At 33.9% G+C, this 244,777-nt stretch overlaps 17 protein-coding genes across 27 annotated transcripts; 9 read left to right on the top strand and 8 right to left on the bottom strand.

Annotated features, from left to right (window-relative positions):
* Nucleotides 1-1,276: 1,276 nt before the first annotated feature.
* On the top strand, nucleotides 1,277-34,003 carry Nipped-A (Transcription-associated protein Nipped-A). Of its 2 annotated transcripts, none has more exons than XM_085188755.1 (45): nucleotides 1,277-1,663; nucleotides 1,807-2,112; nucleotides 2,300-2,494; nucleotides 5,266-5,432; nucleotides 5,884-6,119; nucleotides 6,566-6,770; nucleotides 6,907-7,083; nucleotides 7,290-7,605; nucleotides 9,418-9,636; nucleotides 9,747-11,558; nucleotides 11,644-11,842; nucleotides 12,056-12,291; nucleotides 12,413-12,653; nucleotides 12,746-12,947; nucleotides 13,026-13,359; nucleotides 13,602-13,763; nucleotides 13,850-14,101; nucleotides 14,340-14,539; nucleotides 14,625-14,695; nucleotides 15,363-15,568; nucleotides 16,148-16,321; nucleotides 16,599-16,793; nucleotides 17,198-17,368; nucleotides 17,695-17,943; nucleotides 18,186-18,446; nucleotides 18,540-18,653; nucleotides 18,721-18,908; nucleotides 18,989-19,227; nucleotides 19,314-19,545; nucleotides 19,862-20,048; nucleotides 20,283-20,413; nucleotides 20,512-20,662; nucleotides 20,975-21,118; nucleotides 21,224-21,494; nucleotides 21,718-21,929; nucleotides 22,971-23,186; nucleotides 23,455-23,943; nucleotides 24,179-24,343; nucleotides 24,610-24,747; nucleotides 24,907-25,113; nucleotides 25,561-25,741; nucleotides 28,984-29,209; nucleotides 29,387-30,171; nucleotides 31,954-32,093; nucleotides 32,946-34,003. In XM_085188755.1, the coding sequence occupies exons 1-45, from the start codon at nucleotides 1,517-1,519 to the stop codon at nucleotides 33,240-33,242; spliced, it is 11,646 nt and encodes a 3,881-aa protein (XP_085044881.1). In that variant the 5' UTR covers nucleotides 1,277-1,516; the 3' UTR covers nucleotides 33,243-34,003. The 2 variants fall into 2 exon arrangements, with proteins under 2 accessions (XP_085044881.1, XP_085044888.1); XM_085188762.1 differs by having other exon boundaries at nucleotides 1,278-1,663; nucleotides 29,023-29,209.
* Nucleotides 34,004-35,724: 1,721 nt separating this feature from the next.
* Nucleotides 35,725-72,792, top strand: LOC146541581 (fibronectin type-III domain-containing protein 3a-like). 3 transcript variants are annotated; one of them, XM_085188791.1, is made up of 8 exons: nucleotides 35,725-35,866; nucleotides 64,140-64,382; nucleotides 64,880-65,061; nucleotides 66,119-66,317; nucleotides 66,680-66,876; nucleotides 67,482-67,636; nucleotides 67,724-69,929; nucleotides 70,018-72,792. In XM_085188791.1, exons 2-8 carry the CDS (start codon nucleotides 64,220-64,222, stop codon nucleotides 70,297-70,299), a joined length of 3,384 nt encoding a protein of 1,127 aa, XP_085044917.1. In that variant the 5' UTR covers nucleotides 35,725-35,866; nucleotides 64,140-64,219; the 3' UTR covers nucleotides 70,300-72,792. The 3 variants fall into 3 exon arrangements, with proteins under 3 accessions (XP_085044917.1, XP_085044932.1, XP_085044923.1); XM_085188806.1 differs by lacking the exons at nucleotides 35,725-35,866; nucleotides 64,140-64,382; nucleotides 64,880-65,061 and adding an exon at nucleotides 65,412-66,030; XM_085188797.1 differs by lacking the exons at nucleotides 35,725-35,866; nucleotides 64,140-64,382; nucleotides 64,880-65,061 and adding an exon at nucleotides 65,412-66,036.
* On the bottom strand, nucleotides 72,776-87,530 carry eys (eyes shut). Its single transcript, XM_085188776.1, has 21 exons — nucleotides 87,313-87,530; nucleotides 86,577-86,725; nucleotides 85,639-85,869; nucleotides 84,650-84,763; nucleotides 84,094-84,262; nucleotides 82,222-83,233; nucleotides 81,562-81,875; nucleotides 80,968-81,157; nucleotides 80,436-80,584; nucleotides 80,080-80,216; nucleotides 79,509-79,760; nucleotides 78,917-79,090; nucleotides 78,349-78,562; nucleotides 77,806-77,963; nucleotides 77,299-77,499; nucleotides 76,744-76,929; nucleotides 76,489-76,617; nucleotides 76,116-76,277; nucleotides 75,328-75,494; nucleotides 74,725-74,998; nucleotides 72,776-73,825 (listed from the first exon to the last, which is right to left on the bottom strand). The coding sequence occupies exons 1-21, from the start codon at nucleotides 87,444-87,446 to the stop codon at nucleotides 73,665-73,667; spliced, it is 4,677 nt and encodes a 1,558-aa protein (XP_085044902.1). The 5' UTR covers nucleotides 87,447-87,530; the 3' UTR covers nucleotides 72,776-73,664.
* A 1,250-nt stretch (nucleotides 87,531-88,780) lies between these two features.
* Nucleotides 88,781-92,662, top strand: LOC146541579 (MKRN2 opposite strand protein). Its single transcript, XM_085188731.1, has 4 exons — nucleotides 88,781-89,116; nucleotides 89,203-89,280; nucleotides 89,390-89,597; nucleotides 89,802-92,662. Exons 1-4 carry the CDS (start codon nucleotides 88,992-88,994, stop codon nucleotides 90,033-90,035), a joined length of 645 nt encoding a protein of 214 aa, XP_085044857.1. The 5' UTR covers nucleotides 88,781-88,991; the 3' UTR covers nucleotides 90,036-92,662.
* l(2)34Fc (reeler domain-containing lethal (2) 34Fc) lies at nucleotides 92,652-98,023 on the bottom strand. Its single transcript, XM_085188743.1, has 5 exons — nucleotides 97,905-98,023; nucleotides 97,215-97,385; nucleotides 96,639-96,818; nucleotides 93,379-93,479; nucleotides 92,652-92,856 (listed from the first exon to the last, which is right to left on the bottom strand). Exons 2-5 carry the CDS (start codon nucleotides 97,371-97,373, stop codon nucleotides 92,784-92,786), a joined length of 513 nt encoding a protein of 170 aa, XP_085044869.1. The 5' UTR covers nucleotides 97,374-97,385; nucleotides 97,905-98,023; the 3' UTR covers nucleotides 92,652-92,783.
* A 5,977-nt stretch (nucleotides 98,024-104,000) lies between these two features.
* Nucleotides 104,001-105,448, top strand: TfIIS (RNA polymerase II elongation factor). The gene is made up of 2 exons (XM_085188718.1): nucleotides 104,001-104,185; nucleotides 104,432-105,448. Exons 1-2 carry the CDS (start codon nucleotides 104,117-104,119, stop codon nucleotides 105,239-105,241), a joined length of 879 nt encoding a protein of 292 aa, XP_085044844.1. The 5' UTR covers nucleotides 104,001-104,116; the 3' UTR covers nucleotides 105,242-105,448.
* A 46-nt stretch (nucleotides 105,449-105,494) lies between these two features.
* Nucleotides 105,495-130,114, bottom strand: LOC146541576 (uncharacterized). Of its 3 annotated transcripts, none has more exons than XM_085188687.1 (5): nucleotides 129,961-130,105; nucleotides 112,363-113,313; nucleotides 109,537-110,948; nucleotides 109,232-109,412; nucleotides 105,495-109,056 (listed from the first exon to the last, which is right to left on the bottom strand). In XM_085188687.1, the coding sequence occupies exons 2-5, from the start codon at nucleotides 113,305-113,307 to the stop codon at nucleotides 106,495-106,497; spliced, it is 5,100 nt and encodes a 1,699-aa protein (XP_085044813.1). In that variant the 5' UTR covers nucleotides 113,308-113,313; nucleotides 129,961-130,105; the 3' UTR covers nucleotides 105,495-106,494. The 3 variants fall into 3 exon arrangements, with proteins under 3 accessions (XP_085044813.1, XP_085044821.1, XP_085044831.1); XM_085188695.1 differs by lacking the exon at nucleotides 129,961-130,105 and adding an exon at nucleotides 114,218-114,232; XM_085188705.1 differs by lacking the exon at nucleotides 112,363-113,313 and having other exon boundaries at nucleotides 129,961-130,114.
* Nucleotides 130,115-133,201: 3,087 nt separating this feature from the next.
* LOC146541575 (uncharacterized) lies at nucleotides 133,202-135,448 on the top strand. 2 transcript variants are annotated; one of them, XM_085188654.1, is made up of 5 exons: nucleotides 133,202-133,486; nucleotides 133,570-133,770; nucleotides 133,870-134,016; nucleotides 134,103-134,214; nucleotides 134,620-135,448. In XM_085188654.1, exons 1-5 carry the CDS (start codon nucleotides 133,325-133,327, stop codon nucleotides 135,024-135,026), a joined length of 1,029 nt encoding a protein of 342 aa, XP_085044780.1. In that variant the 5' UTR covers nucleotides 133,202-133,324; the 3' UTR covers nucleotides 135,027-135,448. The 2 variants fall into 2 exon arrangements, with proteins under 2 accessions (XP_085044780.1, XP_085044789.1); XM_085188663.1 differs by lacking the exon at nucleotides 133,870-134,016.
* On the bottom strand, nucleotides 135,445-150,193 carry slf (C-type lectin domain-containing protein slf). Its single transcript, XM_085188673.1, has 5 exons — nucleotides 150,050-150,193; nucleotides 141,506-141,614; nucleotides 136,792-136,971; nucleotides 136,391-136,527; nucleotides 135,445-136,171 (listed from the first exon to the last, which is right to left on the bottom strand). The coding sequence occupies exons 2-5, from the start codon at nucleotides 141,612-141,614 to the stop codon at nucleotides 135,926-135,928; spliced, it is 672 nt and encodes a 223-aa protein (XP_085044799.1). The 5' UTR covers nucleotides 150,050-150,193; the 3' UTR covers nucleotides 135,445-135,925.
* A 9,521-nt stretch (nucleotides 150,194-159,714) lies between these two features.
* On the bottom strand, nucleotides 159,715-167,682 carry LOC146541573 (NHL repeat-containing protein 2). The gene is made up of 11 exons (XM_085188545.1): nucleotides 167,324-167,682; nucleotides 167,082-167,248; nucleotides 166,547-166,706; nucleotides 165,859-166,037; nucleotides 165,287-165,434; nucleotides 164,474-164,641; nucleotides 163,675-163,830; nucleotides 163,391-163,510; nucleotides 161,976-162,080; nucleotides 161,607-161,716; nucleotides 159,715-161,342 (listed from the first exon to the last, which is right to left on the bottom strand). Exons 1-11 carry the CDS (start codon nucleotides 167,478-167,480, stop codon nucleotides 160,536-160,538), a joined length of 2,277 nt encoding a protein of 758 aa, XP_085044671.1. The 5' UTR covers nucleotides 167,481-167,682; the 3' UTR covers nucleotides 159,715-160,535.
* Nucleotides 167,683-167,924: 242 nt separating this feature from the next.
* Nucleotides 167,925-177,707, top strand: Atg4a (Autophagy-related 4a). 2 transcript variants are annotated; one of them, XM_085188641.1, is made up of 9 exons: nucleotides 167,925-168,222; nucleotides 168,282-168,490; nucleotides 168,893-169,039; nucleotides 169,203-169,282; nucleotides 169,809-169,957; nucleotides 170,187-170,321; nucleotides 170,490-170,588; nucleotides 170,885-171,050; nucleotides 171,124-177,707. In XM_085188641.1, exons 1-9 carry the CDS (start codon nucleotides 168,106-168,108, stop codon nucleotides 171,180-171,182), a joined length of 1,161 nt encoding a protein of 386 aa, XP_085044767.1. In that variant the 5' UTR covers nucleotides 167,925-168,105; the 3' UTR covers nucleotides 171,183-177,707. The 2 variants fall into 2 exon arrangements, with proteins under 2 accessions (XP_085044767.1, XP_085044758.1); XM_085188632.1 differs by having other exon boundaries at nucleotides 167,927-168,222; nucleotides 168,295-168,490.
* On the bottom strand, nucleotides 172,240-176,146 carry LOC146541572 (protein phosphatase 1L). The gene is made up of 2 exons (XM_085188570.1): nucleotides 175,136-176,146; nucleotides 172,240-174,993 (listed from the first exon to the last, which is right to left on the bottom strand). The coding sequence occupies exons 1-2, from the start codon at nucleotides 176,144-176,146 to the stop codon at nucleotides 174,613-174,615; spliced, it is 1,392 nt and encodes a 463-aa protein (XP_085044696.1). The 3' UTR covers nucleotides 172,240-174,612.
* On the bottom strand, nucleotides 176,735-213,410 carry Ziz (dedicator of cytokinesis protein Ziz). 2 transcript variants are annotated; one of them, XM_085188526.1, is made up of 34 exons: nucleotides 213,061-213,410; nucleotides 212,453-212,572; nucleotides 211,941-212,113; nucleotides 210,846-211,140; nucleotides 209,676-209,847; nucleotides 208,370-208,577; nucleotides 207,558-207,861; nucleotides 206,609-206,826; nucleotides 205,711-205,901; nucleotides 204,339-204,583; nucleotides 203,901-204,100; nucleotides 203,238-203,358; nucleotides 202,798-203,070; nucleotides 202,301-202,417; nucleotides 201,936-202,118; nucleotides 201,708-201,845; nucleotides 201,425-201,620; nucleotides 201,139-201,209; nucleotides 200,695-200,854; nucleotides 200,097-200,333; nucleotides 199,774-199,891; nucleotides 199,443-199,586; nucleotides 198,945-199,162; nucleotides 198,596-198,832; nucleotides 198,099-198,259; nucleotides 197,610-197,730; nucleotides 197,067-197,159; nucleotides 196,526-196,659; nucleotides 196,142-196,283; nucleotides 182,032-182,444; nucleotides 181,522-181,738; nucleotides 181,283-181,448; nucleotides 180,966-181,091; nucleotides 176,735-180,001 (listed from the first exon to the last, which is right to left on the bottom strand). In XM_085188526.1, the coding sequence occupies exons 1-34, from the start codon at nucleotides 213,106-213,108 to the stop codon at nucleotides 179,788-179,790; spliced, it is 6,174 nt and encodes a 2,057-aa protein (XP_085044652.1). In that variant the 5' UTR covers nucleotides 213,109-213,410; the 3' UTR covers nucleotides 176,735-179,787. The 2 variants fall into 2 exon arrangements, with proteins under 2 accessions (XP_085044652.1, XP_085044660.1); XM_085188534.1 differs by having other exon boundaries at nucleotides 196,526-196,656.
* On the top strand, nucleotides 183,759-186,427 carry LOC146541570 (venom acid phosphatase Acph-1-like). The gene is made up of 7 exons (XM_085188608.1): nucleotides 183,759-183,950; nucleotides 184,058-184,168; nucleotides 184,437-184,676; nucleotides 184,747-184,929; nucleotides 185,033-185,153; nucleotides 185,591-185,802; nucleotides 186,234-186,427. Exons 1-7 carry the CDS (start codon nucleotides 183,786-183,788, stop codon nucleotides 186,390-186,392), a joined length of 1,191 nt encoding a protein of 396 aa, XP_085044734.1. The 5' UTR covers nucleotides 183,759-183,785; the 3' UTR covers nucleotides 186,393-186,427.
* LOC146541569 (venom acid phosphatase Acph-1-like) lies at nucleotides 186,830-189,642 on the top strand. Its single transcript, XM_085188618.1, has 7 exons — nucleotides 186,830-187,246; nucleotides 187,428-187,538; nucleotides 187,622-187,861; nucleotides 188,262-188,444; nucleotides 188,519-188,639; nucleotides 188,754-188,965; nucleotides 189,314-189,642. The coding sequence occupies exons 1-7, from the start codon at nucleotides 187,103-187,105 to the stop codon at nucleotides 189,473-189,475; spliced, it is 1,173 nt and encodes a 390-aa protein (XP_085044744.1). The 5' UTR covers nucleotides 186,830-187,102; the 3' UTR covers nucleotides 189,476-189,642.
* Nucleotides 189,861-196,123, top strand: LOC146541568 (venom acid phosphatase Acph-1-like). 3 transcript variants are annotated; one of them, XM_085188581.1, is made up of 10 exons: nucleotides 189,861-190,002; nucleotides 191,725-191,837; nucleotides 192,186-192,253; nucleotides 192,951-193,058; nucleotides 193,764-193,845; nucleotides 194,022-194,179; nucleotides 194,516-194,698; nucleotides 194,883-195,003; nucleotides 195,110-195,357; nucleotides 195,764-196,123. In XM_085188581.1, the coding sequence occupies exons 1-10, from the start codon at nucleotides 189,971-189,973 to the stop codon at nucleotides 195,914-195,916; spliced, it is 1,266 nt and encodes a 421-aa protein (XP_085044707.1). In that variant the 5' UTR covers nucleotides 189,861-189,970; the 3' UTR covers nucleotides 195,917-196,123. The 3 variants fall into 3 exon arrangements, with proteins under 3 accessions (XP_085044707.1, XP_085044723.1, XP_085044715.1); XM_085188597.1 differs by lacking the exon at nucleotides 189,861-190,002 and adding an exon at nucleotides 190,917-191,221; XM_085188589.1 differs by lacking the exon at nucleotides 189,861-190,002 and adding an exon at nucleotides 190,932-191,233.
* Nucleotides 213,411-213,558: 148 nt separating the features above from the next.
* On the bottom strand, nucleotides 213,559-239,269 carry LOC146541566 (muscle, skeletal receptor tyrosine protein kinase-like). Its single transcript, XM_085188558.1, has 8 exons — nucleotides 238,857-239,269; nucleotides 218,565-218,646; nucleotides 218,250-218,393; nucleotides 217,566-217,660; nucleotides 216,732-216,941; nucleotides 216,334-216,556; nucleotides 215,838-215,996; nucleotides 213,559-215,518 (listed from the first exon to the last, which is right to left on the bottom strand). The coding sequence occupies exons 1-8, from the start codon at nucleotides 238,908-238,910 to the stop codon at nucleotides 214,743-214,745; spliced, it is 1,743 nt and encodes a 580-aa protein (XP_085044684.1). The 5' UTR covers nucleotides 238,911-239,269; the 3' UTR covers nucleotides 213,559-214,742.
* Between the last annotated feature and the right edge of the window lie 5,508 nt (nucleotides 239,270-244,777).

The following is a 244,777-nucleotide window of genomic DNA, read 5'->3' as shown; positions in this document are numbered from 1 at the left end:
ACATGTCATTTTTGATAAAAATAACAATTTTAGGAAACTGCATACAGTGCAGAAAACAATTAACATTGTAGTGCGGTGTATTGTAAGTGACAAAAATTTTAGTCTGTGACACACTGTGACATGTCTCTGTAGTCTGTACCGTTGCTCACATCAACTTATTGAGTGTTCTGTGGCTCGCATTTTTGACTTGAGGATTGACACACTTGTTTCTACTTTCTTAATATATTTACTAGGAATACCGATGTTAGAAAAACATCGATGTTGACATCGATGTCAACATCGAAGCTGTAACATCGATGTTTGATAAAATTCGAAATAACAACGTCGATGTTGGCTAACATTGATGTTTTTTTTCTTTTATTTTCTTTTCCTCACAGCTTCAAGTTGTATCCATCTCGATTCAGCTATATATTTAAATAAATATTTCATTTCCTCGAGTGGGGACCGAACCCACTACCAGTCTTTTGTGCCCCTACCTTAATTCATAGTTATCAATAAATAAAACAATTATAATATCATAACACATTTTTAATTAAACAAGCGGTCTTACACAACTATAGAGTGACAATACCAACTATAGAATACGATAATTTGGCAGCCAATGTCACATTTTGGTGTCTGACGCTTGTGACTAGAAGTGACGTGAGAGTAGAAGACACTCGGTTTTTGTTATTTATAATTATAGAATTTTTATATGTCAATTGAAGGATTTCAAGTGTCAACTGTCACAATTTTAATTGGATAAAAGATTAAACGATGGCGAAGTGATATGTGCTCAACTGGCACGCTCGGAACGCCAGATTTAAAGAACCAAGATTAAACGACACACACTTCACTCATAAACAATTAGCAAATAGCAACTATGGACTAGCAAGTCGAAACTCGAGAACGAACAACGAAACGAAGTACGATTTACGAACTACGAAGTGAACGCCAGTGTTGCCAATTTGCCAACTCGGATTTTGAAAAATGAAAAATTGTAGGATATATAAAAGTTAATAAAACGACAATTTATAATACTAAAACTAGTATTTTTTTTGCTTACGATATTTCTTTTTAAATTACAATAAACACGAGAACACTCGTAGTTTTATGATATGTACGTGACCAAATTTCAGTAATGTGGTCCTACTGACATCGATGTTACGATGTTTTATTTAATGCAGCATCGATGTTAAAACATCGATATTTTTGTCTGCTAACATCGATGATCATCGAAAATCGATAATCATCGGGCATCCCTAATTCTTACTTACTGTGTGTGTATGGTATTTCGCGTTTTCCGACTTTTATGAGTTCTCGGCTACTAACAAATTTATTTTCGTGGTACCCTCTATTATATATATTAATTTAATGTTAAAACACATTGTTTTAATAATATGTAATTGATTTTATAATAATTTATGAACGTTAAAGAAGGGTTTTAACGATATTGTATCGAAATGTGATCTCGTGTTATTTTTTTATTCACTTATTAAGTATACCGGGTAATCTGCAACTTGGTACATTATAACACATGATGATGGCTGCAATGGCTGTGGGTCCTGGGGACCCGCATACACAAATGAATACGTACCGCAGCTATGTCACAATGTTAGCTGATCCTGGAGCTAAAGATGAAATAAAATTAAAAGCTGCACAAGAACTAAGTGAAAATTTTGAGGTACCTATTGCTTTCATTTTGTTATTGTGTAGTGAATATAATTTATATTTCATAGAAATATTGACATACTGAATACATTTATTAGTAAATTTAGGATGAAATTTTTTTATAATAATAAAAATATATTATAAAATTTTTTTTAGGTAATATTGAGTTCGCCACAATATCCTCAGTTTTTAGACCATTCACTCAAAATATTTTTAAAAATATTACAAGAAGGTGAACCCCATTTCATAGCAGAATATAATATCCAGCAAGTTAGAAAATTAATTCTTGAAATGATACATCGGTTACCTATAAGTGAAACATTGAGACCCTATGTTAAAAGTATTCTTATATTGATGCTAAAGTTGATGGAAATTGAAAATGAAGAAAATGTACTTGTATGCTTAAAAATATTTATGGAACTCCATAAGCAATATAGACCTGCTTATACAACAGAAGTTGATGTAAGTATCTTATAAAAAAAACAGCTTCATGCTTATTACCACATCTAGCCAGGTAGACAGAGAGAACCTAGTGATCTAACACTGTTTCCCACTTTCTATGCAATGATAGATGCAAGGTTGTGCTTTGTATACCAGAGTAGTAAATAATGTGTACATTGTATTGAAGTACCCCTTTTTTTATTTACAGATTCACAAGTTCTTACAGTGGGTAAAAGCTATATATTCTGATTTACCTAATCATTTGCCTAAAATATTTGAGCCAAAACCAACAATCCGTGTAAAGGACCTATCTGAAGTTAATATTGATCAACTTCTTCAAGAAACATACACAACTACTCCTATACATACAGAAAAAAAACTTTTAGATGGAAGTGTTGTTACAGTAAGGATATATTTATATACATATACTATATTAACATATTAACAGCTCACAGTGTAAGCCTGTTAAAACCATTGTTTGTTTTTTCGTTATGTACATTTTTATACCATTCAAAGTAAAAGTAAATTAGGCAAAATAAAATTGATCTTTATTTTATTTCATATAGTAGAGAGTGTGAGAATAATTTTGAAACTCTAGAAACCTTCTAATAATACATATAGTAATAAGCAGAATTTACTTTTATTAAATAAGCGAATCAATTTTACATTTTTAAATATAAATTATTATAAAAAAGATACATTTAAAAATATAAAAAACCACACTTCCGAGGGCGGGACAAGGGTCCAAGCCATTGGTGGCTAGGGCTCCAGAGAGAGGAACCTCCGCACAATACGTGCCGTCTCAAGTATTACTGCCTTCTGTATCCGCTTCTTGATCCAACAGCTAAGCGATAGCCTCTTAAGGTGTTGGTCGAGGCTTTTCGCTATTAAACCGTTAACCGAAACCACTATCGGCACAATGATAGTCGCATTGACATCCCACATGGCGGTAATCTCATGGGCTAGGTCCAAATATTTAGATTGTTTTTCTTTTTCGGCCTTCACGAGATTTTCATCATGTGGGATAGTAACTTCAACAATCACTGCGCGGCGCGCCGCTCGGTCTACTAGTACTATATCAGGTCTATTGGCAACAATATACCTGTCAGTAATAATAGACCGATCCCAGTAGAGCAAAGCACAGCTATTTTCAAGAACAGACATGGGATTGTACCTGTAGTAAGGCACCTCCAATTCTACAAGGCCATATTGAAGAGCAAGTTGCTGGTGTATTATCTTGGCTACTTGATTGTGTCTATGCAAATACTCGCCATTAGCAAGATGAGAACAACCAGAGACAATATGTCTGAGGGACTCCCCAGGTCGATGACACGCCCGGCAGATGTCGATAGTGCCATCTTTCATAATATGTCTCTGGTAGTTCCGTGTCTTGATAACTTCGTCCATAATTGCACAGACAAAACCTTCAGTTTCTCCGAAAAGATCCCCGAACTGTAACCAAGATAATGATGAAACAATATCCACGTCCTGGCCCACTAGGGCTCTATGGAATCTACCATGCAGCTCCTTGCTCTTCCATACAGCCATGCGATCAGAAGTAGTAAGTACTACAGGCCGACGCCAGTTCTCTTTGCCCAAGGAAAGAGGAGTAAGGCCTTTGTCAACTGTTACCACATCCTTGTACATATCCACGTCAATCTTGAGAAAATATTCTCTAAGACTGCATACCTCGTGGTTATGGAGGTTCTTGACATTCAAAAAGCCACGACCTCCACACTTACGCGGGATATACAGTCTCATTACAGACGAACGCGGATGGTGCATTCGGTATGTCGTCAACAATTTACGTATTTGGCGATCTACGGAGTCTAACTCAGTCTGTGTCCATCTTACAATGCCAAAAGTATAGGCTAAAAGCGGCATAACCCAACCGTTGAAAGCACGCACCTTGTTGCCACCAGATAAAAGGCTGCCAAGCACTTTTTTCAGGCGGCTAAAGAAACGCTCCTTCACCAATTGCTTTATGCTCCGCTCATCAATACCCAATGCTTCAGACATTCCAAGATATTTATAAGTCTCACCTTCACCAAGAGTTCTGAAGGAAACAGAATCTGAAATGCAAATATTATCAGATCTGATCACACTCCCCCGCACTACATGCATGCTAGCACATTTATCGACGCCAAATTCCATTCCTATATCACTACTAAAGGTTTGAGTTACCTTTAGTAGCCGCATAAGATCAGAACGTTTTGACGCAAATAATTTCAGATCATCCATGTACAGCAAGTGAGATATGACCTTACCCCCCCGGCGAAGACGAAAGCCTAAACCTGAATCCTCTAACAAAGTGCTAAGAGGATTCAGAGCTAGGCAAAACCATAAAGGACTCAGACTGTCACCCTGAAATATACCCCTCTTTATCCTTATCGGTCAGACGTTGCAGGAATATCACACTCCCCTAGATGACGAAGGACAGTGACCCATTGTCCCATACAAGCCTCCAAAAATGATCTCAAAGTAATATCAATCTTATATAACTCCAAGACCTTCAAGAGCCAAGTATGTGGCACTGAATCATATGCCTTCTTATAGTCTATCCAAGCAGTAGTGAGATTTTTCCTGTTCCGCCTTACCTGTTGGCTTATAGTTGTGTCAATGAGAAGAAGTTCCTTTGTACCACGGCCACCAGCCTTACATCCATTCTGAGTCGGTGCCAAAATTTTGTTACGAACAATATGTCCTGTGATTTTTTTATTCAGAATAGATGTAAGGAGCTTATAGATGGTAGGTAAGCATGTTATTGGGCGATAGTTTTTAGGCTCCGTGGTACATCCGGATTTGTATGACAGGAATGTCACACCTGTTGTCAGAAATGTTGGTAACGATCCAGAGTCAAGGGCATCCTGGAATTGTGTTGCGAAAAACGGAATGTGTATACTATTATCATATATTATTTAACCACATCTTTTTAATCTAATAATTTACATAATAGGCTATTTATTAGCAAGTTTACACTCTTAAGCTGACAATATTAATATTAGCTGGCTTTATCTCTTACATTCATAATCTGAAAGTAATTTCCAGTCATGATTATGTAAATCAAATTGTGTCATGTCAAATTGTGTCATGTCAAATTGTAAGTTCATATAGAATAATATACACTTTATTTTAAAATAGATATATCTGCTAAAAAAGTTATTTCCTTTTCAGTATAACCTCATCCCAAGATCTGTGCTATCTTTAAAAGTTATCCAAGAACTGCCAATTATAGTAGTACTCATGTATCAACTGTATAAACAAAATGTACATCAAGAAGTTAGCAACTTCATTCCACTGATTATGGAAACTATAACTTTACAACCAGCCACAACTCATAGGTATTAAATTTTACTGTTTTCTTTCTGAATCTTTAGAATTATATGAAATATTATTCATTCATAATGTTTTAAAAAGTTTTATGTAATTAAGAATAATAAATATAATTGAAATCTTAAAGAAATAATTCAAATGGTATGTATTGGTATGTTTTTGTAGCAAAGTTAAGAAGCTCCATTCTCTGCTCTCCACCCGAATTTGGGACACGGGATATTGAGTGACAAATTTACTATTAAATTTACTGTCCTATCAAACCTGAGAAATCAAAATAACTCATTTGAACCTATAATCATCATATTTACTGATTTGTATGCAGGAATTGCGGAACTTATTTTCTGCTATATTTGAAAATTTATATTTGGATAAATATTATGACATTCTATTTTTTCATTTCTTATTGATCTTTTACCGTCAATAATAATTTTTATTTAAGTTTTTCCTTTCATTTTGTAGGCAATCTACAACTTTTAACAAAGAAGTGTTTGTTGACTTTATGGGAGCGCAAATAAAAACATTGGCTTTCTTGGCATATATTATTAGAATATATCAAGACACTATTGCCAATCATGCCAATTTAATGGTGAAGGGTATTATAGGACTTCTGACTCTCTGCCCACCCGAAGTGGCGCATCTAAGGAAGGAATTAGTTATAGCTACACGACACATTCTAGCTACAGATTTGAGGCTAAGTAAGTTTTTTAGTTTCATGCTGTATCCCACAAATCGTAGGGTAGACAGAGGGAACCTGGAAACTTAGTATTAAGATAATGGGAATGGAGTATGTCATACCTCCAGAATTCGACGGTAAGTGGTGAACGGAGTATCTTAACCCTAGGTTCCTTCTACCTACACTACTGTGTGTGGGATACAAGCGTGACGCTAAAATACTATAAGTATTATATATGTACTATATGGTGGAAGATTATATAAATAATAAAGTTTGAATTATGGGGATTCAATTCCCATTCGAATTTGATAATATGACAAGGGTGTTGGGGCGTTATTTTTCGCTACTCAAAACGTAATGTTTCGAAAATTCCACAGAAAGTGGAGTACAGAGTATCTTAATAATAAGTTCACTCTGACTGTGTAGTGTAGCTAGAAAAAACACTTATCAATATTCCTCATGTTTTAGAATTTGTTCCTTACATGGAACGTCTCTTCGATGAAGAAGTATTGCTCGGTGGTGGATGGACGGTGCATGAGTCGCTCCGTCCTCTCGCCTATTCTACCCTCGCTGACCTCGTCCACCATGTTCGACAGCATCTCCCATTAACAGATTTAGCCATAGCTGCTCATTTGTTCTCCAAAAATGTTCATGATGAGTCTTTGCCAACCAGGTTATTTAATATTTTAGTTGTTAATAGCTTGTTGCAATAGCTAATTATAGTTTAATATGATAATTGTCTTGTTTTTAATTATGGAATTGGAAAAAATAAAACCTATTTGTATAATCAATTTCAATATTTCTTTCAGTATTCAGACAATGTCTTGCAAGTTATTGCTGAATTTGGTGGATTGTATCCGCCAGCGTTCAGATAGCGAGGCCGGTGCTCCACAGGGCCGCCATCTTCTCATGCGTATATTAGAAGTATTTGTGCTCAAGTTTAAGACTATATCAAAACTGCAACTACCCGCACTTATTGCTAAATGGTAAGTAATACATATTTTTTTGCTTCACACTTTTCGTCCAAGTTGTCCAATTCAACCACGTAGGGTCTCGAATAATGTTTCGAACGATTTGTCTTCTTAGAGCAGGGGAATCAAAATAATTCATTCTCTCAAGTGGGAATCCCACCCACGACTATTACATTTAAACATTTTATCATTAAGTATAATACCTACGTTTTGTTATATAGCAAACAAGCAACTCCAACTACACCAACTACAACCGTAGTAGCAGGCGCTATTACTGCCAGTACTCCATCTACTGACTCTTTAGCGCCTAGTACGCCCACCACACCTGCACCCAGTACTTCAACAGTCGAAGTTAAAGTTGAAGAAGAGAAACCCACTCCTGACTTTTTGGATAGTATAAGTAAAAGTGAAGAAAAATCAAAAATTGGTTTTCCTACATCACAAATGAGCAATCTTAATGTTGGCGACTATAGGACACTTGTTAAAACTTTAGTTTGTGGAGTCAAGACTATTACATGGGGCTGTGCTTCTTGTAAAGTAAGTACATTGTTTAGTACATTATTGAATTGCATCCTATCCTATATCTTATAAAACAAAGTCGCTTTTCGTGTCTGTCTGAACTTTCTAACTCTTCTTCTTCTAAACCACCCAACGGATTTTTATGCGGTTTTCACCATTAGGTCGTGTATTTCTCAGGGAAGGTTTATATATAGTTTATTATTTGTACATTCTTATGTAAATTAACATAAATACGATAAATGTGTATAAAGTCCTACCCGTTGAGACACTTTCGCGCATGCGCTGCTTTAATGGTAAGTACTACATGAAAATAATGTACTGGACTATTATTCCTCTTAAAAAGATCTACAAAAAAGTCCGCGAGAGCATATTTTTATATTTTAAGGATAACGTGTAGTGATCATATTTCTGTCTAAAAATAGTAATTTCAATATATTTTTTATTGTGAGGGATATTTTTCCATAATGGTATTAATCCTTATCCTTTAAAATACTTTATTAATTTTCTACGTTAAACGAAGATAAAATTTGCTTTTTACACTATTTCGAAATTGCGAATAGTTTTAGAGAAAAACGCATTTAATTGTTGACACATCAGCTGTATGTTACTCAAGTTTCACTTATCCCTTACTCTCAGCATATAAATAAGTATATTAGTTACGTTGGCCATTTAATGTAGATCAAAACTGTCTTTTACTGTTTTTTCATTTTAATAAGTACTTTAGAAGTTGTTACAATATCAAAACATCCTTGCTGCGAAACGCGCCCCGCGACGTTTTGCTTATACAAGCGCGTCATGAGCAGTCATCGGTGGTTCAGTGGTAGAATGCTTGCATGCCACGCGGGCAGCCCGGGTTCGATTCCCGGCCAATGCATTCTATTTAATTTTCCTCACAGGCAGCCCCGTAGTGCTTGCTTTTCATCAGGGACAGAATACCCTCTTCAGCATTAACCACAAGCTCGAAAAAAAAAACCCGCCCGCTATAGAGGCATAGCAACGAAGATTTAGATGCGTTTACACGTATTGGATAATTAGAGTTGTATGTATTATTTCAGCGCGATATATTTGGTTTCATATTTTTTGTAGTAGTTATTAGTAGGTAGGCTTTTGTTTTTAATTTCTTCCGTTTAAAAATAGTCATTTAACTATCTAAAAATAGTCATTTAAATATATTTTAATAAGTACTTGAAAAGATTAGTAGCAAAGATTTAAAATTACGGTACCTACTAAAAAAACCTTGCTGTGTAAAACAATTGGAAAATGCTTATTGAAACTACGAAAATGCGGGTTGCATTAGGGTTTAATTAATTTTCACATTATCTTAAGTGCTTTGCAAACATACATTATATGAATAATCCAGTAGTAAAAGCGGGCGAAGCCGCAAGGGGGTCGCTAGTTATAATATAAAATAAATAAAAAAATTAAGGATGAAAATACAGTAAAATCTGACTAATATGGCATTTCATTAAACTGAAATGTCCATAAAAGCTTTATGCTGAGTGTTGCTGATGTAGCAGATGGTAAAAAATAGAAGTTAAAAATACTATAGAAGTTTGAAATGTTACAACACAGGGGAAGCAGATATAGCAGTAGTTACTACCATGATGACCATAATATAAAGGGTCTTGGACGATTAGCAAGGGACAGTCATCATGCTTTTGTATTAAAGCAAAGGTTCATAGATAGACTGCAACATTCCAACAATCAGGCACCCTCTGGTATTCAATAGTGGATAGCGAGATTGTATTGTGTCACAATATTTCTTCTCTAGTGGTGATTCTTACATTTTTTCGTAGCTTAAACTTATGTAATGTATATAAATATTTTTAGACTACAACAAATAGTGAAGGGACATCTACTACAACTATAACTGGTCAGAAGCAGTTCAGTGCTCGAGAGACACTAGTTTTTATAAGACTAGTACGATGGGGACTTCAATCTCTTGATATATATACTCTATCAGCCCCGAGGGCATCAGCGCAGCCGCCGGCACAACCCCATGTACGCTCTAAAGAGGAAAAAGAAGTACTTGAACACTTTAGTGGCGTGGTATGTATAGAAATTATAACGCGTCTTTTATTACTATATACTATTTTAATTTTAAATTTTATATATACTATTTTAATTAAATATTTCTTAAACTGTAATGTATTCTCCAGTTTTCAATGATGAACCCTCAAACATTTCAAGAAATCTTCACGGCAACAATATCACACATGGTTGAAAGGATAAACAAAAATCCCACATTACAAATAATTGCCAATACTTTTTTGTCAAATCCAGCTACGTCACCAATATTTGCGACCGTACTTGTTGAGTACTTGCTGAAGCGTATGGAAGAAATGGGAACAAATTTAGAAAGATCTAACTTGTATCTGAGACTGTTTAAATTAGTTTTCGGTTCTGTCAGTTTGTTTCCTACTGAAAATGAGCAAATGCTTCGACCACACTTACACAGTATAGTTAACAAAGCTATGGATTACGCGATGACGGCTAAAGAGCCATACAATTATTTCTTGTTATTACGAGCTTTGTTTCGCTCAATCGGAGGCGGCAGTCATGACTTATTATATCAGGAGTTTTTGCCTCTACTGCCCAATCTTTTAGAAGGTTTAAATCGGCTTCAGAGTGGTCTTCACAAACAGCATATGAAAGACCTGTTTGTAGAGTTGTGCCTAACTGTACCTGTTAGACTTAGCAGTCTATTGCCTTATTTACCGATGCTCATGGATCCGTTGGTGTCGGCACTTAACGGATCTCATACCTTAATATCACAAGGATTGCGAACTTTGGAGCTCTGCGTGGATAATTTGCAGCCAGATTTCTTGTACGAACATATTCAACCGGTAAGAGCCGACCTTATGCAAGCCCTGTGGAGAACATTGCAAAATAATGAAGTTGCAAGGATAGCATTCAGAGTCCTAGGTAAATTCGGTGGAGGAAATAGAAAAATGATGATAGAGCCACAAAGGTTGGAATATCGGGAGACGGACGCTCCTCCGCCCGCAGTCCAGGCTTACTTCCAAGATCAACCCAAGCCTATAGATTTTGAAGTAGATAAAGTAATAGAAACCGCGTTTGCAGCTCTAAAGTCTAGCACAACTGATCCGTTCTACAGACGTCAATGCTGGGAAGTTCTTCGTTGCTACCTGGCTGCGTCCCTCAACTTAGATGACGATAAAGCCACTCTTCAAAAATTATTCAACCATCCTAGTTTCTTAGAAGGAAAAATTCCACCTCAAAGTGGTCCATACTATAAATGCAGCAATAGCATAGTCAGAAACACTCACTGTACTGCCCTAACAGGGATGTTCGTAGCTGCTGCGATAAAAGAACTACGGCATCACGTTTTACAAACTATGATATCACTTGTGCGACATTATACTTTGGTGGCTATTGCTCAGGAAGCCGGGCCCTTTGCTGGTTCAGGTGGTCCTAAAGATGGTCTCGATGCGTTAGTGTTAGTCGACGCCATTGCGGTAGTAATGGGACATGAAGAGAAAGAATTGTGCAAACCAGGCCACTTGGCTTTAGTATTAATGATAGAAACTGCGGCAACAGTTTTGGGGAGCAAGGAGCGCGCTTGCCGTCTTCCTTTGATGGAGTACTTGGCGGAACGTATGTCGGCATTGTGCTACGAACGAGCTTGGTATGCGAAGCTAGGAGGATGTATCGCTGTCAAATTTATGTTTGAAAAGATGGCACCCGAATGGGTTTATAAACATGTGTTTACGTTTTTGAAAGCTGTTTTATTTGTAATGATGGATCTAACTGGCGAGGTATCATCGGGGGCCATTGACATGGCTACTATGAACTTGGAGCGCTTAGTGCGTGTTTGCGTGACGGGCCCGGGCGTGCAAGGTGTGGAGCCCGAGGGAGACGTAGCAGCAGCTAAAGCTCGCGCTCTACACGATATCTTGCAAGAGCTGGTGCTGCAAGTGACCAGTCCCCACCTTCTAGTTAGACAACAGGTATTTTTCATTTACTAAATTCTGTCCTAAATATAATAATTTGAAATATACTTTGAATAAGTAATGAATTGTTTAAATGTTTTAGGCTATGAAATCATTGAAATTAATTGCCGAACTGCAAAATAAATCAGTAACAGAGGTAATGGATCCTCATAGGGAGGTACTGGCTGACATCATTCCACCGAAAAAACACCTACTTCGTCATCAACCAGCTAATGCGCAGATGGGTCTCATGGATGGGACGACATTCTGCACAACTCTCAACCCGAGATTATTTACAATAGGTATGTCTATATTCTTGCACAAGATTCCTTTGTTAAATATGATAAATATTTCTTTAAGTAAATTTATGAAAAGTTTTGTAACTTACTGTTTAAGTTATTATAATTATTTTTAGAGTTTGTAAATAAAGTTAATTTTTTGTACTAAATAACTTAATTAACTAGATTTTTAAATAAGGCTTATTGGTATGATTCTTTAAGGGTTATTTATTACAGATTTAAACATAAACGAGCACAAGGTGTTCTTCCGCGAGTTGCTATCTCTATGTGAAGCGGAGGACGCTATGCTGGGCAAGTTGCCGTGTTATAAGGGAGTGAACTTAGTACCTCTGCGCGCCTCCGCCCTCCGCGCTCTCGCTGCTTGTCACTACATACAGGAAAAGCCCTGCAGAGAAAAAATATTCCAAGTGCTTTATAAGTCCTTAGAGAAAAATGACCAGGAGTTGCAACAGGTATACAATCATTGTTATCGTAACTATCGGAAATGATATAACATTTTGACACATTAAAATAGTTAATTAGTTTTTGCAAATATTTTTTTCACACTTGTACTTAACATTCATGCTGTTTTAGGTGGGCTTCGAATGTATGCGTAAGTTTATATTAGGTTTCCAAATTGATATGGAAATGGTGCATCCGGTAATGAGACCTTTATTACTCACGCTTGGTGATCATCGCAACCTCAGCGTGAATGGTGCGAAGCGGCTCTCGTATTTAACCCAGCTATTCCCATCTACATTTAGCGAGAAGCTCTGTGAACAACTACTGCAGCTGTTAAAGAAACTTCTAGACTATTCTATTCAAACAAATAGAGGTATGTGATAAGTAATTTTACTTTAAAATATTTAAAATGTTATTGAGTTACTATTAAAAATATGACTATTTTAAACTATTCCTTTTTCATAGGAGGCAATTTTCTACAAAGTGTATCAAAGAATATGGAAAACGAACAAAAAATTATAATATTAATAGGTATATTTCATCAAATACCTGCTGCATCACCGCGTTTCATTGACGTGTTATGTCGCCTAATATTCCATACTGAAAAGTCGTTAATGATAGAAGCTGGATCTCCGTTTAGGGAGCCCCTCGTTAAATTTCTTTTAAGGTATGTATACACAATAGACATTTTAAATAATGTAGCGTAAAAAATAATAATAAATATTATAATATTTTTTATTAACAGGTACCCGAAGGAAACATTAGACCTAATAATGAGTGACAACAACATAAAAGATCAACAGTGGAGTCGTTTCCTAGTGTATTTGGTAAAGCATTCAGAAGCTGGGTCAGCATTTAGAGAAGCATTACAAACGGCTAAGAAACCTCGACTTATGCAGTTATTAGCTGCTAACAGTGGTGGTGCAGGAGCCACCGTACCGCAGGCCGACAAAGCAGAAATGCAGTTCCAGGCCATACGGGTTATATCCATCCTAATAAAGTGTGACGACCAATGGCTGTCCACTCAGCACGATCTTATTGAATTGCTGAAAAGAATTTGGTGTACTGATCAATATCATGTAAGTGGTTACATTTTTCTATAAATTGTTGCACAGTACATATCCACAATATAAAATATACTTCAATTTCGTCCCTTTTCAATTTATTTACAATTTTCTTCTTATCCGTACTAATCCATACGTTACAGTTTGTCCTTAGTATCAAACTAGAAGAAAAAACTAATTAAATAAAATTAATATAAATATGATACTAATTAGAAATATTTTTAATTTTTTAATCAACATATATATTTGCTTATCAGGAAGTACACAAGAAAGTGGACAATGTAGACTGCACTCATTGGAAGGAGCCAAAATTAATAGTGAAAATCCTATTGCGCTTCTTCTGTCACCATCCGTCTAATATCGATTTACTGTTTCAATTGCTTCGCGCTTTATGCGACAGATTTATACCAGATTTTCAAGTAAGTACATATATTTCTTTTAGAGAAGTAAGAAGTTGGATGGTAAATCACTTTTCTTCATTCTTATGCTTAAATTGTTTTTTTAGTTTTTGCGCGATTTTCTGGAAAATACTGTAGCGCAAAATTATACGGTGGAATGGAAGCGCTCAGCGTTTTTCCGATTCGTCGAACATTTTGCAAGTGACGCCATGTCTCAAGAACTGAAAGCTAAAGTATTACAAATGATACTTATACCGTGCTTCGCGGTCAGCTTTGAAAAGGGACAAAAGATTGTCGGAGGTCCGCCTGCACCATATCAGGATAATCCAGACAATGTTGTATCAGTATTTATAAATAATGTAAGTTTATTTTCCTTAAATTAAATATATTGCTAGAAATGTGAATAGTAAATAGAAAGAATATTAATAGTAAATACAAAAAATATTAATAATATGGAGATAAATAATTTTTCGTCGTTACATTTCATGTAAAAAATTTTTTTTTTTTTCATGCGTGTAGCATTTTCAAATTATACATGGAATAAATTTATCCACAAATAAATGTACTAAAAAAGTAATAATATTTAAAAATTACCAGGTAATAGACCCAGAAAACCCATTCGCGTGTTCAGACGCAGTGCGCATTTCGCTCCTGCAGTTTGCGTGCTTACTGTTGGAGCAAGCGTCCGCGCATATCCACGACGCCAACAACAAGAAACAGGGCAACAAGCTGAGGAGGTTGATGACCTTTGCGTGGCCTTGTCTGCTGGGGAAGAATTATGTTGATCCCGCCACTAGGTATGGACGGATTCCAATGGATGATGGATGAATCAATTAATTTTAATATATAATTCTCTGATATTCTTGATTTTTTTTGTTACAGATATCATGGTCACTTATTGCTTAGTCACATTATAGCCAAATTTGCTATTCATAAGCGCATCGTTCTTCAAGGTATGTATTAAATAACATATTATCGGCATAGAGTGTCTAACCTGCTAACAACCTACTAAGCAAATTCTTAAGACAAAAAAGTAAAAAGAAAACTTCGATTATTTTTAAAACTTTTTTGTTCTGTTCTGTTCTGTTCTTTCTATTAAGCCGTCAGACATTCTTCCAGTCCAACTGACAGAATAAATTAAATATCTACTCTGTAAATGTCTTAATATTATCATTCATGCAAATTCAATACCAGTTCGCTCCCTTGTGTTGCAGCTTCACGCTGTATTCCGCGCATAGCAGGGCAGGTAGAGGAAATGTAGGATTCAGATACTATATTCTCCATATTCCGTTTAGTTTTCGTGACATTATATTTTATTTTATTTATAAATACTTTATTGCACAAAGAAAATACAATTAAATTTGTAATTTAGATACTGTATCTAGCATAGGCGGCCTTAACACTATAAGTGATTTCTTACAGGCAACCTTTTTTTTTAACAAAAACTAATAGTACGATACGATTATATGTTGAGAGCGACAGGGAGTGGAGGTGTAACTCAACGCCGCGCTTTGTCTTGCAGCAAGAAAATGAAAGAAATTAATCTTGTTATTTAGCTTGCTTGTTATTTAGAAAATGATTACATACAAAATTTCATACAAATACAAAATTTGTATACAGTGTTCCACAGCCTACTGAAGGCGCACGCAGTAGAAGCTCGGGCGGTGGTACGTGCAGCGCTGGAAATACTCACGCCCGCGATGCCCCAACGAATGGAGGACGGTAATACTATGCTAACGCACTGGACTAAGAAAATCATTGTGGAGGATGGACACTCGGTGCAACAACTCTTCCATATATTGCAACTCGTGGTTAGACATTATAAGGTGTGTAGCGTTTTAGTTTATAACAATAAATTTTTAACTTTTTATTGAATAAAAATTAGTAAATCACAGTTATTAGGAATAAATTTGATTAGATGACGACTTTTAAGCTCACTATGAATATTTGTTTTGCAAATTTTAGAGTTTTTTGAACTCTATGCAGTTCTCCAATATATTTTTCATTTTTAAGAATTTTAACAACTTTTTTCATTGTGTTTATTTAAAATACAATAACTGTTTCTAATACAGTTTTTTTTATTTAAGTTGAAAATTAAGTTTTTCTTTCCAATAAACAATTAAAGTATAAAAAAGATACTTAAAGAATATGGCGGTCCTACAGTAAGCTTGCAAAGGTACATTGGTAAAACTTTTAGAGCTGAAAGAATATTTTACTTTAATTTCTTATGCAGAGTAACCAATTTTAGGTAAGTGCTCAGAAATGGTCGCCGATGAATTTGTAGGAATTATGAATAATGTGGAAATGTAAATTGGGGCTTTAAAATGGACTGGTTGGTCAAACTGACTTGATTGGACTAAGTTGTTGGATGAGACTAGCAACATTGTTATTATTATTTATTTCAGGTATACTACCCAGTGCGTCACGCGCTAGTGGGGCACATGGTGGCAGCAATGCAAAGACTAGGCTTCTCTGCGACAGCGTCTCTGGAGCATCGCCGCCTTGCCGTTGATCTCGCTGAGGTGGCGCTCAAGTGGGACCTACAACGTATTCGGGACCATACACCATCTGATGGTGTTGTAAGTTTAATCTATAATATAAATTGTTATTTATATGTAAGTAAAACTATAAGAATTTAAGTCAACTGTCAAGTCTGAGATCAATCTTGAGATACTGTTTTAATTTATAAATTACATATCTATACTAATATAATAAAGCGGAAGAGTTTGTTTGTTTGTTTGAACGCTAAGATCTCTGGATCTACTTGTCTGATTTACCTTGTTTTTGTTTTGTATGAAAGCTGCATTCTTATTAATGAATCTGAAAAGATAGTATAGATTATTCATTTTTTGTCAGGTGGCTACGTCTCCAAGCGGCGCGATGAAGCGCGTGTCGTCGGACGAGAGCGGCAATGAGGCGCGCAAGGCGTTGAACACGGGCTGGGCGAGCCCGCAGGCCAGCGTGTCGCGCCTCGAGCCCGACGCCGCCAAGCCCCTCGACCGCCAGCATGTCGATGTGGTCGTCAACTTGCTGTTACGACTCGCTTGCCAGGTGTGTGTTCTTTTTCTACAGCTATTTTCATTTTTTTGTTCAATTTGTTTAGAAGATTCCTATTTTGTTAAACGTTAATGTTATAAAATTGGACGTCAACATTATTTTCGCAAATTAGGTTGTACACGATTGAGCGCTTGTTTTATATAAGTGGGAATGGTAGTGATGGGTATCAATACCGCTCATACATCCAAATATTCCTAACCATCTTTTTAAAAATGAACTTGTAATTTCAATAATGATACATGTTCAAAGTGACGAACAAGAGTGCATTTAATTTTAGCAATTATTTCCTATATAATTGCTAAAATTAAATGCACTCAAAATGTATGTAAATATATAAAATATTTTTTTAGAAATATTATTTAGTATATGAATACGTTTATAATTGTTGAACGTATTAGATACTGCAAGTGAACGAGGGCGGCGTGGGTGGCGCGGCGGGGGGTGCGAGCGGAGCGGGGGGCTCCCCTGGCGAGCAGCTGTCGCGGCGCTGCGTGCTGCTGTTGCGCGCCGCGCTCAAGCCCGACGTGTGGCCGCACCTCTGCGAGCCCAAGTTGGCATGGCTCGATAAGGTACCTAGTAATTAAGTGTATATTATACTTAATTCATAAAAGAGAGGCGAGGCGTAGGGGCACAAGCGAGCGGCTGTACTAGCGATAGAATATTAATATTTACTCCTCGCTCTGGTAATGCGGCAAAGCACTACGTTGTTGAGAATTTCAACGTAGCTCGATAATGGCTTAGTGGTGAGAATATGTGGACGGTAAAAGTCGCGGGTTCGAAAATATTCAATATTTATGTAAATATTAAAAAGTGGTTAATTAAAAAGAACTATTAATTTGGTTATGGGATGTTAATGGCTAACACACTTTTTACACGCTTTTTCTAATTCTTTCAGATATTTTCCACGGCCGACACGAATGCAGCGGCGTGTGCAAACGCCTGCACTGCTCTGGAGTTATTGGTGTTCTTGCTAGGTGTATTACGAAGGGAACAGATTCTCGCAGCTTTAAAACCATTACAGCGAGGGCTGGCTGCGTGTGTAGCCTCCACGAATGCTAGGATTGTGCGCTTGACGCACAATCTGCTTGCTAAGCTGACTGCGCTATTTCCTACCGAGCCTTCTGGAGCTGCTCAAGCTTCTAAAGTAATTTCTTCTTCTTCTTTCTTTAATAGTACATTAATGTTATTTATTTATTAAAGTTTTTACATCATCTCATACCCTAAGTTTTTTATCCTAGGAACAACCTCAAGAACAAGTACCAGTGTTACTGATACCAGTTCAATCAAAATACATACATATTATATAACATGTCTATAATTTGGTAACCAAATAAAAGTAAATCATAATATACTATTAATAATTAACATAAGATTTTTCGTTTTTAGTACGAAGAGCTAGAAACATTGTATGCTTGTGTAAGCAAATACGCATGTGAAGGTCTAGCTACATATGAGAAGTCCGCGGGCGGAGGCACCGCGGGTAGCAGCGCTAGCGCTCTATTAGGACCTCTCATGATGTTAAAGGCCTGCTGTACTTCAAGTCCTGGATACGTGGATAGATTATTATTGCAGCTTATGCGTGTACTGCAACGTATGGCTCGAGATCATGTCGCTCCTAACCCTGATTCTGCTACATCTGATCTTTTGGTAAGGCTCTGTCTATATTGGTTGGTTTTAAGAAAATGGAACAAGGATTTTAATTACATTATAAACAAAAATAATATTGATATTTTTATTCAGATTTTAGCACTGGATCTTCTTAAAGCTCGAGTATCGGTTATGCCGGTGGAAACAAGGAAAACTTTCATTGGAACGATACTTGTTGGACTTATTGAAAAAACCAATGACGCAAAAGTAAGTATATACATTTACGACTATAATACGTATATCAAACAAATATTAATGTATTTAACTCTCTTAGGTCATGAAAGCGATTACGCGTATGGTAGAGGAATGGGTGAAATGGAAAGGAGCAGCCGCTGGAGCTGCGCCATCTTTACGTGAAAAATCTATTCTTTTAGTGAAACTCATGCAGTACGTGGAGAAACGTTTTCCGGATGACCTTGAACTAAATGCCCACTTCCTTGATCTCATCAATTATGTGTACAGGTATGTACAATAAGTAAATAATTATTAGTTGTTTTTTATAAATGAATATTTTTTATTTATTATAAACAACGTATTAACAGGGATGAACACTTAAAAATGACTGAACTATCAATGAAACTAGAGCCAGCTTTTCTTGCCGGGCTGCGTTGTCCTCAACCTGCAATCCGTGCTAAGTTCTTCGAAGTGTATGACAGTAGTGTACGACGCAGAGTATTCGACCGTCTGCTTTATATCATCTGCTCTCAAAATTGGGAACATATTGGACAGCATTTCTGGATTAAGCAGTGTTTGGAGTTGCTGCTAGTTACTTGCGTATCTAGTAAGTTTTTTTCATATTATAATATATTGCTTTTTATTATGACGTGGAAAAACATTCAAAATTTAAATAAACCCTATTATTTTTAGCTACCCAAATACGATTGTCGAATTCAAAGTACCTGCTTCCCAATATAGCAGCAGTTATTAACACAGCTGATGTAGAGGAAAAGAAATCATTTATAATGTTTAGCAATGTGAAAGAAGAAACGGTAGACAGCGCCAGCGACTCACTCGATCCCGACAAGGAAGATGTACTTGATATGGATTTGGATTCTAGTTCTAACACTAAAGACGATTTGACTAAGAACGTACCCAACAGGTAATATATTATTACAGTGTTGTAGTTATGATTTAAAAAAATGTGTAAAATATTAAAATACTTTATGCAAATTATGACATGTGAAATCTAGACCATGGAAAACATAAGAAACATATAAACTTTATAATGAATTCTTTTTTGCTTATAATTTTATTTTTTTTGAGTTGTGGATATTATCCTGACTTGTCTCGAAAATTAGGTTGTAGTCAAGAACAAACCCTTGCTCACTCTCTTCTTTATACGTTTTTCTGAGTATCAATATTTGTTACATTTTTAAATAGATTTTTATAATATATCCAATGAACATATATTTCAGACAAAAGACACTAAACCAGATAGTAGCAAAACAATCGGAGTTCCTGGAGCTGGCGCGCCGCGTGCGCACGGAGCAGCTGGTGGCGGCGGCGGCGCAGCTCGCGCACATGGACGACACGCTCGCGCACCACACCTGGCTGCGCCTCTTCCCTGCGCTGTGGAGCGCCTTCGACGAACGACAGCTCACGGTAACCCACTTATACTTACCAAATGGACTAACAATAATAAAATAGCGTACTGGGTTCCTGACACAAACTATTGTCTTTATGAACACAAATTGCCAAGCTTGATTAACTGCGTAAATAAAGTATAATTGTCCCCTTGATTGTTATAAACGTGTAATAGCTATCGCTAACGTAGTTGAAGATACTTCATGGTATTATAATCGAATTAACGTATATATAAACGTTACTACTTCGCAGACAATTATGAATGAGATAGTGCCGTTCATAATATCAGGTGTTCACGTAATTCAGCGAGATCAACCTCTCAGCGCACTCAACACGTTTATTGAAGCACTCGCGCGTTGTAACCCACCTGTATCTATTAAACCGTAAGCCGCATTTTAATTTTATTTTAAAATCCATTTTATATCTCGAAAATCTAAAAAAAGTGATAAGTTAAATTAATTTTGTTTTGTTTTTATAACAGACCTATGATGAAATATCTCGGTAAGACACACAATTTGTGGCACCGTATGACACTTAACTTGGAACAAATGGCAATCGATCAAGCTGGTAACAGGACAAACCGGGAAGCACTTGAAATATATGATTATGAAGTTGATACAACTACACCGACTGTAAGTGGATTATTTAACCTTTTTTTTTTCAGCTTTACTCTATATTTCGCATGTAGCAGGGGGAGCCTAGTGTTAACACATTCTGCTCCCTACTTGCCGCCGAATTCGGGAGGCCTTGCGGGTTGAATGGTGGAACGCAACGCCTTGCTTTGCCTCGACACCGGAGCAAAGAACTGAAAATATTGAATATTTCATTTCCTCGAATGGGAATCGAACCCACATCAAGCTTACAGTCACACGCTTATGCCCCTGCGCCTCGACTGGCTTATATTTTCTTAAGTAGAATAATTATACATTACAATTTGTTTTTAGGAAGTATTAGATTCCCTTAGTGATATGTATGAGTTACTACAAGAGGAGGACATGTGGTCGGGTTTGTGGCAGAAACACTCCCGATATCGTGAGACAAACGTTGCTATTGCTTATGAGCAGCAGGGCTTCTTCGAGCAGGCTCAGGTAAAAATATTACTTTAATATGTCTTAAATTTAATTTTGCAGATTTTTAAAGAGTAGATATGAAAATCTCATATACATATAAAATATTGTTTGATATGTTATTAGGCCGCGTACGACGTCGCTATGGCTAAACTAAAACAAGAATATTCAGCAAATCCGTCGTCTTACACTATGCACAAGGAGTGTACACTGTGGACTCAGCATTGGACCAAGTGCGCCAAGGAGCTGAATCAATGGGATTCTCTATTAGAACTTGGCTTAACTAGAAGCGTTCGGGATCCATTCTTGATACTAGAGAGTTCGTGGAGGAACCCTAACTGGCCGACTATGAAGGATGCACTCGCAGAAGTCGAGTACAATTGTCCAAAAGAGCTAGGTAACCATAGTTAACAATATTAACCTAAGTAAATTCAAAATAAGATATAATCTTAGCTGAATTTACTACTAATTAAAAAACTGTGTATGTATATAGAGGCCGTTCTGTAAAGAAAGGATAATTTTGAAATATCACATAAATTGTATCTTTTGTTGAAGTAATGTTAATGTATTGTTCATAGCATATATGAATAGATACATACGTATGTATTCCTATTACACAGCGTGGCTAGTGAACCTGTACCGCGGCTACCTGTGCATCTGCGCGGGTGGCGAGCAGCAGCTGGGCGGCGTGGAGCGGCACGCGGAGGCGGCGGCAGCGCAGTGCCTGCGCGAGTGGCGCCGCCTGCCGCGCCTCGTGGCGCACGCGCACCTGCCGCTGCTACGCGCCGCCCAGCAGCTCATGGAGCTCAGCGAGGCGGCGCAAATACACACCGTAAGTGCGCTTCTATCTTCCCTAAGCAATCTCTCTATCTCTCTGTCTATTATTAAACGTGCGTCTAGGGACGACGTAACTTTAACTAAGCTATTTTGAAATTATTTACTTTGAGAATTTCTTTGAGACCTTAGGTTATTACTTTATCTTATTTATTGTATATCAAATGATAAATAAAGAAAAAGTTATTTATTAATATTTTTTGCATTTGTTATAAAACTAGCGGACGCGCGCAGCTTCGCTTGCGTAATTAGGGGTGAATTCTAATAAACCACGAAACATGTGTTCAATGAAATATTTTTAAGAGTCTAAATTTCAAATTTTATAAAAATCGGTGGCGATTTAAAGATTTTTCCATACAAACTTTCAACCCCTTATTTGCACCCTTAGGGGGAGAATTTTAGAAAACCATGAAATACGTGTTCAATTAAATACTTTTAAAAATCTAAATTTCAAATTTTATAAAAATCGGTGCCGATTTAATTTTTTTTCCATACAAACTTTGAACCCCTATTTCACCCCTTTAGGGTTGAAATTTTTTAAAATCCCTTCTTAGTGGATGTCCAGATTACAAAAGTAAACATCTGTCCAAATTTCACGTTTCTACGCACAGCGGTTACGGCTGTGCGTGCGTCTTACCTCAGTCAGTGAGGACAAGTCCTTTTATATATATAGATATATTTTAATCTTAGTTACAATTCTTGAATATGTACATTAAGTTTTATGTATGTGCATTATTATTTTCATTATTTAATCCTATAAAAGTAAAAATTTTCAATTAGGTAATAAACTCACTATCTAGAGTATATCTCTATAGCACACTAAACCCTGAGTCGTGCGAAGAGACGAGAAAGAAGCGTCTGTACGAAATAAATCTAGAACAGCCGCTGCCGTATACGTAAGAGAAAGGGAAACCAAACAGACTAACGCTGTAACGATACGTTACGTAACGCAGCGGCTTACCCTCTCATAAAAAGTTATCACTTTAAAAAGCAAACATTGTTTACTGCCAATATTAAATGGATTGTTCACTTTACACAGGGACTCCTGCACAGCCGGCCCACATCGCTGCACGACATGAAGGCCATAGTGAAGACGTGGCGCAACCGCCTGCCTGTGGTGGCGGACCCGCTGTCGCACTGGGGCGCCATATTCACGTGGCGCCAGCACCACTACCAGTTCATCGCCTCGCACTACGACTCGCAGACGGACCACGCCTCCAACCACAGCATGCTCGGTGTTCATGCTAGTGCACAGGTTAAATATTTTTTGATATGCTGTTAAATGTCACGTAAAAATATCAGGGCTCCCCAAAGGGGATAAAGAGTTTGACGATTGAATTTGAATGTGTGGAGGAGGCGAAAGAGGTATGCGTAGACTTTAGACGCTCTGTTCGCTCTATCTACCACACTAGGGATAAAAACTAAAAAACAAAAAGAAAGTTTCGGTTTTAGTTAGAATGAAAAACATAGTTCACAAAATACATTATCTTACCATTTGTGATTGGTTTATTTAAAAATTTCAGGCAATCATACACTTTGCGAAGATAGCAAGAAAACACAATCTATCTGGAGTCTGTCTCGATTCTCTACACAGAATATATACTATTCCAAGTGTCCCCATAGTGGATTGTTTCCAGAAAATACGACAGCAAGTGAAATGTCACATACAAATGTCCTGGACGGAGGGCAAAGACGAATTACAAGAAGGATTGGATATGATAGAATCAACGAACTTTAAATATTTCACTAAAGAAATGACAGCTGAATTTTATGCGTTTAAGGGATTGCTTCTAGCTCAGTTGGGACGTTCTGAAGACGCAAACAAAGCGTTTGCTGCAGCAGTACAATTACATGACACTTTGGTTAAGGCGTGGGCCTTATGGGGTGATTATTTGGAGCAGATCTTCATAAGAGAACCTCGACAAACACAAGTCGGAGTGTCGGCTATGACATGCTTCCTACACGCTTGTAGACATCAAAACGAATCAAAATCACGGAAATACTGTGCTAAGGTGATTCATTATTTTGTGTTCGATATATACGCGTTATTTTCTAAGATTTCTGTTAGATAAAAATTAAAATAAAACAAATTAATACTGCTCTCTAAGTAAAATATATTTCTTTTGTTGTACACAGCCCCCTTTTTTAAGAACTATTTATGTATTTGAAAGTTTTGGTTTACCTTGTTTAATCAGTTTTTAAGTCTTGGGTGAACAATATGTTTTATAAATATCAATATTTGGTTAGGTACTCTGGATGCTAAGTTTCGACGATGAGAAGAACAGCCTAGCGGAAGCATTAGACAAGTACGCAGTGGGCGTGCCGCCTGTACAATGGCTGCCATGGATCCCGCAACTGCTGGCCTGCCTTGTACAGTATGATGGCAATGTCATACTGAATTTACTGAGCCATGTAAGTGAACTTTATATTTTTCTTATTTATTTATTTACAAATGAACTATCTAACCAACGCTTTTGCGTTAGTTTATTTGTCAAACTACTATTACTATATTTGTACAACTAGTATACATATTTTTTTAAAATTCATACTAGTATTTATGAAGTTAGCATATTCAAGTAAGTAAACTCTTTATAGAACACCTTAAATTATTGTAAACAATAGTATGAGGTGTTATTTATAATTATTGTTTTATAACGAGTAACATGTACGTTGGGCAGGTGGGGCGACTGTACCCGCAAGCAGTGTACTTCCCAATCCGCACGCTGTACCTCACACTGAAGATAGAGCAGCGCGAGCGACACAAGAGTGCGGAGAGTCTCGCCGCGCACCTACCCGCCACCTCTACTGCTGCCACTGTTAGTATACTTGTTATTTTTTTTATTTAGAATCACGATATCGGCCAGAGGAAACCCAGTGCCAAGACACTCTGTCGGCTTATATCCCCTGCCTACCACACTACATGCAGCTATATGCTACAGCGTGAAACAAAAAAATATTTTTTTTTATCGTCACAGTCTGGAGTGAAAGCAGGTGAAGGGTCTACAGCAAGCACAGCTGGAGCCAGTAGTTCAGCAAGTACCAGCGCCGGTACGAGCAGCAGTGCGGGCGAGGCTGGCCCCATCAAAGCCACACTGCCAATGTGGCGCTGCTCAAAAATAATGCAGCTGCAACGCGAAATACACCCTACCGTGCTTTCCTCACTCGAGGGTATAGTTGACCAGGTGAAGTTTTGTTTTTAACAACTTTTGAAAAAATTAAGTTAATTCAACACGATTCGAACCTGTGCCTAGCGCTTTACTACTAAGCCATACGTTCTTCCATCCAAGTCGAAACTCGAAACACTTTACGCTTGTTCCACCATATTTATGTTGTTGGCATTTCTGTAAGATGTTTACAAATTTTCACTTTCACACCCAAAGATTAACATTCGTAAATATTAAAAACTCTTACAATTCCGCTATTCACCTCGAAAATTGGGCGGTTCTTGGCGAATACACGTTCTTAATACGAAGTTCTCTGTGCCTATCCTGATACATGCGAGTTACAGCGTGCAGCTATAAAAAAAATATACGACCCAGAAGATAATTAAGACGTTGATACTGGACCCTGTGGATGAGCCTTAGCAAACGAAAGCCTGTTTTATAAAAAATATTGTGGGACCTATCCAGATGGTGTGGTTCCGCGAGAACTGGTACGAGGAAGTGCTGCGGCAGCTGCGCGCGGGGCTCGCCAAGTGCTACGTGGTGGCCTTCCATCACCGCTCGGCCGTCGCCGTCGCCACCGTCACGCCGCACACGCTCAACTTCATTAAGAAGGTCGTCTCCACCTTCGGCATCGGAATTGGCATTAGTAAGTCTATATTTTATATGAATCGCGTATATTTTAATATTAGCGGACTACTGCAAAGTGTTCGAAACGTCGGTATTTCAAAAATGTATAATACTAAAATATATGCGATTAAACCGGTCAGAGAGATTTTTAAAATGTGGGAAAAATCACGAAATGGATTTTTTTTATAAGTTATCTTACCTTACCTATAAATGGAGTACGAATAGTATATATTGATCGCTGGCCCATATAACATTCAGTGGACGTTCAAATTTATTTGGACACAATTACATTTCTTATAGCAAATCATGCTATTCTTTCTGCTTAATAATGCTAAATTGTAGCTGCAAAATATGAAAAAATAAAACTGTATATTTTAATAAATAAGGCCAGAAATTAGGCCTTAATTTAATAAACATGGAATGGAATTTTACTAAATATATCGTTTTCTTAACTTATTCAAATTCAATTCAAATTCAAAATATTCTTTATTCAAATAAACTTTATAAGGACTTTTGAATCGTCGAATGTACATGTCAACAAAAAGCTACCACCGGTTCGGAAGGCAGTTCTGCTGAGAAGAGCCGGCAAGAAACTCAACAGTTGCTCTTTTTAAAGTCAATGGTATATTTTACTACTAGCGACCCCCTTGCGGCTTCGCCCGCTTTTACTGTGCTACTAATCTTTTCAAGTACTTATTAAAATATATTTAAATGACTATTTTTAAACGGAAGAAATTATAAACAAAAACCTACCTACTACTAACTACTACAAAAAATGTGAAACCAAATATATCGCGCTTAAATAATACATTCAACTCCAATTATCCAATACGTGCAAACGCATCTATCTAACCGGGTTTTTTTTTTCGAGCTTGTGGTTAATGCTGAAGGGGGTATTCTGTCCCTGATGAAAAGCAAGCACGACGTGGCCTGTGAGGAAAATTAAATAGAATTCATCGGCCGGGAATCGAACCCGGGCGGCCCGCGTGGCAGGCGAGCATTCTACCACTGAACCACCGATGCGTGTAAGGCAGGAGGGCGCGGACGCGCTATAGGCGAGTGGCGAGCCGTTTCGCAGCAAGGATTTTTTGATATTGTAACAACTTCTAAAGTACTTATTAAAATGAAAAACAGTAAAAGACAGTTTTGATTTACATTAAATGGCCAACGTAACTAATGTACTTATTTATATGCTGAGAGTAAGGGATAAGTGAAACTTGAGTAACATACAGCTGATGTGTCAACGGCGGGATGTGTCAACAATTAAATGCGTTTTTCTGTAAAACTATTCGCAATTTCGAAATATTGTAAAAAGCAAATTTTATCTTCGTTTAACGTAGAAAATTAATAAAGTATTTTAAAGGATAAGGATTAATACCATTATGGAAAAATATCCCTCACAATAAAAAATATATTGAAATTATTATTTTTAGACAGAAAAATGATCACTACACGTTATTCTTAAAAGATACGAATATGCTCTCGCGGACTTTTTTGTAGATCTTATTAAGAGGAACAATACTCCAGTACATTTTTTTCATGTAGTACTTACCATTAGAGCAGCGCATGCGCGAAAGTGTCTCAACGGGTAGTACTTTATACACATTTATCGTATTTATGTTAATTTACATAAGAATGTACAAATAATAAACTATATATAAACCTTCTACGAAAAACACTCGACTTAATGGTGAAGACCGCATCAAAATCTGTTGGGTGGTTTAGAAGAAGAAGAGTTAGAAACAACAGACAGACACGAAAAGCGACTTTGTTTTATAAGATATAGGATTACATTAGTTGGCAGCTGTCCTGCCTGACATTCAATAGACATTAATTCCATACATGCTTATCCTCTAAATATTCTTGAACAGTGTAATAAGCTTTACTTGTTAGAATTTTTTTTACAGATATTTTAAATTTTGGAAGTGGCAAATTAAGAATACACTGCGGAATTTTATTATATACACGTATACTCAGCCCCATAAAGGATTTATTAACTTTTTGGAGGCGAAAACTTGGTGTAACAAGCTTATCTTTATTTCTCGTAAACTCAACAGATTTTACCAAAAATCAAAAGTTAAAGTCTAGTTTCTAGCTGAAACGCTTTGCGAATGTTGACATTATACTTGCTAATTGATGTATTTTTAGAAATGTCACAATTTTTTTGTTTTCATTGTGTGGCCTTTTTCATTCAGACTATAATATTTGCCAGATTTTTGTAAAAAGTCTAAAACAATTTATTTATTTCTCTTACAATATAAATAATTTTAATAGCTCAATAATGCCCTACGTTTTAATTTTCAAGGACGTACGTATAATGTTAAACTTTTATATGGTATTTTTTAATTTGGCATAGGATGTCACTTATCTTATCTTAGTAAAGTTTTAAACAGATTTCGCAATTATGTGAACAGTTGTTACATTGGCCATTATGATTTGCAAATATCAAATTTGGATGTTGTATGAATACAATATTGTTAGAAATCGAAAGCCTACGTTTTTTAAAAAAAAGATCTAATAAACAAATATCGTCTATAAGTTTCTAAATTATTCGGAAAGAAATTTTCCTTCCAACACTCGAGTTTCCTTCCAATAAGAGTCGTGTCTACAAGCAACTGCCCTCGTTTGACACAATTCCACTGCTCTTATAGTCTTTTTGACCTATATATACACTCTTTTGCACGAGTTCGCTAACAATATATTATCTTTGTTAATGCTACATCTACGTAATATATAAAATAATTGGTCAAAAGATTCTTCTACATTTATTTCAAATTTATTAAGCCCGTCATATAGATATTGTTGTTGCAAAGGGATAGAAGACATTTTTACATTCATAACTGGAATAGACCTCTAATATTCTAATCGTTCAAATGTGTAAGATGAAAGTATTATTTCAAATGAATCATTGCTTACTATATGTATACACTGTGAAATTCAAGCTCTTTTTATAGATATAATGAATGAAAATAAACATATACTTAATATGTCTTTTTTACATTTAATATTTTTAATATAATTAATTTATTAATTATTGCTTTGATGTCGGTGGATATTGCAGTGGTAGACGTATATTTTGACTCGACTTGCGATCTGTAGCAACACATACAATAAGTAGTAGGCCCATGTGATTTTATTTGATCTTGTATGTTTTGGGGAACTTTGTGTACAATGGCTTTTCGGTCCTCAACATGTGGTAGTGAGCGTAACGTTGGGCCATGTGGGCGTTCTATACACGTACTCCATTTTGTATGTCTACAGAAAGTGTTTCAAGTACTGTAAGTGGTGCATTCTCTTCAGCTGCATCGGAGAGTCTCGCGCGGCGCGCCCAGGCCACCGTGCAGGATCCTGTGTTCCAGAAAATGAAAACTCAGTTCACCGCAGACTTCGACTTCACGCAACCCAATGCCATGAAACTGCAGAACCTCATACAGAAACTTCGAAAATGGGTGAAGATACTCGAGGCCAAAACTAAGGTTCTACCCAAGTAAGTACACCGCGGCACAGACTTGCTACCCAGGTAAATATTCTGGACATTTCTTCGCACTCATGTCGTTAATTTCGTTCACTCTTTGGCTAACGATATAGATCATCTCATTATTTTAGATTTAGATAGTGCATTCTATATCGAGACGTGATTGAACACATATCTCGCGAAACGCAGGTCGTTCCTGATCGAGGAGAAGTGCAGGTTCCTGTCGAACTTCAGCCTGAAGACGGCCGAGGTGGAGCTGCCGGGTGAGTTCCTGCTACCCAAGCACACACACTACCACGTGCGCATCGCGCGTTTCATGCCGCGCGTGGAGATCGTGCAGAAGCACAACACGTCGGCGCGCCGCCTCTACATCCGCGGACACAACGGCAAGGTGTACCCCTACCTCGTGGTCAACGACTCGGGCCTGGGAGACGCGCGCCGCGAGGAGCGGGTGCTGCAGCTGCTGCGCATGCTCAACCACTACCTGGGCAAGCAGAAAGAAACGGCGCGCCGTTTCCTGCACTTCACAGTGCCGCGCGTGGTGTCCGTGTCGCCGCAGATGCGCCTCGTGGAGGACAACCCCGCCTCCGTGTCCCTGCTGGCCGTATTCCGCGCCGAGGCGGGCGCGCGCGGCGCTGACGCTTCGGCCCCGCTGGCGCGCTACTACTCGCGCCTGGCCGCCGTGCAGGCGCGCGGTGCGCAGGCCTCGCACGGCGTGCTGCGCGACGTGCTGCGCGAAGCGCAGGCGGGTGCGGCACCGCGCGGCCTGCTGCGTGCGTGGGCGGCGCGCACGCTGCCGGCACCCGCCGATTACTGGACCTTCCGCAAGATGCTCACGCTGCAGCTGGCGCTGGCTGCCTTCGCCGAGTACGTACTGCACCTCACGCGCCTCAACCCCGACATGCTCTACCTGCACCACGACTCCGGCCTGCTCAACGTCGCCTACTTCAAGTTCGACGTCGACGATACCACAGGTAAACTAAAATATATAAAGTGTGTAACGACACAAATATTATGTAAAACCATTATTTTTTAGAAACATGCAGTGCTTATAATACATACAGTTAACACACAAATACATTACATTAGCTAATAAATTTTCCACTTACACATTAAACATGAAGTGAATACAAAAAAATAAACTTTAGACGTCTATAAAATTAACAGAAACAAAAAACTATTTATATTAAAGAAATAAATAAGTTATTTAATTAAAATAATATATTTCTGCTAATAGTAAAGTTTCTTAAAAGTATATTTCTTTATAATGATTATATTACGTTATTACGTTATACGTATTACGTTGTCTATTACAAAACTCATTTTTTTCGTTAAACAGTTAGTTGTATATTGTATTTATTTATAAACGAACCCACGACGGTAGTTAAAAAATAATATCATAAAACTAACAGTAAAAAATAATTATGCCCTTCATATATATGTAAAATTTATAAACTTTATCAGTTTCTTGTTTATATGATTGCACTTAAGACATTTATAATATTTTCCTTAACTAATTCCGTTTATCGATTCAACTTTGACTTTATTAAAACTTATTAATATAAATAGAATGGCTGCTTCTAAAATGTAAAAAAAATCTAGCTGTAGATTCAATATTTGTAATAAATTTTTAATAATTCTGCCACTACACTGCCACTAAAAAAATGGAAAACAAGAGTGTCTTGACATTGTATACGTCTTGCTTGTCTGCTAAGCATTTTAATGACAATGGATGGTAAATGGAAGCAGCATGACAAATTACATAAAATCCAGGAAAACGGCGTTGCGGACTGGAGCTAGTTAAACATTGTATGTGTATTTAGAAAGAATTAACAAGTCTAAAAAAGTAAATATAACATATTATTTTCTAATTCTAGATTCGTTTAATAAAAATATCTGTTTATTAAAACTATTTTCTTAGATGAACAAAATAAAAGAAGTCGTAAAAATTTTATGATTGTTAAGTTCTTAAGTCTTCGACTTTTAATGGCATCCAGACTACCTCGATAACCCTGAACGTGTTTTTTAGTTTATTTACACTTCACAATAGTGCATTTTGCTTCGTTAAAAATTAACAACTTTTGAGTTCCTCATTTTGTACTTGGAAACGTGTTTTATGTTGTATCGACTTATATAAAATGCAATGCAATATAATTAGCAGCAATAAAAACGCTTCAATCTGCGCTCTGTCTCTCTCTCAGGCGGATACGGAGCAGGATTGTAGGCGAGATACGAGTACTGTGTGTATTTCGTTAAACAAATCTCGTGTGTTATTAAAATTAATGAGAAACGAAAATTACACACATTTTTCGTGACACATCAATTGATATGAATTTTTTATTCATATATTTGACTAAAATATACTTAATAGTATTTCAACTTATACAATATTTATATAATAGTATTTTATATTAGAGAGTAAAATAATTTCTTACTTTAATTTGTAATAGAAAAAGATGTCCATTAAAATACTGTTAATATAAATGTATTTTGTGAAAGAATAAGCTTAGAAAGAATAAGCTTGTATAAGAATAAGCTTTCTTCTCTTTACATTTTGCAATGAGAACCATCCTTTCATTTCTTTTACGTATTCGTATTATTTATCTAGAGTCCCAAACGAAAAGCGTTATTGAAACAAATCCTTTCCAATCCAAATTAAAATCGAAAGAATCCTTTCGATACTGTGACGCAATATTTTCGAACAGAACTTATATAGTTAACCTACTGATATAAAATATTAAATCATTTGTGCGTAGGTGAATTGGACGGCAATAGGCCCGTGCCCTTTAGACTGACTCCGAACATTGCGGAGCTTTTGACCAACATCGGCATCACAGGGCCCCTCACGGCCTCCATTATCGCGGTCGCTAGGTGCCTCGTCACGCCCAATTTTAAGGTAATATACACAATTTTTTTATAAGTATAATGTTGAGGCAAGACGTGGCGCAGGAGCACGAGCGTGCGCGAGGTAAACGCGACAGGTTGTGAATTCGAACCGTTTTTGAGGAAATGAAGTGTTTAACATTTTCATTTCCTCGCTAGTTTCCCGGGTTCTCTCTGTCTAACGTGTTATGTGAGGAATACGTCGCGACGCTAAGAAAGAGTGTAATATTACTTGTATTTTTTACATATCTATACTTCTATTTTCAATAGGTATATAAAATTATTGATAAGCAATTTTATATGGCGAAATTGAAACTTTTTTAAACAATCAGTGTCATATGCTCTAAAATGTTTCAGTGTATTATATTTTTGTGTTATTGATTGTAAGATACATTCGTTATTCTGAGAAGGTATAAATAACAAACAAATATTCTATTTATTTATTTATTTTTATTATGTATGTGTATTCTATGTAGTTTATGAGATAGTATTTATGCAGGTGTATAAATATATATATGTTTGATCGCGCCATGCCCTGTCTTTTAAATTGATTCTTCTAAGATTAGGTTGCCTGGAAGAGATCACTTTTTGTGATAAGGCCACCCTTTCACATTTATTTTTTGTACGATTTTTTTTTTGTTTTTGTTAAATATGTTTAATAAGGTGTGAAATAAAGAGTTTTTATGTTATGGTATAACAAATAGTATATTATATGAGACAAATAATATATTATTTACATAGATTTTATACTATCAGATGCTATATATGATCATACCGGATGTATTTTATTTCTGACATGTTACTTGCAATAGAATTCAAAATATCCTACAAAATATTTATATAACAATGGTGTCAAACTGTGCAGATTCAGTCCATACTACGAACAATCTTGCGCGACGAAATGGTTACTGGATATAGGAAGCGTCTCGAAGACAAATCGGGGCTGCCGACCGCGGGCACGTCGGCGGAGAGCAAGCCCATGGAGATGGATAACGACACCATCATCAGTATGGTGAGCAAGGCGGTCACGGTGATCTCGGGCAGGCTCAACGCGCTTGCCCAGTTCGATGGGCCCGACAGCAAGGTGGCCACGCTGGTGGCCGCGGCTAGCAGCCCCGACAACCTGTGCCGCATGGACCCCGCCTGGCATCCATGGCTGTAAAACGAGCCCCGGAGGATCGACTACCAGAAATATACCAGTTCATTTTCATTTTGTGACATCTGGAAAATATATCTAGATTCTGGAATACAGTGTCAGTCGGAAACGTACGATATTTTTTATTTTATTTTTTCAAACGTGTTAATTTCTATATTAATATAAATAAAAATTATCTTTTAGAAATTTAAACACAACTCATGTTTAACTTCTACTTAAAATGATGATATTTTAAGTAAGAAAATGCTTTATTCAATGTAGTTCTACATAGCTACATCACGTGAGCGGTAATAATCTCTTTTTAAGTGTTTTAAGTATTCTACTATCGTACAATATTATTATAAATGACAATTAACATAATATAAGAATATTGTAAAATTGCAATTTGATTTTAAAATGCAGTGATACTCTAAAATAAAAGTTATTACTTTGATTTTAAAAATATAATGTTTAAGGTAAGGTTAAATGAAAACCAATTCAATTATATTTTACTAAGGAATATCTGGTGAATGGATGATACATTTATTGATTGTTGATAAATAAAGACTGAGGTGGTTTTCGAAGTAAAGCTCATAAAAATATGCTGTTAAATATATTAAAACATAATTATATTCTTCATTTTATATTGAATATCATTTTGACTGCAGTAAAAATTATTTTATATGAGCACATGCCTTCTTGTAAAGCTATATTGCAAGTATGACATTTGATACATGAAGTAAATTGAGCTTAATGTGCATTTTGTGAATAATAATAATACATTACAATTAATGGTCGTTTTATTTATTACTCTAATTTGAACATTTTACCATAAACGACAAATTGAGACCGACGTGACGCAAGGACACAAACAGGATGTGGGTTCGATTTCCACTCGGGGGAAAGAAATATTAAATATTTTCATTACCTCGCTCTGGAGGTGTGCAGCGTGAAGCTAAAGCTAAAAATACCTTATATGGGAAAAGATGGGCAGAAGACGGGAAATATTTCTATAAACGTTATATCTCCTAATGACATTTAAGTGCAAGACAATCTCTCTTTTTTTTTTTTTTAATAAATAACAATGAATAATATAAATAAACTAAAAATAATTTACATTGTTCATTCGGTCCAATTGTTTTATTTTTAATTTTGAAAGCCCAATGAGTACTTTAATAAAAATAATATAAAAGACTTTAAAATGCCTAATGGAAATGTCAACAAAAAACAACAAATTTGGACATAAACAACGCACTACAAGTACAGTTTTAAAATCGGCACTCGTCAAAGTGAACACGGCGAGATGTTGTTACGTACACATCGATCGGCAAGCGAGGTATGTATAAATAACTGGTTGTTGCATGTGCGGCTGTGCGACCGCCGGCCGACAGGTAGGCAGCAGGCAGGCACCGAGTGAAAGTACCGCCAGCATCAAGTGCAGCCAGCGAGTACGAGTACGAGTCGTCCGCCGCAATCTACCTCCATCGCTAGATAGTAAAACTGATTTCATCACGTTAACAATGGGAAAGAAAGTGCAATAATTGTAGGATCATGCAGGAACTGGCGAATGGCGGCGTTCCACTGAACTGCCTTTCAAATAGTGCAATTTGTTGGTGTAGTCCATGTTTTAAGCAATTAAACTATCTCTTTGTCTGTTGGCTTTTTTGTGTGGCTGGTTTTTTTGGATAATCAAAGAAATTATCGCACCATTTAAACATTTAGAATCATTTTTTCTAGAGAAATAATGTGTGGGGTAGACATTTCCCATCTCTCTTCTCGATACTGTATAAATAAAATTATACCGCCCTTGTAGCAAATTTTATACTTATATTATTTAACGCTATCGACGCATGATTTTTATTTCCAGTAACACTCTTATTCAATTTTTTTTAGCTTCACGCTGTATCCCGTAAACAGCAGGGTAGCCAGGCAGCCAGCAAGACACTTCTTTCCCCACTTTGTGTTCTTCCAATTGAATATACAATGAAACAGCTGCTCTGATTGTAAATTTGAGGATTTTAGTACAATTTAGTGTTGTAAAATCGGCCTCGGTTTTTTCAATATTATCTTAATAGGATAGGTGTAGCTTGTTATTACATAAGTAATTACAGGCGATCATAATAGGTCCTTTACTGGGACAACGAAACGCGTCATCAATTTATTAATGTTGAGATTGATGGTGTCGATGTGGGTGTGCGCGGCGACGGCGACGCCGACGGCGGCGGCGGCACGTTGCTAAGCGGCCGGGACGGCGGCCCGGGCGGCGTGCGCCACGTCCGCGACCTCGCCCCGCAGCCCGCAGCCCGCTGATACCGCGCGGGGGGCGAGGCGCGAGGCGGCCGGCGCTCGCTCCGCGGCTAGTATTCTCCGCGGCCTCGTCCTGCACGCCGGCTGATGCGCCTCTCGCACTGCCGCCCGCCAGTGACCGACCTCTGGAACCCGACCGTTTCTGACATTCGACAACCCCGCCCAGTGCACTTCCCCGGTTGCAGTTTCACCAGAGCGAGGAGTTCCCGAATCCAGGCTCCTCTCGCGTTTATTTATGTTGTCGTTTTGGTGTGGTGAATATTGGTGCCGTACGGACGATAACCGGATTATCTGTGCGCACGAGTTAGTGGATATTTTTGCCAATCGACGACTTTGTTTAGAAGGTACGTTATTTTTTTGTATTTTGATAACAATTTTGATCGTGTGGATAATGCATAGGGACGACGTCGCGGCTACGTGGCGAACGTCGAAAACATCGCTAGGTACCAAATCTCGACGCATACTATTGTTATCTCATTATTGTAAGTGGATTGAAAAGAAACATCATTCTATTAGCCTATATTATCCGATTTGGCCGTAGAAAATTGCCTTAAATATCTATGACGTCACCCACAAACAGGACGTGATGTTTGAAAAGAGAAATACTGCTTTGTTTTGAAACGCGACGAGCTGCTAGGATTCTTGTTGGAATCGGTCCTATCTCACTATTCCATATGGTACTCTGTTACGAATGGATAAGAAAACATGGAGGAGACCGGGCGTAGGCGCGGGGAGGTGCGCGGCCGGTCAGGCGACCGCATTCCATATGGGATGCCGGGCTCTACGCAATGTCAGTGTGAGTCGCCGCCGTCCACTGCTGACTGCATATTTGCAACATTGTTCTCTCAGACCTCAGTGCAGCTCGTACGTGCGCCGGAGAACGTTTATATCTCATTGTAATGGTGGGCGTTGATTGACGTGACGGCGCAAGTCTCCTACCTCCTACGCTGCTATATGTTTAGCCATCACCAATTAGCCGGCTAACTAGAAATTACTTTTCTTTTATCCTAATAAGGATCAATGTTTATTAAGTGACGTCAATTTCTAAAGCAAGTGTTTTGGTTTTATTTATCAGCTGCAATTACGAGATTTTATTGGAGCATTGCATATTGGGCGATATTGTATTTATGGTTCAAAAAAGCTAGCTGATATCATTTTTTTAATTATGACGATTATGTTTGATTATAAGAATATAAGTAAAACAAAAAATAAAAAAAAATACTAATTACATTTTTTTTTAATTTTTATTAATATTATTTAGATAATCTATGTATAAATATTGATGAGTATGGGTACCTATTAGCAACTAGAGCAAGTTTTGCCCTGATAAATATCCCTTGATAAAATTGTTATTTGTAGAAAGAAATAGGAAAAATAATTCCATAATTACTTACTTATTTACACAAAAACATTGTAAGGTAGTTAGTATGGGTCTGGCTGAACGCAAATTGTCTTAGGTTTATAATAGCTCGATATTAAAAAAAAAAAGTGCAAAATATGAATAATTTATTGATTATTTTTAAAAAACATTACTTATAGTTTTTCACAATATAATTAAATTATATAAGTTATTTAGCAATAATTATTATTTAATAAAAATGTATATTGCGAACTCGAGAAAGAACACAAGTACGTTTAATAGATAATACTTACGTGTCAAACATATTTCGAAACTAGTCCCTCGCGTCTTCCGCCCTGTGCCCTACTATTTACCTTCAATGTAGTTTTAAGAAACTATGACGAAAATCATTTCAACATGCAAGTTTATAACTTTTAATTTCTTTTTAAATTCAACGCTCTAATTTTTTAACTTGTTATGTATTACGAGGAAGTTGTAAATATTGTAATATTTATTTAATATTTATGCTAGTTATAATTTATATTGTGTTGAAATTATTGTTTTATAATTTATCACCACAGCGGCCCAGTTTACAAAATATATATAACATGACACTTATGGAAATAAATTTTCAATTAGGAAAATGTTAGCCAGAGCATGGCATAAATTTTATGTACATACGATGTATTGGAGAAATTGAGTAAAATTATTTTTCTTACATTCATATTACTGATATGTTATGATTTTACTAAATTACAAGTAACATAGGTACTGCTATAGATATTCAAACATTATCGCATAGAGTCCGGGTGTCGGGTCAAATTTACACAATCTCGGCGACCTTTAATCTTATTTCAGATAGCTAAAACGAGTTCTTTTGTTAATTCTTGGAAGACTAGGTACCTATTGTTGTCGCTACATCTCATTGTTTTATTTAAAGATATCAAAACAAAATGGATCTTTGTTGGCGATCACTTTACCGCTTACAAATGCAAATCAAGCATACTTAAATATGATGCTATACGTTAAAAATATTAAAAACTAGCGGCCCGCCCGCGGCTTCGCCTGCGTGACACACCCCAAAAACAACCCCTTAGAAGTCGAATTCCCGTCTTAGCGAGGATCTACGTCCTATAAGTAACTCCTATGCAAAATTTCAGATTCCTAGCACATGTAGTTTCTAAGATTTCATGATGAGTGAGTGACCTTTCGATTTTATATATAAATAGATATTGTCCCTTGATAATATAAAAATAAAAAACAGTGGAAAGAAATATTTTTGACTTACCATGTACAGGTAGGTATATTTTTTATAAACAATATAGTAAATAATTAGTAATAGATTTTGTATATAAATTCTTATTTGTATTTAATATACAAATTCTTATTTTCTTATTTGGCGCTCTTATTTCCTTTCTTATTAGATGACAGTGTTATCTAGACACTAAAAATTCTTATATACGAAATTAATTTTAATTTAATTCATTAAAAAGGGTTAAAGTAATTGTTGTTTAAATTAATTATAATGTATCGTAGAAATCATTGACCAAATATTATTTTTTTAACTTTAAAAATACTGTTTTATATAAACATAGAACGATGTTTAAATATTATGTACAATAATGTAAAAAAGTCACGCTACACTAACATGAAAATGATAAAATGCCTATTGCATGACTGTAAAGATGCGAGTGTAGTGCCTATTGATGTTTGAAATAAACAAAATGAATAATTAATATATTTGTATTAAATATTATAAAACTTTTACTTTTTATTCAGTCTAAAGGTCGATAAAAGAAAAGTCCTCCGTTTCTTCTCACTCTCTCTTCAAATACATTTCGTGTTGAAAATTTTTAAAATCAATGTATTAATATTTTTTGTCATTCTATTCTTACGAGGTCTTTTAACTTTTACTTTAAGACCTTAATCTATCCACGATTAAGGTCATAAATTTTTACATATATGTTAAGAACAAGGGATAGTAGGCATAGTTCTTATATGAAACAAAAATGTTCGTCTATTGTGATGTTGAAATTTTAGTAATAATCACATTCCGCGGTGAGTCCCCTCTCACCATCTTCAACGCAGTGTAATTTTCTTTATATTGCATTCCAGCAACGCCGTCGCTCGACTTTAAAGTAGGTTGCGTGCAACTATCTCTATGTTTAACTTGAAACTGATAAAAAAATTGACATATATATTATACATACTGTATGTTAGTACCACATTGCACCATAGATAGGGCGAACAATTTTATGAAACACAATTTTAATGATAATTTATTCAGAAATTACATTTACTGTGGGCCTAGCCCGCTTGGTATTTAAGAGGAAAAATAGATTGAAATAGCATTCGCCCATAGGTAATAAGGTATTGGAACCTAGAGAATAACGGTTCCATCGTGTTTGCAGATGCGAGTTGGTGCGTGTGTGCGTGCGCGACTCTCACATACACGCACACAGGCGCAGTACTCGCGGCGCGGCCGTTGAACCGAATACTCGAGGAATTTCTCTACTGTCGCTTAGTTAGACAAAAAACATCTTAAAGGGCAAAAAGTAACTGACCTTTATATCTTAACCATAACTTAAAAGTAATGATTTGTATTGTGTGTAATAAAATCGACTAGTATTTTGAAAACAATTTGTAAATATACACGTTACACTGTTTACTATAAAATGGCGAGGCTTAAATTTAGACATACCTAGTTTAATCGATACAATTATATAGGTATATTTCACAATTTAAAGCATACCAGACCTGGGTGCGGTAAGCTTATAATACGCATTGAGTAAATATTAAATCTACAAGCGTGCAAAATATATATGTAAGTGTCTTATTCAATAGTAAAAACTTTCATATATATATATTCCTAATTTTTTTGTGAAAATTACAAATATACGTTGGAATTTATTCTCGTTAGTCAATGAATGATGTTTCAATATTTAATTGTGAAATCTTTTTTTGCTTTTTCATAAATCTCATTACGTTGTATTTTTTATTGACATATTAATTTTAAGTAATTAAATAATAATAAATTGTAGTTGACATCAATACAGTATTATTCTAGTTCACTCCTTCGCTGATATTTCACTATGAAAAGATTGCATCATTCTGCATTCACTTTTAGAATTTCGACACAGACATTATGCACTCATATGAATTGCACAATACGTAAACATCCGGCTAGAAATTATTATACATTTATACATGACAAACAACTTTTACCGAAAATTCAACAAAACTAACAAGGTGTGACTGAAATATTATAATTTAACTTGCATATAGAATCATAACCAATAGATGATCTAATTCATTTAAGAAAATGTATTAAATATATCATCAGTGCTATGGCTGTAAAACCGTCGTTCTGTCCTTGGCGACAATTGTGGTGGCAGCGGAGGCTGAAGCGTGAGCGTGCATGAGGACAGGCGAGTGAGCGAAACGAGCGGCGACCTTGGGGCCGTGCCGGTCCGCGGACGTTCGTTGAACGCAGGTCGCCCCTCGCTCCTTCGCCCTGCCGCCATCGCAACTTGTTTTAACCACAAATTATGAGTAATTTTACTAAATTACATTTAGAATTAGCAGTTCTTAATTATAGAAAACCACCTCATCGTGCTTCCCAGTACCTCATAATTGTTGTTTTCAGAATAATCAAGTTACCATGACACTAAATGAGATGTGTGCCATAGATTTTTTAAGCGATAGCTTTTTGTTATATCGACCTTACTATGTAAATATGAATAATTTATCACAAAGCATGAATTATGCGAATGTTACACCTACTATGCTATTACTTTCGCTATTATTTATACTAATTACTAAGTTATAATAACTATAGTCATTTACAACATTTATATATTATGAATAAAATGGAGATAAATGAGATATGAGGTTATTGAAATAACGAAATATTTCTAAATTTAGTTAATTTCGTTATTTAGATAAAATATTGGCTTAGCTTGAACTCTTGACCTACATTACAAAAAAATACTTCATTAAAAATATAAATTTGTGAGTTAATATAGACAGACATACATACTTCCGACTTCAATAAATGTATTTTAATTTTAAAACATAGAAAACCGGTAAATATCCCAACTGCTATCAAATGTCAATTTATTTAATCTCTACAAACTAATAATTTTATGTTAGAAATGCGTAATATTATGTATTTTATATATTAATACTAATTTTATATTTTATATTTTATATACTAATTGATTAAATAGTTATTTAATGGCCATTGTACAAAGAGTTATGTTTTCGTGTTTGTTTGTCTGTGCATCACAGTACTAAAACGCTGGAACTAATTATGGATTTGTTGTTTTATCTAGCTTAATTGCTATCAATATTTAAAGCAACACATATTTTTAATTTAAAGAATGTTTCCATATAATATCCACAGAAGATAATTGGTGTAGGTATGTCTAGAGCAAGAAATAAACCATCTTGTAAGTACTTTTTTTTTGTGGTTGATGAAATTGAAAGTACCACGTTACCCACTTTTAAAGTTAGGGTTAAGTATTAAATGTATTTTCGCTATTTGTCATTTAAAATAGTTTTTTTAACAAGCATCTAGTCTAGCTTTGATTGGAGTTCATTGACCATTGCAATGACAAAGCTTCTCTTTGTAATTGGTTTTGTTTGCGAAACAATGACCTAAGAGTGACCGCTAATTTTACTTGAAAGGCATGTATAATAGGTTAAATAAAAAATATCGCCAAAAGAGGCGGAACGAGAGAGGTGGCTGCATTATTTTCGCACTAGTGGATGCGTGGGGCCCGCCGGGCGACGCGCGAGCGTTGACCGCGCAGGCGCACCTCGCACCAGCAGATATAACAATTCTGAACTAAATGTTTGATTTTAATATACAGATAACTGAAACAAACCTTTTAAATATTTTTATATCTATAAGATAACTACAACGAAAGCGATAGACAGCGAGACAGCAGGTTTCTGTTACGCAGTAAAACGTTCTCAACTGTGAACAGGATGTTGAAGAATTTTCCTCATTGAAGTGTCTGTTGAAAACGACTGCTAAGCACGTTTGCGTTCGTTGCATGTAGCTTTATATCTATATTTCCATTGGAAATGATATGCCACATATTCCATTCTACAGTCTAGTTCATACTGTCAATCAGCGTTGCCAGATTTTTTCTCGATGAAAAGCGGGATTTTTGAACATTTTTGGCGCTTTTGGCGAAAGAAACCCGTTTCTTTCGCCAAAAGCGGTACAAAATTTATCCATTTATTAAAATTTTAAATAAACCTTGCAATGGTGATAGATTTTTTTAATAGAAAAACGTTTACAATATGTAAGGCAGTTCAGTGTTCAGAATAATTATACATAACTTACTATTATACTTATTCATATTTCTAACAAATTATTCGGGACATTCAATTTTTTGGGCTTGGACATCTGGCAACGCTGCTGCCTACCGTGAAACTATAAGATGCGTGTACGCCTAATCAGTGTTATTGGGGCTCACTGCACAGATGCTGGCCTTCGCTTCAATTTCACACACGTAGTCACATCCAATAAATCTTACACAATTACTCGATGTGATCGTTTTAACAGCCCAAATAACTTGGCATGTGCAATAAAACAATAAACATAATATTTCGTAATGGACACATGCGTGGGCAGACATGCGCATAATAATATATTAAGTGCGTGGACAATTGTACACAAGAATTGCATTGGACCTGTAATGGGCACAATTGGTGTTGATGAATCTCTCGGTCCTAGTCTCTGAATTATTGCAGGTATCTTGATAGGGCATTCAATTATTGTTTAACAATTCATATCCGAAAATGATTTAATATAATAATTAATGTGCAAGAATCTACGTAACAACTAACAATATCTAAACCACTAAATACTTAATTTCAAACTAAATTATTTCTTAAATCTAACTTGTATAGGTGTACTGGTTTTTTCTATTTCAATTCATACTTATCGCAATAATTAGCATAGATTCGTCAAGAATTACGCACCTATTGGCTAACAATTAGAATATATCGAAGTACGATGCACCTGTTCTGTGAATTCAAAAGTGGAACACCTAGTGGCAGGTCGTTACACCCAGCTACACCCACAGCTACAAATAATAGATTATCGAACTTTAGAAGTTCCTATATTGATAAATGTGGATTATAAAATCCACATTGTTATTAATAAACTATAACGTAGATAAGTTGAAGCGTTAGAAATTATAGAAAGTACTCGTAATTTCTTAATAACGAAAAAAACAAATATATAATAAATAGTACAGTTCATTCCCATAATATAATTTGGTTGATGTTAACTGATATACCGTTCACAATTATTACTTTTCACATCTAAACTAATCGAAGCTGTTATCTGTCCTTGATAACTTTAGATCGATATTATTAAGCTAGTCAACCATATCAGCAGGAATAATTGAATCTCAAGTATAGATATTGCGTCTGAAAATATGGTCTCTTAAAACATTATATTGTTTTAATCAATTACCTAACATATTCTAGCAAATAAATATGCATAGCTAAGAAAGTACAACATAATGTGAATAATAGAATAGGTTTTTGTGTGACTTTTCGAATGTGGTTCTTTTCATTTGTAGGGTACTTTTAATATAAATTTTAAAAATGCATACAAATTTCACTAAATATTTAACAAATGATCTATGATGGCGAAATGTAGAATCATGAAAGGTTGAGGTTACGGGAGATTATTGTGATATTGGGCGATGTAACAAGTGGTGCATCTCGATGCGAGGAGCGATCGATAAGAGGCTGTGGGCGGCATCTCCCCCGGCAGTCCCCGCTGCCCCGGACGCCGGTGGAGGCTGCGGGCCGGTCCTACCCTAGACACTGGTAATGTCGTTAAATGTTAATGTCCTGCTCTCTCACCTCAACTATACTGTAAACAAATATTTTTTTTATTATTCTTGATTCATATCATACATTTCAATTTTGATCAAAATTTTTTTTGATTTTTTTGATCAAAATATTTATATCATTTTACTTTTAGGGAAACGAGTGAAACGCATACTTTGAAACATATTGAATATTTTGTATAATCAGTAATAAAGTATTGTTTTCGTGTGTGTCTTTGTGGAACAATACATATATTTATTATGTCGTAACTTCTATTTCTACTGAAATACGGAGAATAGCCGATCTTTTTTTTTGTGAATTAAGTCACAGAAGTCATATAGTATGAATTAGATTTTATATGAAAAGTAATAAATATTAAACTTCACTTAACGCAGGCATAAGTATAAGTGTATATTAATTGAAATGAAGTGAGTGTGTTAAATATATAGTACCTAACTTCTCTACAGGCGGAACTTGTAACATTATTTTCCAGCTATATATAGAGTCGGCTGGTATCGATAAGTATTTTTTTAAAACGTAGTTCTAAGGATGCATGGATATTGTAACAGATTAACAATAATTATTTAATAAAATATGATAATTAGGTTACATTCTAGTTAGCAGTGATTAAGTGCGACAGGAATTTTCCTTTTATCCACAACATATAAAATATTTAATACCTGAATAGGTTTACATTTGTGACTTAAAGGACATTTTGATAAAATGTTAAAGTAAATAAAATTTTTAAATCTAAAAACTATATAACTAAAAACAATCTAAATATAATACAGTAATACAAAATTAAAGTTCACAGATGACATCTATTGCACTAAAATTGCAATATGGCGTCGAGGCAAACGAACGTGATGCATTTTCTTGTAGATGTATAACAGTGACAATTCATTAGATGGCAGTTCTCTTGATGGTTGCTCTTAATCTGTGTAGGCATAACAATTCTGAGAACGACGGTTACATGAATGCAAACAACACAATGGCGTCGCTTTATTAAAGAACCAGCGGGTCGTACTCTGTGCATTACTTCACGTTCGCAGAGACAGCGCGCGGTTCATCATTAGTCACTCGAAATGATTCTAGTTACGTCACTATTACGGGGAAACGAGATAGATCACGTCGACTTTCACCACATCGTTAACCTGAAATGTAGCCAAATGTATTATTACGTGCAATACAAGTTGCAATTAACATTTTAATGGAGAACAGTTAGATATTATAATTAATATTACTTTTTAGATATATTTCCAAACCTATGTTATGAGAGATAGGGCCGTTAAGGGTTATGTAACGTTTTACTTTGTTCGGAGTTCATTTAGCTGACCTAAAGGCTGGAAGTAATAAAAACAAGTCATTAGGGTTGTATCCATCTGCAACATTTCATCACTGTACCCATTATAAGTAACGTAATGAGTGTGCGAGATAAAGAACAGATAAGAGTAAAAAATAATATTGACACAAACAGATAAGACATTGTTTTCAAATAACAACAAATATAAATTTCTCATGAATCACATTCTATTTGTAATTTGCAGTTACGTTTAAACATAGAGTCGCGTGCTTTACAATTTTTGTGTTCTTTTGTGTTTCTTTTCATACGCAGCGCTTCGCCTCCACTTTCCTAATGCGAACGGCTAAGGAGTGGAACTCCCTGCCTGCTGAACTGTTCTCCGTTAAGTATAACCTGGCCCTATTTAAGGAACGAGTGAATAGGTACTACCTAGGCAAGCATACTCCACCTTCGTCCGCATCGTCACTTACCACCAGATGAGATAGCGGTCAAATGCTTGCTTATCAACTATAAAAAAAAATAATAATGGTTTTTTTTTATTTAGACCATTACCAAACTATCGGAAAACATCCCTACTTATTTTTACTCACTAGGTCTATAATCGCATATATATTGAGGAAGATCGAGTTCATTGTAGATTTTTATTTTTAAATTCAATTAAACAAAAATTAATTAACATTCGTTTAATCCCAAATACGTTTATTTTGCAACTAACTGAAATAATATAATATGCAAGGCTCATTAATTAAGTGTCATATTAAACAGTTTTCGTATTATGGTGTATAAACACTTTACCTACGTAATCTCCTAAAATAGTTTGTTTATCGTCTCAGTAATCTTGATTGATGCCACACAGAAACATAATTAATTTCAGCTTAGCTGTTATCTCTTGTTCTTTGATGTCATTTCATATAGCGTTCGGCAATACAGCAAAATGAATCACGGGTCGCTCATATCGTTTTGCAAAACATGTGGATCGTATGGAGGCATGTGTAAGCCACGTGTCTTACTTCATTAATATCGTATAATTTTATGTAATTATGCCTCTAACATTGTTATTAATTACATATTTTATTATCTGTTGTTATTGGAAAATTAAAACATGATCATTGAATGAATTATGTCAACAACCAGTAAACCATGAATTCACACGAATGTGAATACTAATTTTTCTTTACAAATTCCATGATTTGGAAAGATTACAAAAATACATTTGAATGTATTGTGTTTTTATTTTTATATACTTATAATACTACACTTATTATGTTCATATTCTAATGCATACATTTAATTCGACCCGTGCCCACCCCAGAAATTTTACTTACAACAAAATTTGCTCCGAAAAATAAAAAAAAACAAAATTTACTCGAACATATCTGTTTAAAGCTTAAGTCCAGGCCTTCCCCCCAAAAAAAAGATCTATGCATACCCTAATGATTGTCAGTATTTCCAATCTTTAAATACATTATTGTAATTCAAAAATTAATTATTATTTAATGAATACAAAAATATTAAGAAATAAATTTTGAATAAACAATATCATAACTTTAAAATTATTTAAATTTCTGGGAGTAAATACCTACCTCGTAGTTTATATGTGCATGAAATATTCAAATACGAAAACATCTAGCTGTATTTTAAAATACAAATTAATAAATAGCAGTAGTGTAAAAATTTTGGCAAATATTTATTATTGCAATTCTTAACGCTACCAAGTCGGTATCTAACGTAATCGCGTGTTTAATAGCAATAAAATATTAACAATGTTCGCATTTTTTGTACGATATACATTTTTATAGTTAAATATTAACCAATATAATAAATTACATGTTTAATATAGTTTAATTATCTCTAACCTGAAAATTGGATTGATGGATTGATTTTGATTAAATAATTAAATTAAAATTAAATCGGGTTCACGCTGTATTCCGCACACAGCGGGGTAGGCAGAGGGAAGCTAGCGTTAAGACAATTCGTTCCCAACTTTTCGCCGAATTGTGGAGGCATTGCGTGTTGAGTGGCAGAACTCAACACCGCGCTTTGCGTTGACACCAGAGCGAAGAAATGGAAAAATAAATTTAAATACATATTTCATTCATTTCATTTAAAATTTTGAATATATTTCACTAGCAACTTATTTCGTGCGTCTGCAGATATTTGTATCCTTCCACATCAAGCGAAAGGCAATGTTCAAAGAGATGCTGCCAGCTCGAACCATATTTGGTTCCATCATATTACCAACAAAGTTCTTCATACATTTTGTTCTTGACATGTTTATAAACCCTGACACTAAATGGTAATGTAATTATATTTTATTAGATATACAATTAGAAAAACAGCCATTAATTTTTAATAGTATGATGTAAATAACAGTAATGTTGCTTAAGCTTTATCTGATGAGTCCAACAGCTGAGCATCAGCTGATCTATCAAGTTGGTATGGGTGAGTTCATCGTTTAAAATACTCGATCCATCCATTTATTCATATGAGCAACGAGGGGCGCCTATTGTAAGTAATTTTTATAACAATTGAGGAACCGCGCCATCGTCTGGCGGTCGTGCTCGTTTTGTATTGTGATAGCAATTACATTACAACACAATATAGAGAAAAACTATCTTATTTATCTTATTTAAAACTAGTGGGCCCGTGCTATGCCCGCTTGAAATAACAGTTGTATAAAATAACTGTTACGGCAATTAGCTAATTTGTCGAATTAAGTACTTTAAATTGATATAACTTTTTTATTTATGAACCAATTGTAATAAAATAAACCCTATATGTTTTCGGAAGCTTGAAAACCGCATCTAAATCGGTGATTCTGGGATAAGTTAGCGATTACAAACGCACAGTCAAACAGACAAAAAATAATAATATTGTTTTAGGTTCTATTACGTTAATAAAGGTTCCCAATAACATTTTTTTAAATATCTTCCAATTACAGACACTGACCCTCTTACGATTTTATTATAAATATAGTTTAAAATGTACTATAGTTGTATTTATATTAAATGTAAACATAAAATGTCTGTTAAATAAAGTAAAGGGATACTGCGTAACCTCACAAAACCTTATTACGCATTACTTAAATATTATAGTAGATTGGTAAATTTTAAAGATTAGTGATATAGTAAGTGGCTTACGTGCGCTATGCGAAAAGCGGGTGCAATTAAAAGGTTGACAGCGAAGGCCGTCAGTTCCTGGTGTCGCAACAGCGGCCGCTCACCTCGCCGTCTGCGGGTCACGCGCACCTTCTATTCCTATTCCTTTCTAAGAAGCTTTCTATATGCATATTCTTTTCATTCTCTTTGTTTAAATGAAAGCTGTTTTATTTTTAAATTACTTCATAACGTTTAACTACAGATTTCTTTTTCCTTAAGCTTAATCGACAGAGAAAATTGTTGTTGCTTTTAAAACTCTGTAACAAGTGAACATAACTTGATAATATATATATTTTTAAACTTCGTAACGTCTTTAATATATTGTATTGTATTGTATAGCAAAGTACACGAAACTCCTATTTACGAGTTAATGCATCTAATGGACTTTAACAAATATAGTTTTTTTTTATGTTTCCAAGATAAAAAAAATATATATTTCTTGAAGTTTAAATTACTTTAAAATACTTATTGGAAAAAAGACTGCTAAAAATTCTTTTAGTATTCCAGGATGCAGACGTGTATAAATAACGGCCAAATATTTTCTATTCCAATATTCTATTCGTAAATAATGATGTTTATTATAAAATATAGTTAAGATACAGTATAGATATCTAAATGTTGATTGCTATACAAAGTAAAATGATTTAAAAATCTGCGTTTGCGTCAGTAGGTACACTCATCGCGATGGAATGCCGCAACAGCTCGTCGTCTTTTCATTTTATTTATTCATCATTGTGGGTATTTATCCTGGTAGATCCTTGCGGTAAACAAATAAAAGAGGAGGCAGTTTAAAAAGTTAGGCAGTTATTTATATAATATATGTAATATTTCTCTTTATATTCATTTAAATGTCACCTAAATAAAATGTGTGTATTATCCTTGTAATATAGGTTTTAACAGAAAATTTTTATATTTTTTTGTAAAAAGGAGAAATTTATACTTATCCTACAGGAAAAATACTGTAATTTAAACAGAAATACATATACCTATTATTAATGACGTGGACAGCTCCAGACACATAAGTAATTATAATATACTACACATGGTACTTAATTATTATTATTTGCTTAATATATTATTTTTTATAAGAACTTAATGTTTCAACAGAAAAAAAAAACTTTTAATTATTATATTCGCATCGCACATGGAAACAAGTGTCAATGAAGTTTGTGGGTTGTCCATTTATGATTAACATAGCAGTTATATATAGTCTTTACAATTGGAGTTATAATGCGAATTCTACGAACAAATTATTGGTTTAATTTTAAAAAATACTTACTATTTTTCTTTATACATAGTTTGTATTAATTGAACATGTATTTTAATTACATAGAATAATTAGAACAGAGGTAGGAATTATGTTTTGTTAGACGTTGGCAACAGGACACTATGCATCTCGTCTTGTCTTCGAAAGTAAGATGGTAAGAACTAAGAAATATTTTCGCGTTTAGTATGCGTCTAGCACGAGGCAATCGTTTCTGAGCTGAACGATTTATGACAGCGCGTATTGGATACCATATTATGCTATGCCTAATTTTAAAACAGGTGTTTGTGTGTTGCCATATACTTCTTTAGTTGTAACTTCCGCCTATTTTTCGGGCTTTTGCCCTGGTACCAGAGCGAAGAAATTAAAATATTACACTTCCTCGAGTAGGGATCGAGCCCCCAGCCGTTGAGATACAGTCACATCCATATGCCCATTTGCCATGACGGCCTCTCTGTTATATTTATTTATTAGTCGCATTCACTGAATTCTTAATATAAAAACTATACTCTTTCCTTAAAATAGCTTTTTCAAACGTATTTAAATGTTATGACTCAATTCAAAATGGAATAATATAAAATAAACCACAAGCAAAATATGACACACAATAAACACAGTCGAGGTTAGATGTTATCTGGAAAACGATCAAATAATTCCACAAACAATTACTCGCCTATTAATTTTTACATTTGTACATGTATTTTAAGTTTTTACAAAAAATACTAAAAATTAATTATCATAAGACGAATAGAAAAGCGATCGTCACGCTTTGTTCCCCTCAACATGAACAAAATGTAAATTTTACTAATGTGAAAATGAGATTGAAGAGTTTATTAATTATTTTTAATTTACATAAAAAAAATACATTTATTTCAAGAGATTTTGAACATATTCTTTTCTTCGCTTTGGTGTCGAGGCGAAGCGCGGCGTTGAGTTACGCCATTCAACAAACAATGCTTTCAGAATGTGGCGGAAAGTGGAGAACAGAAGTGTCTAGAATTTCATTTAGCTTAGCCTACACACAGCCGTCCGAGCTCACTTCTCTGCCAATTGGTTTATTGACATTCAGTCTGGTAACCAGCCATGAATTGAATCCTAATTTTTCCGCTAACTAACGTTCCATTAGGCACTAGACGCTTATACTGCGTGTTATATTATTTGTTAAACATTGAGACCTCTCTTAGACAATTTTTTTTGTGTAGAATCTAATAAACTTTATTTGTTTTTTTTTTTAGAATCATTTTTAATATTTGATGATCACCCATAGCTAGATGAAGGAGTAAATTCAATTTTCAGCTCTACAAGGTTCTGCAAAAAGTGTAACTAGTCCACTGCTTCTTCAGCTAATTGTTTAGGCTATGTCGTTCGATACATTTGGAGAAATCTCAGGCATAACTGTGGTATAAAATCTTAGTGTGAGTGTCCATCCAAGTCTTGGCTGTACGCTATAAAATAAAATATTTATTTAGAGATTTCAGGAAGGAGTAGCAACAAAGGCATTTGCCGTCCCATAAAAACTCCTCAAAAAATATATGCGAATGTTTTGTTCTGAAAAAAATATCCATAGCATTACTAACGTTCATAAATGTGTAATACTACAAGATAATCTAAATCGGGTCATTTTATTTTTATTACTATTCACTAAGTAATCAGTAAAGGCGTAGTCTCGAGCAAGACAATAAGAGAGAAAGTTCGAAGTAGATGATGCGCGAGAACATGTAATTATTAAGCGATTTGGTGGCTTTCACCTGGTCGATGCGTTCGTTTACAACGTTCATTTAAGATGATTCTTTAAATTAATTGTTTAGAATTCCATTTAATTAAGTCCCGGGATTATAAAGGAGGTAAAATAAAGTTGAATGCCCCTATTGTATAGTACATATCTATATATTTAAACACACTTATCTTTGTGGCCCCTACTTGAGTTGTTAGAAACCACAGCGCGTGCGCGCGTTTGTAATTATTATATTCATCCGGAAATAGGATGATAATAAAATTCTATAAGTGTATCTAAAAGCAATTTATGTACATTACATCTCTAACAATCATATATTTAAAATGAATTACAAATAAAAAATATTCCATTAATATAATTTCATTATTCAATTCAGTATAATTTAATCATTAAGTAGATACTGTAGTTTTAGAAATCTAGACATTGCTAGTTAAGGCCAGTCGTGACGCAGTTGCACAAGTGTGTGACTGTTAACGCAACTGGTTCGATCCCCACTCGACGAAATAAAATATTTATTTAAATTTATATTTTCATTTCTTAGCTCTGGTGTCGAGACAAAGCGCGGCGTTGAATTCCGCCAGTCAAGACTCAATGCCTCCATAATCCAGCTGAAAATGGGAAACAAAGAGATGCTGATGATGATGCTGCCCTCTGCTGGCAGAGGGAACCTAGTGTTAACAGTAGGTTCCCTCTGCCAGCAGAGTCCTGTGTACGGAATACAATGTGAAGCTGATTTGATTTGTAATTGAAATGCCATAATTTAGACATGTGTACTCACTAGAATTATTCTTTCCTTTTCTAATAAAGCGTCTGATATGCACAATAATGGCAGTAAGGCTCTCGCTATGCATACATTTGTAGCCTCTACAAGCTCAACCTTCATTCATAACGTTTGTCGCGTGAATGAGCTTCATTAAGGGTTAATTGTATAGCATTGACATTGAAACAATACGGTTGACACGCTAGCGTGACATTGTCACGTTTTGGTTATACGTAAACAATTATAATAATCACTATTTTTAAATCAAAATATCAATATTAGTTTGAATATTTTTTAAATTATTCAAATTAGTGTACTGGCCAGTGGAAGTGTAAGCGTGAGACGCGAGCGTAGGTGGTGATATCGCATCGCCTCAACGGAAGAAGCGCCGTATCCTGCGGAACATAAGCGCTCAGCCTCATCTGCGACGTTATACCGTTTCACCGAGAAAAAATGGATTTTTGTTTGTATATTACTAAAATTACTTTATAATATTATTACCATTTCCCAATAGGTCTAATCGTAATTCAAAGTGTGAGTGTACCGCGACGGCTGTGTTCGAGTGGGGACTCGAGGGAATGAATTATTATTTATTAATATTTTCATTTCTTCACCAAGGCAAAAAGCCCGGCGTTGAGTTCAGCCATTCAACTCGAAATGCCTCGAAGAATTCGGTGGTAAGTGTGGAACGGAGTGTCTTAACACTATGTTCCTTCTGTCTTGTTTACTTTTTTGTTAAAAGTCATAGTTGTGCGACCGCACTTTGAATGGCAGCGGTTTCAAAACTTTTCTGGCATGCGTAACACTTTGCTAGTAGTAGTGTAGGCACTAGGCACATATAATGCTAATGACATTTTTTTCATATTAGCTCTATATGAATTGCGTGTTCGCATTCCGCATTGCATACAATAAATACTGTGCGCCGCTCTGTTCGTGCTCTATTTACGTTATCACGTTGGTAATAATAAAATCACATTCATTATTTGCAACTCATACTATAATACCAGTATAGTACCACATATACTAAAATTAAAACGGAAATAATAATGTACTATATATAGTTTTAGTTGGCTAATTATTAGATGTCAAACGTACATTATATTACTTAGGCATATATATAATCTAACAGATTTTTATTTAATTCTTCTTTATTTTGAGAAATTTTAATTTTTTTTTTTATTTACGTTCTTGTCTGAAATTATACAATTAATTAATTTACCAAATATGAGCTTGTAGCTTCTTTGTATATACACATATAAAGGTAATATTATAAATGAAAACGTCGTATTTCAAGGCGTATTGCTAAAGTATGAATGACTATATTTTATATTCGATAAATTATTCATCATTAAAGTAGGTAATATAAATTACAATCAAATTAAAAAGTTAATTGGTCAAATTGATTGATGATGTTGTAATCGATCGAAATCAATAAAATTTGTATTTAAATTGCTATCTAATTGTGATAGTATCAGACATAAATGGCAGATTTACGTAATCGAATTTTAATTTTTTTACGTAACGGAATCGTTCGTTACATAGGTACCTACGAGTACATCAAAATATTCAATATGTTTAGAGTATTCCCACGCAATATTTCCAGAATTCAGCGGAAAATGCGAAGTATATTAACACTACTGATTTATTATATTCATTATTTTTACGTTCTTTTTTAATATATCTACATATTATAAAGAATTGGGTAAATATTTAAAATTATTATTTTCTGAATGTATGAGTCTCGTGCTTTAAATAAATTAAAATTCAAATCAGGTATGTCTCGACATGACGTTGGGGAACATCAACCGCGATGAGTCGTATATGTCGCACAAACGAATGGGAGGTCGACGCTCGAATCAAATGTACGGGATTGATAGTCTTATTGGGTGTCGAAACAACGGATAGCAACGGGTAGTGCGCTGCAAACACATTTATGAACTGATTTCTACAGTGCCTACCGATAACTGATAGTCGTATGTGCGAGACAAATTCATTTTAAGCATGACATTGACGTCATTTTCAATTTTCGTCGGTGCGTAGAATAAATTAAACTTAAATTAAACTTCTTTCATTTTAGTCTCTTGCTGTATTCGCATTAGCAGGGCAGGTAGAGGAAATCTAGTGTTAGGACACTCCGTCCCCCATTTTTCGAGATGTCCCCATGTTTCGTGTCCGATTTGTTGATATAAATTTTCAATTCGAGTCAATTAATAATAATTGTTAACTTATATTATAATATATTAATACTAAAAAGCCTTTTTCATCGGGCTACAAGCAACGTAATGTAAGGGAAGGAAGCTATGCTTATTTATATATATATATATATATAGCTGGCTATATTAATTAAGGAAAACTCCGCTAAAAATATAATCTGCTAATAATTTCGTAAATTTCATTGATGACTTGTAATTCATATTTTAATCACCGAGCCACCACGTCCGGATCGTTATTCATTTACAAATATAAGTAGGTACGTACCATTGTTTGTTAAAATTGTTGGGTAAGGTGATTCATGTGTCTTGAGCGTATGATGTTTTTTTTTAACTTCCCGCTGTATCCCACGTGTAGCAGGGTAGGCAGAGGGAGTCTAGTGTTACGACACTCCGCTTTCCGCTTTCTCCCGAATTCTAGAGGCATTACGTGTTGAATGGCGGAACTCGACCTTTAGTATTTTTTCTAAATCTGGAAATTATTAAATTCCTCGAATTACTCGTAACTTTTAATGTCAAATATAATTACAATTTAACAATTATTAAATTATTAGAAACATTTATGATCCGTATTTCTTTATATTACTCGACAACTAGAGATAGATAAATGTTATTTTGTGATCGTGCTAGTTGTCTCTGTATTCTCTTGCATCATTATTACTTAATATATTTATTTTAATACGACATCACTTATCTCAGCAATTTAGGTCATATTTATAGCTGTAGCTAGCTTGGAAGTAAAATATATAATGAGACCACGTTGTTAGTACTTTTCATTACATCAGTCGACAAATTATATTTATTATTTGAGTTATAATAATGCAATATCTTATGAAAATCCAATATCCAAAATAGACTGTTTAATTACTGATAACCTTGCTATTTATTGAACGAGCTACCTGTCACAATTTAATAATATAACTCTTGTTGTCCTTCTATTAAGCTATACTCGGTTTAAATGCCAAAATATACATTTTTATCGTTCATTTATTATCCTTAGTATAAGTAAAATTAAATTGTAACTAGAATAATTTTTGTAGAATCGTTTTATACGCGAATTAGATAAAATAAAAACTTAATTTATTTATTTTATCTTATCCTAATGTTAATTAGACAAAAGATATATAAAAATCCTTAAATTCCAACAAAATATAATTAGTATATAAGACTTGAGTGAAGAAATTAAAATAAGAAACACATAGGAACACTTAATACGCCAGATTACAGCTGTAAAGCTATCTGAAGGGAATAGATCCCGGCGGCTCGCATTGGCCCGTATCCAGGAATAGACCATCTTCGGTTCAAGTGCAGTCTGGTTCAGATTTTGCTGTATAACAGATTTACGCCTCAATCCAAATTTCATTAAGTAATTTTTAATATAATATTTTTGATTAAGATTTGTAAATGAAAACTCTAACGGGACCTAATTAAATCAATGTCTTCCAACATGTGAAGGGACAAATAAAAGATAAGGCTTTCAAACTTAGTTGAGGCAATTTTAAGCAACTATCAAATAAGAAAGGTATTACAGGTTCTTCCCTTAGGTGTTTGAATTTGGATTGCTTGACGTGTATTTTGGTTATTTTTAGAATTAAACATGTCTAACTAAAGTCTAAGCATACAGGGGACTAAATATACTGACTGACTCATATTTACTTTACTGTTAACTTCCACTATGCACTGGGCCAAGCAAATCCAAAATAGAAATCTGCCAAGAAATCGATCGATCAATTTGTGTTAATTCTGCTATAAAGTATATAATTTGGGTTGAAAGACACTACATATTCATTGACCGGTTGGATTAATTGACTGGTGTATATAATAAATATGAAGAGTATATTTGATAGGCTAACCTTAGAGAATATTTTAGTTCGAAATATTTTTTTTTTGTATAATTCACTTAACAAGAGCCTTTCTCGAACCTTTCTATATGACATCGCGTTAATCATTTCAATGTTACCTGTAATATACCTGATTCAGAGTCACCTCGAGTACCTACTTAGAATGTGTCATGTGTCTTTATTTCCATTTGACCAAGGGAGTAAAGCCATAGGTTGTAGATATATTTAATTTTTTTGTTTAAAAAGTATTTTTTTTTAAAAAAGTAATTATAATATTCATGTATTTCATATTCAGGAGTGAGGCCAGTCGTGGGGCTTGTAAGCGTATGACTGTAAATGTTTGGCTGTGGGTTCAATTCCCAATCGGGGAAATAGAATATTTATTACTTAGTGTCGAAGTAAAGCGCGGTGTTGAGTTCCGCCACTCAATACGTAATGCCTCTAAAAATTCGGCTGGGAGGAGAGTGTCTTAACACTAGGATGCAGCGTGAACCTAAAAAAAATATATGGATTTGATCTTGGCGCTAGTTGTTTCAGGTAAAACAGTACCTACCGTGGGCGTTGTGTAGGAAAGCGTAGGAGTTTTAGCAAAGTAGCACGAAAGCGTCAAATCGATTGAGAGTGCGCATGGCCACGACGGCTGTGCCCACGCCTTAAACGATCAGATTAACTTTTATATCTATATGAGATTATTTTTAAATAAAATCACAACGATTTTATGACTGAAACTTTATTTTAACTAATATTTTATATATAAAAATAACTAATATTTAGGAAGAATTCTGGCTGAACTGGCTTCAAAGTCTACATTTCTTGTATGTTTTCTTATTTTTTTGTATATATTTTGTTATTTGTTAGAACTCTGTGCTCAATCGTTTCCACACGGCGTCCATAATAGCACGTTAAAAGATAGTATTCGCCCAGTAAGTCGACTGCAATAAATAATTATAGAGTGTGTACACTAGCGGATAGTTAAATTGACGTGCCACGGCCATATGTTATCTGCGAAATAACAAAGTTGATACCTACATATACAATACTAGCGGCCCGCCCGCGGCTTCGCCTGCGTGAACTACGTTATTATTATTTTCTGTCTCCATGAGTACCTACGTCCTATAAGTGACGTCCATGCAAAATTTGAAACTCCTAGCATTTGTAGTAACAAAGTTTCATACAAACTTTCAACCCCAAAAACATCCCCTTAGAAGTCGTATATTGCAAATTCCCGTCTTAGCGAGCACCTACGTCCTATAAATAACTCCTATGCAAAATTTGAGATTCCTAGCTTTGGTAGATTCTGAGATTTCGTGATGAGTGAGTGAGTGACCTTTCGATTTTATATATATAGATACATATATAATATTACTAGGAAAATCTATATATTGGGCATGTTTTCGATAAAAATGCTTCCAGTCCGCTCGACGGCCGCAAGCCGAAGTTCGAGTCCCGCAGGGGACGCACTTACCGCCGTCAGTATCCTTAGCAGCCATAGTGCAAATTTTTAAGAACAGAGTATGTACCCTTTCTCTACGCATACAGTGTCGCTGTAAAAGCCAGTAGGGCTAACAGCATTAACCTCAAGTTCGAAAAAAATGCTTATTTCACAATATAAGGTATTTGTTTGAAAGATACGAGTACTAGGTAAGGGACAGTTGACGCGATGTTCCCGTCTGGTGCGCGGGCGAGGCGGCGACAGGCGGACCGAGGAACTAAACTATGACATTATTATGTCCGACCGCGCTCACTGATCTGGAATTATAATCATGTAATAGATTGTACAGTAGCTTCGATTCATTATATATTTTTATTAACTTCACGCTGTGTCCCTTGCATAGCAGGCTAGGCAGAGGGAAACAAGGAACCTTGTGTTAAGTCACTTTAGAAATATCTCACTGAAATCAATAAAAAAATATTAAAAAGTTTGATGACCCCGCCATATTTATCTGAGTTGCCTTGTACGACTGCCGCCAAACAAATTCGAATGTCGTGCCAAATAGCATGTAATATCTGCGTACAATAAAATAATTACATTTATGATTTGTAACATCATTGAACAACGCGTTGAGCACATAATTTTTTTCCTTTTTTTAGCTTAGCGTTGTAACCTACACGTAGCAGGGTAGCCTAGTGTTAAGACACTCCGCTTTCCACTTTCCGCCGAAATCTGGAGACATTGTGGATTGAGTAAACTCAACACCACGCTTTGCCTCGATACCAGAGCGAAGAAAATGAAAAATATTCAATATTTCATTTTCTCGGGAGGGAATCGGACCCACAAACTGTCGCGTTTACAGTCGAACGTTTGTGCCCCTTTGCCACGGACTGGCCTCGCAAATTTAATTTTCATACAGAGTAATACAATACCACCTTGATTCAATTCATCTTCTAATTCATACAGGCTTCCTTGTGAAGCTGCGGGTTTACTGTAAATACATACTGAATCAGCAAATCCTACTGAGAATCTAAAACAGAGAATATTAAAAAATATTAATATTACTTAATTTTTTTTTTATTTTGCAATCTGTACTGCCGGAAATTTGATTAGTTATTTTTTTAAATGTTAACCATTCTATACCCAACGGTTTTGGCACACTATTGGATAGGCCGGTTTGTTGTCTTCGCAACACATTCGTTATGTAAATTAATTCTCAGAACGTCTCCGGCGACGCGAGATGACTTCCTTTTGCACTTCTTGACATTTGGAAATACCCGAAGTCGGTTCTCCTTTGAGTTTATGATATTTGGTTGTAGTTAAGGCCTACACTACTATCTGAGTGTTCGAATAATTTGGCCTTGTATGAATTTAATGGACATTTCTAAAACTTCAGCGATTTTTTTACAGCTACTTAATCCTGGAAATGAAGTTCATATTCATTGTATAAAATACTTAAATAACAAAATATATATATATATTATTTTTCATACTGTAGTTTTAATAATTACTAAAAACATTTTACTCTCTAAGACTTTAACTCTATTATAGAAAATAGAATGTAATTATATTCTATTTACATACACACTCATACGCTCCTTCTGACTCAGTTGGGTAAAAAGTAAATATTGATAAAACTGTTTGGGGTTGAGTCATATAGTCATTGAATTCCACTCACTGCAATGGATTCCAAGAATACCAATTCAGATACATAAATTCAACATTGGTTGTCTCCCGATTTCTCAGTAAAATGTTTAATAGTATTAAAAGTTTCTATTTTTTTTTTGATAATTTTTGTACATGTACCTATTATATTTTTATGAATTATTCAAGTGTATAATGCGCTTTAATGCAAACAACCTAAATTATTTACTTATTACTTATTAAGTGTAAATTATTTAAAAAAAAATAATAATAATATTTTAATTTTCTCGTTCTGGTAACCAGGCCATGCGCGGAGTTGAGTTAAGTAAACAGAAAGGTTATTTTTCAACATAACAACAAGACAATAAGTACTTATAAAATATGCACATAAAATTAATCGAATTTTAATAAGTTGTTTATAATATAATATTAATGAAATCTGTTTTAATATTATTATGGGTGGAGTTGCAACCCTATTGTCAATCCCGCAGGACTGTACACCTATTTACATAACAACGTGTGTAAAATCCGGCGCAAACGCACGCCGTCGTCACCTCCTTCGTTTATTCAATTGAAATTGATCGAATACGATGAATGGCCGTCTTGAGAACTTTAATACTCTCCATACTACATTGTATCAAATACTTCAAATATTTCAGTCGACGCGACAAAGTAGATGATAAACTAACGTCAACGTCTAGACTGAATGATCATTTTGAATAGCCATTATAGAACTAGCTATATAGATAGAGAAATCCTTTATATTCTATTGATCGTTTTGAATTAGTATTGTTTTTAAACAAAATTAGACTAATTCTATAAGTATTTAGAGTTAAGTGATTTTTAGTTAAATTTTGTAGCTTCACGCTGTATCACTCACTTAGCAGGTTAGGCAGAGGGAATCTGGGAACCTTGTGTTAAGATACTCCGTTCCCATTAAGTTCTCCACTTTCAGCCGATTTCTCGAGGGTTTGTGTGTTGAGTGGCGAAACTCAATACCTGGCTTTACCTCGTTAGCAAAGCAACATGGCAATGAAAATGTTAAATATTTCATTTCCTTGAGTGAGAATCGAACACATAACCTGTCGTGTCCTTAAATTTACTCTTTTAATTTAATATTATAAATTATTTAATAATACTTTTTGTACATTTACATCAATTTGACATAAAAAAAGGATTATCGATAATAAACAATATGTAATTCGTTACGAGGGGAAGGCCGAATAGTTAACATAAGAATTAATTATGTTGTTTTTATGATCTTATATATTTCAATAAATAGGAAATAAGCAACAATAGATAATATTAAGTGATACTAGGGATGTTACTCTATAACTAATAAAATTAAAATTACCATATTTTTTTATAAAGCTTAATGTATTTTATTGTTCTATTTTTAGGGAACGTACATAGTATAATATACTATATGTATATACTTGATTATGTTTGCCTAATCAATATAAATACAATTTAATAGATACTTTTAACAAAAAAATAAAAATACAAACCAATAATATTACAATAATGTTTAATATAGGGAATTTACTTGTTCGAATAAATCAATAGTGTATAAATAACCAAATTAAGCAATATAGCTGTTTGTTGTGGTTTCGTATTTGTGATTCATTTGCCAATTTAATTCATCCTTTATTATTATATAAACTTTTTAAGGTCTTTAATCTCTGGCGATTTTCGCCAGACTATTTGTAATTTAGGTACATCATTTACTAAATCGACATCATCAATTATTTAATTATTAGCTAAACCTAAACAAAAAGTGATTTAAGAAACTCTATTAGTCATATAAAAAAAATCTCAAATTCCAGTGAGTCTGTTGGATGTAAAAAATAGCGAATACTCCAGGACATCCTTTTAGACATTCTTTTAAGTCCACGCTACTTTGACCATATATATAAAAGAAATGTAGGAATTGAGAATCTCCTTCTATTTATGAGGTGGGTAAATGTTTGCAATGTTATACGTCAAACACATTTTTACTGTTTTATCGTTCAAAAATATTAAATACCTACATAAAAACACATACCAAAAGCTTCCTTTACGTACATTTCCTTAAAATGATTTCACTTGAAAGAACCCACCGATAAAATTTACAACTTTATTGATAATAAGAAATATTTGAAATAATACTGTAGCCAGTGAAAGGAATTAGGTATTATATTGAATTAGGAAACTCCATCTTTGCGCACTGGAACAGTGTTTGCCTTTACAATTGATTGTGATTTCAATATGTTTAAAAATGCTTTATTTTCCCAGCTTAAAAGTGCGGTGGCTTTAGTTTCCGTTATTGAGTAAGAAATGGTAAATTATATAAAAGACTTAGCCCTATCCTTCTCTTTTTCTCCCTTGCAGGACAGTTGTGAAGCAAAAACTTTACATACAAAAGGTTCCCTAGTTTAAATGAATGAGAAAAATCTTTTATTCCTACACAATAGACGCATTATATAATTTTTTATATTAGCAACAGAAAATGAATAAATTAAGTATTATACGTGATCTCTTAAATGGTTTTTCCGGAACACTATTTTACCATTACATGGAGCATTAGCACTTAACTTGGAACTGAACAGACGTATTATATGACGTCAAGACTACATAGTTTCTGAGAACTCTTTTCAAATTTATATACATAAGAAACTTAGATAACAGCAAAAAATACAGATGCTCATATAAACAATTATTTACTTTTCCTTATACTAACTGATACCTATAATTTCTAACAATATAATATCAGATGTGGGAATTACGTTTACACATTATCTGCGTGTTTTGATATCCACAGTAGGTCTTACCCAAGTCGGAGCATATCACAGTTATATAATGGAATATAATAGAAAAATATAGTTAACTATTATAATGGATTAATAACATGTGCAATAAATTAAATATTTGCTGATCGAATGCGCGATGAAGAGATAGATAGAAATACATATACTAGCGAGGATGTCACGGTGAGAATGAAGAAGAACGTGCTAAGTTAGTTTGGGTTTGCAAAGAAACAGTGAGCAGTAAGAGAGGTAGGGCGAGACCTCGGTGGACCTTCGATAACACAGTATCAAAGATACTGGAAGAAGGTCACGTAAAATGCATGAGGCCATGTATGAAGAGGTTGAAGCCAATGGACGAGGCAAACGAAGTATGAAGAGACCGTAGCGCTTGGCGCCCAGTTTTCTCTGACTACTCCGCTAGGGATAGAGCGTAAAGTTAGATTTGATTAGATTTCAATATAATATGTATTAATTAATATCTAACAATTATAACGGAGGAATAACTTGTGTAATATTTTAAGTATTTGCTAATGTTTTGAGAACTAAAAGTATATGATATGCCGAATCCTAAATGTAGACGGCTACAATCACTGACACAGATAGCGAGCGCATCCACGCAGACGGCAGAATTCGTGAGGCGCCTGACAGCACCCCATTTAAAAGGCAAATTCCGTCACGATGCGCTCACGCGGATGTCGATATCGATTTGAGGAACCTTGTGCAACCTAGCTGTACTATCGTTGGGGCGGTTAATGAGATTTAGCTTATAAAATTACACCGGTGCACTTTCAAATGTTTAGCCTATGTCGAGATTTGTTACATAATGGGAAGAACTAGTAATTCTGCAAAAACTATTTACCATACAGCTGCTGTATAATATACCTATGTCTTTTTACATGTATTTATGAAACTTTTTTTTAAATTGTAACGCTCACTGATGTAAATAATAAGTAAAAGCACTATATTTGTCGACATCAGCTAATAATTGGTTGACGACCATATCGATTTTTAAATGAATTTTTGGCAAAAGTATTATTATCCTATACAGACAATATAAAAACTTTTATTACATTAAGCTTTATATGAACACTAGCGGACCCGGACGCGGCTACGCCTGCTTGAAATATAAGAATATAATTTCTATAGAAATATAATTTCAATCTAGATGAAATGCTAAAAGTGACTATTATATTTATTTTCATAAGGATGAATATCAAAATGACGCGGTAACGAACGCGGTCGCGTAGCCACGACGGTTGTTATTAACATGGCAGAATAAATTGCATGTCAAATTAGAAAGTATTTTAATTTATTAGTATATATGTGTAATGTAATGTTACATAGCCTATAGCACTTCTGAAGAATGCAGCTTTCATACAAAACAAAAACAAAGTAAATCGATCCAGTAGATCCAGAGATCTTAGCGTTCAAACAAACAAACAAACAAACAAACTCTTCCGCTTTATTATATTAGTATAGATATAAGATATGCTATATTTGTATGTAGGTTCTATATCTTGTGTACTGTATGAGCAACAGGCATAGGCAAATTAAGCATGCGTTTTTCATAAAAGCTTCAAAGTTCAATATAACAAATTAATTATCATTATATATACCTAAATATTAAGTTAATTATTTTTATTAAAATTATAAAAATACAGTTACTTATAATATGTACTGAGTCCGATAAAAATAAATAAATATTTAGAAAATCCCAGTTCGCATATTATTAATTATTGCTACGCAGCTATTTATTTCGTTTATGCGTTGTAAATGTGACATAAATTACAAGAAAAATAAAATAAATATATGGCCGCGCCCGCATTACTGCTACTGTTTGGAAATACGATACGCAAAGGAATAACTGGAGCATGCTTATATTTCATGATAGATTCTCTCAGGTCTAATGTATCAAATATATTAGACCATAACGGCTAGTGACACAGGTAGTAATTTGAGCCATGATTAGACATAGCGGTACTTATTACATATGTTTTATCATTTTCACCCTGTACACAGCAGGGTAGACAGCGGGAACCTAGTGGCAAGACACTCCGTTCCCCACAATCTGCCGAATTCTGAAGGCGTTGACTATTGCCTCGGCACCAGAGCGAAGAAATGGAAATATAAATTTAAATAAATATTTTATTTCCTCGAGTGAGGATCGAACCCACAACCAGTCACACTTTGTGCCCCCGCGCCACGACCGGCCTCTACTAAATATATGATGGTACATTTTTAGTAGAAATCGATTAAGCTCACTATTTGAATGTACTTGTTTCAGTTTGACGAGCGTACGGCGGTATCGCGGTCGCCACGGATGCGTCGCGGGCGCCGGCGTGCGATGCGCTGTTAGAAGTTGCAATGGTGGGCGTGGGAGTGGCGGAAGGAGGCGGGGGCGGCGCGCCCGACGGCTACTACGGCGAGTATTACCCGCCGGACCCTTACTACGTGCCGCCCGAGATGTGCCCGCATCCTCAGCAGCATCCCCAACATGCACACATGTGCACAATGCACACTGAATATGGTTAGTTCAGATTCTAAACATAATAAATCTGCTAGATTGTATGGATGAGAAAATCAAAATATGAATAATTTACCCTTTTCACAAATAAGGTAATAAATAAATCTACACCTGTCTAAAACAGTAGGTACACGTCATCATCACGGGTGAACATTTAATTATACTAGAAATAGTATAATGAAATATGAAGAAAGTAAATAAGATTATTAAGAATATGAGACTGTTTGGAAATGAAAAGAATATAACATTTCGCCAATGACTACAAAACCTGTTACCATTTACAATTTTTTTACTGCATATGCATCCCTGTTAATATTTGACATGTTTTTAATATTAAATAAAATTTTCCATTTTTTAGTAACATTTGACGTCTTTGTTTGTTGTAATCAAAATATTAAGTAATGAATGAAAGAGATGGTCTTAAGAACAATATAGTACAATAAACAATCAAACATAGCTGTATATTAGCCGCCAACCCATCAATATGGTATTTTTTTAAGGTGGCATGCCGGTTGTAACCTCTGCAACGATGATGCCACCTCTCCTGCCACCTGTGCTCGATGAGGGCATGCGTCATTACCTTGTGGCGCACCATCAGCCCCACCCGCACCACGCACCGCATCACCAGCCACACCACCAACCCCATCACCAACCGCCACATCATCAACCACCACATCCATATGTGAGTAACACTACCATTTCTACTTTTTTTTTATATCAGTTTAAATTTATTATAATTAAAGTACGTACTTACAAAGCCTGTTGAATACTTAAATTCTAAAAGTATAAAACAATAACTATACTTATTATAATAAAATATAATATCGTTTATATTTAGGAAAAGAAAATAAAAGCTTTTAAAAAAAATAGTTAAATTTGATCTTCAATATTTGATTTGAATGGTTTTGTTTACGTGTAATTTGTTTTTTGTTATGTCAAAAATGACCAAATGTCAGAATGACAATTATCAAACGTCAACTGTGAACTCGTAATCATTGTTTGAGGGCATTAAGTCGCTATGTTTTTGTATTGTTAAAATATATTGAATAATATTATCATACATAATTTACTCTTCTTTAAATCCGTTTTACACATTTGTTATTTATGTATGATATTTTAAAGTATCGTAGGTACTAGTGTCGATTACCGAGCAACAACAATTCTTGATATTGAGGTTCATATATTTTCGAACTTACATATTTTCATAAGGCGAAGAAAAACAAATACACACACAAATATTCCATATGCAGCAAAATGTAATGAAATGGATGCTCGATAGTGTATAAGTACGAAGCGTTATTTACCGCCTGTGCAAACAATTTCCGTCAATTTATCGATTGTTTCACTTTCGCACGTATAACTGAAACATGTACACGTGGAAAATTTTAAATAACGCAGCTATTTTTATGCGAGTACTTAATTGGTTATTGCTATATTTTGCCTTGTATACTTTTAACTGAGGCAACGTAAAAATTGTCGAGTGATTGCGCGCTGTGTAGCGTTATCAGTTGTATTGGCAGTACGTGGCCAATGACGTGTAATGTATCGATAAGTTAGCATAGATTTGAAAGTGGCAAATACAAGTAGACATCTGGTAAATATCAATATGAGTGAAATGGATCCTACCAAGTCGATTTCTTCTAAAGACAATGTAAAGGTTAAATTTATAACTGTTTACTATTTTATAGTGGATAATTATTTGTGTTACTTAGTGTGTGATGTATTTAAAATGTTTTTAGGTTCCAACAAATGGTGCAGGGGGTCCACAACATTATTATGGAGGTGCATATCCTGCTCACTTTCACCATGTGCCTCCCCACCATATGCAACATTCACCACCTCCACCAGTGTATCAGAAAGACGAAAGAACACAGCGTCAATATTCTAAACTAAAACAAAAACTAGAACGAAAACATAATAATCGGAATAATGGTATAGGTAATGAAAATTTAATTTCTGACTAACTACTAATAATTATATTAAATTAGTTTGAACATCAGACATGTTGGAGGAGAGGTCAGTCATGGCACAGGTGTGCAAATGTAAACGCAACAGGTTGTGGGATCATCAATATTAATATTTTCATTTATTCGCTCTGGAAACAAGACAAAAAAGCGGCATTGAGTCCCACCACTCAATAAGTGTGGAATGATAGTATCTTAATGGGAATGGAGTGTTTTAGCACTTGGTTTCCAGGTTCCCTCTGCCTTCTCTGCTATGTGTGAGATACAGTGTAAAGGTAAAAGAAAACATTAGTGTTATAATTATAATTTAAAAGTAGTATTTTATACAATCTACAGAGGTCAATTCTGGTGCAAGCACTCCATCATTGTCTCCCAGAAAAGAGCTGAATGGGAGATGTGGAGGTAGTGGCGGTGCCTCATCTGGTGCATGGTCGGAAGGCGAGGGTTCATCTGCAGGGGCTTCTGTCCAAGGGGATGATGACAATGATACACAAGCTCTGCTGGATATGTTATCGGCCACACGTACACCTCAGGTAACCAATGTTCAAAACCTGTAAGAGAAGTCAATTTCTGAAACTGATCAAAATTATGAAATTAAAAGCTTAAACCGTTTTTACAACATTTATAAAAAATGTTCTTATATTGTTGTTAAAACAGCTGTTTTATATATATAGCTATATGGTATAGAAAAAAAAAACTTGTAATCTAGCATTTTTGATAAAGATATTAGAAGCAGCAATTTGACCACTCTGGTAGGCTTAATTGTTAATAAAATTTATATATATGCAGTTATTATACACTAATAATAAAGAAGATTGTGTATTTTTAATAATAAAATCAATTACTTTTCAAATTCTTTCAAAAACTCAACCAGAGGGGGGGCTGATGTTAAAATTTTCGGCACACGTTCGTGACATTACGTGTTGAATAGGTAATGAATGTATTAAACTCGTAAGTGGGAATCTAACTCACTGGCATCGTATTTGCAGTCAGACACAATCTGAGTGTTTCTGTGACGGCCTCAAACGGCCTTGATATTATAATGAAATTTACAATAAAAAAGTATATTTTTTTATTCATATAGTTTTGAGATATTATTGATCTCCAAATATTTAAATAAATTTCATTGTATTTAAAGGTTAGTGACATAACACCAACAAGTGCACTGGTGCAATGGAACTCACCATGTCCTGAAGGAGTCTCTGTCCCAAATGTGGAATTAACATATGATCTATTGCTTGGTGATCGCGGAAGATACAAAGCCATCTACAGTGGTCCGTCACTATCATGTCGGTCTGTATTATCGTTATTTATAGCTGAAAATTATGCATTTTTAATGATAAGAGTCATTATAATTCCTACTTCAATTATTACTTACAGGGTTAGAGACTTGCGGCCCGGCTGCGAGTATTCCGTCTGTCTGCAAATCCGTGCGGGAGAGGTGACCGGTGCCGCCAGCGAAGCTGCCACGTTCCGCGCGCCGCCCGCGCCCCCTGATCGCGCCGACGCGCCGCGCCTGCACCAGCGCGCACGAACCTCCCTTCTGCTGCGCTGGCCCGCGCCCGCCGACAACGGTGCCCGCATCGTGCACTACCTGCTCGAGATGGACGCCGGCGACGGCTTCGCGGAGATCGCGCGTCCGCGTACGCGCCAGCACGCCGCCGCCGGCCTGCAGCCCCACACGCCCTACCGCTTCCGCCTCGCCGCCGTCAACGAGTGCGGCCGTGGCGACTGGAGCGTCGAGCTGGCCGCTTCTACCGCTGGTCCGCCGCCGCCCGCGCCCGCGCCCCCCCGCCTCCTGCGCGCGCAACCCGCCGCGCTAGCGCTCGCCTGGGACCGCCGCGCCGGCGCCCGCGACGAGGACTTCACGCTGCAGATGGATGACGCCGTGCAGGGCCACGGCTACCTGCCCGTCTACTCGGGGCCCGACTGCGCCCATGTGTGCGACCGCCTGCGCCGCGCCACCGAGTACCGCTTTCGGCTCCGGTGCGAGACCGCCGACGGCAAGGGCCCTTGGTCGCCCGAGGTCTCCTACAGCACGCTGCCGGAGAGACCGGGCCCCCCGGGTCGGCCCGCGTCCCGCGGCAAGATACACTCCCGCGCCTTCCGCCTGAGGTGGGATCCGCCCGCGGACGACGGTGGCGCCGAGGTGCACACCTACACGTTGGAGATCGACGGCGGCGCGGGTTACAGCTGCGCATACCGCGGGCCCGAGCGTGAGGCCCACTGCGACCGCCTGCAGCCCGGTACGCAGTACCGCGCGCGCGTGCGCTGCGCCAACGTGGCCGGCGACAGCGACTGGTCCGCCGCCGAGACGCTGCTCACCGAGTCCGCCTGCCCCGGCGTCTGCGCTGCGCCCGAGCCCGCCGCCGCGCCGCGCGCAACCGACGCGCCCGTGCGCTGGCGCGCGCCTGCCTGCCTTGGCGGCGCGCCGCTCACCGAATATCGCCTCGAGCTGGCCGACACGGACGGGCTCGTGCGCCTCGTGCGCCTCGAGCGCCCTGAGCCCGAGGCTACGCTGCGCGACCTGCTGCCGGGCCGCGAGTACCGCGTGTGGGTCACCGCCGTCAACCGCGTGGGCGCCGGCGCGCCCTCCGCCGCGCTGCGCTTCACCACCGCGCCTGCGCCTCCTGACGCGCCAGACGCGCCGACAGTGCATGTGGACGGCCCACGTGCCGCCAGCCTCGAATGGACCGCGCCGCTCAACAATGGCGCCCCGATTGTCGACTTCCGCCTCGAAATGAGCGTGGCTAATGTTGATGATGCTTTCACGGAAGTGTACAGGGGCATGGATACTACTTGCTCGATAACTAAGTTGACACCCTTCACCCCTTATTTCTTCCGAGTATGCGCGACAAACTCTGCGGGACGAGGGGCCTGGTCCGCTGTGCGCGACGCCCTCACACCGCGCGCGCCCCCCGCCGCGCCCCACGGCTTGCGACACGAGGCAACTACAGATTCACTTCGTCTACACTGGCGGGTACCGCCGTGTCACGGTGCAGAAGTACTAAGATACAGAGTGGAATTAGACGACACTGCATTCGACACCGAGGGCCCACTGCCGGAGCACCTAGTGGAGGGCCTATCGCCGGACACCGTATACAGGGTGCGCGTCGCCGCGCTCAACGAGCTGGGCCTCGGGGTCTGGTCGGAAGAGAGCCGCGCCGCCACGCGCCCGCGCCCGCCGCCGCCGCCCGCGTTGCGCGCCACAACGCCTGCACACAACCACCTACGGCTGGAGTGGGCACCCGCCGGCGACGGCGCGCAGTACTGCGTCGAGATGCGGGCGCCAGACGCGCGTGAGTTCCGCCCCGTGTACCGCGGCTCCGCGCTCTCCTGCAAGGTGAAGAAGCTGCGGGAAGCCACCTGCTACACGTTTCGGATACGCGCCAGCGACGACCGAGGCGGCCGCGGCGCCTGGGGCGAGCCCGTACCCGCGCGCACCGCAGCCGCACCGCCGCCCGCGCCGCCTGCACCCGCCCTCTCCCTACTGCCGCCGCGAGCCGCGCGCGCTTCCTGGGACGCCGTGGATGATGCCGACTACGTGCTGCAGTGCGCGCGCGGCAAGGACGCCGTCTTCAAAGAGGTAATCGATCTCCAAATGAACTTTATTCTCTTTCTATAGGATTAATTCCTTTTAAAGGCTTATATGTAATGCATGGTCGGCTTCGTAGGTATACACTGGCAGAGAGACGCAGTTTCAGCTGGAGGAGCTGGAGTACGGGGCGGAGTACCTGGTGCGCGTGGGCGCTGTGCGCGGCGGGCTGGCGGGAGCGTGGTCGGCGCCGGCGCGGCTCGCAGTGGCGGCACCGCCAGCGCCCGCGCGCCCCCGCCGGGCCAGGCCCACGCGCGAGCTTGCGCCGCGCCACACGGCGCTGCTGATGGCGGCCGTGTTCCTAGTGGTGGCGGTGCTGGTGGCCGTGCTGGTGCAGCGCCTGGTGGAGCCTCGCCCGTGACGCGCGCTGGCGGCGGCGCGGCCGCGCGCCCTGGCCCGCCTTTAGCCGCCCGCGACCGACTGACGCGATGGAGTGCAATTATTCGATTTATATAAACCTTCGACGAGACACCGCCCCGACCGCGGGAGATTCTGAAATATTTATATGTATATAGTAGATAATAAAATAATCAAATTGTACGCCGCCGCCATGAAATGACGGGACGCGCGAGATAATCGCTGTCTTTAATCGCTTTATTTTTAATATATTTTGATTTCGGTTAATGAATATTCAGATGAACTAGGCGATGACTTTATTATATCTCCAATATTTTAATCGACTGTACTAAACGAAAGGCCTAGGGAACGCCTTTAACGAGGTTTTTTAGATTTCACGTATATGTATTTTTAGTGAATTTACAAGTATGGATTTGCTATTTTGATGCGAATGTATATGTAAGAAGTGTTAACTTTGCCTAATCCAATCTGTGTCTCAGATCTTCTAAGTTCTAGTCTATGCTTTTAAAATTTCGTATCTTCTGCTGAATCGTCTATTTTACGTAAATTATATGAAACATAAAAGTTGTATTTATTGTGATATAAAATATACTTCTCGGTTATAAAATCGCCCTGCCGCTTGTATTTCCCATACATTTCTATATTTTTATTAATAAAGGATCTGTTGCATGTTTTATCATATTTAAGTATAGCAAGTTAGCGACCAAGGTGCTCTAATATTAATATTCTGTTACGAGGGACAAGGCCCCTCGCTCCAACGAGTTTCCAGTGTGTGTGCTGTGATCACTTCCTTATGCGAATGAGACTGATTTTAAAAATATATGCTTCGTGTCTTAGAATTGTTTTAAAATGCTGTCGTACATTTTGATGAAAATCGAACTGTTTTATGATTTCCCGAGAACTTAGCAACCCGCCAGCCGAGGCGCGGCGACCGACGCGCACGTCTCTTTACCCTCTAATGTACCTTCCGCGTTTTATTGACGATAGTGTATTAATTGTTTTTATTATTATTATTATTATAAATCATGACCTTTAATCGATGACATTATGTAATATAGAGTAAATTGTTTATGAATTTAAGAGATTATAAATTTATTGAGATTGTTACCACCCGGTGTATCGATAGGAGATCGTCAAATTTGACTTTATTTCTAAGAAATATCTGTGTTCCAAAACGTAAAATGGAAAAAAAATATAGATTCATCCCGTATTGGTGTTTGTTATTTTAATTAATGGATATATTAGTAAAATGTTACTGACTTTGGTCTAATTATATTTTTAAATGAATCAATTACACTGTAGGTAGGCAGAGTATCTTTTTTAATTATATTCAAATATACGAATTATAGTAAATGTGGATATGGCATTTACGTGAACGTAAACGTACGTGTCATTATTCACATATAAATGTTATTTAAAGGTTCTGTGGTGTAATGTCATATGTAATAGAATCATTTATCGCATTCAATGTTCGCGTTCGTGCCGCCGATGTAATACTTTGTCATGGACATAAGCTTATTTTTACGCACGAATATTTTATCTTAAATACGTGATTAATGCTAATAATTATATTCTGTGATTTTCTCATTCTGTTCTTTCTTTATGATATTTATACGTATATTTTAACGTTATCAAGACATTCCTACTTTTCTATTTCAAATTGAATAAAACTTTGGCTGAGATGACAGTCTTCGTGCCGTCCCACTGAGGAGTGATGGCCGCGAGCACAGCTTGCGACGTTATTGCCACAACTATCTGGTTAATTTTCGAAAGTTTTATAATCCTAACGTGCAATTGTCAATTTATTTATTTTATGGCTTAATATTTATTAGAAAATATATAAATGTTCTATAGTGTCTTGTAAAGGTGGGATCTGATGTTCCTAGATATGTAAACGTTTTGTATGATACACCGATCGCAAGCTAAAGTGTATTACAGATACAGTCATGCATTCCAACTTTGTATTCCACTTTGTAAATAGGCCTAATGAATTCTACGACTTAATGTTGCTTTAATGTGGGAATGTAAATAAATCGTGTTTGAGCTTCCTACGAGAGGCACGAGTGCAAAACTGGGGGCGGCGGGTCTGGCTCGACATTATACAAGAATTTATATAAAATTTATAAATAAATTTTTAATTATTTCTTATTTAGGGTCGCATCTAAGCCAATGGCGAATTTGTAAATATAAAAATTGTACCAAATTGACCATAAATTGATGACGGACGAGGTCCGCCAGGCCCGGGCTCGTCACCTCCTGCACTGTGCTCTCGCCGACCCTATGGCAGCGTACTGCGTAACTGTAACACTGTGTTGAGACTAAACGTTTCTAAATTAAAACATATGATTAATGGGGATAGCATCTCATATTGTATTTGTGTTTCAATTAGCAACGTATAACGAAATGTATATGTTTATAATATAATATTTGATGATGTTATGTATCCGTTTATTAAACATGGATATATCAATAAAATTATATTTTGTGTACGATCAAAGTTTAATTTTTTTAACAATCCAATTTTATTAACTAAGTTTCCCTCATTCTAATATCCTTACATGATCTTGATTTCTTATTCTCTTTAACTTATAATAGCTATGATGACAGATTTTAAGAAATCATTCTATGAAATTGTTGAGAATTTGGAAAACATTCCAAAAGGTGTTTATAAAACTTGCACTTTTAATAAATAATAATAACACTTTATTGCACATAAAATCTTAAATCATTTTATTGCTACGTATGCTATTTCTATAAAAGTAGTACCGTTAATTACATACTATCTTATTAAAATTACATTACAAATTAACAATATATTATCAAATAAGACTAGAAAGGTTTTGTACTATGAGTATTTAATTCTCTTACAAACTACGCTGACGAGTTATTAAATAAAAAGAAAATATTAGGTAGATATCTTATTTATGGAATAATTGAATCTATAAAAATGACCTCAGTATCAGGTGAGTTTTCTTTTTATTTTTTCTTTATTTTTACATACAAAGAATAAATTACATACATATCTATACGAAGTTAATTGTATGAAAATGTACATACATGTACCCTGTGTACATGTATATTAGAGATCTTCCATAAAATACGTCACACGTTAAGGAAGGGAAGGATGTCGATGAAGAGTGACAACGTTGAGAGAGTGGAGAGGTTCTAAATTTCAGGATATCACATTTCAAAATATAATATCTATATATTTAAAATATGATTTTTGTGTGAGTAAAAATAACTGACAAATACGGGGATGGGTAAAAAAATCACGACGTTCGTGTGACGTAATATATCGATAACTCTCTATTATTTTATTCAAATATACTATTGATAACTAGAAAATATCAACATTTGGTATTTTTACATTTAGGAGGCAGTGGGAAATAATTGGCACGAACGAATATTTTCGCTGTACACTTCGGTGTAATTGGTTAAAAAGGTGTTGCGTCGTATAGAAATCTTGTCAATGCAGCCTTTAAAATTTTGTGGGAACATCTTTTTAGCTCCGTCTTCATCAGTGGCGCCACCTATTCAATCAATAAAGCAGATAGTTTTTATATTAAAATTAGTATCACATACTTTTTTTGTTTTGAAACTTTATATACAGAAATAATGTGTAATTGAAGGGAAAAAGTTGGGCAAAAAGTTTAATTTTTAAATTTAGCACTTAAACTTCAGACAATTTACAGCAATGAAAAATAAAAAAGACACCATACTAGCGCAATGGGAAAGGATATTACTACACGGGCGTGTTGGTGTTATTATCGGTCTGTTATCTCATCTTATCAGGGTTGTATTTGCCTGTATGCAAACAATACCCATTTCGGTGTCAGCATATTAAACGTCTCCCAATATCCGTCAGTCATCCGTCACCCCTAGGGCAGTCGGTCTGAAAATCTGAACCCATCCCCTATGACACGAGTACCTAGTCATTTTAATGAATATAAATTCTATTGACCGTAAATATTTTTTTAGCTTCACGCTTTTTTCCCGCACATAGGTTAGGCAGAGGGAGCCTAGTGTTCTCCTCTCTCCTCTCTCCTAAGACTCTCCGTTCCCTACTTTCCGCCGAATTTTCAAAGCATTGTGTGTTGAGTAACGGAATTCATCGCCGCGCTTTGCCTTGTTACTAGAGCAAGAAAATGATAACATTAAATAATTCGTTCTCCCGTGTGGAATTGGAACCCACAACCGTTGCGTTTACAGTAATATGCTTGTGCCGAAGACGACGGCCTCGACTATAAAATAAACCTTTTTTTTTAAAGCTAGATACTTTCGATATAACTGGGTCTTCTTGATTTGAGTCCCTGTTTACCTAACGTTTACCTGTTTACTTACATTTAAGACTAAAAAGGAAGGAATATTACAAAGACAACTATCACCAGGTTCTTTTTGGCTACAATAATAAAAAAAACAATACACTTACCAATAAACAGATCAATGTCCTCATATTCAAACTCATTGTAACATTGTTCTTCTACAAATGTCTTATTATCAACGACAAATGCTATATAGTTTTCCATGCTTAATTCTATGGAATGCCATTGCCCGTCCGCCATGAAACCGGCTTGGACTAAAGAAGAAATTAATTGAGGTGGTGTGGGGAAGTCCTGTGTCTTTTCTAAACTACCATTACAATGAAGAGACCAGGTCAGCTTGAGATAACCATTTTCTAGACCTAAGCCTAAATAGTCAATACCCTGCAATTATCACGTCTACTATTAATAAATTAAACTATATTTTAATATTTTACTAACTCACTGTTATCCAAATCTTTTTACACGGTTTCGCTTTTTAAATCTAATATTTATCGTAACGGTATACCAAGTACGAAAACAGTTTATTAATATATTTTTATCTTGTTACCTCTGTTTTGTTTAGCTCAATGTCTCGTTTTACATAACGTAGACCGGAAAATTCGAAACCTTTGGAAATAAGTTTTTTTCACATGATCTCACATTTTTAAAGGATGCAATGGTTGTGGATACAAGAAGTACTTATCTATATATACATAGATCATATGACTCACCATGTTTATCCACAATATAAGACCGTTCGGATCAGAAGTTGAAAAATTAAACGCAACGTATGAAGGCCTTGTTGGAGCCGAGCTCAATCTTTGCTGGTGGCCGGAGTGACTTCTGGTTAGAGACAGCATGGCGTCGCCGTTAAATTGCGGCACAGCTACATTTATACCTAGGAAATTACAAACAATAGGAATATACGTCTATAGCGATATGTGATCATATTTGTGGTGGTGCGATCACATCACATCATCACATCTTGTTGTGGAATCGCATATATATGATTATAACTGTGGATGCGTGATCTCATGTTTCATGATCACACATGTGATCAAATGTATAAAAGTCTGATCATACGTGTGGATATGTAATCACATGTGTGGACATGTGATCATATGTATGGCTGTATAATCCCATGTGTGGATATGTGATCATATGTGTGGATGTGTTTTCACATGTGTAGCTGTGTTTTCACTCACATGTGTGGATATTTAATCTCTTGTGTGGATCTGTTTAACATGTGTGGCTGTGTGATCACATGTGTAAATATGACATCACTTGTATCAGTGTGCAATCACATGTAGGTGATTAAATATGTCGTAATTTTTTTTTAATATAGATAATAATTACCTATTGCTGTACCATTTGTACCATTTAATGCAAATTATGATAGTGCAGAGTGTAGAGATAATTATATTAATCGTTTATTCAATGCTATATTCAAAACTATCATCACACTGATCACAGCCGTGACAGGCACTATAGTGTGGATACGGTCTTAGAATTCACTCACGCTGGTCACACAGCAGGCCTGTGGTTCCGCTGGCGCACACGCAGCGCCCGCGCACGCAGCGGCCGGCGCACTGCGGCGCTCGGCACGCCCGACGCCGGCACCGCGCCCCCCCTCCCCCCGCGCTGCACGCCGCGCCCTCACATGCGCCCACGTTTCGACCCTCTGTAAATGTTAATTAAATACAATTGAATTTCTGCTTAGCTTATCCAGGTGCCGCGCTTTATGCTATATTTAAATATTTTTATTTACTGTAACTGAGTCACTATATTGCAACCGTCATATGAATCAAGCAAATTGGAACTGCTTTACGTTGCACTTAATAAACTTATTATTTTCATTAAAAATAATAATAAATCTAAAATTAAAACCGCACCTTCAATATTTTGAGGTTCCAATGGCAAAACTATGTTATTTATGTGCAAATTTCTGAAGCAACCGCCGTATGACTCGGGTGGTCCCGACATTACATCAAAAGGCAAAGTAGACAAATCTTTAGCTCCTCCTGATAAAAAGTAATATTATTAATACAACTTGAGATAAAGACCGAACTGCATCAGGTCGATGCGAAAGTTCGTTTGCTTGGTTTTTTCCATAAAAAAAGCTATCTGATCTGATTAACGCCCCCTACCTACGACAATTGTAGCTTCGCTAGCTGTGTGCGGGTAGGCGTGCGCGAGCATGGTTTCGGTAGTGAGTGCGCCGTCGACCCACACGTACAGCCTGCTCCCGTAGCGACCGGCGCGCACGCCGTGCCACTGTGACATCGAAAGCACTACACCAGACCTGACCAGAGATGTCAGTCCCGAAAGCTGATCTGGAAGTAGAGATTTTGTTACTTTTAAATATTCGTAAAAGTGTTATGAAACTCTGAAAATAGAAAAACGTATAAAAAAATTGAACGTATCGAGTAAACTTTTCCAGGTTCCCTGGTTCCCAGGGTCCATAGAGTTAAGACACTACCGTTCTCCATTAAGACAATTCTGTTTCCCACTATGAGTGGCGGAACTCAACACCACTCTTTGCTTAGTGTTATAAAAACTTATTGTTAAAAAAACAATATTACGTAAGGCGGTTTTAAAAAAAATTACAATAAAGCCTTGAGAAGAAGGTGTTAAAAGAATTTCTTCACAACAATAATCGAATAACTTAAAACAGTAAAAATAGTAAAATAAATGAAAATCACCTGTCCATCTATATTCCAGCAATCCGCCTTGCAACGACAGCGTTGTATAGAAATGAGGAGTTTGTACGAACATCACAATACCTCTTTCCTTGGTTGGTTTTATTTCTGCCTCGAGAGCTAAACTGACACTAGATATAGATCGAGGGAGTAGTTTCAAGTAGGATCTTGTGCCCATGAATAGTATATCTATTGGTATTAGATCTAAAAAGATAGAAAATAGATTTAATGTTTTTTTATCTGTTAGTGGTAAACAATAATTATAAAAATTTAGAAAACCAATTTACAAAAATTGTAAAAATTGTATTGAGTATATCTAATGTACGGTAATTGTAAAATTGCTATTACTTATATTATCAAGCTTATATTTTTAGATATTGCTTGTTGAGTGGCGGATCTCAACGCCACGCTTTGTCTAGTTACCAAGACAATGTTTGTCTTGTTACGAAGAAAGGAAAATATTAAATAATTGATCTCTCTAAGTTAATATTAACTAATACTCGTAGTTACCTTGGTCACAATTAGCCCCAGCTTTTCCGTAAGGACAGTCACATTCCGCATTATCAAGAGTCATCACGCAGGCTCCTTTACACTGAGAATGAGAACGATCACAAGCACTCCGCGTCACGCCACATGTAGCCCCAAACCAACCATCGTTACAAATACACCTATAAAGAAATAGTGTAAAGTTACTAAATTGTAAAAGGATAGTTCAGATTACAATTAGGAATATATACGAAAATGTAATTGGCTGGAGATGAAATCATTAGAAGGGAAATCATAAGTATATTGTCATAAAATTAATATATTGAGGCTATCGTGGAGACAGCCGCACTCACAGCATCTGACACGCTTATGGTTTCAATACCCACTCGAGGGAATGATATATTTTTTCGTTGCTTGGTAAAGAATAAAATACGGTGTTTAGTGCCTCCACTCAAAACTCTGTGGAAAAACTGGGTGGAAAATGTGGAGGGTATGACTGCTATAAGTATATAGGATACAGTACGAATCTAATAAAATTTTTAAAAAATAATTTATTTTCATTCATACCCGTAAGTAGCAGGTGAATGAATACAAACACCTCTTGGGGCATTACATGACTTGGCAGTGCACTGCGTGACACCACACTGTCCCGCGCCGCGACCCCCCACCGCCTTGCCTGTGGCAACGGCCTGACCGCCTACCTCCCACACACAGCCTCGCCAACCACTGTGCAATGGTAAATCATGGGGCAGATCGTGGAAATCTTGGGATGGATGACCTCCTGTAACATATTTATTTCATATGTGCAAATGTACCTACAACATACACGAATATAAGAAATTGAATATAAAAATTTTATACTTTGAATAAAATACTCAAATAAACCTATCAACCATTATTCGGGGAAAGAATTGTTTTTATTTCTCACTACTCAACGGGCAGTGGAAATATCGTTACCGAATATAAGGTTATTGGACTTTAGAGTAGATATCCAAATGTCTGCAGTGGACTATCCCTTTTCAAATTTCAAAGTGTCAAAAAAGACATATGAAGTTCGAGCGAAATGTGGAAAGCGTAGTGTTGACATTAGATATGCGGGATAAAAAAAAAATTAAAGTACAATATTATACTTTACCAATATACACATAAGGTAAAAGAGTCATGTTAGAGCGGTTAGCTGGCGCGTTCCCAGTAATGTTGTAACGGCTGTCTATGATGAGTCCAGCACTGCGCCCACGCCGCCACACTCGGACCACGTGCCCGCCACGACGAGCCCCCACTGCGCGAGATGTGAATATTCTTCTTGGACCTGAAATATATTATTAAGTATTGTTATTTTTTTTCTTGTATTCATTGCAACTACTGTTATTATTATTATTAGTTGCCGAATATTTCTTGTAATATTATTTTAATACAAGAATATTTAATTATTGTTTTAGAATAATCTAATCATTTACATAAAAAGTAAAATGTAGGTACATCTACGAGTATACTATAGTAATATAATAAAGCGGAATAGTTTGTTTATTTGCCGATAGAACTCTGGAACTACTTACTGTTCAGTTATTTCTTATGAAATCTACATGCCTCAGAAGTGCTATATAATACTATGATGTTTTTCTTAGTTAGTCTCAAATGATGAAATAACATTGAACGTCAAGGTTATTTAGAATAAGCGGGTGAAGCCTAAAGTCCTAGTATGTTATAAGAAAAAAAACATAACGTACCACTTCCCATATTCCATGTCAACATAATATAGCCTTTAACGAAGGTTAGGGCTAGATGCTGACTTCTTGAATCGTGACGACCCCTTTGTCCCACAAACATTAGCAAGGCTATTTGGTCCATATCTGATGTTTGGAAGCGCATGCGCAGGTCAAACCTATCGGAGTTCATAGCCGCAGAGGATAAAGGATACATTACGTAGGAAGATACACCAGTTGTTATTGGAGCTAGCGAAGGACGAGTTATTTCGACATCTGTTGAGGAAATTTAGGATAGTTATTAGCTGACATGTGGATACTACATTTCAGAAAAATCTTTCCGCAAATGTTTATTTTATACTTGAAATTCACACAAGAATTATCATATTAAGATTATCAAATTAAGACAAAGAATTAACAAATATAAAATAACCAATACGTTTGTCAGCCCTGATGTTATATTTATATGAAGAAAAACAAAAAACAATCTCTTGGGAGATAGATATAGCTGCACGTATGAATGAATAGATTTTTAATATAACATTACTATGTTATTAACGACAATAGGTCTACATATATAAAGAAAATATCTTACTGTATTCACAAAATATCCCATGTTTGCCAAATGGGCAAAGGCATAAGAATCCACTCCCTGGGTGACGGACACAACTGCCTCCATATTGACAAGGGTTATGATCGCAAATTGAATGATTACAATGATTTCCCATCCACCTAAAAAATAAGTGCCATGCCAGCCAAAAAAAAAATAGTATCATCTGTCAGTATCATCATATCAGTATATCAGTATAGAAAAGAAAACTTCTTAATTTATTAAAATACTTTTTAAAGAAACGAATAAAAAGTAACAACAAACAAACAAAAGCTAAATAAAATAAATTTTATAAATTTGTATAAGTACTTAAATATGTACTCGTATAAGTTACGACTTACCCATTGGCACAAGAACAAGTGTAACTGTCCCCATGGTCGCTACAGGTGCCTCCATTTAGACATGGTGAAGATAAACATGATAGTGACGAACATTGCGTCACTTCCGCGTCGAATGCATCGTCGAATATGTCACGCTTTTCGCCATTTACCTTAATTTTTGTCAAATATTACAATTTACCACAATCTCAATAAACGCAAGTTGTTTTAGCTTCACGCTGTATCCCGCACACAGCAGGGTAGGCAGAGGGAATCGGGAATCTGTTAAGACACTCCGTTCACCACTTATATTATTAATAAATAAATTAAGGATATTAGGTTATTAAAATTTGGATTAGTTAATGAGTTTCATTCCTTGGATATCATTGGATTGGATTGGATTGGATTGGATAGTAATCAACTATCCAAATCATTTTAAATTTGCATTAAAAACACTGAAGCTAATATAATTTTATCATTCTATGTTAAAAAAAAGCAAAAATATGTAAATAATAGGTAAAATTTAAAATGTCTCATGTAATACTACTGTACTTACAATTAAATCATTAATACAACCAACAAAAGGTTTATCATCAGAATAATTAGTATTTGGTGTATTTCCAAAAGTAATGACAGTATTGTTGTCCAAGGACGCGATGCTGGACACTTGCCCGCCGCTCATCGCCACTGTGTCGTTGAGGCGCAGGGTGGCGTTACAGTGTCGGTCCTTCAAATACAGGTCTAATCTGTAAATATTTTAATTTTAAGGTTAGCACACAGAAATGTACTAAATATTGTTTTTATTTTTATTTTTTTAGCTTCACGTTATATCCTGAACATAGTTGGGTGGCAAAGAGTCTAGTGTTGAGACACTCGATTCCTACGAACCGCTCATTTTTTTTTAAACATTGAATAGCGCTACCTAACCGGTTGGAACCAGCGCTTTATATTTTTACCAGAGGGACTAGATGAAAAATACCTCATTACCCCCCAGTGAGAATCGAACGAAAGTCGGGCTTACAGTCAGATGCTATACCGCTGCGCCACAACGGCCTCAATAACACGAGACATATAAGGACTTACTTTTATTCGGTAAGTTTTTTGTTTTCTTAAAATATCATCTGATAGGCATTTATAAACAAGTACATACCTCGTTTCAATTTTCATTAAATATCCTTTGTTAACGTAAGTTTTGAGTTCACTCAGAAGCATCGTCTGGTAGCCACAGGAAAACTCAAACTTCAATAAACCAGAGCTCATGTAGAGTTTCATGTATGCGCCTTTAGTGATATCAACGTGCATTATTTGACCATCAGTTATTAAAGTTTTTGCATTAAATTGGATTTCAATAGTCGTAGAATTTTTAACATGATGAGAAATATAAGAGTTTCCATCAAAAGCTGCTGAGGTTATTATAATTTTATCTTCACAAAAGGTTCCTTCGTAGTTGAAGAGACAATGGCACTGAAAATAAGTTACGGCATGTTTACAAATTGTTTCCTATTTATATTAGTTTCTTATTAACGCAAAACAGAAATTTGGTGACATATAAAGCATTATTTGATAGAAGCCGTCGTGGGGTAGTGGGACAGCGTCCAACTATAATCCGGATGTGGCTTGGACTTCCATCTAGGGCAATAAAGAATTGTCATTTTCCTAGTCTGGTTGAAAAGTGGAGACTAGAGTGTCTTGACACTACTCTCATCACTCTGTGATCTCTGCCTATTGCGGAACAAAGTGATATTTAAAAATATTTCCTTACCTCATTTATAATTGAATTAAGAAAATAGGAAAACAATTTAACACTCACTTTTATTCCATGTATTCCATTAATACATGTTCCATGATTATGACAAACAAAATCCGTGCAATCCGAATGAGACGTTGGTAGTACTTGTGTGGTTTCATCCCCTTCTATGCTAGGTTCTGTTACTTCAATGGAAGTAGTAAATGTTGTAAAATCCGTTTTACCTACTGGCGTGTCTGTGAACATATTTTCTGTGGTCGTGTCCATTTTAGATGTTACGGAAGGAGAATCAGTTTTAATATCTTCAGTAGTGACAGGAGTTTTGATTGTTGAGTCAGTTTTATTCGTTTCTAAAGGACTTATTGTCGTTGCGTCTTCAGAGGTTGGTTCAGTTGTCAATTTTAAAGTTGGACTAACATTATCATCTGTGATTATAAATGTTGTTTCTGTTGTTTTCGTTGTTTGTTGTGTCGTTTCTTTACTTACTTCAGTTGGTTTTGTAGATTCAGTCAGTAGTGGTATATTAATAGTAGACACATTTTGTTTAGTACAAACATCACTACATTCAGTTGTAGATTCTGTTCGAGAATCATCAATTTCAAGTGTCCTTTGAGTCTCTATCATTGAAGTTACGGTACCAGTTACTAAATCTGTTGTAGATTTTGGTCCTCCCTGCATTTCTGTAGTAGCTACAGAAGTGTCGGTTTCGATGAGTTTAGTTGTTAATGTACTAAAACCTGAATCGGTTGTAAAATCTGAAGATAGAATAATATCACTAGAAGTCGTTACACTTGTAGATTCAGTAATAGCAAGTGCTGTTGTGCCGATGTCAATAGTCATATTATATTTAGTAAAATCAATTGTCGATACACTGTCCATACTACTTGATTCCGTGTATATTGTTGTCGTGGTCTTCGTTTCATTAAAACCAGGTAATGATGTGGAAATAATGTATTCACAATCGTAGCCGCCATCGTCTTGGATAAAGCATTCACATAAAGCACCGGTAAGTTGTGGTGGACATGAGCAAGTGAAATTATCAACTCCATCTATACAGGTTCCTCCATTCATGCATCTGTATGAGATAAATATCTTGTTAATATACAAAAAATATTCAGTTGTAGCTTAATGTTATGAGAACAGTAGTTTTAAGTTATGAACACTTCAATATTTAATAGAACATAATCGAAGTGTGATGTGAATGTCGGTTCGATTACTACTCGGGGATATAATTTATTTTAATTCTTCGTTTTGATAAGAAGACAAAGCGCGGCGTTGAGTTAAGTAACTTGTAAACAACACGCAATATCTCGAGAATTAGGCGGAGATTAGAGAATGTAGTGTTTTAACACTAAGTTAGGTAGCTAATATAAAAGCATACCTAATAATTTTTAATACCAATCGTATGATATGATATATTACGTGTTTGTAATATGAAGCCATTATGTGAATTGAAATAGTTTTAGAATATCACGATCGATTCGTCTGGACGTCTGCACGGGGGCGGAGACCGTCTGTAGTCGGGAATGATATTTTTGCTCATCGACCAGTCTAGTCTGATAAATAATTGCCTTAAAGTGTAGTTTTTTAGCTAGTTTCCTTATGCATAATAATTTTTGTAATTTAATAAAGTATTTAATTTAGGTATTGGAATTATTTTTATCTATAGATTATTTAATGAATAATAGAGTACGTACCTAATACAGAAAATGGCATACCAATAACTCTACGGTAATAAAGTGTTTTAACATTAAGCTTCCTCTGCCTTCCCGTCTTTTCTCTCACCCTCTCTGCCTACCTTATTCCATTTAATTAATACTTTAATACTATACAAGCTATGGAAACGCGGCTTCGCCCGCATAAAGTGATTATTAAATATATTAAAACCAAATTATACAAAGCCATTAGTAAGATTATGATTTTATTATCACTCACTTTGGACCCAAAAGGCATTCATCGTATTGCAGCTCGCACCTCTCACCGTGGTAGTCGGGGACGCAGTAACATACCCTCACGCCGTCCTCTACCACGCATAGCGCGTTGTTGCTGCAAGAGTCTTCGTCGCAAAATTCTATTTGCACTTCACAACTTTTACCAGTAAAACCTTAAAGAGATACATATTCTTAAAAATTACAAATGGTTGTAAGTTTAACTATCACAAAATATAAAATTTTAATATGAACTGAATTAAAACTTAATTATTTTCGCTCTGGTTACGAGGCAAAGCGCGGTGCTGAGTTCAGCCACTCAACACGATAAGCCTTAGAATTCGGCGAAAATGGGTAATGGAAGTGTGCTAATGGGAACAGACTGATTTAACACTAGGTTCCTAGGTTCCCTGTCCCCCACTTTTATGTGTGGGATACAACGTGACGCTAATAAGAATTAAAACTTATTTAAATGTTTGATTTAATTTCATTGTAAACGTGAATTTGATAATAAAACCCCCATAAGAATATTTTATTTCTTGCTATTTACAAAAAAACTTTACCGTAAGCACATGCACACATATAGTCCGCGTGGACATCGATACACACACCACCATTTCTGCAAGGATCAGATTGACATTCATCTATTTGTTCTTCGCATTTCGGTCCAGCCCATCCTATGAATATCGATTTTTTATATAATGCCTTACAAATAAAATTAAATACGTGATAATATTGGAACTTCCTATAAAATTGGTAGGTATAATAAAAGAATTGGACGTGACATAATGGACGTGATTTCTACGCGCAATCTTAATATACTTATTTAAATTCCACTCGGTAGCATATTTGACGACGTAGTGGTGCAGGGGCACCAGGGTAAGACCGTAAGACGAATGTGGGTTCGATCCCCATTCGAGCAAATGAATTATTATTTATAAATATTTTAATTTCTTCGTTCTTGCATCAAGGTAAAAAGCCCGGCGTTGATTCGTCAGTCAATATGCAACGCCTGGAAAATTCGGCGGAAAGTGGGGTACAGATTGTCTTAACACTATGTTACCTCTATTCTCTCTTGTCTGTTTACATTTTTTAGCATATTTATATTTTTTCCTCAAAAATCATAAAAATTTATGTACCTACCTATAACCACATAAGCATAACAGACTACTGCGTAATACGAGGTCATTAACCCGTGTTGCGGGAGTTGCAGTGCACGCCTAATATTGAACACCCGCATATAGCAGGGTTGGCAGAGAGAGCCTAGTTTTAAGACAATACGGTCCCCACTTTCCGCCCAATTCACGATACTGCTTTTTGGTGACGGAATTCCGCTTATTGTCTTCTTATCAGAGCTAAGAAATATAAATTTTAAACAGGGCAATGAATCCCTTAGTAAGAATAGACAATAACCTCTAATATCAATATTTCATATAACAAAAAAATCGATGTTTTGGAGTACAAACATAGAATACTCTCCTTAACTTAACTTAACTCCTTTATTATCAACAAATTGTGAATAAATTACAAAAAAAAAATAAAACGAGCACACCTGCCAAACATTTGCAGTAGAATTTGTATCCAGGTCCTTCAATACATTCTCCGCCATTAAAGCACCTAACTTCTTCGCTAGTATTGCAGACGGCTACGTCAAGCTCACAATGGTCTCCAGAAAAACCAGGGATGCAGTGGCAAACGTATTCGTTGGTCATATCAATACAAGTGCCATTGTTCAGGCAAGGATTAGACTCGCATTCGTTGAAATTAGTCTCACAATTGTCCCCTTAAAAAACATTGGTATTTTTATAATAAAATTTTGATAGAATATTTTCGCATTCGCATATTTTTTTGGCAAATGAATATATTTTAGTTTTTTATTGCGTTTATTTTTATTATATTAAATATCGCTTTTAATGGTATTTCATAGTTATAATATTACAAATATAACAATAAATTTGTAAAAAAAGTTAACTATTTGCAAAAATGTAGGTATTAAATTAATTGATCATTCTTAGTAATACAATTTCACTTTGTGAAACAATAACCTTTCCATACAAAAGTTTACACGCAATCGCTTTATTATCGCTTTAATAAATTTAAATGGATATATACACAAAGGACTCACGGACCAGTACGAGTTTGTTCATACTATAATTTTTAATTATTATTGCATGGAAATACCATTAGATACTACATACTAAGTAGTAGGTACTTGTTGTTCCTTAAGGAATATAATAAAAGGAAAACGTTGTAGTGCTTTGTTTTTTAAAGTTTTAACGTAGGTACTATTAGAATGTCGCGGCCGTATCTCAGCATATTTTCCAGGTTTTTCCTGGTCTCCGAACATCGCTTGAAGGATCCTACCGAAGTTGAGTTCAAAGTACTAAATGAAAATCTTCACATAAATTATCCTTCCTTATCCGTCATATGTAAAAGTAAAAATTAGCAAAAGTATAAAGTCGACATTTTCATTTTTAAGTAGGTACCTACCTATAAATCCATCTGGACACGAACAATTGTATGCAGCTACACCGTCTATGCACGTGCCTCCGTTCTGACAGGGGCTAGACCAGCACTCGTCCCAGTTTGTTTGGCATTGCACTCCAGTGTAACCATCGATGCAATAACATGCATATGTACTGAAAATATATTATTTATTGAGCATTAACATTTTTTTAATTATCTGGATATAATTTTGAGTAAGCTTTATGAGCTGTAACTCTGTAAACGTGACAGGTTGTGGGTTCGATTCGTATTCGAGGAAATTAAATATTTAATGTTGCCATTAACTGGTAACGAGGCAAAACACGGCGTTGAATTCCGCCACCCAACATGCAAATGCCTCGAGAATTCGACGAAAGGTGGGGGACGGAAATATCTTAATGGGAACAGAGACACTAGGGTTCCATCTGCTTACCCTGCTATTGTCGGGATACATTGTGACGCTACGTACTCTTAGTAGCAAGGAACGTCCTGCTTCTTGTTGAGTGGTTAAAAAATATCTTCTAATATCTGAATAATATCAAGTTTAAATATAACCGTATAATATAAATTGTCAATCTTGTATATAGATAAAAAGATGAAGGGATCAGACCTGTTTTTTTTCTTTAGAAATTAACCAATTTGAAGCATTTAAAGTTGTCTACCTGCTGAGTGCGGATACAGCGAGCAGCTGTAGCTGATTCTTAAAGTTTTAAACAATAAGTAAATGTTATTAGATACATACCTGTTAATGTCATCGATGCAAATACCATGCAAACAAGGATCTGCAAGACAAGCAATGCCCGCTGATACTACTGGTACGGCAATTACAATCCACCAGACTATTATACACTGCGATTTAGTGGTTTCTAAAGACATTTCTTAAAGCTTTAATTATAAATTTTCCTATGGCATAGTTTTTGAAGAAATAATATAAGAATTTGGTTATATAATCATATAGATTTTCTAATGTCCATTAATTTAATGTATTACTTCGATCCTTAAACTACAGTACATTTTTGTATAGAAATTACAAAATACGTAACGTTGAAAGAAACTTTCATGTTCCTATATAATTACAAAAAAATATAATCAAAAAAATATTTATTTTATATATTTTGATTTAATATATACACCACTTTAAAACAAAATTTAGAATTCGACTATTCGACTTGTTTGAATAAGAATTAGGTCTCGCATAGGTGTGGTTTATTCGTACATGTTGCTATAGTAACCACGAACACAATACTCACAAGCCGCGGTCAATGGTTGAATATTGATATAATTTTAAATGTTGTCAAAAAACAAATACCACACTTACAAAACGACTATACAATACTTATTGTTCTTTTATTTATTTATTTAATAACATACGCAACATAAAATACAATAGGTAACTACTAAAGATAGGTCTTCTAAGGAAATGTAAATAGTTAATTACTAGTTTACTATAACAGACGTAACAGACATGTGGGGCAGGGAGTGTACCAACACTTAATATAGGAACGAGGAACACTGGGATTTTCTATTTAATACTTGGACGACTGGTGAAATATAATTCCAATTAGAAATTGGAGGTAACAAGATTCAAACCGTTTGTAAAATTAACTCTACCGGTCCATATATAGTTTTTATATTCAATTTCAGTAATTATTAAATATTTATATAGCGTTTACCTATTATATTATACTATATTGCAACCCATGTTGTTTATCTTGTTAGCTGCATCCAATAAAATTGCTTACTTCTCATATTTTAAAAGTTTTGATTTCTTAATATTATCTATAGACAAAATCATCGTTTTCATAATTAATATAACATAACATAATAATTCATATAAAAAAGCAATTAATATATTACTATGTTTTAAAAATAATTCAATCTTCCCGCTTAAAATAAGTGTTTTTAATATTAACCAATAAACGCCATACGGTAAAAATTTAAGCCAATCATGTATTAGCTGTCTATTATGAAACGTCACCTTTAAGCCTTTAACCGATGAAGGAATTACGTTCAAAAATATAGTATAAGTCTTAAGGCTTGCTTACATTTTTTATTTATATTAAAGTAATAGGAAAATATTTGTAATTTGAATCATCTTCTTTAAATGTATATTTGAAATATATTTTTAGAGTAAAGTAAAGTCTAGATGTTATTTACCTCATACAATATATCGCACTCGCGTAGTTAGAATAGGTTTCCGAACGTTACCTTACTTCAAAGGCCTTCAAGATGTGAATTGTGGAAGGAGCTCAAAATCGAACAATACCTTTAGTTTCAAATCAGAATTTTGCTTAGTAAGTCATATTTCGTGGCATATTTGCTATATTTACTTTGCTAAAAAAGTATTACCAGACAAACTTCAATTTTAAACGCTAAATTATTACACTTTCATTTATACTAACAAAGAAATCTGTGCTAAAAATGGATCCGGGTATTCTTTGTTTCCACCATTGTGAACATAAAGTTTTTTGTACTATTATACCCGAAAATTGCCCTGTTTGTCAACAAAAATTAGACAGATATGACTATAATCTTTTACCATTTAGGTAAGTTTATTTATTCTAGTTAGAACATCCGTCTTGTTGGAATAACAGAGGAGAGAGTATGTTGCTAAGCGGCCTATATTTTACAGAGTACCATATCCTTTCGTTAAAGCTTCTCAACATCCACGGGCCATCATCATGAAGCCTACTCATGGTGATTTCCTCAAGTAAGTTCATCTTAATGATTTTATTGAAATACATGACCAATTTCTTAGGAAATGACTCACATCCCTTATGGATAACCACACAATAGAAATATAAAACATTGTTTTACAGTGACTATTATAATTCCAAAGATTTGCATATAGGAGTCACTAACTCTCAAGGATATGTATTGGAATTTAGTGAGGAAGGAATACGAGGTGTTGATCCTGTAACGAAAAAATGGAGTGATTGTGAAATAAGCTTAGATTGGGATCAATGTCTTCTATTAGAACAGTTTGATGAACTGTGGAATGAAATTTGGGACAGTGTGCTGTTAAAGGTAATATTTTATATTTACATTATTATTTATTTTTATATATCTTATCAATTAATTTCATTTTTCACCATTAGAAAATTTTTAAGTTGGGGTTGAGTTCTACCTGTGGAGAACAGTGTCTTGATACAAGATTGCCTACTCTCCATGAAGTGTGAGAATAATAATTAATCTTATATTAAAATAGGTTTAAAATAAATTTATTTCTAGGTAAGTCTAAGTCCACTGTGGGAAGCAGAAAGATATAATGAGGAGAGACACAATTGTTTCACCTTCGTACTGGCATTTTTAAGGGCACTTGACTGTGGGGAATTGTCCGAAAGGGCTCAAGACCCTAAACTATTCTGTAAACAGTATGTGGTGCCTCGAACTTCAGCTGCTGGAAAGTATATTTCTCTTTATAGACAGCTCAAAAGACAAAGTTATTTTATCCAACAGCAATGATAGGGTAATCAATTTTTTTTATTGTATGTATTTATTTATTTTCAGTTCAGTATTAACTGTGATTTCTCATATTTAGATAAGGGATTCTGTTATTACAATGCATTTAATCTAAGCCAAATAAGAATCTATTTATGTTAATTTTCTTTTATATCTAATTTATTTAATATTAAACTCTTTTAATTACATTTGATCAACAAATTGTTAAAAGAGGCTGGTTACATTTCTTTAAATATATGGACCAGGCCAATTTGATAAAATTATACAAAATTGGAATTAATCATTAAGAAAAAAAAATGATATCCTCTCCTTCCATACACCTTCCAATAATTTTGGTTATCCCAATAAGAATACAGTTGAAACCTGATTAACTAAATTAATTCTACTTAAGCATTTGGATCAATTACTATCTGGACAATATAGTGTGAAAAGGTGAAAAATACTGCCTTAAATCATGGTATAAAATATATACATAAATATGTCTATTATTAGATGTTTTTAATATTTTGTATATTAGTTTTATATTCTTTAGTTTTTCAAAATTTTTCATTGAGCTCTGGTTAATTGGGTCTCCACTGTATATTTAATTTATTAATAGATAGTTTTTAATGAAACTTTTAAACCAGTTTGTGCATATTTTAATATTATAAATTTTTGGAAACACAAGGTTTTGATCAATATGATCAGTAGTAATTGGTGGATATAGTTTAACTTTGACCATGTCTCTATCTATAATACTAAAATATTAACAATTAATCTTGTTAAACAGTTTAATTTAATCATAATTAGTTTCATAAATTGCAGAGCCTTGATAGTTACATTTATTTATATTAAATTAAAATAATAGTTATATATTTAAAAACATTTCTTTATATTTTATTTTAGCTATGTCTATATAAACCTACATATTGTTATACCTATTCCCTTATAAAAGTGAAGTATACAATTTAATGTACTTTGTGTCTATTTAGAAATTTATATGTAGTTGTCAATTAGTGTTTTCTAAACTTTTACATGTGTGGATATTTCCCAATCTTTATAAAAGCTCAAATCACTGTAATCATCTTCCATTACCATATGAAGGATATACATATAATACGGGCGATGAGTCTTGGCCTTTTTGAAGTTAACAGTAGACTGCTGCGCAGATTGGGGTTGGCTTTTGATTATTTTCTTCCCAAGTATACAATGCGCAAAAGTTTCGAAAGCATAACTTCAAAGCGGTCACGACACATCGGCCGTAATGTACTTGGTTGCTCTAGGAAACGTTTTAATGTTTCTGTTTAAATAGATAATGCTTCTGAAAGTGTTTATAAGCCAATGGTTGAATTTATCTCATAATGTCTAGATTTTACACTTAAAGATTCTTTACTAGTTATAGAATCTTAAAGTCACATTATTTCTGAACTATAGTATAGACTCGATTAACCGGACTTATTGCTGTGCTTAAGGATTCAGATAAACAAATATCCATATAATCCAATGTATGAAGATTTAAAAAAAAAAACTTTTAAAATTATAAAACTATACTCGGCAGTCCGGATAATATCGAATCCATATAATTGACGTTCGGATAATCGAATCTCCGCATAGCACATAAGTAAGTGCTTGTATTTAACAATTTAACATAATATATACATTTCCTAATGAAGTATGAAATTTATATTGATGTACCTAAGATTTTAGTATAGTGTCTTGTATGGCTAGCTAGGTATTATTAAACAAGTGAAGATAGCCACTGCCATCTTATAAGCGAGAAGTGTTCAATAAAACGTAGTTAAGATCATCTGTCAATGTATATAAAAATATTAGCATAGAAAAGGCCTAGATAGATATTAAAAGTGAATTTGGATAAATTGTAATTGTAAAGATTGTATCGTCCAGTTGCTTGCATTTTAGTTCTAATGTATGTTATAAAGTAAATCGTTTTAATTCTAAGTCAATATTTTTATATACATTTATAATACGACTGAGATTTTACACCTACTCGGTAACAATTTTCCAAGTCCATTTTTGCTAGTTTTCTACTTCTTGACAAACTTAATAGCGTAAGTAAAAACTCCGTATACCTTGTGTGTATATTATTATTAAATCCATATATTGTAACTGGCAACCATTCTTGTTTTTTGAATACCTCGCTCTTTTGCACTCATTTCAATTTCATTCCATTTAATAATAAGGATAAAGTAAGAAATAAGCCACTTAAAATATCGAATAACTGCCATAATTGAGACAGGGGTTTTTAATACTACTTAAGTAACTTGCTGGAATTGCTTTGTCTTCGAGGTAGTTGTACTTGATTTTTAAATTAGATTTATGACACGCGGCTTACGAGTTTTATTATAATCACACTTTGGTTATTCATATAAAGTATTCTGAAATTTACACTCATATTTGTAGTCAGGAAAAAATATATATTTTGCTAATTTGACTTGCCTTTAGTTACATGTACACGCTTGCCTATAAATATGAGTGTTTGTTCCTATGAAAATATATTGAATTTTTTGTATTGATCTCTAAGACAATTTTACTAGGTGCTACAATTTTATTAGAATAATTAATGTTATCAATTTTTCGGTACTTTATTGTTTTCTATGTTTTGGAAATAAAGAGCGTAAATTATTGAAAAATCTTTATTTTTAATTAAAATATTATAAATTACAATTCACAGCATCTTGAATAATAAAATAGATAGTTAATTTTTTAGAAGTAACTTATTGGAATGTTATACTTCTAATTAATTATAATTTATTATTGATATACTTTCACCGGCGCAGACTCCACGCCGACCCAGAAGACTGCACCATTAAGAGCAATAGTGGCTCTGAAATAAATCAAATATGGAGATAATATTCCATGTTAATTATAAATATAATTATATACCATAATGTTGAAGTCGTAGGAAAGAAGGAGTACTAAATCACTTATGGGATATGGTATACGTATATTTAAAACATAAGTTTAAAAAGTAGAGGCCAGCCGTGGCGTAGGGACAGAAAGCGTGACTGTAAAATCGACTGGTTGTGGGTTCGACCCTCATTCGAGGAAATGAAATATTTAAATTTCTATTTCCATTTCTAAGCTCTGGTCTCGAGGCAAAGCACGGCGTTGTTTCTTGCCGGCTTTTCTCAGCAGAACTGACTTCTGAGCCGGTGGTAGCTTCCTGTAGGACTGACACTACTGACATTTCTATGTAACTTGACGATTCAAAAGAGCTTGTAATGATCTAATTGAATAAAGAATATTTCGATTTTGAGTATCATGACTCTAACTCTCTATACCCTGATACGCAAGAAAAGAATGAAATTACAATATTAAAGTAATTTGTGAAGTAACATTTGTTTACCTGAATTTGATAATGTCATTGAGGTCAGCAGGAGGGGTCCAAACGAAAGAGACGGTTTGTTTGTCGTCCTTGTGCTCGTGTTTCTTGTGGGTGATTGTGTCCTAAAAATTTAAATATTTTGTTTTAGAAAATCTAAATTATACGTTCTTTTTATAATTCGGTAGGATATACCAGACAGGATTAATGCCAAACGAAAACTGTTTGACTTTTAATTAACCCATGATCGTAAGTTGCGCATTTACCTGACTTAAAAATATATTTACCTATCAATTTTTTTATTATCTCTAAAGGTACTGTTTTATATTAGTTACATATGGCTTCTTTTTTAAAGGTAAACAAGACAAACATGCATAGCCATATTTTATAGGGTTATCCTTATCTACTTAATTTGACCAACCTTGTGGTTTACTCAGGTCGGTAGTGACCTAGACAATATTACCTACCTACTACACACCTAACATAAATTCCCACATAAGTCATAATTAACTCGTAACAAACAAAAAGCAAAAATTCTTGGAAGGTAAACAACCCAGTCATTTAACAATTTTCTTTAATAGGGTGAGTGATTGAAACATGTGCGTCACTTCAAATATTAATTGTATAGGTAATTGTTTTCCTTTTTTTTTATTTTTCTTTATTTGTTTAATACAGACAAATGGTTTTTGGGAATTATTAATTATGGTTTTATTATATTCAAATATGACTCGTTATATTTTACTGTAATTCTATTTTTTTTTTAGTTTCACGCTTTATCCCGCACATAGGATGATGCCTTCGGGTAGGAAGAGGGAACCTGGGAACTTAGTGTTAACACTTTCCGCCGAACTCGGGAGGCATTGCGTGTTGAGTGGCAGAACTCATCACCAAGCTGTATTTTGTTACCAATACGAGGAAATGAAAATGTTAAATATTTCATATAATCCTCGAATGGGGATCGAACCCACAACCTGTCGCGATTGCAGTCGTGCCGCTGCGCCACGACTGGCCACATTTTTATAAATTGTACTATATAAATTGGGTACCTATAGGTTATAGGTATTTAGTAAATAATAACTCGAACACAATAAAAGTAATATGACAATGTAATGTTTAATTTAAAATTTAAAGTCGAATATGGCGCAAATGAGCCAGGCTCAGCGTGTGGACTTCAATGGACGTAGATTGCAACACTCAAGGTTGTTAGTGCATAAGGTCGCGCTTAGTTGTGATTTATGATGGCATTAGAGTCTGTGCTATATCCAAATGTATTTTGAAATAATTATTAAAATTATTATTGTTTTATAATTTACTTATAATATAAGAAATACATAAAATATTATTATAAACATAAATATATGATGTAGTAAAATAATATAATAAAATTATTAGGAGTTAATTAGACGTCATATTTTAATTGTCAACAATTGGGCGCGATCGCTGGAGGAGAACCACAAGTAGAGAAAGAAATTAAGCCCCAAACATGTTGGTATACTAATTTCCCAGATATACACAGCAAGGTTTTTTTATATCCAATAAAAAAATAGAATCATAAAATTAGATATATTTATGAGGTTGACAAAATTCTAATAATTTTTTGATGGTCACGCAGTTGAGTAATTCATTAATTAAAAATAAAATTTAGAATAGATAATTAATATTTATGGAATGAACCTTAAAATTCTTAATTTATCTTGTAATAACTACCTTGAATATTGTAAGGCCTAACATTAGAGTGTGTGATAGAAAATAAATACGGTATGTATAACAACTTGAGGTCGGTCGTGACGCAGTGGCACAAGCGTCCGACTGTAAAAGCGACAGGTTGTGGATTCGATTTCCACTCTAGGAAATAAAATATTTTATGTTTCCATTTCCTAGATCTGGTTTAGGAAACGAGGCAAAACATCGCATTGCCTTTAGAATTGGGGAACGGAAGCGTCTTCATCGGAACGGAGTGTATTAACACTAGATTCCCAGGTGTGGAAAAGTATATCAACTAAATTGTACGTTTCTGCCAAACTAAAGAACGAAAAAATCGGTAGAAAGAACGTGAAGGTCTAACAACAAAGGATAAAATGATCATAGTGTTTTTTATATACCTGCATTTTGACAGATACGACAAGAACGTTACAAAACTGTAACAAGGAAGTTAAATAAATTCTTTGAAATTTTATTTGGTTATTTAATTGGCTAGTAAATGTAATGTCTCAAAACAAAATTACGTAAGTATTTATTTATTGACGAAATCTTAATTTTTTATAGCTTCTATTTTAGCAACATTTTTAAGATTCAAATAAGTATGTGCTCTCGGTATTAGGTATATAATATATAAGATACACATAGTATATAATAAATTTATAGAAACATAGATAAATTAATCTAAACAACAACTAATAATCTTAAAAGTTTTTTTTAAATGTTCATGTAATAAAAATTATAGGATCAAAATGTTATAAAAAATATACTAACTGATATAAAAAAATTATTGAGGCCAGTCGTGGCGCAGAGGCACAAAGTGTAACGAGACTGGTTGTGGGTTCGCTCCCCATTCGAGAAAATGAAATATTTATTTAAATTTATATTTTCATTTCTCCCCTCTGGTGTCGAGGTAAAGCGCGGCGTTGAGTTCCACCGCTCATCACACAATGCCTGTGCAATTGTGCGGAAAGTGGGGAACGGAGTGTCTTAACACTAGGTTCTCTTTGCCTACCTTACTGTGTGCGGGACACTGCGTGAAGCTGATTTTTGTTTTTAATTTATTATAATACCCAGCGCCATTTGACCTGCAACAGTCCCGTGTAACTAACGCCGGAAGCGCGGCGGCAATGGGCTTATTTCAAGATCATTCAGTAAATATTACATTGTACAAGTCTCATGTCTTTAATTATATAAGTAATTATGGGAAGCACTTTAACCTCTTGCAAAATCAACATCAATGACAAATGATGGTTTGTTGTGAATGGACATATGAAGAAAATATACAAATACGGTAAAAATTAGTCTAAAGTTTATGAAAAAAATGCTACGGTTTCTTTATAGGCGGTGCAAAATACATACGAGTAAGTATATCTAAATGAGAAAGGATTTGTTAACCAATATTTGCGCGACCTTTTGTGCGATTTGTACATTATTTAAGCAGTGGTAATTAAATATGTGAAATTATAAATACTTAGGTATACCTAATACTTAAACTGTGTATTGTTTAATATAGATTTCTTTGTTTTAATTTCATTTAATTAAGAATGATCTCAATAAAAAAATTCAAAAATTAATAAACTTACCCCATCAACTTTGCACTTCATTGTCCTGACAAGAGGATCGTTGGGTGATACTTTGCTGAAGACACCAACAATTTTGTCTCCCTTCTCCCCTGCACGCGCCTGGAGCATCAGACCGCGGATTGTGTCGGAAGAGTTTTTACCGGATATAGTGACTTCCATGGGACTGCCCGCCTTGACTTCCTGGTAATTATTTTATAAAGAATGTCTTAATATTAGTTATAATATATTTTGCCTCTTCTTCTTCTTCTTCTCTAATTAATTCTTTTTTTATTCTTAATTTCTTTTTAATAACTTTATTTTGTTCTATGACTATTTCAAATAAGTAATATGCTTATGTATCTAAATTATTTTTATATTTATCTATTATCAAACAGCCCGTTATGTTAAATATAGGTTGAATGCTGAATTTGAAAGTGAAAGGAAATTAGTAGGTAGAAACGAATGATAAATGTTTTTTTATTATTGATTTTATAAATGAAACATAAATAGTTGAATTAGTTCTTCTTACCACATATAAATAAACATCATAACTATGTCAATTGTTAGTTAATAAATTTGATTGATCTTCGTTCTTACCTTAGTGCTAGTAGTAATTATGTATGGAGCTGGGTGCTTTTGGGGCTCGACAGGGTGACGCGGAATCATATCTTGGCAAGCACTTTCAGGGGCCCCTGAGGAGTATGCCTGGGTGTAGGCCACCACGGATAGTACCGTAATGAAGTAGCTGAACATCATGTTGAATAGTTTCTGTGATAATAAAATAATAATCGTTAGTTGTTATTTTTCACGTAATTCCAGTTTATGGTTGACCATGATAATGTTCAAGAACATTCAAAATTTAGAATCAAAAACCAAACGTTTTAAACCATGTCAGGGCTCTTTCGGTTCTTCAGATCTTAAAGTATTCTGAGCGACTGGTTCTACATGGATGTTGTAATATCAATGTATTGACAGCGATTGCTCAAAAATGCGAAACAAAGAAACAAAATAACTGTAGAGACACATACTAAATATTAAAATATCTATTAAAATCATTAAATATAAAGAGAGAGAGAGAAAATAATTCAAAATTATCTGTTTAATTAAAGTTTTTAAAACAAAGATCTGTTTAATGTATATTAAATATATTCAAAGCTTAAAGCTTCAAATATTGTCAACAAACCAATTACATAAAAATATTTGATATATAATATTATAATCAATAAACTATTAATCACTTATAATTTATATATCAAAATACAATTTTAAATTAACGATAACTTTTACCTCTTAGTTCAACGAGACGCGAGGTGCACGTAGGATAATGTGTGAATGGATCAGAACGCTGCGACCTCGCAACTTTTAAGCTATATAACGAGCCCCGCGCTTTGCAATGGAAGGGCGTAACAAAGAATATTATAAACAGATCTGTCTATCTTATTACTAGGTAACTGTAACCCTATCAAGTACAAGCATTATAAATGTGATAGCAATTTGCACCACGCAAAAACTACTGTACGAAATTAGATGAAACTTTTCAGTAACATAGCTTATACATCAGAATAATAGTTTATGTAAAGACTATACTATAGTATAATTAGGTTATAATAGATCAAACTTAGCAGACGAAGCCGCGTTTCACTCAGTAGTTTATTATAAATTGGACTTCTATTAGGTTCAATAAGATATTTTGAAATTAAAAACCAAATCATCCTGTGGAGTGGTACTTATTCTTGCTATAAAAAGTCTGCATATGATGGAAATGTAAGTATCACTTATAATAATTTTTAAAATGATATATATATTGTTTTCTTGCAAGTATCGTCATCACTAAAACAAAAAAACTCGCGGGAAATATTAATATTTATGGTAATAAATTTTTATTAATTCGAAAAATAACTTGTTTAATCTTTGACAAATACCTCTTAGGTACATTTTGTACGTTTGTATTATATATTCCTGATTATGAATAAATGTGTCACAAATATCTTTAATTTATAGTTGCATCTTCTACTGTTATACTATCATAAAACCTATTTGCAAGATAATATGCACAAAATTATGCGCTATGCACAGCGAGAGCTGTTCAATTTCAGATATATGGTATCTTTTTATTTTTTCATTGATCCTATAAATTATCGCCACCATAAGAATGGAGATACATGTCTTACATTGAAAATAAATAAAAAAAAGAATTATATTTAACAATAATGGATACCTATAAAACCTCCTTATAATAAAATCGTACCTGATCGGTGTCTGTACATGTAAGATAAAAAAGAAAACTTATTATATTGGGTATTTAACATTGAACCAGAAATTATTTTTATTTTTTTTGTCTGTTTGTCTGCACGATTATTTAAGAAACGGATTAACCGATTCAAAACAACGAAAATAATCCAGGCTAGTAAAAAATAATTGAATATTACATGCGAAGCCGCGAGCGGGTCGCTAGTACAAAAATGTGTGTATAAAATATTAAACAAATTCAAATTCAAAATATTCTTTATTCAAATAGACTGTTGTAAGCACTTTTGAATAGATGAATTTTATTTTATTTTAACTTATTTTATTTTTTTATTTTATTTTTTATTTCTTTTGAATGATAAATATTAAATTAAATTATTTGTCAATTTATTTCTATTAAGTCCTTATTAATAACAAACGTTTTACCTATTAATTGGCTGGGCCGCTGGGATAGCTTCCGAGGAGCGCGGATTCATATTTATATTCACATTAAAATTTTCCAAATTTGTTAAATTATTTGTATAAACTTTTAAAAAATTAAATAGTTATTTACCTAGTAATGAAATAATACTATTCAAAGATTAGTAGCAAATTACTTCATGAATTACTATCACCAAATTAGTTTCACGCCAATTTTCCTTTCCTAATTAATAGCCAATAAAATATTCCCTTAAATATTCTTTACTTATTCTATCTTCTATTAATTGAATAGGATATGTACCTAATATCCAATTAAAATACATGTTTTATTTTACGTACTAGTTGCCGGCCGCGACTTCGTTTGCGTGTAGGTAATACTCTGAAAAAAAAACAATCATTTTCAAAAATCAATTTTTAAAGTATGAGCAGCAGCTTTTTACTAATAATGTGTATTTTTTTAAATGTTTTAGCTTAAACGTTACGTTTTGCTTACGTTCGTTGTTAGAAAAGTGAGTCGTCGCTTTGTCACCCGTTCATTATTTCTTCTGCGTAAACTTGAAGAACCTCGATATAGTGCTTCATTTTAAGTCTTGATTCCGAAGGAGTTTTAGAAAAGTCTCTTTAGTGTTTCCAAAAAAGAAGTTGAATGGCAAATTAGAACTTATAAGACCACTTTGCGAGGGTTGTGGGTTTGATTCCCACTCGGGCGAATGAATTATTATTTATTAATATATATCTTCATTCCTTCGCTCTGGTAACAAGACAAAAGCGTTGAGTTTCGCCACTCAAAACATAGTAACGAAAGTGGAGAACGGAGTGTCTTAACACTAGATTACCCTGCTATTACTTGCATGATGGCTCATATTTGCTTATATTAATTACTGCGTATATTTAAAGTGAATTTGACCAACCAATCATCATAGAATAGGTTTTTATTAAAGTTATTGTTCACAGAACAATAGCGACATATTTTATTTTTCCCTTTAATATTTACATTAGGCTTTATTGCAGCAAATGTGCCTACTACGTATGTACCTACATAATATGTATAAGCATTGTTTTCCAAGCTGACTGTCCTGATAATGGGAAAAGGGAATAACCTGGTAGTTATATATACTCTACTCACTAGGTTATTTCCATTGCTAAACACGCATAAAGTGTGTAATTGATGCGAGTAATATGTAATAGGTTATAGGTGCATTGTCATCTACAAGACCTTTTGAGTTTTGATATCACTGTGAGTTATCATGTGGTACAGATGTGGCTACGAAGCTGTACCTGGACCTTTATGTATATATTTAAAAAATTAAATGTTAAAAATATTTTTTTTTCTAAGCATGTAGTAGGTACTCAGGTTTTGCCATAATCTGTCTTAGAGGCCTTGTTAGATTTTGTTTGTAAAGATTTTTTTTATTAATTTTGACTTCTCAGATTTTTCATTCAAATCATGCCAAATTTTATGGGACCTACACGGGAACTATTTTAAACCTATAGATTTCGATTACGCGGCATTAGCAAAAACTATGCATACATGCTCCTCCATCATGCTCCTTCTTTTGACTGTATTGATTCTTCTGGGCTCCTAGGAACCATAGAAAATATTGATATCTTTACGCAATCTTGAGATAAATGATCTTGACAGACGGACAACAAAGTGATCCTATAAAGGTGCCGTATTTGTTTTTAGGTACGGAACCCTAAAAACAAGAAAAAACTTTGGCGAGGAAAACTAAAAATAAATGTTTTTGTTGTTATTTATTCTACTGATAATATCAAACATTAAAATGTTCAAATCACAGTCATCTGACACCTTGGGTTCATGTTTATGAGTATGAGGTACTTGACCGCAGATACTCACAAATCTGCCCCAATGAATTAGCAATGACAGGACTGCATCTGATCATGACCATCCTCCTATTCTAAACTCCTTGGTCTGTGGTCCTCTTCTCCCTTAATTTGTCCAAAACAAGTACATTAATTAACTTTATGTTATATGTACTATTCCTCAATTTATTTATTTTTTAAAATCAATTTTGTGCAAGCTACGCTACGATTTTGATGTAGGTACATAATATTTTATTAATGTGAACACTGGTGTTGGGTCTAAAACTATCTAAAATTGTAACTACAACTTACAACTGTTTTTTGATTCTTCGATTTTCAATAAAAAAATATAATTCATTAAGTAACCAAAAGATTGTGATGACTTTTAATTAATAAATATATTTGTTTATTGTTTAGATACTTAACGTGCCCATAATTTCTTCCTCCCCCTATATGGCAACCAATTGGTAATAAAATAAAACAAAAAAACTGATGATATAAGCGCAAAAGTACGTAGTAATTTTAGATTTAAAATAAGACATTTCGAAATATCATTTCAAATATTAGGTAAAAAACACCTTAGATTCGAGTCCGGGCGACTTAATTTGCATATGTTAATTGTTTTTAATTATTTTTATGGATTAATTTGTTTTTTCTCTAATCCTTCCTCAAGGAAAAATACCATGTCACCATTCAACAAGACTAAATTGTCGATATTTACTAGAAGTTGTTGAACATAAATTTATTATTCTTAAATTGCTGGTTTTTCCCCGAAGAGGAAAACTGTTATATATCTCACTGAGTTATTTTTTTTTATTTTTAACGTAGATGCGGGTATTGTAAAGGTAAGATTCATAATTCGAAAATAATTCAGTTGTGACTTGTGAAAGGCTATGAAACGTAGCCGGAGTCTCCCCAGTTCCAATAGAAATGCTAATTAGAAAAATAAGTTGTAACAAACGTATAAGAATTTTGACGTAGCTATATAAAAAATATTTTTCTTTTCTAAATGGAATAAGAAAAATGTAAAAAACATATAGATATTGTGTGAGTACTGTACTGCACTAAGTATACAACGGTGTTAGATAAATAACAATATAAGTAAAGGCAAAATTTATAGCGTGAATGAAAGAAAACGAAAAGCAATACCAACCAAGACATATAATAGAATTTTTTTATCAAGAAAAGACATAGGTATCACGGTATTTCAAAGGAACAAGAAGGTAGTTAAGCTTATATTAGGTTCATATCATATTTTTGACTCATTTAATTGTTCAATTAAAATTGCAATAACAAAAACATTAGGTATGCACCTACTTATGTTTGCTTATTACATTTTGCCATGTTCGCTCTGTTGTCGAGACAAAGCTCGGCTTTGAGTCATGCCACTCAACACGCAATGCCTCCAGAATTGAACGGAAAGTGGGGAGTGGAGCGTCTTAATACTCTCTGCCTGCCCTGCATAATGCCGGATACAGCGTGAAAGATTGCACCCAAGAACAACTATCTATCCTTACTTTATACAAATTGTACTATTTATTCCAGAGAATAAATTCCTTGAAAATTTTAAAAATCCCGCCTTTCACCGAGATAAAATCTGGCAATACTAGTGTTTAATGTAAATAGTGTTTGATGTAATAAATCTTAATACAATAATAGAAAACAACGTAAATAAATAAGTAAAAACCACCTAAAGAGATTAGGTGTCGGTGCGTTGTATATATAGAGGGTAAAAGTAAATGAAATATGAAAAAGTATTCGTCGAGAATCGAGATGCAATAAATTCGAGTGACGCCATATTAGCATTACGGTGACTTGTAAAAGGAGCGACATCACATTACTCTCGCTAGCACACGTTTTATCACATTTTTTATATAATATATATACTATATACAAGTATGCACAGCAACATGACTTCGAACTAGCGTTGCCAAACTATCGATTGTTTCGCAATCGATAGATTTAATCTAAAAAAGCCTATGCGATCGATAGGACAATCGATAGTATCGATATTTTTGATAGTATCGATACTATAGATTGTTTTGGACTATCGATTGTATGCTAATTCGCGATAGTATTGAATATGATTCTTAAGCATAGCTACAAGATGAAATGAAAAGAACAGGAAACATTTTTGTTACATTTCTTTTGTTTTTTTCATATTTTGGTGAAAAGAAAGATACTATCGTAACTTAGCATGCGATCGATAGTTCACAATAATCGATAGTATCGATACTATCGATACTATCGTTTTCTAGAAATTCAATAGTATCAATACTATCGAAAATATCGATACTATCGATTAAAATATCGATAGTCCTACTATCGGACAACTATCGATAGAATATCGATAGCCTATCGATAGTCGACTATCGATCGGCAACACTACTTCGTACTACGCAAATAGTTTAAATAATTAACTAATTCAATTTATTTAATAATTCAATATGGCATATTTCAATTCTTTTACTTTCATACCATACCCTTTGTCTAACCAGCACCATTCAGGAAGCCATCGAGAGGAACCTCCTCACAATAGGCGCCGTCTTAAATAGAATTGTCTTCTGCATCCGGTTCTTGATCCAACAGCTAAGCAAAAACCTCTTATAATGTTGAAGTCGAGGCTTTTCGTTATTAAACCTTTAAGCCACTATCGGCACAATGATAGTCGCATTGACATCCCATATGGCAGTAATCTCATGGGCTAAGTCCAAATATTTATATATAATAATTATTATTAATTAAAAATATATAATCAAATTTATTATATTTAAAACTTTAAATATACGGTAATTATATATATATTTACTGTATATTTTAATAATTGCATTGTTTTTATTTTAAAGATTGACATTTTTACAACTGGCAAGTTATATAATGACATTTTGACGTAATGTCAGTTTTTTCTAGTCTATGCTTGTATAGTATGGTGGTCGATTTACCAATATTTTTCATATATTGCTTGTTAAATTAGGCGGGAATTAAATTTGATCAATTTAAAAATAAAAATGAGCGTCGAAGAGGATGTAATGAAAATACAAAAGAAACTAACAAAGATGACATCAGATGATGGCACGGTAGGTGTGGTGATAGATATAATAAAACTACAATAAGTTGTCCGGATACAAACGCTGTATAAATAAAAGCATTGTCGTTTGTTTTATTTCTGTTTATTTAGAATATTATAACTTATAATAACTGTATTGAATCGTGACATATCATTATATTTAGCCATATTAGATAAAAACTCGATAACAACATGGTTATTCGAATGCCGCAATTATAAGTTTTGATTTAAGAATTTTTCTGTTCTTTCATTTTAGGGTCAAGAAGAAGCATTGGAACTTTTAAAGGTTCTACAAACTATGGCCATTAATTTGGATGTCTTGACTAAAACCAGAATAGGTATGACTGTTAATGCACTACGAAAATCTAGTAAGGATGAGGAAGTAATTTCTCTTTGCAAAACTCTTATTAAAAACTGGAAAAAGTTTTTATCTACACCAGCAACGCCCTCTAAGGATTCGGGTAATTCATCTAAACCTAAGAAGGATTCAAGTAAAGATAAAGAAAGAAAAGATGACAAAGAAAAAGATAAAAAATTGCCTGCATCATTCCCACCTCAATCAAACACTACCGATGCTGTCAGACTAAAATGTCGTGAATTATTAACTCAGGCATTGAAGATAGATGGTGAAAATCCAAATGCTTGTGCTTCTCCTGAAGAACTTGCTGAGGAATTAGAGGAATGTATTTATGGAGAGTTCAAAAATACAGATATGAGATATAAAAACAGGGTTCGGTCCAGAGTGGCCAATTTAAAAGATATCAAAAATCCTACTTTACGGACTAATTTCCTTAATGGAGTGATTGCTGCATCACGTCTTGCCAAAATGACCCCAGAAGAAATGGCAAGTGATGAAATGAAAAAATTGCGGGAGAAATTTATTAAAGAAGCTATTGATGATGCTCAACTTGCAACTGTTCAGGGTACTAAAACAGAGATGCTCAAATGTGGGAAATGCAAGAAGAAGAATTGTACATATAACCAACTTCAAACAAGAAGCTCTGATGAACCTATGACTACTTTCGTTCTCTGCAATGAATGTGGAAATCGCTGGAAGTTCTGTTAAGACTGCTTTTACTAAATTTAGAATAATGGTGTATCTTTAATGGTTTGGTACACTGGTGTATCAAATAAATATTCTTCACTTTTAATATGAATTATGTTTTCCTATTTCATTGCATTGATTTATTGCTATTGACAATGAAATTGTGTGAAGTAGATAAGAAAAACTTAGTTTTAATCTTAATAAATAAATTAACTTGCTTACAGATTATCCATTTTTTTTTATTTAATGAAATGCAAAAAATCAAACTACAAAATATATATCACATTGTTATATTTTCTCAATTTACAACAGGAATGTACCCTTAAAGGGCTTTTTCTATAAAAACAGCATAACCTTAACTTACAATTTTGTTTAGATAATGTGCAAAATTATACTGGAATATGTATATAATATTGCAAAAAGTTAACTTTTTTAAATGTTAAAATTTTTCATGTTATTGTCTTGTTTTGAAGACTATATTGTTTCTGAATATTTATTCACTTTATATATGATTATCTACGCATGCAAAAAAGATGCTAGTAGCACAACTAAAAGCAAAACATACTAAACTATACAAAAGACTAACATAGCAAAATCTAACTGTGACTATATTTTTGAATATGTATAGTACTGTATAGTCACTGAACACGGGGTCACCTAAGGTTTAAATTTTGTAATAGGAAATCATAAATTCAACATTTTATAAAGTCAGTACTTCTATACTATTCTACATTATAAATGGAATTGAAAAATATACATGTTCCAAAATATTTCTTTTACTTGATATTTTAAGCTGCATAACTTTAACATATATTTAAAAAACATTATATATAGGTATGTACATACTATGAGTTTGGTAAAATTTTGTACTTTTTTCTGAAAACAAAATATATAATTTTTACCTTTTTTATGCCTCTGGTGTTTTAAAAATCAATATAGTTACCCTTTCATTATTTATTAAAGAATGCAAGTTAAATAATATATTTTTGATGTTTCTATTGTAAAAAATATTTTTTCTTTAAATCAATTATTCTTTAATGTAAGCCTAATATTTAAAAAACACTTAAATTTATTTACTGGCCAAATAATATATTAATACAATGAAGTGATACCTATGATATTAAAACGTTTGCCAGATTTTTCTAATCTAATATGGCAAGTTATACTTTGGTGAATATCAACAGATACATTTTTGCTCTCAATATAGAAAAACTCAAAAATTTTGCTTATAAAACTATATACATTATTGTTGCTAAACTTATTTTTGATTAGAATTATTCGACACACAGTTCACCTGTTTTAATTTTAACAAATGTTTTATTTCCATTGCACAGTTTACTTTGATTTAACATATCTAATTTGAAGTCCTGAGTTGGTTCACTCACATCTAACTTGGTGATCGTAAAAGTAACATTTTCGTTGGCCACGAAACATTCAGGGCTTAGATTTTTCTGATAACTAAAATGTGTTTTTAAATGTTCCCGAAGGAAATGTGATTGTACTACTACTAGATCACAGTATGAACATTTATGATTACCGCTGGTTAATACATATGAATCATCATGTCGCCGGTAGTGGTTATTGAGGGCATCTTGACGTTGATTAGTGTAGGGACAAAAAATGCATGTATGCATTTTCCGGTCTTTGGTAGGAGAAAGTTCGGATATGTTACCCTCTTTTGCATTTTTATTCATTGAGCGACGACGCTGCAGTAACCTAAGAGTTTGTTGGTCACTTATAGAAAATTGTTGAAAATCGCTCCGCACCGGTCTCTTAGGCATAGTTTTGATGGCTAATTTAATATTATCACCGCTATCATCTCTTTTATTTACAGTGTTTTCGGATTCGTTTTCTGTGAAACCGTTAACACCTTTCTTCCTTTCGGCTTGCGCTTCATCGTTCATTTGGTGTTTTCTCATATGCTGTACATAATTGGCATAATATTTAACAGAGTAGTCACAAATTTCACATTTGTACCTTTGTTTCGATCCATGTAGAGATAAATGTATTTTATATTGTTCTCTCTTTTCAAATGCAGATGGGCATTTGTGACATTTATAACGTTTTTCTTTTTGCCGACCATTTTTGAGGTATGTAGGGTATATAAATTCTGGATTTCCATGCATCAAATAACCAAATTGTGGATCAGCTTGTAGGACAGGGGGGAAGTGATCATTAGGTTTCACGAGTTTATCTTTGTCCGTTAAAACTCTTTTCTGGGCTTCAGTCTTCCTTTGAAACAAATCAGTGCCCGATAAGGGAATATTTTTATAATCCATATCTTCTCCCGATTCGTAATCACAGCTGGAAGCTTTAGGTTCATTTTCATGTAAGAGCTCGTGTTTGGCTAGATTTCCGAGGTTTTTAACCGCATAACTACAGTTTTTACATTTATGGTCACCATCACTCCCATGTAGCCCCACATGATAGCTCAAAGCAGAGGTTTTAAAAAACTTAGCTGGACATTCCTTGCAATAATACTGTTTAGGTGTGTGTTTTGTTTCCGATCTCCTTATTAAATCGCTATAATCATAATTTTTACCTGGGTTAGCGACGACCCAAGTCACGTCCGAAGTTAGCGGACAGTGAACAAATTGTAATTTTGGATCTTTATACAAAGCATGTATTTTGTGAACAAATTTAAGCATTTTTGTTTTTGTATTATATTCATCGGTATGTACAGAGTTATGCGGAACTAATTCATTCTCCTGGGGCACGGAGAATTCACAGCTCTTACATTTATTCTGGAATGTTAAATCATGAAACTTGTCGTGAACTTTTAGTTCACTGTCAGCAAAAAACCTTGCTGGACATTTTTGACAGAAATATAAAGTTTTGGTTTCTTTAATTTCATTTTGATTTTCTTCGTCTTTTAATAATTCGTCCGTAGCATTCAATTTATCTTGATCAATAACTTTACGTAACTTAGCTATCTGCTCCTCGTCTGGAATATCATACTCTACTGGACAGTAAATACGCCCGTATATTTCTCCGTGAGTTTTGGAGTGTTCAGCTAATCTTCCCCTATTATCACAAGTAAATTTACATTCAAGACATTTATATATTGTAATGTCACTATTTTCAAATACTACACAGTGTATTTTTTCGTGGTTTGGAATTTTACATTTTTGTGAATTTACGTAAGAACAATATCGACACTTATACATTTTGTGAAATTCATTTTTCGCCGATACCCATACAAACGGAATTTCGTCAAGGTTTATGGAAAAATCACTTTGCGAATCTATTTGATTAGAATTACATGGCGTACTTTCGAAGTCAGTTTCCATATCGTTCTTCTTTGCAAATATTCCGTGAACACGCATGTGCTGATGAAGCAAATGCCTCTTCGATACACTGTAATTGCATTCTTGACATTTATATGGAGTGTCAGCCGGGAGACGATGAAATTGTTCGTGATACATAAACTGAGACTTGCTATTCGTCTCATACGGACATTCGGTGCATCGATGACGTTTCGTTGATGAAGAATTTAATGGGTTTTGATGTGTCTGTTCCGGTAAAGGAGATTTGCACCCCATGGCCTTAGATATGTAATCCTCGGGATCAGTAATACCGTGCAAAATAAGATGCTGAATGAGTTCGTGTTCATCTTTTACAAAGAAAGGACAGAAATAGCACTTGAATATTGACTGTGGTGAAGGTTGATGTTGTTGTAAGTGTGCCAAAAGCATGTTTTTGTCTGTTGCTTTAAATGGACATTTCGTGCAAGTGTCACTGTTAATTTCATTTGCTGATAGAGAAGAAGATTCAGGTTTTGGCTTAACTGTTGTTATCACCTTAATCACTCCATCGTGCTTCAGGCGACAATGTCTCTGAAAAGTATAACAGTAATATTTTTAATTATAAAACAATAATATTATTTTCAGTTTAAACTGTTAATGTGTAAAATGTTAATACGTTAAATGAGTATTTAGAGTTAAAAATTATAGATACGTTTCTAATGTGATTTAAATCAATGATTACAACCATCAGCACTTGTATGCTAACCTGTATAACATGTTTCCAGTTGGACAACTGGTTGCAGTGCCCGCATCTATACGCCAAATCGGCTGGATCTGGCATGTTATCTGGCTTTTTGTGAATATTATTTGGAATCCTCATTTCCTCTCCATCATCTGGCTTAGAATGCTCACGGACATGTTCCAACAGTGCCTCTTTGGATGAATCTCTGTAAAGTTGAACAATTGTTGTTTAGAAAATGTTTCTAACTATTAATTTATCCTTTAAATACATACACACAAGTTGAATAAAAGATTGATTTTAAGTATAAAGAAAAAATAATATATACTCACTTGTAATTGCATTTCTTACACTTCCACAGTGTCCTTTTTGGTTTTTTTGCATCAAATATTCTATCGTCATATTCAAATTTATTTTCGAGGCTCTGTGTTTGCAAGTTTAGAGGCATTTCAAAGGGCTGATTCCCACCTTCGTTTAAATCATGGAATATTTCATCATCTAACACAGTATCTGCAGATATGCTTTGATCTATATAATGAAATTTATTCTCACCATTTTCATTTAAATTGGGCATTGCTAGGAATTTGTTATATTTGCTGTAGTTACGGCGGCCGGTCTCATCGGTCATAATCACCTTAGCTTCAGCATGTTCAGGATCTCTAGCGGATTTTAACTTAATATGTTTTGTTATATCCCATCGCCAATTTGATTTATACTTACATAAAGAACACTCAAAAGGTTTTTTATTTAAGTGTCCAACTATATGAACGTGAAATCTTGAAGCTGTTGATGCCCAAAACAGGCAATAAGGACATTTAAATACTTTTTTACCAAGCGCTTGACTAGGAGACAAATTCATGCTTTCAGCATCATTATCATCAACTATTTCAGAATCAAAGTTTCTATGTTGTTCTGGTAGTGTGGAATCATCGTTGATACTAATGTCTAGCGGTGTATCAAATTTATTTGTATCGTGACTTATGTTATTCCATACAAAAACAACGTTTTCCATGGGATGCGGCTCTACTTCTTTTTCACTATTGATAGCGACAGCCTCACTGCTGTCTTGGTTGTGTACTTCAGACGTAATTTCTTGTATGACATCTTTCTTCTTGCAAGATTGCATATGTATATATAAATCGGCACTTGATTTACACCTATGTCGACAATTTTGACACCGAGTCGATCCTAAACTGGAATGTAACGAGTTTGTTAATTGACGATTTGAAAGCGATGTACAATTCTTTTCATGAACTGAATGTTCAGATAAGCATTTACTCTCGAAACCACAATTTTTACAAATTAGTGATCCTTCTTCTCCTGTTTCTGTTAGTAATCGTTCTTTGAGCCTATCAAAAAAGGACTCATTCTTTTTACGAACACAGACGTCTTTTGAAGTGCTATTACTAACTGGAGTAAGACTGATATCTATAGGAAGATTGTCAATTTTTTGAGCATTATTCACTTCAGGTGACTGTGCAGACTCTTTAAGTTTCTTAGAAGGAGGTTCACCACTGGTTTTACTTTGATTTGGCGTTGAAGCGTTTAAAGGTATTAATTGTGGGATAGGCCGTGGAATTTTTCTACTTTGCTTCTGGTTCTTAACATCTTCTGATAAGAAATTGACATCTGTTTCATTCGTTATTTGCATATTATCTTTTCTACCAAAGTCAGAAGTGGAAGCGTCGTTAGAGTCACTGTTACAACTAATAGTTTCCTTTTCCATGTACTGTAGACCCATTTCCTGAAAAGACAGAAAAATATTGTTACTGTTAGTGAAGAAAAAAGTATTTATATTCGGGTGAATACTTATTAACAATATATTATAAATACTAATTACCGATGACTTTTATTTATACTGGCAATAAAAAAGAAATATAAAATAAAATTGTAAAGTATGTAATTGTAAGTTATGAAGGAATTATTTTTTTCTTCTATTATTATATAGAAGTTTTAAAATTAAATGTTAGTAATTTAAACATAAAACAATATTAATTGTTAAGATTATTAATAATTTTTATTTATATAAAATAAATATGATGAAGTGAATGGTATCAATATTTTCCTCTAACTCTAACTATCTCTAATTTGTACATATAATACAACTGTACCTCATCGTTGTCTGTACATTGAAGATATATGAGAACGTCTATTAATTGGGGTGTTTATTAATGTAACACAACCCAAAACATGATGTTTGTTTTATTCCAGTTGGTTCATACAAAAATAAAGTTATGTCAATATAACGAATTGCACGCGACAAAATTTCTACAAAAAAGGGGTTTATTGAATTGGCTGAAACTTTGACTATCAATGTATGGATATTGTATTTAAAATGATAATGTTAGGTATTAGATTACGAAAGTAATTCAGATAAGAAAATAAATTATTGTGTAGTGCAAGCGGGCGAAGCCGGGAGTGTGTCGTTTGTTATAAATATACCTAAATAAAATACGTTCTAAAATGTGAAAATAAATAATTTTAATTTTTTTTGTTATAGTTGTAGCTTTTGCTTGCTTGCTCCTTTAATTTTTTCGCAAGCTTGCGTTTTCTACAGCTAAAAAAAAAACAAAATCATATTATGTTTATATTTAACACATATATACTGGAGCAATCAACTCCCTAAAAAAATATATTTATTTATATAGTCATAATAAGTAGAATGGTTTAGCCTCACACATCTGTTGCGGAGGTGGTTTCTATTACAATATTGCTTATTATAGTTAATAATATAAAATAAAATAATTACATTAATATTAAATTATACTTACATAAAAAAATTATTAGCCTCAATTCTCTGATTAAACTTATTATATTGGTTTAAAAAAACTTATTATATTGGTTTATTATATTGGTTTAATTAACATAAGCTGTGATTAATATATTAAAATCAAAATAATTCAAATAATAAAATAATATTAAAGTTAAGATCAAAACGAGTAATGGCTGTAATTCGCAGATAAACATTAATTGGTATTCATGCACGTAATGCAAACGAAACGCGAGCGACATGCATAGATGTAAGTAAGCATGATGCAAGGGCGCGCAAGGGGCCGAGCGAAGTGCACGGAGTCACCCGGCAAGCCGGAGTGATAAGAGGCGTGACGTCATCGAGCACTGCGGCCCCTACACGGCCTCCCGCTCACGGCAACACTCACCGATGCAGAGTGTGAGGATCGTGAGTCTCCGCTCCCTTCCTCCTCTTTCGAAATGAACGCGTTGCTATCCGTCATATCAACGCCAGCCGTCACGTCGCTGGCGCCCACCCGGTTCCGACGCCGGCTCAAACTCGATTGACCAACAGGAGGCGGGTGGTGATTCATTTCGTGTGCCGTCAAACTTTGTATGATATCTGCTGTGAAGTTACACATGTAGCAGTGGAAGGTTCTATTACCCCCGTGGTTTTTCATATGACGGTCTAAGTTCCATTTATACGGTGTCCTGAAGTCACACAAAGTGCACTTGATCATGGGCATCGAATGATATTTAATGTGTTTTGTAAATCTTCCTCTTATATGAGTTGTGTAGCTGCATTTACTGCACGAAAAAAAGTTATTTTTTTCAGATAGCATCTCTGTAGATGCGGCCTCCGTAGAGTTTGTAATGGTGCCGTCCAATGTTCGCTCCTCTGGAGCCTCCTCATTACCATCTTCTTCGTCCATCTGAACGTCGTCGTCGAACTCTTCTACTTCCTCGAATAATTCTTCCATCTTTTCCAACGGTTGTTCCACAGTGTTCGAAGTGGATGGTATATGTAATGATTCTTTAATATCTTTTTCTAATGTAATGTCATGTACCATTTTTATATGTCTCGTTAGTTTTTGAAGATGCCGAGAAGCATAAACACAGTACGGACAATCGTAAATTTTCAATCGCTCAAAGTGGACGTCACGAGTGTGCACGAGATAAATGCGCGGGTTCTGCGTATAAAAGTTGCAGTAGGCGCAGTTGTAGTTCCTCTTTATTTTACACTGCGGTAATTCAAAGTCCTCCACAAGCAAGGAGACCTCCGGAGATGCGTCGCCGCACGAGAGCGGCGCGCGCGCGAGAGTCGCGACCTCGCCGAGCTGCGCGCGGTGCGGCGAGGACATCTGTTGTAGCATACTCCGCTGCAACAAAAAATGCTCGGTGTCGGTTAAACGTGCCGAGGCAGCAGGGGGGCGCGGGGCGGCCTGCTGCGAGCGCCGTGTGCGGAGCGCGAGCGTCGCCGACTGAATGAGGGTGACTCCGCAGCCCGCAGGCGAGCAAGCGACCCGCGACCGACCAGCGCCCGTGGCGGCGGCGGCGGCCGGCGCGGCGGCGGGCGAGGGCGTGGGCGCGGGGCGGGTGCGGAGGGTCAGACTGCCGACGAGATCCTACGTGTTTCTCCTGCGGCACCGAGGCTGACGCAGCAGGCGACCTCCGCTGTGGTACATTTCTTACAACGTATTTCATATGGAAACGTAACCGTGATGGTGCTAGTTACATATTAAACTGCTTTGTTGCCATTGCTATGATATTTATTCAATGAACGTCACGCGATTGACAGAGTTAGAACAGAACTACTGAAGTGATATATTTCAATATTTATTATGATGTCACGTGACCAAATACTAATGAGATAACGACTATTTATTCTTAAATAATCATGAAATACTTAATTTCCCCTTTTAATATTAAGCGATGACTATATGTAGTAATAAACAATTATTACCGCAAAAAATCAACACTAACAAATTATGTACTAGGACATAATACATTTATGTATATGTATGTATAGGCATACATGCATTTTTAATAAGAATAATAAAGAGCGTTTCGCCACTCGATCACTAGTAAATAATTGGACAAAAAGAAATGGAATTAATTATGTAATTGGTCGATGTAAAATATGTTTTATTTATTTAATTTATTACTTACAGTAATGTTAATTACATTATAAAAAAAATGATTAATTAAAAGGTACGTCTTTATCGAAAGAAAACTAAAAGAATGTAATGTGTAAATTAAAAACATATAGTATTCAGTATTCACCTATTCAAATGATCTCGTAGAACGGCCGATGTCCATCCACATTGTATTACAAGACAATTCTAAGGAGCGTAAGCAGGTATACCGCCGTATACGTGATCTATACTTCTGTAGCGATGTTACTGTTTTACATATATATACGTCACTATGTATTTTAATATATGGAGATAATGGATGGAAAAAATAAAATGTATTAGTGTTTTTAATATTAGTGGTTTTTTTACATTATTTACAAAAGTATATTTAAATTTTGTTTTTTATTCATTCTTGTTATAATAAATAGTTCGAATTTTGGACTTTATATTTAAAATTATAAAAATAACAGCGTTTAGTATCTTTTAAAAAGAGAAGATAAGATCTTTTAATAAGAGAGACATAAGTGAAGCAGTTCTGTGACAACAACAAATTACCATTAAAGAATACATAGGCACTACTATACAGCCCTAAGAACGACAGGGTGAAAATTTTAAAAAAATGAGTAAACGCCATGGAGTTAGTAGGTAGCAGGCACTTATGTAGTTGAAGCAGCTGGCGGACGTCCTGGCGGGGCGGGGGCGCCGGGGCGGGGGAGCCGCACGCAGACAACTCGACAAGTCGGAGGCAGGAAATGCCGGAGAAGGCATCCCAGCCCGAGCCGAGTACAATGAACGACGGCGCGCCACAAGGGGAGCCCTCGCAATCGATATGGCGTCGCTAAGGTCCGTTGGCCGCTGCGAACGGTTTGGAGCGCTGCAGAGGCGGATGCCCCCGGGCCCCGCACCCCGCGCGCCCACCACACCTGCCGTGTATTTATAGAGCCGCAGCCGGCGCCCGGCGTCGCCCGGGTTGCAGGGTTGTCGGCTACCACTGGTAGTGTCTACTATATGTAGGTGGATATATGCTGCGTGCGTGCATGCTGCTGCGATGCGGGTGACGTCCGCCTGTTATGACAATGAATACAAAAATAGCAACCGCTCACTTAACAGCGCTATTTTATAATGTTAAGGACAAAGAAGAGGAATGAGGCATGGTGCTGGTATTTTTTAAAGCAAATCGATAATATACTGTTGGTTACTTTCGAAGAGTTTTTCCTTTTACGATATTGTCATTCGTAATTATAGACTAGAAGACAAAAAGTTAAAACTCTTTACTTAAGATCTCTCTCTAAATGTAACGTATTTAATGGACATAATTAAATTGTTACTGCCTGTATGTCATACAAAAATATACATACATATGTGTACTACAATTTAATTAAACAAGAGCTAGGTCGCAGGTAGCTTAGGCACAATATCTCTTGATTCGTATAAATTACGAGAATACGTTAAAATGCTATAATAGCTCCACAAAACTGCATTATCATTTTTACATCTTCATTTAACCCAAATAAAAGTTAGGAATAAAAATGTCAATTCTGATCTAAGTATGTAAAATAAAATCAAGTATTCCTTTCACTCTCGTCTCTTTCAAGTTCGACTCCCCTATCGCGTCGTTTGGGTTTATGGAGGACAGACAGCACACTTTTGCTTTCGTTTGACATCGTATTATAATTTATACATGGGTGACAATTGCAAGACGTCCTCACGTTAACGATTTAGTATTCTAATTGTGGTTTTTTTAAAATAATACTATTATTTATATTTTGTATCAATCTTTTTAAACTATTAATAAATACTATAATAGTAGGAAAATCTATCAATCCTTGTTAGTTGCAGGTAAAAATAAATATGTGACCCACTAATAAAAATAGAGCGTCATATAAAGTAAAATAACTTTTAATCCAGTATTTTATTGATGTATTAATTAATAGTATACATACAAATATATTAGTAATTAAAAAATATATATAAATTTTATACATTTATAAAATATCATATAATAATTAATAATATTTATAAAAATGCCAGGAAATTAAAATGTAATAAATATAAAGCGTATGTTCCTTACATTATTGTCAACACGAATTCTAGTTTAAGTATACTATCAGTCCAATAACACCCTGGTCGAATAGTCACGTCGAATCTGCGAACGGGTTCCCGCGTGTACAATATGTAGGTACGTTGCTTCTTACGTAATTTAAAATAATTTAAAAAATGTTTTTAAAGTTGTTATGCGAAAGTTATTAGAAGAAAATAAAGATATTCAAGCTTTATAGGCATTATTTGGTCAACATTAATTTTCATTTTATTTGTTACTTTATAAATATTTTGTATATAACGTTATCATAAAAGACATAGTAGAGGCCGGTGGCGCAGGGTCGTATGAATGTTGTCGGTTCGATTCCTAATCTAGGAAATGAAATATTATAAATTTCATTTCTTCGTTCTGGTGACGAGGAAAAGCCGGCTTTGATTTCCGCCACTCAACAGGTAATGCCTCCAGAATACGGCGGAACGTGGCAAGCGGAGAGTTTTCACTCTACGTTCCCTCTGCCCACCCTTCTACATGCGGGATACAGCGTGAAGCTGAAAAAACAGCTATAGGTAGTAGAGTCAGCGTTGTAATATACGGGGCTCATCTACAAATCTCGTAATATATTATAAGAGCCCGTACCGGTAGCATATGCTAACAAAATGTGCTCGAAGTCAGTATTTGAATCGGCACAGACATTCCGAGCATGACTGACCATTGGCGCAAACAAGCAAAACTAGCGTGTCAAAGCGTTCGCCCGTCTCGGCCTCGACTGTCTTACCACTTCTTGTGTAAACCAGTTCTGAAGCTCAACTAACCTGTCAACCAGATCGGATTCGGGGATAAACCGTTCAAATAGCAAATGAACCTATTGAAATTTATTAAATGGTCAATTAAATGATCATTATACTTTTTTTGAAGCTAGTCGTGACGCAGTGTCATATGCGTGTGACTGAAAACGCACTTTGTAGACACTAGAGTAAAATGAAAAATTTTATATTTACATTTCTTTGCTCTGGTGTCGAAGGCAAAGCGCATTTTTTTTTGTTTCCCACTACATCTCACACACAGTAGGGCAGGCAGAGGGAACCTAGTGTTAAGACCCTCCATTCCCCACTTTCCGCCGAGTAATATTCTTAAACGTGTGCTTTATTGACTATGACATACCACAAATAATAAAGGAAATATATTTTATACGATCAATTGGCTAATAATATACTGTTGTTATATATGTAGCGCTGTAGAGTGGTAAGCGACATTGCGGATTTTGCGACGCAAATAATTTGCGCGCCAATTGACCTTTCGTCGGGCGGTGTCGTCGGCGCGGCGCTGGGGCGCTGGGGCGTGCGGCGGTGCGGCGGCGGCGGGCGCGGTCGCAGTTCGCAGCTTCGCCAACACAATCTATATATAGCACGACAACACTATGCGACGACCGAGCAGCCGCGAGGGGACGGCTACGTAGGCAGTTTCCTTTATCACCCGCCCGTCAGCCTCTAGGCTGGAAAATACGAGAGCCTAGCTACGACCACCGAGTGTGGAGATGAATTTGTGGGATGCCGACCCACTCCACCCTCTCGGGATCGATACTACACAGATGGTAGCCACGAGAACGTCTTACTTGTCTTGAGAGGTGACATGTGCCTACGTAGCGCCTTTTTCGATGCGCTCGAATGATACCCATACTGGTCGTCAATCCCGTGGTACGAGTCGGTATAGATGTCCCCAATCACTAGTAAATTTCAGATTGTTATTGTTCGTAAAAAATGTTAGCGATTAAATTTACGTTCCGTCCTAAACCGAGGCGGCGTTTATAAAAATTGTTATCAATACACCTAGTCATAATGTGGCGATGTTTCATTCTCGAGCATACCACCGGTCGGACGAGTAATTACCATAACCTTGAGGAAGGTGGCCGCCGAGCGACGCGCACGTAAAGGACAATGAAAGGAGTGCAGTCGTCAACTACTATCGCGGCAACGTCGCTCTCGAAAGGAATTCGTACCAACGTCGGTGGCGTGCAGCGTGCAGCGTGCTCGTTTAAAGATGGCTGCGATAAGGCGCGCTGACGCTCCTCGGGCGCGGCGCGCGTGTGTGCGTGCCGCCTGCCGCCGTCCCTGGCGCGGCCGACCCCCCGCCGCCCGCTCGCCGCGCCCGCCCGCACGTTCCGCAACATGTGCGTCGTCGGCTGTGCCCCGAGTCACAGCACTCGCGTCCCTCCCGCGCGACCACATATGTAGATAATAATGTGTTATCAAAGCAGCAGATAGCAGAGGTGCTGCTCGCTCGTTTAGGTGTCATGGACGCTACGCTCTGACCGATCGACTCGTGCACGACCGTTGTCACGCCGAGTTGTTTGTTAGGTACTTCTGAGATATATATAGTATGAGTCAATACTGGCGACGCTTAGAAAACAGCAAACAAATGTCTATAACATCGTTTAAAACATTTTATTTCACTGCAGCACATGGGCAGTATGATGGGGTAGAGATCTCCTGTTGTCCAGTTATAAAAAAAAAGGACTTCCGTCGAGGTAGACCCCTGGTATAATAAGGTTCATATATCATAGGCAAATTAACACCATTTTACTAGTACATAATAATTATTAATGTAAAACAACGAGTGTTTTTGATAAATTGCATAAAACACAGAAACGTTGTAAATAGGGAATTCCGTGTCGTAAGAAGCCGTTGAAGTAACGTTAACGCAGCAAATTATCAGGGTCGTCCGTCGACGCCGTCGTCGTAGGCTTGTGGTATAGCCATCGCTACCTACGCACCTATATACGGATATATATGCACTGTCTTACTACATCTACAGTGCCTACATCTATAGCGGCTCGTATATACGGCGATACTCTGCCTGTGAGCTCCGTTCGTTGCCTTTTCACAACTCTTATAACATGGGGAAATACATTCGTTTGAATTATTAAATATTATCAAATTTAAATATTATTGTTATGTAGATAAGAGACGCTCAAAACGAATACGGAATATCATAATTGTCATTGGAGAGCAACGTATTTTCAGTATATTTTAAATGTATAGATAATTACATTTAGCATTTTTTTTCTAACACTACTGGGCGTTGGGTCTTGCTAAAACGTCTGCCTGGTCGAAAACAAGTTTTGGTGTGCGCAGACACAACCAGCCGGCCGCCAGCTGCCACAGCGTCAGGTGTTGTGTGGCCTCCATAAACCCTACATATGACTATGTGTGCCACCTATCACAATCTATTGCAATGTTGATAATAAGCACCGGCAATGGTACTACTAAAGTGTCTACCTACTCATTATTATGTACAAGCTGCAGCAAATTTCATCAAACTAAACAAAAATTAAAAAAAAATTTAATTCAGCTTCACGCTGTATCCCGCACTCAGCAGGTTAAGCAGAGGGAACCCAGTGTTAAGACACTCCGTTCCCAACTTTCCGCCGAATTTCAAACCAAACAGTATTCGTATATATTTTTATGGCATAACTATTTGAAGGGACGAGAAGCTTTACTTTTGGACTTATTGTGAACGAAACAAAAAAGTATTTGTGATATAGAGTCGGTCGCGCTTAGGTCATATTTAGGCGTTGCTTGCGACTGGCAGCGGCGGCGCCTGCACAGTGAGGTCACGGCGACGCGAGTGCGACGCCCGACCACAGTTGGAACCACGCATACATTACATGACGCCCACAAAGCAGGCAGCCGTCTGCCCGACGCGCTATAGGTGCCTACAGAGTATAGCGAGCTGTTCGATATAGCACTGGCAACGTGCGCCGCTCTTCATTGTTGGCTGGCCGAGATGGCTGGCGCGAGCACGGACGACCTCTTTTCGTTTCAGTGACGCGGATACAGGGGAGCGGTATTATTAAATTGAAAATGTCTACGTTCTATCCTGTTTACGCGGTAGTCGGTGCTAAATGAAAATTATATGTAACATTTCTTGACAATATAATTTTAATTAAAAAACTGTAAATATATATTATGTACTTTCTTAATTGTTATTTATTGATAAATATATTCAACTGGAACGTCGCCAGATCTTCACCATATCATTACAGTATAGCATGTGTAAACTAAATAAGTGGTGAAGAGAAAGGCGTACGCACGCGCGAACAGTAATAGGCTGTCCTATGTGGCTTCAGAATCCCCTGAGCAAGGCTATCATTGATAACGTTATCTTAACTAAATGACTGCAACGGCGACTTTGCGTAAAATATCTTAGGGACTTAGATTGGTAGGTGATTGCAAAAACGATAAACACAGGTAAATAATACTGCTTCATTACTATTAATTAATGTCTGATCTGAGAATCTCTTCAGAACATCTGACTGTTTTATTAGGATAATAAAAAAAATAAGTATGTATTATTTTAACCTTCTTGTATCTTTTGTATTTATTATGTTAGTTAATTAGGCTTTTATTATGAGGCAAGCTTACGTTTGTTTCGAAATTTCAGGTACCTTGTCAAAAGTAAGATAGAAGTAAGTAAGTAAGAAGAAGATTTTCACTTAATCCAATTTTATGCAAATACATTAACGTGAAAATATTATTTTTTAATTCACGCAAAATTATAATTACTATAGAACACATAGTTTACAATATTTTAGGCATATAATAATTTAAAAACTCAAAAGTATATCTGTGACATAATCAACCATCCAATTGAGTCCGTCTCATATCTGTTGACCTAATTGCCTGTCAGAAGAGTAACGTTAAACAAGAGTCGACCTCCTCAGCGTCATACCTATAGATACAGACGCATAGCAGGAAAGTTACCCCTTGTCCTTCCTCACGAGACCTACGTTACGGTGGAAGCCGTCGGCTCATGTCAATACCATGATCCCCTTTTGACGTGTGTTCTTACTTCCGACCCGTGGGCCGGGAAGCGATTGCAGGGCGTTAGCCCTTATTTCGCTGCTTCAATCTCCACCCATTACTATGGGTGCGTCTTTGGGGAGGCATATAGCCAGGGGAGTAGGAGTGCGCCTGTTGTATGTGACAGGGGCACAGGGGGGGGGGAACTAACTCAGAGGGAAGGACGAGCTATGCGCCACCTGGGCGGTCAAGCTCAGCCGGGTGAGACCCTCGGTTACCCCGAGGGAGGCCCAGCTTAAGCGACCAGCGACCAAGGTGGCAGCTCAGGAGTCGGATTCGGGATCGGATTCAGGGGGGGGGGAGAGGAGATCCCTCGGAAGGCGACGCACGTCAGGGGGCCGCGTGTGCCACGGCGCGATGCTGCGAAGGTGCAGGTGGTCCGAGACATCCGCACGGCGAAACGCGTTGGACGCGAGCCGGCGGATGTGATCCTCCAGGCTCTCTATTCTCAGGTCACGCTGGAGAGTGGCGTTCCTGACGAAGTAGGGAGCCTGGGTAACGCGCCGGAGGGCAACGTTCTGGACCACCTGCAGGATGTTGCGTTGGCGGGAACTCGCTAGGGCGTACCACGCCGGGGCGGCGTAGGTGAGATGCGGCCTGACGTACGTCTTGTACAATGCGAGCTTCAAACGGAGGGGGAGACGGGACCTGAAGAGGGGGCGCAGCAAATGCAGCGCCACTTTTGCCGCGTTCGCGGCCTTCTTGACATGCCCCATCATCGAGAGCCTCCGGTCAACCACGACGCCGAGGTAGGTCGCGGTGGGCTTCCAGTGGATCTGCTGGCCCTGCAGGCTCAGCGGAGGAGGCAGGCTCAAGTGGCGCCCCAGAGAGATGATCTGGGTCTTGGCCACGTTGAGCGAGAGCCTCCACTCCGCGAGCCAGTTCGGCAGCAGATTGAGTGCTCGCTGGAGCTTGACGGCGGCGTGATTGGCATTGAGGCTCTTCGTAAGTAGGGCCACGTCATCGGCGTATAGGGCGAGCATGGTACCTTCTTCTACTGGCAGGTCGTCGGTGTACCAAGAGTAGAGCGCAGGGGAGAGGATACTCCCCTGGGGTACACCGGCGGCGATCTGGTGGGTGCAGGAGCGGGCGTGTTCTACCCTCACGCAGAAGGAGCGTCCGCTCAGGTAGGCGGCTACAGTGGTCGCGAGGTGATGCGGGGTGCCAGCACGGAGCACCTTGAGGAGGAGCCCTGGGTGCCAGACACGGTCGAACGCGCTGGCCACGTCGAGGAAGGCTGCAGCAGCACTCTCCTTCCTGTTAGCTGCTGCTGCAGCGAAGTGCAGCACCCTGGCCACCTGGAGCGTGGTGGAGTGGCCACTGCGGAAGCCAAACTGTTCTTGCCGCGGCTGGAGGTGCGGCAGGAGAAGCGGAAGGAGTAGCTTCTCGAACAGTTTGGCGACGGAGCTCAGTAGAGTTATAGGCCTGTAGGCGTCGGCGTGGCGGGTATTCTTGCCGGCCTTGGGGAGCATAACGACCAGGCCCTCCTTCCACGCCTGGGGGAAGTAACCCAGGCGCAGAATGGCGCTGAAGAGCCTGGCCAATGCTGCGATGGTCTTCGTAGGTAAATGCTGGAGTGCCGCATTGGTGACGCCGTCCAAACCCGGCGCCTTCCTGGGCTTAAGCCGGCCGATTGCCTTCTTGACGGCAGTCGGCGAGATGAACGGCGGCGGCGGCAGAGGAAGTTCAGGAGCAGCGAGACGGGAAGACACTTCCGCTTCCATTTGCGCGTGAAGTGCTGGACGCTCACTTGGGTTGGGCTGGAACGTCGTCGCTAGGTGCTCCGCCAGGATCGCGGCTCTCTCCTCCGCAGAGTAGCGGAGAGAGCCGTCGGGGTGGAGGAGCGGACCAGTGGGCGGCTTCTTTTTCGTTAACTGGCGGCTGAGTAGGTTGAGCGAGGGCTGGTCCTCGCTTGCCCTCTGGATGCGGCGCTCCCAAGCGTCGGAAGCGTCCTCATCGAGCGCGGCCCTAATGCGCTCGATGAGTTGGTTGACCTTTGTTTTGATCGCTGGGTCCCTGGTCGTCTGCCACTCGGTGCGAAGCTTCCGTTTTTGTTTGATGAGCTTGGCGACGTGCCCAGGGATCGGCGGGAGGCGGTGCGAGCTTGGGGGTGCCGTCGCTGCCTGCATCGCGTCCTGGATGGACGTGGTGATGTCGGCGGCCAGGTTGTCGATGGCAGCGGAGTCTGAGAGCGGGGGGATGTGCGTCGGCTTCGTGGCGAGGGAGGCTTCGAAGCGCTCCCAGGTGATCCGGCCTCGGGCCGGAGGTGGTTTGGCCAAGGTCAGCCCGCCGGAGAGAGTAGCCAGGACGGGCTGATGGTCCGACCCGAAGGCGTCGGGCAGCGTCTCGAGGTCCACGGTCTCCAGGCCTCGGTACACCGCCAGGTCGATGGTGGTGGGTGCGTAGCAATCGGCGTAGTGGTAATGGGTGGGCTGGTCAGGTCCAGCCACCTCGTATCCAGCGCGCTGGGCATCTCTCAGGAGGCGGCGTCCGTCGGGGCAGGCGAAGGAGCAACGCCAGGCGGGGTGCTTGGCGTTGAAGTCCCCGGCTGCCAGCGTTGGTGTGGTGCTGTCAAGGATCGCCCGAAGCTCGCTGACCACCAGCGGACGGGAGCTCGGGCGATATATGGCGAAGAGCCTCAGATCCCCTTCTTGCGTATTACATTACATATATCTAGGCGAGTAACGTCCACATTCTTTGAATTTTCCGATATAACATTACAGTGTTCGTCTTACAAAAGAATAAATAAAAATACATGCTTGAAACGAAAATAAATTTATTTAGGCATATTATACATATGCTAAAATAACTATTTATCATTTCTACAGATACACCGTATGTACCATAGAGAATCAAAATTGTTAATACGCTTTGAACATTGTAGAGATGAGACATAAAAAAAAAATACATAAAATTCCCTTAATTAACTATGTAATATTTCTTTGTTTCTATTAATATATAATAATTATATTGTAATGTTAATTAAATATTTTTTTAATATCACAGATAATAAAAATAAAATCATATGTGCGTTCGAATTTTTAAATGAAATTGATAATTATTATTACTTCAAAGCTGAACGTGCCTTTCGATAAGTGTTCTAAACAGCACTAAATCTCAAAGAATTCACTGACAGAACATTGTAAAGCGCGTGGTCGTGTGTCCATCCACATTATAATTTGCATAAGCAACTAACGCATTACTTTTAAAATTGTATGAAAATTAGTAAAAAAAACAATAGAACTGTTTAAAATCATCAAATTGAAGCATTGTCTGCTCGTCTCCACCCGTGACGTTACGACCACGACCGCGAATCTATTTACGAAGGCAATTCGGTACCATTTTTTCTGCACGGAAATTTCCTATACGCGCTTGAATTTTATTCAGAAAACCTGAAAATTGTCTCGTTTACACACCAATGTCTTTGCTTGGTGTTCCTTTATTTGAAATCACTTTATATTACTAACATGTGCTATATTATGTAACATACGTACGAGGTAGCTTAATTGAATTATAATTTTTAATTGACAATTTGTTATGTTGTTTTAAAAAAAAAAAACATTGTATAAATTCACAGCATCTAAAAACGTAAATAATCCTTAAGAGGTTATTAAGGTAACACAAGATACCGTGCGGCGGGGTCGACGCCATCATGGCACCACGGAACAGTGAGAGTGTACGCGATGTTTGTGGGTTCAATTCCCATTCCTCTTTGGAAATTTTATCAAAAAAAAAGCGCAACACGCTATATTTTTACCTAAATGGAATGAGACTAAGATCTCTATGTTTACCTTAATATTCCGACTTAATAACAGTTAAACCCTAATTAATGGAGCTGTTTTACTGTGATAGCCAGTGGATAATAATTTCTAGTCGTGGCGAAGGAGAAATTCTCATTTCTTAAAATTTTCATTTCTTCGCTTTGGTGTCGAGGCAAAACGCGGCGTTGGGTTCGGCCACCCAACACGCTATGCATCTAGAATTAAAAAATGGGGAGCGGAGTGTCTCAACACTAGACTCCCTCTTCCTACCCTGCTACCGCATGTATGTTTACAGCGTGAAACTAAAAAAAACGTATATGAGGAGGACAGGACTCTGTCATTTGTTGCAAAACGAGCAAGAGGACGCGGCTGCCAGCTGCAATGCAGCTGCCGCGCGCCGCCCGAGGTACGCCTCACAATCTCACCACAAGCTACACATGCGAATTATTCAACCATCTAATGCAGGTGACGCTTTGAAACCATCTTAGTTATTCAATGCCCTAAGCTACTGGTGCAGTCAATGTAAGAGCCGTTTTACTTTAGACGAATTCAGATAATCATACGAGTATAAGTAACAATTAATTATTAAGTCTATCCTTGAATAATGTTAGGTTTACTTGTGTTCGTGTCAATTGTTGTCGTTATAAGATTTAATCACTAGCTAAGTAAAGCACGCTACTAAATAGAAGTGGTCAAAACTAATGCCTCGATGGAAAAAGAAATTAACAGTTCTTGCCATATTATGACACATAATGCTACTATATATATTATGTACGTATAATGAAAATAATACAATCAACAACACAGTGACTGTTTCTTTGATTGTACTATTTTCCTGCAAAATATACTGGAATAATGAGTTTATTGAATTTATAGATAAAAAATAGGCTTAGTCGCAGTGTTGCTATTTAGAAAAACAACAAAATATTTAAAGTTTTATTTTGTTTGAGTATGAATATACCCTTAATTTTTAACAGTAGGTACCCACGATAAAAAAAAACAACTTTTTTTTCTATTTTTATATGTTTTCACCTTTAATGTATAATTTATTTTTAATTTTTTTTATGTATAATTTTTTTAGCTTTATATTTTTTGATTATTTAACACGAATTCAGGATCATTTTATATTATGTACTTTATTGTTATATTTTTTTCTGCTCCTCTCCTCTCTCCTCCTCTCCTTCTCCTAAGCCAGAATTCATGACTTCGACCTCCGCTTATTTCTTTTTGTTGTAACCGTTAGTGTCTAATGTGGTGGTGTTTGGTATTTTAATGTGTAATAAAATAAAAGCTCAGTATGTACCGAATCATTACCACTATAATTTTGCGCTTTTGTTAATTATTTCTTACAGAAATGAAATTCGTGAGACGCCATGTCAAGCAGTAAGTAGGCGCGACAATTTACGTAATCGGCTGGCTGACTTACGTCCTTGTGCGGATTTTCGTTGTTCCGCTAAGAAAAAAGGTTCCTGGATAGTTTACGATTTTTATGCAATTCAGTATTACTTAAACAAAAAAACCTTTTTTAGGGTTCAAAAGGAAAAAAGTAAACCCATTTTAATTTTATAGGATTAATTTGTTGCCCGTCAGTTCGTCTGTCAATACCATTTATCTCAAGGTAGCGTGAAAGTATCAATCGCATTTTGTATGTAATTCCCTGCTTAATCGAAATTTTTAGGGTACTTCCCGTGAACCTATAGTTACGACATTTGGCAAAAAATGAAATTTTCTAGATATTTCATAGAAAACAATAATTACAAACTTATATTTGTAGTTCAGTACGAGTCCGACTCGCACTTGACTGGTTTTTATTTTTTCTATTACTTCAATGATTAAGTACGAGTGAAATGTGTGTAAATCTATGCATTAAGAAATTAAGCTCATTCAAAATTATCTGTATTTGATCTTAATACCGTCCTTTAAATGTGGAAGCCTGTTATTAAGAGTCTCTACTAATATTGTGGATTGTTTCGGAGACTTTAAAATATTATGACATGTAAAGTATGGGACACGCTCTAAATGGACCTTAAATGGTCTGGATGGATTGAGCTCTATGACCCCATACTGAATCTTGTTGAAAGACCATTCTGGGCTATGGAACATGGCTTTATTAAGAGCTTGACCATCTTCTCGTTTCAAGAACCGTACCTTGACACACGTCTGCCAAGGTTTTTCACAAAAATATGGCGACAGCAACTCCTTGATAGCTAACACCTCAAACTGTCGTTGAAATTGAGTAAACGTTGCTGTCCACGTTCCACTCTAGCTAATTGAAAGCTTCTATCCAGCTTTGAGCAAAAACTTGATTATTACGCTTGATAAAACTGATTACTCAACATTAAAAAAATTCTTGCCAGGAAAATAACTTTTTTTTGTGGCTTAGCAATTGCATCTTTCGTACGCATACTACGTGGATGGTGATGGACTAGATCTTTTCTTAATAACTCAGTAAACTAACATTCGACTGATAATGTGGTGTCGGAAGTTTAAAAATTGCATTATATATTGCAAAAATAATCAACAGGGATTGCCCCAAAAATAAGAAAGCATAATAGTATTAAATTAAGAAATAAAGATTCCAAATTGTTATTTATAACAGCATTTAAGTATGTCCAGATTACGTGTTACTGTGCAGTAGGTATATCTAAATAAAAAATACATAGTATAACCCTTCTATACTCTACATATTATATTAATAAGTATATATACCCAATATTCTACCATCATTTGGAGTTATTTAGGTGAATTTGAGTTGAAATAAGTTTTTTTAACTAAGCATTTATTATTAAGCTGTGGCAAAAGGCATAAAAAAGCAAAGCTAATAATATAGTACCGAAAAATATGACAAATTTCTAAAGTCATACTCTCGAGATTAATATCTTTTTTTTTTTTTTTGCACACCTACACATTTTGTTCTCCCACATGACAGGTTGGCTGGTAGAAAATGCTTCTTAGCGTTAAGCCCGCCTATTGTACATTTTTTATTTTGTGCAATAAAGAATATAAATAAATAATATTTGACTTGTTTTGTATATTAGGTAGATATTATTAGCGTAAAGCAGGGTAGACAATGGGACCCTAGTGTTAAAACACTCCGTGTTGAGCCGCGAAACTCAATGCCGTACTTTGCCTTGACACCAGAACGAAAAAATGAAAATACAAATTTAAATATTTCATTTCCTTGAGTGGGAATCGAACTCACAACCAGTCATTCGCATTTAACAGTCACACACTTGTGCCCCCTTATTAAATATCAATAGGCAAGGAAAAATAAAAAAAAATCAGCTTCACGCCGTATCCCGCATACAGCAGGGTAGGCAGAGGGAAGCTAGAGTTAAGACACACCGTTCTCCACGTTCTGCCGAATTCTGGAGGCAATGAGTGTTGAGTGGCAGAATTCAACGCCGCACTTTGCCTCGACACCCGAGCGAAGAAATGAAAATATAAATGTGCGCGAGTGAAGCGTAGAGGCGCCTATAGGTGCTAGTATTCAAATTTCATACGATAGGTACGAAATCACAAGTTGGCACTCTTGGTAAATTTCTAGAAATATATCTTTTATATTGTGACTATAAAGAGTTAACAGCGATAGTTTTTCACTTTTTAGGAGTACCAGGAATACGGAACAGATTTATCCATTTTATCAACACCTATATAAGAGGGAACACATATACGCTGGTATTTTTTGTTATAGTATATCACTGAACTAAAGCGTCTATATGAAGAATGAAATGCTGCAGTCTATAAGGTGTGTCAGGGGCGTACCTACCTCGGTATGGCATTGGCATTAGCACGAGAGCTTGTCTGCGCATTGACATGAAATCTTATCCATAAAATTTAAACAAGGAAAGATTTTATAATTAGGTGTTTTAAATCAAGTATCAATTGAATTGTATATGGTATGGTATCGGTCTATATGGGTATATATATACGTGTTTTTAATGACATAATTTATTAAACATTGGTATTTGTTAACCCATTATTAAAAGCTATTTTTTAACTTAGTCCCAGACTTAAAAGCAGCAGATTTAGCAAATCCTAGTTGGAAGTCCGGGGTCGACCACTCCTGCGGACTACGGGGAACGCTACCACCCTCTTACTCACCCCCGTCTTTCACTCTCTTGGGCGTCGGGATCTCGATTCTACTTTGGATCCGTAAAACTGTTAAAGCCCAAAGCTCCACAAGCAGATATGCCCCTAATGCGGCCGTCCATTGGTGCGAGTTTAGGGTAAATTGAATATAACGAGGCCGTGAGCTCTTGGAGCGATGCGTCGAGGGTACACTAAGTAAGGGTATAAAAACGCGCAATTTTAGAACGTGACACTAGCGTTATAAAGGCGAAGATGGCGTATCAAAAGGAATGTTAAAACGTACACGCACAACGCCGTGCTGTCGAAGACAACACCGGACGAGAGTTGGATCCCTCGATAACTTTATACGCACCATTCTACAAGTATATTTGTATATAACTGGCGAATTTACTTGCTAAAGCATGTTAAAAAAGTTTTTTTTATAGTTACGTACATCTACTAACACTATGACAGTGTTATATATAACGTCTACAGTGTAAGAATACTCAAAAGTTAACAAGCTTATATGGGTAAGTCACGTTTCCACTTACCACTCATCTCATCATTTGACATCTGAACGGCGTTGACGACTGCCTTCTTTTTATTATTATGGTATCATAGTTTACCGTGATATGGAATTGCGATCTCTTCTACGTACATTACAATGAAGTACCTGATACATACGATAACACGTGTATGCAAAGGTAGAGTGATAGTTTTCATTTTGTTACAATCGATTTTAAAAATCTTTTCAAATATCGCTTGTAAAGTACATAAATACAAAACTTTGTACATCAAGTAGTTTAAAAGGAATATACGTTATGGCAAAATGGTAAACAAAAGCGACGCAAGAGCAAAGCAAAGACATAGAGCAGCTCGAGTATGAAGCGCCGCTGCGACTCTACGCCTATTGCGATAAGGCGCACATCACCGCGCGCTGGCTGACCTCACCGCACCGCCGACAAATAATAAATATGTAACACTGATAAAACCACAGAAGCGATGACCGCCAGAGACTCCCATTTCGCATATAACCTAGGGTCACCGGGCGTCACCGGCGTCGGAGGAGCCAGCGTTTATTTTTGGCGACAGGACTGCGAGGCAAGAGCGGTCGCCTCTGCGACGGCCACCTACGCGCAAAGTAACGAGAGGTACATACCTGCGTGAGAGCGGAGGCGGCGGAGCGCTCGAACAACAGTCGTGTCGGGTGGCGCGCGGCGGACTGGCGCTGGCGGCAGGCGGGCAGCACCGAGTGCCGTCGCAGCAGCGGCCGCCCCGCTCCGCGCCCGCGCCCCTCTCACCCGCCGCCGTCGTCGGCACCGTCGCCACCGTCCCTGTCCACGCTACAAGCACACATCTATTATTACAATAACATACTTCAGCAATCCGTTTGTCGACTTGTTCTGGCACAACACTAAACAATATAAAATTCTTGCAAATAACTTATGTCATCTAGAAAAATGCTCATCTACTTAGGAATGTAAGATGACCATTTATTATTATTGCTGTATATCAGTGTTGTTGATATACATAGATGATGATATACCAGCTGCTTAATATATCAAAGTACGCAAGAACGATGAGATGATTGCGCACTGATTATTATTGTGATTCGGATGTTTCGTGGGTTATGGTTTTATTTTTGTTTTTAAGGTGGCACAGGTAATTTACTATCAAGTATGTATATATATAAATATTCCTTACACAAAAACGCATAATACATATTACAGCTCGAAACAAGTTTTTAAATATCTTATGAAATTTAGGAATGTTTTATATTGCGAGTAATATCCAAAGTTTTCATATTTTATTTTAATATATTAAAAAAAATTGCTTCTTGCTGTATCCCGCACACAGTAAGTTAGGCAACGGGAGCCTAGTGTTAAGATACCCCGTACCCCACAGCCCACTTTCCGCCGAATTACGGAGGCATTGCGTATTGAGTGGCGGAACTCAACGCCGCGCTTTTGCCTCGATACCAGAGCGAAGAAATGAAAATATAAATTTAAATAAATATTTCATATCCTCGAATGGATATCGAACTCACAACCAGTTACGTTTGGCCTCGGCTCAAACTAAATACATTTGAAAACCAATAATAGGAAGTTTTTATTAATAAAAAATAATTCTAAAGTTTTTGATTTGTCCGGATACTGTTATAAGAATTAATGTATTGGTGAAGGATTTACGTACTACCTAATGGAACCAATTTCTATTATTTTTAGATTACATATATAAGTTGGAAACTTTATAACCCCATATTATTAATGTTAATTATAATTTTCTAAGATTATGAACATAGATATAGGAGAGGTGTTGATTTTGGCTACTTGATTGTATCTATTCAAATAGTAAAATGAAAACCACCGAAGACAATATTTCTGAAGGAGTCATCAGTTCGATCTTGATAAAATCGTTCTTAATTGCACAGACAGAACCTACAGTTTACTAGAAAAGATAGCCAAACTGTAACCAACATAAGGAGAAAGCAGTGTCCACGTCCGAGCCCATTGAGTTTCCATGGAATCTACCATGCAGCTTTTCGACAAAGCCAGGCGATCAGAAGTAGTAAGTACTTTAAGTCGCTAGTTCTCTTGCATACTGTTATGCAACTGCTATTACATACTTGTGCATATCCTCGTCTATTTTGAGAAAAAAACCTCTAAGACTGCATGCGTCGTGGTTACAGACATTTCTAACAATCAAAAAGCACAGACCTCCACACTAACGTGCGTTATATAGTAGGTATCATTACAGACGAGTGTATGGTACATTCGGCATGTCGCCGGAAATTTACGTATTTGGCGATCTAAAGAGTCTAATTAAGTTCTTGTCCATCTTCCATTGCCAAAAGTAAAGTCTAGTAGCGGCATAATGGAATGGTAACGACACACGCATATTGTTGCTACCAAAAGTTGCCAACAAAAGACTGCTATGCTTTTTATCAGGCCAACCAAGGAAACACTCTTTCATCAATTGCTTTATGATCCGCTCGCCAATATCCAATGTTTCAGCCTTATGGTTGCCATGACAATAATTAAAAAAAAATCAGTTATAAAATATTTTTGGTAATTTGAAAAAATGCACAAAATGCTTCAAACTTGTCAACAATAGAGCAAATCTCCAGTAATCGACATCGAAGCCTAAATATTGATTGAGACAGAATAAGTATATGAATATAAAATATTATCTTGAAATGAAATAAAAAAAGAAATTAATTATTGTATTATAGTACAGTTGCTAATCATTTTATGAATAAGTATCTGGGAAATGGTTATCGTACATATATTTCTAAACACTTCCCATATGATTCTTCTTTTAATACAATCAGCGCTCTCAGCTCATAAAAAAGAAATAACTAATATAGTAGTAAAAGATTTTCAAAAATACTTACATTAGTTGATATCCATTTGGTGCTATTTTTTATATAGTGACAGTGCAGTGTAGCCTGAAGAATAATTATAGCAATGATGCAGCGAGTGTAGCTTCTATCAGTATTTGCAAAATTATTATTTTCATTAATAATTTAAAAGATAAGTACATACACAATTAATGAATTAGTCAAATTTACCTGGAGTAGGGGATTGTCCTGTGTATAATTTACAAAACTTTCATATGATCACGGTCTTATCTAGAGGTAAAAGTAAAACCTAGTTATTTTCTCATTTTACTTCCAAAATAAACATCAACTAAAAGAGCTTGAGTATTTTGCTCACACGTTTCTTTGCAAAAAAATTATGTTTTTTTTTGTTGGGCATACAGTATGACATCTATTTACATATACTTAATTACATATTTCTTTGTAAATTAAACTAACTTTGTAAAGTAAACTGTAATGATATAAGTAGATGTAGATGTCAAACGTTTTTATCATATTGTACATTTCTCTTGTTTCATTTGTCCGTCCGAAACTTTTCCGTTTTCTTTCTTTCGTGACATTATTCATTTTAAGTTATGTACTTATAGCAAAGTGCAACAAGGCTATAGTTACATTTTTCTTGTCTTAGCCTAACAGTTAGACCCTAACTCTATGCTGCCATCTATAACTCATGGGCGTAATCTACAATATTTTCTTATTTTTAATAATTATAATGCGCTCAATAAATAATAATAATGCAATGAACACCTACATTCATTCATGTTGCATCGAATTCCACTATTAAACTTATGTAAAATAAAAAAAAAATTTAAATCATTATTTATATGAAATTAAAAAAAAATGGTTAAATATTATTAAAACTATATATTGATTTTTACTTTAAATTTAAATGTATGAGCACCTAATTTATTAATTTTTTCAAATTATTTAATATTTTAAAAACACTCTAAGAGTGTATCAATTCAATTATACAATAATAAAAAATATATGTAGGTAAAGAATAATAAATAAAAAATATACCTACTCACCCGCCGAAAATTGACAGCTTTTATCGAATCCTGTGGAGTCCTCAATTTTACAGTTCTAGTCTTCTAGTATTAATTTCAATGTTTTGGACTTTGGCGGTTTTATTTTATATGTTAAAATGAATATTAAAATAACGTCGTTTACTAATCCATTTTCATTTTTTTGTGTAAGCGAACAATATAGTGATATTATGAAATTAAATTTAAATGAATTTAATCAAAGTGTTACGGACAAAAGTTTATCATATAAAAGTACACTGTTAGATGTTCCACAGGGTCAGGTAAAATCTTAATTTCGTTAATCTTTAAAATTAACATATTATCATTTTCTTGTAACTTGCATTATTTTTTTGCATGTTATTAGTATGTTGCAGTATTATGGAAAAATAAATGGGTCCGTGGTGTTGTTTCCACGGAATCACAGTTTTTAATTTGGCTCATAGATTATGGTATAGAATTACGACCAAATGAAAATTTGGTATTTATAAACCTTCCAAACGAATATAAAAAACTACCAACGAAAATTTTTGAAGCCAGTATTCACGGTATAGTTCCTTTAGATAAAGTAAGCAGTTTTTTCATAGTTAAAAATACATTATGAAATATTAATAATATAAGAAGTATAGTTTAATTATTAAAATTAACAAATATATTGTAATTAAAGGTATTAAGTGAAGATTGTCAAATTAAAAATGAAAGGTGTACTTCATGGACAGAAGGTTCCATTGATAAGTGTCATAAGATCATAAATAAAGCTTCAAAAATATTTTTTAAGCCATTAGCTCTTCTATCAACAACATATAATGATGTGGTAAGAAATAAATTATAAAATCACTAATATTAAATGACAAACAATAATTTATGTAAAAACTATTTTAAAATTTGTATATCTGACAGATACTTGGTGACTTATTTCTTGAACTAGAGGGAGAAAGATTGGTGAATATTATTGAAGAGCTTGAAAAGTGGCCTGTGTTTTTGGAGAAAGATAGTGAATATTATATTACAAGTAAGGATATATAACAAATTGAGTATTACATTCTAAGCAAAAGATAATAATATTTTGATACATATACAAGTTATTTAATATATTAAACTGTTTAAATTTTTAAATCAAATAAATAAAATCAGTTTCATGCTATATCCCACACACAGCAGGGTAGGCAGAGGGAACCAAGTGTTAAGACACTCCGTTCCCCACTTTCTGCAGAATTTGTTGAGTGGCAGAACTCAACGCTACGCTTTTCCTTGACACCACAATGTAGAAATGGAAATATAAACGTAAATAAATATTTCACTTCCTTGAGTGGGGATCGAACCCACAACCGTCGCCTTACACTCACCCCCTTGTGCCGCTGCGCCATGATGACCTCTAAAATTTTAAACATAAATGATATATTTTATATATTTCCAGATTTTCCCAGCACATATGTGACTCCTCGTAAACATTACTTATGCTCAAGTAAACCTGAAATTACAAAACCAAATGTCCCTAATATAAGTTCTGATATAAATTTAGAAGAATATTTATCAATTGTAAAATTATCTGCTGAAATAGTAAATGATTTTGAAGAAAAATCTGTAAGTGCAGAGAGCACTGATTCAGAAGACACTCAAGGGAATGATATAAGTGAATTTCAAATAACACCAACAGATGTTGAAAAATATTCTAAAAGCTACATGACTTTTAATGGTCAAGAGCAAAATGTGCTGACTTTATTAATAAATAAAGCTAGGGATTTAAATATTTGTCGGAGATACCAAGATGGTGATCTGAAATCCTTAGGTAGAGGCTATTCATATAGATCTTCTTTTGTTTGAATTGATATTTTGAAAAAAAAAAGTTACTATTTACAGTTAGAAGTGGTTCTTGATTATTTTTTTACATTTACTTCAGAAGATTTATTGTTTTGTTTTAATATATATATTTTTTGTTATATTATGATTTTACATTTAAGTTAAAATATTATTAAAGTAATTTTCTGATAAGTTCAGTAGAGATGGCGTCAGATGGCGTTTGTTAATATTTTGAGACCAAATTTTAAATAACTTATCACTGTAAGTTACTTAAATAAATAAATAGATATTTTTTTTACTTTTATATTACATGTTCCATTGAAGGCTCTTTCACTTTATTTCTATTTTATCTTTATTATTAATAAATAAACCTTTTGTTTATGCTAAGATTCATTGCAATGATTCTTGATTTTATTTTTGTGTTAATAAATAAAACAATAACAATGTTTTTTTATTTATTTATATACAAATAAAAATTCTTCCCTTAGATCAATAAACTTAATTAAACTTATTCATACTTATGCTACTTTGTACAAACTACAAAGATTGTACAACAGAAGGGCAGTGAGTTTTGGGGAGATCGCTATACCTTGAAAATGTGGCAAGTTCTCATTATTGTGAAAGAGTATATAAGTAATGAACAATTACGATTAATTATTATAACTGAAAACATATTTCCAGTTAAAAAATTATGCGTAACTATTTCTTTTACATGGTGTGCTCTTTTAAATACTTATTATACATACATTAGTTGCTTTAGAGATACATAAGTTATCTACTCATGCAGGCAGCAAAGCTGTTATCTCATATATTTATTATTAGCAAATACCTTAGAATGGGCAGTTAAGTGTAAATAATTTATACATACTGGGGTTTAGGTGATGTTAGAAGAGAACACGAACTTATTTAAATATGTTATCGAATTACAAGCGAAGGCCGGGATTGGTGCTCGCGACATAATTGAGGAGTTCCTCGGAGTCTTCGCATACTACGGGCTTTTCGTGGTAACAGGCTACGTCGTGCCATGCTATTCCGTCATTGTATACGTTGTTTAAAACACTCAGACATGACTCGGTGGTTCCATTGATATCGAACTCGGCGTTGTCGGGCTGACGTTGCTTTTTGTGACCGGTTTGAGACCAGGGGTTGTAACCCCAACCGGGTGAGATCTGGAAATATAAAAAAATATTTATCATAAATAAAAACTTATATTAATTACAAACACACATAAATTACGCGAAGAGCCAACTTTTTGAGAGAATATTTACAATTAAAATATTTTGTTCCCCTTTCTATTTGGACCAAGTTGGGTGTTTCGAATAACTTCACTAGCCGCATAATGCAATAATTAATATATGAAGATAAAAAATATATTTTTATATTCATACCTGATTGGTTGGTGATATCTTTTCGCGGTTAGCGGACCAGAACCAACCCAAAATATTTTTAGGCTCGAGGTCTCGACGCGACTCGCATCCCTTGAAGTCACAGAGACGACCCGAGGTCCAGATGTACGGGACATCACCTGTAATAATTAAGTAAAAAACGTTTTGAATAGCTATTTATACTTTTGCAAATTTAATCAATATCAAAATATGAACAAGGGCAACTTTTTCATATTTTGTAGGTCTGATTCTTAAAATATATCTACCTATTAGATATTATTAGATGTATAGTGCGGTCGACAGAGGATAAGGATATCGATTTCAATAATACTAATGTAAGTATGACTCGTCAGCATATAAAAATATAATAAAATCAAAGCAGGTATATAGTAACATTTACTTACTTTGTTGTATTAGTTTGAAAATCAAATTGTTTTCTTCTTGTGTTTCCATTGAAACAAGATCCATGCAATATTCACGACAAATATTGCGTCCATCGAGCCAGTCAAATTTCCTATTAGCGAGCTCAGGAACGTGGCCGGTGTAGAAGTAATTATGTCCTCGATAAGAAAATTCTTTGGGTCCTGTAAATAAACGAAAATATATTAGGTATTTCTTATTTTACAAAATGAATCTTCCACGTAAGGCACTTGGCATTACAAAGAATTCAAACAAGGCCATGTAAACATTTGGCCTCATGTAACATACGATTATATGTGAATAACAATTCACACGATTTGGTGCACTTATGTATATGTTTAAAGCGTTAATGAAAGACGACCCTCAGCCAGTCTCAGCCAGCGGCCACAGGTCATGTACCTACGAAATGCGATGCGTTCTACCAGGGTCGTGACTTTGACGCCTTAATGAAACTTTAAAAACGCAACAGTACCCTGGTGCTGGTGTGTCGTAAAAGTGTATGGAACACGTCTTTACATAACCCTGCATCGGCGACCTTTCCGTATTGTGCAACGAGAACGGACATCTAACATGTCGAGTGAGTTAACGACAGCCAAATCATTTATTTTTTTATTGGTGTTGGTTAATGTAGCTCATTGAAATTTGATATTAGTGGTTTAAAATATTTATAACGAGTAATAGAAATTTCTTTACTATTATTAAAAATATATTGAACTATAAAACAAATATTACTCTCTACTTACTTATTCCTTCTTTATGTTTATTTTGTGACAGAAAAATGTTTATCTGCTACATAAGACTACATACTTATTTATCCAAAAGAGAAATCGACATGCAAGTACCTACTACATACAAACGACTACATGCAAAGCTTGATATGTTGCATCTGCTACAAATGTCACCTGGGATTTTATTTAAGTTAGGTTTTAGCGTTTAATTATAAGTACTATAAGAAATAAATAAATAAATACTATTTGGATTTCCACGTATAGGTTAGTTATTAATATTTTAAAAAAAAAATTTGAATGTTAATGACCAGTAGCCGTCGCCAGACCAGACATTTGACATTGTTATTCGACCTAGTCGAGTAGATGCGTCTGTCACGCGGATACAACTAGGCCAAGGAGTACGCATGAATACTCCTACTCTTTTGAGCTTCATAATAATTCGACCCTAATTGCTTACTTACATAGCTCCCCATTATTCGCTTAGGATTTCTTAGACCATGAGAGTACCAAACGTAAGTATATTGTGAATTTAAAACAACTTTATAAATATTTTTTTCTATTTAAAAATGTAAATTTTTATCGAGCAAAATGATTTTGTGTAATTATTTCTCATGAGTCCTATTTTCATGTATATTTCTGAAATATCTACGCAACAATTATGTATTAAGTTGAAGTATTACTAGATAGGTACCATTAGATAATGACATCAATAAAATCCTTCTGTTGCGTAAATATTTTTAATGAGTAATTACAAAGTTGAATGTGCTAAGATTCGCACGACGGAGGTACCGGCAATTATAGTGAGAGACCTTGCGCGTTGACAGACAAACAGATGCGCGATTGTTTGCGATCGAGCTCCATACAATGGCAACTTAGCGAATACAACTTCACATTAATCATTCACGGGTAATCGCTAACGATTTAATATTTAATGTAAAATTTTCTATATATTACTGTAGTTATAATATTCAAGCAGAATGAGACTCAGTCTAGGTCTATGTTTAAAAAAATCACTGTAGATGCCAACTGCCTAATAAAAAAGTTTTGAAAAATATTGAGAAAGTAATAAATAAACTTAACTATTTTTTTTTATTATTTGCTTAACTAGTAAAATATATGTAAATTTGTAGTTGTACAAATTTCTTTATATTTTATTCAGATAATAGCTTTTATATGTACTTTAATGAAAGTTTAAAAGTTATACTTTTTTAAAATATCATCTATCATCTTTATAATGGTAGGTTCTACAAGATAATTATATATCGTTTTAACAATATTACTTAAGACGCTCGAAGGCGTGAGTTAAATTTTTATAATAGCTTTGTAGAATGAATGGAATAAATGTTAAGTACAATGCAATGGAGGCTGTGTTGCAACATCACTGTTTCGTTATTTTAGCTAGCTTTGTAATAAATCTTAGAATAAACGAAAATAGCTTGGTAGGTCTTATTATAATAAAATTTATTAGAAGTTCCATATATAAATAAATTTTAATATATCCATATCCAAATATTGCCTTACGATCGTACGAACTGCGATTTTATTTCATTTTTCCTTTTTTATTTGATATCCTTTTTTAAAGACTGATTAGTTTAATTTGTAACTATTCAAATTGCTTACAATGAAGTTGCTTAACAAATGTTTATAACATTTTTAGAGAAACATATACGAGTATATTTACTTTATGTTTGTATACAGAAACGACTAACTGACTTTTTTAGGACAAATATCTTTTTATAAGGAATCATTTTCAAAACTAAAAATGTTTCATTTAGTTAATTTATAACTTCAACATTTCTTATTTTGTAGTCTGCGTTACTTTTGACTCTTGTTAATTATAATTAGGCTAGTTAATTAATATGTTGCTCTGCTGTATTTAATTATGTTTTAATTAACATCTGCCCAAATTTCATTACAACATGTAGATAGTTAATAGGTACATATCTTAGAATACATAATCAAGTTTAATATTACATAATTAGAAAATATTTATTATAATTAAATAAATATATTATTACCTCTTTACAAAGTAGTTTAAAATTTAAGATTTTTGTAAATAAGGCTCCTGTCAGTATAATTGTAATTCTGGCGGCATTCTTTATTAAGCTATAGTGGATAACCTTACAATATAAACAGGCAAATTTGTTTCATGATTCATTCATTTTCTCCACACCGTGTGACTGTTATGCAACCTCACCTACAAGCCGCAACAGTAGGGTATTGGTAATGAGCTTCCCGTATCTGGCGGTGAGATTCATTCACACGTTATAAAACTAATGAAATATTTATAATATAGATAATACTAGTAATATCGCTTTATTACCATTGCGTAAGTTACTTCATTTTATTATTATATAATTTTTATTTCATTGTGTTGTTTATCATTTTGTGATTTGTTAATGATTGTTAAATTATGCTAAATTTTTTTAAGTTGTAGTATTCTCTCATTAGTTTTTTGTTGTCGGTTAGCTTTTATAACATTGTAATATTTTTTATCTATGTAGATTGAAAACCATTGCATCGCTTATGTAAACGCCATGTATGATTATAATGAAGATAGTAGTTTTCACATTTGGGCTTCAAAATTATTAAACAAAATAAACATTCCTCCGACTGCAAGTTAAATATATGACAGGTAAGTTCTAATTTTGCCTCGATAATGTCAATAATAGACAAATAAATTAAAATTAATAGGCTTTTAATTTTATAACGTAAAAATAACAGTCTACACAATAATATGTTACTATGTACAAAGGAAGACCTTTGAGGCAAGTCGTGGCGTAGGGGCACAAGCTACGCGACAGGTTGTGGGTTCGATTCCTACTCCAGGAATAGCCGCTCGTTGACAATATTTTTGTAATACATGTCCCAAAATAAAAGAAGATTTTCATAAACAAAAAATATATTTTGTGTTGTAATTTTTTTCGTTCACACGAAATGACTAGGAAAATCTATTTTCTGAAGCACGCGCGTCCTCGAGGCTACGCCCGTGGCCTTGATGGTGCATTGACCCGAGCTTTTACTTTCACGTAAGAAAGTAGGTAAAACGCTTTGTATGAATAAGTAAATAGGAAAACATCTTCAAGTTTCAATGTTTATACTTATAAATTGTAAGCATAATATAGTTAGCTATATGTGTTAGGAATGTATTGCAACATTTTATATTATACTAGTTGCCGCCCGCAACTTTTGTTGCGTGAACTTTATGACCATACTAACGTTAAGGCAATATTTTTATAGTTGGACATAGTATCCAGTTAATAATATAAAATGTCGTTAAAATTATTTATACCTTGAAATCAATATACCTATGTATAAATGTATAGTTTTGTTTCTTAAGGTTTTTTGTTATCGTAGCATAATTTATACTTAGTCTGGCTATAAATACCGTCACAATTAAAAATAAACAAAATATTACTTTTGGATTTGGAATCTGTTGCTCATTTTACTTTCTTAGTTTCGCGCCAATATTATGTAAAATATTTTGTGATATTAAAATGGACTTGAGTGATAAAAAGAATCGGTTCTTTGAAATTTGAAAGAATTTTTGAAAGAATGGCTGTGATTACACTACATAAAATAGATAAAGTATCTATATATGTATTACAATTTTTAAAATCCTCTATACTTTATTATTAGTCAAATGCTTGTGTACCACATGCATTGAGACCTCTGTTTGTGACGTGGTCAGAAAAGATCTGACCCTATTTGAACATAAAAAGCCGATCAAAGGAGTAAGGGTGAAGAAATCCTGTCCGGAAGCAAAAGATTATATCTCGGGAAATGAAGATAGCACCTAGAGCCAGAGTACAGCGTGGATTTCAGTGATAGTTAAAAAACATTAAAAACAATAAAAACATTTAAATTATAAAATACTTATAAATGAAATTGTATTTATTACTTCATGTATAGATATTTTAAATAGGTAGATATATATTTCGTGAATATTTAAATTATGGAAGTTACTTACTGTTAGCGCATTTCTGCGGTATCGGTAGGGAAAGGAACCTTCCAGGTTTTTGGGCAGACGCCAACGCTGCTAGCGCCGCTGCGCACGCCACCACCAACCACGCCTGCATCTGCAAAATGGAGATCATTTATACATTTTTATAGTTACAAATTAATGTTTACACTCCATTAAAAAATCGAGTTTGTATGCCTGATGTTGTTCTGCTCTATCCAACGTAATTTGTACCATCATCGTGTCATTGATGTCATCATCAGTAATATTAAACGAAATAATCGTTTGCAAATAATTGCAAATATTTTACCTTTATATTCGCTTAATTTTAATATATTTAAAAAATATATATTTTTGTGTGGATTTTTAGTCCGTATATTTTATACACGAATAAATATCCCTACTATTTCCTTTAAAACGTCCAAAAGATAAAACATATTTGTACATATAGCTATATGTATAAATAAACGCATACAAGCCGCAATTTATTATAATGAATGTGCATCAGATGCCAAGAGTGGGTTACACATCACGTAAGCGGACAGAAATGTTGATAAATAAATTAATGTGTCACAGATGGACGGCCGCAAGGAGTAACTTGCGTAACGGTGAAATATTGATTTTTACATTGGGAAATCCCCGAGCTCAAATACCATTAAGTTAGGTTAATAGATTTTTAATAATCCTTCATATTTTACAAGAATCACCTATGAACCTACAACAAAGTCTGTTGACTTTTAGATACCTATGTTCGATTTGGAAATTTACGTAAAAACTGTTACGAGTTTATTTATAGGTACTTATTACGTTTAGTCTATTAAGAAAATTTATTTTTTAATTTTATTTCATCGTACATTACGCACACGTTTGGCAAGATCAGTAGCGAACTAATGACTTAATAATTGTTCATTACAAAGTTATTTGAAAAAAAAAATAATAGTTAAATATTATTCTAAGAATTTAATATAATATTAAATTAATATATAAATATAATATATCTAAATAACTACTCGATAGAAGACAATTTATTACAAATTCTCTTTACGCATATAAGATTAATTGTGTAATGTGACGACATTATTGATTTAGCTGCCCGTAATGGTATTCTCGTAGGCTTCAGCGAGGTGTCAGCTTATGGCCGGCGGGTCATCGATCAAGCCCCGCTGTCGCGCGTTGCATAACGCCGGACAGTCCGCAAAGTGGGCGCGCCCCAGACGACGCCGGGGCCTCCGGCGACAATACACATGTAAACGAAACACTTCGACCTAATTTATAAACAAGCGTTAACTGTGAACTGTGTCACAATACGTGCGACAGACAGCAAACTGCAATAATGCTAACATAACCCTTTTTTTGCCATATTCCTCTACGTTGTCAACATACAACTCTCATTATGTTCGAAGCTAAATGTTGTCTCACGTGTTTGTTGATTGCTCTATCAAAACATATAAGTGATCGACTCTATTAAAAGCTATAAGTGGCGATGAGCTCAAACTCGCCGCGAAGTAGGTATACGAACGTCAATAATCATGCTAATATAGACTCCATAGCATCAACATAAGAATAAAAGCAGCATGTATAAGTACCCGGAAACAGGTGTTGTTAGGCGGAATGCAGAGGAGTCACCTAGTACGTGGAGTAAACCTTGACACGTTTTACCGCTTTTATCTGATATAATTGCTGCACACGGATAATTGCGATTCTACTTCATCAATAAAGAATAGGGCAGACGCGATGGCGTATCGACATTCGTAATATCAGGGTTAGACTTAATTAATTTCCTTGTCTATATATGGGTATTATCTAGATCAAAAGTCTTACACGAACGACACAGCTTCCGCAGTAACATTGGAAGCAGTAGCAATGAAGTACTCTCATGTCGTCGTCCATCTTGCGATATACATTGAATATTCATGATCAAGACGTTCCTATGGTTACTGATTATCATCTATATTTATGTTATGTTAGTTGTTAGCTAATAAGTTTATAGTTAAATGAATGTTGATTATTCAGGAATAATGAGATTTTGTAAAACAAACATGTAAATAAATACTGGCATATTTATGTATTATTAATTTGCTGCTTACAAATATCGGAAAGTTTCTATTTTATCATTAATTCTCTAATGTATAGGTAGCATCTATATAGATAATAGATATCCACTGGATGCAAGGCTGCTATCAAAAATGTTACATTGTTTAATTTTTTTATACTTGTTATATAAATGAAAAAACCATGAGCATATTATTTAATTTCTATCAAGTATAATTTTATAGTATTTTTGTTATCTAAAATTCGTAAACATATAATACGCATATCCAAAAGCAAATAAAAATAAACCAATATAATTGTACAACTCTTACTAAACCAACAGCCATTGTATGCCAGTTGGCAGTTCGTGGTCTGTTAATGCCGAAAACGAATGTACGCTCAGTTTCGTTCACACGACTATTCATCGAACATCCATCACGGCAGATTCAATGGTATTCTTAACATTTACCAATCGCGAATTCAGTGCGAGCCTCACCACAATGTGGCGGTTTTGCAAGCTCTCGAGGCCGGACCGTCACGTCAGTTCGCGAGACACGACTCTCGTCGCTTCGTGAGGCACTTTATGGAGCCAATTTAGTACCTGGCATCGCAGCCCGCCACGATCAATTTTAATCTACATCTGTGACGGACGATTAAATTTGTAGTTGAACTACATGCCGAACGTGCGTATACCATTTTTAGATAATATGTTATTATGTTGGAATCTAAAGCACAATAATTCTAAGCTATCTTTTCATTTGCTATGTTCCTTGATGTTAGCAGAAATACATAAAGTTATTATAGAGGGATTATTATATTTTTCGAGAACGAGGGCCGGTTTTAGCACTACCGGCGCCCTGGGCGAAATTTTTTCGGCGCCCCCTAACTACATTTCAATAATATACAAAACAGGGAATGAGTACAACGAAATAACCATGTATTTAAAAAAAAAAAATGACAAAAACTAATAAAATTTCACTTCTTCTAGCCTTTCTTCGTTTTTTTGTGGTGATGGTGACTTCGTTTTTTTTTATTTAAATCTTAGACCATTTTAAGACATCTTTGCGCAAAGCGCCCTAAACGGGCGTCTACGGCGCCCTTTTTATCCAGCGCCCCTGGGCGGTCGCCCAGGCTCGCCCTACCCTAACGCCGCTAGTGCTTACAACCACAAAATTGAACAGTCACGTCTAATATACAAATATTTTTCCCGAGGCTTTGGTTGCTGGTTATTTATCATTTTGGCGGGCAAGTGCAGAAAAATGTGCTTTTTACAACGTTATTTTATAAGCATAATTTATATAATCTATATTATAAATATAAAACTTACCTATTGAATGGAGCTCTGTTTATTTGTGAAACCGCATTAAATCCGTAGCGTACTACGAAATATTTAAGCGTACATTTATTGAACCTTATTTTTTACTATTATCGTGTTTTTATAGATTCTTATATTCCCTAAATTAAAGTTGCATTGTCTTATTTATAGTCGACATACACAACTGCTATATCGTTGTTTTAACGTTTTTGGAAATTCATCTAATAAAAATTCTAACCAAGTCCAGCTGTCATGCGTTGAGTACCTACGACGTTGTTTTCATAAACAGGTGAAATTTTTCTTGTCTCTTCTACGTAACTACAGTTTTGGAAAGTATATTTATAAGATAATTTACTTGCGTGTTTTTTCTCTTTGCTGTATACATATTATTTTTATCTATTTTTTTTATATTAGAGGACCCGTTAATGCGTCATTTTATAAATACAAAAGTGTTTATATTTTGTCAAATAAGTAAATGGCATTGTTATATTTATTTTTATTAATTAAATGTATTTATTTATAAACTAAATTTATATACTAGTATGAATAAAAAATATTTCGTACTGGGTACATTACCTATAAATATTTGCGTCAATCAGAAGATGCATTAGAGCCACGAAAAACCTTCTACTGAATGAATTATCTTCGTGACATTTATTAAGAATCCAATAGATGAACTGAACCGACGAGATGTTGTAAATTATTACAACATAAACTAACAGTTGTGTGTACACATCTGACAGAGGTATATAATAAATATATTGTTTTTCTTATATTAAAAATGTTGAATAGATAATATACTTATTAATATAGTTAATTTAAAACTTTTTTTTTAAATTCTTCTTGCTCTTGGCATTAATCCCGGCCGGTGTTGCCAGGGTCTGCATTGTTGCTCAACCTACTTTATTTTTTTTTAAATATTAATACATTTTATTTTAAAAATAAAAATTAATAAGATATTATGTTTAAAAAATGAATATAGACTAAGCACCTTTTCAGTACTATGCGGCAAATATGAAATACATAAAATTTTACTTGTAATAATCGCAGAGAACTTTTAGATTTTTTTCGATATTCTAGCGCCATAAGTATTAACCTAACAACAATATATGCACATGATTATCTCATTCACTATGAATTCTTAATATTTATTACCTACCATTAACGTGTTGTTTGTATGATCAAGAGAATCACATACATCCTCTCATATTTACGCATTAATTAGCAGCTTGATATATCTCCATGTCCACGAGATGGAAGCCAAGTTCAATGTTGTATTTATTAAACGATTGGATTACGTAATAATAGTAATGTTTTCTAGTTATTTTATAAACGATTTAAAGTAAGAGATATTTTATACGTTATAAATTCTTGTTCTATATTTATAAAAAATAAACTGTATATACATTGAGAATTATATGAACATATATAAGTAATATAAATATACATAATAAGTACAGAAAAGTGAACCTGTTATAGCCTCTAACAAAAGTCTTTATCTATGTCTGTAAATCTCTACATCTAGCATTTTGCAATTGTGTATTTAAATCAAGCAGCTCTTTTAGTTTCGACTTTGGGATTTCAAAACAATCTTGTTTTAAATTTCCTAATTAAAATTGCGATAGTTTTGACTCCATATTTATGTAATGTGTGCATAATTAAATGGTTCACGGTCCTTTAAGCCTAGTGCCTAATTGCCTCATTACAAGACCACTTACATATATACGTATGTAGTTCTAGTCTTTTATTTTTTTAGCAATCATTAGACGATGAGATATTTATTTCGATAATACACTAAATAATTGTTATTGACAATATTAACACAAAAAATAAACTCCATGACAATTATATAAAAAGAAAAAATAATTAAATAATTTAAAAAAGCTTAAATAATTTGAAATGAACTGTTATACAATATATTATTACTTATTAAGAAACTTCAGCTTCATTGATCGCTTCTATATAGAAGACATCAACGGGCTCAAGCTTTTTTTTTAATTATAAATCAAGATACTCGTAAATATATTATTCTCGATTCTCGCGTATATCAATTATGTTTTAAGCTTTTAAAGAAATGTCAAATATTTATAAGAATTTCAAATTAAGATATTTTGATTATAGCACTTACAGAGATGGCCATTAAAGTAATCTCTGGAATTTAATTTTATAATTTCATGGTGCTTATACCGTACCACGAAACACCGGACCGACAAAGCTATAACCAAACGTATCCGCCGAATAAAAAATAATGTGCTAAGTTATGATATCCCGCGAGCGATTGGCCTTGAACCATTGCGCAACTTGCCATTTGTACCAGTGACCTCAAAATAAAGAGTTAGTAACCATATGAAAAATATTTCTTTTAGAAACGGGTGGACGGTTTCCAAGAGGCGCGGGTTCAAATCTCGCTACATACGTCTCTAAAAAAATATTTTTCTTACCTCCTAAGTGTGGAAGACTAGGTAGATATTTTAAAAATATTAGAAACAAAAAAATATATTTTGTGAATACTTTAGTATAAAATTTAAGCAATTAAATAATTGAAGAATTCATATTCTTCCTTGTAGCTCACTAATAATAAATACACAAGTGAAATGATTTAGGAACTCAAAGTTTGTCGATTCAATTTGCCCATTGAGGTGGTCGTTTTCATAGATAAAGTTATAAAATAAAGTCGTATTATTTTAACCTGATATATAGTTATACAAAGTAAAACTTGTGTTTGAAAAATATTTGTATCTTCCATTGCGGCCGCATTTTATATATTTTTGTACAGTCCATCTTTTAATTCTTTTAATATGTAATTACTTACTTCGTGCTATAAAGCTGGGTCAGCTAGGTTAGTTTTTGTAGGCTATTAACTTACGCCGTGGGACTATAAGACAATGGGAATATTAACCGCTAATTTATCGATGAAAAAAATATTCACATGTGAATTCTTAGGTTTTACACATTGTGGTTTCATTTTATAATTTGTTCGAGCTAAAATTTTGAAAAAATAAAGCTAGTATTCATTAAAAAAATATATAAACTTTATGTTTATATATTTTTTTAAAGACGAAAAAATACGAAGACTTAATAAAAGTTGTTTCGTTCTCAAGTCAAGTTACCAATAGATTTTTAAATTAATACATATAAGTTCGACCAACTAAAACTCTAAATATTTTTACCACTTTGGAAATAAATGGGTTTCTTATACGGTTTTGACATAGATTTGTTCGTGCAGGTATAACGATGCGTCAAGAGACGGAGCCCATTACACACAGAACGCCTGTCAGACTTCATAATAACCTACTGTACGCATACGACATACTAACTATCGACTTCAAAACTTTTACTTTTAAAATATCGCGTCCTAAAGAGAAAAAGAATTGTATTATACATATTTTTAATTTTCATGGTTTTTTTGCGTAAAAAGCATGAGGATCCCCCGGAGGGCATGTATGAAGAGGTTGATGACAGTGGACGAGGCGAAAGAGGTATGTAGAGACCGTAGCGTTTGGCGCTCCGTTCTCTCTGACTACCCCGCTAGGGATAAAACGTGAAGCTATGTTATGTTTAATTTTCATCATCTTCAGGCGCTTCCCTCGATTGCGGGATAGGAATCTAGTGACGTAGGTATTCAATATTTTACTTTTTTCCTTCTCTAGGGGAATCGTTACTTGAACGACAGAACCAAACGCAACGTCATGAGCCTTGTCTATATTTAATTTTTTTTATCCTTGGAAAAAAGTATGTATAATAATAATATTAATAAGTTGCTCAAATCTACATAATATTGCACTACATTAAATAATAAAACATAAAAATAAAATATTCTATTAATGTCGAAAAAATGTTATGACATTTTTTATGAGAATAATAATAATTATATTGCATTTAAAAAAAAAAAAATAAACAATACGCATAAAACAACATAATGCTATTATATATTCTATTTTTATTTATATATAATATTCTTTATATTTTATTACGTCAATTATAGAATTTATAATCGATCTATTTCTATAGGAATATTGACTTTTTAATAGGTAATATTTTTAGTGGGTACGTGTCAAGCAATTGGTATTTCTTATCATGTTTCAGTAAATGTCTCTCGCTGTTTAACGTTAAATTCCCGCTGATTTGACTTCTGTTTATGAAAAAGGAAAAGACATCGATTTGAAGAATAAAAATATTTTTGCACCTATAATACTTACTTTTTTGTACAAACTTTTAGGACGGTTAAAAGTTTTTATGATAATAAAAATAATATGAACTCGTAAAAATTTTATAGCTTGTATCACGGTTGTTACAAAATTCAAAATTTTGTCATAAAAACTTTTTTGTACTAATTGTAACAGATTGAACCTTTCGATTTATTTATATGTTAAAAAAATGTTTCTTAGATATCTATCGGCTTAGCTATCAACTATAAATTTGAATATAAAATAGCTATTATTTGTATAAGGCTTTATTGTGCTAACCTAAAGGGCATATTTAATCTTAACAATTGCACTTACGTCATTTATAATAATATAAAATCTAAAGATCATAACAACATGTGTACATGTGTACGAGTGTACCTTTATTTTTAATAATTTTTGTATTTAATACACAAAAAAAACAAAAAAGTAGTTAAGCTTAAATATTTTCTTAATTATATTTCTGGTTATTATATAGGTCTGGTCTTATTATATACGGAATAAATATTTTAAAGTAAGCGTTATTTACATTTTGTTATTTCAAAGTCAACATCTTTAAAAGGAGCTGTGACCTTTAGCAAAATTATGAAACTTTTGACTTTGATATACTTCATTTATATTATTATATATTTTTTTCTCGTTTGCAAAGAAAATAAATTAACAATTATTTTTTTTTAGATAATAATAATAAAAAATAATAATTAACTTAATAAGAAGTAACGTATTAATTAATACACTTATTTATTATTATACTTAAAAAAATACTTCACACTTAGATATATTTAAAAAAAAGTAGAAAAGTATTTTTCTGTAATAAAGTTTTAGTGCTGGGAATGAAGCTTGACACAAATATAAAAGTTAAATTAGAAGAAAATAAGCTTAGTTTTTATTATTACGAAACAAAACTCAATTCACATACATCAAAGAACGTAAAACTATTTTTTCAAATATTTACAACTAAATACGCAAACAATTTAAAATTTGTTCATCCCTAATTATCCTGAATATTAAAATATAGCTTACCTTATGAATGAATAAATATACAGCAAGAAAAAGCACAAAGTCACTGATGTAATAGCGCGCGGCAGGTTTGGGCGAATGTTTATATAGTCAGTGTAGCGGGGATGCGGCGCACGCGCATGGAGGGAAGGCTCTACTTGCTTCCAATACAATATGAACTCTAAGCATCGTACTAGAAAAGGGCTCTTCTATTTTTATTTTGTAAATTAAATGATATACTAATATAAAATGTTTATTTAACCCTATAAATATAGCGTAGAATTATTATGAAAAATAATAGACATATCCGGTCTAATATTTTTAAATTGAGCAAATTTATTTAAAACTAAATGAAACATTTTTTGTTGCAAAATAAATATGTAAAAATGTGTCATGTATTTAATAAATATGTATGAACGTCTATTATTTCCTCTTATCTCTAGTTTTTGGGTATTACCAGAAAATTTACAAAGAATGTTATAAACACGCTGCCATCCTATGTTGGTATGCTCTAACAAAATAGGAGTACAGCGTGTCTAATTCTTTTTATTTAAGTGACTTTTTGGTTAATATTTATTTATTTACAAATAGCAAGAACCTATTTTTATATATGCAACATATACCTATGATTTTAACAACTCTACTTGCCTTACAAGCACGCTTGCTTGGTCTTTACCTAAGCACAAATTAATAAAGAGAAGCAAAGATAAATTAGGCTTGTGAAGTTAAAATAACTTATATGAAGAATCACTGTCATATTTTTTTTTTAACTTATCGTTTTCTCTATCTTGTAAAAAAATGTATCAGTAATCACACGTAACTTTTTTTATATAATATAGAAACAGAAAGATATTTACCTGCACCTGCAATAAAATTTTTCCTATATCCATCCCTTGCAGTCGAATCTAAAAAGATTCGAATGGAAATAATAATAGTTTAATTAAATTTTTGTTTAATTAAACTTTTTGTTAGTACATTATAAGAAAATCGAAGATTAATATTTTACCATTTAGCTTACAAGGTATACGTAAGTATTTTGTTTGCAATGATTACCAATTTTTTTTATTTCCTGGATAACGTTCGACATTTTTTGCTTAAAGTTTAAAAATATATATTTACTATAAACATAAATTGCTTATTCTTTAAGTGTGGATCAAAAAAATAAATAAGGACAAAAGTCAAGTTGTTGCTAATTTTAACTGACTTTTAAAAGTTTAAAAGCAAAATTAAAACTTATCATGACATAATACAAAAACTTGGCCAAAAACGTAATATAAAATTTTATAACACACTGTAAAAATTTTATTTCTGAAAAGTAATGTTTAGTAAAAGTAAAAAAAAAATGATCCTTTATATAAAAATATTATACAGCAAACATTTAGGTATATTGTAAATGCTACGATATGATCTTACTGTAGATATGATAAAGGCAATTATAAAAATTCCTTCTCTATATTTTATTTTTCTTATTAATTAGTACAGACGAGTTTGTATTACATATATATATTATTAACGGTAATAGGTAAACATATTTGCAATATGAGGACGAATCGTTTATGTTTTTCACGAGAGAATGTCTCAGGGATAACAACGTTTATATCGTATATTATGGATTAAATGAGAGCAACCATCAAAACCGTTATTAAAGTACATAATATACAAATAATATTGAAATAATATTCACTAGAGGTCCGTAGAGAACCTGTAGACTAGCAATATACGCGTTGCCTTAGTAATACGTTTTACTGTAGATGTCATAGGTTTGTGGGTCGGACTTCCACTCGAGCAATATTTAATCCATCATTAAATATAATATTGAAATGTTAATCTACATATTTTATCAGAGAATTTTTGAAACGTAATCGTGATATTAAGATTTAATTAAAGTTTAATTGAAACCAGAAAAAATATCATTAATTTTATTTAAAAAAGCTTTTAAAATGTAGATTAAATAAACAAAATCTTATTAATAATAAATATTAGTTTATTTTATTTATTGATATGACTATTTTGAAAAGGCGAGGATGTACCTACATTTTAAGATTTTGACTGGTGCCTACTAAAACTATATATTTGGAATTTTTTACTTAAAATAAAATGGTCTTACATGCATAAAAAAAATATAAGACCTTTTTACATTGAAAAGCCTCACGTAGTTCTGTAATCATCGTAATACTCGTAGGTAGTAACGTGGCTAGCACCGACACCGACAACGAGTCGCAGGAAACACACACGGATCTAAAAGGCGGATCTCCGCGTCATTTCATCGCTTAATGGGAGATACGTAAAAAATATAAAGCACAAACTATTTTATAACACAATACGGATTTTTATTTGACGTTATAAATTAATTAAAGTTAAAAATGTTGTATTTCATTTATGAACTAGGTATCAGTAACAGGTTCCTACCTGCCTCATATGAAACTATTTTTTCGTAAAATATTATGTATATTGTTTATTGTGTATATTGTTTGTTTATAACTAAAGAAATATATTTAGCTAGATATTTGTTTCTTAGCTTTGTAACAATGATACAATACATGACTATCGCAAATCAAAACTTGGCGGAGGAATTCACACCAAAACACAGGCTGGTCGGTTATTAACTCGCAAACATACATTGTTACAACTTGCATATATCCATTCGAAGGATTGTATGCTAATAGCGACTTGCAGGACAGACAGCTAAAAAGGATTCGGTGACCTTATGCATAAAATTACGCAATAAAAAAATAGGCTATGAGAGGACATTTATATATTTAAATAAGATCACATAACTTTTCTAATCAAGGGTGTGAGCCCTATAGGTGAGGCTCTTAATAATTATTTAAATTTCAGTGTCTAATTGTAAATATTCTGTTTTCTAACAATGACCTCATAAGCGATCGTTTTAATCATTCGTGCACCTCCCTTTAAGTAAGAGATCATAGTGAAAACGTATTTTTAAAAACAATATATTATTTTTGAAAAAAAAAAATATTCCTACAGATAAATAATGTAACTGAAGCTTATTAACGTTAAAACTTTTTATTATAAACTTTTAAATACATTTACAAAATAATCTTAAAATGGGCTATTTGGTTGTCAATGCTATTATTTATAACATTCGAAGAACCCAACCGAATCTAATGGCTAAATACCTAGCTACGTATTATACTAATTTCACTTTAGTTAAATTATTCATGTAATCTATACCCTACAAAATACAGAAGGTACCTAAAGTTAGCTATATTAAGTTTTTCAAGAAAAGCTCAATGATCCACATCGCATTGCTTTACTTCTTCCTCTACAATGTTCCACATACTATGTAGAATTCTATTAATTTATGAATGGCTATATTATTATGTATATAAACTATCAATTATTACCAGCATTATTAATAGTTTAATTATATATCTTTGTATAAACATGTAAAGGCTTAATGTCAGCTTTAATTGGTATAATACACATTCTTTGAATATAGAAAACTTTTTATCAACTGATGACGATCAGCTCCTGCTTGTACCTACTATTAGTATTTGTTTTGTGCACCTCGTAACCATTGCCAAAGATTTCTTTGTAGTCTTCATGAGAAAACTATTGTTCACAAAATGTTAAATGGCGTTAATCGAAACAATAGGTTTATATTCGGTAATAGAATAGTAAGCTTATAATTTTTCCCATTTTAATATATTATGGTACTTATATGTAGGCAGACAAGGTATTTTCCAATAACTACAAAGGGATTACTAGGAATATTTTTTGAGGCCAATCGCTGCTCAAGGGCACATGCGTATGACTGCGACAGATTGTGGCTTCGATTCCCACTCGAAGAAATGAAATATTTAATGTTTTCATTTCTTCGCTCTTACGCCACTCAACACGCAATGCCTCCAGAATTCAGAGGGAAAATGGGGAGCAGAGTGTCTTACCACTAGGCTCCAACATGATATACTACCAAGAAATAACACTAAAACAACGAACAACAGCTTATTTATACTTAATATTAATAATAAAACGTTGTAAGTAAAATTTCGAAATATAATATGATATTTTAATGCACGTTCTGTAGATACCAAGCAAGATTGCTTACATCTGACGACATAAGGCTAACTAATCATGAAATTTGCATAGCGTCACATGACTTTTGGTTCACCTTCATTGATACGGACCCATCGCATTGTTTATATGAACAATATAGAAAAATAATTCACCCTATTGTTTATTATTGTTTTATTGCCATTCCTGAACTCATTATGCTTGACATAATAAGAAAAAACTAAACTAAATTTTTTAATATTGTTTCCTTTATATTCGCATACATATTATGTCTCTACTTATGTTCTTATATAACATTTCATATTGTTTATAAAATGATTATTTTTTTATGATAATAATAATTGTAATAAATAATAAATTATCGTCATGTTTAATATACATATATACCTAACAAATAATTACAAAACAGTTCTTTTGCTTCCATGCGTTTATAACAGTTTGCCTAGAATGTGCGTGATTATGCTTCATCAATGTGTATGATGCGACGTAACAAGCTTTACATACCAAATAAATACATAAAGTAAACAGTAAATACAAAGTTCTATAGATAATTCTAGTAGTCAAGTAGGAATAACAAACTATGAAACCTACATAGAATAAAATATATATACCAACCTGATAAATACACCAGCATTTTATAATAAAAAAGTCGGAAATGGTTAGCAAAAAATCTGATAGATAAGTCCTATGAAATATAAAACAAATTTATTTACACCCTTGTGCCGCTGCGCAGTTGTGGCGCACGGGGCACAAGGGTGTCACTCTAATGCGACGGTTGTGGGTTCGATCCCCACTCGAGGAAGTGAAATATTCATTTACGTTTATATTTCCATTTCTTCGCTCTGGTGTCGAGATAAAGCGTGGAGTTGAATTCCGCCACTCAATACGCAATGCTTCCAAAAATTCGGCTGAAAGTAGGGAACGGAATATGTTAACACTGTATGCGGGATACAGCGTGAAGCTGATTTAACTTCAATTTTATAAATTGAAGTTAAATGTTAAATAAAACAAAAGGATTTCAACACTAAGTAAATGAAGTTCTTTCAAAGCCGTATTTGATGTGACTAACTTTGTTAAAATAATCAAAGAAGGACATTAAAACAGAAGACATTCCATAATCCAGTAAACTCTGTATATTTGTGTTAGATCAACATATATGTAGGTATGTAGGTACGGGGACTATCGTCACTCGTGTGTGTTTCTATGGCGAAGTGATCACGTTCGGGTAAACACTAAATCATCAAATATTTTATAGCACAATCTGGAATGTACTCATACGAAATGACTAGCCACGATTCTTTTGGGGCATTGAGTAAGGGAGACCGGGGCTGAGTGTGCCGATTTTCACAAATCTTTACACCAAGAGCATATATTTTATAATTGTATGCTAAATTGCTAAATAACATAAATTAAAATACCTTAGGATTTGTAAGACATTAATTTTAATAATAATATGTTTATCTTACTACTTCAATAAATTGACATTTTTAAACAAACTCAAAGGATGAGATTCTATATCCGACAGCTATATTTTTTAATGTGCCCCTAAAGACCCCTACACTGCCACTCGATCTGTTTTGCTTGCGTAATTAAATTAGCTCCCACGTGTCGAACTGTTGAGCTATGTTTTCAATAGATTTTTCGTTGGCATAATTTACCCGCGGTACTTTCAGCCCCGCTATCCTATTATTATTGTATTGACCTTAGCCTGTTTGCAACTTGCACCTGAAAGCAGAAATATTCAAAACACTCATTCTTCTCACAAAATGATATACCACGATTTTAGTCTTGCGGTTTTTAAAGGTCGGAGCAATATTGTAATAAGCCTCTTATAATATTATATAAAAAAACAAACAAAAACCAAATTCACAACTATATCTATTTGCAGAAATTTAAATAAAAACAAAAAATGGAAAATAATATTTTAATTACTTTCAATTAAAAGTAAATTGAGAAATAATAAAGGGAATTATTGATACATAGGATAACGGCACCAGTAACCGGTGCAATTATATACATCTTTACTATTTAAAACTTCTATGTACAAAGTATCTAATATCAGTATAGTGGTGAAGTCTATTACTTAATGGTCATTTTTGGTTTTTTTTGTCAGTTTTAGTTTAAAATTATACTCAAATAGATGTTAATACTTTACCGTGGATAGCATAACTCTCTATCTATCTTGTCTCTATAATCTATCTTACAATTTTATATAAAACAGAAATTCCAATTCCGCAATGTAACTTGAATAATCCTAAATATCCTCTTTTTATAATTATATTCTTTGTTTTATTACAAAGCTTTTGGTAGCTTTGAGTATCATCAGTTTCATTTCATCTCAACACATAACCTTATCAAGATCAAGCAATTTCAGTAATTTTTAAAATATGTAAATTAGTTTGCCTGTATAATCTACAAATTTAAATATGTAGATACGTGAGTACAGGCATGTTGGTTTACGTAGAACATTCGGCGACCTCTAAATTTTGCACTCCAAATATCTATTACAAAAAGAAACAGATCGACATCGCTCGTCGCTATCACTGACGAGCTAGGGAATGGAATGTTGCGTAAAATTAAAAAGCTCGGGGCAATGGCTGAAATAAAACAGATATTAGATTAAAGGTCATTCAAACGGACCGTTATCGTGACTTAACGTCTATTCAAATTATGGGCACATGAGCGCAGATGATGCATTTAATTCATAGGTACCTATAATGTATATAGTAGCTAAAGTAACGACTTCGTTTGCCTCAGGTGGAGGTCACTGATCCAATTTTTATATTTATTGATGCAAACATCGAGACCTCCATGAAACTGTTTATTAATTATAATCAGGGTCTTGTGATAGGATGGGTTGCTGAATAACTGATGTGGCTGCGTAAGTAGGTACCTACGCGTGCACTGGCAGCTCGCGGCCTTTCTGTTATCACGTGGTTAACCATCGAGATAAGCCTTGCCGGCTCCTAATTTGTGCAATCGACGCCACTCCGCAATGCTGCATGGAATACTTTCAGTGTCATATTTTTTTTTATTTAGAGAAGTAATAATACAATTCACATATAAAAAAAATCTTGTATATAAATAAGTACATTACACTTTAAATATTACAATATTATTGAAATATTTACTAGCACGTAGGAAATATATATTTTTAAAAATATCACTCACAGCGATGATTACGTTATTATCAAATATTCATTAACTTAATGAAGTAAGCGTATAGCTGGAGTAGGTAAGACATAAATGTTTATGACTCTCGTATATTTATTAAGCATGGTTAAATTTGAAGAAAATATTTAATAAATTTATTTTAATTGGTAAAATTAATAATAAAATATGTTCTAAAAACCTGTACGTATTATTATCATCGATTAAGTAGATTAGAGAATTATTTGAAATGACTATTAGTGCCGGTGGCTGGTGGCACTGCAGTCGCGAGTAGACAATAGAGATCAGCAACAGCGAGAACGTTGTGTCTGAATTTTGTCTCGACGGTGTTGAAGGGTTTAGTATGTTATTTTGCCACATCTGCAAATTACACAAAAAATCGTTTACAATAATTAAATTTATTTTATTTTTATTTTATAATTTAATCAGATGTCTAAACTTTTTTTAATAAGTGTTTAAATTATATACAATTTGTAAGTAAATTCGTGTAGCACACTAAATTTGATTTTGGATGAACCGCAATTTCCAAACATTGTAGCTGTTATAGAACTGTTGTTAAGGATTTGTCAAAAATGGCAACTTAAGGCCCGCTCTCCCCAAAATAGGTACTATTACGAGGATTATAATGAAATTTAAATTTATAAAAATAGTACTTAAACTTTTGTATATTCTAAGAAAGGTGTCTGACATTTGTTACCAGGATACAGATCCTTGATAGAAATAGCAAACAGCAATTTATGTGATCACGACTGCTTCGACCTCGCCAAATATTTCTAATATATCCAGTAGTTATTAACTTTTGATTCTTCTGTTACATTTAGTGCTAGACATGAAATAAAAACATAAATATAAATCACACTCACAAAAGTAGATATTATGTTACTGGAGTAGGTACGTATGTAGGTGTTATTAATGCATTTACTTTGTATATTTTTTTAGGTTTACGCTGTATCCGTCATACGGCTGGGTAGGCAGAGGAAACCGGATCCTAGTGTTAAGACTTACATTCCCATTAAGACATTTCCATTCCTCACTTCCCCCGGACTTCTGGAAGCATTGCGTGTTGAATGGCGGAGCTCAACGCCTCGCTTTGCGTCGTTACCAGAGTGAGGAGATAAAAATATTAAATATTCCATTTCCTCCAGTGGGTACCGAACCAGTAACCTGTCGCGCTTACAATCACACGCCTTTCACTGACCTCCCAATATACAAAACAAAACAAATTATGTATGAACTTATACAATTATTTATTGAAAATATACTTATCCCTATTCGGCCAAATTAAATATTCCAAATTTCCATTTCTTCGCCCTGGTGTAGAGGCAAAGCGCGGCTTTAATTTCCGCCACTCAACGCACAATGCCTCCAGAATTCGACGGAAAATAGGGAACGAAGTGTTAACTAAACCTAAAAAAAAAAATGTCGTTTTATTTTAATAACGCAAACAAGTTAACTGAAGAAATTGACAAGAAATGGATAATAAAAATACGAAAACTGAGACAGGTTACCGTCTTATTCAAAAATACCGGCCTGTACTTATAGAACACTTCTGTGTTCATAATTTTTTTAAACTCTGTTAAAAAACTTTTACTATTGTCATAATTTTAACATTAAACTTCTTATGAACATATAAGTACCTACATATAATTTTATTACTAAAGTAATGTAAGACAATAAAATTATAAAATAAATTGGGTGAAACAGTTAATCAGAAGTTAAGCAACGATATAATACAATAATAAACCTCCCAAAGTATTATTATCATATCCTTAGACATGGATAAAGTTGCGACATTCTTACTTCTACTGCCAACAATCATTTTCATTAATAAAGATTATTTAATTTAAAATTTTGTATATTTTTCCATTAACCTTATTTAGAATCGATTTACTATAAATGTCTTTAAAGTTTAATGTCGGATAAGAATAAATTAAGATCCATTTGAATGGCGGATGGTAGCTTTAGTTTTGCGTGGGTGTCAAATTATATGATTTTCATGCAAGATATTTACAAGAATTTAAAATTAGACTATAAAATGTGTTGACCTAAAATATCATAATAGACAAAAGGGACCACTTATTCACCATTTTTCATCTTTGACATTTGACTACCTAAGTACTTAATTGTAAATAATATGAACTTAAGTACTTAAGTTATGTATGCAAAAAAAAACAATGCTGCACGATTTTAGACGTTTGATGCAATTATTAATATAATTTTTGTTGCATAAGATTTGGAAAGGCTTGAAAATAAAATTCTGTAACTTTGTTTGTGGTGTAATTACTGCTCGATGGCCCAAAATCCCCAAAGTATGTGATTTGACAATCAATACACATGATACTGAAACCGTAAGTAAAGTTTTTTAGAAGACGCCATGATTACTATTAATTTACATACAAATAAACGTTGTAAATTTAATATCTAGAGACTCCCATGTATGTCTATATATATGGCATCAATATAAATAAAAAAGGTCCAAATGATACTATATTTGTTAAAAAATATATTTGTATTGTAAAAAATGTACATACATATTATGTTCTTTATACAAAAGTAAAAATAATAGCAACATATTGTTGAACATAAATATTTTTTATAGTACTTAAACATTATTTTAGGTAGTATCACTAATGAACTATAACATTAATAATTAATATTATTATCACTTACGTCAAGCAAGTATTAGGTACTAAGTCCGTAGTGGTGCAATAGCACAGCGTCTGCTTAAAGACGCGACGGTTGTGGGTCCGTTTTCCATTCGAGGGAATGATTATTTACACAAGGCAATGAACAGGGTTCAGTTCTGTAACTCCACACGCAATGTCTCGAAAATTGGGCGAGGTGTCAGGAACACAATGTCTTAATACTAAGTTCTCTCTGCGAAACTCTCAATTTATCAGAGCAGGTAAATAAAATTATTTCTTTCCCCTGAGTGAGCCCACCATCATTATGTTTACAGTTAAACACTAGTTCTGTGCCACGTTGGTCTTAGATTAAGATTAATGCCAGTTTCAAAAGCAACTTATAAGAGGGAACCTGGTGTTAAGACACTCCGTTCCTCACTTTCCGCCAAATTATGGAGGCATTGTATGTTGAGTGGCAGAACTCAACGCCGCTATATAATTTATTTACAAAGAAATAAATAAAATAAACTTTTTCAATCGTTATACTTAAATCTTAACTTGATAATTTTAGTAATAAAAAACATTAGCATAACAATCGCGGTTTAAAATGACTAAATAACAAAAATGGTTAATTCACAAATGAAATTGTCACAATACGACTTACGTTTACTTACGATTTACGTTTTAGACGTTTCAGATTTTTGTTCATTTCGTTTAACGGGGTTCACTTTACACGTGATCTTGTAGGACTCCACCATTTTGACAGAATCCCGTACTAAAATTGTCGATCGAATTGTGAAGGAGTGTGCGAAACATACGGACAAGTCACACAGAGTTGTTTGAAAACTTAAGTATAGTCTGTAATGAGTCTTATCCGTCCTATTCTTTAGTTTCATTTCAACACGTCCAGGGAGCTTAGTGCCTTTATGGAGACATCCGATGAACTCAAAGTCATCTAATGTCACATCCTTGTTATTTTCATCCCGGACACAAACATGCCAATTCTGAGGTGCTCCAGAGGTAAACTTGACATTTTTCGTCTCACCCTCTAAATTGACATTAAAGTAAATTATAAGGTTCCCACATTTCCGGTTCACAAATAGATCATTCTTGTATAGAATAAGATTTTCTGGTTCCGTAAATTTGGGGTCCGGCAGGCGCACCCTGAACTCTTGGCATACATTCTTGGCTAAGTTAAGAATTTTGATGCTATGATTGTTAGTGTCTGCTATGTAAAGATATTTGCCATCTGAACTGACAGATAGACCGGACGGCTCATTAAATTTGGTTGGATCAGTCGTTTCTATCATAGAAGGGTTCAGTGTGGTCACTTTTTGAGGTCCGACATCTACTTTCTTGATTTTGTGATTGTATGTATCAGCAACATATAATGTTTTGTTTGAATCACAATAAGCAACTGCTAAGGGATGCTGTAGTTTAGCTTCAAAACCAACGTCGTCAACGTCACCGAAAGCGAAAAGGTTCTGGAAATTAATAGAACAATAAATTAACATTTTATTTTTGCTCACACGTAAGTACCTAGTATGAATTTTATTTTAGCAACAATACATATTGTATATTAAATTTTTCCGTGGCTATTGCAGTCATGTCAGGAATAATAACTATAGGTGTGGGTTCAAATTCTTGTTTCATTAGGAAAAGTGGAAAATTGAAGTATGGTATAATAAGCAAAAAGTAACAAAAAAGTAAGAAAAACGTTATAATATATGTAAGTGAAACAATTTTACCATTGGGTTGCGATCTCCCCCACACAGTGCTGACACTTGTCCAGTTGACAGCGCCAGTCGCCTTATAGATGAACTCTCAGAATCCGCTATAAATATTTCAGGATTGGAGCCTAAACAAATGAAACATTTCGTTAAATATGAATAAAATTTTCAGATATTTGTGGCGTTAAATTCCGCCACTCAATGCCATAAGAATATATGTGCTTTATAAGAGACTTGGTCTTTAAAAAAAAACGTATTTGCAAAATAATGTAAATTAGTTATCATCTTTTTAATCATTGAGAATAGTGTTCAGGACACTGTATGTGTTCTCTCTGTCTACGGAATAAAGCGTGAAGTAAAAAAATATCATATATGCAGTTAGCTCACCAATTCGTAAAGCAAGACCGGAAGGCTGCGCGAATGCTGCAGTGTTGGGGTAGGCGCTGTTGCGCGCCGCCTCCGCGCCCGAGCCCGCCACGCACGCGCACGTACCTGACGTGTCAGATAACATATAATTCACACAAGTGCCGGTCACGGTTCGTTTTCGGTCCGATCTCAGTCCTTTAAAATGTTCTTATAATATATGACAAAATATTCTTATATGCGTGATTGAACTGGAACTGGACCGAAACACACACTCATATAAGATAAAACTGTGTGATTCCCGACTTAATGTCAAATCTAGAAGTGTGAAATGCTTAACAATAAAACATAAATGTAATTATGCTTATTTACAAGGACGGTATAGGACCAAAGGCCGTAATGAATGGATAATTTTAAAATTCTCATAGCAGACCTATTGGGCGCTTAAAAATATTTCTCGAGGAGATATTTTCAGTTTTTAGAAAAATATATATATATATATATATATATATATTTTCAACATTTGACAGTAGTAAAAAAAAATATTCTTCTCGTGCCTCTAATGACACGGAATAATATAAAAAGTACATGATTATGAATAAATTAATATGCTAACACATCAACATAACTTTACAATAAGAAAACAATACGATATAAATATCAACATCCTAGTGTTAGTTTCCTAGTACTTCTTGTTAAATTCAAATTAAATTTCTCAGAAACAATGTATGTAGCAGGAAAATTCTGTAGCAATCAATTGTCATGAATTATTATATATTATAGTTATTACTATTTATACTAAAAAATCACGTCTAATATACATAAATTACACATAACGTTAAACACCGATTAAAAAGTCAAAAAAATATTAAAAAATGTATTTTAATGTATAAAATTAAATATCCAATCCCACACAGCAGGATAGGCACAGGAAACCTAGTGTTAAGGCACTCCGTTCTCCACTTTCCGCCGAATTCTGGAGACTTTGCGTGATGAGTGGCGGAACTTAACGCCGTGCTTTGTCTCGACACCAGAGCATAGAAATAAAAATATAAAATTAAATAAATATCTCATTTCTTCGAATGGGGATCGAACCCACAACCAGTCGATTTTACAGTCACACTTTGTGCCTCTGCACCACAACTGGCTCCATATATAAAATAAAATATAATATTTATAAATAATAAGCTTATTTATAAATATTAGATATTATATTTAATTACGAGGCCGACTGTAAATGCGGCGGATATAGGTTCAATTCCAACTCGAGGGAAATTAATTGTTTTTATTCCTTCTCTCTGGAAACAAGACAAAAGCGCGGCGTTGAGTTTCGCTACTCAACATACTGCGAGAACGGAGTATATTAACATTCAATACCTTTTTTTTCACTTCGTTATACGCGGCATACAGTGTAAAGCCAAAAAAACATTATACTTTACCTTCTGAAAATGATTTATATTTCCACCAAATAGTGTTATCGAGGAAAAGCGCCCAGATCTGATGAGAGCCGGCGCAAGCGATCAGCAGCACACGACGTTTATGATCGTTTTTATCTTTATCTAAAAAAAAAGAATAGCAACAGTTTGGAAAACTTATTAAAAAAAAATGATTATCGTATCTGCCAACATATTTATTTTATATGTGGCATGCGAAAAGTAACTGTAAAGTTCACGAAGATGGAGTTAGAGTTAGTTGGTTTGCGAATCAAGGTATCGATGTATACCTTTATTCTCCTTATCATCCTTGTCGTCGGGCGTGCTGGCGGGACCGCCGGGTGGCGGCGGCGGGACCGCGCGCACCGACATGTCCATGTCCGGCGTCGTGTACAGCAAGATGTCCCATGGAGACGATAATGCTTGTAAGCCGAGACATTTCCCACCTGAATCAAATAATTAATTCATTCAATTTTCAATTTAAAATAATAATTAATTAGTAATAGGGCCGTTGAAGCAAATGAGAAAATGCAACGCAATTTTGGAATATATTTATATATATATATATATAATATTATGCAGATAACTGGGCAAAATATCCGGTAGAAAGAATAGAATTCCAATAAATATGTTTTTTTTAATTTCTTATATTATTATTATTATTAAGTTTATATCGTGATTTTTTTACAATTTTACGAGTACTGTTACAATAAACACAAACTGAAGTGTCACCTACTAATTAAATTTTAAAACTATCCAGGAAGCCAATTAAATATAAGGATAGCATTTCGTTCAAAAGGGTCTAATCATATAGAAGGAGTAGGGTGACAAATTATTATAATTATTTTAGCTTCACGCTGTATCCCGTACAGGGTGCGGATGGTACAGGGTAGGCAGATGGAATGTGGCGCAATAGTGTTAATATACTGTCTTCCCATTAAAACACTTCAAATCACCGTCGCGCTTTTCTTCGTTACCACAATGAGGAACAAACAAATCATTAAATATTTCATTTTCCCGAGCGGGAGTCAAGCCCCCAACTGTCATGTTTACAATCGCTTGTGCCTTGCGCCATCATAAATATATAACCTTGATCGCCTACAATAGCTTGTGTGCCAGTCCCCGCCAATATTTCAACACTGCCTTCATCCAAGTGTATGGCTCGCAACGAATGATTGTTTGTATCACACACTACTAAGACTGATTTCGACAGCCAGCAGAGCCCTTGTGGAGAATTGAAGCGAGCTTCATTTAATTCTGAAATAAAAAAATAAAAAATCTTTAAATTACTTTAACTAGTATACAGTATACAGTACGTTTTACGAGTTTGCCCTGAAGTTAAGTTTTCTGAACATTTGCGCATTGATCACCGGGGAAGAAAATAATTAAAAGTAAGAAAAATTCTAAATTCAAATCAACGCAGATATATTCAGCCACCTTCAGGGCGGCCACGACTCGTTGGTCGTACTGTATATTCGTTTAGTGGCTAACACTAGTCTTCTTATAGATTCTGGATAACATTTGTTAAAAATTAAAAAAATTAAGAGAGAAGTTGAAGAATGAGCCCTATAAAATCACATGACTGTCAGGTTGCGTGAATGTTTTTATTTAAAAGCACAATTATTGACTAAATGAAGAAAAATATTAAGACAAATAAAAAATTTAAAAAGTAGTAAGACCCGAACCCATGCCTCTCAGATACCATCCAACAAAAAATGTGTTCTAACAAGCTTGCAAGAATTTCGACATAGATCTTTAAGAGACACTTCTACGAATTTCAAAAGGAGCGGGTTCGTGTCCCACTGCACTGAAATTGTTATATGTTTCTAAACGTTTTTCTTTCTTTACTATATCAATAGCATATTAAAAATAACATTATAGTTAAATAATAGTATTACATACTGCCGTCTTTAAGTCCAGGTTCCGGTCCGCCAATAATTCGTAATATAATACCAGCGCAGTCCGTCAACAGAACACGATGATTTCCCGTATCTGAGATAGCCAAAAATGGCTCTTCACCTCGTCCACGATAAAATGGGTTCAGCGCTAACTACAGGAAGAAAACAAGAAAAGTACATACATGAGAAAAATAAATAAATGACCCTTATGTCAATTGATTCAGTTCAACCTAGTGAGTGACAAATGATAATAAAACTAAAATTCACAGCAAAAAAACAGATGTTAGATTATCAAAATTTGACAAACTATAATTTAATAGTTATCCCAATTTATTTATAGGTAGCCTTCATCATATTTCGCAGAAAGTAGCAATGATAACCTAGTGCTTGTAGTATGACACAAACTGTGAAGGTTGCATACAAATTCAATAACTTTTTCAACAATTTTTTTTCTTCACAACTTTGAAATCTTTGCATATTAAAGAGAACTTATAAATAAAAAAATAAAAATTGTACTTGTAGAATCTTAATTAACATGATTCAATGATTTTATTGGAGCAGCAACTAATCACAAACCTTACTAGGAAAATAAAGTGCGTCTGTATCCTTTGCCTTTACATGTGAGTTGAGTGCTATGGGTATAGCTGTAGTAGAGAGCCGCGATGCAAAATGTCGTAATGTGTTTCCAATAAAAGAAACAAGTTCATCTCTATGACCTTCTCCAGTTATAACAAATAAAGGCTTATTACCTGGACCTAAAAAGAAGTATTTTATTATGACATTATGTTTTTAAAAACACATTATCATTAAGGCAATAAAATATACAATATATATAAAGTATTTTTTATTCAAAACTTCCTTTTATTTCCTTTTGCTTCATGTTCCACAAAGTAGGCAGAGGGGACTATTGCATTTGGCTTTTTTTTCCATACACCATGACAACTTCAAAATCTTAATTGTTAATAATAAAAATCTGTCATTTCTTTTCCTTGAGTGGGGATTGCCAATGTGTTTACAGTTATAGCCTTATAAATACATTTACACCATAGCATACATAATATATATATGTATATTAAAAAGTTATTGTGCCAAAGTAATAACAAAAATTATAGTTATATGTATAAACAAACAAATCATAACAATTAAATTATAGATAGGAGGAGCAAGAAAAGCACAGGAAACTGACCTTGGGGGTATGTATCAAGTAGTGTGTATTTAAAGGCAATAATATATAGAAATAACTGCTGTTTAGATAATATCTCACCTAAAATAAGGAGAGTGGGCCAACATCTTATACCTAGAGCTTCCCACATACAACTATTCAAGTCATTAACAACAGGGTGGTGTATATTGTACCTTTGAACTGCTGCTTCTATATTACTAGATACTTTTTCATTAGTAAACTTTGCACAATGAACTCCAATCTATAATAACATTTAATGTAAAATAATATATTGTATTAAATCAAAATAGTTGTACTTCATACATAATTTTTTAAATTGTTGCAGTAAAAAATAAATAATATAAGCTAAAAGAGGGCTTTGTGGCCCAGTGGGAGGTGGTTATCCATTATCTGAATGTAATTGGTTGTGGCGTTGATCCTTCAGTAAAAATAATTATTCTAATTTTCCTAAACAGGGTATGTGCAGCATTGAGCTCAAATTGTATTAACACTAGGATAGTTTTGACTCTAGCCCAGTCCAGCCTACTCTTCTTTGGCAATCCTTCTATAGACTGGGACAATGTAATAAAAATTAAGAAAACAGCTAAAACTAGTATAAAACATATAATTTACATACCACAACAAGTCCATTATCAGATTTATGTAGTTTTTCAATATGATCTAAATCAGGTAAAATATGGTAGCAGTTTATACAGCAGTATGTCCAAAAGTCTAAAACGACGACTTTCTCCATACAATGCTGACTTAAGTATATTGGTTCACTTACATTCACCCAATCTAAATCTAAAATGTAAATGAGTCACAGATTATTTGTTATTTTGCGTAAATTAAAATTTTAAGTAATAAAATCAATTATACTTCTTTTAAAATCATCAACAGGTGGTACTATTGGCCACACTTTTTTAATATGATTTATTATGAGAGAGTCCCGTTCAGCTTCACTATTTGCTGATGCCATTGCCTCAGTTAAATCCATACAAGCTTGAGCCACATAATCTAGTTGACTAGACTCCATAATTTTAAAAATAAAATCACCGCCAACTAATGGTTATGAATATTCTTTAGGTTATTAGTGCTCTTATATATTAAAAAGAAAATCCTACTTCAAATACACTATATTATTTCATAGCTGTCTCTTTGCTTAAAAATTTATAACATTTCAAAAACTCGACTTTAAATGACAATTGACAAAATGAGAATGACAGATCAGCACCACAGTGAATGTGAAACAGTAAATACGAGGAGTCTGCTCAACCACAGACGATACACGAGTGTTCATTTACGCAAGAGCCAAGAGACAGTTCAATAAACCTTGGTTTTTATTACAGAAGACATTTACCCAAGTTCTTGGCCCAAGGTACGGTACGGTACTTTTACTATTGTCCAATAATATTAACCTACTAATATACCTTATAATGGGTATCTATTATTAATATATTTTATCTGTATGTCATTCATGTCGTTTCGAATAATAAGTGACATGTTTACAAAACATAACAACGTATTCTACCTATATACCTACGTATTGAATTGTTTCTGGATATCGTTTCTTTGTCAGCTGTTTCATGTTTGATATTTCGTATTTTTAGAAATAAAGTTGAAAATATACATAAAGTAATAAAAACTATGTTCAAACATGGATGCCATGTTTGATATTTGTTATCTTACGCCTGACAGTAATAACACGGAACCCGACGATATTCCTAAAACAAAAGAAAATGTTTGGATATTGGGAAAAAAGTACAGTGCAATTCAAGGTAATTAATCTTTAGGTAATTTATGTTACCGTTGAGGAAAAATGAGATTTATATTCTATATTCTCTTTTTAGATTTAGATCGTATAAGACGAGATATAAGTTCCATAATTTGGTGTACATATAGAAAAGGATTTGTATCTATAGGAGATGAAGGGTTAACATCAGATAAAGGATGGGGTTGTATGTTACGGTGTGGCCAAATGGTATTGGGTGTGGCATTAGTTAGGATTCATTTATCTTCTGACTGGATATGGACACCAGAAACAAGGTATTCTATGCTTTCCTATATGTATTGCTTGTCAATATATACGTTTTGAGATTATGGAGCACAGGTACAGTGTTAGACTGTGAATGTGATAGTTGAGAGCTTGGTCTAAACATTTGGGATAGTGATTTTGTTCAACAATGCTCTGACAAGACAAAATGTGATGTTGAGATTGCTGAGGGATACTGCTTAGCGAAGTTGTAAATTTAGTGGCAAAACGGATAACAGTGTTGTGATACAAGCTATTTTCTATTTTTATTAGGTAAAATACCTAACCTATGGAAAATAGATTGTATCTGTTTTTGTTGTAGAAAAATTTATATGAAAATATTAAACATTATAAAGACCTTGTTATATTATAAAGGCCTATGTTTCTAATAATACCTTTAAATATTGTATTTTTAGAGATCCAACATATTTAAAAATAGTCCAAAGATTTGAAGAGAGGAAACAAGCCCCATATTCAATACATCAAGTAGCACTTATGGGTGCAAGTGAAGGAAAAGATGTGGGTCAATGGTTTGGACCAAATACAATTGCTCAAGTTCTAAAGTAAGGAAATGCTATTAATATCTGACAACTTACTTTAAGTCATATGCCCATCTAAATTAGAAAAGAAATACCAATTATTTATTTTTAAATAGCCTGTGACATAGTAAATGTATACAGAATATAAATATAAATTATATATAAATATAAATTATATAAATTTCAGGAAATTAGTTATTTTTGACAAATGGAGTTCGCTATTTATTCATGTAGCATTAGACAACACTGTTGTCAAAGAAGATATATGTGAGTATAATAATTGTGCAATCCGATGTAATTTAAAAAGATTTTCATAGTATTTAATAAATTAAAGAAGTAATTTATCAATATCTTGTTAATGTGGATTTGTGATTAACCCAATAACCAATGTGATAGAAATGGAATTAATTAAAAAATATATATAATATTTAATAGAAAGGCAAATCTTAAAAAATGACTGACTGACTGCTGCAATCATTTCTGATGAATTCCTTGAATGTGGTTATTGTGAAAAGGCTGCTGTATCTCTTTTTGTAATGCTATCCCCACAGGGAAGTTATGGAACATTTAGGAGTTTCTACATTTCTCTCTTCCCTATAGCTTCTAAATATATTTTCCATTTATTTTGATATCAGTGTATGGTTAATTGGGTTTATAGTGTATTTATTTCATATATGATAATTTTATAATAAATTGTGTGGTTAGATATGTCTTAGCCACATAATATGGCATTATAATTTTTTGAATAACATTTTTTAAATAAATATTTAAAATAATGTTGTTCTTTTTGCAGTAAAACAATGCATTGTTAACAATGATAGAGGGGATTCATCTCTCACACAAGAAAATGACATAGTTGCAGATTGGATGCCTCTTTTACTAATAGTACCTCTCAGGCTTGGTCTGAGTGAAATAAATCCGATTTATATTGATGGCCTTAAAGTATGTTGAATATAATTTTATACAAAATTAACAAGCTTAATTAAAATTTTTCTTCATATCATATCCGGAATAAACTTAGTAGGATAGGCAAGGGAAACCTAGTATTAATAATATAATCTATGAATGAAAACAACATCTCAAGATGAAAATGGGCAATGGAATGTTTTAACACTACGTTCCCTCTGTGTGCGGGATACAGCGTGAAGCTGATTTTAATTTAATTTTTCAGATATGTTTTCAATCATCCCAATCGATTGGTGTAATAGGTGGGAAACCAAATCAAGCACTTTATCTCATTGGATGCGTAGAGGACGAAGTTATATATTTAGATCCACACACTACGCAACGTTCGGGTTTAGTTGAAGTAAGTTCTTTATCCAGTAGTTAAAAATATTGTAGTTACTCAACATGCAATCCTTAGAAAATTCGGCGGAAAGTGGGAAACAGTGTGTTAACACTACGTTCCCTCTGTCTGCCCTCAGTATATGCGGGATAAGCTATATTATAAATAATACTAAGTAAATAATTTCAGAATAAATTAACTGATGAACAAAAAGAAATGGACTGTACTTACCATTGTAAATTTGCATCTAGAATACCAATGTTGGCTATGGATCCCTCTGTAGCTGTGGTAAGTATACATGTATGTGAATTTATTTTATTGTTTCTAGGGTTCCGTACAACGTAAGAAAAAACGGAATCCTTATAGGATCACTTTGTTGTCGGTTGTTCTGTTTCTCAAGAAATGAATATCAAAGCTGAAATTTCGACTCGAGCGTTTGTGCTCCGTTTTAGCTGCATTTGAAGTAAATTTTATATAACCTTCACATTTTATATAAGCTTAAATTTGCTGTTAACCTACAATAATGAAATTGGTATGGAACCCTACTTATTTGAATTTTTGAAAACGGAACTTTGATTTTTTAGTGTTTCTTGTGTAGAACAAGAAATGACTTTAATGAGTTGTGCGAGACTATAGAAAATAAGTTAATGCAAGAGAGCCAGCCTTTATTTGAAATATGTGAAAAACGTCCAGCTCACTGGGGACCATGTAATAATGATATTGATCTACAAAATACTTCTCTTTTTACAGGTAATATAAAAAACCATTTTATGTATTAAATTGACATTTAAAAATATTTATTTAATGATTATTTTTATTTCAGAATTTGAAGAAGTTGATAGACAATTTGATGACTCTGATAATGAATTTGAGATACTTTAGTTCTGAATACAAAATGATGTTAACTTTTTTTTAATTATTTGTGTTATCACAAAGTAATATAGCGAAAAGAATATTTAGGTTACACTTGCATATTTAATTTTGTTATTTTCAAAGTAAACTCTTGTGTAAAATAGACCAGTTTTACTCAATAACGTATGGTAAAAAGCTCTCGTGCCTAGAAATATAAATATAATATGCTTATTCCAGCACTCCATAAGCAGCTATATTTTACAGTGCCTTGAATTTTTATAAAAAATGCAATGTTAGAATAAGCTTCTGGATTTATAAATGGAACATATGTAAAAAAAAACATTTTTATTCATTCTAATCGGTACATTTATGTTGCATTCCCATGTCAATCTAGTCAGGCAACAATTGATCGTTTTAAAAAAAATAGCTTAACAGCCAGCAAGCTTTGTAATAAGTCAGGCTGTTAATATTTACTACTATACATTGGTAATTTACATTATATCATACTACTTGCCACAAAGTTATATCAATGAAGTTGTATATTATTTTTATTATGTATAGAATTATAGGCAATCTTAAATATTTTATTTTTTCCTGTTTGTAAAATTTTTGCTTTGTACACGTAGCTTAGTATAGATTGGATCATAATGGAGCTTTAGTTATCTGTATTAATCTAGGTTTTATTATTTTTTTTATAACGCTGTATTCCGCTCTCAACTGGGTAGACAGAGGGATCCTAGTGTTCACTATATTCCTCATTTTTTAAGACACTATGTTCACCACTTTCTACTGTATTCTGGAGGCATTGCGTGTTGAGTGGCGGAACTCAACGTCGCGCTTTACCTTCGACACCAGAATAAAGAAATGAAAATATAAATTTAAATATTTCATTCTCTCGAGGTTGAGAATCATCAGAACTCACAACCAGTCGCGTTAACATGCACACTGTGCCCCTGAGGCACAAAGATCAGAATTAATTTCTGTTTTATAACTAAGGAAAATTGAATAAGAATTTAATTTTTAAATTTATGATCATTATGCAAGACATAGGTCCAGTTGTATATGATAATAAAATAAAGTCCAGAAACACAACACAAAGTAATTTATTTTTACTTGTATTTCTTTACAACAACACAGAGTGGAGACTTCATAACTTACATTTTTATAAAGTTACCTAGACATTTATGCACGACAATTTGAGCATATACAGGTACAAAAATAAAGGGGAAACAATTATTCAATGCGCGCGGCTGCGTCCGTGTATTAAACCAATATATTATTTTGAGATGTTATTCTTAGTTTACTGTTATACACTTAGTAAGTCATCATTTATATGTTTACGATTTCAACTGATTTTGTCATATTAAATTGAAAAATATTTAATTACTCCGTATCTATATACTTATATAGGTATCTCGGGGAAAAATTCCGGAATAAAAAAAAAGAAGTCCTAGAAAAATCCGTCCGATTGTTTCGGAGATTAGTGCGGACAAAGGCAGACACAAAAACATTTGCTACAAGTGTTTACAAGCACTTGATAAAAATCAATTATTTTAAAATCTACTATTTTATTTATATATATACAGATAAAAGCTTTTAATAACTAATTAAGAAGTATTTACCAAGTTCCTGAACCACTTAGATAATAATTATTACAAAAAAAACACAATATATATAAAAACTTCTGCCTTGACTAATTTCGAGTCGATTAGGCCGTTTGTGCATTAATGACGTGGTACCCCCACTGCAATCCAATTAACATGTGAATAAATTTGTACCTGCTTATGCTAATCTGGTTATTTATTTTACAAAACATGTTAGTACCTATTAAATGATATGGAGTTGTAAGTTTTTAAAACAATAGCACAATTGGCCCTAAATTGGACAAAAGGCTTTATGCACAAGAAAACAAAGTCTAAAAATAATTAATAAAATCAAGTATCAATCAATAAAAAACATTATTTTGCAGAAAAATAGGTAACTTCACTTAGGTATATAAAAATATATGTTACCATACATTATTTGGTACTTAATACTATCACAACTAAAATAGTCATACTAAGGATATTGCACTAATATAATAAGTTTACAATGTAATAGTGAAAATATCAATGACTAGCACAAATTATAAAATTTCTTTCCAAATATGGCTAAGTAAAGCTTAGGGAAAATGCAAAATATTAGTACAATAAAATTTGGAAATAATAAGTGTATTTAAGTATTTAATACATTCGAGGCTCAGTAACTATGAATAACATAAAAAATCATATTATTATACTTAAATCATAAATATTTTATGTACTACAACTACAACATTCATTAGACATCTTTTTCTAAATGATTATTATGCCATTCTATGAGTTTATATTGAAAATGCAACACAGTATTTAAAAAATATATAACAAATAATATTGTAGTTTATGTTATAATATATACATGTCTAATTCATGACAATGATGGTCTCTATGTATAAACAGACATGTCAAAAGAGAAAGTTTGTAGAAGAATAAAGGTTCATCTTGCTCTTCAAATATTTGAATAAAATTTTAAACATAAGTGTATAGTATATAATTATTATTTTATTTATTTTTAATAATAAGATAAAACTTTATTCCTTTCTCCTGTAAACCTTCTTTTTTGATGCCTGTTTATACTCAGAGACCATCAACATGTCTTATGGTCTGCAAATCCATATATGTGGTGAGACAATGAGTATGACAAACGGAATTGTGAGCATATGCACCTGTTATGAAATCCAAAATAAACATCATAAACAAGCCAAGATATCTGAATTATTAATACAAGATACATATATGTTTTATTTCTAGTTCTAATTATTTGATATCCACAATATTTTTTCATTACATATTAAATTGGCATGTAATAATAAAATTATAATGCTATTTTTCAAATAACATTCACAACCACTCATTTTACATATTAAATTTTATATAATAAAATATACTTCATTGGTATATATAGTCTAGGAAATTTAAATGGTAAATACATAAGTAATATAAAATATTTGTTTTTTTATAATATTAGTCCAATTTTTTATTAAAAATTACTCATAAAATTGGACATGACTTGTACATTGTAATGTAATTTAATATAGGACTGCTTATTTATGTAAGTTAATCTATTAAATACATAACATGTTATTATATGTAGCTTTTTGATAAAAAAAACAACTTTATTTATTAGTTAGTACTTTTTCAACTAAAGAAAAAATAATGAAATTGAAATATGTTTGTTTAATTTTATTTTGCATATTAAAAAGAAATATATGTACTTATTATTTTTAAAGAAAAAAATCTATGCATATAAAATTCACATGACAAATTATACTACAAAACTCAAGCTTCAAAAATCTCTACTAATCGATTATAATTTTTCTATAATAACTTGTTAGATTTTCGTACGTAATTTTATTTTGTTAGAAATAAATAAATATATATTTTTATTGACTTGATATTGGATACCTGTTATTTAAAAAATTGATGACAAGAACTGTTATGTTATCAACTGACCCTCTATAATATGCCTGAAGAGTTAAACTTTTAGCCCCAAAATCAGGTTCATCCAATCGTTCCTTTATAAATTTTATTGCTTCTTCATTTGAAAAGGTGTCCCATAGACCATCAGATGCTAGGACTAAGAACATGGGTTTGTGATCATTAAGATTAAAGGTCAAAATGTCAGGATCAGCTATAACAAATTTCTTATCTTTTAGTGGATAATCACCCATGGCTCGGGATGTAGCTAATATGCCAGCTACTCTCCATACTCCATTGAAAGCTATATATCCACCAGCTGCTTCTATTCGTTTTTGTTCTCGGACCTATGGAAACAAATAAGTTTGTTTAATATTTGTAAACAATTTTTAGTTTTCAATTTTAGTAATTTAAATTTGTTTTAGGTTTTTCAAAGTAAATTTAAGAATTTTGGTTTTATTATTATTTCCAGAAAACAAGAAGAAATACCTGCTGTGGTTTATGATCAAATGATACTGGAATTGCATTTCCTCGACTGTCACACATGACCCCTCTTGAATCACCAACATTAGCTACAATTAGGTTGTTATCTTCTAAAACAGCAATCAAAGCTGTTGTTCCTGCAACATTCATAGACCGTTTGGCAGCTTCAACAAGTAGCCTGTCAGCTGCTAATACTTCATCGGTTAATAATTTGCCAAAATTTATCTTGCCTTTATCTACATAGCTTGATAGAGGGACAGCAATATTTTTTACTGGCTTTACTGATCTCACTTCTCTTGTAATTATTGGTCTTGCCTTAGACAGTTGAGCTAATAAATCTGGATCAGTTATTTCCTTTTTAGATGTATCATCAGCTGTGCTAGCCGATTTTTTAAAGCTAGTTTTTCTTTCAACAGGTATATTACTTTCATCCTTTTTAGGTTCCTCTATTGAAGGAATGTCTTGCTGTGGTGTTACAATTTGTTTTCCATCTTTAAAAGCATGCAATTCCACAACTTTATTATATAAATTTTGTACAAGATGATCCTTAGCATAGTTGGCAGCAAATTCTCCGCCGTGTCCGTCAAATATAGCAAATAAGGATATGCCAGAGTTGTTTATGTTTTCGTTAATAATAAATTTGTCCTCCATATGCATTCTTCTCCCTTTAATTGCGTAAGCCGCACTTAGGGACCCCTTTAATTCCCAGCTTTGTTTATCAGCGTCAGAACCTTCCAATAGTTTCATACGTTGAACAGCCCCTATAGGACTCACTGCCTGTGATAATCTGCTGAGTAGTGTTCTGCTCCATAGTCCGATAGTTTGAAGATACATCAAGAATATAATAATACCAAGAGTGAATATTAAAACTTCTGATCGCAGTAAATAAAATCGTACCATATTCCATAAATAGCTTACTGGAGTGTCAAACGCAACACTGCTAGTTAATCTTGACAAAATTTTCATAAATGACACGTAGGTTTGATGTAAAACTTTGTCTTCTAATTCGTCTTCCATGTCCTTTTGAAACAAATTGACACCAATAAAAAAAGACTCAATAAAAGTACAAGTTTATATCTTTTTAGCAAACTATAAAGTCTGTCAGACTGGAATAAATATAAAATAAGTGTAAAGATTATACATATACCACAGACAATAAATACGGAAACTCACAGGTACAATAGACTACTCAGTGCTTGTCAACGTATACATGGTTAATTCTTATTGGTATTTTGACCAATTTCCGTAAAGGGCATACCAAGGCATACCATCTCATCTAGATGACATCTTTAAAATACTCTAGATTGGGTCGTATAACACCCTGGGTGGAAATGTACCCACTGAGTTCTTAATTTTATAAAAGAAATAAAAGATTATTTAAATGAAAAATAAATAATTAGAAAGATAAGATACCAATCGTAGTGTGCAATCTATACAAAGTGCAAACTTGATCTTGTCAACTTTTATAAATTATACTTTGTATTGATCATAATACAATCATAAAATTGATACGTTACCCTCGGTAGACGCATCCAATTCGTACTTGGCCGTATTTTTCAAATATATATATATAGACAATGGTCAGTGGGGATTAATAAAAAAACATTTATTCTTATAAATGTATTAAAACAGCTAATTCAGTTTACAAATCAGATCAAGAGAAGTATAAAATACTTGGTTAATATTAATTTGTGCATAGGTATATTTTAAATACTACTTTATGTGTGTACATATTTATGGCATGTTTACATACAATCTATGTTACAATATTAATACGTAAATAAAAATATAATACAAAACAATTTTAATAATGAAATTAAGATTAAGTACTATATAAAATAATTTATTATATTAAGGCAATTTAAAAATAAATATTAGGAAAAAAATGATATTTCTATTCTTTAATTTCCAAATAAAATATTTTCTTAAATTGTAATTAGCGGTTTATTATTTCCCAATTAATTCAGAGTCATTTATAAAATGATGACCAACAAAAATTTTTTTTTTACATATTTCATCAATACATTAAGTCATAATAACAATCAATTGATAATAAGGTTTGCTTAAAGTCAAAAGACTAAACTACAACAAATTTGTTATATAAAAAATTATGTTACTATATTATGGAATGAGAAGAGTATTGTTTCTACTAAAAATATATTAATTTTACATTAAGAAACACATGTTACAACATAAAATAATATTAACAAAATAAATAAATCGATATAAACCTCTAGAAAACAAAATAAATGAAACATTACATTATATCTATTGAGTGGTTGTCCATTTAATTCGTAATTTATAAGAATATAAGAAATGTATTGATATTTAATCAACCGTGGCGCAGCGTCTGAGTGCGAGCGATAGTTGTGGGTTTGATCCTCAATTAAGGGAATAAATTATTTTCATTTCCCTGCAAAGAAAAGTGCACTCAATATGCAGTGTACCAAATGTGAGAAATCTTAACACTACTGTTTTATGTTGCTATATTTGAGACACGATGTGAAGTTAGAAAAAAGTGAATATTTTAAAAAGTTGTAATTGTTAAAATTAATATAAAATATTTATGAAAATATAATTATACCTAATTATATTTCATAACATAATGGAACATCGTCCTTTGTTAAAATTAGTATTCACAACATTGCCAAATTAAAAAATATCAAAACCTGGGCAAAATGTGCTTGTAATAATGCTTACTAGATTTATTCTGTTCAAGTTGTTATATTCTTCAGTAAAAGTAATTTATGCTATAATACTTTTAAATTGAGGATATTAATCTTATATCAGGATTACAGTAAATGATTTTATTTTCTAAATAGTATATGTGTTTTACCATAAACAACATGTAGTCAGTATAATAAATTATCTTTATAGTTTGGAATCAAATCGAGGAACAATTGTTCAAATGGACTGAATTTCTTTCTGAATTTGAAGCTGAATTTTTCCTCAATTCAAATGATTTTTACTATATTAATATACCATAGTAATACTAAAAGTAAATAATAAAAAGATAAAGAGAAAATGTTTCAATAATGACATTTTATTAAAATGTATGTCTAAATGCTATACATACTGTCATATTGATTAATTATAAAATATTTAATAAAAAGCATATTGAAATATATAAGTCACTTTCTTATTTTATTACCTTTAATAAAATTTTTAGCAGCTACACTCAGAGGCTTTAATCAGATACAAAATCGAGCAATTCAATATTAATTTAATAAAGTATTTGTAATCTCTGAGAATGGCTGTAAATTATATGTAAAATATGTATGAAGATGATTGTCTTAGATGTTATGTAATGGTACTGATTGGCAGTTTTATATGTAGCAAGGTAGATGTAACATTATAAATTCAACTACAAGTATATTTTTATTTCTGTAAAAAGGATGGAGACATTGTAATTGACTTTTATAATTAAATTTTAGTTGCGGTGTCCATGTTATAATTACTAAAAGTAAGTTGCCAACTTCATTTTATATAGTCAGTGTTAGGATCTATTAATATTAAATTTTATTGTCATATTTAGTCATTCGTAATAAATAGTCATTTTTAAACAAATGGAATTTGCATTATATTTTTATTATTTTATATATAATAAATTAATTAAAAATTCAGTAACGAAGTTAGCAACTTCATGTTAGGTCATAGTACAATTGTTTGGCATTTCTAGGAACGAAGTATAGATTGATATTTTTTTATTACCTCTGTCAAAATATCTCTTAAGTTGACTTGTTTATTTTATTACTTTGTTGTCTTATTAATACTCTTTTTTATATTTTTGTGAGATTTTTGTGAGACCACAACATGGAGATTCCATGTTGTGGTATTCCGCTTTTCATAATATTTTTCGTTATGTTTGAAGTTGCATTCTGTTTTAATTTAATATAGAAGTGGTTAAGATCAATATCAGAGTTTCTTTGAATTAACTACTTAAAATTTTAAAAACTTATCAAATTTTTATACATATATATTTAATATATACTGAGATTATATATTTTTTATACATTGAGATAAATATCGAAATTTATTTGGTGACATTAATGTAGTAATAATCCTATTCTACATATTTATGAAAAAACGCAAAAAGAGTCTTTCATGAATTTAATATTTTAAATACTATTACTAAAAGAGTTGAAGAGAGAAGAAAGAGTATCATATACTTCTTAATACATTGTTTAAAATAGGTAAGATTCATTACATTAACAGTACAATAGCTATTGTTATTCAACAAATGCATTTGACTAACGATAACTCACAATCTATGAACCACTTAATAATATTATAAATTACGGTGAATAATTGAGATTATTATAAAAATTGTCATTTTGTTGAAAAAAGACTAGAGACATTACTGTGGACACAACATATTTCTTGTCCAGGAATTAAATTACGGTTTATTTTATAAATAGAAATTGATTGAAAAAACTAGATTACTAGAATCATTTCGAAATTGGTATCCGTAGAGAGAGGAGCTGAAACAGTGGAGGTGAGTGATAATACGCATTTAAGAGAGAGTTCAGCAAGAGTCCTCTTGTACCGACATTCGGATTGCAAGTCCCAGGCACTGCTCTGAGCTTCTCTCTGGAACGGCACCCTCCCACCCGCACTGTGTATTCACAGAATGCTAAGTTATTTCTTCTCATAATGTTTTAAGCATTGCTAGATTCTAATTCGACGCCAGTGACTGTAGTGCTGAGGTTTCCGTTTACCAGTATGTCTTGGAGTGGCTGACCTAACATGGTGGAGAGAGAGTCACTTAGCTTGTAGTAGTTTGACTCTAACGCCTCTTGGTACGTGATCTGATCGGAGCTAATCAATTTTGCGTTTAGCTGAAGAGCTGCGTGACAGATCGTTAGGAACTCTCTGAAAAATATATATTAATATTTAACGTTAAGTGTAATTAAGTGTTCCAACACTAAAGATAGAAAAATATATTTTGAAATCGTAGAAACCACTCTGTTTAGTTCGCAAGTGACCTCACTTGTTCATAATTTTCAAATAATAAAATATTTCTTATTTAAAAAATCTAAAAATATTATTAAACAGTTATGTTAATCAAATATATAATTGAAATAATACTTTTATCAATATGTATACTTTTGTAAAATTAATTAATATGACTTTGACCTTAGTCATCCTTTGTAATCGGATATTTTAGACGAGAAATGCGAACTAGTTTGGTTTTGTTTTTTTTTGGACACTGGCAAAATGAATGCTGAATCATGATTGGTTCCAATTATGTTTTAACTTTATTGCAAACATAATTCATTAAAATCAACATTTCAAAAGATGCATGCATGTAATATAAAGAAGAAACAAAAACACGTTTGGAACGAGCCACCTTATTATTACTTTGTTTATTTTATGTTGTTAGTAAGTACATCGAATGGCAAATTATGAAAATATTAAGACAAGAACTGAGCGATGGATACGAGTTCGATTCCAATTATAATTGTTGCTATCATCTATGTGTGAAGTTGATAGTAATTGCTCTGTTCGCAACTGTTTAGAAAACTAAACTAAATTAAAAATATGTTTCAGAAATTTGATGTTTGGATATAAATGTACGGTATAGGAACGGAGTGTCTTAACATTATGTTTCCTCTGCCTACCCTCTGTGTGCGGGATACAGATGCGCGACACTGTTGCCGACATTTATTTTAAATTTTTGTTGGCAACAAAAAGCAATATTAGAATATATTTCAAATCAAATATGTTTTTGTTTTTCATTTAAAATTGGTAATTAACTTTTAAGAAAAATAATGTGCTTTAAGTTTTTGGAAATCTGATTACGTGTGAAAGTAATAAAATACATAAAAGTGCATACTTAAAAATAGCCTTCAGTTTTTCGACCATATCATCTGAATACATCGGGGCAAGAGTCGGGTCCAAAAAGGCGTTGGCATAGGCAAGCGGACCAGCATTCACTTGCACGCATATACTTCCTTGTAATCTGATATTTGTGGAAAAAAATATAATTTTTAGGTTATTGTGAGGCTGTCGTGGTGGAATGGCTCAGCATACACTCAAATAGTGTAAACGTGACGGTTATCGGTAATTATGAATAAGGTAATGGTACACTTAAAATATTTTTCTATAATATTTGAATAGGTGGATGATAAATTTTCATTTTAGATAAACTACCTGAGTTGTAACTTTTTTATGTCAGGTGCTTTTGCGTTAACTATCTCCGCTAGTTCTGCTACCTGACTTTCCATTTCTGAAACGGCTACTTCTATGGGACTTTTCTCCTCCACTTGAGTGTCTATGACTGGCACTCGACGTTTCACGTATGGAAACCAGTTTTCAGCTGAAATATAAGTAATATTATTTAAATATGTAGAATGTAGATCCATGCACAGCACCTACATTATTACACATACCGGTGAGATGCGTAAGACGTAACCTCTGATGATGAACAGGACCGCGAGCTGCTCCATCTCTAGTAAACGGCGTTTCAAATACAAAACGTTTGACGTTATGGACTCTTTCAAAGGCACCCTCGCCGCCGGAGTGGGCCGCTGCCATCCCTTCCGGAGACGCCCGCACCCATGTCACTTGGATATACGCCAACTTACTATCCAACTCCTCACGGTTTACCTATGTACACGGCAAACAAATGTAAATATGTTAACATAATATGATAAACAATAAGGAAGGAAAAATTGATACAAGCTTAAGTATATTTAAATTGAACAATCGTAATAAAATCTAAGTCTTATATTAAATTATTTTTGTAGATGTGTTCATTTATGTTTTTAAAACAGGTTCATAAAAATAATTTGCTTATTGTAATTCTGATTAAGCATAAAATCCCAATGCGGCAATAGCAAATATAAATAAAGAATCAACAACCAGTTTTATTTCCAAGTAATTTTCAAGCAAATACTCACCGGAGCCGAATCCATTATCATTTTGACGCAATCGGCTCCGAATTTTTGTTCATAGAAGTTCTGAAGTTTTTCCGAGATTTCGCTAAGTGATGTCAGTTTCGGTTCTTTGTAAATAAACTCAATGCCCTCTTCATCTTCACCAAAATGAGCTTTTCCAAAGAATGCTACGCGATAAAATCTTCCCAAAAGACGTTTTCCTGAATTGGTAACTTCGATGACTTTAGCGTATGCTTTAGTGAGATGTTGGTAACACGTGAGGAGTGCCTGATAGTCTTTCCTCCGCTCGTATATAGGAATCACAAGGCGATACAGTGGGCCCAGCAACTCATAGCGTTCTGCCTTGTCGACATATTCTGTACATAACATTAATTGTTCTAGTAGAGCTTGTTCATTGTAGTGAACGTCGGCCATTCCTGAAATGAAGATGTCAAAATTTAAATAGGATATAATGCAATTAAAGCCAGTTACAACAATATGAGATATGAAACAATGATTATGTACGAATCGATGGACAATAAGTACCTTTACTAAAATACTTGTATAATATTGTAAAGTATTGGTTGTAGTTGTAAAAAATAAATACATACGCTACCTATAAAATAAACGTATTTAAACCTGATTTCTTATTTGAGAAATAATTATATTATTATAAACATAACTAATGAATCCAAGATCCGGATTGAGCGAACCAAACTATCAGGTTTCATGCATCTATTATAGTTTAATGATGTCTTCTGTACCATCATTTTTTTATATGAAAAAAGTTAAGTTTGATACTACTTCAAGCACACGATCAAGTAAAATCTTAAATGTTCCGTAGCTTAACCTAAATTGTTTAAAAGCATTATCATAAACTAATAGGTAAGTATATGACACATGCGAACAGACATAGTACTGATAAAAATAATTAAAAAAACGACTTCAAAAATCAATCAATTATCTATATGCTACATATTGTATACGTTTTCTCCATAAATACGTGGGCACTCGTATCTTAAAAACCCATAAATATATTGATTTTTAAAGACTCCCTAAGTAAGAATAATCCAATTTTAATTTAAAAAAGATTATCGTCGTCATCGTTTACTTAAACTTACAAAATTAAACACAAGTGCTTGGAAGCTTGAATAAATGATTATACTCAAATATTGGTCAATTCTAACAATATCATGCTTTATAGGTACATACATATAAAAGAGACCTCCTTTTTTGAAGTCAGTTGAAAATATACAATACCACTATTGTTATTTGTTACACGTGTATTCAATATTAATTAATAAAAATATAGTAAATTCATTTGGAGATAAAAAAGCTGAAGATTTCGTTACTTTGTTTGATACTAGAGTATCTGAATCTACTGGAACTACTCGGATATTAAAAAATTGCCTATAAGATAGTACATAACATAAAAAAATAAGTAAAAATATAAGCTCCAATAGTAAAAATGGATAGTAAACGAAAAATATACAACAAGGATTATAACACAATGAAGTTAGGGCTAAAAAATATTTAAATATAATTACAAAACATTACCTATTTCATTTCACTATAACGACATCAATTAATTGTGCAATTCTTTTTACTTCTGTAAATATTAAAAATATAATAAAATATTACGAACTATTATATACATATGTAAATATATAGAGGAGAGAATCGATGTTTTATTCGTAGTATCAACTGAGCTGTTCTAAGTGCCAGTATCTCGCAGATTTTTTTATTCACCTTAATTAATATTAGCCTTAAAAATTAAAATGACAGTTTTTTTCATTGTATTGGTGACAGTGATTTCAGTGTCTACTTTTCAGACTCGATTGGCATATGCACTGCCTGCAAGTCTTTATAATAATAATAAATCAGTTGATGTTGAATCTATTAACGATATTGAAGATGGCAACGAATTATTAATCTCTTTTGTGGTAAGTTAATATCAAAAGTCCCCTAAAGCTCTTATTTTCTTGCGTTTTTTTATTGAATATTTATTTATTTTGCAATTATATAATTGGAAATTGACAATATTATAAAGGTTTTTAGACATGGTGACAGGACACCAGATCCGGGTGAATTAGAAAAGTATCCAGCGGCACATTATAACGATAGTGTATTTTACCCGTTTGGCAAGAAAGCGTTAACACTCGTAAGTATTTTTTTTGTCGTAAGTTAATAAGTCCACTTAGAAAAATGCGAGGCCAGTCGTGGCACTAGGTTTTGTGTTAATTTCCTGCTCTGGTAACGAGGCTCTGGAATTCCGCGGAAAGTTGGGAACGGGAACATTCTAATGGGAAAGGGAGTGTCTTTTCTCCCTTCTCCCCTGTTATGTGAAGGATACAGCGTGAAGCTAAAAAAATATTCCGGTTCATGTTAAGTACTGATTAAATAATTTTTATCTTAAATTTAATTTACAGAAAGGGAAGCAACGTGCTTATAAACTGGGCCAATATTTAAGAAAACGCTACAACGATTCACTCTCGCAATTATATCTACCCAATGAGATTAATGTACGGACTACAGACTTTGCACGAACTAAGATGACTGCATTAGCGGCTCTGGCTGCGATGTATCCACCAGTAACAGAACAGAAGTGGCATGCAGAGTTAAATTGGCAACCAATACCATATAATACAAGAGACATTATGAATGACGATGTAAATATGCCAGTATTTATTAGATTATTATTTATTATAAAAGAGTTATTTAATATTTTTATGTTTTCAGCTCACACATTTTGCTAATTGTCGAAGATATGATGAAATAAAAGATAGCGTTTATGAACTTCCTGAAATAGTCGATTTAATCAATTCGTATCAGTGTCTATTTCAATTATTAACTGAAAAAACAGAGACAAATATAACTAAGCCAGAAAATGTTTTCTTCTTAGACAACTTGTTCCAGGCTTTGGTATGTTTATGTAATTGATTCCATTTTCTTAAAACAAAGCTTATATTTTCTAAAAATAGAATTGACAAGTTTAGGTACTACTATTCTTCACTTTTATTTTTAGGAGAATGTTGGTGTAAAAAATGATGAATGGGTAGAATCTGTGCTACCTCAAATAAAAGAAATGACTAAAATTGAATATTATTGTAAATTTTATAATAATGACCTTGTCAAGTTATCAACAGGTAACTAAAAATAAAGAATTATGCATGACAGTAAAACATTAGCTTTATCGATATACAATTCTTGTAGTCTTTTTACAATTTTTGTAGTCTTTTTGTGTAGTAAAGGAAACCAGTAAATGTAAACAGGGAAAAAAGTAAATGTCGATCTTAAGTCTAAGATCTTATTAATTTAACGAAAGACAGGTTTTTACTTTCAATTTTGTTTATAATTTAGTGATTTAACCTTGGTAAGCATTACAATTATATAAAAAGTTCTATGCCAGTAAAACCTGTCATTTTTGGAAGCCATGTTGCTCATTCAGATGATTCTAGTAATATTAATCGTGTTAATAAATATTTAACTTAAATAGTTGCAGACAAACTTTTATATTATCACATTTTAATAAAAAATATATTTTTAATAAATTTAAATGTATAAATATTATTTTAATTTTCAGGTGTCCTATTAGAGGAAATAGTAAACATTATGAAAATGGTAGTTGCTGGTGATAGAGATCAGGCCAAGTTACGTTTATATTCAGCACATGAAGTCAACGTAGCAGCCATGTTGGGTGCTTTGAAAAGTTTTAATCCACATCAGCCCAAGTATTGCTCAAGTATTGCTTTAGAACTTAGACGAAATTTGAAAACCGGGGAATATGGAATAATGGTAATTATTGTATAATACCATATATTTTTTTACTTTTTTAATTATTTTAAAATATAGCAAATTAAATATATATAAACACATTTTATGATTAAAAATTTAAATTAGATGTACTAATCAATTTACAGAAATGGAAAGAATATAGACTGTAGTAGCATGGATAACGTTTCGACTAGGGTTCACATAACTGATAATTTTAAAAAAAGAAAATTTTCATATAACGTAATATCACACATTTATTTGTAAAATTTTGAAGAATTTGATAAATAGGAAATTTTGTTAAATAGGTATATCGTGTCAATTTTAGTCAAGGTCAGATATATAAAATACGTGTTAATGGACAAAGCAAAAGTAATTTAATGTCCGTTTAATATAAACTCGTAATGTGATTTTTTATATTAATATTTATTTAATTTGATGTTCATTTTTAACAGGCTGTATACGCAGCAGATGCAGGGGAGCCTGGTGAAATCCTACCGATTGGTGTTTGTGATGGAAAACTCATATGTGATTATGATAACTTTGTCAATTCCATTCAAGACGTGCTCTTGTCTCGAAGTCAATACAAGGAACAGTGTTTAAGCAAACTTTAACATAGTAATTTAAATTAAACGATATATAGTTTGTGATTTAATTGTTTTCTTTACTTTAGTAACAAGTTTTAAAATATTTTTAATATTTCCAAGAATTCAGTTCCATTAAGTACAGGTTTTTCGAATAAAAAATACTATAATTAATGACTCTGTAGAAATACATAATTACGACGCTTAGTAAAATACTTTATAAGTAACTTAAATTTTAAGTCGTTTTTATACGTTAAGTATAAAATAAATTTTCAAAATTGGGATAGTCAAAAAATAACAGAATAGCAGATTATCTCACTGTAACAAAACATTTAAATAAAAAGTGATTCCATGAGGGTTCCGTTTTTACCTTTTGAGGTACGGAACCATTATAAAAAAATAGTTTTAGTTTCTTCCCGGTCCTCAGAAAGTCCCTCAGTAAACCTAGTTCGTTTCGTGTGACTGAACATACGACTATTGAAAAATATGGGGCAACGAACTTATCACATTTTAAAATTATTATTATTATTTGTGGTTCGATTTGTGTAAATACTGCAATTGGTCGAGCGACGCGATTATTTAGCTGTATATAAACGTACGATTCAGCCCTATATAGACGTTTTTAATGCTTAAGTCTATATAAATGGAATATATGGTCTTAGTATGGCAGTCGAAACCTGAACGCGGACGCGCGTAGATAATGCTGATAAGAGTCGTTTGTTAGCTATACCTGACACAGTATGAGGCCGGTATGTATTCTGGCTCTCTTGGTAGTGACTGTAAGCAGTGAAGAGCCTCCCGCAGTGGGCCTCGCATCAGAGCCCAACAGCAAGGTTGATTTGGTTGACAATGGCTTGGATACGGAGTTAATTCTTTCCTTTGTGGTATGTCAATCAATATAAATATTTTTTTTTTGAAAGTGTTTATTACTTATTCAAATATTTATTCCAGTTTTTTAAAATATGACACACTGGACATATTAATAAATAATGAAGTAGTTAATAAATAAATAAGAATTATTTTATTACAACCTAGCAAAGTTTAGCATTAGTAATTTATATGTAGGTATTCCGCCATGGAGATAGAACACCAGATCAAGAAGAATTAGATAAATTTCCTGCTGACTATAATAATGAAAACATATTTTTTCCTTATGGAAAAAAGGCTCTGACGAACGTAAGTTTAAGTTATTACATGTTTTCATATATGTAGATATATAAATCTTATTAATAAATAAATTCATACATTTTTTTCAACAGAAAGGAAAACAGCGAGGTTTCTTAGTGGGCACATATTTAAGAGATCGTTATAACAAACTATTATCAAAATTATATCTATCTGACGAAATATCTATTCGCACCACTGATTTTGCAAGAACAAAAATGACAGTCCTAACTGCCTTGGCTGCTATTTATCCACCACCTCCGGCTCAAAAATGGAATCCCTTTTTAAATTGGCAACCTGTTCCATACGATACAATGGATTACGATGACGATGATGTAAGTGACAATATTAAAAAGTTACATTTCATAAAAATATCTTATTTTTTAAAATTAAATAGAAGTATTATATAATGTTAAAATCTAAAATAGATATAGAATAATAATAAGAAGGAAAACTAAGTATATTACTAAACTACGATGGAGGTTAATAAGAGTTTATAAATGCTCATAATTGGTAAATAGCGTTGGAACTAGTCTCAAGCAGATCATAAACTATCCATCGTTGTATTGTAAATTAGGTAATTTGAATAAACGGCAAAGTGTGACGTACTCTTGGAAACCACATGCTTTACATGCTTTAATCACTCGTTTGTTTAAGTTTGCGTTATAGATTAAAATTAATATAATATGAACTATATAAAGATATTTCAGATTCCTATATTTTTTACTTTTTCAGTTATTATACTATTACAATTGCCCACGGTACTTACAACTAAGAGACAGCACATATAGTCTACCTGAGGTCCAAACATGGCTTAAACCCTATGAGGGACTTTTTAAATTTCTAAGTGCAAAAACAGGAACAAATATTACTACACCAGAAGATATTTTCTATCTCGATAATTTATTTCAAACTTTAGTAAGTGAAATTAATTTTACTTTAAAATGAATAAATAAATATGACTTCATTACATTCTCTTTATATTTTTACAGGAAAATGTAGGTATTAGGCCGCCTAAGTGGGCTGTCGAAGTTATGCCAAAAATAAAAGAAATGACAAAGATTGAATACGCTTGTGAATTCTATAACAGTGAATTAATCAGACTAGCGTCAGGTAAAATATAATTAGTTCATTATCTACTGAAAAAATATTTTAATTTTTAATATCGAGGGTAATATTTTGAATGAGGGCAACATTTTTAATATTGAGGGTAATATTTAATCGCAGGTGTACTTCTGACGGAAATATTGAATGTTACGAGTGCTGCAGTTGCTGGTAATAGGGAACAACCAAAACTGTATTTGTATTCTGCTCACGAGAATAATGTGGCTGCTCTAATGGCAGTAGTTAATGTTTTTAAAGCACACCAACCGAAGTATGGGTCTACGATATCCTTGGAATTGAGGAGAAATATATTAACGGGACAGTATGGTTTTACTGTAAGTAACCCCTTTTTTCCAAAAATAAATTCAATATTAGAAAAGAGAGATTCAATATTCTAAAACTTAAGTGTTCATAGAAAGTATTTATTGTATTTTTTTATTGATTATTGTATAATATATATAACATTGTGTGTGACTGTAAGCGTGACGGTTTGGCTAAATTCCTATTTAGAGCAATAAATTATTTAAATGTTCACTCGACACGTTATATAACAATTGAAAATCCGGCGGAAGGTGCGGAAAGGAGTGTCTTAACACTAGGTTCGATTTGCCTAAAAATAAGTTACTATAAACGAAAAGTTCCTACAAGTGAAAAACTATATTACTGATATTTTTCTCATGCAGGCCGTTTACGCTGCGGACGCGGGAGGCCCAGGAGTGATACTGCCGATCAATGGATGTGAAGAGCAAACATTTTGCGACTACGATACATTTGTCAAATTAACACAAGAAAATATCCTATCACGTACTGAATATAATAAACAATGTTCAATTTCAACTAGTTAACATCTTTTTGATATAATCATATTAAATTATATATAATTAAATCTCCACACTCTTATGTACAGATTAATTATATGTTTATGGCATGTGATATTCTATCAAAATGAATTATTATTTAGTTATTATTTGAAATTATAGAACAAATAAAACCAGCTGTGATAATTGATATACTTAGTTGTTTGATTCGTGACCCATACCTACATAGTCGTATATTTTATACTACATTATAATTATTTTAATTTTGTATAACTTTAACTCCATAACAATATTAATAGTACAAAAAGACATAACTCCTCTTAACAAATGTTATTAAGTAATATAGATATTAAACGAGATTATTTAATTAAAGTTTATCAGATTTCATGGCAAATAAGATATGAATAATACGATGACAATTATAATACTAAGAGCGTCACCGTAGCATTTTTAGTTGTAAAAAACTGCTGTTACAGCAATATTAACTAGTGTTTAGTGTAGTATAATATTAATAATTGCACCATGGTGCATTTAACCAGTGTCGTGTGCATAAAGTGAGTATTAATTGGCACTTTTATTATTATTTTATATAAGCTCACTGAATGTATTTATTATATGTAAATACATTTATTAATAAAAAAATGCAATGGTAAATAAGATTCACGTTGTACACAGCAGGGTGGCAGAGGGAACCTAGTGTTAAAACACTCCGTTCCCCACTTACCGCCGAATTCTGGAGGCATTGCATGATGAGTGGCAGAATTCAGCGCCACGCTTTGACTTGACACCAGAGCGAAGAAATTGAAATATAAATTAAAATTAAATAAATATTACATTTCCTCGAGTGGGGATCGAACCCATAACCAGTCGCGTTACAATCACACTGTGTGCTCCTGCACCAAGACTGGCCTCTATTTATTTATTTATTGCAATAGTATAGTTTGTTAAAGTTAGAACTATACTATTAGTACAATACCTAGTCTCCCCGACGGGGGATCAGACACATCGCAGTTTGATGACGGGGATCAACGGAAGGTGCAGTTCGTTCGCACACAGCTATCGCAATCTTTTAATTCACTCTATCAGACAAAATCAACCGTGCTCCATTCAACATACGAGGGTCGTGCCATTTATTTATATGCTATTTTATTTACGCTTTTATATGCTATTTTATGGCCTATATTTCAATCGATTTTCTAATGACGATCACCAACATATGTAGGTATCATATAAATGCATGAAGGTAACCTGAGCGTGGGATTATTACAAACCTTTTATCCCATTCATTCAAGCAAGCACTATATATCCATTATTATAAATAATTTGCATGTCACATAAAATATCATTTTCTATGTCGATCGATAAAAAGCGAGATAAAATCAGTTTCCAATGAGTGACGTCGGCAAGGGCGTCACCGGGACGCAGGTATACTCATATAAATAGCGATGTCTGTTCAGGCGTACATACAAATACGTGTAAATAGACACGGTACAATCGATTGGACAAAGTCAATCATCTGAGCGGCAGGTCGCTACGACCGTGAATCTGCCGAGCGTCCCGTGTCGCCCTCAGTGGGACATCATTTCGCGCGTCGTGCACTTCCGCTGTGATATTGTCCGTTTCGAACATACTACAGATAACCTGATATTTTGTGTCCATTGCGATTACAATGAAACGTTTTTAATAATTTTTTGAGATGCTTAACAATAAGTGATCGAAGCACGAGTCAGGATAGGACTAAGATGTAGAGCTGCCAACTAGGCGGAGGAAAATGTGAGTAATGTGGTAGGTTTTCTGTAGGTACCTATCGAGTATAATCTTAGAATCAAATTGGTGCAAAAGTTGAGAATAGCGGAATGAAATATACAAGAGAATTCATGGATTATTCATTAAAAAATAATGTCAAATCTTAACGTTTTGTATAGAAATGGTGGAGAAGATTTCTAGATGATCATAATCCTAGGTAATGTTGTGAAATTTAGTATTACAATATTCAAAATAATATTTTTGTGATACGGATTATATGCAGGTTTTTTTTCAGCTTCACGCTGTGTCCCTTACAGGCAGGCAGGCAGATGGAGCCCAGTATTATGACACTCCACTCCCCACTTTCCGCCGCGTTTCGACTCGTCATTATAGGGAAGAAATGAAAATATTTCATTTCCTCCATGCAAATAGAACCCATAACCTGTCGCGTTTAGAGTCACACCCTGCACCACGACTGGCCTTGAAATATATGCATGTATTTTTTTTAAAAAAACAACCATAATAATCAGGAAAGAGGGCGGTAGCGAGGAGGAGCCAACCAACGCGGCGGATGCGCCCAGTATGCGCACCGAACACACTTGCTGTTGCCTCGGCGTGTTGGTGGGCGTCTCACTCATCGCCGGTGCGGTTTTTGTCTTTCTATTCTGTCATGGACAACCCTTCAAATTCTTCTAATAAATATACTATTCAATCTTCATAATAAATATTATGTCTACTATTGATTTAGCATTTTATGCCCTCCTATTGGAAAACCAATAAACATACTTTTTATATATTTAATAAGAACTAGGTGGTAAGTTCCCAATATGTTAGAATTTGCGCTGTTCAAAGCATAATGTTGCCACACTCATAAATGAAATATGTAATGTATGTGAAAACAAACGACTTCAATAAAATTCTTAAAAATTAGACAATCTCAGAATAATGTTAAAACGCATATGATTTTTATATTCATTGTTTATCAATCTAGCCCTCGTAGCAGTGATCTTGATGAAGGACACAACAGTTGAAATCACAATATTGCGACAAGTCCACGTGGTAAGTTATAAATAAAGGCCATTATTATGTAATAATTTAAATGACATGACAAGACATTTACATACAAGTATTTGCACACATCCATATGCACGTGTAAATACTGTTAATATGTTTTTTCAATAGCTGTATCTCGCATTTAGTAGTGTAGGCAGAGGGAACCGGGAGGGAGGGAGGTCGCCGGGAGCTTAGTGTTAATATACTCCGTTCTCCCGTTAAGAGATTTCCCACTTCCCACTCTCCCCCATTTCCCATTTTCCGCTGAATTCTGGAGGTATTGCCTGTTGAGTGGAGGAACTTACCGCGATTTTCTCGTTAGCAGAACGAGTAATAAAAACATTAAATATTTCATTTCTCACACTTATGTCCATGCGTGCATGTCCATGCTAAATATATTTTTCATTAATTAACACATAAAAAAACCTGTACGTTAATGGTGATTATATAGGTAGAGGCTAGTAAATGCATAGCATATACTTTACTTTTAACATATCATAATAATATTACATATAACTGATTTTAATTACACCAGTAGTTGCCCATAAATTAAAATTATAATAAAATTAAAAGTTTACAAAAGTCGCGTAAAAACAAGAACGCAATACAAAGCTGCATCTAAATTATAATAGTTTTTGGAATACTTATACGTTATTATGAAAATAATAATAATAATAATCAGTCACAAATAAACATTATCCAGCTCATGTCCCACGGAGAGCGCACCCCCAGTGAAACTGAATTGGCAATGTTGGGTGCACCACCACCCGACCATGTCTTCGTACCCTATGGAGCAGGAGCTTTGACTAATGTAAGTTATTTTTTTTCCTTTTTTTAATAATGATAAAATTTTATATAGTCTTATTATTAGGAACGTGTCTTCACGTTCCTTATTAAAAATGATTGAAAGTTGTTAGCATATTGTTTATATAACTAGACTAGTCTCATATATAGCAGTAAATAAATTGTATCGTAATGAAATATGTTTCTGAATATATTGCTAACATCGTTAGTATTTAGTTCCTATTCAGATGTTATATATGTGATGTGACTCAGAGTTGATTGTTAGCTAACATCCAATTTGCCGTATATCCTCGATTTGTAGAATTATTCTGATGATTAAAATTTTACGCTTGACCATTGTATTGAATAATAGTTATTTTAATAGTACAATGCTATTATATCGTGTTTTATTCTAAATATATCATAACAAATTCAATAAATAAGATTAGATAAAACTACTGTTCCTGGATGGATAGACAATTTGTATGATATTCGAGGGTCATCTGAAGATAGTTCGTAACGAAGCGTTTACTTCCCGGTACGACGGGAGGGAGCTCTAATCCTGAAGGTCGCATGTTCTAAACAGGAACGAGGTGTCGAGACGTAGATTAGTGTCAGTCTCTAATGATGATTTATAGCTTGCAACATAAGTGAATCAAATGATAGAAAAGCATTTCGTTTTATTAAAAATGTAATAGAGAAAAAAAAGGATAATATTTCTTTTGCTTTACAGGAGGGGAAATTGTTAACATTTGAAATGGGCGCATTACTTAGAAAAAGATATAGCGAATTTTTAGGACCTTTTTATGAAGCAGGTATGTATTGCTTAGGATATTAAAAGTTACGCTTTAATATTAACTTGTTGTTTCTTTTTAATTATTTTACATTTATATTGTGAAAATATGCACATACAAATACATGTATATACCATATAGTACATAATAATAATATTTAATAATTATAATTTAATTAATTTTGATTTTAATTACAGAAAAAAGTATTGTTATAGCATCTGATACCAATCTTAGCAAGATGACCGCTCTTTTAATAGCCGCAGGATTGTGGCCACCCCCCATTGACCAAATGTGGAACGAAACAATGAATTGGCAACCTGTGCCTTATACTTATCCACCTCGAAACGAAGACTATGTAAGTTATATATATAAATATTTTTCCAGCTTTAACAGGACAGGCACTGAGAGCCCAGTGCCAAGACACGTTGTTTTTCGCTTTCAGTCAAATTTTGATATGGAGTAGAGTGGCGAAATTCAACACCGTCTTTTCAACAATTTGTCTTACTAGATGGAGATAGTGAAAATAATTCATTTTTGGGGAGTGTATAGAAGTCACAACCATAGCATTTAAAGTTAAACGTCTCACAGCACTACTGTGGCCTTTATTTATACAAGTTTGATTTAATTAGTTCAGGCTTTAAAGTTATTGTAGAATATATATAATAATAAATTATTTTTTTTATATTTTAAGCTTCTGTACGAAGAGAACTGCCCTCGATACAAGCAAGAAAAACAAAGGATACTGAAAGCGTTCACAGAAGAGGGCTTACTTATACCTTATAGAGACTTGTTCTATAAGATAGCACACATGACTGGCGCTAATTTCAGTACTCCCCAAGATGCGTACAATTTAAATAATTTATTTGTGATACAGGTGACTATAGAAAAAGTATATAAGTATTAAAGTTTTGATTTCATTACTTATTTGTATTATCTATATCTATTATAAATAAATGTAATATTCTGAGCTTTGAGGAATACTACTACTGTCTTGTTTGTACTTTCTACGAAAATATGATTATGGAAAAAAGTAATTATTACAGTTAATTATATTTTAGGATGATATTAAAGTAGCGAATCCAAAATGGGCAAAACATGTGAAAAGAAAGCTTATGGACGTCGCAAGACTGGAGTACACTATGATGTTTCATAATAATCTTCTGAAAAAACTTAGCGGAGGTAATCAATAATGGAGGACCATTTGTAGAGCCTTAATTATACAGTTATTTTTGTTTAATTTAAGATTAGTTATTATGAAATATAAAGTTATGAATATTATTTTCAGGAGCTTTGTTACAGCAAATAATAAAAGAAGCTTTGTTAAATACAAAGGAACCAACAAGCCCTAAAGTAATAGTGCGGATAGGTACTCCGGTGTCGGTTGCAGCTTTGTTGGCGGCGTGCGTGGCGCCCCCGCCCCGCCTGCCCGACCCGGGAGCCGCACTTCTCTTCGAGTTACATGAAAAGCAACCTTCAGCTCAAGGAAAAAAGGAGCAGAATCCTTTACCGCATGGACAGCGTTACGGTTTTAAGGTAAAATATGATTGTATTGTTTTGATATGTGTAGAATGTGAAGATGAGGGGACCAGGTCGCACAGTAGATGACCCATGCGATAGAATGACTAAATAAAATCAGTTTTGGGTGCCCAATTTCGTAGAGCAAGAAAATGACGACCAACAGAAACAAACGTTGGGGAAATGGGAAAAGAAATCCAAAAGTGTGTGTAGCCACTCTGTCAAGAGCGTTACGAAAGAGAATAAGAATATGAAGTTAAGTAGTCTTCGTGCAACATGCAAGACGACGATGTAGGCCGTGATTTATATGGATAGGTTTTATTTCGCTTTTAATTTTTTTCATATAGAGTAGAAACGTTTACATATATTATTGATTATTTATTCATTATTTGTTTTCTCTTAATTATTAATTATTTCCTTTCAGATATATTATTGGGACGACGATTCGGCGGAACCACGGCTAATGGAAGTACCAGGATGTAACGCAGTCTGCCCATTGGACACATTAACCGAAATTACGAAATATATAGTGTCGTACGATTATAAAAAAGACTGCACTCTTATTTCTGCGACATAATTTATTCGAAATATGGCTAGTGTGTGTTTAAGCATTTGAAATATGCTACTATTAAATGTTATAATCTTGTTTTACTTAGCTATATCATAGTTCGTATTATAAAAAGGTACACTATGTCTACACCAAGGAATCGCACATTTTTGGACTATCTAATAATATAGGCTTAAATTTTAGGTATTTATAGGTAATAAAATTTGATTTACAAAAGTTGGTAGTTCTTCTTACCTTCATCTATTTTGAGTCCAGTTTCATCTTTCATAATATTCATAGATAAATCAGCAAAAACTTCAGCGCCCCAGGTCTGCGTACCTCGTAACTTTAGGTACTCAGCTATAAGTGCGGCTATGTGGAGATGACAGCACATTGCCTGGCAAAAAAATGTACGTAATACATAAATATTCGTTTGCAACTTTCGCACTTCCTCGATTTTACGGTAAATTGAGTAATTACTCTAGTCATTATAATAAATTAAATTTTCCAATATCAGTTCATTTAAAAATATAGCAATTTGAAATTATACCATGAATATGAAGTAACCTATATATCCACATAATTTAAATGATTCCCACGACTTGGGGTCGAACCCACAAGCATTGCGTTGCAGTTTACCTCGTCGTGTCCGGAGTGGCGCGCGTGGTGGTCGGCCAGCGTGGCGAGCCAGGCGTGGCGTAGGCGCGGTGTAGCGCGGCACGACGCCGCCAGCGAGTATTGCAGCTCCGCGAGGTGCACGCTGCCCGCCCCTGCTTATAGACCATCATTATATGTTATTTATATAAATTTTAGCTTCACGTTAAATCTCGCATATTCGCAAGGTAAGCAGGGGGAACTTAGTGTTAAAATACTACTACACTTTCCAACGAATTAAGATAGAGAAATCATAAATCAGAATTTTTGAAATGGTTACTATTCTATTAATTTAAATATATTCAAAAAGATTCGATTATTTTAAGGTTATTGATTTCGATATCAGCTGTAATGTCTTTAATTTTTCTTGGATTCAAGCTGTGTGCCGCATATAGCAGCGAAGGCAGAAGGAACCTAGTGAAGATATCATATTCCCCACTTTCCACTGAATAGTCCGCATTGTAATCTTACTATATAAAAATAATATAGACGCAGTCATTATTCTAACTAATATAATAAAAAATACCAGCTCCAGAAGATCCAACTCCAGCGAGTCGCGCCCTCGCGCCTACTACAGTACGCACGCGCCTCATTAGTTCTGCTACTTCACTTGACAAGCCTAATAAAATGAAAATAAAAATATAATTATACACATATATATTTTTTTAGCTTTACGCTGTATCCTGAACATAGTGGGGTAGGCAAAGGGAACCTAGTTTAAGCTACCTCGTTTCCTACTTTTTGCGAGAAGTCAGAAGACAGAAGAACATAGCGAGGAAATGAAAATGTTAAACAATTCATGCCTCGAACAGGAATTGAATCCACAGCCGTCGCGATTAGTCCCACTGTGCCACGAAATTGTTTAATTTTTCGCAGTATATCTTTAGAAAAAACAATAAATAGAGATTATCATTGGTCGAACTTTTGTGGTGATTCTATATGAATTTAAAAGAACAGTCATAAATAAATAGACGAAATTAGTCTCTCTTTATGAATTAAATATTACCTTTAAACAGTTCCATTTGGGTAATTTACATTTTTATATAAAAAAAAATAAGTAAAACCTTACCAGTTCCTTTCATCGCCTTATCGCCCGTCGCGAAACAATTTATAACTGACAGTGACTCTTGGAAGCGTTTGCAATTCAATGCTGTTGAACTATCAAGAAGTTTTGATACAGTTATGATGACCTAAATTAGAAAAAAAAAAACCATAAACGTTTTATTAAATGTCACCTATGAATATGGCGTAATGCAATCTATCTTATTTCAAATGCTAATAAAACTATATTAAGTCACGATGCTTAATATAGTTTTATTAGCAAAAACCTGCAAATGAGGACATCGTCTTGAAGTGGGTCAATTTCTTCCAGACTCGATGTATAGCGTGTTGAGCGTTGGAACTCAACGACGCGCATAAGTTTGTTTTCAGAGCAAGTACATAAAAATATTTTATTACTACGAGCGGAAATCGAACAAATAACTGTCGCATCTACAGATTCACATATGTGCTACTGCGCCACGACGGCAAGGGAGCGTGAATTTAAATAAGAAAATACCTGCAAATGCACTCTAGTAAGACTGCCGCCGGCGCCATGTTGGAAGTTGGCGCGCATGAGCAGGTAGAGCGCGGCGGCCGCCTCGCGTCGCAGCCACGCCGCGCGCGCCGCGCACAGCCGCACCACGCACCCCACCACGCCCGCGCACAGACCACTCAAGCCTGCCAACACAACATACTAATGGGACTCATGTGTTTAAATATTCTTATATATGAAACAGTGACTATTATTCCGGTCATGTTCTGGTCCAGTCACGTATATAAGAACATTTCTCATATTATCACAATATTTTAACGGAGTGAGAACGTATCCGTCCGTTGAAAGATTACATAGTAAAAACTATAAAAAAAAAATTGTAATTTATATCATAAATAATTCAGCGCAGGGTTTAAATACGTTCACTTTGAGGTTAATTTTAATAAATAAAGTTGCCAAGTTAAGTTTGTTTTACTGCAAAAGACGCACGAGAAAAAAAGATACATATAAAATGTAAATACCTTCAAAGAGAGTTTCTGAATATTGATTAATATAAGCCCTCAGTGCGGCAAATAAATGTTTATACAGAGTTTCACTTTGCGGATACTGTAATAGCTTTATGTATGGTTTTGCAGCAATCCCCTCCGCCACACCTAGGCTTCTCATGAACAGACACGCTCGGTCTATAATGATGAGACCCACTTCCGTTGCTAGGCAACCGGCGGACAGAACCGCATGCTCTGATAACGTTTCAAGCTCTGAAATACGTTCACTACGTTAATAGAATAGGATTAATAAATAAATTAATATATTAAAAAACTTATGTTACTGTTATCAGTATAAAAAAAAAAATATTCAGTTGTAATTTACCATTTGTAACAGTAGTATTGACTAGATTTTCTCTATTAACAGTGTTGTTTTTCTCAACGATTATAGGAGGTTCTTTGGAAAAGTCGGGCGGGCTCATTCTAGCTGGCAAGGTTCTTGCTTTTACAGGTTTCGGTTTATCATTATTATCCGGAGAAGGCACCCGTAGCTCAGAGAGAATCTTTACTCTTCCAACATACTGAAATTGCTCAGCGCATATTCTACAATAAATTAGTTTGTGTACTTGTTTATAGTTTTAAATATCATGTTGTATGTATAAATATATTTAGACGATAATTTATTCGATATTATTGTTAATTTCTTTTAGTTTTTTTATACATCTTTACAGTTCTGCATGTGAAGAGAAGAATATAATATATTATATTCTATAATAAAATTAATATTAATATTTCTCTCATAATGCCAAGCTCGCACTCATGAACTTGGTGTTCAATAAAATACAAATTTTGAAACAAAAATATATTAAAAAAAAGTATTTACTCTAGAACATTGAAGAATGATTGTTGTTGAGCAGGTGTGTGTGTTTTCCACCACTCGATCAGTCTATCCTCATCTAAGTATTTCAAAACAAATAAGAAGCAAAGTAGCACATCACGGACTTCTTCTGCAGACATGACACCAAATCTAAAAAGTAAAATTATTTGTTTTCTTTAACTTTGTACTCGTATAAACACGGTTTATAGAAGTTAAAACAAAAGTTTAATTGTTCCTGTGCTTTGACCCTGTGCTGTGTTAATTAGTTCTTGTGCTTTTTACTTTCTTATGATCTGAACTATACATTAAATAAGTCACGCATTATAATTAATATTACCTGTTCACTTGGTCTCCAATTTCACTCAAATCTAAACGCGTATTTCGAGGCAAGGAATCTCCGCCTGACATCGTCGATACCGATTCCAAAGAACTTTGTGACACATTATTTGCGTTATCTATAAATATAAATGTTTATCTTATATAATACATAAATAAAAAAGATATTAAGCAATGTAGTGTACACCTACGTAACAAGTATAAAAATCTTATTCTATTCAATTTGTAATTAATATTCAAAGTAATGGAACGTTTCATAAATTTATAAAACTGCTTTACAGTTATTTAATAAAGATATTATATAGATTTATAGCAAATACAAACCTTTTCCGTACATATTATTCGATAAATTCGGTGGTTCCTTAAAATGTGTGGAGTTACGAGCGGGAGTGTGTTCAAAGTGCAATGTTAATCTATTCCTTTTAGGAGTACTATTTGCAGACACTACTTCCTTCTGAACTGCGGCTAGTGTTATTCCTGTTCCATCTCCATCTAATCTGTCGTGGCCGTTCTCTAGTACCGGACTGGCAAGCGTTTTAGTGACTAGACGATGAGCATTATCTGTTTAAAAAGAAAGCTATAAATGAGAACTGTTTAACATTTTGTGGAAAATTAAATATTACACTTAGACTATGTTTTAATTTATTAAACCATACATTCTTCTATATACATATACTGGACTTACAAAATACGTTTAAAATATAATAGTTTGGTACATGTCTTGTAATTACATCTAATTTAAGGAAAATAATAGTAAATAATATATATTCTAAGCCATCGTGACACAGTAGGTCAGTGTATTATAAATTAGTCTTTCGCATTTTCGATGAAAATGGCGCCGACATATGAGCTTTTTGTGACGTAATGTCAGGGATTTTGACGTTTTAGAGTATAATGGTACTCTGTATTTTTAAACACTTACCCAAAACAATATTAAGCCAAGGCGCATATAGCTGTGCGAGGCGCGCCCGCGTCTGCTTAGTGCGGTACCGGTCGTCGTGCTCGTGCTTCGTGAGCAGCGCCCGTAGAACGCTTAGCGCCGAGCGACGCTTCTGTGGCGCCTCGCGGAGGGATTGTTCCACCTGTAATGCGATAGTATAATGTTTTTTTGTAATTTTACATTTTGTCGCATATAGTATTGTAGTTACACTTAACTCCACAAGTCACTTATCTCCACAAGTATAGAATAATGTTTATATATTGGGTTGGGTTTTGTTATCTATGCGAGGAAATGTAAATAATTCATTATCCCACGAGAGAACCGTCGCGTTTCAGTGAATCTGTGCCACGACAGACTCTATTAATATGTTACCATTTTGAGTTTAAACACAAACCATATAGAAATTGAAAAAGTATAATATTTTACCTGTTTCAGCAGAATTCCAGCAAGAAAATGTCTCATCACAAATTCTTCAGTCAATTTCAACCTCGCTGGATCTAAATAAACACGTCATTAGTTATTTTTCTTTCAAATTTTTTTTATTTTGACATGAAATAAGAAAATTATTGTCTCCAAAATGATAATTTTATTAGAACACGAAAGTTATTCAGACAGTGAATAAAAAAATGTATAGTTCAAGCGGGCGAAGCCGTGAGCGGGTCGCTATTTAATAAATATAAATGTAGAAAACTAAGATTTATTAATATCTTACCTTCATCTGAATCTTTGGATAGTTTATTTGCTTGTAAAGGCAAGTTAAACGGGACGTAATGTTCGTGAGAGCATATCGTTTGTAAAAATGTGAATTTAAAATCAAATAAAGCTTTGGGGTCACATGCTTTATATTTTTCTAAATATTTCTTTATTTGGCGAAAAATGAATCCACGATCCATAAAAGATAAACAAGACTGTAAAATAAAACAACAACTTATATTAGTCTTGTAACACAAACAAAAATATACAAAAGATTAAATAAAATATGGCATATAACGTACTTTTAGAAAAATGGCTAAATTTTTATTGAAAATGTGCGTTTGAACCGGCTGCTGCAGAATGTAAGCAGGCTCGACCGTAGACACTAATTTGTCAATGTTTTCCAATAGATCGCTATGAAATCTTTCGTTTCGAGACATCTAAAATAATATAATTTCACATATGTAATCTAATACAGCTTAAAATTTATAAACATACATTTATGTAAACAGTAACTATTCATATATTACCTTAATTCGGCCAGTGTTAATTAAATATTGCGCCATACTTTTGTTAATAATATCGAAAAAGAAATTTGAGTATTGCATAAACTTGTGGTTTAATAGAAAGTCTTGCTGGTTTGGATCCACAAACATGTAAAGAGGCGCCGTCAGTACTGTATGCAATTTAAATTCCACGCAGTTAAATACATACTAAAACATATAATATAGATTTATACCTGTTATCATTAATTAAATCAACAAATTATACAGTAATTTGTTTGTAAACCAGAAATTTAAAAAAATGTAAATAATTTAAAATATGTATTCCATTCACATTATAAGAAAATTAATAAATTAATGTATAATTAAGTTATTTCTTAATATTATATTACCTTTACATAACTGTCGAGTAAATCTTTTCTTCCATAATCATGTATTAGATGTACAAAATGTACAATCAATTTTACAACTTGGAAACCCATATCGTGAGAGTATCCTTTTTCTATAGTCTGCAAATAATTAAAAAAATAAGCTGAATTTATTATTATACTAGTTGTAATCATAAATTCATATCAAGATGTTTTTTAGTTTCACCCTATATTCCGCACATCTGCTATGTGGAGAGTATTGTAACGTAAGTGCCTTAATGAAAGTGAAATATTATTATAATAGGTTCCCTCTGCCTACCCTGCTACGTGAAGAATACAGCGTGGATTTTTTTTTAAATTATGATTTTAATACTTCCATATAATATGTATGTATTATATTTTGAATGTTATTAAATTTACGATCACTCCCCTTGTAACACTTCATCGACCCCCTTTAAGGTGTGACGTACTTTATGGATCCTGTACCTCAATTTTCAAAAATAATAAATAAAAGAAATTACCATAAGATCAAAAAGTTGATTCAATATAGTTGGCAAGTAGGCAACCAGAGACGTGAGACTTATAGCGTGTGCCGCCTTCAACGCGTTGCAGACGTCGTGCCACGGCGGCGGCGATGGCGACGTTGGTGGCGACGAAGTTTTAATTAACCTCTCTATTTGTGTAAATAGATTGTGTAAATGCGTATCTCTTGTTGCTACCGTTGAATCTAGCACTAATTGACAGCGGAATAAAGGCTTCTCACCTTCTACCCATACTACATCTGGACCTGTGTTCTGCAAAATTTATATAGATATTAATAATAAAAATGTGAATTTACATACCTTCGAAATCTATATCTTCGAAAAAATATAAAGTTAATAATTTTTATATTTTTGCTAATATTGAATTAAATTTTCAAATAGTTATCATTAAAAGTTTAACAACAACTATAGATACTTACTCCTTTACCGAGTCCAAGAGGCTGTATAGATAGATATCCAGATGGTAAATGAGTGGCAATAGGCAAATTAACCATTTCATCTATTAGTTTGTCATTTTTCATCAATGGCACCCATGCATAACTGAAATATTAACAATAGTAACATTACAATTTATGTAATATTTTGTTACAAAACACATTTTGTTTCATTGTTTTAACGTCACAGTCTTTAATTGACCATAACTTGTGTATAATATTTAGCCCAGAGTATCCAGTATTGTCATTGGTGATAATAATACATATGAATGCATTATTCTATCTATTCTTATTTTGCCTAACTAAGACTCAGTTAAGAGGTAACTCTTAGACTCTCTTCTCTTATTACTCTCTTCAGAGAGTAATCACTGTGTTGAAGCATATGGCTCTAAGAAATTTATTGCTAAGATATTCTTTTTACTCATTCCACTCAATTTTCAAGACATTTTGTAGAGAGTGGAGAATCTTAACCATTTATTCCAACCAGGTAATGCAAAATTATTTCCCAATGTGTGGGAATCGATCCCTAACCCTCGTTTTTACAATCAAACGCTGTCTCGCTGCTCTAAGTCCGCTTCAGCATTAGGCTCTATCTGTATTAAGAGTGTAATTGTAAATATTATTAATTATTATTAGTAAATATCTTACCCTATACATGTTTCAACATTAGTGTCATTCTTTTTAGCAAGATCACACGAAATATGATGAAATGTGAACAGGAGGTGATGAGTAGGTGTGATAGTAGCTGGTAGTCGTATCTTGACTTCATCACACCAACTAGGGTTTGTGTTGTGATGTAACACCGAACAGCGGTATTGCGATGTCATTCCTACACGACCGTATATCACCTAATAAATAAATTATTTATTAGTATTAAAAAACTATAACAATTATAATTAAAATACAACGTAATTCTTAGCATTGTACATGCTGTAAAATAATTACAAAGAACGAAATACTTTTCATATATTACGAAAAGTATTTCTTCTTAACTTATCTGATAACAATCAATATAATTATAATTTATTTAAAGAAAAAAAAACTGTTGGTAAGTGTCGATTTCATAAGGAAGATTATAGAATATACCTGTAAAGCTTTGACATCTCCCGTATCATTCTCCTTCAGTTCTATAGAGCAAGCGATATTTCTGGCCCTTACAAACATCTTTTGTGATTCAAAGTTTAAAGACAACGGGTGTACGTAGAGGTGGTGTATGTATGCTGCATAGGGCTGCTCCGGTTCTACGTTCAACGTGGCCAGCTCTAGTGTGAGAGGCGACGGAGGCGGCAGCGGGAAAGGCTTTAAAGCCGCGTATGAACTTGTCATGCAATCTGTTTAATTGAACGATATTATACAAATGAAATAAGAAAACGATAATTATTGTCTTATGTGTAAAGTTGTCTATACTAATATTATAAAGATGAATGGTCATTACGTTTGATGACTACGTTTTGATGTACTACGTTTTGATGTAGACCATTGTACACACTTAAACGTGTCATCTATCATATGCATGAAAAAAAGTAAGGGTTCTTACTTACTTCGCTTTCATTACGGGGCCGAATAAAATAAAAACTATTTTGTGAATACAAATAGCTTGCTAGAGAATATTGTTTTAAATTTTACCGCCAAGCTAGAGAAGTTGCAAAAATAATAGTCTTTCAAACTTTTGTTATAAATCAAGGACTAACATTGACATTTAAATTATGCGATGAACATTTTATAAATTATTACTTTATTTATAAGTCATCATCAGTTTTAAATATTCCTGCAGCATATTCCTTAAAATGTCATGTTTCGTACATTGAATTACAAAATTATAATGAATTTTACATTACGCACGTTGATGACAAATGCGCTGTAAGCGGAATTTAGAAAAGTACTTAGATCGCTAGTTTATGTAATAGTAAGGCGAAGATAAACGTGCTGAGTGAAGGAGTTATAAGGATTCCTTTCTAAGTCGAGAACCCTTATTGTATTATCTTATAAAAAATATGTAATATGCATTTTTTGTAGCAATTAGCTTAATATATTATAAAAATAGATAGATACTTAAATATGTTACAGATATTATTATTAGATATATACTTACTTACTATATTTTTTATGAATAAATATTCCTTCAATATTATTAAGTAATAATAAATGCAAAACAAAATGGAAAGAGCTAATTGTTCTAGCTGCACTCTGTTTTCAGCTACACGCTTTACCTGTATATAGCATAGCAGGGCAAGCAGAGAGAACCTAGTACAATGACACTACATTACGAGATATGCCTATTGAGTGGCGGAAGTTAACGTCACAAGATATAAATCTTACAACAACGGAGAAATGAAAATAATTAAGCTATCAAGTGGGTATCGAAACCACAATCATCGCGTTCATAGTTAGCCACTCCACTCCGCTACGATGTCAATAATCATATTTTTTTTAGTTAAAAAATTATAAAAATACATACTAGGTATTTGGTCGACGCTATGTTGTATTTGCACGCTGAGCCAGCCCGGTATGACGGTCAATTTGGCTAACTTTTCCGGTTTTCGGTAATCAGACAAGATCTTCAATAAGTCCTCGTCGGACATTTTATTTGGCTCTTGACGGTAAATTGCCGGAAATTCTGGCGTCGTGTCCAAATCGTTGCTATATAACCTGGTCGATACAACATTTTTTTTATAATATATAACTTATGTATGTATTTATATAAATATCATTTGCAAGTTCTTACATTATTTTTTAGGTTTCCACTGTATTTCACTTGTAGCAGGGTAGGTAGAGGGAACTTAGTGTTTAAAAAACCCGTTCCCCACTTTTTTTATAAAATTCGAGACAATCTGTTGAGTAGCGGAATTCTACGCCGCTCTTTGTCATTTTACCAGAGTGAGGAAAAAAAAACATTCGTAGTGCGGTGACGACTATGTTAAATAGAATTATTAAATTTCGAAAGGCGCACACGTAAAACCTTAAGACGCATGCACGAAGACAATGGCCTGCAGGCTTAATACCACAAGGTTTTGTGGTTGATATTGAAAAAATATTAGTCAAACGTCGTATCCCGCATATAGCACTTTTTCAACATGCCGTTTCCCACGCACCGCCCAAGTTATTGCGTGTTAAGTGGCGGAGCAGAACGCCGCGCTTTGTCTTGTTGCGAGAGCGGAAAAATGAAAAAACTTAATTCATCCCCGATTGGGAACTGAACCCATAACCGCCACGTTTGCAGTCAGACGTTGTGACTGCGCCACGACCGCCTTTAAAAATATTAACAAAAGAAAAGAATATTAATTTTGCTCTTTACTTGGATTTCGAAATTTCACATTCAAAATTTAAGAAATATTAAAAACAAAAACCACACTCACTTAAACAAAGGCTTAGCAGCCCATGCAAAAGGCATACGGTAATTCCCCACACGGTGTGCGTAAGATTGTATAGTTTTGTGTACTTTGAGCCCTAAGCGAGGATCCTTAGTAGCTTTCATATAGGGCTCGAGCACTTGACTGACGTGTCCTTGGAGGATTTTATCTATTTTCACTACTAGAAACAAATCTGGATGTGGATTGTTCACGGATAAAAGCACCTTAAAAGAAGCAAAATGTTTTAATGGAGTTGAAAAACATCGCTTTAATTATTTGATGATTTAAAAACCTGACAACAGCATTAAGGCATGTTATAGTGAAGTTCTTATTAGATTGTTGCTGTAGGTTAATTTTAACTCTTTCTTATAAATGTTTTTCACAACTTCACGCTTTTTTCCGAGGAACTAGACAGAGGAAACTTGGCGTTAAGATACTTCGTTCCTAATTTTTCTAGATATGATGTAGGTATTAGATGGCGGTGCTCAACGCAGTGCTTTGTCTACCAGAGTGGGGAAACGAAAATAATTCAAATATAATCATTGTGAGTAGGGATCAAACACACAACCATCGCGTTAAAAGTCAGACACTGCGACACGAATGCATTGTTACGAATTGACAATATTAATTATTTAACGCGTCGACCTAGTTAAGAGGAAGCATAGCAAAATGTGACGCTACGAAAATTTGAGACCATTTCATGTGTAAAGATAAAAATTCATGCGTATATCAGTGTAGGTAAAGAGAACTTAGTGTAAAGACACTCTGTTCTCAACTATCCGTCAGAATTGGAGACATTGCGTGTTGAGTGACGGAACTTAAAGCACTATGTTTTGCCTGAGCTTGGTACGCATTACCTCGAGTGGGTATCGATCCCACAACCACTGCGCCACAATAAAGCTAGATGCTATTATTTAATACTAAAACTATTATCCATATTATGTATATTGATTACCTGTCTTTTTGATTTGAACCATTCATCGGTAATTTGTTTAACGTCTAACTTGACATCGTAACTAAAATTTTCAACCAACGACTTGGTGCATTCGTTTTCTTTGACTAGATCCTTCACGGCAGCATGGTTTATGTCGAAATGGAAGTTTTCAGTGAGTTTTTTTCCACTTCGTGCGTCGTACAGCGCGAGATGTGTAAAGTAGGGCTCCACTTGACAAAGCAACTCTTTGTCACCGTCTATTGGCGCTTGCAGTCTAAATTTTAAACTTTCACATTTGAGCAATATTCTTTGGCCAAAATGTTCTCTGTAAAAGTTGACTTAATTTAGCTAAATGGTTCCCATGAACCATGCAGCATAGAATTATTTCGAATGCATATTTTTTTTTGGCTTAACGCTGTAACCTGCACATATCAGGGTAGGCAGAGGGAATTTGAGCACTCAATATTAAGACACTCCGTTCCCATTAAGACACTTCCGTTCCCACTTTCCGCCAAATTTTCGACACATTGCGTGTTGAGTGGCGGAACTCTACGCCACTCATTGCCCTATTATCAGAACGAGGAAATGATATTATTAATATTATATTCCTTCGAGTAGGAATCGAACCCACAACCTGTCACATTTACATTCGCACTCTTGTCCCCTACGCCACGATTAATATTAAATTATATGAATTTTTTATAGAAAATAAAAAGTAAGTTAATGAATTTTATTACTAGTTTCATTATAAAATTTTGACAGGTACTAAACACAAAAATCATCCAGACACATAATAAAATGATTTAAAATGTTGAATCGCAACAATAACTTACTTGAACGGTTCCAACTGTGGTTCCGGCGAGGGGGTCCTTTTATAAGGCAAAGTGAATATATTTGAACGGCACTCATTACGTGCAGCCGCAATGGAGAGATCGGTCTCGCGGGAATATCGCATTAGCAAAGGATTCATGCTGTGCTCTAGTCCCTTCAGGGTACCGTACGTGGGGGGAGGCGGTTCGGCTGTTAGAGATATGTCGGCGTCTGTGTAAATATGTTTAAGTAGTATGTTTAATATAAAATGGTAAAGAAATAATTACACAAAAAACTTAAAAACGAAACAAAAAATATTTTAAAATAACAAAAATACCATTCAAGTATCTATATGAATTTTTAAAAAACACTCAAGAAAATTAATGAGAGAGAAAATAAATTGCATCAGTAAAGTCGTCAAAGATAAAGTAGGTACCCACTATTATAAAATAAAATATTAACAAATATGGCTATCGTTGTTCATTAGATAACATTTTTATATATACGTAGAAGAATTCGAGAACTAGGTATAATGACGTTATAATCAAGTTTTGCAAATTTTTATAATCGAGCACAGCCGGTCACAAAGGCGTCGGCGTCGTCGGCGGAAGAATGAATAAATAATGCATTGGGTAGAGATAGTACTACTGTAATGATTTACCATCGTGCAACATTAAGCTGATCTCTACTCAAACATAGAGTCCTTATTAGTAACCTTACTTGTCTATTCTTAATAATACAGCTCCACGCTGTACCCCGCATACAGCAGGATATGCAGAGGGAACCTAGTTTTAAACCACTCCGTTTCCCATTTTCCGTCGAATATTTCGAGGCATTGGGTATTGAGTGTCCGAACTCAACGCCGGGTTATTGTCTTGATACCAGAGCGAAGCAATAAAAATATTAATAAATTATAATTCATTCCCTCGAGTGAGGATAGAACCCATAATCATCCCTTTGCCACCCTTATGCCTCTGCGCCATGACGGCCTCACTATTGTACTTGAATATATAAATATAGCTTTATATAAAATTTCATATTTTAACACAATTGTTTGCAATCAGTTCTAATTTTAATTATAATTTATTGTTGCTTTAAACTTCGTATATTTTGAACGATACACAAAGTTGACGTCATCGTCATCAAGGTTTAGTGGAATAATGCCTTAGTAATAATAACCATAATTTACGATGCTTATGTATACACAACTTGGAGAAATGTTTGCATTAGAAACGTAGATGCACAAGCAGCATTTCTAGTGACTGAAAAATATAATAATGATTTCTCTTTTACTTTAATAAATTATGTGATAACTACAATCACTCTAACCTTTATCCAAGACTTCATCAGATTGTTGGGTTTCATGATCTTGATTTTTCTTAAGCGCCGCTTTAAAAGCGTTGATCCAATCATTCATTTCCTCCTCAGTTTCCGTTGCAAATGTGTACCCTTTGTTGCCGGACATCCGTAGCTCGAAACAAAAACGCCCGCGTTTTGCATTCTACGAGGTTGAAAAAAGTAATAAATTAATATTTTTTATAACTAGGCTAACTAAATTACGAAGCGGCACGTTTTATTTTACCAGATCAGGAAGATGAAATTATTCTTTAAATGTAATCATTCTTTCGAGACGAGATTGAATCTACATCGAGTTTTTGTTAATTTAAGCACTTCTGTAATAGCTTAGTGCTCTATGTTTTTCTGCAGGAAGAATCTAGTGTTAAAATACTCTGTTTTTCACTTTCCACAGAATTTTAGCGACATCGGTTAGGTGTTTAGTGGTGGAACTTAACACCGCGTTTTGTTTTGTGATCAGAGAGAGGAAAATGAAAATACTAATTCTCATACATACAACTTAAACGTCAGCCTTTTGTTCTTTTTCAAATAATATGATAATATTGTTATAGTTATAGTAGATATATATGCAAAATATATGCAGCATTGTTATTGATGGCAAGGTTGAAATAGTATGTTACTCGACGAACGGATTCAATAATGTTTCATAGAATGTGTGGTGACTTTCAAGACATGAATATTTTATAAAATAATTATATATCTTTTAAATAAAATAAAAAATCTTTAATGATTTCAAACTAAATAGTCGGAGCAATGTTTAAAATGAATGTTGAAAAGAAACACGTCCTATAAACTCACAAGCTAGCTAAGCTTAGCTAAACGGGTACTTGTAAACTTGGTTACGCTCTAAATATCATAAAATAGACTAAGTCACATTTCTGTACAAATAAGGTAAGTTTTTAAGTAGGTACTATGCTAAAAATCTTATAGTTTTTCTTTTTAGCTTCACGCTTTATTGAAACTAAAATATACGTAACTTTAAGACACTTTGTTCTCCACTTTCCTCTCAACTGAGACACATTGGTTGTGGAGTTGAATTACGACAGCGAGGAAATGAAAAAAAAAAAGTTTGAAAAGTATTTGCAAACGCAAAAATATGAACATTATAAATTTTGGCCCTGCTAATGAACTCTTATTGCTTACCTTAACAACTTCTGAACAAAAGTCCATGACTATTGTAAGCTTAGTGTCCAATTTCTTTTCATCTTTATATACTTCGAGTATATACGCACCATCTGCTTCTCTAACCATTGAGCAATATCGTTTCTTAAACGATTTAGAGGCGAGATTGCTAAATATTCTATCTGAGCCGATTTCAGGTCCTTTGAGCAGGTAACCCTCTTTGGTTCCAATATCAACTTTTGTGTGAGCTTCATGTTCGTCTTCTGCTTCAGTGTCTATATCATACACTTCTTCAGGCAGCCTACTGTCTATTGGCCTATTTACGAAAATTCTTAATTACATGATAATTTATTTTATGATGTTGAAACATATTTGCAGTTTATATACTAAGTTTATATATAAAGTATTAAAAGTACTTAAACTTGAAAATAAAAAATTCTACATACAAAGCTATTTTATTAGAAATTTCATTTAGGTGTCAGAAACTTTAACTTTCACATAAAATGAACTTAATTAATACATTTCCCCTTTGAACAAAAATAAAATATTTGTGGCTTTGTGCAAATAATAGCCATAACTTGACATACATTTATCTTTATAATTTTTAAACAAACAAAAATATTGCTATAAACAGTTAAATCAATTTTGTATCCCCATGATTTTCTATATCCCATATCATTTATAATCAAATTAAATATTTAAAGGATGGGATAAGAGAGCAGATTACAGTTTTCTTTATTATAATTCTCATACTTATCATAGAAATGCTTATCCATTCAAAATAGAAACAGTAATTATTGTTTAACATATTTACTGCCTGCTGCCAGCTCTATTATGCAACAAAGGAAGTGAGTCAGATGTTTGATAATGTGGAATAACCTTTAAAAATAGAATCAGTGAAAATGTCTGACCATGAAAATTATGCTAATTATATTGCTAATGAGACCTCAATATGTAAATAATTTTAAAATGTTGGTGTATAAGATGATGTTTTATAACTTGACCTATGTTTATTTATATAATTTGCAAAGTTATTTTTAATTTATAAAATAATATTATATAGGCACTTGTTTGTTATCTAAATAGTCATTATACATGTTAAGGAGGAAAACTCACCTAGGCAAATTGATATAAGAACCAGAGTAACTGCTATATTTATAATGCACAAGATTCCAACTGGATGCATAACTAAGTAATGCCTGACGTGTAAGTAAAGGGCATGTTGCTGCTGTTCTCACATCAGGCACAGCTGTTGTAACGGTTCTCCAACGTCGAGGAAGAACTACACTCTACAATATGTTTACATATATTTTATATTTTTATTTTTTTAGGTGGTAGTTGGAGTTGTAGGCAGAGGGAACCTAGTGTTAAGACACTCTGTTCTAGATTTTTCGCTTAATTTTACAGTCAATGTTGTTTTTGTGGCACAACTGAACACCATGCTTTATCTTTTTACTAGAGCAAAGGAATGATATTATCATTCCATCATTCATTCCATTAATGGGAACTGAACAACAACATTTACAAACTACAACCATTGTGTTTATAGTCACATTGTGCACATACATTTATATAAATAGTCAAAATATTTTTAGGAACAAAATTTAAAGAAGCAATCAGTAACTTACAGAAACATCGTCAGATGGATATAAAAGTATATCTCTTAATGGATCACTTAGTAATAATGTCTTGTTGTCCTGAATATATTTTTCAAAGTCGAGAACATTGCTTTTGTTGTTTAACACATTCTAGAAAAGTGATTAAATAAGAACATTGGTAGTTTAATATTGATGATATTTGTAAAAAATATAAAAAAAGTCAAGTAAGTCAATATTAATATTTATTTATTCATTAAAGTAATTGATACATTTTACTCTAATATATATTCTATGTATATTCTCAGCAATTAAGTTAAGTAATCAACAGATTCCTGTTACATTTTCATTTGTATATATATATATTTGATATACTGTTATAATTAATTAAAATAGATCTATATTAAATAAGCATTGTACTGAAAAATGTAAGAGTAACATTTATATTTTGTAATTATCTGATATCTGAATTTGTAAAATGTTAATAGAACAGGTTTTTTCTTCTGTTTAAGCTGTTTTAACTTTCTTTAAAACAAACAAGTTAAAAGGGTCAACGTAAAAATGCTTACTTATAGACATCTCATTTAGGTAAATAGAAAGCTTTGGATAAAAAAATTACTGGTTTAAAAATATATATTTACCTCATATTCAGCGCCGTCCTTTTTATTTCTAGATATCACTGGAGGCATTTTAGATATTGTTAACTAAGCATCGATACACGTGAAACTTAGAATCCCATAACATTTACTAATTAGTATCATTTTTTTAATTAGTTTTCTACATTGTTTACATTTAAAACAAACGTATTGATGACCATAACAAGAAACGCCGAAAACCGTATGAGAGCGATTAATAATTTGACATTAGGTGTTGGTTTTTCTCGCCGTCAAATTTCTATCGAACTTCAAAATATTTCAACAGATAAAATATTGTACAGATAAATTATATATGAATAAGAAAATACTCCCGTGTTTCACATAAGCATAAGAACTTTTTAATTGTTTTGTTTTAGGCAAATGAATTTTGTTATTTGTTTTAAAAAGTATAGTTTTATTTTAAGGCTTACCTTAATTTAAAAATATACTTTTCACAAATAACGTGTTACATATCTATTGTATAAGGGTTAAATAAAACAAATATTTCGTTTTTCTTACGTACGTGATCGTATTTTTTTTCAACATATAATTGACACACATATATGTCCACGTTAAACATGTTATTATAGAATTGGACTTAATTATTAAAAGTACAGACATGCATAAAATGAAGTAGTCTATCAAACCCAGATTATGCGATACATTAAGAATTAATCAGACGTTCAAGTAATGTATTTTTGTTTAATTTTAAGATAATCGTAAGAATTTATGAAATATAACATTCTGTCTAAAATACACAGTCTCAGTATAAAATATAACTGACATAGACAAATCTTAATTATTAAAAATATATATCCAAAATTGTAAATCCTACTTATGTACATCGCTTATTTTTAAAAATGTTCTATTTGGTTAGTCTATTCTTTTTATTCGTTTATTGGTTATCTATTTGAACTCCTGTGCTAATAATATTTTGGCAACAAAGGTTTTATATGGTTTTTAAGTAAACATACATAAATAAAATCAAAATATCTATCAAATGCATTATATATGTCTATAAAAAGCATTATTCATAAAAAAGTACACAATTCTATTATCCACTAACATAGCTTCAATTTTATTAAAAAATTGTCTTAATTCATACAAAATATTGTAGTTTTAAATATTACATTTCAAAAATATTTCAGCAGATTATAAATACTATCTATGTTCACCTACAACTGGCAATATATGTAATTCTCGTCTTAAAATTTACTATTAATGTACTTACTTTTCGTTACATTTACCATATTGGACTAAAACAAAGTTTATATAAATAAGTTAATATATATAGTAACATATTTACATACTTAAATAATATTTTTATTTATTATCGTGTACATACATTTTTGGTATTATAACATATGGCACAATACTTTTGTCTAAAGTTTATATAATATTATTTAGGGATACATCAACATAGACTTAAATTAATTAAAAGATAAAACATATATATATTGCTTAAATTCTAATCTATGCTTATATTATTTAAAAATATCACACTAAGTAGTTGAGTATTATTTCAGCACATTTCTTTCGTGTCAAAGATCTCAAAACAATAATGCTACGGTTTAGCATTCAAACTGTTCATTCTCTATTGGTGATAGGAATGTGAAGGCAGTTTGCCTGGCGGCAGCCAAGGGCGAGAAGCGTGGCACATATTGTGAACTTGGCGCCGGAGCTGGACGTCAAGTGTACTCTTCAACGTCTTCATCTTCACTGAAATCAGAGTCCGGATCCAGGTCTGGTAATGGTTTCAAATAGTCTACTGTAGTTGGAGGCGGATTTGGAACCAAATAACCTTCTGACTCCAAGGGGCCTGCTGGTGGACGAGGTAGCCTTATTTGTATACTAGATTCTCCAGTAGCTTGAGCAGTTTCCAATTTGGTGCATATTTGATCAAAGTCAATCCTTTCCCTGGGATCTATAGCCCAACAAGCTCTCATTAATTCACATGCGAATGGCGGACAATCTTCTGGAGGAACTAAAAGAATGCCACGTAATATTTTTTTTGTTGCCCCATAATTATTACAACCATAAAAAGGTTGCTTTCCTCGACTATAAATTTCCCACAACACAACCCCATATGACCAAACATCAGATTCGTGAGTGAATCTGGCATAGACAATACTTTCTGGAGACATCCAACGTACAGGCATAGGCCGTTCTCCACCCATTTTATAATAGTCACTAGTATAAACATCTCGAGACATTCCAAAATCTGCTATCTTAACGGCTAAATTAGTTCCAACTAAGCAGTTGCGCGCAGCCAGATCTCTGTGAACGAATCTTCTAGAAGCTAAGTATTGCATACCACGAGCTACTTGAAGAGCTACGTGTAATAGGGCGGATTCATCTAAAACAAGTTCAGACCGCTTTCCACCTCTTGACCCTCGTAGAACACCCGCTAAATCTCCCCATTCCATATATTCAAACACCATCCAGGGGCTAACATTTGTATCATCTGTAAAAATATAATGTTTATAATGTAAAAATTGAGTAAATGGGTAAATTAGCATTACTTTTGCACTAAAATGTGTGTGTTTTAGTTTATATAGCATAAAAGTAATTATTATTAATTATGTAGCTAAAGCGTGCGCGCGACACGCGACAACTTGTGAGTGCCTTCCCACTCCAAGAAATAAAATATTTAATATTTTTACTTCCTCGTTTTGGTAACGAGCCAAAGCGTGTTCCCAGGTTCCTTCTGCCTACCCTGCTATGTGTAGGATACAGTGTCAAACAAAAAAAAAAATAGCCATAGCTAATAAATAATGATTTACCTTTATATACAACTCCTATAAGAGTTAAAATGTTAGGATGCCGAAAAGCAGACATGATAGAGACTTCTCTTACAAAATCTTCTTCTGCACTTCGCCCAGCGCTCTCTTTTAATACTTTTATAGCTACCTCCTCTTCAGCACTGGTATTTCTAAGGACGCCTATAAAAATATTAGGTAATTAGAAATCTGAGGAGATCGGTCAATGAATATTTTACTATATTATGATACTTATTTTAATAATACAACAATCAAGAATTAAAAAAAATATTAATTGGTGAAACTAAATAAATTAAACTAATATAGGAATGGGGTACAAAATATTCCCATTAATATTTTAGTATATAGGTTTAGTATATAGGTATAGATAAAAGATAATAAATACATAATAAGATATAAATACATATCTTCCACTACATGCAACATATCTATAATCAATATTTAAGTGTTTAATACAGCTGAATTTTAAACAATTTAAGAAAAATATATCAATTTTTACCTTTATAAACTTTTCCAAAACAGCCTTCTCCTACTTCTTCTACGAATGTTAGCGCACTTCTCTCTAGAAGCGTCACTTGTGGTTCATTGGTTTTATTAGCTGGTAGCGGTATCGGTGAACCAGGCACTGTCAGCGGCACACCGAGTGTTCCAGCGCCACACACGCCGTACTGCGGGTTCGTTATATACCGTTCAGCAAGAAGAGGTTCTCCTGGCCGCACACGCTACAATCATAACGTATGCTAAGCAACGTATCTCCAAAGCAAGGAATAGACAATATCCCTATATAAATGTGGTTAAGGACCTTCGCTCTGTAGCAAGCATAAGCATGCAATTAAAAAAAATGTCAAGCAATAAATACATTCCATATCTATATTCCATGTCACACCTAACTCTTACCGGTTTGTCCTTTCTATCCACATTGCAAATGCGTTTTCTAAGGTAGAATACTATAAGAGAAACTAATATTAAGAGTACTCCGCAACCAGTCACAACGGCAACGAAGAGTGGTGCGCTCGTACTTGAGTAAATCCCAGATCCTAAGATAGTAGTATCGCTGATTGCTGTGGATTCGGCGATAATTTCGCTGCTCGAGAAAATGTTGGGCACCTGAAACAAATGTCACAAGTTAAATCAACTGCAACAATATTAACATTTTCCTAGTCCAAACACTACGGCAAAAATAATGTTAATACAAAAAATATGTTGTGGACTCAAAAAAAAATAAAGTGTGTTAAAGAGCTTTTTTTATAAATACTAGTATACAATTTTTCTATATTTTAAGTATAGTGATATATGTAATATATATGTACATATAAGTCTACTCGATGTCAATTTAAAAAATGATATCAAGAATGACAATATCATGAATATTTATGAGTTACGGTGGAAAAACACATTTCATTTATCCTGTACGTTATAGTACGTATAGTGTAGAACTCAAAATCAATACATACATTGATGAAATTTCGATGATAGCTTTTATATTATGTGTCGTTTACAAGCAAGTTGGAAATAAATTTGAAATTACTTTTCAAATCGAGTTAGGTTAGGTTATATGAAACAAAATTTAATAATAACATTGTTCAAAGCTAATGTAGACGTTTAAGCCTTAAAATACTATTTTGTAGATTAAATATTTTATGATGTTTACATATAAATAATGAGCGTGGCTGGAATCGTGTTAGATAAGAAGATACAAGATGATGTGTTAATGATGATGGATGGTCTCACTTGTGCGGTGGGCGGTGACGCTGGGTATCTGAGGTCGGTGGCGTTTGACGGTCGCGGCGGGATCACGTTGTGGATTGGTTTCCGTTGGAGTGGCACTGAAATAAAGTTTAAAAAGGATTAGCATTTTAAAAGTGGGTATTTATATTTATCGAATGAATATATTGAATTTCTTTTTCGGTACATATTTATAAAAATAACTTTTGAAGCTTTAATTTTGAAAAATACATGTTCAGAAATGCTTTTTAAAATAGCAAATTATGGCTGTACATTGAAGAAATTGAATTTTTAAATAATTTAACATAGCATAATAATGACAAAACAGTAATTAATACATCATATTTTTGTATACTCTTAAACATCTATATTGTAATGATAAAATATTCGCAAAAATTAAGGGCCAATTACCCTTCGAGTGATCTAAAGCACACGCTATCAAAATGCTACTTCAACAAGCAGCCCAAATCCATTCGCCAACAAGCCGTCAATTAACATGTTTTATCCACAGGAAATGTTCAAATTTTGACAATTTTGAGAATTGTTAACTTGTTCTTAGATATTGGGAACAAACTGAGTGTCTTAACACTAGGTTCCCTCTGCCTACTCTGCTATGTGCAGCATGAAGCTAACCTGAAGCTGATTTATTTTTTATTCTTAGATATTAATTCACGTAGTATTCATTCTTACCTATGCTTCTAGGACACGTCACTCCTTCTTTGGCAGGTTCTGCATTGGTTGTGCATACACAGTAGTGGGCAGTGGTATTATGTTGCACACAGGCAGCTTCTTCTCCACAAGATGAAGTTTCACATCCACCATAAATGAATTTTACTGTAAAAATTAACTACGAATTTTATTCTGAAATAACAACGGCGGATCAAACTAGCGATGTTTTCAGCGAATTTCTTTAGTTGCAACTTTGAATTTCTTTCGTTATTTATGCCATCTAATATATCTTAATAATAAGTACAATATAGAATGAGTTGATTGTAGGGTATTTACTTGTATTATTTTGTGATGTCTGTTTCGGTCGTGCTTCTTCCCTGGCTACTCTGGCTAACTTGTTAGGCTTTTCACGGGACACCTAAAACATAATTTTCACGTTGTTATCAACTAATATGCATTTATAAGTGGTTTTTGGTTATCATCGACAATAAAAAATAGATCTATAGGTGTATTTTGTTTTCTTAGATGCCATTCAGTCGAATAGAAAGAGATACATAGATTACCCCATAAAAGTGTACTTCATGTAAATTTGACGTACAACAAGAGCTTGTCATCCATAATAAACTAACGTTTTACAAAACATTCTCACTACTAATTATAATGTATTTCCATGCATATTAAATGTCACGCATATGCAAAATGGTAGAAACCTAAGTATCTCATGACTTTTAACTAAACCATATAGTTAGTTAACTGATTCTTGCTGTTTGCTGGTTCAAATGAGCAAATGCTAACTCACAAAAGCTTATTTGATATTCTAAAATGAACTTTCATAAAGATTATTATTTCGGACCTAAAATATTGAAAATGAATGAAAAATTCTTCTTTTATATTCTATTATGTAATTATTTTCATTGTAAAAAAAATTACATTGTAGTAAAATTTATTTTTAAATGGCCTACGTCAATAATTCAAATATAGGTATGTAGGATACTAAAGCGTAGGTACTCACTTATAAACCGCTTTAATAAAAGCCACGGTAAGTACTACACTAAGTAATAATAATATGAAATAATAACCCGAAATGCTTTAATGCTAATGTCATAATTATTGGCAGACTCAATTATTCACTCAAGCCGTGAGCTCAAGTCCAAACCGTAGCTCTAAACTCACAGAGAACCATCAAATCATCAAATTTTCTATGTAATAATTCTGTGTAATAAAAGACAATTAATCAAATATAACCAGTATAACTGCTGCATTTAATGTAACTATCCGAAAAAAGAAGTAATACCATACCAAATTGTATAAGTATTTTATGTTGAAATAAATGTAAAACTTTAAACATGTAACTTTATCTTCTACTTGTACGATTTATTTATTATATATACAAACAACGTGTGTACCAACATTCAAATAATGTAAATATAACGACTGTAACTTCATCTTAAACGTCTGATACGTTCGATGCAGTTATTTTGGACACCTTATCGTTCGCATGGCCACTCTGCTGCCTGGGGTTACGATAAATCAATAATATCATACCCATAAATGAGTTATTGATGTTTTATAGTTCTCGTTTCTAAGATATACTTCCACCTACTATATATATACACTACTATATAGGTACTATGCGTGATTACAAAACATATAAAATGTCTTCATACTAACATTCTGCCACGGGACAACGCCTACGAACGCGCCCAGATATGCATCTAAATATGTGAATTATTACACCATTAAAATATGTACAAGAAAGTAAATATTTTATTGAGCTTATTATAATAGGAATAAAATAGGTACAATCGATTTGTCATTCTATTGAAGAAAAAACATCAATATAGGTATTATTAATATCTTCCCAGATTTTTTATGTCATATTTGAAAAGAGCTTATCTTTTCATACAAATAAAAATTTATTCACTGTGCCACACGAAATATTTAAGTGTTTTAGTGTTATGTTAATGTTTCTAAAATGAGTATCTAAAAATTATATTTATTATTACCACTTTCCCGGTCAATTAAAATGTAATAAGATAACACCTTTGCAAATATTTGGTCTCTGAAATTTTGAAGAAAATATAGCATCATTTGCATTGTCACGTCGAAAGTATTAACGAGCGCATTAGAACACAAATTAATGTATTTATAATTAATACAGATTATACATATAAATTATAATATTTATTTTGTTTTTAACGTTATACAAAAAAAATGTACCTACATATATTTAACTACTAATGCATATCTACTTAACTAAAAATCCTAGACAATATGACAACTAAGTATGTATTACTTAGATAATATGAATTCAGAACAAGGGGAAAAACATTTTTTTTCTTATGCTATTAGAAAATGCATATAATCCAATAAATATTAACATTCTGTCATTCATATTTCATTCGTTTTTCTGTATTGTAAATTCCAGTCAATGTCATAAATATTGTAATTATAATTTGTTTGGACAAATACCCTACTAGTAATTAGTTACTAGACGATAAATATTTTATAATGTTTATCTATAATTATTAGAATAATATCATTATACTTAGAGTCAATGATAAGTATTATTGCAAACAGAATTTTGTGATATTTTTTTGAATTATGTCAATTTAAAACTTTTAAAAATAACATAGGTATTTGATAAAGTTTTGTAAAAATGCAAATAAAATATGATTTATGACAAACTGTGCAGTAACAATTTCCTGAACTAGCAATGTTCGAACGTAATCTAATATAACAAGTGGAACTAATCAAATTTCTAACTACCCGTGTACCTACATACATCATTTTGTCTCTCTATATTATCAAACTACAAACAATGCAAGCTGCAAATAAGCTCTGAATGGGAAATATGAACTTATGTACACGTAATTACAGTTTGGATAGCATATCGTTGTGTTTACTATGAAATTGTATTATTTGTCGCAAGTACATTGAATATGGAAGCGGCTGTAAATGAGGCAGGTTGTGTGTTTGATCCCCATTCCTATTATTAATTATATTAATTTCTTCGCACTGGCCTAGTTTTAAGACACTCCGTTTCCATTAAGATACTTCATTCGCCATTTTCCGCCGAATTCTAGAGGCGTTCACGTTGAGACTCGACATTAGAGTGAAGAAATGAAAATATTAAATATTGAATTTCCTTGAGTGGGAATCAAACCCACAATCTGTCGCGTTCAAAGTAACACACATGTGCCCCTTTGCCACGACTGGCCTCTGTGGTCTAATTTTTATCAAATGTATTATTGAATTATAGTTGTAATTAGTGTTACTTAAAAGTTTCAATGTCGAAAGGATTAACGTATGCCCGCCGGACTCTTAAACGATGCGTAATCTTAATACAATCGAAGCTTTATTAATATTACAAACTCTTTATATCTTTTTATGTTTAAAACACGGTTCGGTTCAATAAATAAATAATTTTTGAGGCGCTAAATGTACATTTTAAGAGTAAACTGCCACATATATTTCGTTTGAATATGATTATTTAAGAATCAAGATTCTTAATAGCATTTTCAAAGAAACACTAAATTACGAGCAATGCTTAAGTTTGTAATAACATCCACACTCTAATATTACAGTTGCACAATCAACGGGCTTTCATCTAACGGGCCCAGTTGAAGATTGAGGGTGCCTCATTGTGGTCGCAGTGAAATGTGATCGATTCGGAATAGAACCAGCTCAACGTCAACGCAAGACCGCATATGATGAGTCAAGATCCACCTCCTAGTCATTTTCATTGCAATTTGTGAAGATGGCTATTAATTTATCTATTTTTACTTTAATAAAATGGTAAAAAGATTGTGTCTGTTACATTGAATATTTTGCGAAAATAATATATGGTAAAATTCTAATAGAATACTAACTTATGATTTTTAAAATCTGGATTTGAATAACTTTTTCTTGTAACAACACCTACATCTTCTCTTGTTATGATCTTTAAAAGAAAACCAAATGGAAAATACGTACGTACGATTGCAGCATCATATGTATTGCTTATATTGAACTAAAAATTAGTGAGCCTAAAAATGTAAAGAAAAACACTAACTATTTATGTATAGGAACAAATAAGAAGTTACAAATATTTTTCTGTTTTGGTTTTCCAATGCAGCTGAATACACTATAACATTTCGTAAATATTTGATAGTAATTCTCATTTATAATAAGAGCGACCGTTTGAATAGTTCATAATTATAATTGCTTGATTCGTTGATTGATAGCTGTAGAATATCGAATTCCACAATACTGCCCAAAGGCGAATATCGCGCAAGGTAATATTACAACAATATGCTTAATAAAGTATGTAGTACCTAGGATTAAATAAAGGTTAATTGTAAATTGCTACCTTAGTTAAAACATATAGTAATAATAAGTGATATTTGATCATTGCTAATATTATATTACTTTGGATATATTGTATTTTAAAGAAGGTGGGTGAGGAAGGTGAAGGAGGTCTACATTCAGCAGTGGACGGCGATATGACGAGAGAGAGATAGGGTATATTAGTTAAGTCATTTTTTCGTCCTTTGACTTTATTCTTCCTTCATTGGCAAATATATCTAATGGTTTAATATTTATAGATTTAAATTTTCATTAAATTTAAAATATATATTTAGAATAATTAGACAATTACGTCTGTCTACCAACCTAGATATAAAGAAATATACTGAGAACATTAATTGTTGTTTACAAAAACTTCCACAAAAGCAATGTTGTAATAAAAATAAACTTAGAAAAGCATATATATAAAGATAACTTGTTGCTGACCTTTTCAAATATACTGATAACGTCCTTTCTCTTATCCCTATAAAGTTTGTTTTGTTCTCATTACATTTGTTAAGTTAAAAACTTCTTGGGTTTTTACGCTTTTAACTTAATAATAATAACTATTAATTAGAGTTACTAGCAAGAGAAATTCGCCTCTAATTAATGTCATAAAAAATAAATATTATTTGCATTGTAGCTTTTGTTTTATCAAATTTATTGGTATTTATAAATTAATTGGTATTATCTTCACATAAGCACACATGTACTCGTATATATATTAGTCTGTGCAGGAACGTTTCCCAAATATTTATAATACTCTTCCTAAGAATAATAATTTGATTATTGTTATATGTCATGTCAGAAAATTCTATGAATAGGAACAAAAGAAGTAGTCGGTAGGAAGGTACGTGTGTCCCGTAGGGGAGTGGGGGGTGCGTCAGCGGGCGCGGGCGCACCGTCTGTGTACACCTGGTGGAGCGCGGGCGCGGGCCGATCATTAAAAATGTTTATTTAAAAATCCAACCGCTTAGCGTCTGTCTGTTTTAAACGAGAATGAACAATTCTTGGGAATGAGTTATGTTTTATATCACCAAAATGACTTCCCAAATTAATGTCATATTTTTTCATATTATAAGGACACACACATAAACTACTTGTGTATTTTTATTAAGATGTGTTATTACTCACATAAATGATAATATAAAACTCTCTTTGTACAATCAATGAAGTAATTGTCTCAATAAATTAGTAGGACATTTTACATGTGAGTTTACAACACAAAAGCCCTCACTATATTTTTAATTTATGATTTCATATATATCTCTCAACGATATTCGTTGCATATTTAAAACCTTTTAACAGTACGTATAGACGATGTTTCGCTAACGATAGATTGTTTACAGCCGTAATATTATCATTACATCTTCGCTGACTGATTCACATTTTTTAAAAGTTTTTAAACTCTATAGCTAACATTAGCTATGTAAATATAATGTAAATACATGAACGAGGGCCGCAACGACACACAAGTTTGAGATCCTCACGTCTTATGTGGGGACAGCTTTCAGTTGTTTATTCAACAATAAAGGCGCCTATAGCGCACTAAACTATGACATAAAAAGTTTAAAAACCTCTCAGTAGATCAAACAAGCTGAGCAGTGTCGGTCGGCAGACGGCGTGGTGTTGGGTTACAGGCGGCGGGTCACATTTGTCCCAAATAATAAACACCAGATTGGTGTCAAAAACGAACACTCTTTATTATCTCATCAACCCGTAAACTCGTAATTGTGAGCGGCTTAGATTTGATGAGCTTTTCATTTTAATATATACATATGTCATGAAGTGTAATCAGTAATTAATTTCATGTTCTACATATTGTATTTCTTTATTTTATTACCTATTATAAAATAATAATTATACTTTTCAAGAGGCCAATCGTGGCGTAAGGGCACAAAGTGTGACTATACACCGACTGGTTGTGGGTTCGATCCCCACTCGAGGAAATCAAATATTTATTTGAAAATTTATATTTCCATTTATTCGCTTTGTTATCGAGGTAAGAGCCGCCGTTGAGCTCTGCCACTCAACACGCAATGCTTCCAGAATAGGGCCAGTGAACGCTACGTTCTCTCTGCCTACCCTGCTGTGTGCGGGATACAGCGTGAAGCTAATTTAATTTATTTTCTTTAACTTTCCAATGTTTAATTGTGTATTGTGGTTAGCAGAATGGCTTATACGAGTTTGTGTTGCAATAAAACTTCGTTGGGATTATTTTGGTATTGTCCTGATTTCTCTTAACGTTATTTTGGTAATCGATGTTTGCTCTACGCCAATTTGTGCTAATTTACCAACTCTATATTATTCTCTATAGTGTAGTGCCCTAGTTCTGAATTAATTTGATACGTGCAGCGCGTAAAATTATTAATAGATTATCTACATTTATGTAATGAATTTAAATTTTCCAAATTTACGGTAAAATTAATAACTAGATTTTTTATTGATTGCCAATTAGAATAATTTGTTCTAAATATATTGCAGTAATAAAATATTGTAAAAGAAAAACATGCTCTTCTATACCAAGTGATAAAAGTGCTAAGAGTATAGTTTAGTCGGAGCTATAAATCGTATGAGCCTAAACTCGAATGGTTTACTAGTAAGTATAACCTCTGAGGAGTTCCATTATACAAGTCCTGGCTCCATCTTCACACCAGCTTGTTCATACCATAATATTGTATTGTCACCTAAGCTACGCATAACTCCGATTCAAATTCAAATTAATTAGTTACAGCTTCACTTATTAAAAGCATTTTAAAAATATATTTAATTACAATAAAGACTTTTACGTTACAAGCATTTTGCTTGTACGTATATAGGTAGGTATGTATAAGGAAGTTTGCCTTTGCACTGAGAGAAAGCGTTGGCTAGGCGCGAGGATGCACAATGTGATTTATTAACGTATCGGCTTACAAATACACGTCTGCAACAAAATTATGCTCATTTGAAATTCAAGTACCAGTACCAGTACACCCAGTGAGGGCCAGTGTCCATTATAATGCCTCATAAAAACCTCGAGGCTCACATTCTTGTGCATTTCGTCATTTTGTTCATTAGTTCTATTGGTGATGGTATTTTTGGTATGGGTATTTTGAAATAGTATCAATTACGCACACAGTTTAATTGCAATTATTTATAATTTTAGCAGTAAAAAGGTATTTGTTAAATTACAATAACTACTACTACTAGGCACAGGGGTGTAACGCGAGGGTTGTGGGTTCGATCCCCAGTCAAGGAAGTGAAATATTTATTTACGTTTATATTTCCATTTCTTCGCTCTGGTGTCGAGGCAAAGCGTGGCGTTGAGTTCTGCCACGCAATGCCCACTTTCTGCCTAATTCTGGAAATTCGGTAGAAAGTGGGGAACAGAGTGTCTTAACACTAGGTTCTCTCTGCTCACTCTGCAGTATGCGGGATACAGCGTGAAGCTGATTTATTCAATAACTGCTAAAAGAAATGGATTTTTTAAATTGTTTCTAAGTTTATACAAAAAGTTTATTCTGAGACAGGGATTGTATTGAGCAGCGAAGTCTGCAAGTTGCAACCTACTTTTTTAGATAATATATGCAGGTCGAATATATACATTATTGATACAAATATACTTTGAATATATTTCTTTTGTCTTATTCAAACTGTGAAAAATGTAAATGCAAAAAAAAAAACAAAATGTATATATATATTGGTATAGTAAATTATTACTGATCGCTGTCTAAACGTAAAGGTTATAAGAGAAAATCTAAAAACTGGCAACACTAAACAAAAGTTTTAAAATTTTTATCTGTTTGTCTGTCCGTTTGTGTCTTTAAAATGATAATGTCATTAGAACAGGAAATTAAATCAGATTAGTAAGCAAAATAATGGTAAAGTTCAAGCGGGCGAAGCCACGAATGGGTAAATAGTAGAAAATAACAAGCAAAAGTATATAATACATACTATCCTTTTCTCTATAAATTCAAAAACAAATATATTTAGACACTGAAAAGGAAATATAAAATAAGACTACCCACTTCAATATGTAAGTGATCATTTGCAATCTTGTCTCCCAAAGTATTTTTATCCTCGGTTACCAGTAGCGATTTCGAGCTGTTATCACAATGTATCATATCATAAGCGGGCGTCGGGCCTTAATACGGAAGTGCGCATTTGGAACATGTGAATTGGTGGATAGGTGACTTCAACTTCGGAAATGCGTCGGTTATTGACCGACATAGAGTTATCTTTGTCTGGTTGAAGGGTCAGGGGCGGGAGTTATATACAAGAAATAATATAATCATAATTATTAAAGATTATTATATGCACGTACGTAAATATTGGCTTTATTATAGAATTATGGAGCTTCGTTCTCCACCAGTGTCTTAACACCAGGTTCCAGGGGAAACCATAAGTAGAGGGAACCATAGGTAGGGACCCCTACTCTGCAGTATGTGGGATACACCGAGAAGCTGATTTATTATAGAATCATTAAATTAAATAATATAACATTGCACCATTACGCAACTCCCTCTCTTGCTAGACGCATTTCTATGATTACACTCGAGATTCCGCTATATTTGATCGTGATTATTGGTCATAAGTCAAATACAATCACTAAGAGCCCATCAGAACTAATCTCCACATTCGTGAATGAGCACAAGCAATGCAAACAAATACGCTGCTATTTCTTTTGATATAAGTATGTTGATTGGTAATCCATAAAGAATTCTTATTTAACAATGCTTTTATAAAAATAAAATCATAATATAAATTATACACAAATTCTTTAAAGTTCATGACTGCAAGAGTTTCTTTTTAATAATATTTCAGTCTGTAATATAAGCAAAAATGAAATTTGAGAGTATTATTTCGGAAAGTAGGAATATATGAAAGGAGCAGTGGTAGGAAATTAAATGAATAAAAAAACCGAATAAGTATGAATCGGGCTCGCCCACCGAGGGTTCCGTACAAAAATTGGCGGTCTCGAACTTTTTCTAAAATTCAAGATAAGCTTACCCAGAGCCCTTTCATCTGATACCCAATTTGAACTAGCGGCTTGATATCTCCAAGCGTTCCCGAGGTAAAAGCTTTTGACAGACAGACAGACGGACAACAAAGTAAACTTATATATGGGTTCCTTTTTTTCTTAAAAAGTACGGAATCCTAAAAAGGAGTCAGTTTTTAACCGACTCCTATTGATCGCTTTTCCGAGTAAATGTCAATTATTTTAAAGTTTCACTTAATTCTTATATGATATATGCCTAGGTGTAATAATAAAGCATTGTTTTCTTAAACTTTTGTTCGTATCATTTCTCGGGAGAAGTCTTTTATAATCCATATTATATAAATTAAATCGTAGCAATCTACTATTATATACCACGAAAAATAAGTTTATATACACATATTGAAAAACTTGTATTTTATTTTTATAAAAAATATAATTTTCTTTATTCAACATGTACGGAATATAGAGACTGACATGATTACCCTAATTCGATTGAAATCTATCTTGATTGATAACTAAGACGCAATCTTTTACGTGACGTTGTTTTACCATTGGATAAGAGTAGAGAAATATATGGAAAAACGTATTCGCCATAAATCGTTTAAAATGTTAATTGTGTTTTAATACATGTTTCTCTTCTTATATAATATAATTGATAAAAAACATAGTCACTGACTGATATTACGAAAAGTATTAGATATTTAGTATAATATAGATTTTCCCTCACCAAACGTCACAGGAAATAAATAAAGAAATTAATAAGCAAATAGTACATATAGGTATGGATTGTAATTGTTTATTTATAATTTTAAATCGAATGTATTAAATTTTTTGCTTATTTCAAAAATGAAGTAGGTACCTATCTACAGCAGTATTTATTATTTACATCATCCAATGTACATAAACTATTACAAATCAGAATAAATAACAATTTCCCAGAAGATATTTTCATAGTATTACGTAGTCGACAGAAATAATTTTAATTGGAAATTTTTCTACCTACTATAGTTGCTATCGGGTAGAACGAATTTTAGCAAATAACAAATTTAATAAAATATTTATATTATCAGAAATGATTGAACCGGCGTAAGTGGCTATGTATCAAAGTGTATTCCTATTCGCACTCGTATGTGAGAGCTATAGGCCGCGCGGACGTGGGCTGCTCCTCTTCGCTCGTACAAAAACGCAACTCGCCCTTGAGCCGCCCGCTCCTGTTTATTCGAATGTCGTCTAGCACTTAACGCCATAGATATTGATTATTTTTGCACCATACACTTATTCTTATAGTCGAAGATATAAAAATGTTATTTTAATAATGCAAAAGAAACGTATCGATCTTTCATAATTTTAGCATTTTAATAATTTACTAACCTTCATCAGCGGCTTCGTCCTCATGGTTAAGTAGAAAAAACCGGACAAGCGCAAGTCGGGCTCGATCACCGAGGGTTCCGTACAAAAATTAGAGATCTCTTTTTATGTAATTCAAGCTTAGCAGCCAGAGATCCTGACCACCATCCATCTACCATCCAAACCATCCACCATCCACCATCCATCCACCATCCATCTACCATCCTAATACCTCACTTGAATTGAGAGGTTTTAGGATTTGGTTTGGCTAAATCGGAACAATTAATGTCATGTTATAAGTAAAGTTGTAATTGATAAATGAACTCTCTATCACAAAAATATATATTTTAATTTCAATCTTTAACGATAACTAAATATAAATAAAGAATTTGCGCTTACACAAATGTCTTATCTACGCAATGTACTCATCGAGTATTGTGAAAGAAAAACGTAGAAATTCTGCATTTTATCCGTATAAGGCGAAGTAGAGGCAGGCGGCTTATGGAAACGGCTTATGGAAATTTTATTGAAAATGTAAAGTTACATATATGTCTAATATATTCAAGCAATATATAGTAGATCTTGAGCTTTTGCTGCTACAATAAATGAAATTCCTGTTGGCTCTACTTTATAGTAGTGAACTTTCAGTATGTAAGATGGTCTCTGGGAAAATAATATAAGTACACTATATATTATATACTAGCGTTTTGTATGGAAACATTTCAAAATTTAAACGTTATCAACATTATTCGTTTGGCGGTCGTCCGAACTCTTGACCTTTTTGCTGATATCACTAAAAATTAACGAATTATTACTAATGGTGGCAAAAGTTAACAATGTTATTACAATATAATATGAGGAAAGGTGTTATTTACGTATTTATTTTCTGTAATAAAAAATATTAGTAAAATTAACTTCATTATAGTAACATTTTTCTCTCAGGAATCGATTACGAATCGTTTTGTGTATTTATTTATTTTTTATCTTCCCGCATTTAGCAGGGTAAGCAGAGGGGTCCTGGGAACCTACTCATAGTATTAAATTACTCCATTGCCATTAAAACTCTTCCGTTACCCACTTTCCGTCAAACTCTACAGGAACTTTTACTACTTATGAGAGAGAAGAAATAAAATATTTAATATTCATTCTCTCGTGGAAATCGAACCCAAAACTATCATGTTTATAGTCACACTCCTGTGCCACCGATCCACGACGACCTCTTTAGGATTTATTCTATATAGCAAGTAAAAATAAGAAACAATATAGCACTTTATTCCAAATGCTGTAGTATTTCATATTGTTATGATTAATATTTTTTCTTTTAATACACTGTGCAAAAAAGCTGTGTGACAAAGGTGTAATTGATGTGAAGGGTTCCTGAACGGGCCCCTTCGATGTATTCGGTCTGCACGTCACCCAGTTATCACTTGATTTATTGATAAGGTTCCTCTCTTTATCGCTGGTAAATTTATCATATTCGCTTTTTTTGTATTGTTTTTAATTTGAAAAGTTTACAAGAAGTAAGCAGACACATTATTTTTTAATATATTCTTCTTTATGTTGAATATTCGGATATTTTTATTAGGAAATCGCATATTTTTATTACTGATATTAAAAAATAATAAAGTTTAACAAAATATTTACGACAAAAAAAAAATTGTGTGAGATGATGTTTTGACGTGGATCTTGCATACATAATTCATATAATAAAAAAGTAATTTGACTTAGCTTCAAATTATTATTTTTTATCTGTTCTTTTGTTTTTTTGTAATTTTCGTTATTAATGTAAATTTCGCTTGAAGTAGAGTACATATTTTGTATTTATTATTAGATATTTCTTGTGTTTATTAAAACGTTCTTTATACGATAATTTAAAAAGTAGATTCATAGTTGTACAAGACTTTTACAAGACTGTTAGAAGGTTAGTTATTATTAACCATCAACGTATAAATCATACGAATTATATCAAAACATTATATTGCAATCTGGAGCACAAGAAAAAGCTTATCTCCTCATCAATTAATAAACGGTCGAGGTGGTCCAACCGTACATAATGAAGGATTGATCGGCATTACTTAATTAATGGCTTTAGTAAAGTAAAATGTACCGCAGTCGATATTTATTTGCATTTGAGTTCAACTGAGAATTCTTTGGTGAGATGGGCGGGCGGGGACCTGGTAGATAGCGAGGTCACGTTCTGAGATAAAACGCGAGATAACGCCGACATCTTCACTCTACAATTGTTTTACTTAGCCCTTACACTTGTTGATGTAGAGGACGTTGGCTGTGTGATAAAAGTAACAATAATAAAGAAAGCCCAATCCATTTAAAGAAGATAAATTATTATGTTTTTTATGTATATATAATAGTATGTTAAAATAAATCTATTAATATATTTAGTGAGGCCTGGTTGGTTGGTGACTGATTGTGGGTTCGATCCCCACTCGAGCTAATGAAATATTTATTTTTAAAAAATATATTTTCATTTCCTTCGCTGGTGCCAAGGCAAAGTGCGGCGTAGAGTTCCGCCACTCAACATGCAACGCCTCCAGAATCCGGCGGAAAGTAAAGAAGTGTCTTAACACTAGGTTCCCTCTGCCTATCCTGCTGTGAGGGGGATACAGCGTGAAGATGATTTAATGTTTCATATATCATTGTCGAAATACGAGTAGAAATTCATTACCGACTTAATAAAAAGTTATAGATATCTTGAACAAGTAGTCTTTGTTATCTTCAGTGATGTCTTTTTAGGTAGTGACACGCCATCAATAAAAACCAAAAGCGTGGGCCCGTCATGCCCACCACACTAAGATAATACAGTATAATATGCCTATTTATCATATTGTTACCAGAGAGACTGGTATTTCTAAAGAAAAAAGTGTAATTTGTAAAAGATTCTCTGGTTTCCTCGTCGACGCAAGAATAGAAAGAGGTTATGAATTGTTTTAACCCCAAGGTCAAAGTTATTTATGAAGTGAAATATTGGATTTCTAAAGTGTGATTAAGATAATACTTAAGATGTGTTTGGAGATGACATCTTGATCGATTTTAATTTGTTAATCATAATTGCCCACGCAATTTTTTAAAATTTATTTCTTAATTTCTCTGCCAAGGGTTCCGTATCAATTTCATGATTATAGTAGGTTAACGGGAAGTACAACTTATAAAATTTGATAAACTTAATTATACGGGCTTATACACTAATTTCATATGAAATTAATTACAAATATTAGTTGTTTTAGCGTCACGCTGTATCCCGCACATAACAGGCTAGACAGAGGGAATCTAGTGTTAAGACCCTCTGTTCTACATTTTCCGCCGAATTCTGGAAGCATTGCGTGTTGACTGGTATAACTTAACGCCGCGCTCTACCTTGACACGACAGAGCTACGAAATAAAACGTATGTGTACGAAACCCTAAAATTGATTTTGAATTTATAAATTATAATAGAGAGTTTCATTGTTATCCGCGATGATTGTTAGCTTATTTAAGTAAACTCGGAGACCAAATTTTTCTCCTTTTTTCCCGTTCTAGTAACATATCAATGTTGGGATGTGTGTGTGTCTGGGATCTAACTGAGCACTATTAAATTTTGGGAGTACCGCCACTGAACAGGAGGGATGCGGCTATAAACAAAAGTAAAGAAGGTTACGAGAATCAATTCAATATACAGACGGAATTATTTATTAAGTGCAAATATATGTAAAATTATTTATATTGGCAAAACCATACATAAAAATATTTATCAGGTTTTAAAATTACATACAATTCATACTAGAGTCTTACTGGTGATGGTTATAGAATTTATACGTTCAGTCATTTATTAGGAACGCAGTATTACTTAAGATCGGTGATTATAGTGATTTATAGTTGTGAAGTACGAAGGACTTCTGTGGACGCATATCTATGATTTATACCTGACTCTATTCTTTTGATTGATAGTATAGTACATACAAAACTTTTAATTAATTGTTACTACGATAATACTATTTTATCATCATCATCATCATCAGCCTGTCCTCGTCCATTGCTGGACATAGGCCTCTCCAATGGCACGCCACTGAGCTGTTATATTTTACATACTTAATTTAATTGAACTGTTTTTAATATAATTTATGGAACTCGATGTATTTTTTTTTATTTTAATACGTTAGCTCTTAATAATCGGTACTTGTTGGTAGTTTTCTTGAAATAAAGTAGGTATAAATGTAGAACATGCATTTTCTTACAGATAAGAAAATGTTTAGTACAATATTTTTTTACTATAGTTATTTTGTTAAAGACCACGTATGCGGAGAGCAGAGGCACATCTTCTGACTGTAAATACGGTTATGGTTCGATTCCCGCTTGGGAAAATGATAATAGTATTCACATTTATTTGTTCTGGTAAGAAGAGACAGCGCTGTGTGGAGTCCTATCATTCGAAATGCAAAAGCTTGAGGCAGAGAACCAATAACTTTTTATATAATTAACATGTATTGCTTTGTTGGCCTAATCTAATGCTTTAAATACCACACAGAAATCACAAAGATTAATTTAACAACTTCTCCACTGCACTAAGGTGATGTAGTTTACTTTTTAGTTCTAGAAAACATATACTGTATAATATTGTAACATATACTGATAATAATAGTAGTTTATTTAAATACCTAACCTAAGCTAAGTATAACTGGGGAGGAAGGAAAACAAAATTTATCATATGAAATGATCATTGTTGAGCAACCGTTGAGTTTCTTTCTGGCTATTCACAGCCATGTCTTCTCACCGGCTGCACGATAATAGGTTTTCTCGAATTTGAATAATGTTAATATTTGTTTTTAATGACTAATTTAACATATATACATACATACATAGCTTCACGTTTTATGCCTAGCGGGGTGGTCAGAGAGAACGGAGCGCCAAACGCTACGGTCTCTACATGCTTCTTTCGCCTCGTCCACTGTCATCAACCTCTTGATACATGCCGTCCGGGGGATACTCATGCTTTTTACGTGACCTTCCTCCAGTATAAATAATAAGTAAATATTTAACTATGCATTATTTCACTTGGCCTTAAGTCATCTAATAATAATTTGTTTAAATCAACAAAGTAAGCCGTGAGAATGAAATCTGAACATAAAACATGTTTTTTTCATTGATTCAATCAATCGATCAATCAAGTGATATAAGATCATAGAAAGGTAGTTCTGCCATATATGGGGGCTTTGTGCGACCAGACAAAAAATACTGCTGGCATATACCCAATGCTTGACAGCACATGGCGTGTCACTTTAAGCCAATGAACTTTTAACAGTTATATAATATGGATTAAATTTCAAATCTTTGTAAAATTATACCTTACTTAATTGTTCTAAATACTATAAAAAAAGAGCAAGGAAAAAAATTGTCAACTTGATAAAATTAAAGATTCTGAAAATTGCTTTACAGAGTTTTAATTTTCCTTTAATTAATTTAACTAGTAATACCAAGTACAATTATGAACGTCAAGTGCTTAGTTAGCTTCTCAACTATTCAATTTACTTGGAGACTTCAGACTATACGAACTCAACGTAAAGACGGAGAGATATACACAAAAAATATTGTTGTAACTTTATGGCTGTTTTACAATCCAAATGTGGCATGCTCAAAACTATAAATTTATTTACATTCAAAGAACACCGCAATAAGATCGCATCACGCTCCGCAAGTTAGTGCCCAATAAATTATTCTAAATCGTGCTTTGACTGCACTTCGTTGATAACATTACTTGTGTTTAGCGGTGATGGTGTTATGTTTCGGTTTCGCTTGGGGCCGTCGTGGTGTAGCCCCATAAGGGTGTGACTGTAACGCGACGGTTTTGGGTTCGATCCCCACTCGAGGAAATGAAATATTTATTTACGTTTATATTTATATTTCTTCGCTCTGGTGTCGAGGCAAAGGCGCGGCGTTGTACTGCCACTCAACACGCAATGCCTCCAGAATTCGGCAGAAAGTGGGGAACGGAGTGTCTTAATACTAGGTTCTCTCTGCCTAGCCTGCTGTGTGCAGGATACAGCGTGAAGCTGATTTTTTTAATTTTAATTTTGTTAAACCTATTGAGAAAATTCTATATCTCAAAGTGAGTGTATTGTCTTAAAGTGTGTTTAAATTTTATACATTTTATTAAGTAGAGAAGAGTATCTTAGAGAATATAGGATAGGGTAAACATAATAAAAATAATAGCAAGCCACATACTCCCTTCGTCCCATATTATATGACAACGACATTCTTTAACTAAACCTCAACTTACATTATTAAAGTTATATTTTAAAATTTTCTTCTATTGCCATTTCTTCTATTTCTATTCGATAGATAAATACCGTTGGTGTACAACACCAAATTAAATTTTTCAATTTTCTAAAATAAAATATCAATTTTCTGTAAAAGGATAAATAGATACCTTTAGTAACATTGCCTTGGCTGGTGCAATCCTTTAAAAGCTAGATTCTTTTAATATTTACAGAGCTTTCATCTTATACAATATTTTTATTAAAAAAAATGGAAGAAAATATTTCATTCTGCCGAACGATTTTAAATTTTTTTTTCATTTAGACATGCATTTCTGAATCCTTTTGTGAAATTATACTTTTATGTATTTTTGCTTACGAAATGAATATCGATGGCCTCATTTTGAAAAATAAAGACGTAAGTAAATAAATATTGGCATTCGGTACACACATTCGAAAGTTTAACAATATTATAATACGCTTTATATCTTTTTCAATACATATCTTGTATTACATACGAACATTTTATTACATCTCTGTTCGAAAACATTGAATGTTACAACACTGACATGTATATTTAGGCAATTGAATTGATATTAATCGGATATATTTTGTATGATTCTGAATAAATACATAGTAGAGTGGCAATGAGATTGTTGGTCGTTTACAATACGGTACTAGAATACACGTGTTAATTTTTATTCATTTTATTCATTACTAAGTATTTTTGAAAAATATTTTTTTATGTAAACAAAATTATTATAATTAATACATATCCAGATAAACTTGCCAACTATGATACGAATTAAAAATATATATAAATAAAAATTCTAGTAGAGCCTTACATCTCCTTACATATTGTTTGTCAATTATATTGAAAGTACACACATTTTTCTCTATTATAAGAAGGTTAAAGAGTCTTTAAGTTAATACCAGTTATATTTAAAAAAAATAGATCACCTTAATAAATGTTAATAGAATTAAGTGATTAATAATCGTTTAACACTGGCAGGCAGTGTTTGACTGTTTGCATTAAGAGTAGATTTTTTAAATTTTCCGTAGGTAAGTATTTGTGCTAATCACGACGTCCTGTATACGGCAAACCCTCCTCCTGTGTATTGGTGATACAGTTCTTGTGCATAGTTATTATACTTTTTTCTGTATATTTATGGAAAACAGATCAGATCTCACCGCTATACACTTTTCGTCAAAATTCGAAACACGCGGCTGAATCTACGCATTTTCTTATACTAATTAACGGTAAACTGAAAATAACTTAACTATATTCCTTAATTCATTTGAATGAGAATCGAATCCGCTATATTCACATTTACATACACTGTCCGTGCCATTACGCTTCCACCAACTAAGGTACCTACATGCACCTATATTTACACATAATTTGTTTATTTACTATATGCATGTAAATTACAATTAAATGAAAAAAATAATTGAGTTTCATATAGTTATTGAAAATAATTATAATATCAAGAGGTTGGAAAATTACACGGTTTATCACGGGTACATGAGTGTAAGTCTATACTTAGCTGTCTTATAACATGTTATTAGGACCCACATCCGAATCATTGAATATGTGCATATATTTATGGTTCACATCAGTAGCTCTCCGTGAGACACCAGAGGCGAGTTACTGGTCATTTGTTTCTTAATATTATGTCTGTTTCCAATCCGTCGCAGTGGATAAAGAAAACTCAGTGATATATCATTGTGTTTCATTATTTGCTTATGTCACTAAAATTATGAAATCACTATTTGTGCAGCTCTGATGTCGATTTAACTGAACTTTAAACTTTGTCCGCGTCATCGTCATCACACTTGCATTGGGAAAATGATATTGCTTTATTCTTTTTTAAAATCATATTTCAAGATATTTTCAAATTTGTTCGGGTAGAAAGATAAAGATCGGTGTAGAATTTCACCACTTAACATGCAATGCTGGCTTCTCTCTGCCATCCTACAATTTGCGGGATAGGATATTAATTACTAATAAGTAACTAGTGATGTCCGCTTCCATCTGCAGACTTCCATCCATCTTACTTCGCACTGCAAATTTCTAATATAAAATTGTTTCTAATATAAAATTGTTAAAATTGATTAAAAAATAGCTCTACAATTTTTCCCTCATAACAGGATAAGCAGAGAAAACCTAGCACTCACCATTTTCCGTCGAATTTTGGCGACATTGTGTGTCAAATGGCATAATTCAATGCAACGTTTCATCGGCAAGAGTAGGAAAATAATAATAATATCAATATAAGCATTCTTCTGATTGAATTTCCACTGCGCCACTACGGCCTCATATTTAAAAAATGGTATTTAAAAAGTCATTAACAAGAAGCTACTAGAAAACATTTGTTAAATGTAAAATAAGTAACAATTTAGACATAGCAGGAAGTCAGGAACAATTATATAATATACTACCGACTAGCTCGCAGCTTCGCCCGCTTCAATTCTGTAATTATTGATTTACTACTCTGCATTATTTTTGTTTTCTAATAATAAACCAATATTGAAAAGTAAGCATCATTCTTTAAAATGAAGTAACTTTTTTTTATTTATGAACTGATTGAAATAAATTTAATACCGAGTGTTAAGGAGAGTTTGCAAAAACAAAAGTGAAAATTTAAAAAAATATTGTTATTGGTTCTATTAAATTCCATCAATATATTTTTTTCTTATATATATTCTTTAAATATAATATACAGAAACCGATCCGTTTACGATTTTATTATAAGTATAGATACTGTATTGGAATATATATAAATGAGGCCGTTGGTACATTGTGGAACAGAGTCTGACTGTAAATGCAATTTGGAAGTTTGGTTGGATTCCCACCACGGGAGAACGAATTATTTTCACTTCGTCGCTCTTCTACGAAAGGAAAGCTCGTCACTCAGTTCCACCATTGAACATGAAATTGCAATGATCTCAAATGATCTCGAAAATTGGGGGGTTCCCTCTACCTATCCCGTCTACCCGTCCCGTCTTTGTAGACTTTACCAATATAAAAGTAAACATATCATTACTTCAGTGTTTTTCTTTTATTATCACGTATTTTATTATTTGAACTTTGGATGGCAGCTAATAATGATATGAGACAATATTTCGAAGACAATATATTAGGTATATAAAAGTTTATATTAATATTTTATTTGCATAATCTTTTATTAATATAAATATATTAATTATAATTTTCAGTCAAAGATAGTCCAACAACGCTATGATAGAGTCTTGTTTTTACTTTTTAAAGTACGAATCAATAGAAATAAAAAAAATATCTCACTTAGTACGAAAAAAATATATATCTAAATTATTTTATCTCGCTAGATTACGACGTGCATTATTTTTTATTTATATAATTTTAATAATAAACGTTATATATACATATATTAATATTGATAACAGTGAATTGTCGTGAACTTTATACAGATATGTATAATATATGTTTATGTTAATATTCAAAACAAATTAGTTACAAACTATTAAATTTTAATTTGACTGCCATTAGTATATTATTAATGACAAATTTTAACTTATTATTAAAATCTGATTATTGCTCTTAGAAATATTTTTTGATAGAGCTCCTATTAGATTTTATAAGTATAAACTTTTATTGCACGTTTCGCCATTTTCTTTCATATATTTGAATTAAACAATTTTAATTGAGCTTATTGATAACCATGAAAAATTTTCTATATCATTAAACTTACCTTTCGTTTTCTCTTCGAAACATCAAAATTAGGTACTTGATTTTTCTTCCCCATTTTATAATTGTTTACGATAGATTCGAACTTATATACTACACATGTCAACACCGACAATATCAAACAAGTCAAATTTCACTGTCTTTTAACACTAGTGTATTTTATATCACTAATAATATAAACAAAAAATCTTGATTATATAGAATATAGATAATTACAAAAGTTTTTCATGACTCTGAACACTTCACTACGATTGAACACAGTAGCATGGATCCAAAAAACGAATGGCAGAGGCATATTACGTGAAAAAACGTGAAATGATAACTGAAAAGTTCACGTCTCGTAGTACGTAGAGCGGGAAGCGTGAGGCGTCTCGCTGTAGTCCCATACGGTGTCGGAGTGGGCATCCTTCACTCCCGCCTCCGGCTCCGGGCAGCGGGCACTAGCCGCGTCCCGCCGCACCTCCCGCCTACTTAGTTCATTCAAATAGATCACTTTATTTACCCTTCTCATCCTAATTGCCCCTCACTAATACGTTTGCTTGTTGAAAGATCGGTAATAATCTTTTTTTTATCGAATGTCATAAATTTGCTGATTATATATTTGCGAAAAGCATATTTTATTAAAGAAACAATGATAGTTCGATTTTATTTAATTGTGAAAATAATGGTAGATTATTTTAAAATAAAAATGGTGTAATATTGAAAACAAATAAAATAAATATAATAAATAAAATAAAATAAAATAAAATTTTCTCTGGTTTCCTCCTTTTATGCGCGAAGATAAATAAATCTCCCTAAATGTTTACATAGGAATAAAATTAAATTATTTGAAAGTACTGTTCATTTTGTTGACTTATAAAATCTTATATTTTTTATAATTATTACATAAATGATACTTATTTATTTAAATTTATCCTCATATCCATCATTATCTATACGGTGATCAACTGGCGGCACTCTCGATGACCATTAACTAAAGAACTGAATAGAACTAAGAATTATGGTTATTTATTATTTATTCTACTCAATAGTAATGAAAATAAATATATTCCTATTTATTTTTATTGTAAAGAGTTGAAAATGTAATTAGACATAGCTAAAAATACATATCCTTTAAATAAGTGGGGATGTAAGTTTACAGCCGTCTTTCCTGCGGATATGCCGGAAACAAAGCGGATGTAGTCCTAAAAGAAAGCCAAATTGATTCAATTACTTGCTTTTGTTTATATAATTGACTTTGGTGTATCTTCTATCTATATATATAAAATCGAAAGGTCACTCACTCATCACGAAATCTCAGAAACGACATGTGCTAGGAATCTTAAATTTTGCATAGGAGTTATTTATAGGACGTAGGTGCTCGTTAAGACGGGAATTTGCAATATTCGACTTCTAAGGGGTTGTTTTCGGGGTCGAAAGTTTGTATGAAACTTCGTTACTACAAATGCTAGGAGACTCAAATTTTGCATAGACGTCACTAGGACGTAGCCATGGAGACAGAAATTAATAATAACATAGTTCACGCGGGTGAAACCGCGAGCGGGCCGCTAGTTATTTATATTTTTACAGTGAAAATTTTTTTTTTTTAGGATCTATTTTTACATGGTAAATATATATATTCTATGTTGATATCGTTAGAGTCATTTGTTACGTCCGTGATATGTCATGGTGCAAGTTTTGCGGTGTTCGCGCTTATTATATACTAGGGGCCACCAGAAACTTCTTTCGTGTGGACTATAAAAAGTAAAATCCTCAAGGAGGCCCGTGGTGGCATATATAATTATCTACAGAGTAGATGGAGGTATAGATGTATTAAAGCTAAATAAAATTTTCAGATCCATTTTACATTATTTTCAAATTTGTCTTAGCGGTAAGAGAGGTAGAGGAAGACCTCAGTTGACCTTTGAAAATACAGTATCAGGGATACTGAAGGATGGTCACGTAAAAAGCATGAGAACGCCCCGGAGGGCATGTATGAAGAGGTGGATGATATTGGACGAGGTATTGTATTGAAAGAGGTACACAGAGACCGCAGCGTTTGGGGGCTCCGTTCTCTCTGACAACCCCGCTAGTGATACACCGTGAAGCTAGATTAGATTAGATTGTCTTACCTAAAGATAAATGAATCAGGCTACAATATTATTATGTTATATTTTTATAATTATTATATATTTTGAAGCATCTGCTTTCAATGTATCTACGAGCTTTTGTTCAAAAAGCTCCATTATCCAAAATTGAGAAAGGAGAAGTAAATTTTAATAACAACTAGTTCAATTTAAAGGAAATAAATAGCACGAAGTATTATATTCGTCGGAGTCGGTTACTCGTCTCACGGCAACTTTATCAGCTAGGTATATATTTATAAAAATATAATATCATAATTAACCTTACTTAACATACATATATGTACATGAAACAATGGTTTTTAAAATTACTAGAGGCACTTTTAATAAATAATATAAGCCTAATGAAATGAAAAATGAAGCTGATAATTACGATATATTGTCTGCACCGTACGTATGGAATATGATTGCTTGATTGCAGTATTATTTAACATGAATAGTTCGAGATAAATGAGTGACGAAATATCGTTATTGAGACGCCCATACAAAACGATTTTTTACTTGTTTCATTATTTCCAATTTAAAATTTGGTGGCTTAAGTGTTATTGTATACAGGTGACTAGCAGTTCGATGGATAAACAGATCCAGGTTGTAAAAGAGTGACCTCTTACTCCTTTCCAACTATTTTTACCCCAATTAATTACGATATAAAGTACTCGTAGTCGACAGCTTTTTGCAAGGAAATTTAATTAATAAAAATATTTTTTTGACATTGGTAGTCAACGATAATTAATTTATTTTCTGTTTTAGTGAAAAGTGGTTGTTATATTTAGAATCAATCAATATATTTATTAATTAATTCATTTTTTTTACAGTTTTCTCTGAATACTTTTTAAGAATAGTTTGTTACTTTTTTATATTTATATATATACTATAATACATAATATTTAATACATTACATATATCCCTAGAATGTAGATTACAGTTGCTATAGTAAATGTACAGAATTTAATTATGATGAGTATTTTAAAAGATTTAAAATCCATAGGCATCTCTTCCGCAGATATACGAATACATATTTATGTAGTTTCTATGGTAGAATTTAAAAACTGAACACAACTCTCGTTGATCACCATTCTGGTCACCTGGGTGATGATCACCTGGGTTCCTATTAGGACTACAACTTCAAATTTATTATAGACAAATCAATTAATACGGGAAATAGTGTAAATGTTGATTAAAGAATTACTTAAAAATCCCGACTGTTAATCCTAATAAACTATTGGGCTTGTTTATTTTCTTTTTAGTTTTATGAAGTCGGGGTTTTTGTTATTTTTTAAAATATTTTTTTTTATTGAGCTTTTTAATCATGGTATTTGTTGTTTGCGGTCGACATCACTGACGACAGACAATCAAAGTTTACCAGAATCAAATCGAACTTTTTCTCCAATATACTATATTAGTTTATTGGATTTTAATTGGCAATTTAATCGCTATTCGCTTGTTCATATTTACTAGAAACAAACGCTATCTCAATGAAACAAACATGGACTGTATTTACAATCGTCCAGCGTACTTTAATAGGTAATCGTCACTCTCCACAATACTAATTAGCTGCATGATGGACGTCGTGCTGGAATGACAATATATTTTTAACTAAACATGTAAACATTACATGTCATTTAGGAAAACAATTAGTTTGAACGGGAGCTGATAAGCTATCTAAGCCTCATTCTTTATTAGGAACGGAACTCTACGCGATATTAAGTAGGTACCTACCTGAAGTACCTAAGACTAAAATATTAAACCAAACGATTGTAAACGCGACGGGTTGTGGGTTCGATTCTCACTCGAAGAAATGACGTACCTATTGAATAAGTTCATTTTTTCACTCTGGTGTCGAGGCATTTAGCGCGGCGTTCAGTTCTGTAGGTCAACACGCTATGCTTTCAGATATCGCTGGAATGTGGGGAAAAACTAGCTACATTAATATTAATAAGAAATATAATATTGCTATTTATTATATTGAATGTAAGTTATTTTCGTATTAAGGCTTCTTTACGTGGCGAAGTCTTCTATTTTCTGCCTTAGCCTTGACAATAATTTTGACTTCAAAGGTTAGATTCTGCTTATTATTATGAGTTATAATGTTTAAGTAGTGAAGCTCTGTAAAGGTTTTAAGAACTTTATAATAGCTTTATAATTATAACATTAGTGTACGAGGCCAGTTCAGAACTCAAATAGGTATTTTCATGAATTGTTTTTCTTTTCTGCTCTGGGTTATTCGGACGAAGATCGGACATTCTCGTCAATCAAAGTTTCATTTAAAATTACATTTTTAGCGTTAAAATATTTCATAACCCATTTTCCTTCTATTTCTGGTGACATTGAACTCAGCGCTTGACTTATTACACCTTGACAATATTTTATTTCCTCGAGTGGGAATCGAATCCACAGCCTATTGCGTTTACAGTCAAATACATGTGCCTCTTCTTAATGGATAGTTGACAGATAAACAATTGTGGTACTTTTCAATATCGACTGTTTCAATAGCAAAACTTGAAACCTATATACCTAGTACATTCTAGAGCGCTTTGTTTTACCTTCGCTTCGCTTCGCTTTGTTTAGGTACAAACTTAAAACATTGTAAGTGTCATTAAATAAGTTGTTAATAAATCCTTTTAAGGTATCTTGATTAAATATATATGGAAACAAAGAAAAACCATTTTTATTATGAGTTCATTGTCCTTGTTGTACGTATAAATTAAATCTAATACAAGAATTAATTAATTGTATGACAGTGATGTGATAAAGAGAAGGCAATTAGAAGCAAGCTTAATGGATTTAGAATGAAACACCAAATAAAGGCGTTTTCCACGCTAACTTCATCTCAAAGCTTTAGATTTTATCTTATTGGTAATTCACTAAATCAATCGATACCTATTCGCGTAAATAAAGCTGGAATTGAGTGTATTTCACGCTAGAATCGAGACACTCCTTTCTCTACTTTCCTCCCAAATAATTGAAATAGTGTATTAAGTCAGGCCAGCCGTGGCGCAGGTTCACAAAGTGTGACTGTAAACCGACTGGTTTTGGGTTCGATCTCCACTCGAGGAAGTAAAATATTTAATTAAAATGTATATTTCCATTTCTTCGCTCTGCTGTCGAGGCAAAGAGTGGCTTTGAGTTCCACCACTCAACACATAATGCTTGCAGAATTCGGCGGAATCTGATGAACGGAGTGTCTTAACACTAGGTTCCCTCTGTCTACCCTGGCGGTGTGCGGGATACAGCGTGAAGCTGATTTGAGTTTTGTGTGTTAAGTGGCGAAACTCAATGCCGCACTTTGCCTTCCCAGAGGGAGGAAGTGGAAATAATTTATTACTCCGGGTGGGGATCGAGCACACACCATCACATTTACAGTCTGACGCTGTCCCGCTTTTCCACGATGATTTCCGTGACTGCTTTTAAATTAATCAAATCGTACTAATTGATTGGTACACGATTACTTACTCGTAGGTATCTATTTGTGATAGGCTTGACAGGTTGCTGTGCAAAACTCTAATTGCATTATTTTTTGAAAGTTTATGTATATAAATAGGAGTAAGTATCGAAAACACAGTACACACGTGAAAAGCATGCGGACCCCCCGAAGGGCATGTATGAAGAGGTTGATGATACTGGACGAGGCGAAAGAGGTTTGTAGAGACCGTAGTGATTGGCGCTCCGTTCTCTCTGACTACCCCGCTAGGGATATAGCGTGAAGTTAAATTAAGTTAAGGGGCTGCAGGTTCTATTATTTAACTTTATTTATTTTTTTCTACGAAATGATAAAATAACGATCCAAAGATGCTTTTTATTT

Source organism: Heliconius melpomene, chromosome 1 (assembly GCF_056956725.1).
Source record: "Heliconius melpomene rosina isolate 202511_hmr_F chromosome 1, ASM5695672v1, whole genome shotgun sequence".
NCBI classification, from domain to species: domain Eukaryota; kingdom Metazoa; phylum Arthropoda; class Insecta; order Lepidoptera; family Nymphalidae; genus Heliconius; species Heliconius melpomene.
Note: the sequence above shows the minus strand (reverse complement) of the source record. Positions and strands in the feature narration are given on the sequence as shown.

What these genes read in the sequence shown, in the direction of transcription:
- slf (XM_085188673.1), bottom strand. Translation starts at nt 141,614, where the DNA reads ATGCAGGCGTGGTTGGTGGTGGCGTGCGCAGCGGCGCTAGCAGCGTTG. An exon ending in ACCGCAGAAATGCGCTAACA is followed by an intron (nt 136,972 to 141,505) that starts GTAAGTAACTTC and finishes GTTTATTTACAG; the next exon opens with GACCCAAAGAATTTTCTTAT. An exon ending in TTTCAAACTAATACAACAAA is followed by an intron (nt 136,528 to 136,791) that starts GTAAGTAAATGT and finishes TAATTATTACAG; the next exon opens with GTGATGTCCCGTACATCTGG.
- Nipped-A (XM_085188755.1), top strand. Translation starts at nt 1,517, where the DNA reads ATGATGATGGCTGCAATGGCTGTGGGTCCTGGGGACCCGCATACACAA. An exon ending in TTGAACACTTTAGTGGCGTG is followed by an intron (nt 9,637 to 9,746) that starts GTATGTATAGAA and finishes TGTATTCTCCAG; the next exon opens with TTTTCAATGATGAACCCTCA. An exon ending in CACGGAAATACTGTGCTAAG is followed by an intron (nt 23,944 to 24,178) that starts GTGATTCATTAT and finishes ATATTTGGTTAG; the next exon opens with GTACTCTGGATGCTAAGTTT.
- LOC146541575 (XM_085188654.1), top strand. Translation starts at nt 133,325, where the DNA reads ATGAATATTAAAATAACGTCGTTTACTAATCCATTTTCATTTTTTTGT. An exon ending in GTATAGTTCCTTTAGATAAA is followed by an intron (nt 133,771 to 133,869) that starts GTAAGCAGTTTT and finishes TTGTAATTAAAG; the next exon opens with GTATTAAGTGAAGATTGTCA. An exon ending in TAGTGAATATTATATTACAA is followed by an intron (nt 134,215 to 134,619) that starts GTAAGGATATAT and finishes ATATATTTCCAG; the next exon opens with ATTTTCCCAGCACATATGTG.
- LOC146541581 (XM_085188791.1), top strand. Translation starts at nt 64,220, where the DNA reads ATGGTGGGCGTGGGAGTGGCGGAAGGAGGCGGGGGCGGCGCGCCCGAC. An exon ending in TAATCGGAATAATGGTATAG is followed by an intron (nt 66,318 to 66,679) that starts GTAATGAAAATT and finishes TACAATCTACAG; the next exon opens with AGGTCAATTCTGGTGCAAGC. An exon ending in GGTCCGTCACTATCATGTCG is followed by an intron (nt 67,637 to 67,723) that starts GTCTGTATTATC and finishes TATTACTTACAG; the next exon opens with GGTTAGAGACTTGCGGCCCG.
- LOC146541569 (XM_085188618.1), top strand. Translation starts at nt 187,103, where the DNA reads ATGAGGCCGGTATGTATTCTGGCTCTCTTGGTAGTGACTGTAAGCAGT. An exon ending in ATAATTTATTTCAAACTTTA is followed by an intron (nt 188,445 to 188,518) that starts GTAAGTGAAATT and finishes ATATTTTTACAG; the next exon opens with GAAAATGTAGGTATTAGGCC. An exon ending in CGGGACAGTATGGTTTTACT is followed by an intron (nt 188,966 to 189,313) that starts GTAAGTAACCCC and finishes TTTCTCATGCAG; the next exon opens with GCCGTTTACGCTGCGGACGC.
- LOC146541572 (XM_085188570.1), bottom strand. Translation starts at nt 176,146, where the DNA reads ATGGAAGACGAATTAGAAGACAAAGTTTTACATCAAACCTACGTGTCA. An exon ending in TTGATCATAAACCACAGCAG is followed by an intron (nt 174,994 to 175,135) that starts GTATTTCTTCTT and finishes TTGTTTCCATAG; the next exon opens with GTCCGAGAACAAAAACGAAT.
- TfIIS (XM_085188718.1), top strand. Translation starts at nt 104,117, where the DNA reads ATGAGCGTCGAAGAGGATGTAATGAAAATACAAAAGAAACTAACAAAG. An exon ending in TGACATCAGATGATGGCACG is followed by an intron (nt 104,186 to 104,431) that starts GTAGGTGTGGTG and finishes CTTTCATTTTAG; the next exon opens with GGTCAAGAAGAAGCATTGGA.
- Atg4a (XM_085188641.1), top strand. Translation starts at nt 168,106, where the DNA reads ATGCCATGTTTGATATTTGTTATCTTACGCCTGACAGTAATAACACGG. An exon ending in ACAATTGCTCAAGTTCTAAA is followed by an intron (nt 169,040 to 169,202) that starts GTAAGGAAATGC and finishes TATAAATTTCAG; the next exon opens with GAAATTAGTTATTTTTGACA. An exon ending in AACGTTCGGGTTTAGTTGAA is followed by an intron (nt 170,322 to 170,489) that starts GTAAGTTCTTTA and finishes AAATAATTTCAG; the next exon opens with AATAAATTAACTGATGAACA.
- eys (XM_085188776.1), bottom strand. Translation starts at nt 87,446, where the DNA reads ATGTCTTTAGAAACCACTAAATCGCAGTGTATAATAGTCTGGTGGATT. An exon ending in TGGGATATTTTGTGAATACA is followed by an intron (nt 79,761 to 80,079) that starts GTAAGATATTTT and finishes TTTCCTCAACAG; the next exon opens with ATGTCGAAATAACTCGTCCT. An exon ending in GGAACCTCAAAATATTGAAG is followed by an intron (nt 76,278 to 76,488) that starts GTGCGGTTTTAA and finishes TAACATTTACAG; the next exon opens with AGGGTCGAAACGTGGGCGCA.
- Ziz (XM_085188526.1), bottom strand. Translation starts at nt 213,108, where the DNA reads ATGCCTCCAGTGATATCTAGAAATAAAAAGGACGGCGCTGAATATGAG. An exon ending in ATCAACTTTTTGATCTTATG is followed by an intron (nt 202,418 to 202,797) that starts GTAATTTCTTTT and finishes AATTATTTGCAG; the next exon opens with ACTATAGAAAAAGGATACTC. An exon ending in ATCCAAAGATTCAGATGAAG is followed by an intron (nt 201,210 to 201,424) that starts GTAAGATATTAA and finishes GTGTTTATTTAG; the next exon opens with ATCCAGCGAGGTTGAAATTG.
- LOC146541568 (XM_085188581.1), top strand. Translation starts at nt 189,971, where the DNA reads ATGGTGCATTTAACCAGTGTCGTGTGCATAAA. An exon ending in GGGCGTCTCACTCATCGCCG is followed by an intron (nt 191,838 to 192,185) that starts GTGCGGTTTTTG and finishes TTATCAATCTAG; the next exon opens with CCCTCGTAGCAGTGATCTTG. An exon ending in GACAGCGTTACGGTTTTAAG is followed by an intron (nt 195,358 to 195,763) that starts GTAAAATATGAT and finishes ATTTCCTTTCAG; the next exon opens with ATATATTATTGGGACGACGA.
- LOC146541573 (XM_085188545.1), bottom strand. Translation starts at nt 167,480, where the DNA reads ATGGAGTCTAGTCAACTAGATTATGTGGCTCAAGCTTGTATGGATTTA. An exon ending in GCCCACTCTCCTTATTTTAG is followed by an intron (nt 166,038 to 166,546) that starts GTGAGATATTAT and finishes ACTTCTTTTTAG; the next exon opens with GTCCAGGTAATAAGCCTTTA. An exon ending in GGGGAGATCGCAACCCAATG is followed by an intron (nt 161,343 to 161,606) that starts GTAAAATTGTTT and finishes ATTAATTTCCAG; the next exon opens with AACCTTTTCGCTTTCGGTGA.
- LOC146541570 (XM_085188608.1), top strand. Translation starts at nt 183,786, where the DNA reads ATGACAGTTTTTTTCATTGTATTGGTGACAGTGATTTCAGTGTCTACT. An exon ending in CCTTGTCAAGTTATCAACAG is followed by an intron (nt 185,154 to 185,590) that starts GTAACTAAAAAT and finishes TTTAATTTTCAG; the next exon opens with GTGTCCTATTAGAGGAAATA. An exon ending in CCGGGGAATATGGAATAATG is followed by an intron (nt 185,803 to 186,233) that starts GTAATTATTGTA and finishes CATTTTTAACAG; the next exon opens with GCTGTATACGCAGCAGATGC.
- LOC146541576 (XM_085188687.1), bottom strand. Translation starts at nt 113,307, where the DNA reads ATGCTACAACAGATGTCCTCGCCGCACCGCGCGCAGCTCGGCGAGGTC. An exon ending in GATCCTCACACTCTGCATCG is followed by an intron (nt 110,949 to 112,362) that starts GTGAGTGTTGCC and finishes CTGTCTTTTCAG; the next exon opens with GAAATGGGTCTACAGTACAT. An exon ending in ACTGGAAACATGTTATACAG is followed by an intron (nt 109,057 to 109,231) that starts GTTAGCATACAA and finishes TATACTTTTCAG; the next exon opens with AGACATTGTCGCCTGAAGCA.
- LOC146541579 (XM_085188731.1), top strand. Translation starts at nt 88,992, where the DNA reads ATGGATCCGGGTATTCTTTGTTTCCACCATTGTGAACATAAAGTTTTT. An exon ending in TATAATCTTTTACCATTTAG is followed by an intron (nt 89,117 to 89,202) that starts GTAAGTTTATTT and finishes TATATTTTACAG; the next exon opens with AGTACCATATCCTTTCGTTA. An exon ending in GGGACAGTGTGCTGTTAAAG is followed by an intron (nt 89,598 to 89,801) that starts GTAATATTTTAT and finishes ATTTATTTCTAG; the next exon opens with GTAAGTCTAAGTCCACTGTG.
- LOC146541566 (XM_085188558.1), bottom strand. Translation starts at nt 238,910, where the DNA reads ATGGGGAAGAAAAATCAAGTACCTAATTTTGATGTTTCGAAGAGAAAA. An exon ending in GACGTGTCCTAGAAGCATAG is followed by an intron (nt 217,661 to 218,249) that starts GTAAGAATGAAT and finishes ACTTTATTTCAG; the next exon opens with TGCCACTCCAACGGAAACCA. An exon ending in TTTTGGAAAAGTTTATAAAG is followed by an intron (nt 215,997 to 216,333) that starts GTAAAAATTGAT and finishes ATATTTTTATAG; the next exon opens with GCGTCCTTAGAAATACCAGT.